Source organism: Puma concolor, chromosome A3, assembly GCF_028749965.1.
Source record: "Puma concolor isolate L17-30 chromosome A3, mPumCon1.1.hap2, whole genome shotgun sequence".
NCBI lineage: Eukaryota > Metazoa > Chordata > Mammalia > Carnivora > Felidae > Puma > Puma concolor.
In genome coordinates, this window is record NC_141669.1 from 2,077,124 (window position 1) to 2,340,392 (window position 263,269).

The 263,269-nt window shown below is 55.3% G+C and overlaps 3 protein-coding genes and 3 long non-coding RNA genes across 8 annotated transcripts; 2 read left to right on the top strand and 4 right to left on the bottom strand.

Annotated features, from left to right (window-relative positions):
* Window positions 1–18,134: 18,134 nt before the first annotated feature.
* On the bottom strand, window positions 18,135–140,344 carry EIPR1 (EARP complex and GARP complex interacting protein 1). 2 transcript variants are annotated; one of them, XM_086699922.1, is made up of 9 exons: window positions 140,166–140,344; window positions 126,090–126,173; window positions 113,564–113,696; window positions 53,800–53,956; window positions 35,361–35,460; window positions 24,700–24,836; window positions 21,842–22,009; window positions 20,409–20,576; window positions 18,135–18,409 (listed from the first exon to the last, which is right to left on the bottom strand). In XM_086699922.1, the coding sequence occupies exons 1-9, from the start codon at window positions 140,205–140,207 to the stop codon at window positions 18,235–18,237; spliced, it is 1,164 nt and encodes a 387-aa protein (XP_086556048.1). In that variant the 5' UTR covers window positions 140,208–140,344; the 3' UTR covers window positions 18,135–18,234. The 2 variants fall into 2 exon arrangements, with proteins under 2 accessions (XP_086556048.1, XP_086556049.1); XM_086699923.1 differs by lacking the exon at window positions 126,090–126,173.
* A 2,709-nt stretch (window positions 140,345–143,053) lies between these two features.
* Window positions 143,054–225,838, top strand: TRAPPC12 (trafficking protein particle complex subunit 12). 2 transcript variants are annotated; one of them, XM_025927341.2, is made up of 12 exons: window positions 143,054–143,207; window positions 151,500–152,685; window positions 162,612–162,728; window positions 174,898–175,011; window positions 175,590–175,728; window positions 190,565–190,677; window positions 203,902–203,974; window positions 206,150–206,223; window positions 211,361–211,459; window positions 224,531–224,631; window positions 224,980–225,067; window positions 225,210–225,838. In XM_025927341.2, exons 2-12 carry the CDS (start codon window positions 151,504–151,506, stop codon window positions 225,450–225,452), a joined length of 2,343 nt encoding a protein of 780 aa, XP_025783126.1. In that variant the 5' UTR covers window positions 143,054–143,207; window positions 151,500–151,503; the 3' UTR covers window positions 225,453–225,838. The 2 variants fall into 2 exon arrangements, with proteins under 2 accessions (XP_025783126.1, XP_086556047.1); XM_086699921.1 differs by lacking the exons at window positions 203,902–203,974; window positions 206,150–206,223; window positions 211,361–211,459.
* LOC147582184 (uncharacterized) lies at window positions 209,794–225,077 on the bottom strand. The gene is made up of 3 exons (XR_015248825.1): window positions 224,962–225,077; window positions 213,436–213,586; window positions 209,794–212,822 (listed from the first exon to the last, which is right to left on the bottom strand). It is a non-coding gene; the product is annotated as an uncharacterized LOC147582184 (long non-coding RNA).
* A 365-nt stretch (window positions 225,839–226,203) lies between the features above and the next one.
* On the bottom strand, window positions 226,204–235,360 carry LOC147582185 (uncharacterized). The gene is made up of 2 exons (XR_015248826.1): window positions 228,053–235,360; window positions 226,204–227,458 (listed from the first exon to the last, which is right to left on the bottom strand). It is a non-coding gene; the product is annotated as an uncharacterized LOC147582185 (long non-coding RNA).
* Window positions 235,361–250,088: 14,728 nt separating this feature from the next.
* Window positions 250,089–257,868, bottom strand: ADI1 (acireductone dioxygenase 1). The gene is made up of 4 exons (XM_086699924.1): window positions 257,651–257,868; window positions 253,272–253,391; window positions 252,021–252,200; window positions 250,089–250,789 (listed from the first exon to the last, which is right to left on the bottom strand). The coding sequence occupies exons 1-4, from the start codon at window positions 257,768–257,770 to the stop codon at window positions 250,670–250,672; spliced, it is 540 nt and encodes a 179-aa protein (XP_086556050.1). The 5' UTR covers window positions 257,771–257,868; the 3' UTR covers window positions 250,089–250,669.
* An 82-nt stretch (window positions 257,869–257,950) lies between these two features.
* Window positions 257,951–259,597, top strand: LOC147582187 (uncharacterized). Its single transcript, XR_015248827.1, has 2 exons — window positions 257,951–258,062; window positions 258,720–259,597. It is a non-coding gene; the product is annotated as an uncharacterized LOC147582187 (long non-coding RNA).
* Window positions 259,598–263,269: the final 3,672 nt, after the last annotated feature.

Genomic DNA, 263,269 nt, shown 5'->3' on the forward strand with positions numbered 1-263,269 from the left:
ATTAGACCCCCGGAGAGTCCTGCTTGTTCCGGGGAACCCTAAGCAGCTGCCGAGCTCACAGGCCTCAACCTCGTGCCCAGGGCCGGGCGCGCACACACACAAGAGCCCCGCTCATCCCCCGCCGACGGCCACAGACGCCTCCCGTCCCGCGCCCCGTGTCGAGAGCCCGGCAGCACCCTCCGGACCGCTGGCCGCATCTCGGGATACCGCAGGGGAGCCCCTGCTCGCGCCCTGTGTCTTCCCCAGGCCTCCCCGGATGACGTCACCTGCCTCTCTGACAGCCAGCATCTTCGCCTCTTCCAACACGCTTGATAGTTTCCGCTCCTTCAATTCTGCTTGGGATTCCACGCCGTTCACCGGTCCGTGTCTCTCACCCGGCGTCGAGGAAAAACCAGAGCTGGACGGTAAAGCTCCAGGTTTACCGCAGATTTCGCTCAGGAGTAAAACTGGAGAACAGGGGCATCAGTGTGAAAGCGGGCTCGAGCCCAAACGCAGCGGGGCAAGCGGGAACCTGCAGCCAAGGAGCACGGCGGGGTCCGTGGACGGAAGCCCACCGGGAGGAAGTGGGGGGGGGCGCGGGGGACCGGCTGGCCCGGCCGGAGCCATGCGGGTCAGACACAGAGGATGGGGACCTCCAGCCAGACCAGCCCAGCCAGACTCTCGAGAAGACGGGACGATGAAGACACGAACGCAGAAGCCGGGAAGCCCAGGCTTGGGCGACGAGTCCGGGGAATCCCACCCAGAGTCTGGTGGAGAGAACCTGTCAGCAGAGCGTGAGCTCCCAGGGACCAGGACGAGGTCGTGTTCCTTCGTGCCCGACCCGCGTCTGGGCAGGCACGCCAGCGAGCGGCGGGCAGAGCTGAGAGCGTGTGGCCCTGTGGCTTCACGGCTGTGTCTTCAGGCCCCCCCCACCAGAGCAGGGCCAGGTGCACGCTGTGCGCCGGGCCCTGAGACCCGGCTGTTCCCGGGGTGGGCGGCCTGCTGGCTGGTGTCCCCGCGCGACGGGTAGGAACCCCGTCCAGCGCACAGAAGCCCCACCCCGGGGCAGCCTCCACCCGCCCCCTCCCGCAGGCCCCAGGGTGGTGGGGGGCAGCGGGTGTGAGAGCCCCAGCGGTCTCGTTGCCGTAACAACGGAGAGGGTAGCTGTCATCTCTTCCGGTTCCGCAGGGACCAGGCACCATGGTCTCTTAAACCTCAGTGGCCTAGGGACACGGGTCTCTGGGTAGACACCAGCATCCCGAGTTTACACGCGGGGAGACAGAAGCACAGAAGCTGAATCGCTCGCCACAGGGACGCCGACAGTGAGGGACAGACGTGAATCGCAGCCCGGGTCGGGCTCCAGAGCCCCAGCTCCGTACGGGTGCTCGGAACAGGCCGTGTCCACAGCGGGTGGACCCGTGCCCCCAGGGTGGGCCTGCTGTCCCTGTCCCGCCAACGCCAACCGACAGACACGCTCAGGGTCGTCACACAGCAAGGAAATGGGAAATCCGCCTGAAAGAGAAAAGGCCCACAAACAACAACGGCCATCCCCTGGTCCGGTCCCCTCCCTCCTCCGTGACCACCCGTCTGCCACAGCGGGTCCCTGCACGGATCCCCGAGAACTGAGTCCTGATGAACTGCTGTGTCTCACGTGGGAGGAGGAAGGTTTAAAGATCACGATTTTGCAAAAAAGGCCAACGGGTGTCGAGTGAGACATCTCCCCTTTAAGGGCTGGTCCGTCGGGCACTTCAGCCACTGGCCACAGACACAGTCCACGGGGGAAGAGGCTCAGAGAGCCGACAGACGGGTGGCCCAGCCATGGAGCCTTCCCCGCCAGCCACACCTTCCCTGTGTGGCTCAGAGCGCTCGGGGGGCATCCCTTTCTTTAGGGGTGACTTAATGGTCCAGGCTCCTGTCCAGATCTCGACAGGATGACTGCTTTATGGGACCCTATAATGGATTCCACCCCACGCTGCAATCCATCATCGCCGGCGCCACAGCGTGCCCTGCGCCCGGGCAGGCGATCACGCACGTTCAGTCCCCTCAGCCACCACGACTACCCCCACCAAACACAGTTTAAATGAAGCAGTAACTCACCTCAACCTCTTCGGCTTAATCACACCCATCATCTTGCATATTTCCAAAGGAGTGCGCATTAACGGTTCTTAAACAGGGCTGCGTGAAGGTCACATGGATTTGCCCCCTCCACGCGGTGCAGGACGTGGGCTGACGATCACAAAGCCAGAGTGCTCCATGTGGCACCTGCCCCCCGAGGCTCCGGCTCCTTCCGGTCCCCACTGCTCCCCTGACCCCTGACGTGAGGTCTGCACTGACTTCAAGGGTACACACGTCTGTAGACCCTCCACTCCTGCCAGGGTTCTGCACAGCAGTGAATCTTGTCTTAATCACCGGGACACGGGCGCTCCACGCATGGGCGCTGGAACCTTCCTGATGCTCCAGGGAATCGCCTGTGCTGCAGGCGGCCCCAGGGCAGCTGGAGGAGCAGAGAGCCCTGGGGCTCCACTCTCCGCTCCCTCCCTCGCCACCCCTGCACCCAGATTCTGCACCCTGGATGTGAACACCCTTCACCGACATCTCCCCCCTGCAGTTCTGAACGTGCAGACTGAACTGTGAGCTCTTCCAGGGCAGGACAATGTTTTATTTGCTTTATACGCCCAGCACTTGGCATAGCACCTAAAGCCCAACATATGTTTGCTAAAAGAACGGACTCAAATGTCACCTGGCCACGACCCGGGGTGACAGATCATACACTACTCTGCCCGGAGCACCTGCGATAGATCAACCTTTAAGAATAAATTGAATTGTCATTCCACTGGTGAACGGTGTCCTCTTAAAATTTCGTCTAGTTTTATAAAGATACAGACCATTCTTGGAATTAAGTCGATCTATTGTTTTGCTTGGTAACAACGTGCATCAGAGGTTACGTGCTGCACTGGGCTCGGTGCAGGGACAAACATAAAACGCCTACATAAGAAGGAAGAAACATCTCACATAGGCAACTGAACTTTCCACCTCAAAGTATTAGAAAAAGAACAGACCAAGCTCAAAGTTAGCAAAAGGAAGGAAATAATAAAGATTAGAGAAAAATTTGTGAAATAGACACCAGAAAAACAACAAAAAAAGATCCATGAAACTAAGAGCTGCATGGGGTTTTTTTTCTGAAAAGATACACAAAACTGACCAACTTGTATCTAGACTAACAAAGAAACAAGGGAAAACTCAAATAAATAAAATTACAAATGAAAGGGGACATTACGATTGATGTCACAAAATGTAAAAGCTCGTAAGAGACTAGTATCGTCAATTACACGCCAACAAATCTGACAACTAGAAGAAATGGAAAATTCTTAGAAATGCAAGCTACCAAGGCTGACTCACGAAGAACCAGACATGGAGACTGAATTAGTAATTAAAACCCACTCACAAAGAAAAACCCAGGACCAAATGGCTTCTCCGGTGAATTCGACCAAACATTTAAAGAATTAACTGCAATCCTCCTCAAACTCGTCCAAACAGGAATTCCCAAACTCACTTTTTGAAGCCAGCATTACCCTGACACCAAAGCCACATAAAGACGCCACAAGGAAAGGAAATTATAGACCAATATCCCTGATGAATATAGATGCAAAAATTCTCAACAAGATACCAGCAAATCAAATTCTACAGCACACTAAGAGGATCATACGCCACAATCAAGTGGATTTATCCCCAGGATACAAGGGTGGTTCAACACACACAAATCAATAAATCTGATACACTGCATTAACAGAGTAAAAGGTAAAAATCATAGGCTCGTGTCAACATATGCAGAAAAAAACCATTTGACAAAATTCAACATCCTTTCATGACAAAACTCAACAAATTAGGTACAAAAGGAACATATGTGAACACAATACAAGCTGTAGATGATGAGCCCACAGCTCATATTGTCCTCAGCGGGAGCACAAAGGGTTTTCCTCTAAGGTCAGGAACAAGACCAGGGTGGCCCACTCTCGCTTGCTCCCGTGCAACATGGTACTGGAGTCCTATCACAGCAATCAGGCCAGAGAAAGAAACAAAAGGCATCTGCACTGGAAAAGAAGAGGCAAACTTGTCTGGTCTGCAGATGACACGATATTGTACACAGAAACCCCTCAAGACTCCACCTAACACCTGTTAGAACTGATGAATGCAGTCAAGTTGCAGAATACAAAATCAACAGACAAAAATCAGCAGCATTTCTTTCTCTACATTAAAACTATCTGAAAAAGAAACTGGGAAAACAATCATCTAGGTGATAAGAACACAGTACACACAAAATGTAGACATTTTATACATCAGTGTATAAAACATCGATGAAAGAAATCGAAGAAGACACAAACAAATGGGAAGATGCGCTGTGTTCCTGAACGGAAACGATTGCTATTGTGAAAACGTCTCTACTACTCAAGACAATCTACAGATTCGGTGGATTCCCTCTAAAAAATCACAGTGGCAGTTCTCACAAAAATAGAAAAGACCATCCTAAAATCCGTATGCAACCTCAAAGTCCTTGAATAGCCAAAGCAATACTGAGCAAAAGGGACAGAGCCAGAGACATCACACTTCCTAGCGTCCAATTACATTACAAAGCTACAGTGATCAAAACAGTATGATCCTGGCATTGAAAGAAAAAAGACACACAGAACATTGGGACAGAAATAAACCCAAATGCATATGATCAATTAATCTTTGACCAAGTCTCCCAAAATACACAATGGGTAAAAGTCTCTTCAACGAATGGTGTTGGGAAAACTGGGTATTCACATGCAAAAGAATGAAATTAAAATTAGACTCTTACACCAGTCACAAAAATGAACTCGAAATGAATTAAACATTTAAACCTAAGACCTGAAATTGTAAAAATCCTAGGAGAAAACATAGCAAAGATCTTTGATGTTGGTTTTGGCAACAATATATATATATATATTTTTTTTTTTTGCATGACCCCAAACGCATTGGCAACAAAGGCAAAAATAAACAAATGTTATTACATCACACTGTAAAGCTTCTGCACAGCAAAGGAGACCATCAACAAAATGAGAAGCCAACCTACAGAATAGGAGAGTATATGTGAAACCAGATATCTGCTAAGGGACTAACATTCAAAATACATAAGCAACTCACATAGCTCAATAGCAAACAAACCACCAAACAAGCAAATAATACAAAACTAAACAAAAATCAGGGGCACCTGAGTGCCTCAGTTAAGCATCTGGCTCTTGGTTTCAACTCAGGTCATGGTCTCATGGTTTGTGAGTTCAAGACACCCGTCCGGCGCTGCGTGGACAGCTCAGGGCCCGCTTAGGATTCTCCCTCTCCCTCTCAAAATAAATTAATATTAAGAAAAAGCAAACAAACACATAACCTGACTTAAAAATCAGACAAGTGGGGCGCCTGGGTGGCGCAGTCGGTTAAGCGTCCGACTTCAGCCAGGTCACGATCTCGCGGTCCGTGAGTTCGAGCCCCGCGTCGGGCTCTGGGCTGATGGCTCGGAGCCTGGAGCCTGTTTCCGATTCTGTGTCTCCCTCTCTCTCTCTGCCCCTCCCCCGTTCATGCTCTGTCTTTCTCTGTCCCAAAAATAAATAAAAAACGTTGAAAAAAAATTTAAAAAAAAAAAAAAATCAGACAAGTATCTGGATACGGATTTCCCAGAAGAAGACACACAAATGTTCAAGAGGCATGTGAACAGGTGCTCAACGTCACTCATCACCAGGGATAAGCCACTGAAAACCGGTGAGATGTCACCTCACAACTCAGAACGGCCATCATCAAAAAGACAAAAAAGGCAACAGGTGCTGGCGAAGATGTGGAGAAAGGGGGACCCTTGTGCACTGTTGGTGGGAATGCAAACTGGTGCAGCCGCTCTGGAAAAGCACATGGGGGTCCTCAAAATGTTATCGCCTCAAAATGTAGGGAAACACCCTCCAATCCAGCAACCCCAGCTCTGGGCATCTCTTCCAACAAAGGAACTGAGGTCAGGCCCTTGAAGGTGTCTGCTCTCCTGTACTCAAAGCAACATTGTTCACAATGTGATGGACGAACGGACAAAGACGTGGTATGCGCTGTGCTGGAACATCATCCAGCCCTGAGAAAAGGGAGAGAATCCCACCCCTGTGACCACATGGATGGACCTGGAGGGCGTTCTGCTAAATGAGATAAGCCAGACACCAAAAGACAAATACGTATGATCTCACGTACCTGTGGAGTCTGAAATACTCAAACTCACAGTCACAGGGCGCAGGGCGGGCACCGAGGACTTGGGGGAGAGGGACACACAAGTGTGGTCTGAGGGCGCAGACTGGGCGAGGAGCACAGTCTGGAGGTCGCCACTGCCACACGGCGCCCGGAGCTAAGAACACTGAATGGTATACTTACGACGTGCTGAGTGCAGATGTTTGGTTAAGTGTTCTTATCACACCCACATAATAATCATAACAGCAATGGGAGGAAACTGGGGAGGTGGGAAATGTGGCTGTGGCCTTGAAGGGAGGGCGTGGCTTCAAGGGCGTACATTTGTCCCCACACTCATCCCGCTGTATACGTTAAGAATGCACAGCCTTCACAGGCCGCGCTTCAATAAAGGGTTTTAACAAAACAAAGGTGAACATCAATCAGGCTGTCTTCCTTCCATTATTTTGGTCTCAAACCTCCGAGTATCAGCCAAGAAATGAGATAACCGCTTTAACTTGAACTTATTAAAACTGAAGTTGAAGCCCAAGTCCAAGCTGATCTCAGGCACAGCCGCACAGTCCTGAACGGCGGGGACCGCGGCGTCCCTTCCCCTCCTGGTGCCGGGAGCGGGGCCCGGGCTTCCAGTTCCGGCCTGCCCCTGCTCAGGGCACTCAGTCACCTCCCCGTGTGACGTGAGGGGGCTGGGCCCACGGGCTCTGAGCCCCTGCCCGCACGTGGCCGGAAGTCAGCCTGCGTGTCCCGGTTACCGACGGTCCGCTCCAGGAGGCTCGGTGCCTGCGCACGGGGAAACCAGGCCGCCGGGCCTGCCTCCGGTCCCACCCGGAAGCCCGCGGCCCGGTGCACACGCAACGGGGAGGGCACGCGCTTGCACGCAGCCTGATTCTCGGGACCAGTATTCGTCTTCCCAAGAAAGTAAAATCTGCCTCCCTTCGACTTTGCACGTTGGTGTCCTCTGGGTCTTGGGCAAAACTAAATTCACATCCACTTGCACAAGCGATCCCCACGCGACAGGGCCCCCGGCCTGTTCCGGGCCCCTCTCCTCCCAGCTCCCCTTACTGTGCCACTTCCTGTGCTCCGGACGTGCGGCCACCGCGAGGAGCACTCGGGCGACACCCGCGTGGGCAGGTGTGCTCGCCAGCCAGGCCGCTCAGAACCAGCGTGCCCGGGGGCGGGGCGTACAGGCCAGGGGCGGGGCGTGCTGCTGGAGGCGGGGCGAACGGGCCCGGGGCGGGGTGTGTGGCCGGGGGGGGGGGGGGGCAGGGCGTACGGCCAGGCCGCGGGACTAGACTCCCGTCCTCGCCCGGACCTCACAACCGGACGACTCTGGCAAACCCTGTGAGGGCCCGGCCCCACCTGCTTAGCTACAAGGTGGGAACACGGTCCCGGCCCCACAGGCCACTGGAAGCTTTAAGTGAGATGCTGTGTGCCTCAGTGCCTAGCGCGGTGCCACCACCCCGCAACCCCCAGTTTGGACCGGGGACTAGCAAGCCGCAGCTGTCCTCATCACTTGGAGTCACTGTGACACATCTGTGTACTTCTCAGGAAGCAAGAGGCTCCTTTCAGGAGCCCTCGAGATGAAGCTCCTCTAGACGGGCACGTCCTGCATCATCAAGGACGTGGGACGAGACGCCCTTCCTGCTTGAAGCAAAGCGCCTCGGCCCGGAGCTCCTCTGGCTGGTTTCCCTGCGCTCGTCTGTCCGCCCAGCGTGCTGACACAGCTGGTGTCTGCCCCCAGAGCACCCGACCCCCTGCCCACGCTCGCCCCGCCCCGTGCAGGGAGGCATCACGGAGACCACGTGGCCACCGCAGCACCGGCCACCGGCGGCGGCCCTTTCCTGAGAATGGCTTCCGTGGGCGATGGGAGGGATCCCTGGGCAGCAGCAGAAGGGAGAGGTGTGCAGGGCCCAGCCCGCGCCACCAGCCCCCAACCCTGCTGGGGCTCTTCCTCTGGCAGCTCCTTCCCCGTCCGGACCCAAAGTCCTGCGTGTTTCGTGTAATACCTTCCCCCAGGCACCAGGCCTGGTGAGGATCCTCCTGGGGTGCACGGTGGCAGCCTCCCCAGGAAACAAGACGGTGACAGGTGCTGCCGGCCAGCGGCAATCTGGATCTTCCCCTGCGGGCCTCGGTCTACGGGACAGCACACTGTCTGCTACTTAACGGGTCACGGTGGTCGACAAACCGTTTCACTTAACTTACCCATTTCATGGATGAGAAGGCTGAGGCTGAGAAGCTCACTGACTGTCCGGGTCCTGGAGCCTGGCAGGTGGCAGAGCCAGGTCTAAGCCAGGTCACACAGCACAGTCCTGCTCTGTGCCCCCTGGTTGCGTGCCGGCCGGGCAGGCCAGCCAGGGGGGCCAGGTCAGGTGGGTGGGCCAGGATGCCCCCCGCGCCCCCAAGCACCTGCACAGGGGCGCCTGAGCTCGTGCCTTTCACTCCATGGTGTCTGAGCCCCCGCCGCCCTCCGGTCGCCACTTCCCGTACCCGGGTCTGTCGCGCGTCCACAGAGGGCGGGGCTAGCTCCTCCGGGCCAGCAGGGAGCACCGCCCCCCACAGCCCGCGGCTGAGCTCATGACAATGCCCAGTGCGGACCCCCACCTGGCCGGCCGGCGTCACTCCGTCACCCTGCCCCTCGACAGCACACAGCACGGACGTCCCTGGGTGGCCGCGGGGCGCAGCAATGAGTGACACAGCCCACGTCACAGAGCCTGCCCGCCTCCGTGGGGTCAGTGCCCTCCGGGGCCGTTCACCCGCCCGGCTGGCAGGTCCGCGTCTGCTTCCCGTCGTGTGCCGAAGTGCCCGGAGCAGGACACCTGCCAAGGGGGCCGGGGTCTGGCGCTCTGGGTGGGCGGGCGGGCGAAGAAGCCGCCCCGGGCAGCCCGCAGAGCAGCTGACACACGGGTGCTTTTGGGAACAGGAAAGATGAGATTACTGAACCGGTACTCCTTCGGGCACCGTCCGCACCTCAGACAACGTGACCTGCGCCTTCAGGAGGCGGGCCCTACTCTCTGTTCACGAGGAAGCTGTCAGCCAGAACAAGGACATCGCCCAAAGTGTCCCGGTTCATAAAGGGGCCCAGTCGTGACCCAAACTCGGTCCTTTGGCTGCAAAACCGCAAACCCCACTCCAGGCACCAAACGACGCTAAAGGAGGAGGGGACGGCAGGTGACGGCCACCGAGGCTGACGTGCTCCCGGCTGCGTGTGATGTGCTCCCAGGCTGCACTGCAAGGCCACCTGAGGTCATCCTGGTGTCTGGCCTGACCCGGGTGAGCCGGGGGGAATGCCCCCCGCTCCTGCCAGATGCCCTGTGGGTGAGCAGCGCTGGGGACCCTCAGGACCCACGGGGCCCACGCCGCGTGCTGTCCTCGGCACTCGCGTTTGCCGTCGGTCTCCGTCTGTCTGATTAAAAGCGAAATGATGAATTCTCCCGCATGGCCCGCTGCAGCGTCTCTGCACACAGACAGGCACACAAGCCTGTGTACCCATGAGCCCGACCCCACCCAACCGTCCTCCGCGACAGCTGTGCCGCAGCCACCGCTCCGGAGGGGCCGGGAGTATTTGGCCACGAGCCCCCCGGCCCCCGAGCCTGGTTCCATGGGGAACCACCAAGCCCCGTGTTCAACGGGCCGTGGGCCGCTCTGCTCACGCGACTGGGAGCACGGATTTGATGCCCGAGGGCAGCGGACGTGGCACCGGCCCCACAGTCAGGCGTCTGCCTCCCACGACTCGGGAGACGTCTCGTGTGAGTTCCTCAGGATACAGTGGAGCCGTGACACCCCCACGTGACACTGCGGACACACACCGCCTCCCTCGTACGTGCCACATGCTCCTGCCCACGGCGACAGGCCCAGAGTCCACGAGTGCACTGGCCACAAACACTGAGGTCTGTCCAGTGGCCTCTGTCCTCAAGGAACCCGTGCCGCGTAGGAGGATGGGACACGTCCCGAGGATGGAAGGGAGGGACGGCGTCAGAACTGAGGGCCACCGGGGACACCAGGAGAGCGGGCCGGCGGGAAGCGCTTACTCAGGTCTTGGCCAGTGCAGGCTGCGGCTCGCGAGCCTGTCCTGAGGCACGGGCCCCGCTCAGCCGAGACCCCCGGAGCCACGCTGGGCGTGGAGCAGGGGTGAGATCTGCCAAGCTCACGGGAACGGCCGCGGTCACCTACACGCGATGTGGCCCGGGCCACGTCTGACGAACGCTCCCTGCGGGCCGATTCCGGGAGAGGAGCCCGTCCTCTGGCGGGAGAAGGCTGTGCCCACAGAGCTATTCCTGCCGGCCTGGGGAGCGGCGGGCCTGTGACCGGCCCCCCCGTGGGCACCCGGGCAGCTCCCCCACAGCGGCCGGGCGCCCCCTGGGCCGCCTCGCACGCGCAGCGTGAGCCGCACCGCCGACGAGGCAGCTGCGATCCCGACAACGGTCCTCCACACGCTCATTAGGCAGGAAGACACAACAGGGCACGAATTATTAGGCAATAACTCATGCCTGGAAGCAATTTTAGACACAAAACTTGAAGGATTCATCATTACCATATATTCAATTCTATTTTTCTTTTTCACGCTGTAAAAATCACGTCTAAATCTCCTAATGCCATCGCAGCTACATCGAAAAGTGGACTGGGCCATCAACTTGGACGGTTTAAAATAAACCAGCTGCTGAGCAGAAAAGCTGTCGAGCTCCTTTCCCGGGTTTGGTTCTGCGGCTTGGGGGTGACGGTAAATACCATTCGCCGATCGCTGCCTCAAAACAACAGCAGCGGGAGAAAGAGGCCCAGGAAACAGGCCCCTAAGGGCCGAGTGCTCCTCCAGCCAAAGCCCTCCTCCCGGGGCCGCGGGGCCGAGTGCCGGGCAGGGGCACAGGGGGCCCGAGGTCACGGCGGCGGAGGGCACTGGCCCCGACACCGACACGGCCGCGGCCCTGGGAAGCCACCTGCTTTCCTGCCCCTGAGGCCACAGCGGGGACTCTGGGGGCCGCGTCAGGCTCCCTCGGTGGCTGCGATTTTCCATGGTCCTACCTACCGCACGCCGCAGACTCCGCTAAGCCCTGAGGCTTCCCGTCTACACAATGTCCCCATCTCCTTCGTGGCCCTGCCGTTCCAGACAAGGGGCATCAGCCAGGAGGGGTGCGTCTCAATGCCCCCGGAAGGCAGGTGACAGTATCAGAAGTGCTGACACCCTGGCACCCCCCCGTCCAGCTGCCCGGGAAGTGGGGCGGGGGAGGGGGCTTCAGTCATTAACTTCCTGGAACCTGGTTCCTCGGCTGAGGGACCAGGACTCACCCCTGCACCTCGGCTGCTCCCTCTGGACCACTGGCCACATAAACGTCGTGGGTCATAGCTCATTCACGCGCAACGGCTCGTGGCGACGGAATCAAGGTGGCGCCTTCTCCTCCCCTCCCACCCGAGGCTCTGCTCGTCTCACCCCAACCCTGCACCGCAGACACCGCCACACACAAGCCCACCGCCAGGCCCTATGTGGCCTTTGCTACTTCCCCAAAGTGGGGCCACCAAGGACACTTTTCCTTGTACGTGGGCTTCTGTGTGAGCCGCCGCAACTTGGGGCCGTAACAGTGGTGTTGGGGGGTCTGAGGGTTCGGTCCTGCTCCCCATTTCTCTGGTGCGGATTTGCATATGGCACCTCCCCTCCCCCAAAGGAGAAGCTCAGTGACAGCAGTGATGGCCACAGTGTCCTCACGGGGAGCCCACCGCAGTGCAGGATTCTGTGGCCCCTGTCAGGCCCCCAGCTCGTGGCCTCTCCCCCCAGACCCATGCCTGGGAAGGGAACAGCGGTCGTGGGCCAAAGGAAAGTGGGGGGCTCCTTATCACAGAGGAGCTGGGGTCCCTTGGCTGGGCACACGGCAGCGATGCCACAGAAGCGGACCTCGCGCAGAGGGCGCCACCCCCCCGTTAGCCCAGCCTGGGGACCCCAAGACGCAAAGAACCGTCGCTCCAATGCAGTGTCACAGGGACATTGCCCACCTGACGCTCTGGAGCCCCTTCGGGTGGGAGAGCCTGGTCCTCTTTGGCAAAGTCACAGCCATCCCCACCCCGGTAAGATCCCAGCGCCCCCCCCCACGCCTGCCCAGTGCCTGCCCCACTGCCCCCCCACACTGGCCCCCCCACCTGCCTCCAGTGCCTGCCTCACTGGCCCCCCGCCAGGCCGGCCCCACTACCTGCCCCACACACAACAAGCCCCTCCCTTCCCTGTAATTAGTCGGCAGGTACCGACACCCACTGCTGACATTTATCAAACAACGTGCATCATATCAGGAAGGTCAGAACCTAGAAACACCCAGAACACGCTGTTCTAACAGCCAGGGAGGCAGACGTCCACCTGCCCTTGAGGAGTGTGGCCAACCAGGGGTGGGAAGTGTGGGATTCTCAACGAGGGCACGTCTTTCATCAGGCTCTGCAAGGAGCCGCCAGGCGTGTGCAGAAGAACCAGGAGTTATGGGCCACACCTGACACTCAATCACGCGGTGGCAGCAGGCGTCCCTGCAGGAATGCCCGGGAGGACCTGCCATGACGCGTGGGAGGACCGACCGCGACACGTGGGGGGGGCGGCTGTGACGTGAGGGAGGACCAGCCGTGACACACGGGAGGACCCTGAAGTATGTGAGGACTATGACGCAGGGGAAGATAGCGACGCACGGGAGGACTGGCCAGGGAAGGACCACAGTCGGCCCGCAGACGGCCTGCTAACCCTGCGTGAGCCCAGCCGCCCCACCTCAGCCCGCAGCCCGAGGCCCCAGGCTGCCACCGCACGGCTGCACCTCGGGAGCCCTGCAGGGACGCCCTGTCCCCCCGGCATGTGGTTTCAGGCCTCTCTCTCCCGGAAGAAGCAGCGAGCCAGACGCGTCCTTAGATGTGGCCGCGCAGGTCAGCCGCGGCTCGACCCGGAGGCCCTCTCGGGCGACGACACCCAGGACGGATTATGATGGGTCGTCACAGTTGTCGGCACCGCCTGGGCCGGGCGGGCCACGCGGGGCCGGAGGGCCGGGGTGCTGGTTCCTCTCCTCCCCACGCCCCTGCAGGCCCCGCCGGGGAAGCAGCAGGGTCCTACCGGCGTCTCCTTTTGCGCCCGCACACACCCTGGGGCCCGGAGGAGAGGACGTCGCGGCGGCATCTCCCAGACGAGGACTGGGCCCGGTGGGAAGCACCGGGCCTGTTCACGAGGCGGGTCCCGGCCCACCAGGAGCTGCTGGGTCAGAATCTTGGTGTGGCTTCCGGGCAGTTCTGGCCAGAGAAGCTCCTCTGGAGAAAACCGCGTGCGGGCCCCGGCGTCTCCCAGGGGTCGGTTCTCCGGCCTCTCCTCCTTCCTGGGCGCCCCCCTACCCGAATTCCTGTGTCGAAGCCCCAAGCCTCCAGGTGACGGTGTCTGGTGATGAGGTCACAGCGGGAGCCCCGTGTGGGATCGGCGCCCTGGGAACAGGGACCCCAGACGCCGTGCTTCCTCCCTCTCCCCGTGAGGACACGGCAAGAAGACTCCACTGCGAGCGGGGAACCGGGTCCTCACTGGGACACAGCCACGCTGGCGCCGGACCTCAGACTTCCAGTCCCCGGGGCCCTGAGAAGCAGACACCTGCTGTTGACGCCGCCCGCCGCGTGGTACTCACACTGGGAAGGTTCGCCCCCGCCCGTCCCGGCCACAGGGAATGAGTCAGAGCGCAGCGTCTCTCGCCCTCCCCACCCACCCGCCGGCCGCCCCCCTGCGGGCCTCACCCTGGACCCGCAATCCCCACTTCAGGCCAAAGCAGCCGCGCAGGAAGACCCATCCCTCCTCCGCCCCCTTCTGGCCTGACACCTCCGTCCTCAGAGCTACAGGACATCTAGCGGGACACCGAGGCACCCCCTCCTCGTTCCCGGGGGCTCAAACCCACGCTGGGACGCGGCATTCGCAGCCTGGCCCCTGCGCTGTCCCTCCCAGGAGCCCGGCGGCCCCAGTCTTCCGGGGTCTCCCCTTCCTGACTGCTTCCCGGGGGTCGCGGGACAGAGTTTCCCTACCCCGAGTGGCCACGCTCTGGCACCGGCACGGCCCAAGTATGGCAGCCACTGGGGTTGCCCAAGTATGGCAGCCACTGCACACGCACGCCCCGCCCCCACCCCCACCCTGGCCCCGCCCCCACCCCCGCCCCGCCCCCTGGCCCGGCACACGCCCGCCCCCTCCCCCACCCTGCCCACCAGCCCCCACGACAACCCTTGCAGCTCCTGCTCCACCAGGCTCCACCTTCTACCTAGAGGGGGCAAGGTCACCCGGATGCTGTGTGTGACGTCTCCCTGCCCCTGTCATTCTCATCTGGGGGAAGGAGGGGCACCTGTGTGTGGGCCGACGTGTCTGCAGCTCCAGCAGGAGGGGCCTCTGCACGTGTGCAGACCAGCCGAGGGCAGGCCGGGGCTCCCACGGTGGCTGCTCCCAGCCCCCAGCCCCGTAAACAAGGACCTCACGCGCTGGGGCAGGAACCAAATGTGAGTGAGGGAGAACCCTGGACTGAGCTCATCCTACAGGAGCAGTGGTCCCGGGGCCACGGGATGCGGTGGCGGCCGTGTCGGGCAGCAGATGCCAGCTCTTGGGGATAGAGTCCGCCGCAAGGCTGTGGAGCCGCCTCCCCTCACCCCTGGGGGTGGGGGTGCTCTGCCCTCTGGGTCGAGGGCAGGTGTCACAGCAAGGACACCTGCGGAAACGCTTTCCGACCTCCAGAGGGGCGGGGCTAATAAGGAAGGCATGGCTGCACCTCCTTTCGGTGATGTTTGTTAAGTTTATTTATCTTTTGAGAGAGAGAGAGCACGCGTGTGCGCCAGCTGGGGAGGGGCAGAGAAACCCCAAGCTCTCTCGGCACCGTCAACACAGGGCCCGACACACCAGGGTGACCTGACCCAGAACCACCAGTCAGACGCTCAACCGACTGAACGCACACCACTCTCCGCCCACAGCCTGCCAGCAGGGGTGCCGCTGGGGCGCCCCTGCTCCCCTCCCCGGCCCACCCCACCCCCTTGGCTTCTGCACAGCAGCCTCCCGGGCCCACCGGCACCTGCTTCTCTGGCTACAAGTTTCCACTTCTGTCACCTGCTTGCCAGCCTCCCCGGGGCTGAGCCACCGCAGGCCCTCTCCACTCCCTGCTCGAGGGCACGTTCCCACTCACCACACGTCTGGTGCAACCTGGGGGGCGGCCGTGGCCCCAGCCCAGCCCTCGGGTGTGCGCACAGCTGGCGGCAGGGGCCGCACACCTGCTGGTCCTTCCTCCCGTCCCCAGGGCTGTGCCTCACGCAGCAGCTCGATACACCCTTGCTGGATTGGATGGACAAGGCCACACGGCCACACGTGCCACCATAACTCTTCCCATACAGGCTGGGGAGAGGCGTGTGAGACCGGGTGTGGGGAGCCCAGCACCCGGCCCGGTTTCCTTGCACTGCAGGTGACAGGAGGGCCAGGACCGCTGGGAGGGGCCGGGGTCCGCAGAGGGCTGGGAGCACCAAGCCAGTAATGCAATACTCAACCTGGACGCCTATGAGCCGGGGGAGCGGCGGGCCCACCCACCACCCGATCGCTGGCAGGGAGCCCAACGTTGGCAGAAACAGGGCACTTTCCTCCCTCCTGCAGAGGCTCCAAGGAGCCACGTCGGCTTGATTCTGCGGAGGTCAGGGAGGCCTCCAGAAGGGGGACACTGGGGCTGGTTTTGCCAGATGCAGAAGGAAAAGCGTGTTCAAGAAGAGGTCATGCAGCCCAACAGGGAGGCTGACACAGGACGCCCCCGAACGCAGAGATGCGGGACACCAGTGGACAAGCAGGCTGGGGTCAGAGCCCGGTGATCGAGGGTTAGTGGACTGATCGATTGATTGATTGATTGATTGATTGAATCGCCACTCTCGAAGTGCTCCTACCTATAAGGTGGCGTTTCGGGTCACAGCTTGCAGGCCGCGTCCCTGTGAAGCCACCAGGATTTCCTGGGGCCGCAAAGTGCAGAATGGTTTCACCGCGTGGGGGATCGGGGACCAGCTCTGACCCCTGGGGGTTCTGGATGGCTTTCCTAGTTCTCTTGTGTTAGACAAAAGGATGTCATAGAAGCTAACAGAGGCAGATGTCAGCTTAGGGACTGAGTGAATGGATCTTGTCCCGTATTTACTGCTGTTAACGCCCAAGACCCCCACCCCCACCCCACAACTGACTCAGCTCTGGCTTCCGACGCGTTAAGGGAATTGAGAGTTTGCATTTGTCACAAATGCCACAAAAACTCGACGTGTAATCAAAGTGGTATTTCAAGCATCCATCCACGTGTCCGATGAGTATTTTATCTTCAGACACAAGATCGGCGTCCGGGCGTTTGCTGTCTCCACAGAGACACGGGATGGAAGAACCCAGGGAAGCAAGACCCCCATTCCAGACCCCGCAGCTGTGCGAGAGCGTGAGGGCCCTCCAGGCCGCCGGCCCGGCGTGCCCCACGTGCCCCCGGCACCTGATGGCGGGCCCTCCCCCCGCTTCACTTGGCCTCCGGGACATGCCACGGGCTGGGTCGCGTGCACCTCCCCCAGTGCTCCCCTCCCTCCCCCGCGGGCCCCTGGCCCCCGGCTCCACGTGGGGCTCGGCCCTGGTCTTCCCCATCCCAACCCCACGGCGGGTGCCCCGGGGCGGCCGCCAAGACAACAGACTCCGTTCCCCACGCAGCCAGCCCGACCCCTCCAGAAGCTCGGCTCAAGTATCCAAATGCCGGTGGGCATGGCCGCTGGGCTCCACGGGCATCTCGCACTAACGGATCGCAGTCGGCAGGCGGCTCCCATCTCTGACCCCCACCCTGCTCCTCTCCGGGTCTTTCCTGTCCCGGCAACCGTCCTGGCCGCTCTGACCAAACGCTGGGCCCTCCCTGACTCTTGTCCTGGCCTCTCGCCTACTTGTAATCTGTCAGCAAAGCAAACTGACGGCCCCACTGTAGGTCCATCCAGAAACTGACCCCCTCCCGGCATCTCGACGCCCCCTCGGTCAGCACCACGTGGCAAGCGGCCCACATGTCCTCTTGAGTCCACAGAGCTCTGGTCCCTGATCCAACGGGCGGCTCGGCCGGCCTCTCTCAAGCAAACACGGTCTCGCCCGGGAAGCAGGTGCACGGCACCCTGAGGGCCGCACGGAGGGGCAGACACACTACACAGAAGCAGCAGCAGCGAGGTTACCCTCCTGGCCCAGACCCGCCGCGGCCAGAACCTGGAGGGGGACGTCGGGGCAGCTCCGATGGGCCTTCTCGTTCCAGCTGAAGGACTCACACACACGTGGCGGATCTCCTGTGCTTTCAGAAAATGGGGGCCTGTCTCCTCGTGTCCCACCCCCCCAGGCACTTATGCAGGGGCAGGGTGGGCTGCACGCCTCCGAGCCAGCGCTCACGACCCGGGGGCAGCACAGACCCGTGGGCCCACGGCGGGGGACCGGGCACGAGTCCACACGTCCCGTGTCCGCCTCACCGAGGAGTGGGGGTCAGCACCACGGCATGGGATTTCACGAGGGCAGTCGTGTGGCTTTGGGGGACAAGAAGTTGCCTCCCCCGGTGCCATCGGCACCACGTGGGCAGGACCCGGGATCGGCGGCCAAGGCTGACGGGAGACACTCCCTCCCGGCCACGGTCAGCGCCCCCAGCTGGCCACGCAGGCACCACGGTCCGCGCACGGACGGGTCGGGCCCAGAGAAAATGAGCAGAGAGCAGGTGACAGGGCCACGCGGGGCAGGGTTCCTGAAGAATGAGCCAGAAGCCCGGGCCACGCGCCTTGCTCATTTTGCTTTTAATCTCAAGAGAAACGGGAGTTAATGTTATGGAAACAGATACTATTTTCTTTCAGTGACCCTCCCAGCACCCTCGAAGAGACCAGAGAAGGCCGACGGCGACCGACGGGCAGCACGTCCTGGCGCCATCCCCAGAGATGGGGCACCTCGCCGAGGCCCCGTGGCGGACTCAGGTGAGGCCGGTTCCCGGCGAGCGGCCTGTGGGGACAGCCGCCTCCGAACAGACGCGGGGGTGGGAGAGCCGGCCGAGGACGGCCGGGGGCGCGCTACAGCAGTATGTGGTACTTCAGGGCCCTGGGCACCCGGTTGATGACGAGCCTCCCATCGTAGCTCAGGGAGGCGAACAGCCAGGGGTCGGCGGACGACCAGTCCACGGCGTACACGCTGTCCTCGTGCTCCTCGTAGGTCGCGATGACGCTGTCCTGCGGGGGCTCCTGGCTCCTGCAAGGCACCAGGGACATGCATGAGCGAGGCGGGGGCGCGTCCTGCGGGGGCCGCCGGGGCCGCTCCTCCCGGAGCACAGAGACCCTCACCCGGCCGTGAGGAGCGGGCCCCCCGCGGAGACGGACGGAATCCGCGCTACGCCCGGGGACACTCTTTTCTCTGGCTGTGGGACAGCAGGTGCCGGGGAGTCTACGAGGGGCCACGGTTCAGGGGACGGTGGCCAGGAAACAACCGTGAGGGCTGAGCGAAGGGTGACGAGAAGCAGAAAGGACCCTGGGGACTGCCGGCGCGGCCCCTTCCCCGCTGGCCGGTGTGGCTTTGCAACGCCCTCGGCCGGGGTTCCGTGTCACCGCCCTCTGAAGAGGGGTGGCGGCTCTCCTTCTCAGGAACCATGACCAGACCCGCTACACGCGTGGGGAACGCAGACCCTGCGTGCCCACGATGACAGGACGCCGCACGCTCTCCACTCGGAGGGGCCCCTCAGGCGCTTCTCTTCCCATCTCGCGGGGAGCGTCTACTCGGACAGCACCCCACGCTCCTGGACGCTGCAGGGTGCCACTCCCCAGCAAGCAGCATCCAGCTCTGCATGACCCCCCCCCCCACCGGCCCGCTCATGCGGCAGCCCTGCCGGCCATCCGGCGATGCCGACCGGCCGTGCCCCAGCGAGGCGTGTTGCACCCGCCGCAGGAAAACCCTCCTGGGGATTCTGTTCTCCTGAATTCAGTGAGCCACGCGGACGGACCACGGGAGCAGGAAGGCTAGGGGGCCCTGGGGATGATGTCCCCGCGTCTGCCGGCCTCCCCGCTCAGGCGCTTCTCCGCAGCCGCCCGAGTGGAGGGCAGCACGCCGTGAGTCCCACCGGCACCGGCACAGCTGTCCCGGCGAGGGGCGCCAAAGCCAGCGGCACCGCGGTCGGCCGGTCCTTGCCCCAAGCGACCGCTCCTGCGTCCCCGTAGTGCGGCTCCACGTGCCTGAACAGAGAACACCTGCAGCCACAAGACAGACAAAGGTGGGAAAGGCCCCAAGCACCGAGGTCTGGTCTCAAAGTGAAGTTAGGCCGAGCTCAGGTAGCTGCAGGAAGAATTCGGACGACCGAGCGGTCAAGGACCTCACAACAGAAGGGCCGGCCCTACTTCACGGCAGGGCTCGACGGGGCCCACTCCACACCGTCCCCCCCGGGAACCGGGACACGGGACCTCTGCAGGCAGCTCCCCGCACGGACAACAGTCTCCTCGAACAAGAAATGTCCCCTTGTACACTCCACGCAGCTGACAGAAGCCGCAGCCGCACTCCGCTCACAGTCGGAGGCTCCGACTCGAGCCTGGGGCCGGGGCACCCCCCTGCTCGGCACTAACCAGGAGCGCGACCCGCGCGAGCCCCGAGCCCCCAGGAGCCGGGCCGCTCTCGGGAGCACGAGCCCTGGTCTGAGCAGGTGCAGTCAGGACTGGAGAACAGCGCAGGAAGGAGTGTTTTGGAAACGTGCAACCAGGAGGTGCGGCTGTTACGAGGGGAATCGAGGTTGACCACACTCCGTGTGCAACCTCGGGCTGAAGCAGGACAGGGGAACGGCTGGGGGTCGGGGCTGAGAGAGCTGGCCTGGAGTCCACGCCCGCCACGGCGAGGGCCGCTGCCACCAACCGAGCCACACGTCTCGAATCCACGCCAGCGGAGGGGACGCCGACGGCGATCTCTCGCTCACGGGGACGGCGGAGGGATCGAGGCCGGAGAGCACGCTTAAAGACTAGTGACGGCCGTCAGGAGACGGAAAGACACCAGGAAGATCTCCTCTAGGACCCACGCGAGGAGACATCAGCCAACGTGACCCGACTCCGACTCCCCCGCGGCGGGTGCCGACATCCTCCAGAACCGTGACCCGCGAGCGGGCAGTGGCAAGAGCCTCCCCGACCACCCGCCGGACGCCTCCTCCACGAGCCACCCGGACCGCGCGGCGGTCGGGCAGAGGAAGCCCCGTGCCATAGGGAGCCTGTGCCCTTACTTCTCCTCCGGACGGCGCTCCTCCTGGTCACTCAGGTCGTCGTCGTCCACCAGGTGGCCGAAGGGCTCGGAGGAGATGGACACCATGTTGGACAGGATGACCCTGCTGTCGCTGCTGCCCGTGAGCACGAGCTGGTCGTGCGAGTGGTTGTAGCGCACGCTCCACACCCTGCGAGGCAAGGAGGCGGGTCTAGCAGCACTCGGACCTTCCCGGGAGGGGTCACGGCGGGGTCGTCAGGCAGCCGACCCCAGACTGCATGGGGCGACGTTAGGAAGGTCCCAGCAGACGGCCGGGCTCACTGCGAGTTTCTCCCAAACCTTCTCTGAAGTCCCGGAAAACAGACACGAGACCGAACGGAAGCGCCCAAAACCCTCAGCTCAAGGGCTGTGCCGGACGCAGAGGGCAGGTCAGCCAGACCCCAGGGCAACGTCCACAAACCGCTGCCACGGGGCCGCGAGCGTGCTCTGGGTCTGCGCCACCGACGTGCCCGCCCAGGGAGCTCGGTGAGCCGAGCCGGAGGACGGGCGTCCCCTCGACCACAGCAATCACAGCCACTCGCTGACTCTGGCGAACTCTACTCCAGCGTTTGGGTTTTTAATTTTCTGACTGCAGAAACGTGGCTTCTGGAAAGTAATTCAAAGAACTCAGATATAGACCATGAGAAGCCAACTCTCCTGTGACCTGCCCGCCCTGGCCTGAGGAAGGACACCAGACAGCAATCCCGTTCTTCTAGATGCTTCTTCCACATACATGCACACACACACGCACACATATACACACAAGGGCACACACACACACAAAGTATAGAGGCTTATGTCCACACAAGCATGCACACACAAGAACGTATGCGCACACACGCACATACGTGAACACACAAGCGTGCACACACGTAGACAGTCACACTCACACAGGCAGTTACGTGTACAAACACACACACGCCTCACTGGAATGAAAACTAGCTCACGGCACGCACGTTGGCCTAGAGCTGCTCTCTCAGTGCTCACAAAGTACCAGACGCATGGTAAACACTAAACACCTCGGGAACGACCGTCGGGGACCCTCGGCGTCCGCACACACAGCTCTTCTCCTGGCCTCACCTGCTGCGCGGCCCCCACTGGCCAGACTAACCGGCCCCCTCCTGATGGGCATTCGGGCGGCTTGCAGCTTCCCAGCACCGCAAACAACACGCGTGAACAGCTACGCACGCTGTGTTTGCGTGTCTCAACTGGCTCTCCTTCCACAGAACACAGACGAAACGTTTTCCTTCTTTGCCTACGTTGATAAATCCCAAACGTTGGGATCCGGGATGAATGTTTCTTTAGGAAAAGTAAAACCGGGCCGACTGAGCGGTTCACAGTGGCCTTTCCAAACGGGAGAGTACCCGGCAGCCGGATCTCTAGCCCCCGCCCCGCCCCGCCCCAGCCAGTCCCTACCAGTGCGAGTGCTCCTCCAGGGTCTTCACGGGCTCGGTGACATTTCGGGTGTCCCAGAACTTGACCTTGCAGTCGTCCCCGCAGCTGGCGAGGTAGTACTGCTTGTTGGGGTTGAAGTCCAGGTCCCGCACCAGCTGCCCGTGGGCGTTCTCTATGCAGTAGATCTGACTGCGGGAGAAAGCGGGGGGCACACACGGAACGTGACGCGGGCGTGAAAACTCCACTCCGCGGACTCGCACCGCCTCCTGTTCCCCATGGAGGGCCAGCCTCCAGGGACCGCGGGTCCCGCCACGGGCCTGCAGGCCGGGGCTCCCCGCTCAGCGCCTCTCCCGGCGGAGCCCAGGCCGAGGCTTCCTCAGGAGCACACCTGTGATTCTTCCCAAGCTGAAGAAGGGACACTGGTTCACAACTGTCACAAAGGTGACCTAGCACCTCGGGAACGAGAGCGAGTCAGAGGGGCTGTCCCTGCCCTGAGGAGTGGGGACAGACTGAGATGGGAGGAGAGCCGACCGAGTTCTGGAAGGACATGGGGAGAGAAAAGGAAAAGGTCGGCGGCAGAGCGGGAGCACAGCGGTGCTGGTGGCGGGAGACACAGACACGGGCACGGAAGAAAAAACTGGAAAAGCATAAAGAGCAGTGAAGGAGACAGGGCCTGTTGTGGCTGGGCTATCCCTCATCCGCTCACGGCCCCTCGTGGCACTGACGCTGGGGGCACCTCCACCACGGCCCAGTGCAACACAGGAGACACGGGGTGCTTTTCACTTCGGTCACGCGGCACGCGCACGCACACACATCCGTACACGCAGGCAAGCGTGCACCCACGCGTGGGCACACATCTGCACACACGTGCGTCCACAGTGTGCGTGCACTGACGTGCACGCACATGTACACACATACACAGGTGCATCCACTCGTGTGCACACGCACACATCTGTACACGCAGACACGCGTGCACCTACATCTGCACACACGTGCGTCCACAGTGTGTGCGCACTGACATGCACGCACGTGCACACACATACACAGGTGCATCCACTCGTGTGCACACGCACACACATCTGTACGTGCAGACACACAGGCACACGCTCACGTGCATACACACACACGTGTACGCACAGACCCAACGGAAACCCGACTTCCACTGCTCCAAGCTGCTCCTCCCAGGGTGGGAAATGAGAACATTCCATCCACATGAGGAGCCCTTCTGACGTCAGAAATGCAGGGAGGCCGCAGGGTGGCTGAAACCACATGGACGCGGAGAGGTCACCGCTGCCCACGGTGCTCTCAGCACATCCCCGCTTGGCTGTGACCGGGCCTCGCCTGCGACCGCGCCCCGTCCCCAGTCCCCCCCGCTTCCTCCTCGCTGGTGAGCCGGAGGGTGGGATCTCCTTGCGCATCTGACAGCCATGCGTGCCCACGCCCTCAAGGAGGCGGGGAGAGTCTTTCCCTTCCATCTACTCCCACGCTGGGCCTGCCGGCCCTAAACCACTTTAAACCTTGAAACGGTTCCTGTATCCTGCACCTTTCTAACACCCGAATACTTTTTCCTAAAAGAAGACAGCCCACCCCGAAGACCTTCCACGTGCAACAGGCAAACATATGAAAGTACCACCGTGGCAGGTCCTAGGGTGCTGCGGGGACAGCCGCACGTGCGCGGAGCCCTGACGGAGGGTTTTCCGTGTGCCCTGGTGGCACGGATTTCGGCACGAGAGCACAGTACGTTCCAAAAACAACATCACAAGCACCCCGGCTAGGCGAACACCAGAGCCGTCGGCAGAAGGAGAACTGAGTCAGCACGGCGCGGGGCTCGTCCCCGGAGAAGACCGGGGCGAGGGGGTTCCCACGGGGCACCGCCACCCACACCCCGTCTGCTCTCCGTCCGGGCTCTGCAACAGCAGCCGCGGAGTTTCTGGCCTCCGGAGACTGTCGTTCTTCCCGCCCTTGAAGGAAGAGTGAAAACAGAGGACGAGGAGGCCACGGGACCCACAGAGACGGGTTTCAGGCGGCACGTCCTTCAGGCCCGTGGTCCTCGGCTTCCAGCTTCCGGCTTCAAGCAATATTCACACCCCGAGGAAGTGGCAATTGATTATTTATTGGCCCCTGAGTTTCCAGAGGGGCCGCAGAACTACATTCAAAGTTGTGCCCCACCCTTGAAGGCCACACAAGCGATTTGCGCCTCGGTGATAAATGACGGTGTGCTGAGGGATAAACTGTATCTTAAGAACGATTGCACGGCTCCCGTTGCCACGGCAACAGATGTGCACCCCATCACTCCTTTGCCTATCAAACCACACCTGGAACAGAAAAATCACTCTTATTTGTTCCATTAGAACCAGTGGCTGCGGCGCATAATGACTTACATGACAAAGTCGGTTACCCGGGAGGCGTGTGTCTTAAAGGCACAGACACGGTCACAGGCACCTCCCCAAACTGAACCTGGGGCTGCACCTGTCACCGTGTGCTCGCTAATCACGGGGACCAGGAGCCCAGCGGCCACCCTGCCCCTGGCGAGGAGCTACACAAGCCCAGTCCTAGTTTTCAGTGCAAACTGCCACCAGTCAAGGGACATCCACACGGAACAGTAATAGCTGAGGAACCCCGTCCACTGTGATGGGTCTGCCAGCTCCAGGCGGGGCAGAGAGACAAAGCGAGGGCTACGGCCTCCCGCAAAACCAAGAGCGCACACACGCACAAGGGCACACACGCACACACACAAGCGCACGTGCACACAAGCGCGCATACACACACGCTGTGCGACCCAAATACGCCGGACTCAGAGTCGCCCCCTCGTGGATGAGGAGGGGTGGGGAGAGGGGGCAGGGCCCAGGGCACACCCACGAGTCACAACAGCCACTGACCTCATGCTCCGCGTGTCCCACCCTCGGATGGTCGTGTCATTCGCGGTGGCCACCTGGGTACAGGTGTGGTGAGGGCTCCACCGTCCCGAGGTGAACTTCAGCTGTCCCTTCCCTTCCAGGGACGCCGAACCGGCCAGCTGGGAATTGGGTGGTGTCCCAAGGGAAGAAGAGAAAAACAGTAACGTGAACCTTTTTTCACAAAGCGTGAGAGGACGTCCTGCACGCACGGGACGTTATGGAAAATAACTAGGGAGTTCTGTCTTTGTCACCTCCCCTTAAAAGGCAAAAACGTTTGAACCTTATTTGGAAAAAGCTATAAAACCGAGCACGGCAAAAATAGAAAGCATATGAATAGCCCCCGTGCCGAATGAGACCTGCCAGGGTGTGCCGGGCTGGCCTGCTCCAGCCCGAAGGCAGCCCCGCCCAGCCACTCAGTCACCTGGCCTCCCCGGCGGCCACATCCCCGCCGGCGAGGTCCGCACGGCTGCTCCAGGCACACGCGCCCCGGCGCCCAGTGCCCGCTGCATCCTGAGTCGGGACAGCAGGGGCGTCTCTAAGACAGTACACGGGCACGATGTCCCCCCGGGCACAGCTGGGCGGTCAGTGCCCGTGCTCCCCGCAGGCCCCCAAGCCGCCACCACTACCATGCGCCTCCCGGGTTTAGGGGAGGCCTTCCCTCGCCCCCACCCAGCTGCTCCGGGCCTGGCCCCCGCCCACCCCCAAGCCCTCTCCTTGGCAAAGCTGGGCCTTTGCCTTACAACACCCCAGGTGAGGTCTCTGCTCCGCCTTCACAGGCAGCAAGTACAACCTATTAATCCTCTCTCGGCACAAAGTTAAAGGGTTACTTCCGTCCCAGGCAAGAGATAGGTACTGTGAAAAAAACCAAAAATTTTAAAAAGGGGGAGGGGGCACCTGGGTGGCTTGGTTGGTTGCGCATCCGACTCTTGATCTCAGCTCATGATCTCACGGTCCACGAGTTTGAGCCCCGAGTCCGGCTCTGGCTGACAGCACGGAGCCTGCCTGGGATGCTCTCTCACCCTCCCTCTCTGCCCCCCACTTGTGCTCTCTCTGCCTCTCTCTCAAAATAAATAAACTTGAAAAAAAATTTTAAAAAAAGAAAAGAAATAGGTACTGTGTCCGTCCTACTCACGGGGACGCGGTGCTGGCGAGGCATGCACGAAGCAGAGCCACGACCAGCCCGGCGCTCTGGGGACAGCAGGACCACAGTCACACGGCCGGAGGGCAGGACAGCACCCAGCACCCAGGGGGCAGCCATCTCCCAAGGAGGCCTGGGGTGTGCCCAGAAATGACGGGGGAGTGGCTGGGGACAGAGGCCGAGGCCAGACGAGCTCATGACGGGAGAACATGGAGAATGAACGCAAGGCTTTCCCAGGCTGACCACTGCTGGTCCAGTGGACGCAGGCCCACACGTGTGCCGGGAGTTCTTGGGGGCCGTGAAGGGACACCAAGGGCAGCGGCTTGGGGCCACAGGCGGAACAGCAAGGTCAGGCGAGGGGTCACGAGGGGCAGAGCGGTCCTGGGAACAGGAGGCCTTGGCTGAGCCGGGACCCGGAGCGTCTCGGGGCGACGTCGGGAACAGCATCCGTGGGGACTCACACCAGAGCCCCTCACCCCTCACCCCTCACCCCTGTGCCTGTCCGCACCCGCTCTGAGCTGCTCTGGCTCCCTCCAGCCCCCAGGCAGGGGCAGCGGCACCCAGAGCGGACACCCACAGAAGACCAGGCCGACCCTGAGACTCTCTGAGAAGTTCCTGGGGAGGGACATGGCCCGGCCCAGTCCGTCAGGTGCCACCAGGACCAGTGGGCGGCAGCCAAGCAGGCGGGTGACAAGGACACACGGACCGCGTGGGGACAACACACGGCACACCTAGCCGAAGGGGCGGGGCTCTGCCCTTCCTGCTCTGGCACCAGACCTCGCAGCTCCTCTCGGGCCGTCTCAGCAGCCCGGGCGCCGGGGCCCCTGGGAACGCGAGGCCTGAGGGTCTGTGGGAGGTTGCCCCCCACGGAACCCCCGGGGGACCCCGCATGGCACGCAGGCCACCCCCACCAAGCCACAGACGACACAGAACGGTGGTGGGCGATTCACGACGGGGACCTAGATGCCGCGCCACGGAGGATCGTGAGTAAGAACGAGGCGGGAGGCGAAGACAGGTGCCCGCTTCGCAGGGGGCATCGCGGCCTGGACGCTAGGGTTCCACACCAGGCGCCAGAGACCCGTGGGGGCTTCAGCCGGGCCAGCCGGTTTCAACCGCCGCACTCCCGGCACTGGCTAAGAAGTATGCTCGCAGTTTCTCCTTTAGGGAAAAAACAAATCAAACAAGATTTCTCCGGGCGCTATTCCACATTGCCGGGGACGGGTTAGATCAGATCAGCAAGCAGGACAATGAAGTCAACACACAGCTCCCTGGTTCTCCGTCACACAGACTGGCTCGTCACCGCAGGCTTCAGAAAGGTAAAGACGCGAGGTCACACCTTCAGAAGAAGGGGATGTACGTTCGACAGGGGGACTTGCCCACAGGCTGGTGGGAAGCGTCACCGCATCGCCCCGGACACGGATGACCCTTGAGCCTCGTCACCGAGCCCTCGGCACTCGTGTCCCCTCTGATTCCATCAGGGCCGCTCGGAGAGGTTAAATCGGCAAAACTAACGAGCACCGTCTGCTTCCAAAGCTCACTCCGCAGAACCAGCCTCCGGCCTCCAGCTTCCGGACTCTTCCAGCTTTCTGAAGGCAGCTGGTAATTAATCCATCAACCAACCAGCAACCAGCGGTGCGGCCGTCAGCAAGCACATCGAGTGGCCCCGGCCACGCCGAGTACGGCAGAGGGACAGGTGGGCAGAGGGTCGGTGACTCGGCCCGCACCACACCCCCCTGCTGCAGAGGTGAGCGCTCCACGTGAGGCTCGCTCCGGTGGGAAGGCTAACTGGTTACCAGCTACCGCGCGGTCCTGTCCTGGTGAGTTCACTGCAGCCGCATGACGTACATGCTAACAGACCCACGTCCAGATGAGGAAACCCAGGTACAGACGTGTAATAACTGCAAGGAAAGCCCAGCCAGCCCGTGGCACGGCCAGGATGAGAGATTACAACGGAAATCCGGACATCCCAGAGGAAAGAGCGCTGGGCCAGCTGGAGGGGCCGGGCCGGGCACGGTGAGGACCCGGGATGGCCTCTGGGGCCGCACACACCGCAAATCGGTGAAAGCAGAGGGAGGCAGGCACAGTGAGGCAGAGACGGGAAACATACACATCCTGACCGGACAAAGGGCAGAGGGGAGGCGGGGTAGGCTGAGTGGGCAGGGTCCGTGGAAGGTCAGCCCGATGGCCTGAGGGCAGGAGGCTGGACAGCCCGTGGTGGGCAGGGCCCTCCCTAGGTGTTGGCCTTCAAACCGACAGAGCCCTCTGTGCCGAGGGGCGTCCTACACCATGTGAGGTTCCCCACTGCCCCCTGGCTTCGATGAGGCTGGCGGCCACACTCAGAGGCCCGCGTGCAGGGAACCGAGGCCCCAGGCCAACGGTATCCTGAGCTTGGGGCACAACCCCCGCCCCGGTCGAGTCCTCTGATGAGACCCAGACACTGACTCCTGCACGCGGCCCCTGAGAGACGCCAGGGGTGCCCGGCCTCCAGGTCCCTGACGGTCACAGAAACTGTCGTGCCAGGTGGGGGCTGCGGGAGGCAGCCACGTTCCCGGTCATTTGTTAGAGATAAGGGACACGAGCGCCTGCCAGAGGAGAGGGGAGACCACGAGTGATGGGCCAGTCTAGCCCCCTGACGTCAAGCCGGGAAATCTGAGACCAGAGAGGGTGGGCGACGCCCCGTGTCTCACACAGCGGTGGGGCAGGAACAGGACCTGGGCGCTCCCTAGCGCACGATCCGCCCGGGGCAGCGGGAACGCCGTGCCCGAGGTCCCTCTGCAAGACCGCCGGAAGGAGACCTCGCCGTGCAGGTTCTAAGGCTGACCGAGCACACGCTTAGGCTTCCTGGTGACACGGAGACAGAGCTGTGCAGGAACCCCAGAGTGCCGTTCACGCGGCACCCCGCTCTTCAACACTCACAACAACGACCCCGTCCCGAGCCTCCTGCTCCAGAGGGAGGGACTAGAGCCGCCCCCCACACCTCTCTTCACAGACGGAACCCACCCCAGCGTGTGAGCAAAACACAAGTCTGGCAAACAAAACTCTGCGACTCGCGCTGCCGTGAGCGGCCACGTGGGCACAAAGAAGAGCCGGCAAAGCGTTTCCAGACACAACAGCCGCACTCTCTGTGCCCAGACCCCGGGGCTGACAAGGCGCCGGGCTCGGTGGAGGGAGCACAGCAGACAAGAGGCACGTGCGGGCCACCGCCCAAGATGCCGGGCGAGTGGCTGAGAAAGGGCCACTCCCCCCCCCCCCCCCCGTGGAAGGAGGGGAGGCAAGGGACGCAATGGCAGGGCTGCGGCCCCTCCCCACCCCAGGGACTGGGGGGCTGCTCTAAGGCACACGTGACGGGCTTGTGTCCCTGCCGGCGACTGGTTTCGGCAGGCGCACGTGGCGGTGTCTGAAGACGGGACAGAGGGACGTCCAGGAAGGGCTTTCCTTACAAACAGGATGCAGGCAAGAAGTCTGCTCTTTGTGGATGATGTGGGAGTCCGGATGCGATGGCTGGAGCCACCGCAGTCACCCTGCAAGCGTGACGGGAGACAGCAGCACCGTGTGACTGCAGCACAAGAGAAGCGTGCCAAGTGGCTGGGTCCTGATGCTATTGAGACACTCGACTGACAAACCCAGAGCTGCTTTATAGCCACGTTCCTTGTCACGTCAGACAGCAAACTCCCTCAGTCTTTAAGTCATTTCTTCTGTCCTGCAGCCAAACGCATGCTGGCACGCCTACAGTGCCCGTTTGAGACGACACCAACAGGGCACTCCTTCGAGTATCGGGTGTCCCCTGCCTCTCTCAGGCCGGAAATTCCAGCCCCAGCTTTGGGCATGAGCCCCAGCTGTGATTCCAAGCGACCTGGCCAGTGGCATGGTCCCCTCGAGCCTGGCTTCCCTCTGGTAACTCTCCCATGAGACAGAGCTATTCAGGAGCCCACCCCGCAGGGCCATGGAAATTAAATGAGAGCCTCCAGGGCCCGGACAATGCCCGGAGCCCTGGTCTGTCTTCAGGGGTGGACGGAAGGCGTGGGGCGAGTCATCAGGGTCGATGGGGTGACGGCAACGGGTTCAACAGGACAGCCCCAGCCAGTCACTGCCCTCAGACGTGGAAGAGGCGTGGGAGAGGAGGGCTGGCCGCGAGGCTGGTGTGCACAGGGGCCCTGAGGAAGGCAGAGGGGGGTCCCGCCACCCCTCTGCCCCAAGCTGTCCAGGGTCACGGGGGTGGCTGCACGGGCCCCCACACTGCTGCGGGGACTCTGTTCCCCGGGAGAAGGCATTCCAGGCTCTGCGGAGCTGGCCTCCTGGGAACCAGAGCCAGCCTGTCTTTGAAAATGCACACAGGGTATTAGGTGCCAGCACCGGGGAGGGAATCTGAGGCCGTTTTACAGTTATTTTTAGCGTATTGCAAACAGCGCTCTATTTGCAGGAAGAACAGAACTACGAGGGCTTTTGCCCCTTTGCTGCTCTAAAACCTGAGCTCTCTTTGCAGAGGAAACCGTGCGTCCTGCTCCCACACCTGCAGGCTTGACCTCAGCTCCACACTCGACACCGCAAAGGTTGTGAACGCAGATTTCAATTTCCTGACCAAGACGGACTAGAACGTAACCAATGCTCCTGTCACGCCAACCAGACTCCGGCGATCCGCTGGAGAGAGAGATCTAGTCACAGGCCGTTCTTTGGAGAGGGGGAAGCTTGTACGTGACGTGGGCTCAAAAGCCCGGAGGCAGTGCAGCGATCACACACGCGCCCTTCACGTGTGAGTTGTGATCCCCCCTGCTGGCTCTGAGGGGAGGAATTTAATTATCAAGTCAACACAGACTGCTTTTCGGCATCTCGGTTTCTCTCCCTGTACCTCTGGCCTTCGCACTGGGATCCTAGTCAGCGACTCTCGTTCACAGCCCAGGTTTAAGCCCTGCGTATTCCGGCCGCAGTACCCATCCGCTCACCCAGACGCTCATCCGGCCCCCACCCCCACCCCCACCCCCACCGTGCGGCCAACAGGCGAGCGAGGCCTGTGTGCCAGGCACCGAGGGGCCTGCTGTCCTCACGTAAGGGCCACTTCACACATGTGGAAACCGGTCCCCACTTTACAGATGGGGACACTGAGGCCAGTGCAGCCAAGCAACTCACCCGAGGTCACCCTGTGGGTGGCGGGAAAGGGACCTGAATCCCAAGCTCGGGAGGCTGCCTGGCCCCACCCCCACCCCACAGAGCCACGGCCTTCAGTGTGTCCTTCGTGTGCCTCGTGCCTGCCAGGGCTCCCTTCTGCACGGCTGCCGGCCCACGCCCGGCCCAGCCCATCGCAGCAAAGCCAGCCTGGGAACTGGAACTCAATCAGCCATACACTGCGGACCCCAGAACCGGGCAGCCAAGTGCAGGAAGGCAGAGGCCGTGCATCTGCATTCAAAGCCCGGCCACGTGCCCCTCTTCAGACAGCCCCGGGCCGCGGCAGGGCTTACCGCCTGGCACCACTGAGGCACGCACGCCTCGCTCCCCCAGCCGCAGCAGCTGCGTCCCTTAAATACACCCATGTGTGCAACATACTCTCCCCTCTATCATCTGCTCTTACTAGAAAGAAGTCTTTTGAGAACCTGGGAAGCAAACACTTTGCCAGACATCGATGCCTAGCTCTTTGTATTTGGCAATTTCTTCCAAGATCTAACTGGAAGATTAAAGAATATTAGCTGTCTCCGACGTTTACAAAATCAAAGCCATGTGTAGCTATCATGCCACATGAGATACGCAACTTAGGAAACGACTTGCCCCATGTTTTCTTGAAGAAGACGGCTTTTTTCGAAAAACAAGTATCCGGAGACAGAAAGCGCGGTGACCGCTGCCTGAAGCCCCGCCCGCCCCGCCGACTGCAGGCAAGCAGCGAGTGCTCTCATCTGTGTAGGACTGCTTTGTATGAGGCTCACCACAAAACCAGTTTCCAGACTTGTAACCTGTGCTGCACGGACCAGTTTTACAAAGCCTGGGAAGCTACCTTATTTACAAGATCTTCCTCCCAATAAATCTTGACCGTTTCCAAACATCACATCCGCCCTCGCAGACAAACCGCGACAGGCCGGTGGGGACAGCCAGGCACCGAGGCTTGGGCCCTGGGGGGCGGGGGGGGGGGGGGGGGCACGCAAACGTGGCTCAGAGGCACGCACGCGGGGCCACGGCAAACACTTCGTGCGGCATCACAACCGCAGTCCCCAATCTGCCATTCAAACCCTGCAGCCTCCACGACGTCCCCTGGCTCCCTGGGTCTTACTTTTCTCAACTGTCAAGTGAGGGAGTCGAATTCTGTGACCCCAAGGTCTGTGTCTTTCTTTACATGAACGTGGACTGCTTTACAATTAGCGAGGGACAAAGATTTGTGGAAACACCTCGTGAGCCCTGTTACGGCTTCGAAGCCCCGTGGTGGGTGTCTGGGGACCTCTCCAACCCTCCTGTGTGTCCTCAGCACCAGCCGTCCACACTTGCTGAGTGACCACAGGCACGCGGGACGGATCCGCACTCTCTGGGCAATGGGTGCTCGACCCTCCTCTCTAATCACAGGGAAAGAGCCACCACGTCACTGGAGACCTTGGACACGGGACGAGGGAGTACAGCTCCGTGTAGCGGGCCCCGTGAGTGCAGCACATGTCCGTCTGGGGTGGACGCAGATGGTGGGAGGTGTGCACGTGAGGTCGGGGGGAGTGTCTGTTCCCTTCCCTCAATTTTGCTGGGAACCTATTAAAACCTCTCCAAAACTTAGGTCTGTTAAAAACAAGATGACAACCTTCCGTCTGCAAGAGGTCCCGCTGACAACACGAAAGGGCAGAGAGCAAAGGGACACGGCATGGGGCGGAGTGGCCACATCGGCCCGCACCGCCCGGGGGGCCGGGAGCGAGGTCCCCGCGCTGGGCCGCGTCAGCAGAGGGCAGAGCCGGGACAGGAGAACAGGTTCCGAGGGGAGCCCGCTGGCCCGCGGCCTCGCTGCTGCTGAGCAGTCGGCATCAGGGATGACAATGGCCTCACAAGCCTCCTTCTCTGCTCGGGGACACATCTGGGGACGCAGGCCGGGAGCAAGGAGGGGTCACAGCACGGCAGGGGACAGCCGGGCTCCCACGGGAGAGGGGGACACCGGGGCCGGGAGTCCCGGGCCCCGGCCACCTGGTGCGTTCGTCCTGAGGGCGGCCCAGCTGCCACCTGGCAGTCCCTGTCTCCCCGTCCCCAAGGAGAAACGCGTGTGGTCTACCTCCTGGCACAGCGGACGTGCCCTGAGCTGCACCAAACGACCTTCCCGTCACCACCAGCTCCTCCCTGTGTACGTGCAGGCGATCCTCCCGGTGTGCGTTCAACCTCAGACCACATTTCTGAACCAACACTGTGTCCCTGACACCCGCTCTCTTCCTTCAGAGAGGCACTCCTGAATGTCCGTGCCCCGAGCAGGTGACCCCGGGTTCATCCTCGAGAAGCCCTCGCATGGACGCGCGGCCGGAAGGAAGAGGACAGTCAACTCGGAAGGCGCCCATCATCCTCCTGCTCGGCCGCTCGCTCGCTGCATCTGGGAAGCTACTTGCTCCCACCGCCGCTGGAGGCCACCGGGCCCTGGAGACAGAGGGGCGGGGACCAGAACAGGGAGGCGTCCCCTCTGCCCTCGGCAGGGCCGGGACCCCACGGAAGCTCCCCCCCGGGCCCCCCCGGGCTCTGCTGATGATTACAAACAGCAAAGAACCCCCGATTTAATTGCAAAAGGTAATGATGCAGCGAGCACAGGGCTCGATTCACCGCAGCAGACGATACCCTCCAGCAATAAACGCCCCGAGGAGCGGCGTGTGAAGGGGGCCAGGATCCATAGGAAGGTTTCCGTATTAAACACCCGGCAGAGGGCCGCAAAGTGCTGTTGACAGAACTGCTGACGGCGAATAAAAACGAAGCAGAGGAGCCTAAATTGGTCTCTGCAGAAAATAAGTCACAGATCAATCCCCCTACATGGCGTCATTCCGAGACGGCCGAGGGTCCGGAGAGGCGTCCCTGTCTGGCTTCAGGACGGGCTGCCGAGGGGGCAGGGCGGCACCGAGTGCACGCACACACGCATGCAGGGCCCATCACCGCCCCGGCCTCTCCGGCCCCCGCAGTCCAGCGGGAACGGACTGGCCCCTTCCTGCCCCCCGTCTGCTCTGCAGCAACGCCCACGAGAGGCGCATGGGAGGAAGGGTCGGGAGGCGGCTTGCGCCGGTGACCCAGACGCCACAGCAAGGCCACAGGAGGGGGTGAAGGGCCAGCTCCCCACACACCTGCAGGTCCACAGGGAACGGCCCCGGGCACGAGGTCCCCCTCGAGTGTCCCGTTCGGCTGGAGGACTCTGGCCGATATTCGCATTCTGTCCCACACGTGCACGGTCCGAGGACTACAACCGTGAGAAGGCGCGAGCACGTGTGTGAGCAGAAGGCCAGCTGTAAGGCCACCGGGGGTCACAGGCCACAGGGGAGACGGGTCACAGGTCACCGTCCCTTTTTACAACTCACGCAGAAACTTGACAGGTCACGAGCACCAGGAAATCAGCGTTTTATGACCGCTCCTACCTAAAAGAGGATTCCAACCAGACTTCCAGTGTCCGTTCGTGGAAAAGACAACACACTGGAAATGAGAAAATGCGTCAGGATGGCAAATGGGCCAAAGGGCAGAGATCTGTCAGCCTGTGGCTCTGAGTCTTACGTGTGCCCGGGTCCCAGACAGCGTTCACTGGAGACAGCCAATCACACAGTTCTCTGACTGCTGGCTCTGTCCATGCACTAAGTGTTTCCTAACCAACGTCAGGATTCTTGGCACACACGAACCAAGACGTGTATTCTCAATTCAGCCGATAGGTCCCATTAAAAACACAACACGTAGAGGCCCCTGGGTGGCTCAGCGGGTTAAGCGTCCAACTTCGGCTCAGGTCACGATCTCGCGGTCCATGAGTTAGAGCCCCATGTCGGGCTCTGTGCTGGCAGCTCGGGGCCGGGAGCCTGCCTTGGATTCTGTGTCTCCCTCTCCCTCTGCCCCTAACCCACTCACATTCTGTCTCTGTCTCTCTCAAAAATAAATAAACATTTAAAAATTAAAAAAAAAAAAAACCCTTTAAGGGGCGCCTGGGTGGCCCAGGAGGTTGAGCAACCGACTTCAGCTCAGGTCACAATCTTGCAGTTTGTGGGTTAGGGCCCCGCGTCGGGCTCTGTGCTGACAGCTCGGAGCCTGGAGCCTGCTTCGGATTCTGTGTCTCCCTCTCTCTCTGCCCTTCCCCGGCTCATGCTCTGTCTCTCTCTCAAAAATAAATAAACATTAAAAAAACTTTTTAAATTAGCCCTGCATGGGGCTCTCTGCCGTCAGCACAGAGCCTGCTTCAGATCCTCTGTCCCCCACTCTCTCTGCCCTCCCCCGCCAGCCCCCACCTCCGCCTCGCTCTCTCAGAAATAAACACTAAAAAAATTTAAAAATAAAATATAATAAACATATAAAACGACACAACACAGGAAACCGTAGCCCTGTCACTCACCACGGCCTGGCTGGAGCTCTCCTGCAGGTCCCATAGCAGGATGTGGCTGTCGGCCAGCGAGATGACTCTCCTCCCGTCCCCCGTGGGCTCCCACACCACACTGCAGGAAGAGGAGGCCCCATTAATTTGATGTCAGAGGCCCCGCACCTGTGTCTGTGGCTGCCCCATACCCACTCCAAGCCACCACGCGCGGGCGCCCTCTCCCGCTGAATGTCCGTCCTCCCCACTCGGCCGCGGTTAGGGGGCCGGGCCTCCGGGGCCTCCGGGTACGAGGAGGTGAGTGCGGGCCGCGATGGCACCGGCACACGCGTGACCCCCCCCACCGCTGCCTCTCCCTGTGGTCTCTCTCTCTCCCACCACATGAGCACACAGCCAGAAGAGGGCTCTCGCCAGGACCCGCACTGATGCCCTGACCTTGGACTCCAGCCCCCAGAGCCGTGACAAATAAGGTTTGTGGTTTCGGCCCCCAGCCTGGGCTGCTTTGTTGTGGCTGCCGGAGCCCATGTGTCTTCCTGTTGATGGAGGGACGGACAGGCGACCAGCTGTGCCAGGTGGACAGGAAGCGGCCTGCTGGGGGCCGGGGCTCGAGGAGGCCCAGGATAGACACTGCCGTCTGGGGCAGGATGCCCACGTCTTTCGTAGCCCAAGGACGCAGCTGACACAGTGACCGGGGGGGGGGGGGGGGGGGGTGTCCTGCCTATGACGTCACGTAATGTCATCACGCGCCGGCCAGTCTGAGCCAGTGTCCTGTCACCTGCAGCCAAAGCCACCCTAGCTGATAACACACACGTGAGTCACTGATGAAAGATCACAAACCCATCACCTCCGTGGTAAAGCCGTGCAGATGAAAAGTTTTCAGGGTTCCTGTCTCCCTGATGAATCCCTCAAGTGCTTATACAGAGGAGAACGTCGCTGCCACATGGGGGTGACTGTGGACGCCACGTGGGAATGACCGCGGACGCCAGGAGACAGGGCACGATACTGACTGACGGGGGGCGGGGGCAGCCCCGGGTGCAAGTCCCTCACACCAGCTTTTCAAGGCCGTCAGCGCAGCTATGATTACTTTCAATCACAACATTAGCATAATTCAAAAACACAACGTCTTTCTCCTTTACCGTTGAAGAAACGCACGTGAAGTTCACAGCACTATGACCACGTAGATCATTCCTGCATCAGACACGGCCTAGCGCATCCTTCTAACACTAGGGGCGAAAAATGCACAAAATCCAGCCCATAAAATTAAAACACAGCAGCTGGAAGAGACGCCGGAAAGCGAGGTTCTGAAATCCGCTCCGATTTTGTTGCGATGATGGCCAACCCGAACTCTGAATTCAGACGCTTCCCGAAGCAAGGTGGCCGAAGTCCGTCCTGGCAGTCCATCTGCACAGGTGAGCCCCTGCAGAGCTCACACGCCTGACACGGAGCGCCAGGGAAAACACAAACCGGGACAGAAGGCTGAAGGGGGCGGCGCCGGCCTGTCCCGGGAGAGAACACCGCACTTACCTGTGCCCGACAGGCCCCTTAGCCCGGGCTGCAGCAACAGATCCCCGCCGGCCCGGCCGCCCGAGCGGCACACATTTCCTTCCCACACTTGCGCAAGATCGGGGAGCCGGCGAGGGTGCTTCTGCCGAGGACCGCTGCTTTCTCGAGTGTCCCGGGTGCGGCAGGGAGGGAGAGGGGCCCCTATCCCACCCAGAGGGCGCCGCCCTCAGACCGCACCTACCTCCTGGGGGCCCCCCCTTCTGATACAACACACCGGAGATGAGGGTTTCAACATACGAGTTTGTGGGGACAAAAAGATGCCACCCTCAACACGATATTCTAGGAGCGGTACACCTAGGAGGATTTACGAGCTCCTCACCGGACCTCACTCACAGACTACATCTACCCCCCACCCCAACACACACACACGCACGCACACGCAAACACACACACACACACACACACACGAGGGCAGGGCAGGGCTGCACGGCCGTGGGGATGACCTGTGGGGATGAACCGTGGGGATGACCACAGGACAGGAACTGACCATCCAGGGTCAGCAACCCTACAGTCAGGAAGTTGAGTGACAGGGATTTGTGGAATTTTTAACAGAAACACCAGAAAGCCAGAGATTCCCGGGAAAGTAACAAATCATAGGGTAAGAGTCAGCCAATTCGATGCCAAAGACGGACCACGAATTTTCTGACCGTGGCTTCCCCGGCCAGGTTAAAGTCTGCTGGGGAGTAGCCCCAGGCTGTCAAAGCCCGTTCCCGTTCCCCGTCGCGACCAGCGGCGTCTGAGGCACACAGCACGTGATCAATACTTGCTCACGAGTTCAAGGAAGAGTGAAGAATCCAGGTAAGAGCAGAGAAGCCGCATAAAAAAACGAGACCATTTCAAAGTACATTTAGCTAACCGCTAGTGCGTGAGGGCCGGGAAAACAGCCAACAACCGTAAAACGAGAAAAAGCTTTAAAGGCATCTGCACAATCAAAATCCCTCCACTAAAGCTCATGTGCTTGTTTTATGTTTTAAATTGCAGTGTCTCTCGAGCCCTTACTCAGAACCTCCCCTTCCCCATCCATCTGCCCACAGTTCTAACACATCTGCTTCCGATGTCCAAGACCACAGAGCAAACACGTGGGCCGGACAGCAGCAGGGTGTTTGAAGGAGGAACGTGGGTCACAGGGCACACTACAAAAACTGATACCCATGGCAGAGGGGAGGGAGGAGGGAGGAGGGCGAAGGGAGGAGGAAGGAGGAGAGGGAGGAGGAGGGAGGAGGGAGGGAGGGGGAGGAGGGGAAGGGAGGAGGAAGGAGGAGAGGGAGGAGGAGGGAGGGGGAGGAGGGGGAAGGGACGAGGAAGGAGGGCAGGAGAGAAGGAGGGGGGAGGGGGAGGAGAGAAGAAGGAGAAAGGAGGAGCAGGGACAGAGGAGAGTGAGGGGAAGAGGGAGGAGGAAAGGATGGAGAGGGACTAGAGAGAGGTGCGAGGGAGGAGGGAGGAAGGAAGGAGAGAGGAGGGAGAAGAGAGGAGGGAGGGAAGGAGAAGGGTGAAGGGAAGAAGTGAGGACGGAGGAGGGTAGAGGGAGAGGAGGAGGTGAGAGGGGAGAGGGGAGAGGGGAGAGGGGAGAGGGAGGGGAGGAGGGGGAGGGGGAGGGGGAGAGGAGGGGGAGGGCAGGGGAGGAGGAGAGGAGGGGGAGAGTAGGGGGAGGAGGGGGAGGGGAGGAGGGGGAGGAGGAGAGGAGGGGGGAGGAGGGGGGGAGGGAAGGGAGGAGGGAGGAGGGGAAAGGGGATGAGGGAGGAGGAGGGGGAAGGGGATGAGGGAGGAGGAGGGGGAAGGGGATGAAGGAGGAGGAGGGGGAGGGGAGGGGGAGGAGGGGAAGGGGAGAGGGAGGGGGAGAGGAGGGAGAGGAGGGGGAGGGGAGGAGGGGAAGGGGAGGAGGGGGAGGAGGAGAGGAGGAGGAGGAGGGGAGAGGGGAGAGGGAAGGGAGGAGGGAGGAGGGAGGAGGGGAGGAGGGGGAAGGGGACAAGGGAGGAGGAGGGGGAGGAGGGGGAAGGGAGGGGGAGGGAAGGGGTTGGAGGGGGAGGGGGAGGGGAGGGGGAGGAGGGGAAGGGAAAGGGGAGGGGAGGAGGGAGGAGGGAAGAGGAAGGGGAGGAGGGAGGGAAGAGAGGAGAGGAGAGGGAGGGGAGAGAAGGGGTGAAGACTCATTTCCTAGTTCTTCCTGTTCAGCAAGGCGCATTCATACCCATTTGCTGGAGGATCGAGTCCAAACTGCAGAGAAGACTGTGTGGCAACTAAGTCCCGAGCGCTACCACAATCAGCCATTGGAGAGACCGGGTAAGACTTATTCTTGGCGGATCTAGGAAACCGAGTGCCCGGGAGAGGCCCGCTAAGCCTGTCGAAAAGCACGTACAGGTGGTTATACGTCTTCAGAGGAGTAACAGGCGAGTCCCTAAAAAGTCATGGCTCTGCGATGCCCCCGTGTCTCAGCAGAGGTAAATGTCAAGGCAAAGTGAGGAAGGGACCGGAGAGAAGATTCACCAGAACCTGAACACAGGAACACAGGGATCCTATCGATTCCAGAGACCTGAGGCTGCGTGCGGACGGCCATCCCTCCTCAAGGACCAGGTCTGAACCTGGAAAGAACAGGTCAGTTCAATAAAAAAATCTGTTTGCAGATCAGGACCAAGAGAGACGGGCTTCTGGAAGGCAGAAGGGGCTTGGCTGAAACACCAAGTCCACCGGGCCTGACCCCTGGAGGCCACGCGGCCTGCCCTTGTCCTGGGTCAGCGGCGGCCCCTGGTCATTCGTGGCTGGCTTCCCGGCCAGACTACAAATTCAGCACAAGCCCAGACTCGCCCACTGCTGCATGCCAAGCACCTAGCACAGAGTCTGACCCGCACAGGAGAGGCGCTTAACAAAGAGGTGCTGAGGGAAATCGTGAATGAAGAATTAATTACGCCCCCTCTCGGCATGTGTCCAGCGCACTTTAACCCGTGAAAGATAAAGCTGGGCGAAGAGCCTATTTATCAAGCACACGCAGTGAGGATCGGTCCACCTTGGAACCCATGCAAGAGGCTTGGCTACTTAGTCTCGAAGGCACTTCATCAAGAGGCAGTCTTGCTGGCTCCCCAACTCTCCCGCGGGCCACTGCACACCCCGCGGGCCAAGTGCGGGATGAGATCGGTGCCCGCACTTCCCTGTCCGCCCCGCCCGCCCCTCCCCCCCTCTCCGGGCGCTGAACTGCAGGGGGGGGGTTCCTGCCCAGCAAGCCAAGACTGAGCCCCCACGGGCACCTCTACCTGCACGTCCACGCCACCCTAGACGCCACACGCACGATATCCACGGCACCCCCGCCCTTCTCCATCCATCTCCAGAGTTACAATTCTCCTGCGAGCAAAACCTTGGGAGTCATTTGCTTACATGTATCATTCTCAAATTCTACATAAAAAAGCGATAAAGCTTTTGAATCTTATTTTTAATGTCTGACTTCTCGCTTTGCACAAATCTGACCGAGTTCGCCCTCGGCTTCACGATCGTCCAGCTCCTGCCTGGAAACGCCGTCTGTCTGGCTCCTACTTTCCCACTAACTGCCCCGTCAGCTGAGAACGTGGCCCACCAACAGCCCAAGTTTAGTCCCTCTCTGGGCCTGTGTGTGCTTTCCCATCGCCAAAATACAGACACCTGTCGAGGTCTTGTTCTTACAGGAACACCACTTTCAGCTGGGGCCCCATTGAGAACAGGAGGGCGGCACGAGCAGAGCAGAACCAACGACATCTGGGGCACCCGTCACATGCCGTGGGACGCAGAAGGTTGTCAGGCTCGGGGTTTGAGCCGTCTGTCCAACCAGCCCACGTCCAACCACCGGGGGACTCCCCCTGAGAAGAGCCGCGCCGCAGTGGTGAAGGCTCCAGGCCCCGCTGGCGGTCTCACATGGCCCAGTAGCACAGTCCGCCGTGCACGTGACGAGACAGGACGACACAGCACGAGATCCACCTGCAGCCTCCACCAAGGCCGTTCTGCCCACGACGTCTGCTCCAGAATCCTCGTCCCCACACGCAGTCCTTCAGGTGGCCAGGCACGGGCCTCCTCGTGCCACAGCCAGCCCCCCTGCTCACACTCGCCTGCTTTCACGGTGTGTGCTGGGGGAGACGGGAGGGTTGTGACGTAAAACTATCTCCTTCTGACACCGAACTTTGGAGACTGCTGCTTCGGACCGCTAACCTTGGTCTTTTCTATCACCGCAAGCATTTGGGGTAGGTTTCCTTTGAAGCATACGCGGCATATCCCTTGGACCTTTTCTGCCCGTGCGGCGAACACGCAGCCTGGCCGACACGACCCGTCCCCGTGCCCTGCTGGCACTGGGCTGCATCCCTCTCCCTCTGTGGGGCAGCGCTGGGGCCCGTAAGAAAGGGCCCCAAGTCACTGGCCTTTTATACTGGGGTCTGCTTCGATGCCAGCGGAGTCCAGGAGTCTGCCGGTAGCTGCCTGCCTCCCTTCTGGCTACTGCACGCGTCCTGCCGGCACCTGCCTCACGCTCCCTGCTACCTAAGCTGCAGCAGTACATACACTGGTGACTAACAAGCTCAGTAATAAGTGGCCCTATGTGGGCAAAGAAGGAGCTCTCCCCTGAATAAAACACATGAAGCCATAGCCCCGGCCTCCCCAAGATCCTGTTTGAAGCTGCCATATTTTATATCCTAGTTTCAAGGCATATGTGCTCGTTAAGAGTGTTTAAACTTGACAGAAGTGCAAGCCTCTTGTGTTGCCCCCCAGTGGAGAGAACCCCCACGACAGGGGACAAGCGTCCAGGTCTCTGCCAATACACGTGCTGACGCGGGTAATACGACCACAGTCACATCCGCAGACACGCTGGTGACCTCACTCTGCTGCGTGCGGCTTTACTTTAAACGTGTCTTGGGTAAGTTTCCACGTCAAGGAAACGGAATTCTTCCCAAAGGCCACCCAAATTCCGTTGTATGCATGCCTGCGACTTCTAATCGCTCTGGGCTTTAGATCCTCATCTGTCCGGGGGCTAACAGCGGTGCGCCAACGTCCCGGGTCCCGGGTTCGGGAAGACAGGCGAGTCGGTATTGAGCACAGCCCGCACAAAGTCGGCGCTCCCTGAGCTCGACACTGTCGGATGCAGTCGGGCGTTGGCTGCATAGGGAGTGCCAGTGTGGAGGGCCCGGTCCTCAGAGGCTGGGGGGACGCGGCCGTGGCCCGCAAACAGCCTTCAACAGCCAAGACCGGCCCACCCCAGACGCCGACAGCCTCCTGTCGAAAAACCCTAACCCCACCTTCCAACTTGGCCTGCGGTAGTGAAATTACCCCCCTTACACACACCAAGAGAATGCCACCAGGATTTAAGAAAACAAAGCCTCAGGGAGGCCGGAAACTCGAATCCTGACCTATTCTGAAAGGCGCCAGAGCCCCATCACGTGTCACTGTCCCGCCCACTTCGTGCCCAGTGGCTTTGGTCCCGAGTCCCCAACATCACTTTCCGTGGCACCTGCGCTTCCTCTGGTGACCGTCGGTGCAAAAGTCAGCCAGGCATCAGATTTTCCCCCTGGCATCTGAGAACATTCTGGAGTTCCCTGAGTTACTGTCACGTGCACACACACCCCACATTCCCTACACACACGCACACCCCCCACACACGCACACAGCCCACACACACACGCACACCCCACACACCTCACGTACATGTGCACACACGCCAGCTAAGCTGGAGCTAAGGCCTGTACTTGGAGCATTAACACAGAATACACGTGGGAGAAGAGCCTCAGCCTTCCGAGGAAGACACACCCACACTAAGACTTTTGCTCCTCACAGAGGAAACGCCTCCTTGGGAGAGGTGACTGAATAAGCTACAGGACGGAACCAAGGTATGCCTCTGAATATGTGCCATTCATTCCTGAGAGGATTTAAATTTGTAATCTCTGAATTACACGGCATCAGAAAGAAAGGGAACCCATCTGCCTTTTACGCGATGGATGCAAGAGTTAATCTCGCCACAGAGATTGGAGACCCAGAGATTCCTGAAGCAAAACCAGGAAGGAGAAAACAGGTTCTTTAGAAACTTCCATGGGCTCTGTCACCAACAGTTGGCTAGCTCTCCTGGAAAAGGCCTAGATTAAGGAGAAAGCCACCAACGGTGTGGCGTGCATGGGAAGGAAAGCCCCACACTTCACTGTCGGGGGCGGCCCCAGGCCTGGGGAGTCCCCAGGAGGTCAGGGGAGGCAGGAAGGGTGAGTGTGCTCGTGCCCTGAGAGGACAGGACGGGGACCGAGGTGGGACGACAGATCGCCACACCCTCACTTCCCACCCCGGAGCGAGGGGGAACTGCCTGAGAAACAAGCTGTGGGCTCGGTTCAGGATGCGCACCTTCCCGTCCCAGCAGCACAGGGCAGGGGCACAGCTCACTGTTAAAAACTGTAAGAAAAAACAACCCCCCCCCCCCCACACACACACACACAGAAAGGGAGGAAATACACGCTCCCGTCAAACAAGAAATAGCACTGGCGGATCTCCAAGTAAAAACAGAAAGCCCAGGTTCACCTTCTTGGCCGCGAAGCGGGCGACCACGCGCCCAGAGCTGCCGCCAGCTGCACGGGGCTGCTCCGCCCCCTCCACCGCGCCTGGCGCCTGGGCACCACACCCCGCGCTCCCCACCGGAAGCCCCTCGTCCTACGGCTCCAGTGACGACCGCGTCTCTCCACGCCTCTGCGGGGCCACGTGCCACCGAGCGGGGAGGATCAGCGACTGGACCCTTCCCAAGAGTGGGCCTTTCCAGGCGTTTCCTCGAACCTGCGGTAAACAGGTGCTCCGCAGCACCTGCGGTCACGCTGCCGCGGGGCCCGCTCCTGCCTCTCCCGTCACCACCCATCCTGGGCGAGGCGTCAGAAATATCCGCTGTTGGTTTCTAGGTAGCAACCCCTAAAATCATTGGTGTTTGTGCCCAGTAACAGACACCTTGGGATAACCGGAGTATGCAAAGTGCAGTGAGAAGAGAGATTCTATTTTATCGTGGATCATCACCATGAAACTAACGCTATAAACATAAGAAAATAACCTAGAATTTCTGCCATACTTGCTGCTCCAAACGAAGAGGTTTATTTCTCTGTTCATAAAAATCATCCATTTTTCTGCTTTATCACACTCTGCCAGTGAATTTGAGAAGACATAAAATTACATTAACAAGTGGAGAACAAAGTCGCATATACCTAATGTAAGTGTGCAATATCCCGTCATAATCATGGAGAGGAAAATACGAGAAAAGGGCTGTTTCTGTAAATAAACCCAAATAAAAAATCTAGACTTCTTGGAGGCAGTTAACGAGGACCATAATGGCAGGAATGATGGTTCTAATTTGGCAGATTTCATGCTGATCAAACAAAATACATGCCTCTGTGCTTCAGATAAGGGATTCCAAAATGAATGATTCACACTCTGGATGCCGGCACCCAGGGTGAGGGCAGCGGAAAGGACACCAGAAATTCTTAAAACAGCCTCAACGCAAATTTAATAATTTAAGTCCACAGCATTTGCACACCTTACCTCCTCTCTGCAGCCACCGGGGGTGGGAAGTCCATGAAAGGCTGGATGCCCACAAGGCCGCAGCCTCACGCGGCTGGAACACAGGCGGACTCTAATGCACAAGGGACAGCCGTGTGACCAATGTGGTTCCCGCCGCATTATACAACCCATCAGGGTTCTTACTTTACTGAAAAGAAGGAAACATATCTGCCAAGTCATTGGTTACAAGCAGAATTTCGAAAAACCCTTTTAAAATCCAATAAATTAGTTCCCCAGGTTATACATCTCCTTCAAACACAGAGAGCTGGCAATCCAGTTAATGTCCTCCCGGTGGAACATACGGAACCGAACACACGGGCTCTGCAGGGGCACCGCACGGATTAAGGGAAGGACACCGTAAGTCGAGAGGCACGCTTCGACCAGTTTTGTGGACGTGTGGGCTCCCGACGGCTGAGCCACGGAGATTCTTCCAGGGGCAGGCTGGCGTCCCGGCATGGCCCAGGCACCCTGGACAGACTCCGAGTGCCATCAGGTAATAACTACACTTCCGGTCAGAGCCAGAGCAGAAGAGCCACAGGCCGGGCGTGAGGGGTATGGCATCTTCCTCGGATGTTTGTCTCTTTTGTGGAGGCTGACGTCAGCATTCACAGCCCCGGTCAGCACTCTGACACCAAGGACCCAGCAACAGACAGGCGCCCGTTTCCTGAGTGTGGACATAGGAAAACACGGGCACTAATCACCAGACCGGCACCCCCGAGAAGCCTCCCCTGATGGGAATGCCTGAGGTCCACGGGCTCCTCCTAAGGGTGGACACGGCTGATGGGCACGCTGCCTGGCCCCGCCTGAGCATGGCTTCTACGCCAGGTTGCCACCGTCCCGTCCTTCTGCCCCAGAGAGAGTCGCGAGGCACAGCCAGGACTCGGTCCATCCTCCACGTGACGGACCATCGCCAGAACCGAAGGCCCACCTGACACCCAGAGGTCACAGCTCTGCTCCTCCAAGGATACCCCGACACTGGCCCACGGTGGCCGGTGCCCCTGGGGCTCGGACAGGGGTGCACGCCGGACGGCACGGGGACACTGCTCCCTCCCTGGGGCAGGTGCAACAACCCTCCTGTGCCCCTGGGTCTTCTCAGTAAGTTCAAAGCGGACTTGTGAATAAAAGCACGTTTTGAAATAAAACCATCTACCCAAATTCCAAATAGTGGTTCAGGTTCTTCCTCCGCTTTTTGTTCTACTTTTCTTTCCTCTCCCCCACCCCATTTCTCAAACAGTGAGAAAATGTTTAAACATTCTCACCCACGGAGTTAGTTCAGGCTCGAAACTTTCGTATTTAAAGCTCACGTTGAAATCATCACAAATAGAACTAAAAGCTACGTTCTTCTAAACTAGTGCCTTGGACACACTGGCATCCACTGGGTCAGCCGACCCGTTCTGGGAGACACTGGTCGGGTCACACGAGAGTTCAACGAAACACACTCTGATCCACAGTTTTCAGGGAAACGTGAACTGAAATCTTAGAAACGACATGAATTTCTCGGGTCATGCACGTAAACACACTGTGTGCGCGGCCTTCAGACGTCGGTGCTAGGACCGCCTAGTGTGAGCTGTATCGGCACGCTGTGGTCCGATACTGCTGCCACGGCCGCCCTAACACGTGGTCTTGCTGGCATGATGAGGGCAAGGGAGTCTGCGTCAGCCGTTCTCCGCGTGCGGGGAACTCAACAAACCTGAGACAGGAAGGCGTCTGTCTGTTGTCCTAGGACACCTGCACAAAGTAAGGGTGTGGCCCCATTCTGGTCCTCTTTAAAAGCTAATGGACGTTAGAAGCGAGCCAGTGACCAGGGGAGCACTCACACCTCAGCACACCTAGGTCACATAAACCCAAAAGGCACTAACACAAGCCTCCTAAAATCCGATGAACCTTCAGTGACGGTATCGTCACAGTCACCGGGAATTCTCCATCGCTGTTGACCGCAAAGCCGTGTCATAAGATCTCTCAATTTCAAACACACGTTCCTACTTAGCCTCAGAGACGGCTTCTGTAAGGTGTCGCGGATACCTCTGAATTTGCATTTCTTCCACGGTTGTATCACAAACTACGATTAAAGAAACACGAAAAGAGAGATGAGGCCGAATCCTTTCTCTTCTGGCCAAAGTACCTCAGGAAGTGGCTCACACCCACTGCCCTCCTTTAATGAGAGCGCACACGCCCACCTTCCCGGGCACGTCCGTACCTGCTCAGCCCACTTGGCATTCCAGTGCCATGGCGACCCCCACCTCCCCCTGCCTCCCCCTGCACCCGGGAGGTCTGCTCCCCCCGCCTCCCCCTGCACTTGGGAGGTCTGCTCCCCCTGCCTCCCCCTGCACCCAGGAGGTCTGCTCCCCCCACCTCCCCCTGCACCCAGGAGGTCTGCTCCCCCTGCCTCCCCCTGCACCCAGGAGGTCTGTTCCCCCCCCGCCTCCCCCTACGCCCAGGAGGTTGGCTCCCCCCACCTCCCCCTGCCCCCGGGAGGTCTGCTCCCCCCCGTCTCCCCCTGCACCCAGGAGGTCTGCTCCCCCTGCCTCCCCCTGCACCCAGGAGGTCTGCTCCCCCCACCTCCCCCTGCACCCAGGAGGTCTGCTCCCCCTGCCTCCCCCTGCACCCAGGAGGTCTGTTCCCCCCCGCCTCCCCCTACGCCCAGGAGGTTGGCTCCCCCCACCTCCCCCTGCCCCCGGGAGGTCTGCTCCCCCCCGTCTCCCCCTGCACCCGGGAGGTCTGCTCCCCCTGCCTCCCCCTGCACCCAGGAGGTCTGCTCCCCCCACCTCCCCCTGCACCCAGGAGGTCTGCTCCCCCTGCCTCCCCCTGCACCCAGGAGGTCTGTTCCCCCCCCCCGCCTCCCCCTACGCCCAGGAGGTTGGCTCCCCCCACCTCCCCCTGCCCCCGGGAGGTCTGCTCCCCCCCGTCTCCCCCTGCACCCAGGAGGTCTGCTCCCCCTGCCTCCCCCTGCACCCAGGAGGTCTGCTCCCCCCACCTCCCCCTGCACCCAGGAGGTCTGCTCCCCCTGCCTCCCCCTGCACCCGGGAGGTCTGCTCCCCCCCCCCCGCCTCCCCCTGCACCCGGGAGGTCTGCTCCCACCTCCCCCTGCACTCAGGAGGTCTGCTCCCCCTGCCTCCCCCTGCACCCAGGAGGTCTGCTCCCCCCTCCGCCTCCCCCTGCGCCCAGGAGGCTGGCTCCGCCCACCTCCCCCTGCACCCAGAAGGTCTGCTCCCCCCACCTCCCCCTGCACCCAGGAGGTCTGCTCCCCCCACCTCCCCCTGCACCCGGGAGGTCTGCTCCCCCCGCCTCCCCCTGCACCCGGGAGGTCTGCTCCCACCTCCCCCTGCACTCAGGAGGTCTGCTCCCCCTGCCTCCCCCTGCACCCAGGAGGTCTGCTCCCCCCCCCGCCTCCCCCTGCACCCGGGAGGTCTGCTCCGCCCGCCTCCCCCTGCACCCAGGAGGTTGGCTCCCCCCATATCCTCCTGTGCCCAGGAGGTCTGTTCCTCCCCCCACCTCCGCCTGCACTCAGGAGATCTGCTCCCCCCGGAGAGAGCTAGCTCAGGAAGTGGCTGTGGGCCAGCCACCCCATCCCTGTGGCAAATGAGTGACAGCAATGCTCCCTCCCCCAAGCCCATCAGGGTCTGGGGGTGGCAGTGAGCGGCTGCAGTGACTGTCATTCACTTCCCAGCCAACCCTGGAAAGCCTCTGGTTACTCAGTTTAGCAACTTCTCCTTCAAAGGAGATTTTCATTGTCCGTGACCCCAGGCGGCAGTAGACTCCCCCTGATGCACCACTTGGGAGACGGGGCCCAGAACAGACCGGAGCCGCTAATTCTTACACTGGCTTCCACTCGCCAGCAGCAGGGAGAGTGGCGGGTGTGTGGGGGGGGGGGGGTTCTTCGTGATCAGAAGGAGGTGGAGAAGCACAGAATTACCTGTGTGACTCATCGGCCCTGAGCCAACAGTGATGATGCCACAGGGCAGGCACACAGCGGGCACACGGCGAGCATGTGCTCATGGCGCCCCAGCAGGCCCGCACCCGGGAGCAGCCCTCTCAGCAAATCGCTGCCTCCTTTCCCCTGACACTCCACCAGGCCCCCAGTGACGCTGGTGTGATAGGACAGGGGGCCACAGTGGGTCTGCACTCACTCCAGTACCGACCCCCACAGTCCACACTGCGGACAATGACGGACGCCCTGAGCTGCCGGTCTCATCGCTGACTCACGGAGAAGCCCCACCTTCGTGGAAAAACCACCCTGTAAGAGGGGGTGCCGTGAAGAGCCCACCCTTACCTACCCCTGGAAAGTGGAAAAGGGGCCAATGACATGCATGCCCCCGGGCTCAGCTCTCCTACCTCATTTAACACAGTAAGGGGGCTCTTATTTAACTTCACTGAGCTGTGTAGGTCCCTTCCCATCCCAGAACAACACAAGGCATCTGACACACACAGCCTGAAATGCGCTGGGGCCAGATGCCCTGTAGACGGTGAAAACATCAGTTTGGTAAAAGCATCCAACCGCCCTGCAGGCGGCCGGCAGTGAGCCGAATGAGCTCATCCTGGGGCCATCATGTGAGGGATGTCACTGCGGCCTGGTCCCAGGTGAGGCTGCCCAGTCCCACTCCCTCCAGGGTGACAGGCAGAGTGGAAGAGGGTCATGAGCTATTGTCTGATTCATGAGACATAGGTATGTGCCACTGAGTAAGTGTGAGACACCAGCATCTAATGAACACAGAGCTGGACAGCTCACCAGAGACCCCTCACAACCACCCCAGAAGGAGGCACACACCCAGAGGGACAGCGTGACATACCAACAGATCAGAAGGCCACATCTTCCACGCTCACCACACGCTCAGCACACACTGATCCACGGTCACCACACACTGACCACAGGAGCAAACCGGGAGTACGTGGGGGGGGGGGGGGGGGGGGGAGGAGTATGCCAAAAAAAAAAGGTGGCTTTATCTCAAAATGAGTAATTCCCCTGGAAAGCACAATATATTTACACTTGTCGTCCATAAGGGACCAGCAGGAAGATGTGTGAACATTCTCAGAACTTATTCTGATGAGGATGTATTTCTACTCCCAGCAAAGGAAACAACTTCCAAATCACAGCGTGACGACCACAAGTGGCTCCTGCTGCTCGTTCACTCAGCAGGGAGGCAATCCTGGGACACTGGTGTCATTCTGGGGTCAGACTGCCTGGCTCTGAAGCCCGATCACCCCACCGAGTAAAAACGGCTGGATGCTTTCTCCTTAGCACCCGGAAGACAGTTACCGCCTCTGCAATGGTCCCCACTTTACAGGGTCACGTGGGAAATACAGAGGGCGGTGCCTGCAAACCTCAGAAGGGCCTGGTCACAGTCACTTCTCCCTTCACACAACACAGCATGAGCGGTGGCCGGGCGCTGTCCTTGGTGCTGAGGACCCACCACTTCTCCCCTCACACAACACAGCAGGAGCGGCGGCCGGGCGCTGTCCTTGGTGCTGAGGACGCACCTGCCCCCTGCCAAGGCGCCTGCCCTGGGTCACAGGAGCATGAACACACACAGCAACGTCAGGCATGGTGACTGCTATTACACAGGATAAAACTGGGTGCAAGGTCAGGAAGACGTGGGTGGGGGCAGAACAGTGATTATTTTAGACAGAATGGTTAAGAAGGCCCTCTCCGAAGAGGTTATACTGAACCAAGAAGCCGATGGCTCATTAATCAAGAACAGAAGCTACGAGGTAGTCCCTCTAAGGTCAACTTGGTCCCCACAGTGTGGATCTGAGAAAATCAGGAAGGGAAGGGATTGCTGCCTTATTTGTACTGTGTGTCCTAACAGACATGGGGGGGTGGCGCGTTTCCAGAGATCCTGCCATCAAGCCACTGTAACAGCTGAAGCATTTCCTCCTTTTCAGCAATCTTCACTTGTGACTGAGAAGCGGGTGACTTTCCAGCAAACCTACGCAGCCTTAGGGCAGCGCCTTGTCTCCCTCCATGGTTGAGAGCTCGGGAGCACCTATTTCACTCTCGAACCAGACACACTGGTGAATCTCTAGTGGAGGGTCAGCCTGCAGGCACTGCCCACCCCCTGCGTGCTGGAGGGCCAAAGTGATGTGGGGCCATCTACACTGGGGCCCAGCTGCTCCACGGCAAACAGACATCGAGAGGCCCTGAGGACAGAAGCCTGTGCCAGAACATGTGAGGCACAGCAACGACCCGGGCAGACTGGGAATTGCGTGGTTTTCCAGGATGCTCCTTTTCAGCCAGCAGCAGGGCCGACCCTCAGGACCTGGCTGGGAGCCCCTCTCCCAGAACTGCTCTCGGCCTCAATTTACAAACCAAAAAGCAAACAAACAAAATTAGCAGTTGCCTCGTGTTTAACTCCACACACAGCACCCTCCACCTTCACACATGCACCACACTTAAATTTCCAAAAGGCAAATTCCCTGTCTGCTAAGACATCACTGAAGATAGTTTAAAAAAAAAACAAAACAAAACAAAACAAAAAAACAAACACGCGTAACAACCCCAAAGGCCAGCGAGGATGCAAAGACTGGGTCCCCACACATCACTGGTGGGAACGTCAGATGCACAGCCACTTGAGAAGGCTGGGGCAGTTTGCACAAATCAAAACACTCAACCACCAGATGCCCCGGGAACTGCACTCCAGGGCATTCAGTTGAGAGGGAGGAAAACCCACAGATGTGAGAACACCTGTACGTGCATGCTCACAGTAGCTGCATCCATGATGTCCAAAACCCAGGGGAGGCCCAGCTGTCCCTCAATAGGTGAGTGGTGGCCTGGTGGCCTCTGTCTCTCAATAGGTGAGAGTGGTCACACAAGCTGTGCCCCATCTTCCCTCAGACCCCTCTTTAGAATAAAGGGATAGAGCCACCGATGGACACATGTGACAACCAGGATGAGCCTCCAGGGAATCACGGTGAGCGCACAAAGCCACTATCGAAGCTTCCAGAGTGGATGATCCCATTCATAGAATATTCTCAACGTGACGAGTCTATAGGACAGAGCACAGACTCCTGCCTGCCGGGGATTAAGGATGCGGCATGGGGAGGAGTGGGCTATGGCCACAAACAGCTAGCAGGAGCGATCCCGGTCCTGTATCCTGGCCCTGGGATGGCTGCACAAATAGACACACGTGGTGAAATGGCAGAGGACTGAAGGTACACCCCCAGCTCCCAACGGCGGCAGTGCACAGTAGGAAGGCAACGGCACCACTGGGGGAGATGGGCGACGGCACACGGGATCCATCTGTGCTGTTCCTGCAAGGCAGGTGGATCACAGCTACCTCAGGGAAAAAGTCGGCAAACACAAAGTGATACAGCGGAGAACGAAAGGAATTCAAGAGACACTGTGAACAAGGGCCGCAGATTCAGGAGAGCGGACTTCCAAAGGGGATTTAAGGAAGACAGTTCATCTGCGTGTATTTAAATGCCAACAATTATTTCCTAACAAGTTCCCCTTTCACAGGGGTGCAATCATAGGGGGTATGACCGCGAGGTGTGCTCACAGGGGGTGTGATAATGAGGTGCGCTCACAGGGCTGTGATAAGGGGGTGTGTTCATACAGGGTATGCTCACAGGGTGTGCTCACAAGGTGTGCTCACAGGGGTGTGATAACGGGGCGTGATAATGGGCTGTGCTCACAGGGGCTGTGATGACAGAAATGTGATCATGGGTGTGACCCAGACTTAACATTTCCCTGACCTTCACCTCCCGGCAGCACACGCAGACTGGTGTGACCACTTTTGCCAGAACATTTTGGGGACGCAGACCAGCAGCCCCTCCCTCAACTCCCCTGAGCTCGGCCCATGTGTGCACTAGCCAAAGGCACAGACGCCCTCTGCACACACCAAATTCCCCGCAGTCGCTGCTGGTCTGCACCGCGTCTTACGTGCCCCGCCCCCAACACTCACGCACATGCCTACGTGCACTCACACTCGCATGCACACGCGAGCCTGTGTCTGCAGCAACTGTAGCACTGAACGAAAAGTGAACTCCAGGCGTGCCCCCGCTGCCAGGCTCACTCCGCACTCCGGTGACCCCTCGTGGGAGCCGCGGGGCTCCTGTGCGGCTCTGCTTCCTGCGGGGGTGGGGGGGTGGGGGGTCTGCCAGCTCCATACGGAGAACTGACTGTGGATGTGGCGTCGGCCTGGCACCCACAAGACCACACCTCCCGCACGGGAGCACAGAGGCCTCCAGACCCGCAGGGGGCGCCGACGGGCAGGTCTGCTCCCTGTTCCCGCTGATGCCGAGCGAGACTGGATCAGTCCCAGCTCCACGTGTCAGCTCCCACGTAAATCCCTCTTCAATCCTAGCAGTAAACATTAATTCCTCTTTCCCCGGGGGGCCCACGGGACACGGTTCACAATGATCTCAACACATGCTGCGGCCTGCCCTGGGTCACCTACATGTGCACACCATGAGTCTCCCCTGAGAGATCACGCGTGTCTGCTTGGGGCCGGGTTCCCCGCCCCCCCCCCCCCCCCCACCTGGCATCCCTGGGGCCCGGCAAGTGCATGCAGCAGGTGCTTAATAAAGATGTGTTGGATTAAATGTACTTAATCGGTAGATTGAACTAAAACAGCATTGGGTGTACAGAGGATACGGCTCTTTCTCACATGTGCACACGCGTGTGCACACACACGGAAGCGTTACTGTATTAAGGAAAACGGCAATCACCACCGTAACGGTAAACACTGGTAACAACGTTTCGCTCTCTCAGCCCCTTCTAGAAAGCATGGCCTTCTGCATTTGCGGAGGCTTCAGGATTTCACAGCACTCGGTGGAGGCTCCCCTGGGGAACTGGCGGGTGCGGCTGCGCCTCCATCACAAAACTCGGGCAGCGACAGGCCAGGCAACCCGGATGAACCGGGCGCGTCTCCACCCCCGGGCCCCACACACGACACGCAGGGGAACGAAGGCAAGGGTAAAGGCGTGGCGGCTCAGGGGTGCAGCGAGGTGGGCACACGGCATATCCTCATTCAGGCCACAAAAGAAGGAACTGTGAGCCTTCAACCTAAAGACACAATTAATTGATGCTTAGGACCGCTGAATAAGACCGTATTTAGAAGCGAAAGAGCGACAGAACGCTGAAGACCTCTGCGGCGCCCGCCTCCGCCACCCTCCCGGCAGGGGCCTGGCCACACTGGTCTCGACGAAAGGAGGCCTGCACACAGGCTCCTTCACGATGTTTGTGGTAGGGTTTCCGTGAACGTGTCCGCTCTGGAGAACAAGGACCAGGAAACGAGAGAGACAGACAGAAAGCCATTCACACCGTCTTCTCACAAGAGAGCAGAGTCCCGAGCGTGCGCCGCGGCCCCTACCACGGGAGTCTGCGGCCGCACGCTGTCTACTGCAGGCTTGTCCCGGGCGTATGAGACAGGCGGAACCCTACCAGGCCACGCTGCCGTGGGCCGTGTCGTCAAGGTGACAGAGCAGCTCCAGGGTGTGCGCGGGGCTCGATGAGTCATCAGGGGACTCGTGGCTGCCGGGCTCCAATTCCTTCGGCATCCTCCATACGGCCGCACACGTCAGGACCTTGCTGTCTGAGGCTGAGGAATAAACAGAGGGTCATGTCAACAGAGCTCGGTTCGCGGCCGCGGCCCAGACGGCGCACCGCCATCCACACAGACGCCGAGGCATAGCGCGCCTGCCCTCTCGAACATCTGAAGTGCAGGGAGCAAGCAGGGCGGGGGGCACACACCCAGAGTCAGCAAGCGGGACAGGCAGTCTCCCCGCCAGCAGCCGCCTAACCCCTGCCTCCCTGTTTTAAAACCACCACTCTGCTTCAGAAGAAAATTTGATTTTCCTCCAAATCGATTTCCTTCTGTGCTTCCTCAACGGTTCTTCACGACAGGGAGCAAAACGCAGGGGTGGGCGTGCGACAGACACCCCGTGAGGGCCGCTCGGGCATAAGGCTGACGGCGAACAGGTGCTCCTCACAGCTGTACGAGGGAATCCTGCACCGGCACCGGGCACCCTGAGAAGTCTCCGTCTGGAAACCGTGTCGCCAGTGCCGCCGGACCCCCGTGCGCGGAGGGGAGGGGATGGGCAGGTGGGAACCGCACACTGAAGCGCACCAGGCGTCGTGTCGGCTGTGCCCTGGCTCTCCGGGCAGCGTGCGGCCCAGTGCCCACTGGCGCCGTGTGGACACAGCATCTCCTGCAGACGACGGCGGCTGCTCAGTCCCCACCACTCAGAGCCCCTGGGGATCTGTCGTGGAGCACTCTGAAATGCCTCCCGGTGGATAAGGACACCAAGACAAGAAAGACCAGGGCCACCTGTTTCCAGGAACACACCAGGCACCGGGTTCTGCCCCTCTGCACGATTTTTCAGTACGACAGGGAGACACAGAAGACCAAAACGAATCAGGTTTAACATTATGGGATAAAAATTAAATCATAAATCCCTAAATATAAATCCTTTCAAATATGTTTTCCGTTCAGTACCACACTGCATCTGTGCTAAACACATTCCCTTTTAAAGGCCTTTTAGTACATGATGGTAAATCAAGGAACAGGTTTCAACATTAAATCACCAGGCTGACATCGAGTGAGGACCATAAAAGAAATGCAGAACAAGAGAGAATACCGCGTGCACAAGGTTTCCCGCATGAAATACGAAGAAGAAAGGGCCTCATGCCACACTGGAAAATGTCCCACTTAGCAGCTGCAACGGCCCTTCAATCCAAACACCAACTGATCAGCCAAACAACGCACCAGTGAACATAACAGGTGATGCCGGGCTTCAGGGGCAGTATTGCCATTATCGGCCATGGTCAAAGGACAGGCGGAAGGATAGGGGTTTCCACCAGGGCCTTCTGACCCCAAGGTCGGGGCTCACGTCCCATACAGCTTGCTGGGCCACACACCTAACGGTCACCTTCCCGTTTCACCTCTGACAATGCAGCGCACCATGGACTTTCTACACGAGAAACTCATTTTCTTGTGGAAGTTTCCAGCACACGGTCTGTCTGCAGAGCCTGAGAAGCGGCGATGGCATTCCTAAAATACGAGAATATCTAACTGATGACTCTGAGGCAGAAAGAAGAAAGGAACGCCTGAGACATTCACCCCGTTCACGCACAGATTATATCAGTCTTCCTAAATGACAGAAAAAAGAACTCTCTAATGTGAAGAGTGATGGAGCCACCCGCGTGAGAACTAACTGTAGCTTCTCTACAAGATGAGTGAAATGCACACAGCTCGTCTCTGCCAGAGTCCCCAGAGAACAAATTCCTTCTCTGAGGAACTCTGCTCAGGTGTCTTTCCCTGTAACTCCCTGCTCACCCAGCAAACACAGCGGTGCGGGAGAGATACCAAATGCTTTCCCCTTGAGAAGAGGAATTAGACAAGAAGGTTTTGTATTACCACTTTTAGTTAACAATGTACTAGAGGTCCTGCCTACTTCATACGTCAAGCAAAAAATGAAGGTGTAAGACTGGGAAAAGAAGAAATGAAAACACCACTACTTGCTAATGATAATGGGTGTAGAAGACCTGACAGTCTACACACACTATACTCTTAGAAACAAAGCAGGGAATTTAGCAAAACTGTTGAACACCAAGGTGTTATACAAAATTTAACTGGATACCTACAGATAACAACAACACTTTAGGAAATTTTTAAAAAATATTAACAATCACATTAAAAAATCAAATATCCAATAAAATCTCAAACTACAGAGGTGTAAGACCTCCTGTGTGCAGCAAAATTAAAACCACTGCTGGGAGAAAGTACAGGCCTATCCAAGGAGGGTATACCATGTTCATAGATTAGAAGCTTCACTATTGTAAGGCACCCGTGAACCTTAATTAAAGTTCCAAAAGGCTTTCTGGATAGAAGCTGACAACCTGTTTCTGTACTTCTAAAATTAAATGGAAATGTGAGCTGTCCACACAGCCAAAACAGCCGGGCACAGGAACAAATCTGGCTGGCTTACAAATCCAGGATTAACTTGGTATCGGTACACAGATACATAGACCAAAGAAAGAAAATGCAATCTAGGAACAGACCTTATCAAGAACGGTCAACTGACTTATAACAAAAATACCACTGCACTGGAATGGACAAAGCATGGTATTTGCAGTAAAAGATGATGGATCAATCGTATATTCACATGAAAAATGAAGTATTATCCTATCTCACAACATACACAAAAACTAATTCCACACAGACTGAAGATAAAAATGTGAAAGACAAAATAATACAAATCCTTTCTACAACGCATAGTAGAATATCCTCACAATCTTGGGATAAGCAAAGATTTCTTAAGTAGGGCAGAATAAAACACAAATCATAACAGAAAACACTGATAATATAGACCACATTAAAATTAAAAGCTTCTATCTAACAACAGACATTGAACTTCACAAAACTTAAAACTTCTGCTCTTGGAAGGATATCATGAAAAAAACGAAGACTGGAAGAAAATATTCCTAATATATTTATCTGACAGAGGGCTTGTATCCATAATAAAGAACTCTTACAATTTAATGAAAGTAACAACCCGAATTTTAAAAATGGCAGAACACTGAATCAACACTTCAAGAAAAAACCTGAATGGGGGGGTGCCTGGGCAGTTCAGTCAGTTAAGTGTATGACTCTTGATTTCAGCTCAGGTCATGAGCCCACGCGTAGTGAGACTGAGCCCTGCATCAGACTCTATGCTGACAGCCTAGTGTCTGCTTAGGATTCTCTCTCTCTCCCTCTCTCTCTCTTCCCACCCCCCTCTCTTTTTCAATAAGTAAATAAGTTAAAAAAAAAAAAAAAAAAAAGAGGAAACATGAATGATCAACAATCACCAGAAAGGATGCTCAACATCAATGGTAACTAGAAAAATGCAAAATAAAACCAAACGAGATGTAATACACACCCGCGAGAATGGCTAAAATTTCATTTTAAAAAGATGAACAAAACCAAGCACTGGAAAAGATGTGGAACAAATGGGTCTTCTGCAGACATTTGGGGCTGGAGATAGTGTAACAAGGTGCAGACGTTTGGGGCTGGACAAACCTTAACACGGTGCAGACCTTTGGGGCTGGAGATACCCTAACACGGTGCAGACATTCTGGGACACCCTTTGGCAGCTGAGCATTCACTTACCAAATAACCCAACAATTGCACTCTTAGGAGAGGCTGTCACAGAGTGTGACTGCCTGATAACAAGCTTTGTGACCACTCCCGATTCCAGCAGCTAAACCTGGCCCCACAGCAACCACGGCCTGGGGATGGCGTGTGACTGCCAGAAGTCGGGGGTAGCAATTATCATAATGACCAACAAGGCAGCGTGCCAGCTGGGGAAGGCCAACTGGCCGAGAGCTGTGGCGACAGATAACAAGAGACGGTATTCCTAGGAGCAAAACAGATGGTCGCTCAACAGAGCCCTGCCTGCCTAGTATATGCGTTCATACACACATACGAATTCAAAGGAAAACAAGAACGGATGAGCAGGAGGCTGAGGGAAGTCACCCCACCAAAAGTCACAATCCCTTATCCGGCACTGATCTGAGCCAGTTTCAGACCTAAAACCCACTGACAGAAAATATGGCCAGATCTCCGGGAATTCGGAAGCCACAACGATGGGGCAAGTACGGACGGTGACCATTACCCCAGCGTGCACCCAAGAAGACCTACCGCGACTTACGTGGTGGTCGTACACTGAGCAAAGGGCAATGCTCAGTGGTTCAAGACCTGCTGAACACAAGGTCTGAGACCCCAAGTGTCATGTCCCCTGTTAGAGTGGGGACACTGGAGGGCCACGTAACAAAAAAGTCCCGGACAACGCCTGGTCACAGCAGATCTCCTGGATGTACAGACCCACCCAGTGCTCGTTCCCATGGTCCATGAACGCACAGCAGGACTGACGCTGATGCCCCCACCCCATCACAGGTGGCGGACACACGTGCCTACATTAGCGATCAAGGGCATGGAAGGGCCTTGCCGAATCCACCATCTGGCCTCCGCACAAAGTCAGCGGGTCCTGGAGGCAGACCGTGGGCTCCTCTAAGCTCAACAGAGCTGGCGTCCCGCTCACAGCTGCGGTGCCAGACACGGGTCCCCGTCAAGAGGACCGCCACCAGCCTCAGGTACGTGACACATGGACGCTGACCTCCACGTGCCTTCTTTCCTATCCCAGTGAAGGCGGAGGACCCGACACCGTCCGTATTTCCACGAGGAGGAAACCACACGTGGTTCTGCCGCAAGGCTGCATCAGTGCCCCTGCTTGCTGCCAGATACGCTCCGAAGCCGCGTGGACGCCCTGCGGAACGTGCACTGACGGCCCCACGCAGCGTGCAGCAGACCCCGGCCAGCAGGGGGAGATACCCCATGGAGACTCGGGCCCCGGCGCTGGGCGGGGTCTGAGGCCCAGTACCCCGGAGAAGCTGCAGGCTACGTGCCCAGAGGAGGAGGCACAGCGCCTGAGGACCTCTTCATCCCGCAGCGGACACGCTGCACCCACAACACCGGGCTAGCCCACATGCCTGGCGACTGGAGGAGGCTGCCGCCTGCACGGGAGCCGGCGCCACGGGCTCCGCGGCAAGGTCAGGCTGCAGACACGTGGTCTGCTGGCCCCGCTGTGTGAAAGGGGTCAGGGGTAGAAATGGGACCACGAGGGCTTCGTGGGGAGAATCGCAGGGTTCCGAAGACTCACATGCACTTTTAAAAACTGCTCGGGCCACGCCTCTGGGACCTGATGGGTGGACCGAGCATCACTCATTTGAGAGCCCCATCACACCCACCAGGGCACAGTCAGGCAAGCCCCCGAGGCACAGGACAACTGCATAGACCATATACTCCTACGTGGTACTATGTCCCCAACACGGACTGGAAACCAGATACTTCTACGTGGTTCTGTGTCCCCGACGCGGGAGCCCACAGCCCTGGCAACAGGGAAGGACAGCAGGGCTGAGCCCACTTACTCTTCCCCCAGGACCCACAGGCCTAACTCTGGGCTCTGCAGGGTTGAAGGTCCTAATTCCCCTGGGCGTGGTGCTCTTCTCAGAGACAGAGCAGAGATCCCCTCAAACCACAAGCGACAATGGTCAACAAGCCACTGAAAGGACATGGGTGTTTGTCAGGCCACAACAACCTGCGTGTAACACCATCTAGCCACCAGGTCCAACCATCTCCGCGCCTCCGTCTGGGAATGAGGACAGAGTCAGATACAGACCCTGCCGACAATGACGCAAAACAGTCAGACGGTTAACTGATACGAGGACGAGATCTGCAAGTGCCTTGAGAGATGTCCAGGTAGAGAGCTGAGGAAAGAGAGATGCCTTCCCAGTGGGGAGGACGACGAACCCCAGTCACGAGGGAGACTGGGGCGCGTGGAAGCGGACCTGAGGCATTCTGCGAGCAGGACTGGGGCCCGGTGGCTTTGCAGGACGGAGAAAGGCCAACAGTTCACTTTGGGGTAGGGTCACACGAATGAAAGCCACAAGAACTGAGGCTTGAGGCCCTGGCAGGACAGACCAGAAAGGGGCCTGAAGACCAGCGGAGGCGTGGGGAGCATCTGCTCCAGACAACGGGGTGGAGGCCGGCCGCCGGGAACGAGGACACGAGTGCCGGCAGGGAGGGTATGCGTTCCATCGGTGCAAACACAATGGGCCAAGCGCCTGCCGCGCTTTAGAAGAAGGATCTAGCGTCAGCGTGTAAGACAGGCTGAATCCGAAAACAGGTTGGTGGCCGGGACACTAGTGTGGAGCATCCAACACAGGCAAGAAGGGATAATGGCCACAAGGCCACCAGGGAGACAGCTGGGGACGACGACCCGTCACTGCCGTTCTAGAAGCCCTGGATGCAGACCCATCGTGCAGCCCCCACATCTGCTGGGAAGGACAAGCCTCCAGCACCGACTGCCACGGCCCGTCCACACAGCACGAGGATGCCGTGGGACACTCTAACCTTCTTCAATTTGCTATGCGCACGTGGCTTGGGCCAACAGTGAGCAAAGTCTCTCCAGGGCGGACAAACGAGGGGCTGCTACGCACCACGGGGGCGTGCCACAGGGCGCCGAGGCCACGGGGGGGGGGGGGGGGGGGCTCCCTCCAGGCAGGACGCGCCTGGACAAAGAACCAGGACAGTGATGGAAACGCCCACCCTGGTGGTGACACACGAGTCCATGTGAGACAGAAAACGACACTGGACGCTGAGAGCCATAGGTGTTTCTAAAAATTGGTGAATAAAGGTAAATGGTTTAAGAAAATTTTCTAGCATCTGGAAAACTTATTTGGACTTTCTGAAAGATTATAAAATTTCCTTACCAGAATTTTTATTTTTATTTTTTTTAGAGAGAAACCGAGAGTGAGAGCGGGGTGGGAGTGGGGATGGGGGGTACAGAGAGAGACAGAGAGAATCCCAAGCAGGCTCTACGCTCAGTGCAGAGTCGGACACAGGGCTCGATCCCAAGCCCCTGTGATCATGACCTGAGCCAAAATCAAGACTCGGACGCTCAACGGACTGAGCCACCAGGCGCCCCTTCTTGGCAGAATTTATTATGAAAACGTGATGGGTACAAGGTGAGTCCAAACTCGCTTCCTGAGAAATGTAACCTCTAAAAATCATCCTGAGAAAGACCAGAAAGTGACCCGGGGCACCTGCCAACAGCACCCACCCCGGAAATGCAAGAGGCGGCAAAAATTGCTGAAAAGAATGCGCTTTAGGTCCAAGGAATGTGGCAGGCATTATCAGAAACTCTCCAAATCCTCAGGAGCAGATGAAATTGAAGGTAAACACTGCTGAATAAGAAACGCTGAAGCACACCCATCGAGACATGCAAATTGGTTCTGAAACTCTGAGGATTTCCATATCTGTATGAATCTCAACAGAGCATTCAACGCAAATCCAGCAGCTATCAAAGAAACTAAGGTGCTTTTAAGAAGGAAAACCTGATCTTTAGAAGGAAAATGCTGTAATAACCGGTGAGGCATTCTGCTTTTATCTCTGTTTTTAGGCCCATCCTGAAGCTGGGTCCTGTAACGTACCTGCCTGTGCTGAATCACTATCGTGACGACCGGAGCCCCCGGAGGGCAGGGCCCGAGTGGCGGCAAGAAACCAAGCCTGTGGCAGAAACCACAGCGCTGCCCACTGCAGAGTCGGAGACCACAGCCACGTGAGCGAGGAGGGGGCTCCCACAGCACGCAGGACGAACGCTGCCCCTTCTGTCTGTGAAGGAGGAAACTGAGGCCGGGTAAAGTTGACTGGCTTCATTCGCGCCAGAGTCAGACAAGAAACCAAGGGTCCTGAGTCTCGAGCGGCCCAGTGCTTCGAAAGAGAAGACACCAAGTCGGGTCTGTAAGGCCAGTGTGACACCACTGTCTGTGTCTTACATGGAGCACTCGAGCTGAAGGCACTTAATGAGATAAAAAGATAATCGGGGCCAATGAATGGAAGAGGCGTGCTTGAGGCTGTGCAGACGGTGCCCGTGGAGCGTGCTGTCGCTGTGAGGGATTACCGAGTCCAGGCTTAGAGGAATTCAAAGGAGATTAGAGCCTTTGTAAGCCTGAATAGCGGCTCCAGTCAGCTCAGCTAAAGGGCTGGCGGTGCCCTGGCTGGGGACATAATCTGATCCCCAGCCCGAGGGGAGGAGGCTGCGGTGGGGAGCGGGACGCGGGACGCAGTGGGCGCGTTCGGAATCCGAGGGCTATTTTTAGAGCTCAGCCATCTCTGAGTCTGGCGCAGGCTGAGCAGGACAAATGAAGAAGAATCCAGCTGTACTAAGCAGTCACCCGGGACAGGCAGGGCCTCCAGGGCTGGGCCTAAAAACGCCTTTCTGCACTGGCTGTTCCGTGCGTTAGGGCACGCCATGGATAAATCCTGGAGGCCGGCATGCAGGAGGCAGACTGACGGCAGTGAGCAGGGCCCAGCCTGTCACCTCCTCTCCCCGCACTGGAGTGGGGGGTCCCACACACCAAGCAGCTCTGAGGGTGGTCAGGGCAGCAAGGGCTCCCCGACTGTAAGAACGAGGGTGGATGGGGGCAGGGACCAGCCGTGATCTCCAGACAACGCAGGCACAGGAACCGAGGGCCAATCGGAGCGTATTAGGCCAGGTGAGGGGAGAGGAGACCTTGCCAGACACTCAGGTACCCCCGACCCATGTAACCAACACGACCCAGCCCCGAGCAGAAACCTGACTTGAGCCACCAGTGAAGAGTCCCCACCTCTCACTCAGCTCTTGACCCAGAACAGTTCGCACACCTGCCCTTAGGGGGACCCGGGCCCCCTGGAGGAAGGACTCTATCACACTGCTGCAGAATAGACAAAGTTTCCTCCAAGCCTTCCCTAGAAAGAGCCAACCTCAGACAGAGGTCCACGATGCTGGCACCACGGGAAGGGCAAGGAAGGGTCCAGACCTTCGAGAATGCACAGTGAGCCCAGGGGTACCACCTGGCCAACAGCCAGCCCTAAGGACTCGTGGCCCCCGTCCACCTCGAAGAGGGCCGGCCAACCAACCTGCAGCGATCGCCAGATTCCCGAACGTATCAAGGGAAGGGGCAGGCTGGGCAGAGACAGCAGACCCAGGGATGACGGGAAGGACCTTCCCTATCAGGATAGTCACCAAAGGCGGCACCACTGGCCGCACCAGTGGGAACGGACAGCTCCGCTCACCATCAAAGCCCTGGAAGGTGCTGGCACGCTGGTCTCTACCAGGTCCCACCAAGGCCCCGGCTGGGCCTGTGCAGCGGGAGAAGTTCTCGGAGAACGACAGCGGGCTATGACAAAGGCTTCGTGAGGCAGCTACTTCTGCTGTGCTGGTGCCACAGGGGCAACACAGAGCAGCCCCCGGCTTCAGAGACACAGGTACGGATCGAGCACTCTCGCCCAAAGCCAGGCGCCGTCACCAGCCGGGGCAGCGGCCCCCACCCTGGCCAGCCCCCATCAGGGCTCTCGGCTCCCCACCTGGACCTCACCCCGGGTGGGCCCGGCCTGCCCCGAATCCGGCTCCCTGCCCGTTTCTGTACAGCTCGCCCACTAAGGATGGTCTGCACTTTAACGGACATAGAAAAGCAAAGGAAAGCATACGAGAGAGGGGCTGCATGGCCCACAGAGCCTGAGATGCTTACGCCCTGGCCCCGCACCAAGAACCCTCGCTGACCTTCCTGCTCGGTGCACAGACCAGCTCCCAGCTCCGTGTGCGCCTTCACACCCTGCGCAGAGATAAACCAGGGCCTCCACTGCAATGGGGTCCCGGGAGCGGTGTGGTGTGAGGGTGTCCGAGGAGCGCGGCCCCCGAACGGGCCCCGGACCCTCGTCTATGACCCTGCTGCCTCAGCCTGGCAACAGCCTTCCTACGGCCCTCCTGACTCAGAACCTCGGGGTAGGAGGCCGCACGCCCAGGCTGGCGTGCCGGTTCCTTCCGCAGGCCCCTCCACACCTGCCCACGGCCCTGAGGGCTCTCCCTCCACGCCCTGACGTGGCTGCTGTGACCACCTGACCCCACGGGTGGCCTACTCCTGCCCAGTGCTGCTTGCCAGCTCGCGCTGGCCAGGGCTGCAGGCTGGCCAAGCCTTTCCCACCACAGTCCGCCCCTCCTCCCGTCCTCCCCTCCCCCCCTGCCATCCAGCCGGCCGCAGCCCTCCTCCCCGGCGGTCCAGAGGGCCGCACCCCTCCTCCCCTGCCATCCAGTGGCCTGAGCCACGCCCCCTCCAGCACGGTCTGCAACCCTCCACATCCCCCTCCTTGGGTGCCCTGAACCCTCGAGTACCATCCTATGAGGTATCAGTTACTCTTCTATCGTAGTTAGTAATTCCTTGTACCAAATCCCCTGCTTGCCCTGCTAGCTGGTTTCCACCTCGGAACCCAGATGGCAAACACCGCGTCTCAGGGAGAGTGAAAGGCAGGTGCACAGTGAGGAGAAAGCCTGTGGGGTTCCAGTGGCACCGCCTAAGTGACATTCCGAAGGGTCCAACCATCTGGACCGTGCTGGGGCATCTTTGAAACGAGGAGACCCAACTTTTGGTGGCCTTTTTGAATCTGGGAAGCAATGACATATTGACCACGGGACCCTAACCCAGCGACCCGGCAGGCCGACGCCTGAGTGGAGCTTGAACCGAGAGAGGCCCAGGCACAAGCACCCGCCGGTGCTCCCAGCGTCCACGCCAAACACAACCACCGTGGGAGCCCCTGGCGAGCCGCAGGGCAGAGGCGCAGGGCAGTTCTCGAGCCCCGCTGCCCTGCGGTGCCCACTTACACATGTAATCACCCTGCTGTCAGGAACCAGCTCCAGGGGGCGGGAGGGGACTGCTTGGTCGTGGGAGGCAAAAACCGTGAGTCCCGCACACGACAGAACGGGTGTCACGTGACCCGCCTCGCCACGAGGAGAGGCAGACGCGTCCGACGGCCAGCGGGAACTCTGTTCACTCCAGACAAAATCCAGTCCGGGCGGGCCCTGAAAGCACAGCGGGTTCCTAATCTGGTGGCTGCACGGCCTCTGCTCCCCAGGGAGGAGCTCCCGGTGCCAGGCGGAAGTGGCCTGCGCAGCAGTGGCGAAAAGCAGCGAAAGAACAGAACAGAAGCAAAGCAAGGCAGGCGTGCAGGCGGACGGCTGAGAACAAGCACGGAGAGTCCACCCGCCCAACACGGATGCTCGCCGTGGCCTCTCAACTACAGAGAGGCTCCCAAGACCTAGGGTGTGGACGGCGGCCCTCCCCCCAGAGCCCAGCCTGCGGAGCATGTGCCAGCAGGCTCCCAGGTTCCTGTAACATCGCCGTGTGCCTTGGCCCCTCTACGGCGGGGTGCAAGCGGCTTCCTGTAGCGTAAGATCCGGGTCCCACCAGCATTCCCCCCTTTCTGCCTGAAGTCCCCATCCACTGTATGAAATGCCCTCCTTCTGGAACACCAGGTGTGGTGGGACGCCAGGGGCAGGGGGTGGCTCAGTCAGTTGAGCATCCAACTCTTGATTTCAGCTCAGGTCACGATCCCAGGGTCATGACTCCCATCCATGCTCACGCATCGGCACTCTCTCAGTAAAACAAAACAAAACAAAACAAAACAAAACAAAACAAAACACCTGGTGTGGTTTCTTGACCCTGAAGGATAAATTCACCCTGATGTCTAAAAGGACAGTGGTATCATTCAAGGGTGAGTAACCTAGAAAAAACACAGTTTCAGTTGTGTTGCTCTGGAAATGTTTAGGAGATACCCAGGTAACATGGCCACGAGACAGTTTGATATTTATGTGAGAAGCCCAGGAAGGAAGTAAAGAGTTTATTGTTCTCTCCCACTACGGTTATTAACATTTCCTTTCGTTTATCAACTTAATAGATTCAGGAACTTGATTCTAGCAATACAGCTAATTATACATCCCGAAAAAACTTACACTTCTGTAAAATATTTATCCGTATTTTTAAATGCACAGTCGTGCTTTCAGAAAGTACAATACATACATACATATACACACATATATGATGATCAGGAGCAAAGACTAAAGCTGTTGTTGGAACCAGAAAGGTCAGCTCAGGCTGCCCTTTCAATCCCTGTCTCCACCAGGAATCTACGGACGACACGTCGAACAGGAAATCGCCAGGAGGCCCACACAGGTACCGTATTGGGATTGGGACCTTGGCAAAAGTCTAGGCTCCCGAAGGGCCACTTTCTCTTTAAAAGCACGCGCTGGCACAGAGACACGTCTGTAACGCGTGTTTATCTCAGCTACAGCCCCGAGCAGACGGCAGTCCACCTGGCATTCTGCACCCCGCCCCGGCCCTCACGGAAGTCACACCGCTGGTGTCCTGGACTGGGAAGTCCTAGGTCAAGAATTTAACCAGAAGTCCTGGCCGTTGGCAGCCGCACGCGGTCTCCAGAGGATGCAAACTCTAGAAGAATGTGCCCGCGGGCCAGCCCCTCGGGACTCCCACAGAACTAGGACAGCCCAACAGGGGCGACCAGTAAAACAGGATAAAATTCACACCAGCGGTACTGCCTCTGAGTGGGAGCTTGCCGGAAGGAGGAACCCCAGAGTGAGAATTCCAATGACTTCAGGCACTGGAATCTTTAAAGTACTCACCAAAAAATAAGAGCTGGAATCAAAAACGTGTTCAAGCAAAAAACACCACCAAAATTGACCCAGAAAATTTTTAAAAGAACTAAGTAAAATGCCTAGAAACAACATCCGGTTGGCAGATCAGAAACCCCCAGGAGAATCACCCACTGGGAACGAGGACGTAAAGGAAGTGGCAGGGTGGGGCGCGGAGGGACGCAGGGATAGAGATGTCGGGGGACAAAGCACGGCCCCACGGCCTGGGGGTGCAGAGGGAAACACAGTGTGGGAACGGCTGGGGGGCGGGGCTCCACAAAGTACACACAGATTCTGTAGTCGGACAGCTCCACGGTGTCTGAGATCTTTCTTCACTGTCCTGAAATGAAAAGTGGATATTGCAGAGGGCATTTTACAGGCATAATTCACGTAAGAAGGACGATACAGAAGAAGACTGGGCTCAGTGACAATGCCCTGGCCCAAAGCCGGAGACGGACAGCATTAAAGTAAGAAGTGAGGGGCGGCCTGAGGAGGCAGCAACCACAGTGCACTCATGTGGCGATCTCCGAAGTGCTTCCCAAACAAACACTGACTTGTCTGCCCACCTAACATCCTTACAAAGCGGGGACACCCCCCTCACACACCCAGTTTTAAGGGTTCCTTTCTTTTTGTGTAAGGGCCTCCCGGGTGCTCAGAGCAGACAGAGAGGTGTGCACAGGGTCACTCGGATGGGCTTTGCCACCAGACAGGCCCTGACCTGTGTCCCCACCCAGCTTGTACTTGCCGCGCAACCCTGGAGAAGTCATCTGCCTTCTCGACGCCGACACCCGCTCTATAACCCGCAGACTGTCAAAAGGATGAAAGTCACCTAAAGAGACAATGTGTTTACGGTGTCAGCTTGGGCACAAGCGTCTCCTTTCCCTTGCCAGGTGTGAAACAAGTGCCCGACGCTCCTGGACAACAGGCCCCCCCCCCCCCCGGCTAGGGATGAAGCACAGACACGTCCCCTCGTCCCAGAGGGTGGCCGGCGCCTGCCCTCCCAGGAGCTCCTGGGCTGTCCTCCGGAATGATTCCTGAGAATCCCAGGGGCACACGCAGCTGGTGAAGGACACCCCCAGCCCCACCGCTGTGCCCCTGGGCCCGGCACACATACATCCCTAGACCAATGGCCCCACTCTGCCCACGGACGCCAGGGTCGCTGCTGAGAACGTTCCGCAAGGGACCGCTTCTTTCACACGCTGCCAGGAACACACTCCACTCCCCTGTCAGCCCCCCGCGAGGCTGCCCACGGCACCGTCCCCTCCAACACAGCCCTGCCCCCCAGGACACTGAGCACCGGCACCCTGGCAGGACACAACATCAGGAGACAGACGGCCGGGCCTGGACCACCCTCTCCATCCTGACCGCCGGGTCTGCAGCTGGGCCCAGGCTGCTCCATCAGAGGCTCCTCTCGAGGCTGCCTCCCTGAGGGGCCCTGGGCTCTCTCCCCGGCCTGAGTCACCTTCTGACCAACAGAGAGTCCACTCGTCTCTAGAACCCAACTACATGGTGACCCGGCTCTTTCTGGCAACCGAGCACTCAGAAGCCATGGCTGTGTGCCTGTGCCAGAGCCCTGAGAGATGCCAGGACAGGGTGCCTGCCCACCGCCCAGCCTCCCCGCCCACCGCCCAGCCTCCCCGCCCACTGTGCGGACCGCCCAGCCTCACTGCCCACCATGCGGGCCACCCAGCCTCACTGCCTGCCAAACGGCCTCACCACCCGCCATGAGGGACGCCCAGCCTCACTGCCCGCTGGACGGCCTCACCGCCCACCACGTGGAGCACGGGAACCCACAGCACTTTCCGCTGATACATGCGTTAACTTGCACTCCGTATGCAGCCACACATTTTTCGGATCTACAAAAAGGAAACAGTGACACTTGCTTGGCATCCCAGTGTTTGCTTTCTGGACAGGGACCATCCACATTCTCATTAAAACTGAGAACATGGTGATTCATCAGCATTAGCTAGAGCAAGAGTGGCATGAATCACTTTCGGCGATGGGATTTTAAAACCACCGTTATAAACTACTCTGGCACCCACTCGTGTCAGAAACTAATTAATACCCCCAAAACCTTCATACCTTCACTTTTCGAAAAGCTGATGATTTGCTGATCGATGTGTTTAGGGTCTGCCATGTGCCCCGGGCTGAAACAGCAAACGCTTCCTCTAACAACACAATGTCTACACGGACACACGTTCTTCAGGAAGCACCGGGGACGGCGGGAAGAGGCTGTACACGTGGAGCCCAAGGACACGGCGCCGGCCCCCTGGACCCCACACGAAGCGGCGCTGAAACGGGCTTGCGGCTCGGAGCCACGGCCTCAGCCCCGCTGAGTGGAGGCGGACACCAAGGAGACCAAACGGGAAGGCAAACTGAGGGCCTTCACTATGCACCCGTGAGCACGGTGGTCCCGCGTGCTGGCGCGAGGGCAGGCAGGACGCGGGGCAGGGGCCGCCACGTCAGGCAGCAGGCACACAACCAGCCGCAGAGCCCGGACGAGGGACACGTAGGGACCAGCACAACTGTGCGCGCAGCGCGGGGGCTCAGAGCTGTGCGTGTACACGAGCTCCCGTACCAGGTGCTCTCCGGCTGTCGTCTGGGTCTCTGAACACGAGCGGGAACAGGACCCCAGCTCACGAGTTGTCACAGGCAGCCTGCGGCTCGTCGGCTAAGTGTCCAGGAGGAGCAGAAAGGAAACACACCGTGACCAGTTCCCTGTAGCCCACCCTGGCTCACCTTCTGTAGGAATCACCCTGGACCAGGACAGGAAGTGCTCTGGTCCACTCTCTAGTTTCTGGTGTTTTGCCTTTGGCCGGGAGGGGGTGGTAACGAGGAAGAAGCCAGCCATCACCGCAACACGTTTTCTTCCCATGTTATCCGCCACTTGGGTACCACAGCCTTCGCAGAGCGCCCTCCTCCACCGCCCCTGCGTGCGTTCTGTGCCTTTCTTACCCGCGTCGACGGATAAGCACGCATTTCCCCTGCTGCACGCAGGCTGAACCAGCCACCCACCTGTGCGTCCCTCCCCTCCCCACGCCGCCCCAGGCGGCACCTCTCAGGGTCGTCCTGCTACGAGCCGAGGACGAGGAGTCGGTGGGCCACCGACGGACGGACGGACGTTTGGCTGGCCCAGCACTGACTCGCCTGCCTGTCCTTCCTCGTGTGTGGCTCACTCCCCTGATGGAACCTGAGCTCCAGGACGGTCGGGCTGTGGCTGCCTGACTCACCACTGCACCTGCCTGGTAGGCAGTAAAGGTCAGCGGCCGCTTGCTGGGGAAGTCGGCTTGCCCTTCCAAATCAGCGCAGATGTCCCATTTGACTTCTCTATTAGGCAGCAAGCCCTCGTGGGAGGCCACCTGGCTCCTTGAGTGCAACGGCGCTCGGGCGCTCAGCAGAGCCACCAGACGTGCTCCCCCCAGCCCCTCAGACAAATCCAGCACAGCTCTGCGCCAGGGCCACATGCTAAGGTCACGTGCTCCCTGCTGTCTGCAAGGGCCCTTCTGGGTTCCGGGTTGCTGCAGCCCCACTGTGTGCCCCCAAGCCATTCCTGGGAGCCACGTGCATGGTGAACGTGATCTTTCCGTGTCTCACAAAAGTTCTCTTGGGTGGCCAATGCAAGAGCAGAACCTACTTTCGTGAAGTTACAACACTCAACGCTGAACGGCTCCGATCTTTACCTGCCCCAACCCTGCAAATTAAAGTCCTATGCTGAAACCCGATTCCAAAACAAACTATTTGAATTTGTCATATCTTTTCAAATGTAACTGTGATTATTTCAAATTCCTACAGATGGGTCAGAAAAAGAGGAGGAAAAAAAAAAAAAAACAGAAACAAAAATCTTTCAACAGAAATGAAAGATTAAAACCAAAGCCTCGGGGCACCTGGGTGGCTCGGCCGGTTAAGTGCCCCACTCTTGGTTTCAGCTCAGGTCATGATCTCTCAGTTCATGAGTTCAAGCCCCGAGTCAGGCTCTGCACTGACAGTTCGGAGCCTGCTTGGGATTCTCTTTCTCCGCCCCTCCCGCGGTCTCTCTCTCTCACTCTCTCTCTCACTCAAAATAAAAAAATAAAAGCAAACCGAAGCCTCTATGAAATGTGCAGAGCCCCCATGTTAAACACCAGAGAATCTTGTACTCATTAAATTCAGTCCGTGTCAGATGGAAAGGCCAAATCCAAACACCAGAATGCTTTAAAAGGTGGAGTGCTCAAAAATGGTAATTTTGTATTCAATATCGCAGAAGACATGACCGGTGAGGCCCAGTGGGCACAGCCACGCTGGAAGGGGGAAATCCCAGCCAAGTCAACTAGGTCAGTTCACGGAAATCTGTGGCCAAACCCCACAAACACCACGACCCGGTGAGCCCGCGCTGGATCTGCGCGACCACTCTAGGCTCCTGCACCCCCGCCAGGGAGCCTCCTCCCCACAGAGCCGCCACGTGGCCCCAGGCCCGCCGACAGCAGCTCGCACAACCCTGGATGCGGCTAAAGGCTGTTCTTGGCCACACTTCCTCTCACCCTAGACAAACGAGGGAAGCCGTCCCCTCCACCTTTCGTCTGGAGCGGACACGAAATGTGACCGGCTACATTCCCTCCCTCCCACCCACCTCGTGCACACCTCCACACCCCCTCAACTGCGGCCCCTGACTATTGAGTCCTCCGGTTCGTTCCCTCATGTTTAACCCTGAAACCCGGCTGCAAATGCTCCGACATCAGAGCCCGCAGACGGCGGCGGGCACAGCGCCGGCTCCTGGCGGGTGTGCGCTTTGATGGGCTTGGGGGCAGAGCCAGCTGGCTGCGAGACGCCGTTGCCCAGGGAACGGCCACTGAAGTGTGTGCTCGAGTGGGCACGGAGGCCTCTGCCGCCTCCACGGCCGCCGCTGTGCGCGGGGAAGCCCAGCTGGTGCCCATTAGTGCGTGTGGCGGGGATGGCGAGCCAGTTCCAGAAGCTTCACTCTCCCCGCCGACGACCGGGCTTATCCCACTGCCTCCCTAATGAGCGTGCCATCCTGCACCCACCCAGAGAACACGCAGTGGACGGAGAGGCGTCCCGGGGATGTGCCCCAATTAACAGCTCTGGCCGACTGAACATGAGGGCACAGCCCTGCAGCCCCGCCAAGACCCATCGTTGCCCTGGCTGTCACCTTCTCTTTCCTCTCTTTGTTTCACTTAAAATGGCTTAGAAGACAGGAAGAGGGTGGGGGTGATTGCGGAAGGCACAAAAGTAAAAGACTCATTTTAAACGTATCTATTTGATCACCAATCCCTTTCAAATGCGGAGGGCAACCGTTTTGAAATTCTGGGTCTCCCCATGAAACGCAAAAAAACCCAAGTTACTTGGGGACTTAATAACATTTTCGGTATTTACACACCTTTCATTTGACGCCTTCCAGGTGCTCCCATCTCTACAAACACCACAGGGGCTGAGGGTGGTCGACACGGACAGTCTTCCCGTGACAGCCGCTGCAGGCTCAGGACGGAGGGCCCGGGGCGTGGGCGGATAGCTCACTGTGTGTGCTTGCCGTGTGTCCCCAGGTAACCCCGTCTCCTCCACACCTGACCACCGCAGGCCTGCCAAGACACAGCCATGCACTGGCGCTGCACACGGAACTGAGCTAAGGGACCACGCGACGGGGAAGACAGACTCTGCAGCTGGAAGAGCCAAGTTTGAATCCTGGGTCCGGCTTAGCTACTCTGTGATCCTGGGGAAGAGTTTCCCATCAACGGCATTGGAGTGACATCTCCTCCGCGGGCGAGCCTGAGCAGGCAAAGACCTAGACGTCACCACACGGGACCAGCGAGCGCAAGCTCCCGCCTCCTGTCCCCTGGGTGCTGCCATCAGAGGTGTGGACGTGCCGGCACGCACACGGACGCGCCCGCCTGTACGCCCTTTCTCTTGCCCTGTCTGTCATCACATGCTCTCTGTCCTAACCTGGCTCTTGGGGACCCCTGGGCTCCCGCGAGCCCTGCCTCTGCTGCTCCCTTTCTGCACCCGCCCCGTGGCTTTCTGGTTTCTTTGTCTTCCCCTCTCCAGTGCTGCTCACGGGTTCTCCTTCCTTAGAGGGGCCTTGGTGGCCGGGGGAGCCACTGCTCGCTGGCCAGCGTGCCGTAAGAGTGTGTCACCTCTGGACGGGAGCCCCTCCTGAGCTCTGTCCCCCAACTGCAGGTGACACCCAGGCGGTGGCTCCCCTCAGCCTGAGCAGCAGGATGGGAACACAGCAGCCGGGCCCGGCCGAGCACAGGTGGCAGGAGTGAGAAGCAAGAACGGTGGCTGTGGGGGAGGGGGATAGGGTGGGAAACGGTGGGGATGGGGGGGTGAGTCCTGCAACCCCGCCATGGAGAGACCGAGGGGCTGGCGAGGCTGCTGGCAGATAGCTAGAGACCCAGCGTGTCTTCCTGGGGAAATTCTTCCAAAACAAAAACTCAGACGGAACAAAAGACGTGTACATATAGATTTCCAATACAGCTTTGCTTGTGGAGCAAAATACTGAAAATAAATGTCCGCCGACACAGAGTTGGTCAAACGCACCGGGATTCTCCACGCCAGGAGCGACCCTGGAAAGGACAAGCCCTACCTCCCATGCAGTCCACCAGCGGGCCTCCTGGGTCGGCGCGACCGTGGCCCCCGCTGCCGACTTCCTGTCCGCTGCAGGCAGGGTGCCAAATGGCAGCTCAGAAGACGACCAGGAGAGGGGACGGGGCGGTCCAACCACACCGCGGGGCAAGCCCTGGAGGGGGAGCTCGGGCAGACGACAGAGCCGGAGCCCCCGACGCCAGACGGCCCCGTGCAGGGCGGGGACGCAGGGCCTCCACCACTGACCTGCGCTGGCCAACACCACGTCAGCCTCTGCTCAGTAAGGACGCGGGGCCCTCGCGCCCGGCATCGGGGACCAAGGGCTGCAACACGCTTGCCTTTCAGGACCACAGAGCCCTGAAACAGAAAGGGAGCTGCCCGCCACACGGAGGCCAGGCTCCTGCGACCGCACTGAAGCCACGGCCATGGCCCTCAGAGGCCGGCCGCTCGTGGTTGTCTCCCCTGGGAACCCCATGTCGTGGCCTGAGGCCGAGAGCCACGGCGAAAGGCCAGGGGAACGTGTCCTAGCTGCTGCCGTTCAAGTCTTCCCCGCCAACGGCCACCTACAGCCACGACACAGGGGGGTAACCAGCCTTCCCGGGAGCCCCCCCCTCCATCTTCCCAGACCCAGCCGCCCAGCACCAGGCGTTAGGGAGCAGGAAGGAGCCAATCCCAACGTGCCTGACTCCAGACCCGAGAACCCACGTGCTCCGCAGAGCCTTGTTCTTACCAAGCGGACTCAACCCATGTATACGGCAAAGGGTATCTTACAACCGCTGCCGTTACGACAGCCACGTGCACACGGCTCACGGCGGACACGGTCGCCGTTAACCTCCAGCTGCCGGATGCTAAGATGCAGAAAGCTTGGGAGAGGCCCACAGAAGAAGCAGGACAAAGACCTTCCAGGAGGCTGTCCTGCCCACTGTGTCCTGGGGACATGGGGACACCTAGGGGTGAGGGGCATCTGGTGCGTGACTCTGGAAATGCCGCACATAGAAGGCGATGTGGCCTCGGGGGCAGGGATGCCCGATACTCGAGCCTCCCAGAGAGCCGTGCAGAGGACAGGCCCCGGAACCCCCCAGACCACACACCAGCAGGGACCTCTGTGTCCGCCTGCCCCAGGGCGCACACAGCCAGGGGCAGACCCGGCCCCGCCCTGACTCCAGAACCACGGCCTCTGCCCTGGGCCTGCCGACGAGCAGGGGCTGCGCAGAGAGCCAGCGAGGGAAGACGCGCTGACCTGCTTCCACTGGCACCTGAGCCCCAGGTGGGCAGGGGGTCTAGATAACGCGACTCCTGTTTTCCCAGCATCAAGACACTTGCCTGGCATACAGCACGCACCCGCGGTCGCGGCGGAAAGACTGACGGACCGACGCCGGTGGTCACACGCTCTGGCAGCCACCTGTCCCGAGTGCCCGCACGCAGTCAGGCTCTCTGTCTCCTAAGGGGAAGGCAAGACCCGGAGGCCGCTCCCGCAGGGACACAAGCAGGGAAGCACGGACGACTTCCGTCCCTCCCCCGCGGCCCCGCTCAAGCCCTGTCCGTTTGAACCCGCCTCTCCCCCGACACCCCACCGCACTGCCTCCTCGCACCACTCCTCCGTCTTTTGTTTCTTTCCACCCAGAACCGTTTCTGCGTTTCTGTGAAGCGGCCCGGACGGGTTGGTGGGGGGAGGGGGCGGTCACGGACAGGTGCTTATGGGCTCCTAGCCGACTGCTCGGCCGCCGTTCCTAGGCGAGGCTTTCTGGCCAGAGTGTGGTGCTCTTCCCCCACCCCAGGCTGGCGCGTGTTTGGGACGGACCAAGAATCCGGGGAGACGATGAACGTGGACAGTGAGGAGTCGGTGCCCAGGGGGAGGCGGCAGAGAGGAGGAGGGGGCAGCCGTGACCCTGAAACACGGCTTTTATTTCTGTCTTCCAGCTCCCTCGATGGAGAGCGAGAGATGGGGTTTTTCACCTTCCACTTCTGCTAACTGGGGACAGAGGCCCCCGAAATACAGGTCACGGTCTCATCAAAAAACAAAAAGGCAATTCAAATGCTAAATCTTAAGCATGCTTTGGAGGCCACTTACTAGCTTCTGAAATTTCACTTAATTGGCAAACTCCTTGGAAAGTTACCAGAGGACCAAGAGATCACCGTCAAATGCCAAAGCGGACAGCCGAGGAAGGTGCCTCCATCGTGCGGTGGGCGCAGGGGCCGGGAGCGTGGTCCTGCTCTCTGCCAGGCAGCACCACGCCATAGCAGCATCGGTGGTGGAGGGCACCACGAACAAGACACAGGAAGTACTCTCCATCACAGAGCCAGGCCTCCACACGGGCCTCAGGAGAACAGAGCGGGCTGGACCGTGCTGCTCCTCCCCCCCCCGGGGCTCCTCAGGCATCTGCGCTGGACCTGTCAGCCAGGGATGTCAGCCGCTTGACTCGAGAGCAAACGTGCAGATCCCGGTGAACAGAGCCACCTTGGAACCGTCTCAGAGCAGAGCTGATGGCCGAGAGCACGACCAGACTGCAGCATCGTGAGGGCACACGTTCACCTCTGAGCCCGACCTGGGGAAACAGACGCGTCTTCTCCAAAGCACGGAACCAGGATGTGCCTTTCTGGGAGCCTGTGGGGAGGGGGCTTCCTCAACGAGATTCCGGCCCAGCCAGTGCTTCCCAGGACGGGCTGGGAGGGGCTCTAGCCAATATTCACGGCCAGCAGGGTCAACGCGGCCCCGCCCTCAAGGAGCCTGGACGTGCTGTGTCCTAGGCCACACGGAACTCGGATGTCACCCTCCTGCCTGTGGGGGCGGGGCGCTCTTTCAGGATCTCCTTCGGTCACAAGGTCGGGCTGCAAATCCACGGCTCTCAGGCACCGCCTGGCTTTCCCGAGCTTCGGTCACCCGCTTCACCGTCCTCCTCGGCTGTACTGCTCTGTTAGTGTCCCCACGGGCTCTGGGCGAGGGGCCAAGCACAGGCGCACCACCTTGCAGACCGCCTGCTTCCCTCCCTGCCTGCAGGGCCCTCCCTTCTCAGTGACCCCTGGGTCACCGTGTTCTTCTGTCTGGGTTTCCTCGTACAGTTGCACAACAAGAACACCAGCCTTACAACGTTCTCCCTCTCTGTGCAGACAGGGCTGGGCGATGGGACCCAGGGACCCCAAGACGCCTGCCGGCCAACGGCAAGAACTGAGAGTGGGGCGAGTGATGGCAAGGCGGCCCAGTCCCAAGTGACCCGGGTCCTCTCTCCCCCGCCCAGCACACCCCGCCTGCTCCCTGCTCTGTGCTGGCTCCCTCCGGACGTGGCCCCTCTTCTCTGTCACGTCCCAAGGTGAGCCCCTCGGCTCTGAGGCCCCCGTGGTCCTTCCTGCCCTCAGCCAGGCTCCCGTCACCCCGCCGGCCCAGGGGCAGCACGCGCGGTTCACACCTGCGTGTCCCGGCTGCGACCCATCTCCGGAGACGAGATGGGTCCACCCGCGTCGCGGTGGACATCCCCACGTGCCCGGAGTGCCGCGTGCCCTCACAGGCGCTGCTGACCACAGCTCTGCCCCACGGTCCTCCACGGCCCCGCCACGGCTCTGCTCTGCCTCCGGCTGCCTTCTCTCTAGAGCTCGCTCCCCGCCTGACCCCACGCCACTGGTCCCCTGCCCACACAGGCCCCGGGGGCATCCTTTACGGGCTGGCCACCCCCCAGATGGCAACCTTTGTCCTGCACGCCCAAGCCGGTGGCGGCTACACCCCGGGGCGGAAAAGCCCGGGGCGGACGGACGGCCCTCGCCCCTCCACCTCCACACTTGCTCCCTCCTCGGGACCAGGGCCCGCGGGCCGACCCCCCGCCTCTCACGCCAGCCTGCCTCCTCTTCGCTCTCGGGGCGCCAGCCGTCCGCCACCCACACTCCGACTCGCCTCACGCGGCCCAGGCCAGACCCCGAGCCAGCTCCTCCTCCTGAGAGGCGACCCCCCCGCATCTTACCACGGGGCGCACGCGCACACACACACACACGTGCATGCACACACGCACACGCAGCACGTGTGCACACTCTCCTGCACCCAGTGCACACTCGACACGTATTCACACACTCGTAGCACACGCACACGTTCTCTCACACACACGCAGCTCGTGTACGGACTTTCTCCCACACACTCGGCGCGTACACACACTTATTCACACACAGCACACACACACATGGAGTGCTTGCATACACCTTCTCAATCACAATCACGCTCGCACATGTGCACGCACACATACCCTCATTCACGCGGCACGTGCACACCCTCACCCACAGTGCACACTCACACGCAGCACGTGCACACCCTCACCCACAGCACACGCGCACGCCCTCACAGCATGTGCACACGCACACTGTCACGCACTCTCGTTCTCCCCTCCTCTGCAGGCACTCAAATCGCACTTCCTCAAACAAGTCCGTCCCAGGCGGTCAGCGCCCCGCCCACTCAGTCTCCACCCTGGCACGTGCTTTAGTCTGTTCTCCTAACGCTTTCCTTCACCAGAGACCGTATTACGCTGAGGCACTGCCCCTCTACTCCCGCAGCCCCGCAAGGGCCCCCGTCTGGTTCACAGCCGCGCCCCCAGGTCCTCAGTGGTGCCTGGCGTGCAGCGAATGCTCAGAGACAGATGCTGAGTGAGTAAGCACGACGCGTCATATGAAGAACACAAGAGACTGTTGAAACGCAAAAGGACACAAATTCACGATCCCTTTTAAAGGTGCTATTTTACCGCTGAAACGTGAAGGGAGGTTGGGTATAGAGATTATAACATAGGGAATCAAATGTTCCCGGGAACCACAGTGAGGAGAAAATCTTTCCCCCTGAGACTTGGCCACAGCAGTCAACTGCACCCTGACGCTTATTTAGGAATGTTTCCTAAAGGTTATTAATCCCAAGTCGGTCTCTGTGGTGAACTGAAGGTGTCCTGGGGCTCCCCGGGGAGGAGAGTGACGGGGGCAGGAGGAAACGGACAGCTGAGGGCGGGCACACCGGGACATGGAACGCAAGTCCCTCCGGTGAGAGCGGGCAGCGGCCTGCGGGACAGGGAGGGAGTGGTGAACAGGGGGCGTGACTCCCACGGGCCCTCCTCTGATGGGCCAGACCGACTGCCACCAAATCACATGTGTCAGCAGGTCAGACGGGCTTCTGTGTCTGCCTGACCAAAGCAGGAAGGACACAGAACAAACCTGCCATTTCTCCCAAGGCTACAGGCAGGCCAGAGAGAGCAGGTGAACTTCACGCTCTGGGATCCGACCCTCTGTTTTCTCATCAGGAAGGGAACAGGCTTACACTTCAGCTTCTGCCCAAGTTCCTGAGAGATTCCCCAGTTCTGGCGTCGACGAGGACACCTGGTGGCCCTGACACCAGGTCTCCACGCTACAGAACACGCCTCTGGCCACGTCGGAATGCCAGTGCCCCGAGCGCCAGCCCCCACCGGACACCAGCCCCCACCTGGACGTGAGCCCCCCGACCTGAGCGCCAGCCCCACCTCAGCACCAGTGCCCACGGCAGTGAGGGCCGGTGAGGGGTGAGGAGAGACCGCTCGAGTAGGATCACAGTCACTTGGAGGTCAAGAATTCAATTTTTTTGTAATTAGAATTCACATCGATGCAGAATGGGATGCCATCTTATGTGAATAGTACACAGTTCATTACATACCTGAATGCCTTCTCTGTATCAGATTCTGCTAGGCATTGAATATTTATAATTTATAACCTATCTCCTTTCAAAAAGGATCCAGGAAAGACGGCTGCTTGCTAAATGCGTTATGATGTAGATCAAAATTATATTACAAAAAATAGGCTATGTCATATTTTTTAAACCAGTTTTATCTAAATACCTGCTAAGACGATAGTTTTAAAAGCAATCAGCATGCGTGCATATTTAGTACTTAGTATATGGGGGTGACCCAGCGAAGGAGTGAGTGTTAGGAGCTGGACCAGGAACCTTCCAAGCCTTCTCTCATCTAATGGACACAAGAGATCTGCAGCGTACTGTGTTTTATACCGGGGTGCTATCATTTTATAAAGAGCAAAACCAATGTTCTAGAGCGTCAGCCACCTTCCAGACTCCCCTGGAGTTGGATATTACACAGGGTGGCTGACGCAGTCACTGCCCACAATGTCCCACAGCTATAAAGTGGCAGTCGGGGTTCAGATGGAACTCAGCCGGACGCCAAAGCCTGTCTGCGCCCTTGTCCTTGGGCCATCACAGGGGCATCATCCCAGGTATCCACTGCTGGACAACACGGTGGCCTGGGGCACCCTGTGTCCCGCTCTCTGAAGAGGGACTTAGGTCAACACTTAAAATTCTGGCCACCTGCTAAAATCACTCAGGGATGGTCTAAAACTCCTAATGCCAGCACACGATTAGAAAACGTCTAACTCAAGGTGAGGCCCAGGGACAGGGACGTCTACAAGGAACTCGAGCGATCCTAGCACGTGGCCAGCTGGAGGGCCTGTCATTCACTTTATGTCAGTGGCTTGTCATCTCCAGGCGCGCTCTGTAAACCAACCATCCAGTGACGGTCACGCACCTCCTACGTTCCAGACTCGTGTCTCTTACGATGGTAATGGGGACCGCCGTGCCTCCTGTTCACAGCTGGCCTACTGTGTGCACCTCATGCACGAACCTCTTTAATCCTATCACAACCTCCCCAAGCAGGTGCCACTACTCTCTTACAAATGGTGAGAACCTGTACCTCAGAGAGCCAAAGGTCTGCCCCAAGGTCACTGGACCCACAGAGAGCTGGGACTCAGACCCAGGTGCATCTGGCTCTCACATCTATGTCGCACACTTCCTCCCAGGCCAGCCTAGGATGGACAGGTGAGGACCTCCCAACAGCCCTGAGCTGTGTGAGCACAGGACTGCAAGACGGCCTCTCTCGCCACCGTGGGGGGGGGGGGGGAAGGGGGCTCCAAGTGAAACCCGAACCCCTGGGGTTCCTGAAGGTGGGGCCTTCGGGAAGGCAGGGCTCCACCCTCATGATGGGTTCAGAGCCCGTGTAGGAGACACGCCAGGGTGCTCACCAGCCCTTTACCATCTGAGCACAGCCACCTATGAGCCAGGAGGGGGCTCTCGCCAGACACTGAACAGGCCCCGATTCGGGCTCCAACCCCCAGAACTATGAGAAACACGTGTCTGTTGTTTGCAGGCAAGCCAGTCTGTGGTATTTTGTAGTAGCAGCCAAACGGGTCAGGACAAAGATTCGACTCTTACCAAAACTAATAAAATATGAGGCAGAGATGGACGGGGAGGTGTTTTGTCAAAAACACTAAAACTAAATAGAAACCCTGGTGGCTGGGTCTGGAAAAAAGTCATGCCATTAGTTGGGGAAAAAATGAAAAAGCGACAAAACACGAGAATCGCTTTTTCACAGTAAACGAGGCATTCTGAACCAGCAGTGTGAACCCTTCCAGGCCAAACGCGGGCCCACGGGCTAACAAAAGCCGCCCTCGGCTGCACCAGCCTTCCCAGGCCTTCCGCGTTCCCTTCGTTGCCCACTGCCTCCCAGATGCCGCCGTGGACAAACTGTACCACCACAGCCACAGCCTGGAGGCGTCATCCGCCCACTGACGCGGGCTCAGAGCTTGCTGATGGCCCTGTGAGCGAGCGTCACACCAGCGTCCATCCCGGGACTGGTCATGGGACGCACGGCGAAAGGCGCGGTGGCCCCGGCCGGGGGGGCTCACTGGAGGGCCCCCAGGCTACCCTTGTCACCGCAAGGCCACGCGCTCCGGGGGCTCAGAGGAGACAAGCAGACACATGGCCTGCCGTCCGCCTGGTCCGCGGGAACTGTGGGGCTGGCTGCCGTGGGCACCTCCGTGGTCTCCGCTGGGCTCTGCCCACGCTTGCTGTGGTGCTCCTGGCGCACAGGCCACAGTGGCGGGCATCCCACGCGGGAACTTTCTTAGTGCCACCCAGGAACTACCCCTTCCCTCCCCCAGCTCAGGAAACACCAGCTGCCATTTAAGGCCGTGTTCAGGTCTTCAACTTCACTATGGGCAACTGTGACTCTTGCCCAGGACGCCATCATCCACCAGCGTCCAGGTCTGCTTTAGCGCAGGGCGAGCGACAGACAGCACGCCGGCCGCTCGGTGAGATGCGCCTTCTCTGAACTTAATGCAGTGGAACCAGGGCCGCTTCAGCGGCACAGACTCCAACTCGGGAACAGGTACCAACCACACTAGTGCTCTGATGATACCCACGGTGCAAACACTCTTTTCACTCCTCCACTTCAAACGTTTAATAAGCAATTCATTATAAACAACAAACATCTAACAAATACTTTTAAAAGGAGAAGTAGAAGCGAGTTTTGCTGTATGATGACGACTTTTCATGGGTCTAGCACCAAACTCGAGACAGATCATTGTAACTGGGTCACTGCTCTCAACCAGTCGAGGTGACCTTGTTCACCTGGGTCTGTCCAAGACCTGGATTCCATCCTGCCCTCTGCCCTCACACCCTCCCCCCGCCCTCCTCCCCCCGCACACCCACGCCCTCCATCCAGCCCATTCCAGTCGTCCTTCCTTTGCACGGACCCCGGGGCTTTGACCTTTCTTCCATCTCCAATGTCTGGGTCCCAGCCCCTCACTGCCTCTGACTTGCCATCCTGGGGGACTTCCAACTGGGAGCCGACTTTGTCTCCTACCTCAGATGACACCTTCAGCCTCTCCCAGCACAACTGAGGGCAGGTGGTAGGAGGGAGAATCTCTCTCTCACGGCGTCCCCAGGGGTAGCGCAACACCCCTCAGTGTCCACGATCCTGGACACGGCACCAGGGGGGCCTCACTCGTCCCTTGTGGCTCCAGTGTCTGGGCCGGGGTGGCACACGCTGGGAGTTCATCGCGTACGTGCAATTGTACAGGAAGGACCGGCGGAGCCCGCATGAAGAGACACCCCTCACCGGGCGTGTGGATGGAGCCGCTAAGTGAATAAAGGTGGTGGGGGTGACGGGAAAGGAGGGCGTTGGAAAGGAAGGAGAGGATGTGCAGAAACCACTGACCCGAGAGCCACGTGCGCTAAGACTGAGGCCCTGGACCCACAGCCACGGAGTGGCACAGTCACAGCCTCGCTCTCCTCATCCGCGGGCCAAGAGACTCCACCTGATGGCACACGCTCACTGAGACGGAAGCTGAGCAGAGCCTGGTAAACAGTAAGCGTTCAATGAGCAACGACAGAAGGGCTAGACTAGCTGGTTACTGAAGTCTCATCCCTGTCGGACAGTCCCGTCGTGCGGTGAGCCACCGGACGACCTCCCGGCCCAGCCTCACGAGGAGGCACCAGACCTTCTCCCGTTTCCTAATCCAGGGAAAACAAACTTCCCATGAAGGGCCAGACAGTCAATATTTTTAGCTTTGGGGGCCATACAGTCCCTGCCGCGATGACTCCAACGTGACATTTCATCACGAGGACCGCCGTGATGCCACGTGAGTGCGGCTGTGTGGCAAGAGAACTTGACTGATGAGACCAGGCAGTGGGCCCGATTTAACCCATTAGCTCTCTGGTTTGCTGCTGTCCTAGACTATGAAAAGGTTCTGCTTCGTTTTAAGTAGACCCAAGACAGACCCTTCGTGCGTTTGCTGATTCACTACACCCAACAAATGCTTTCGGTGCTTACTATGTGCCAGGCCCTTTTGAACGTGGGGAGCAGAGCGGTGAGCAATGCTGAGTCGTCGCCCGCTCCAGACGGCGGTGACCCACGGAAAACTTTCCAGTGTCTCGCTCCATTCGCTGTCCGATCCCCTCACCCCTAACAGACGCTGTCGGCAGAGATCGGCGGCTCCGGTCTCAGCCGCGTTATGGGCCAGGGTTTCCTGCAACAGGAAAAAATGGGTTCTGTGGCTTTAAAAAAGAAAGTTTTCAAGTCACTGGTCCGCACCCGGTGTCGCGGTTTAACGGGTGGCTGGCGTGTGGCACCAGTCCTGCTGACATCTACTGCTTGCCCTGCCGCGTCCCAGGAGACAACACTGACGTATGTGGACCAACGCATGGCTCCCAAAATCATCCCGGTCCCACCCTCGGTCCCACGGTCCTCGCAGTGTTTGCAGACTGCTTCCCGCTGACACTCAGGGCCACCACAGTCACAGTCCGGGTCGCCACGTACCTTCACGGGCTCCTGGATCTGCTCTCCTGGGAGCGCACTCAGGTGTCTCTGCGTGACACTGTGACTGAATGATGGCAGGCAGGGGCCAACCCCTCCAACGCTCTCTCTCCTGCAGGGAAAGGGGACCCCCAACAGGCACACTCCATCCAGCCCCGGCAAGGTGGGCAGCCCCGCCCTCTCCCATGAGGGCACCCCGAGGTCCGCATGGATGCATCCCACGTGGGGCAGCGCACTGCCCTGGGGCAGCTTCATGGAGAGCTGGGCGCGTCCTCACAGAGGATGTCACCGAAGCCAGGGCACATGGCTCCCTCCGCCACCGCGCCCCGGGTCTGGGAAGAAACGCCAGGCCTCTCTGAACAGCCCTTCCCCGTACTGACAGCCCCCCTTCTCATTGTTCATTCACCAAGAGCAGGCGGCCGGCAGGCAGCCGGGTGCCGCGAGGCCGCATCGGCATCCGCCCCAGGCTACCCTCACGGGGTTTTCCGGAATCTTCTCTCTGCCAGCCTCCCAGGCTTGCCCGCCTTCCCGTGTGGCGCTTCGCCGCGCGGGCGGGCGGACAGCGCTCCTCTGACACGCACAGCTACAGGCAGCTGTGACCCGACCAAGTATTTCCTATTACGTGCAGGGCCTCGTAGAGTAGAGCCCAAAGATCCTATGAGCTTTCTGTTTCACAGGCAGATGACACTGCTGACTCTTACGGAGCCGCTAAAGCCACCATCTGCGGTTACGTTCGCGCGTCAGAACGAGACCCGCCCCCTGCGCACGCGGGGCACGGTCACATGCCCACTACCGCTCCCCGCTGGGTCTGCCAGGTCACAGCAGACGGACATCCTGACGGTCTGCCCTCGAGATGTCGCCCGGCCAGCAGTGCTCCTCCCGGGGACGAGCCGTCCAGCTCCCCCTGAGCGCCGGCTTCTAGAGCAGGGACGGAAAGGACCCGGGCCCCCACTCTGCCACGGCACTTGCTGGTGGCGATGCCGGCCACCCGCAAACACGCCGTGGACGATCGGATGCCACGGCCTCCGCGGCGCCTTTCCCCGGAAGCCCTCCGGATCTCCAGCGCCGGAAAGGAGGAGGCGGCGCGGCAAAGCGTGGCGACGCCGCCGGACAGGCGTGGCCGGATCGCAGCCTCAACAGCCGGAGCCACGCGGAACTGCCGTTTTTATAGGTCGGAACCATCGAATTCGTACCGCTGCGCCTAACCTCCCCATTGCACGCTGCAAAGCGAACGTCCTGGATGGCGCTAAGGTGGTTTACAAATGCCAGAAGGCCAGCGTCCTATCCGGTCTGTTCGAGGGACCGTGATGTGATCCCTGCAGCACCTGCATTTTCTATCTGAACCGGGACAGTGGGTGACGCACGTGAATGCCTGGCGGCCCCAAGGCACATTGGCCAGAGATGCCTCTGGTTCCTGCCTCCTCTCCTCTCCTCTCCCCTCCCCTCCCCTCCCCTCCTCTCCAGAGATGCCTCTCCTTCCTGCCTCCTCTCCTCTCCTGTCCCTCCTCTCCTCTCCCTCCTTCCCACCTCCTCTCCTCTCCTCTCGCTACTGGCCCCGTTTCAGCAGGGGGCACTCAGGCACCCACCCCCTCATACACCCCTAATGTTTCATAATCTGTTGCTGAAAACACGTGCCTGGGCGTCACTGATGTGTAGGACTGTGTCCCTCCCCTCAGACTCTCAGACCTGTGTGTCTGTTTCAACTACTTCCCACAGATGGAGTCAAAAGCGCTTTGAATATCTGCCTAAATGCCCTATCATAGCCCTGCTTGCCAGGACCAGTTTCCATGGGGAAAAAAAATCAACTAGAAACAAGCAAACAAAAAAAAAAAGAAGCTGTATACCATCCGTCTCCTGCAGAACTAAGGTAGAAAGTCCCAATCGCAGAAACATCTGACCGGCCAACAGTGTGTTTGTAACCAGCTGTCATCCAGAGCACATATATGCTCTACACAGAGATGTATGTTGTGGGTCACAAACCACAAAGGAGCAGAGTCTATCAACCCAAAGTGCAGTGGAAGTTCCTGCAGACTCATCCCAGAACGTTCTCCGTGCGCCCTGCATGGTAAGACCTTGTTCTCCGGGGTATATTTGAGTTTCCAAAATAGTCAAAAATCTCAGAATCCAGCATGACTAATGAGATCGGTAAGCAAACAGGACAGGGTCATCAGGGGCCAAAAAGTACTGTCTAAAGTCAGGAGAAAGATTTTCTTAGACAGCAATGAAGCGGGTTCTTAAAGCAAATCCCAAACGGGTCCCAAAGGTCTTGAGCGTGGCGGTGACGGGGACCGGCAGACGTCGCACTCAGCGGGAGGGGCAGGACCTACTCTACCATCTCCGTTTAAGATGATACAGTTGGCCTTGCTCTGCAAGCACCCCCGGGAGTTAGCAAGTCCATTGTCAGTGAGGTCAGTGGGTGGCCGTGGAGACCACACCTTCTTCCGCACAAGCACTGGCGGGCATTCGAACTCTGAGGAGAACCGGACAGGAGTCGGCCACTCGAATGCCTGATGTCGGGGGCTCTCCCAGGGCCGGCTGCTGGGTCAGGGCCAAGCCAGGCCCAGCACTGGTAATTTGGGGGCCCAGCACTGGTGATCCAGGGACCAACCGTGGCAGGTGCTGCCGCTCCAGTGAGCACACCTGCACTGCGTTCGCTTACAAACAGAACAACTAGGGGGCAAGTATTTCTGGTCTAATAACCCCGTGCGGTCAATTCAAGCTTCTCACCATCGACACGAAGACTGAGCTCGGGGTGGCGAAACGAAGTGATAAGATAAAAATAAAGTCACGAGTGGCAAAGCATGATTAATAATCTTGAAATCTTTGGCTACTCAAACTCACTCGGTGTGGGATGTGACAGGTGTTTCCACGGGGAACATGAGGGAAGGAAAAACGCCCCTCTCTGAGCCGGGGTGAAGAGGCCAGGAGCGAGAGGCACGCTAATTAGCCCTGACCAGGGCCACCTCACAGGCTCAGGGCAGGAGACACTGCCCCACGCAGTAGGGCAGAACCCGAGAGGACTTTTCACGGGCCTCCTGAGTCTACACAGACTGCGGCAAAACCTCCAGAGTCGGAAGGAACTTACAAAAGTCCCCGCGCGGAATACCCCACGGTGACTTGAGGAGGACCCTCGGCTTGGCCATCTGAAAACTTCTGGACACGGTACAGCGAACCTCCCTGAACCCCACCAGCTCTGAGTGTGACGAGGGTGCCAGTGCCCCAACATCTGGGGAAACTCTGGCTGACGGAAAGCTCACCTTTAAAGCCGAGAAGAGGGGCGCCTGGGTGGCACAGTCAGTTGGGCGTCCGACTTCAGCCAGGTCACGATCTCGCGGTCCGGGAGTTCGAGCCCCGCGTCAGGCTCTGGGCTGATGGCTCAGAGCCTGGAGCCTGTTTCCGATTCTGTGTCTCCCTCTCTCTCTGCCCCTCCCCCGTTCATGCTCTGTCTCTCTCTGTCCCAAAAATAAATAAACGTTGGAAAAAAAAAAAATTTTAAAGCCGAGAAGAGAGTGAAAACTGAGGTTTGGGAATGTTTTCATTGGTGATTTCTAGAAAGATCTCCTTTCACGTTACTCAGAAGAAACTCCAGGCGCGCCTCACTCTGCCGCAGATGCTGTTTGGTGTGGCCGGCAGGTCCGTGGCCACCCTGGCCCGCGTCCAGCACGTCTGTCAGCCACCATGCCCCACGGTCACATGCTCACTTCCTGTCTCCGAGTCGCGTTTTGGTAATTCTCGCAGTAAGTATTTCAAACTCTCCCGTCACTGTATTCGTCACGGCGATCCGTGGTCAGTGACAGCTCAGGTGATGGTCAGCATTTTCTAGCACAAGAGTATTATTAAATCAAGGCGCGTACTTTTCTTCAGAGGTGACGCTCTTGCACACCTACCAGACCGCGGCGCGGCGTGAACACAACGTGCACACGCACTGGGAACCACAAGGGTCACCCGCCCCGCTCTACCAAGACACCCGCCTTCCTGGACGGCCAGAGCGGAGGCCGCCGCGTCTTCAGCTCGTGTGGCACACACCAGGTCCCAGAGCGCTCACGGGGCCTCCGTCCTCCACATCGGGGACGGTGCCTTCGCCGTCTCCTTCCTCCACCCCACTGGCTTTCCTATTTTGTCTGTCCATCCGTTTCTGTGTGACTTCTCATTGCGCTGACTCGCTTTAGCAGGCTGGTCCTAAACGAGGTCGGTGAAAACACGCTACGTGAAAGGACAGTGACAACAATGAGACACTTCAGTGAGCAGGAGGGCTGTGCCTTGTCAAAGAGGCCGCTGTCAGCAGAGCTCAGTGGGGTCCCCTGGCCCCTTGAGGACTCATTAAACCTCTGACCCCCCGCCCCTCAGAACACCTGCCACGGGGCGATGTCACTTTGGGTGGATATCAGCTCAGTGTCTATCCTCCCCACACAGCTGGGAGCTTCCGGAAGGTCAGGATGGAGCCCCAGACGCTAGGGGCTCTGGCACGTAGTGTACAAGTAATCCGTACTGCGGGAGCAGTGAGAGGGAAGAGCAGACCTGCCGGCACTGAGGTCGACAGGAAGAGAGTGCCAGGTGACCGCAGGCAAGGACGGGAGCTGGGACCCTAAGCAGAGGCTGGCCGCCCGCCACCGTTCATGGGCAGAAGTGCAGCACCAGCACCGGTCACACTCCGCCCATGTTACGTGGCCACGGTCACCGCCAATTTATGTAAAGATCCCCAGTTTCAGGGTCTCAAACAGCCCCCTCTAGTGCGTACCTATCAGACCTCAGGTGCAATCCGCAAAAGCAGCCTCTGCAGATGAAGAGATCATTTCTGGATTCAGGGGAAAGAGCCGGAATGGCGGTCACGCCGGAGGACCAGCCTAAGCCTAAGCCTTGGGGAGCAGGGCTGGAAACCACACGGAGGCACTGGCCTGACCGGAGGGCTGTGCAGTCCCCACCCAGCAATCACGAAGCCCGCCCCACAGCTGCCGCTGTCACACTCAGGCCACTGGCGTGTTCCCGGTGTGCCAGGAACTCACTACCACCTGGAAGTCACCTGCGATGCTGCCACCATGACCCCCACACCCCAAAGCTATCTGCAGCCAGTCATACTGCCAACCGCTGTCCCGTGTGGCCCCCTGTGACTGGCAGCATCTCAGTCATACGCACGGTCCTAGTCACAGGGAAACTGCAAACTTGATTTCTTATTCCCGTAATGGGAAACGGGGCTAATAACCTAGGAATTTCCCCCAATATAGGAGGGCTATTCAAAAGACGAGGAGCAGCCACAAGAGTCAGATGTCCACAATGTAACTTCTGAGTGTTTCTCCCCCAGGCACAATGACAACAATGGGAGACGTGATTAATATCATGGCCTCCGAATCCCAGAAAAGCTTCGCCCTCTGCTGGCTAAGTACACCATTCCATCATATTATCTGACAATAGCTTTTATTCTACTTCAAAATAGTATGACTTTAGCCAACACAGAAACACAGCTACAATAATTAAAAACAAGTATAAGACCCAAGTAAATAGTTCTTGCCAACTTTTAAAAAGAAGATTTTTTAAATCTTATTTAATCACATGGAATTAAATAATAGAGATGAGTTATCCTAAAACCCCATCAACCAAAACTGTGATTCACAGCAAAGCAAAAGACAACTATTAGCACTACACCAAAATAAAAAGCTTTTACACAGCAAAGGAAATCGACACAACAAAATGGCAACCTCCTGAATGGGAGAAGATACTTGCAAACAAGATACCCAATAAGGGGTTAATACCCTAAATATATAAAGAACTTACACAATTCAACACCAAAAAACAAACTATTAAATAATTTTTTAAAAAAATTAAAAATGGGCAGAGGACCTGAATGGACCACTTTCCAATGGCGACATCCAGGCACCAACAGACATGAGAAGATGCTCAACATCGCTCGTCATCAGGGAAATGCAGATCAAGACCAGGAAGAGGTATCACCTCACACCTGTCAGAACGGCTAAATCCAAAAGACAAGAAACAACAGGTATTGGTGAGGATGTAGAGAAAGGGGAACCCTCTTGAACTGCTGGTAGGAATGCAAATTGGTGCAGCCACTGTGGAAAATAGTATAGAGGTTCCTCCAAAAGTTAAAGATAGGACTACCCTGGGGCACCTGGGTGGCTCAGTGGGTTAAGCGTCTGACTTCGGCTCAGGTCATGATCTCCTGGTTCATAAGTTCGAGAATCACGTCGGGCTCTGTGCTGACGGCTCGGAGCCTGGAGCCTGCTTCGGATTCTGTGTCTCCCTCTCTCTGCCCCTCCCCCACTTGTGCTCTGCTTCTCTCTCTCTCTCAAAAGTAAATAAACATTAAAAAAATTTTTTTTAATTAGAACTACCCTATGATCCATTAATTCCACTACTGTGTATTTACCCAAGGAAAATGAAAACCATTAATTTGAAAAGATACCTGCAGCCCCATGTTTACTGCAACATTATTTACAGTGGCCAAGATACGGAAGCAGCCCAAGTGCCCATCGACTGATGAATGAAAAAGAGATCAATAAATAAATACACATGCTCACACACACACACACACACACACACACACACACACACAACCGTGGACTATTACTTGGCCATAAAAAAGAATGAAATCTTGCATTCGCCACAACATGGATGGACCTATCATGCTAAGTGGAATACGTCAGTCAGAGAAAGACAACCGTATGATCTCACTCATACGTGCATCTAGAAAACAAAGCAAATGAATGGGCAAACAAAAAGCAGAATCGGACCTCTACGTACAGAGGACGAACTGGTGGCTGCCAGAGGGATGGGGGTGGGGAAGGAGGAAGACGGGTGAAGGGAAGGAGGAGACACAGCTTCTGGTCACGGAATGAGTGAGTCACGGGGATGAGAGGCAGAGCACAGGGGACACGGTCGGCGATACTGTAACGGTGTCGTACGGGGACAGATGATGACTACACTTGTGATGGTCACAGCCCAACGTATGGAGCTGTCAGATTATTGTGCTGCACGCCTGATGCTAATGTAACAACATTGTGTGTCTACTCAAATTTTTAAAAATGGTTAGAAGTATGAGTCACAAAAACACTTTTGTTGTTTAAAATGAAGACTTCTGGGGCGCCTGGGTGGCACAGTCGGTTAAGCGTCCGACTTCAGCCAGGTCACGATCTCGCGGTCCGTGAGTTCGAGCCCCGCGTCAGGCTCTGGGCTGATAGCTCAGAGCCTGGAGCCTGTTTCCGATTCTGTGTCTCCCTCTCTCTCTGCCCCTCCCCCGTTCATGCTCTGTCTCTCTCTGTCCCAAAAATAAATAAACGTTGAAAAAAAAAAATTTTTTTAAATGAAGACTTCTGGACAGCCACACCTTCCCTATCCTGTAACTCTGTAACTCTGACGTAAGAAAACGTATACTGTCCCCAAGCACAAAGGTAAAGACAGACCCAAACGGCTGAAGAGCCCCAGGGCATGAGGACAGGTGACCCTGCAGGTCCAGCAGGGCTGCGAGGCCCCAGTAAGAGCTCGTGGTGCAGCAGGGCACCATCAGGACAAGTACAGTTGACGTGAACCCTGGAGCTCCTCAGGCTCGCCTGCCCCACCAGCCCGAGCTAAGTGATTCTGGCGACTGAGATTCCACTTTCTGTCCCCATCCTGTCCCCCACGCACTTAATAACTGGGGCCCCAGTCTCGGGCCTAGCACCTCCCAGGGAGGGGAATGGACAAGGGGAAGGAGAAGGCACCAGATGGACAGTTAACCTGGCGATCTTTCCTCCCTGCCCTCTGTCACCACCGATAACACCAAGGCGGTCTTTCCTACAATCAGGCTGAAAACCATCCGATAGTTCTGACCCACGTCCCTCCTTTATTTCAGTATCCAGATAGCCTTGTCAGTGTCTTCTCCGTGGCTTGTACATTCCCGTTCCCTCTGAGGGATCAGTGGGAGCCCCAGAGGCACCAAGAACACACTGTGAGCGCTCCAAAAACCGTCACTGGAACCCCAGCACGCGGAAGTGAGACAAGACCCACTCCCTAGACCTGGACAGGTGGTGTGCCCGCTCAAACAAGATCCACAAGTTCCCAAGCACCAGGAAAATCAGACCGTCAACACACACCAATGCCAAGAGGAAGCAACGCTGGAATTACCTGACAGGGTTTTACAGCAGCCATTATAAAAATGTTACAATGAGCAACCAATACTCCAAACCAATAAAAAAAAAAAAAAAAAAAAAAACAGAAAACCTCACCAGTGGGAGAGAAGATATAAAAAAGAACCAAATGCAAGTCATACAACTGAAAAATACAGTAACCAAAATAAAAAAAATAAAAAAAAAAACAAAAAACCCTCAGTGGATGGGTTCAACAGCAGAATGAACATGACAGAGGAAAGAATCAATGAATTTGAAGACGGAACAATAGAAAATACTCAACTTGAACGCTGGGTAGAAAATGAAGTAAAAAACAAAATAAACAGAGTCTCAGAAACCTGTGGGATGATAACAGCTGAGCCAACATTCATATCTGTGACATCTCAGGACAGGTGGGGAGAACAGGGCTAGAAAATATTCAATGTGCATACATGTGTATATGTGCACAAACATGTATATGTGCGCATACATGTGTGTAAGTGCGCACATATGTATATATTCACGCTCATGTATGTGTATGCATTTATACAAACACGTATATACACACATATAGTAAAACCTTGGTTTGCAAGGATAATTCGTTCCAGAAACATGCTTGTAATCCAAAACACTTCTATATCAAAGTGAATTTCCCCATAAGAAATACTGGAAACTCAGATGATCCGTTCCACAACCCTAAAATATTTATATAAAAATGATGGTGACAATATGGTAAAACAATACAAAACTTTTAAAAATACAAAATATAAAGAAAAATAATTAAAACAAATAACCTGCACTTACCTTTCAAAACCTCCGTGGCTGGTGGGAGGGAGACAAGAGAGGGGGAGGGTTAGTGTGTAGGATGACTTTCTCTGTCACTAACGGAATCACTGCTCTCTATCAGCTCAATGGAATCTTCTTCTCTTTGTGCAACTTTAACAAGGGACCTATCCAGTGACACTTGCTTTTGCCTCCTTTGAGGATTTTGCAGGAAAGTGACACTGCACTGTGTGTGTGATCACGCACAATCCCTCGGCAAGGGGGGGGTGGGTGGGTGGGAGAAAGACCACTGGCTCACTTGTGATCATGTGCCGTTCAGTGTCACGTACTACTCCTATCGCAAAATGTCGCTCGTTTATCAAGTTAAAATCTATTAGAAACGTTCACTCGTCTTGCAGAACACTCACAGAACAAGTTACTCTCAACCTAAGGTTTTACCGTATATGTATACACGCACACAGACACGTATAAGCACACGTGTATATAGGCACACCTGTGTGTGCAATATATGTATATACACATGCACATACGTGTGTGGGCACGTGCATACATACATACACACATATAAGTGTAACTACATATAAAACACCACATCTGATGATCGATGAATAAAGAGAAAACACTTCAGATGATTATATTTGAAAAGTCGAAAGGGCAAAGGGGCCTAATAGTAAAAGGTTCCAGACGTCTTCCAAAGCAGAGTTGGTAAGTCGTGTACGTAGACTGTAATATCTAGAGCAAACACTACTGAAAATCACAGTACATTCACAAACACCGTACATAAATCAAAATGAAATTCTGCAAAACGTTCGAGTAGCCCGCAGAAGGCGAGGAGAGAGAAACAGGACCAGCGATAAGTGAGGAGAACAAACAAGATGCTGGGCTTGAGCCCTGAGCCACCAGAGATTTCAATGCACGTGATCTAAGTAGGTCGGTGGAAAGGACAAAGATGGGCCAAGTGACAAAACAAAAACTACACACACATACAACCCAACTACACTGTTGGCAAAACAACCCAACCTCCAAAGCATCGTCCAGAGCACCGTCCCTTACAAGAGGCAGGGAGGGGCCCGCGTACGGCCGCTGCCCGCCCAGGACCAGGACTGACGCCCCAGAGGCACATCCCTCCCCCCGGGATGAGGATTTCACTCACTGACTCACAACTCCCTGCTCATCTAATAACGCCTGTGCGACTTACCACCAAGAGGGGAAATCCAGACGGAGACGCGCACGCAGGGTCAGGAAACACACAGCAACGTGGGTAAAGCATCAGTAGAGACACCTCGGGACGAGTCTGTTCCTTGGACTGGACTGGGTAAGTGTGGCTGCACGCCCTCATGCTGGCAGCTTGCACGGAGGTCAGGGAAGCTCCCTGGGACTCTCTGAACCGGAACATTCTGTCTTTAACACAGTCCCTCTGGGGACAGAAGCAGCCGGCTACCACCCTGTCTGAGTGACAGGTGTCAACCCACACATCACCACACTGTGTCAGAGAGCAGAGGTGAGGAGTGATTGAGACATTAGGAGTACGTGCTCAGTGCAGAACTAGGGGCAGAAAACAGGGTTTCAGGGGGCAGTGAGGACAGACCACAGCAAACAGGTGTTTGCTGTCTCTTCTCCCCTAGAATCTAAAAAAAACACAGATGGCTTCCAAAGAATAGGATATTTAAGATATCGTAAAAACCATTCCTTTTTAACTTGTTAGTACAGAAGTATCAGTAAGTCCTCAAAGCCTTTTTTTAAATATATTTTTTAATGTTTTTATTTATTTTTGAGACAGATAGACAGAGCATGAGCAGAGAAGGGGCAGAGAGAGAGCGAGACACAGAATCTGAAGCAGGCTCCGGGCTCTGAACCGTCAGCACAGAGCCCGACGCGGGGCTCAAACTTATAGGGTGTGAGATCATGACGTGAGCTGAAGTCGGACGCTTAACTGACTGAGCCACCCAGGTGCCCCTGCCCTCAAAGCCTTTTAAAAGTCTTGATAACTCAAAACTAAAAGTGAATCTGAACTTTACAGAAGGTTTGTATGATCTTTAGGGCACACTTATACTTGGGTACAACATCTCTCGTATCTCACACATATTTAAAGATTATTTTGGGGGCACCTGGGTGGCTCAGTCGGTTGAGCGTCCGACTTCGGCTCAGGTCATGATCTCACAGTCCATGAGTTCGAGCCCCGCGTCGGGCTCTGTGCTGACAGCTCAGAGCCTGGAGCCTGTTTCAGATTCTGTGTCTCCCTCTCTCTGACTCTCCCCCGTTCATGCTCTGTCTCTCTCTGTCTCAAAAATAAATAAACGTTAAAAAAAAATTTTTTTAAGATTATTTTTATGTATTAAACTTTGTTACACTACTAAATTTTCTATTCTTTCCTCCCAAAATATATATTTTTTTTCAAATTAACAAATCAGTCTAAGTTTTCCACACCTTAGGAGAAATCATCGTTGGGGACGGCAGGGGGGAATGGTAGTTTTCTCTGGAAACTTTGATTCTGGTATATTATCTATGAGATTCCAGGCAAATGAATTCCTCTGAACCTCTATTTCCTCATCTATAAAATGGGTATATGAAGATGTCTACACTCAGAAGATTACCAGAAATATCACACTGAAATAGCGTGGCAAGTGCTGTGAAAAGTGCAACGTAGCATGTGACTGTAACCAGGCTACCACCCGTGTGCAGGCAGAAGGGTTTCCAGCACCTCACATGCTGACGGCCAGGAACAAGCCAGGATTTCACTCCCCTTGGTCTTACGTTTTACACTCGCAAATTCATCTGATTTTCAAACGGCATATAGAGGATTAAAAAAAAAAAAAAGCACTATTAATTCCTTATCTTTTAGCAACTCTTCCCTACACACAGTGTGTTTTTAGATGCATTATCTGAGCTTTGTAACTTGTGTAGATTTTTACAGAAAGTGGATATGGGTTTGGAAATCTCTATAGATCTTATCCTGCTATACCGTTCCATCCAAGACCAGCTCCCGTAAACAGTCAAGGGATCTGATGTAAGTAAGATACTAAAAGCAAGAGTCTTTATAGATTCTCCCTTCAAAATCAAATAGAAAATTCACTCAGAGACTGACTGCAAATTCCCAAATTTTTCACGACGTCATCAACTTCATACGAAAGCAACTTCATAGTCCTGACGTAGGCCAGGGAGCAGAGGAACGAGGTACTGAATGTACAAACGACACACTTTCAAGCATCTGGGGATTCTGGAAAGGATTCGTTTTCACATTTAAAAAACATTTCAGGGGTGCCTGGGTGGCTCAGTCGGTTAAGTGTGTGACTTCGGCTCAGGTCATGATCTCACGGTCTGTGGGTTCGAGCCCCGCGTCGAGCTCTGTGCTGACAGCTCAGAGCCCGGAGCCTGCTTCCGATTCTCTGTCTCCCTCTCTCTCTGCCCGTCCCTGGCTTGCACTCTGACTCTCTCTCAAAAATAAATGAATACTATAAAAAACTCCATCGGGCCCTGGGCGGTCACTTCCTTCCTGCTGTGCCAGTTACTGGGTCATGCATGGGCCCCCTCTCCTACTGATGGGGGTCCCCCTGAAGGCCTCGTTCCTCTTCAGGTCCTCAATGACCACAACTTGGCCTACAACAGGAGGCCCTCAAAAGCTGCCGGTGGGACAACAGCGCGAGTGGGGCTTGGGCAGGCTGAGGGGACACCCTGTCTCTCCCTTCTCCCCGCCCGAGGGATTCGGTGACAGCCGGCCCTGCCAGGGCGCTGAGGGAGGTAGCCCCAGCATGTCGAGTTCCGCAGGCCGGACGGGGGACTGAGGTCTCTTTCCTTCTGAGTTTTCCAGCGCAGCTGCCTGCACGGCCACTCGCCTCAACGCTCCGAGGACAGGCTCTCCAGTGGTAACACGTCAAGTGTCCAGGACAGATGGTGGGGAAGCCCCGGGGCAGTGGGGCCTCCCGACCGCCTGCGGTCTCACGCCCTCCTTCCCCAGCCGCCCGGCCCCCCCAGTCTCACCAGAGCCTCGGGGCCTCTGAGGGCCTCGTTTCTGACCGCGTACTAGACCCAACAAGGGCTGTACGGAACGTGCCGGTGGAGTGAGGAGGGCTCGTTCACACACATCTTCCTTTTCAGGTTTTCCAAGTAACTTGCGTGCTCTTCCCCACAATACGGCCACTCGAGATGACACCGCTTCCTTCTGGATGAGCCCCCCCCCACCTCTAACTCTGAGTTACTCGACTCCCCGGGGGTAACAGTGGTGCCACCGGCAGGAAAACGTGGGGCTTGGTGGTTAGGGGTGGAGGGGAGATTGACGTTTTGCTGCACAGCCTTCTCTGCAGTCAGAATCGTTAAGCAGGCACGTGACCACCTTCACAAAACCGTTTCCATGCAAAGCAAAACTGAACCAAAATCTAGACATCAGGCCTCTGCAGAGCCCCTCCGGGTGGGAGCAGGGCAGCCCCCCACGGCGGGCGCCGAGCCCACACACCGGCTGCAGCTCCACAGGCCCGCGCGTGCCACCCACGGCGTCCGGAGTCAGGCGCGCAGACCTGAGCACCGGCGGGGCTGTCCCGGGAGAGCAGGAAACAGGCACCGTGACCGCCATGGCCACGTCCGAGGGACAGGTGGCAAGAGGTGCAAATTAAATGGTGCGGCTGTGAGAAGCACCAGCCCGGCCGGGAGACGCGGTCCCCAGCAGGGCCGCCACCGGCGGAGACGGGGGATGGCTGGGGACACCCAACACCTGCACTCTGGGAGCCCCGGGAGTTCTTTCTGGTGGCCCGGGCTGAAGAAAGCCCTCGAAGGGTACAGCTGCCGGCCCACCTGCCACTCTGACAGCCACAGACCACTGCCTGACCAGCCTACCCCCCGGGCGCACGGCGCCTGAGCTTCTGTCCGGAGCGTGTCCTCCGACCAGGGCTACCACACTGAAAAGTACAGAAACGGTTTGCACGGGACATAATCACACTAAAAATCACCCCTACGTGTCTGGAATTCAAGTTTAACAGGGTGTCACGTGTTTTCTGTCGGCCCTCCTGGTGCCGTACGCGCCCCTCTCAGCTTCACCACGGATCGCCGCCCCATGGACGCAGGACCAGGAGTTGGCTGAGCCACGAGTGACCGAGCTGGGTGAGGCTCCACCCACAGGGGCAGTGCCGTGCAGGTGCGGGGAGGGGCTGGGCACCGAGGACGAGGTGGGCCCCCTGCAGGAGGACACCCCCGTGACAGGAGGACCCTTGCAGGAACTCGGGAGGTTGAAGGTGGAGAGGCCGGCCTGAAAAGCGGCCCGAGACTATAGAAGTCGGGGGGCTGGGGGGCCGGAACCCGGTGTGGAGGGATCCCCAGGACAGGGAGCCCACACACGGGGAGCCCAGCACAGAAAGGCCGTCCGGGGAAGCTAGCAGAAGACACGACACACGGGGGCCTGCTCGTCACGAGAGTCACGAGATCCCGTCCTCGTCGTCCCAGCCTGACAGGTACAGAAGGACGTCAGTGCTCGAGGCCGCGGAGCTGATAACCTCCAGGGCCAGGACCAGAGCCGGTGCCTAGACTGGACTTCGTCACACAGCTCACAGCTTGGGATGCGTTTAGGACTCGAATCACAAGCGCTGGGATGAGAAAGGAAGGCCCAGCCAGGCCTAGGGGAAGGGAAAGGAGGGAAGCAGGGAGGGTGGAGGAGGGGGCAAGGCTAGGACACGCTGTGCCAGCACGTGCGTCTGACCCACACCCCGACTCTGGGGTCGCCCTCGGCAGGGGCCACAGAGCCTCCCGGCCGCCCCCGACTCCCAGGCCCATGGAGTCCCAGCGACGGCTCGAGCCATCCCCATACTGAGCCGCTGGGGCCCAGGAGGGCTGCACCGGTCACGGAGCAGAGCCGGGCCACCTGTGAGCAGGGGCAGGGCCAACGTGCCGGCTGTGCATCACCCAGCCCGCTGCTGTCAGCTCCTCGTTGTTCTGATTTCCCGAGGACCCCGTGCTGCCGTGATCGACGGTCTTCCTGACAGTCCACCTTCCTCTGCAGAAAACCGCCTCCCGGCCCTGGTGAGATGCTCGGCCCCAAACACGGGGTGCGACACTGACTCCCGCTGCGGTAACACCAGCTGCCACTCACCCGCCCGCCACGGGGTCCCAAGGCAAGCAAGTCGCCAGCTACACGGAAGATGTAAAGAATCATGATTTACCAACCCCAGGCCGCATCTTCTCCCCTTTATTCTCCATCTCGGGCTTACGCTTCTGGTTTTTTTTATTTTAAAGACCCTCCTCTGGCCCATCTCCCCTGAAATGGTACAAGCTGCTGGGAAGGGTTTTCTCCTTTCATAGTACTTGCAGCTTTTTGTAAGACTGTCTTGGCGTGATCTTATGTCTGGTGAGTCACAGGACCACAGAATGACAAGAACGACACGCACAGGCACAGCAGCAGGGCTCTCCCTCGGGCCCGGGCATCCCCTCCAGATCCAGGGTCATCTTCTGAAAACACAGCCTGGTCTGAGACCCGCCCTGACTCTGGGGCCTGCACGTCTCACTCCACCCTGCCCTTTGAGTGGCTGCTCCCCCCACCCCAGCCCCCCTCCGGCTGAGGGAAGAGGACACCAGCCTTGGCCTGGGAAGTCCCGCTCTCTCCAGGTACAGAGCACAGGTGTGGTCACCGCCCCGGCCCAGCTGTCCAACTGCTGCTGGCACAGTGCCTGCACCTGGGCTGCCCTGGCTGCATGCCACCCACCGCCACCTCGCGCCTGCGCAGCGTGTTTTTGTCCCGGAGCCCCGGGCACCTGCCCGGAGACCTCCAACAAAGCAGGCTGCATGGGACAGAGGAGCTAACCCTCCTGGGCGCAGATTTCAGCCAGGCCTCTGCGTGCTACACCCATGGCCACACCTCCTACCGAACTGTCCCCAGGCCGAATCCCCAGCCGGGTCCCTCCTGACCCCACCTGTCCAATCCCACTCCAGTCTCAGTAGTGAGCAAGTGAAATGCCTCAGCCCAACAGGCGGCGGGCCTCCAAGGTCTGGCCTTTACTCAAGCACACAAAAGCGAAGCTTGTGCCCCTTTCAAGGAACCGCGTCGTGAAATGACAGGAACGCAGTAAGGGCCGGACAGGTTGCCCAACATGGGGTCTGAGAACCGAATCCAGATGAAACCCTCTCCCGAAACCTCCTGTGTAAGTAAATGGATCAATCAAATAATCCACAGCTGTTACAGGCTGAGTTGGGTCCTGCAAAATTCACATGGTGCAGCCCTAACCCCGGTGTCTGAGAACGTGATGTATTTGGAGACACGGCCTTGAAGTTAAGTGAGGTCATCTGGGTGGGCTCTAATCCAGCGGGAGAGAAGACAAAGACACAGACACACAGGGGACGACCACGTGAGGACACAGGGAGCAGGAGGCCGGTCTGTCCCCGTGACCCAAGGAGACTGAGATACGGCCAGACGCCTGCAGACAGGAATGATCTAGAGGTCGGTCTGGCCTCGCCACCCGTGGCCGCTAACCGCTCCCTCTCTGCCACAGGGAGAAGGTGAGAAGGAGGGCGGAGAGCAGACCACCAGCCTGTGGAAGAACAAAGCAGATCGCATATCTGGGGTGGCGGCAGGAATGTGGCACAGTATTTTTTACAGTCTTACTGGAAAAATGAGTTCAAACTGAGCTTTGTCTAAGCACCCCCTCGCGGTTTGGAACCCGGAGGAAGGACATAAACGAAGCGTGCTGATAAATGACGGGGCATTAAGCTGCGAGGAGGTGTCCAGCGGGCTGCTCTGGGGATCGAGTCTTACTTAACATCTTCATTAGCGATCTGGAAGGAGCAGTAAACAGCACATTAATTAAATTTCCAGATGATGCTAAATTTGGAGGTGCTACAGAGAGTCAATGAGGGCAGAGATACGATGCAGATGGGACCCAAAGAGGTTAGTCAGGAGTGTAAGACACAGTTCAGCACAGGATCTCAAAAAAAAAAGAAGCTAATTAAAACACGCCCTGTATTCTGGAATCCTGCCTCATTTCTAGAAGATGACTGCGTGAGAACAATGAAGGCATCCCGTGCTGTCCGGACCCTCAGCATTCAAGCCCTCACCGTCCAGGACCAGACATCTAAGGGACTCAACCATGCTCAGAGGACCCTGACAGTCCGAATGTCCTGACCTGCTGTTCAAAACTCATAAGCCAAAATAGATTCTGGTAACAGAGTCAGTCACCTGAATCCCCAAGAGTGCGTCCAAAGTCAGACTGCACCGATAAACCTGTCCGAGTGCATGGCAGCCCCAATCTGGAAGGACAGGACGTCCTGCTTACAGTCAGGGACCCTGTACCGACAGGGATAATGCCAAAGAAGTGAGGACGCTGGGACCCACCCTAGCTACAAGATATCTGGGGCTATAAAACAGAACTATATTTCTGAAGAGACAAAGGGACCTGTGCTTGAGATCTTTGATCTCACTGGCCTCTAAGCTCTAATATTTGTACGTCGTTACAAACATCACTCAAAAGTGGTGACCAGGGGTGCCTGGGTGGCGCAGTCGGTTAAGCGTCTGACTTCAGCCAGGTCACGATCTCGCGGTCCGTGAGTTCGAGCCCCGCGTCGGGCTCTGGGCTGATGGCTCAGAGCCTGGAGCCTGTTTCTGATTCTGTGTCTCCCTCTCTCTCTGCCCCTCCCCCGTTCATGCTCTGTCTCTCTCTGTCCCAAAGATAAATAAACGTTGAAAAAAAAAAAATTTAGAAAAAAAAAAAAAGTGGTGACCACGATATCTCTATCCTTCATGACAAAACCAAGAAGTAAACACTTTTATAACAGGGCATGTTTACACAACTCTTCCCCCAGAAACAACAACCTTAAAGCCTAATAACCTATAAGGCAGGTACTCTGGAACCAAGCTGCACAGATCCAAATCCTGGTTCCACTACTAACAGGTGCTGCTAGCCTGGCAAATCACATTAACAAATTCCTCACTGGAAATATGCGAACAACAACAGAAGAATAAACTGGATACTCTGCTGTCCACATGTTCACTGCAGCTTGACTTCCAACAGCCCAGACGTGGAAACAATCTGTGTCCACGGAAGGATGAACGATGGATGAACGAATAGAGACTGTGACGTGAGTGTGTGTGTGTGTGTATACCACAATGTGTATATGTACATTTATGTATATGTGTGTGTACCACAATAGGTTTATGTATATCTACGTATATGTGTGTTTATACCACAATGTGTACATGTACACCTACATATGTGTGTATACCACAATATGTATACGTACATCTACGTATACATGTGTGTACCACAATGTGTATATGTGTATCTACATATGTGTGTATACCACAATATGTATATGTATATCTACATATGTGTATATGCCATAATGTGAATATGTACATCTACGTATATGTGTGTATGTGTGTACTTCAATGTGTATATGTACATCTATGTATGTGTGTGTACACCACAATGTGCATACGTACATCTACATGTATGTGTGTATACCACAATGTGTATATGTACATCTATGTATATGTGTGTGTACCACATGTGTTTATGTATATCTACGTATACGTGTGTTTATACCACAATGTGTACATGTACACCTATGTATGTGTGTATACCACAATATGTATACGTACATCTATGTATATGTGTACTTCAATGTGTATATGTACATCTATGTATGTGTGTGTACACCACAATGTGCATACGTACATCTACATGTATGTGTGTATACCACAATGTGTATATGTACATCTATGTATATGTGTGTGTACCACATGTGTTTATGTATATCTACGTATACGTGTGTTTATACCACAATGTGTACATGTACACCTATGTATGTGTGTATACCACAATATGTATACGTACATCTATGTATATGTGTACCACAATGTATATATGTGTATCTACATATGTGTGTATACCACAATATGTATACGTATATCTACATGTGTGTATATGCCATAATGTGAATATGTACATCTAGGTATATGTGTGTGTATACCACAATGTGCATATGTACATCTACGTATGTGTGTGTATACCACAATGTGCATACGTACATCTATATATGTGTGTGTGTACACCACAATGTGTATATGTACATCTATGTATATATGTGTATATACAATGTGTATGTACATCTACATATATGTATGTATACAATACGCATATGTATATGTGTATGTATATACGTATCTAAATACGTGTGTGTATACACAATATGTATATAGACCTCTATGTATGTGTGCATATACCAATGTGTACATGCACATCTATGTATATTTGTACGTACACCACAATGTGTATATGTACATCTACATATGTGTGTATACCACAATGTATATACGTATGTCTATGTATGTGTGTGTATACCACAATGTGTATATGTACATCTACGTATGTGTGTGTATACCACAATGTGTATATCTACGTGTGTGTGTGTGTGTGTGTGTGTGTGTGTATACACATATATTAAAGCCTTGGTTTGCGAGCATTAATTCATTCTGGAAACATGTTTGTAATCCAAAGCACTTGTATATCAAAGTGAATTTCCCAATAAAAAATAGTGGAAACTCAGATGATTCGTTCCACAACCCTAAAATTTTCATATAAAAATTATTACAATAGCGTAAGATTCCTCAAAATAATACAAAATACAAAGAAAAACAACCTGCACTTACCTGGAAAACCTGTGTGGCTGGTGTGAGGGAGACAAGAGAAGGGAGGGTTACTGTGAAGGACTTTCACCATCACTAACAGAATCACTGCTCTCTATTGGTTCAATAGAATCTTTTTCTGTGCAACTTTAACAAGGAACCTATCCAATGACACTTGCCTTTGTCTCCTTCTGAGGATTTTGCAGAAAAGTGACATTGCATTGACGATCACCCCCAATCCCGCAGAGGGAGACAGAGACAGAGACAGACGAGAGAGAGAGAGAAAGAGAGAGAGAGAGAGAGAGAGAGAGAGAGAACCATTGGCTCAGTTGTGATCATGTGACATTCCACGTTACGTACCACTCGTATTGCAAGACACCTTTCGTTTATCGAGTTAAAATGTATTAGAAATGTTTGCTTGTCTTGCAGAACGCTCACAGAACAAGTTACTCGCGATCCAAAGTGTCACTGAACATGTACACACACACCACATACAAGGAAATATGATTCCGCCATGTGTGACAACGTGGATGGACCCTGAGAGCATTACACAGCAAGTGAAATGAGGCAGACAGAGAAGAGCAAACACCGTACGATCTCACTTATCGTGGAATCTTAAAAATAAAGAAACTAGCTCTTTCTTTGGGTACGGAGAACACACTGGCTGCTGCAGGCAGGGAGGGGTGGGGCGTGGAGTCCGGTGAAAGCGGTCAAAAGGACCAACTCCAGTAATGAGTAAGTCAGTCCCGGGGGTGGGCGCACAGTGAGGGACTAGTTGACGACACTCTAGTGCGCACTCCCCAGCTGCTAAGAGAGTAGATCTTGGACGACCTCATCACAAGACACAAAACAAAGCGCGTGTGTCACTGCGCCTAGTGACGGTGCCGAGCAGACTTACCGTGGGGACCGTGGGGATCCCTGCACAATACATGCACCCAAGCGCACTTTAATACAGCGTTACACGTCCATCATATCCAAAAAGAAAAGCCGGGAAAACATTTTAAAGTAAACTTAAAAACTAGATAATCTACATAATGCACTCAGCCCCGGCCTGGTACCTAAACACTAAATGGTCAACGTCCTCATCACCATCGTCCTCACCGTCCTGTGCCCACATGTTTACACGGGGACGGTGAGGGTAAAAGCCAAGTAATGACCCCTCGGCCCACGTACCCCACCCGCAAGGGGGGTCCGGCCTGACGCAGGTCTCTGGGCAGGGCCTCCCGCTCCCTGTCCGTCTCCGCCCATGCTCCAAGCCCTCCACGCGCACTCTCCGCGCTCTGTACACACAGCACTCTGCACACACACACTCTGCACACATACAGCACACTCTCCGCACACTCTGCACACACACACGGCGCTCACAGCACACACTCTCCACAAGCTACATGCACAGCACGTACTGCCCACAGTTAGCACACACCCTCCAGGCACACAGCATGAACACTCTTCCCACACTCCACATACTCTCAACACATTCAGCACACGCACACCATATACCCTCAACACACACCGGGCACGCACAGCTCGCAGCACACATACCACACACATACCACACACGCTCCACCTGCACAGCACGCACAGCCGATACCCCCAGTACACGCGGCGCACAGGGAACGCACACGCGCGCGCACACACCCGGCGCATGCACTCAACTGCGAGCCCATCTGGGCTTCCGCCTCCAGCATGAAATCAGCAGCTGACACCTCGGTTAGCGCACAGCTATTCCAGCAAAGAGAGGTCCAGCGACTCTATTCTCGTCAGTCACAGAAGAACGGGAGCCCACAGAATGTTCAAGTGCTAAAATGGAACACAGAACGTCTTCATTTCAAAACACGCTTTACTTGGTACAGCGTGAAGATGAAAGACGGGTGCTCGTCCGTATGACACCTGCGCGGACGCGGGCTCTCAACGAGCCCGCCGCGGGAGGAAGCCGGCCGGTCCCCAGCCCCGAGGGGCTCCCTGGAGGGGCTCCCCAGGGGCGGTCTCTTGTGACCATCCCCAACTTCTTTCCTTTCTGCTTCTCCGCACCGGGACCACGAGAACACCTCTCACCTGTCCTCACCGCGCACTTGGGAAGAAGCGCTCCACCCCGTCCGCGCACAAGACAGAGTAAGCTCTCGCCGGAGACCGACAGCCCGTGTGCAGCCCGTGTGCCGCGGAAATGACAGGATCTGGGGTGCAGGGCGCCTCCCCGGCTCCTCTCCTCAGCTGGCGCACCGACTGACGGCGATCTCGGTGATTCCACCCCGGCCTCTCGTGTGCCCCGCTCCTCCAGGGTCTCAGCCGTCATCTCAAAATTATGGTCTCCCACGGAGAGACCTTAAAAGAATTCTTCTCCAAGGAAAACCTACTTCCTCCCTGAGTTTATTTTCATAAAATAGCCACTTAAACTCAAAAATGCAATTTTCTAATTCGACGCAGAGATAAGATAACTGGTAAACGGCAGCTTTCAACAGAAGCCATGGCATCCTGGTCCACGGCTTCCAGAAAGCCCTCGGCTGGAGGCTCAGGAGTGCCCCAGGAATCGACCAGTGCAGCGTCCTCGTTCCAGACAACGGGGAATGTGACACACCTGGAACCAGGCAGGCTAAGGACACCGCCCGCCAGGCTCCCCCGCGAGGAACAGAAGGAACAGAAGCCAGTCTGTTTACTTCTCAGGGGTGAAAATCTCAACCAAGCCCCGCAGACATATGGGCCCTGTCTCGTAGAGTCCCCATCCGCGCCCAAAGGACACGGGTTCCTCTTAAAAACAAAGTGTCGTCACAGGCAATTATCCAGAGTGCCCAAACCGCGAGGGGTGTCCCAACACCCAACCCCAGAGTGGCCCACATCAGGGTGAGACCCGGCCCACTCCTCATTCCCCTCCTGCTCTCCGCGGTGCCACGGCCTCAGGGCCTGCACAGAGCTCGGACTGTGCACACGTGGAAAGGATCCTGACTCGGTTTCGGAAGCACGCTAACTGAACAGGCCACGTCAGCACTGCCTCCGCGTCTGCCCCGTGGGCCACGGCTCTAGAGCCTGGTACCCGGACTCTCGTCTTTCCGTCCTCAACTTTCAGCGCTCCATCTCAAGCGCAACGGAAAATCAATCAATCATTCACGATAATTTTAAAATCTGGAGTGAGAACACATGTCCACAACTGGAAACCCCTCCTAAATTGATTTGTGACCTCGGGACAAACTAGGAGCATCTAAGCCCTTCTGTGCATCGAACTCCAACTTAACAGACAGGCTGTCTGCAACAGTGGGAGGTGCCACCCGGAGCCAGAATCCAGGGCCCAAAACAAGTGACACCCAGGAAGTGATCCGTGCCACAGCCTGTTACCGTAGGGGCTGCTGACAATGCAGGGACAGTGTGGCTACAATGATTTTCATTAGTTTAAACGCAGGTGCTCACAGTCCCCATACCCAGTCTGTAAGTAGCAGACGTCACCAACATGCAGGAACAATGAATCCTACATAACCTCTGACTCTGGGAATTCAGACACTAACAGAGAAGCTAAATCACACCATGGCTCCTTTCTACTAAAACTCCCTAGCCACTGAAGACCCCAGATAATCTCTCAGAATGATACACTCTCATCCCGTCGCTGCAAGGATTCCACACGGGCATGCCGGGAAGCCTGGAATGGAAATTGTGGGGCCGGAGAAACGCCCCCCCCCGGGTCAGTGGGGCCCAGGGCCCGATCCCCGAGCAGTCTCTGATGTGCCACCATCGGTGATGCGGGAAGCATGTAGCCTCAAGGGGGAGAAAGGACCCCAGCAGCCCCTGCGTCTCAGGAGGCCCATCGCAGAGCCAACGCCCATGGGGTGCCTGGGCTCTTCCTGGGCCGTGTCACCTGAAGGGCCATGCCCAACACCGTCCTCATGCCGAATTCAAGTCTTCGTGCCTCGGCACACTGGCCCTCTGAACCTGACACTGAGCCAAGTCTCCCCGTGCTCAGGCTTCCCGAAATAGAAGGGGACTGGCCTTTGCCAGAAACACTTTTCTCCCTGCGAAGAGTGCACTGACATTCGCCCTCAGAGGCAGGACAGGTGTGGCGGGAAGGTCTGGGATCTGCAGGGGCAAGGCCCAGGCATGGGGCACGGCGCCCACCCCCGGTCCACCAGGGTTGGTCAGGTGACCTCTGTAAGTCTGTTTTCTCATCTGTGACATGGGGACAGGGACAGAAGGCGCCTCTCGTCTTGCGGGGGGTTAGAAACGATCCAGGAGAGAGCTCAGCGTGGTGCTCGGCACAGAGAACGTGCCGGGCATTAGCACACAGCGGGGATCAGTCTGCACACTCTCCCCAGATCCCGAGTCAAGGACTGAACATGAAAGAAAACTAGACAAACAGCACCAGGGCCAGAGCAAGGCAGAACAACGTTAACGAGTTCCATAATGACACCATCGCAGACACTGCAATTCCCAGGGCAGTCCAGGTACATCCTGTGAGTGCCAACAGCTCCGTGGAGTCGAGGAAGGAGCAACTCTCCCCGTTCTACAGATGAGGAAACAGAGGCTCAGAGACCGTAAACAGCCCCGCTGACGTGCTGACGGGGGGACCACACGCACGTGAGCTCATGAGTCACTGCTCTTGGAACCATTTCCAGCTTCTCCGCCTCCCGAAGGTGCAGCCAAGCCAAAGTGGAGACAGCATCTATTTCCAAGGGTTTACACTGACTCTTCGAGGAGGTTTCAGAGATTCTTCCAGAGGACACTGTCCTCAGCCGGACTGCTCCAGCCTCACAGCCATCCGCACCCTGTCGTGCTGGCCCCGCTGAGCCGTGAGCCCGGCTGGAGGGTGGGGTGGTGGGAGGAGGGAGCTTTCGTGAGGGGGCGTTTCCAAGGGTAAGCGGGAGCTCAGGATGTGTGGGAGGGAGGGAGAGCACAGGCAGGTGAAGCATGGGAAGGCAGAGGCTCGGGGGGGACACTTGGGGGGACATGCCGAGATGCCCCCTCTAAAGGGCACTTGCACCTGGGTCCCCGCTGCCCACTGACACAGGTCCCCCAGCACCTGGGGTCTGGCCCTGCTCCCTGCTGCATCCGGGGCCTTGAGGGCTGAGAGAGTCCCTCTGGGAGCCTGGGGTCGGGGGTCAGGGGTCAGGGATCAGGGAACTGAGCTCTGTACCGGCCCGGGTAAGAACACCCGACCACCCGGGGCACCTCAGTGAGATGCTGGCAGGGAGCCCGATTCTGCCACGTGCTTTTCGAGCAAGGTCTTCTTCGTATCTGTGACGGTATCTAGAACACCGTCTGCAAAGTGCAGGGAAGCTTGTAAATCGGCTGAGGACGCAGCCAACCGGGACCCGGGGCGGGGGGGGGGGGGGGGGGGAGAACCAGAGTGACAGGAGGATGCTGGTGCCCCCTGCTGCCCAAGGAGGGGCCCTGGCGCACGCACACGCACGCGCGCACACAAACACACACACCCCCCAGTGTAAGGGGACACACAAAAAGTACACACACTCACTGAGAAAACAAGGAAAGGAATGCAGCAAAGTCACAGTGTCTTTTTTTTTTTTTTTTTTTTAGTTCTTTGTGTTTCTTTATTTTAGAGAGAGAGACAGACAGACAGACAGAGCCTGAGTGGCAGAGGATCAGGGAGAGAGGAATCCAAAGCAGGCTCCAGGCTCCGAGCTGTCAGCACAGAGCCCAGCTCAGTGCTCGGACCCACGAACCGTGAGATCGTGACCTGAGCCGAAGCCGGCTGAGCCCCCCAGGTGCCCCTGAAGTCACAGTGTCTTAAACGAGCTGCGTGCTCAGCTTCTAGGCAGCGCGGGCGCTCCTTCTCAAGGAACCTTCGAGCACGTGGGTGAGAGCGGGACCCTGAGGCAGGAGTCAGGACGCGCACGGGGCTCGTGCTCTCACGGAAGCATGCTGTCCAGTGCAGCCAGGAGGGGAAAGAGGTCAAGGGAGTACCCACAGCGCCAAAGGCAGAGCGCCATGAGGAAGATACATCCCGAGCGTTGTCCCCGTGTGACCAGGATGCCTCCAGGCCACGGCAATACCGCCCCTCCGGGGTGAGCGTCGGGGGGAGGACTGAAGGCGGCCCTCGTCTGCAGTGTGGCCCGCTGTCCCCCGAGGGGGCCCCACGCCTACCGTCCGGGCTCTGCAGTACAACCTCCCTCCTCCCACGTGCCCTGGCTGTGCACACGTGGAAAGCTGTCCCCCATGCTGACACATCCTCCGTGTGAAACTATCAGCAACGGAAGCTGGCGTTTTGCTCCCAGAAAAACAGAGAAAGACCCAGAAGAGCTCACTGTCATGCAAGTCTGCCCCCACCACCCACACTCCGAGGACACGGCTCCCTAACTGTCCCGGGTGAGGGCCACCATCACGTCGGCGGCAACCACAGATCCCTAGGGACAGTCTGTGACAGTCCACACCCCTCGCTTGCTCCTACACGACACGGACGGAAGCCAGCACAGGCGGGTGTGGCGTCCGGAAGCAGAGAAGCAGGAGTATTTACATCACGTTAGCCTACAGCCAGTCCACGGTCATTTGCTTGGACAGCGCGAAGAGAATGTAACTCTAGAGGCTTCTGCCTGCAGGTGGTGGCTACTCGGGCTGTACGAGCAGAGCTGCTGTCTGGCACCGCTCCTGGGAAGGACGAGACAAGGTAAGCAGAGAAGGTCCTCGTCTGCATGTTTTAAAATGAGCTGCGAGTCAATCCAATTCCGCACTTTCACTGACAAGGCCATTGTGATGTCCCAATGTGTGTGAGTGTGTGTGTGTGTGCACACACACAGGAGTTCTACCACAGTGCAGACTTCCACCAATTCGAGAGGCAGTCCGCACGCCGCACCACATGCATGTAATTTAGACACAGTTGTTCACGACAAACACGATGCCCAGATGCTCCAGGAGAGGACACCGTGCCACGTGGGTTCCGTTTCCTGATGCCGCACACAAGCCCACTTTTGCCTGGTCCGTTCCTCCTCCACCCAGTAAGATCCACAGGGAAGAGTTTCAGGACACGAGTGAAGGGGACGCAGACAACAGCCTTAAACCGGGACAATTCTCTGCTAGAAACAGGTCCCCCCAGCCCTGGGACCCGCGCCACCTCTGCCCGTCGGCCCTCCCTCCCGCTCTCTGCCCTCAGCGGCCCCTCCACTGGCGGGAAGACTCAGGGCCTGGGGACATGGCTCGGAGGCCCGCGGTCTCTCGATTGAAAGATGCTCCCGCTGCCCGGAATGTTGCGGAGACCGACGGGAACAGAAAGAGGAACCAAGCAGGGCACGGACATGCGCGTGAGGGGCAGCGAAGGGCAGGTGGGTCTCTGCGGTGTTGACACCCACGAGCCAGAAGATGACCACGACCGGGACACGTGGTGACACCTGCACAGAGCCCCCGACCAGCCCAGACGCTAAGGGGGGGGCAGCACGATACGAGACCAGCATCGCTGGGGGTCAAAGGGCACAGTGTGGTTGCAGCCTTTAACCCAAGTCTGGGTCACCCTGGGCCAGAGCCACGCGTGACGCGCTGCGGTGCGGAAGCCCCACGACCGGTGGGGAGCTCAGAGCAGAGCCCGGCCCACGCGTGTCCACGTGCAAGCACGCACACGCGCACTCGCTCTGCAGCCTGCGCCGGGCACGAAGCCCGCAGGGCGAGCATACACCCTGACTGAGCTGTTCCGGAGGCATCTGACGGGAGCCGTCTGGGCCTCATGCCAGGAGCGGGACGTGCGCGGACCAGCGGTGCGGATCAGGTGGGAGCCACGAAGGGCTTCGGAGCTCGAGGGGCTGGGGCCGCGCGGGGTGGAGGGGAGCGAGAGCCGGAGAGCGTTGGCGGCATTTCTCGATGGCAATGAGCGTGCCCCGCAGGACCGAAACCTCGGAGACCTGCCTGTGGCAGGAGAGAGCTGAGCTCCCAGGACTGCGCCACGAACGCCACGAGAAACGGGTCTTTCTTCCCAGAGAGGCTGCCGGATGAGGCAAGCACGGCACAGAAGGGCTGGCCGCCAGCATGGAGCCGCGGCAGAGCAGGCCGGGCTTCCCGAGGCCCCGACCGCAAAGCGCCCCGCCCCCGCCCGCAGACAGCCGGGGCGAGGCCACCACCAACCTGGGGCTTAACCCGACAGCTGCCCACAGCCCGGCTGACGGCCAGCTCCCGTCTACACCCGGGACCTGGGGCCCAGTTCTGCCAGGAAGTGGACCCGACACCCGGGGCGCAGGCCTGAGGCCCCGACAGAGAACCAGCGCGGCCGAGCCGCCTCGCGACCATGGGGACGGTGCAGGGGACGACATGCCGTGTCCGTGGCACCTTCCTGTGCAGCGCACAAAACCACAGGGGCCCGGGGACGTAAGTGCAGGCTGCCAGAATCCTGGGGAGGAGGACAGACTGCCCTGCACAGCCTGCTAGAGGACACAGGCACACACGAGACGCTGCCAGCGGAGGCCCAGACGGGGAACGTTCTGGAAAGAGGACGGAGGGGCCTCGTCACGAGGCAGCAGAAACCCAGTGCCGCCGCAGCAGACACGGAAGCGGCATGGCGGGCTGTGCGTGCCGGAGCCCCGGGAGCGCACGGCAGCCCGGCCTGTGTCTTGCTGCCGACTCTGGAAGGGGAGAGAAGGAACCGAGGGAGGGCGGCCACAGTAGCACAAAGGAAGCCAGATCGGTGGCCGTGAGCACTCGACCCCTCCAGGAGGAGCGGTGGCTAACCTCACGAGTCTCGCCGTCAGGAAAGCGCGGCAAAGGGCCCGGGTGGGCCGCCCCACGCTCGCCACGTCCAGAGGACAACAGGCCAGAGCACGGGGACAGGAGGGGTCCGTTCAGGAGGCTGGAGGGCGCAAGGACAGGGTGCGGGCTCCTGCCACCCCTGCAGGTCCCTGGCAGAGAAGGGACTGTCTCAGGGCGGCCTGTGCACACGGCTGGGTCTGACAGCCTGCATAACCCAGCTCACCTGCCAGCTTGCACCAGACGCAGGGATGGGCTGGCGCTGGTCCCCGGCCCACGTGCCGGCGGCTCCACCAAGCCGCGAGGACAGCCGGGGCGCAGGCCCAAGAGCCTGCAGGGCAGAGACGGACGGGGCGCCGGGCCGAACCCACCCCGGACCCTCCAGTGGCGTCTGCCTTTAGGAACAGTGGTGGCCAGCGGCTGCTTTGAGCCCCCACCCTCCCGTGTGGACAAAACGTCAACAGCTGTTACCCCACACCTGTCCCAGCGCCCTGTGACGGGCAGATGACGTCACAGCTCCACGGGCCACAGATGGAGGGGAACATGGCTCAGGCGCTGACCTGACAGCAGATTACACCCAGAAGCCACACGCACGCCCAGAACTGACCCTGCACTGGTGCCCGTGCCCCGGGCAGGGGCCGTCGTGGCCGAGGGTCTGAGGTGACAACCGTGCTCTGCCCAGGAGAGGGTCGTGGCCCCTGGGGCGGCAGGCACTGCTCACATACGCCAGGGGCGCGTGACAGCCACCACAGTGGGACACGTTTTTGCAGCCGGCTGCCCACGAGCGCAGGCAAGATCAACGCCCTGCTTTGAAGGGACAGCGGAAGGTGCAGGTGCCAGGACAGCACTCCCGCGACACTGCTGCGTCTGACGGCAGGGGCAACAGGGCTCGGGAGGTAAAATCAAGGTCAGCTGAGCTTAAGTTAATCAGAAGGGGAACTGGTCCCCTTTTGAAAGTTGGGTTGAAGGTCGCTTTTCTTGAAGAGGACCACCTCTGTTTTCACTCGCAGAAACTTCTAGCAATCTCCAACCAAGGCAGGGGGCTCCGTAAGGGCGGGTGGAGGCAGAGGCACACTACCGGGTGGCAAGGGGACAACGGACCTGCAGCCATGTGCAGGGACAGCGGGCCTTACATGGAACAGCACCGGGCCGTCACAGGGAACGCACTCTGACCGTGAACACCAAGTGCGCTGGGGCGTGGGGGCGTGGACGTAAGTACATCCCAAATGCGCTCCGGGAGGACTCCGGCTGTGACAGCCAGCTGACACGATGACTTTGGCCTGAGATACGGGAACAAGAAGGGGGCCCCAGCCCAACACTGAGGACGGGGGAGGAGGCAAGGTCGGAGTGGGCTCTGAGCGGCTGCTCTCGGCGGAATGAGGCAAGTCCAAGCTAAGAGTAAGAGATAAAGAACGCAAGAGGCTCAGGGGGAAAAGACCTTTCAGAAAGCAACTTTTTTACCGCGAAGAAAAGAAGTGTTAAACACAGGTGCAAGTGAAGTCACACAGAAAGACCCCTACGGAGAACCCGTGGGAACAGACAATCTAAGCAGAGGTTTCTGGAAGCGGGGTGTCCCGGGAGCCTGGCTGGTGACGGAAGAAGTCAGCCCCACACACTAACATCCGCGGCTGGGGAAGGAAGGAAGAAGGAGACAGAGTGTGGGGCACGAGACCGTGGGGCGCTCACAAGTACCCAGCACACTGCGTGAGCGAGGGAAGCGGTCTAGAACATACACAGCATGGAGCACCCTTTATTCTGGCTTATGGAGAAACACGGAACGTGAGCTTCTTCCCCAAAGCCGGAATCTGAACACCACTTACTGACAGTGACAGAACGGACAATGGAGACGACGCGTGGCCGGCTGGGCGTCACAGACGTCTGGATGGACACAGACGTCGAAGGTCCCAGAGACGGGAGCGGCAAACAGCAGACCGGGCAGAAGCTGGTCGAGAAGCACGGACACCCAACACGCGTGTGTGCTGTGCGTGGGGAAGGCGTCACTGAAGACGACGTCCTGCCCTCTCCTCACCCTTTAACGGGCGTCGCATGCGGGCAACGAGGCACAAACCGGCTGCCCTTTGTGAGCAGCACAGTTAACTAACTTAGGAGCACACCAACCTCTGCCCCTCGAGGACCCCCCGCACGTCCCTGCCCAGCCCCGAGGGGTCACAGTGCCGGGACGAGCCGGGATTCTGGGTCCTATTAACCGCAACAAGCATCCACCTGCAGAAACACAACTTCTCTGTGAGCGCAGCACCCTGACCGATCATCACATCTTGTAAACCGTGCACTGATCCCCAAGCGACGTGAGGCCCAGCTCGTGGATGCGTGGAGCTACCTGAGAATACTCACGTTTATTGTAGCAGGTGGCCAGCACACCTTTGTCCGCAGGACTGGCACTAATGTGCCAGATCTCACCCACTTGATGGAGGAGGACATTCTTATTGATAATGTTATTTTCGTCATCAAAATCGATGATGTGGATCTGCAAGTACAATAAAGGAGCACATCAGCACCTCCCCTGTCCCTTAACTGAACACAGCAATCCCAACTAATCAAATGCAGCTTTACCCCTGCAATTCACTGCTGTTCTTACCACACTGGGAGCACACACTTCTGGGAGTCCACCTGACTGTGCTTGCTCGAAAGACAAGTCTGAAACGCCTGCAGAGGATCTTTAAGATTGCAAGCTACGTAACACTGCCCCATCATTTCCAGTCCTAAAGACACAAGACACCTAAAGCTCTGTCCCCAAGTGGCTCAGTTGGCCAGCATCAGGCCCAGAGCTGTCAGAGGTTCCGCCAATGAGCCTCGAACCCTGCATGCGGCTTAGTGGAGGGGACGGAACTCAGGGAGCCACTGCCTGGGCAGAGCTGAGATGCCCACACCCGAGGGGGCAGCCACGGGGGGGGGGGGAGGGGCGAGATGGCGTGACACGTTCGCACACCTTACACGTCCCACAAAGGAGTCCAACAGCTGTAACAATCACACGATATATACACGAGAGTATTACATTTTAGCCACGAAAAGTTAAATCCGCTACCTCCGTGCTTTTCTGGATAAATTTTAGAGGAATAAAAGGATTTTCACGTTCACACTTTTATCAGTACCCATGTCAATGAGAAAAATAAAACATTTGTTTGAAAAATAAATTTACATGAAGAAGATATTCCTGGGTGTTCATGAAGATTTGCGTCCAGGCGCACTCACTGTGGCATCATCACGATGAAAAATTGTAAGTCACCTGATGTCTGGCGAAAGGGAATTGTTCACATAAATTGTAGTATCTGACTGTTAACGTAATACCGTGGAGCCATTCAGCACGCTACAAAGGACTATTTAGTGCCACGGAAAAGGGTCCGTAACATACAGTTAAGGGGAAAGAACGAACCAAGAACTGTGTGCATGCTACGTGCAGCTTTCGTTTAAAGAGCAAGCACGCCCAAACCAGCAAAGAACCAGGAGGTGAGCAGCTTCCCCTGGGTGGGGGATAATGGCAGGTGTTCCTGTCCTTCGCTGGGGTTTGTTTGTGTGTTTAACTTCTTTTGTGTGTGATTAATATGTGTTACTTTGCAATCAGAACAAACAACGCTATTTTAAGAAATGTTTCCATGACATCCAAAAGCCTCCACACTGTCCTTGTTCCAGAGAGCCTCGCTCTGTCCGTCGTGGCTTCCAGTCGCCCTGAGGGACAGCTCCGGACTCAGAATTCAAATCCCACCACCGACACCACAAGCCAGTGGGACACCATGCCTCAGTTTCTCACATGCACACAGAGGACAGAGGATCGTGGGAAACCAAAGCCATGCCCAACCTGGCACAGTGAAGCCAGTGCCTGCTCGACCTGCCCCCCTCTTCTGGGGGAAGAGCTTAAAAATCAGTCCTGCGGGGCGCCTGGGTGGCGCAGTCGGTTGGGCGTCCGACTTCAGCCAGGTCACGATCTCGCGGTCCGTGAGTTCGAGCCCCGTGTCGGGCTCTGGGCTGATGGCTCAGAGCCTGGAGCCTGTTTCCGATTCTGTGTCTCCCTCTCTCTCTGCCCCTCCCCCATTCATGCTCTGTCTCTCTCTGTCCCAAAAATAAATAAACGTTGAAAAAAAAAATTAAAAAAAAAAAAAATCAGTCCTGCTTTTTTTTATGTTTAAAACTACTTTCAGTAAGTTTCTCTTGCACTCAGCACAGTGCAGTTTTCATGGTGGGCTCAAAATTTACAGATTATATGTGTGTTAGATGTGGGGCCACTATGATGTGTCACTTTTTAAAAAAAATTTTTTTTTTCAGGGGCGCCTGGGTGGCGCAGTCGGTTAAGCGTCCGACTTCAGCCAGGTCACAATCTTGCGGTCCATGAGTTCGAGCCACGCATCAGGCTCTGGGCTGATGGCTCGGAGCCTGGAGCCTGTTTCCGATTCTGTGTCTCCCTCTCTCTCTGCCCCTCCCCTGTTCATGCTCTGTCTCTCTCTGTCCCAAAAATAAATAAAAACGTTGAAAAAAAATTAAAAAAAAAAATTTTTTTTTTTTAATGTCTATTTTTGAAAGAGAGGGAGACAGACAGAGCATAAGCAGGGGAGGGGCAGAGAGAGAGGGAGACACAGAGTCTGAAGCAGGCTCCAGGCTCCCAGCCGTCAGCACAGAGTCGAATGCGGGGCTCGAATCCACAAACCGCGAGATCAGGACCTGAACCAAAGTCAGACACTTAACTGACTGAGCCACCCGGGCGCCCCAATGTGCCACTTTTTTTTAAAAGCGAAGGTTTAGGGGCGCCTGGGTGGCACAGTCGGTTAAGCGTCCGACTTCAGCCAGGTCACGATCTCGTGGTCCGTGAGTTCGAGCCCCACGTCGGGCTCTGGGCTGATGGCTCAGAGTCTGGAGCCTGTTTCCGATTCTGTGTCTCCCTCTCTCTCTGCCCCTCCCCCGTTCATTCTCTGTCTCTCTCTGTCCCAAAAATAAATAAACGTTGAAAAAAAAAAATTTTAAAGCGAAGGTTTATTGTACTTTCTCCTTTCCACATGTGAGGGAATTTTACCTATAAACATCTTCTCCCTCCGTGGATATGTTACACATTTAAAAAGCTATTGATACTTATTAAATAATTAAGTCATTACTGAGAAAAATCTTGGGCAGCACTTAGTAAAGTTGAACACATATGTGGCCTACGACCCAGTAGCCTACGGCTCGGTCTGCGCCCCACAGACACCCAGACAAAAGACACACACCAGAGTGCCCACCGCAGCCTCACTCATGAGAGCCAACAACGGGACACAGCCCAGATGTCCGTGCCCGGAAGGGGGCACGGAAGTGGTGGCATATTCACAAAACGGGCTGTGGGCACTGGAGAAGATGGCGGTGGCGGTCCCGTGGGTACGGGGTGGGGGTGGGGGTGTGCCCGAGTGGCAAGAGGCATCCGGCTGTAAGGCTACACCTTACAGACGAGTCCTCTAAAGTGAGTAGAGGCACAAAATTCTAAAGGGAGAAAAGTTCATTAGTATATCCAATGACTTACTTTTTTCAAGTTTATGTATTGGTTTGAGGGAGAGAAAGCTCCAGTGGGGGAGGGGCAGAGAGAGAGGGAGGGAGACACAGAATCCAAGGCAGGCTCCAGGCTCTGAACTGTAAGCACGGAGCCCGACTCGGGGCTCGAACTCACAAACTCATAGATCATGACCTCAGCTGAAGTCGAGTGCTTAACTGACTGAGCCACCCAGTCGCCCCTGTATCTGATGACTTAAAAATTTTGAAGTAAGAATTCCGTGATGCCAACTGAGTGGTGACGACCCATACCAGCAAGGCTGTGGGAAAATCAATACATGTCGTACATCTGAAGAATTCTTTCAAAAGATGTATTACAAAATGTTAATAGGAACTATACAAATGTTGAAATTGAAATAATTTGATTTCTTGAACTCTATCTCAAAGCATAAATGAACAACAAAAATTATGGAGCATCGTGTAGCTTTAAGATGATAAATGGGGTGCCTGGGGGGCCCAGTCCGTTGAGCGTCCGACTTCGGCTCCGGTCATGATCTCACAGCTCATGAGTTCGAGCCCTGCACTGGGCTCGGTGCTCACAGCTCAGAGCCTGGAGCCTGCTTCGGATTCTGTGTCTCCCTCTCTCTCTGGCCCCCCCCCCACCTCAAGTTCTGTCTCTCTCTCTCAAAAATAAACATTTAAAAAAAATTTTTTTTAGTCATGATAAAGAGCAATTATAAATACCAAAAATGTTATGAAAGCATTAAATGTTACAAGCAGAAGAGAAAATGGCATGCAATTATATAAAAGTCACATGTGAACACAGACTAAAATGCAATATACAAAATCAGGAATAATTTTTGTGTTGTTAGGGTGAACGGGAATTTTTTTCTCCATTAACACTGAAACATGAATGAAAGCATGCACCTGCACTATTTCCTGTTCTGCAATCAATCCCTCTGCCGTGCACTAAAGCGCCAGGAGCCCCTTGCAGTGACACCACCAGAGCTCTGGCTTCAGAATTCCCGTTTGCTGGCTCAGCTGACCCCTCCCCCGCCAAGAAAGCCCACGCATCCGCCCCACGCCGGCTCCCGGCGCCCCGTGTGCTGGCCTTCTCCCCTTCTGCCCAGCACTTGTGGCCGCCCGGCTCTCCTGCCCAGGCCACCTCACCCGCTGCTACAGGTCCTTCTCATCTGGGGAAGGGTCTTCCCTCCCGACAGCTCTCCGGAATGCTCTTTTCTCCCGGTGCGGACACGAGGCACATGCTGTCCACGGGCTCCAACGCTTGAGCAAAGTTGGCTCCAGGCTCCTTTCTGCACTTCCGGGCACACGGACACAGCAGGGAGGAGGCACGAGCCCATCTCTCCCGATCTGACACGCCGTAATACTACAGCCCTTAACCTTCATCTTCAAGCTCGATGGTCCTAAGACCCTTCCACGTATCCTCATTTATAGTGGGTTCACAGGCAGGCCCAAAGGATACATCTTCACGGAATGTTTTAATCCGGGTATGTTCAGAAAGAACACTTGAGACATCACCCCCGTAAACAAAGTAGTAATGGCTAATACGTACAATGCACCCGGCACTGTGCTCTTTCTACAGGATCCTTAAAAGAGCCGTATGTGATTATTAGCCACCATCCACAGGCGAAGAAGCCCAGGTCTTGAAGTAGTGTGTCACATCCAGTTAGAAACAGGATTCCAGACTGTGGCTCTGAACCCCCATTCTATCCAGGGTGCTTGGAGCGCCGCGCCCTCCCCAGGGCTCTGCATCGCAGCAGGTGAGCAAGGACGAGCCCCTGACGTCAGAGAAGGAGACTGACTATACCTTAAACGGTTTATTCTCAGGGCACCACCCGCTAGCCAGCTTACACTACTGGACTTAGAAAGAAACATTCTGTCGAATAGACATATGCCGTTACGGGCCAGTTATGAAAAATTATGGTGAAGAAAACACTATAATTAGTGAGTGCAAAAGATTATTGGAGCACAAAAGAAAGACCGATTAATAATTGGATACGAAGGTCAGGCAGACACGTGGCTGTCTGGGGAGTAAAATGCTACTTTAAAATCTTCATGAGTTTTCAAAATGTTTTAATGGCTAATAATGAAGATCACACTCATATATTTTGAATTACCATTGTTAAATTTTTTAAAGTTGGATTTACTAGTAGGGCTAAGGGCACAGATGACTCTCTACAAAAAGTTAGGCATGAGAGTTATAAAATTTATTAGAAAGCCCATAAAGATGATGCTAATCCTCCATCACTTTCCTAGAAGATCACGGCGTCCGTCTGAGCATGTGACTCCAAGCCAGGGCACTGTCTCTCCATTTCACCTCTCTGATTGAACTGAAGGTAAACAAACTCTTACAAATTAAAAAAAAAAAAAAGAAGAAGAAGAATTAAAAATATGGATAAAATCAGAACTAGAAAATGGAAAGCTCCCCTTAGGGAAAGTTGAAGATCCAACGGCTTCCCCGGGGCACGTCTCCCTGCCCCTGGCCGCGGCCCTCCCCAGGGGTGAGCTGAACCACCGTGATAAAAGACTCAGCTCGCCCGCCCACGGGGGACTTCACGCCACGGCCTCACGGGGACGGATCCCGGCCACGCTGTCCTCAACAGGCTGCTCGGAACGCTGCAGGGGCCAGGCCCTGGATTCGGGTCTCACACCACTGGTTTTCCTCGCTCAGGGCTCGAGTGAGCCCTGCAAACTCCGCTTCCTCTGCCGCAGTCCGTCTGTCTTCGGGGTGAGATGCTGAATGCAAAGGGGTCCGACCAGGAGGCCCGTGTTCCAGCTGTGACTCGGCCACTTCTGGCCGTTTTACTCTGGGGCAAGTCACGGACTTGTTCTGGGTTCTTGCTGCAGCGTTAAGTGTATTTAGGAAGCTGGATCGCTAAGAAATCTTTGTTCGAACTGAAACATCTGTGGATCCCTTAGCTAAGACTTTAAATGATTAAGTGGAAGTTGTTATCACACGTGCTCCTGGGCCCATATGGCTGCCAGTTACCTGTCTGTGCTGACTCCCCTTCCTGCAGCAAAGAAGCCTCAGCACGTGAAGATCCTCTGTCCATGAAGCCCAAAGTATGCCTGGCAGCCCAGGAGGGAAAAAAAAAAAGACCCCACCTTCCACACCTCTTGGTGCCCAGGGAGGGCGTTTCTCGTACAAGCCGTGTCTTAGTCCATTCGGGCCGCTAGAACACAGAGCACAGACTGGGTGGCTTACAAACGAGGAATGTACTTTTCACGGCTCTGGGGGCTGAAAGCCTGAGACCAGGGCACCAGCAAGGTCAGGTCCACTGAGACCCTCTTCCTGGATCATTGACGCCATCCTCTTGCTGTGTCCTCACGTGGCGGGCAGGGTAAGGAAGCGCTGGGGGTCAATCCCGTTCGTGATGACTCCACTGTGATAACCTGAGCACCTTCCAGAGGCCCCACCTCCTCACGCCTGGACCATGCAGGTTAGGGTACAACCTACAAACCTGGGGAGAGACACACAGCCCACAGCAACTGGACAAGGTGGACGTCCTTCGCGGCATCTGCTGTAGGGGTGGGGAAACAGCTAGAACCTAACAGCTCACAGGAATACTACCAGCTAACTGTCTCTTTATTAGCACACTTTTACATATAAATTCAAAACTAAAAAGCCATAAAGTAGGGGCACCTGGGTGGCTCAGTCAGTTGAGCGTCCGACTTCAGCTCAGGTCATGCTCTCACAGTTCGTGAGTTCAAGCCCCGCGTCGGGCTCTGTGCTGACGGCTCGGAGCCTGGAGCCTGCTTCAGATTCTGTGCCTCCCTCTCTCTCCGCCCACCCCTGCTTGTATTCTGTCTCTCTCTGTCTTTCAAAAATGAATAAACATTAAAAAAAATTTTTTGATAAAAAATAAAAATACATAAAGTAGAACTCTATCTTTTAAAAAGAAATTCCAGGGGCGCCTGGGTGGCTCAGTCAATTGAGTGTCTGACTCTTGGTTTCAATCCAGGTCACGATCTCACAGTTTGTGGGATCGAGCCCCATGTTGGGCTGTGTGCTCACAGTGCAGAACCTGCTTGGGATTCCCTCTCTCTCTCTCTCTCTGCCCCTCCTCTGCTCATGTGCACTCGCCTGCCCTCTCTCTCTCTCTGAAAAATAAATGAATAAACCTTGAAATAAAAAATAAATAAATAAATAAATAAATAAATAAATAAATAAATAAATAGAACAGAAAATCTGAGGTGTAATCAGTACTGGGAAGAGGGGGTGGGGAGAGGAGGGTGGAAGAAGAGGGGAGGGGGAGGTATTCAGGTTTCAGTTAGTCTGGGGTGGGGCTGAGAGTCTCAATTTCTAACCAATGCCCAGGCCATTCTGAGGGTAGCCAAAGACAGAGCCTGCAGCCAGATGGGGCTCACAAACAAAGCTATCCTTAATCAAAACACAAATACAGAGCAATGGGGTTTACAAATTCAAAATGAAAGTTAAAATGGAAAAGGTCTATCCAGGGAAAGCAGCCACTGAGTGGTCCACCACCACCTCCCCCCCCCACCCCCGCCCTCCCCTTCAGGGATCAGCCTTTCCACTGACCATGCTGAGAGAGGACAGGTCTGGGTCCTCTGTCACCCTGGCGCTCGTCCCCCAGCCACGTAAGAAATGGGAAGCTAGCAACATGCAAAGAAAGTCTTTGGGCAAAGCACAGCACAAAGCAAACCCCTTGGGTCTGAAACCCCTTGTTGGGAGTCTGCCTAGACTTCCCCACTGGACAGCACAGGGCACACGGCCTCCGAGAGAAGGAACACCCCCCTGCCCCCTGAAGGAGAGCCCCAGCCCCGTGCAAAGCTAAGGGCAGAAAGCAAAGCAGCTCACCTGACAAAGAAGGCCAGCAACTGTGACAGCTCTCAAGGTTTTCAGAAAATGGCACAGCTGAATTAAGTAGGACTGACTCGAGACTGGCACTTTCTAGGGAACTAATGACCCCCTCCCCCAGGAGCTGATGGCCCGAGGCGAAGCCAGGGGCCATTAACCCTCACCAGCCAGTAAGCAGGAGTGGGGAGCAGCGCCAGGGGCCAGGGGCCCCCAGCCCGGGCGTGGGCGGAGCGGCCTGACCTGAGGACACTGACAGCCCCGGCCTGCGGCCTGCGCTGCAGTGTGGGTGTCTGCAGGGAGGCTACAGGGAGCCCCAAGGGCGAGCACCCCTACTGGCCCCAGGGGACAGCGGAGGCTCCTGCGGAAGCACGGAGGAGGGAGGACCGACCGCAGCTCTGCCTCGGCCACAGTCCAGCTCGGCCCCCGGGAAAGACCACACAACTGCCAAGGGCCAGCGCCAGGTCTGTTCAGGCACGGGGTCAACGACACCTGTCCCCTGCGGGGGCAGGTGTGGGAGTCGCCCTGACCCGGCCTGCCCGGCTCTTCCGCGTCCCCACGCTGGAAGTGTGTACCCTTCAGACGCTCGGTCCACGGGGAGCTCCTGGGGGAGGGGAAAGAACCCACCTGAGCGCCCCCCGTGCCAGCGCTTGGCCGGTGCCACGCAACACCCCACAGAAGGCGGCCGCGAACTGCACTGATCGTGCGGTTCAATGCGGAGCCACCAGGTGGGGAATGTCCATCCTTACTCTCCGGGAAGCACGCAGAGCTCGGGTCACCCTCCGTCAGGAAATAAGCCTGGGGACCGGCTGCCGGAGGCTGGGGTGTATAGGGGCAACTGCTCATCCCTTCCCACGGGCTGGAAAACCGTGTCCTCCGGGGACGTGGGGGACGCCGGAGCCACCGAGCTCCCAGACGGCTGTGCGCATCCCCGGATCCACCCCCCACCCCCCCACCGCAGCTGGCCGCGGCCCCAGGGAACACATCCCACGTGGAGGAAGCATGTGGCGTGTGCAAGGAACCGTGCACGTCACACACAAGAGAAACACACGCGGCGCAGAAGAGGAACAGGCGTGCCACGCGTGGGAGGAAGCCCGGCGTGCGTGCGGGGGCGGGCCCAGGCCGGGGAAGGAGCCTGCGGCCAGGGCCAGTGACACAGCACAGCACACCCTCCGGCCGCCAGCCTGGGCTCAGGCGCCTTCCCGTGGGGGAGGCTGCAGTGCCACGGGGAAGGGACCCCGCGTCCTGCTCTCTCCCAGGACCACGTGCCGCGGGCCCGGTTCCCCACCCCAGTGGAAGCTCAGCTGCCAGCACAGGTCAGTTAGCTCACTTGTGCATCTGACACACAACATGGTGGGGGGGGGGGCTCATTAACATACAAAGTCAGCATTTGTTGAACGAAGGAGTGCAGACGCACGCCTTCCCCAGAAACAGAAAGGGAAGCACCAGCCTGTCACCCCAATCTTTTGGAGTCACACACCAAATGCCACTGCATGTGAAGCCTGGGAACAGGGCGTCATCGGACTCCTCATTCAGCCTTCCGTTCAGCCGTGGCTACCAGACAAACTGAAGCCAGAGGCTGCAGCCTTCCCTAGCAGCTTGGCTAGGAAGTCCTGAAAGGAGGGGGACAGCAGGTGACACATGGTTCTGCAAGACAGCACCCAAGGAGCCGTCGTAAACCAGCGATTCGGAAAAGGGTTCCAAAGAACTACATCCTCGATGCCATAAAATATAAGTTAAATATACAACTTTTCTGTGCCTACCACTGGAGAGCTAGGTCTCTCTAGGACTGACTATTAAGAACCAAAGTCATTCAGTACAAAAAGGTTTCTTTCCCTAGGTCCAAGGACTGATGCCTGTATTCCGGAAACCAGGGATGTGTGCGCAAGAAACTACCCTGATACCACAGGACACGCAAAGCTACAAACGACGTTTGTCCCAGGATGCCAGTCTCACCCGCCAACCCCGGGGACTCACAACTCACCGGACTGTGCTCCCCAAGAGGTGGTCCCAGAGCCTGCCAGAGATGCACGTGCTGGGGCCCAACCCCAATGTGATTTGGCTCCAAAAAAGGATTTAAGATTAAAGCACTTCATGTCACTTGGGGCTGATCCCTTCTTGGTGTCATAACCAAATGGCATATAATTTTGGCTGAGAAAACCAGGTATAATGTAACCTATTCCCGTAACTTATGAATGCCTTCATTGCCTCATTGGTTTTTAATTCATTTAGCTTTTAATGGAAGCATCCCTCATTAGATAATAATAAAGTGTCCCCTATTCTCATAAAGTTAAAAAGCTGATAACTCCACCAAAAAGGTTAATGGGACAGCCTCGGAATAGAGCGGAACTAAAAAGCAAGTAGGTGAGAAAAGATGCTTGGTGGCCTGGAGACAGAGCCAGCTGGAATTCTCTAACACCTGTCCTGTGACAAATTCCGCACAGTCGACCAGCAGACAGAAGCCACGAGTCTGCCTTCAGACTCCCACCTGGCTCTGTCCCTCCGTCACCGCAGCCCCAGACGGCAGTGTCATTACGCGGGTTCCTCTTTCCCTGCAACATGGCCACTGGAAACTATTTTTGTAAATAAATCACTCGCATCTGACACTTTCCAAAAGTAACACACACACACACACACACACACACATTCAGAAAAATGAAAATCGGAAAGACAATTTACCTCACAAATGCTCAGATCACCCAAAGGTAACCGTGGCTCCAATGTTGAGGCCTTTTGACTAGTTCCCCCCCGGTCTTTTTCTATGTAGAGATTCAGTTTTGTATTTTATCCACTACTTGTCTAATTGAGGTGTAACTGACATAACATTACATTAGGTTCAGGTATTCATAGAAGGATTCGGTATTTGTATCTATTGAAAAATCATCTACTTTCTTACCACCACAGTGATCACACAATATGTATGATTTTGACATTTCACTGAACCGTCTAACGAGTCTTAAATTATGACGCTCATGAGGCGTTTATGACTTCATGAGCGCAGCGCGTGACCTCTGCTCCGCTGCGAGGAACCAGGCTCAGCGGGGTGGAATCATGTGACTCTGCCCCCATCCACCCTCACACGGGCACATTTTGATCGCTCCTAACTGTTTCACAATTATGTGCACCGCTGCAGTGACAGTCCTTGTATATAAAGGACTTTTTCCATGTCTTGGAAAATAAAAAAACATATTATAAAATATAAAAATATGTAAATAATATAAACGCTAATTTGTCAAGCTCTAGATACATGTCACCCAATCAGCTGCCTGATTTCAATGACTGAAAATGATTTTATTTTTTTTTTTTTTAATTTTTTTTTCAACGTTTATTTATTTTTGGGACAGAGAGAGACAGAGCATGAACGGGGGAGGGGCAGGGAGAGAGGGAGACACAGAATCAGAAACAGACTCCAGGCTCCGAGCCATCAGCCCAGAGCCCGACGCGGGGCTCGAACTCACGGACCGCGAGATCGTGACCTGGCTGAAGTCGGACGCTCAACCGACTGCGCCACCCAGGCGCCCCTGAAAATGATTTTAAATGACTATGCCAATTCAAAATCCCTCGTCGAGGCGCTTGGGTGGCGCAGCGTGTTAAGCGTCCGACTTCGGCTCAGGTCACGATCTCACAGTTTGTGGGTTCGAGCCCCGCGGCGGGTTCTGTGCTGACAGCTCGGAGCCTGGAGTCTGCTTCCAGATCCTGCGTCTCCCCCCTCTCTGCCCCTCCCCTGCTCGCACTGTGTTTCTCCCTCTCTTTCTCTCTCAAAAGTAAGTAAAAATTTAAAAATAAATAAATAATAAAATCCCTCATCGATAATATGACAGCGGCTATGTCACTACCCCCTGCCCAGCACCAAATACCCTCCCGCAGCTCTGTTACAGCCACCTCCCCTGTGTGACAGTGGTAACTGGGCGGAGACCCGGCACCATGAGACACGGCCTTTTGCGCATTTCCCAAGGATCCAGGACGGTGCACATCTTCACAACGTCCTCAGCACCTGTGAGGTACAGAAAGTAGACGGCTTGATCCCCATTTTGGTGATGAGGATAATGAAGCCCGGCAAGGTTAATCCGTTCGGTCAGGGTCGCAGGTGGACCGAACGCTGATCTGTGAGGATCCAACACTCCTTCTACAACAGTGGCCACAACAATGGGGGCCACATCTTGCATCTCGTGTCCGCCTGCAGTACGTGGCAGTGAGAGCCCGGAGCTCGAGGTTGAAACGGGACCGTGGCCTCATCCAGGCTCAGCCAGAACGAATGCTGTGAGCACGCGGCAGGGCCGTCCAGGGGCCCGTGTGGAAGCAGGGATGCCAACCACGTGCCCTGGCCTGCTTCTCGACCCCTCACCCGGTGAACCCTGCATCACCACAGCCTAAACCACAGCGGTACCGCCACGGGAGTTTAAGTCATTGAGCTCAATTATTACATTCAGTTGGGTATTTAAATCCCAATGCAAGTTTTATTTTGTTTGTGTGGCATTAATTTTCTCAAATGGTGCTTGAAAAATCAAGAGCAAAATGGTTATAAAACTAAGAATAGGCTTAGTAATTAACATGTATACATTTGTCAAAAATAGTTACCTGATTATCATATTTAAGAGACTGCGTCCCAACCAAAAACCGAATGGCATCTGTTTCTGCAGTCTGAGGTGTCAGAGCACGTGCCTGCAGGGGGGAAGGAAAATGCACACACATTTATGAAGTTAGATGTAACGGTTAGATTAGAAAGCCAGTTACCTCCTGTACCGCCGCTGGAGTATCCATTCATGCAAAGTGTCTGCAAGGCAACTTAGAAATATGTACGGACAGCCTTCAGCTTGTGCCTGCTTTGTGACACAACAATTCCACCTCAGATGTGTATATGGAAACAACTGTAGACGGGCACAAAAAAATAAGCAGTAAAGATGTAAACGGTGTTTTTAATAAAAGCGCAATTTTCAACAGAAATAGATTGGTCGAACAAATCATCCTTTGACAACACAGCAGAAAACGGCTCCCAGCAATGGCAGAGCAGGTGGTTCAAACCACGTCTCCTGCAGAGGAAAACTGTACAAACTAAACGAAATACTCCGAATTTGTTTCAAGGCCCCCGGAAGCCAGCACAGCGATGAGTGAGTGCCAAGGTCTTGGAAATGAGGGAAGGTCAGAGAAGAAAGCCTGACCTCCAGCCCCCTTTCAGCTAGAGGCACCTGTCACTTTGGAAAGTGTGGTGAGCGGCCGATGTGGAGGAGAGTTTGTGACAGGCTCGTGGGGCCGAGGGTACACACACTGAGTACACAGGGAAGAGGTCGGCGAAACACTAAAGTTCTGGGTTGGGATCCCTTGGGGATCAGGCCAGGCGTGAAGGTGGACTAGAATGAGGTCAATCCGGACACACTACGATCTGGGTCATCTTAGTCCTCGATTGGTTTTAAGTGATCTGAGCAGGCTGGTGCTCCTGGGCTGGCCAGATACCTGCCAGAAGTAACAGTAAATCCTCTGGAGGAAGACAGACGTCCAAAGTTTCTACAGTTTTTCTCACAATGTCAAACACTGAATCAAAAATAACTAGTCATACAATGAGTCAAAATCATATGATCAAAAGCCAAACAACAAACAACAGAAAGGGGCCTGTCGAGCATTCAGATGACCAGGTTCTCTGGGAAACAAGCTCTAAAGCATCAAGTTTTATGCACAGATTTTGTGGGAGCATTCTCGGGAACGATGCCATGGAAGGGTGAAGGAAGCAGGACTGTGCAGAGGCAAAGAGGAACCTCAGTGCCACAGGGATACTGGAGCTGGGACAGTCCCTCAGAGTGAAGCCAACATGGCCAGGCCCTTGTGCCACCCAGTCCCCACCCCCATCCAGTAGGCTGTCCCTGGAGAAGGGTGGGACTTCGGTGGGACTTAGGGCAAAGTGACTCTGTTCCACTGAGGGCGAACTCTAAAAGCAGGACCCACTGATTGCTCTCAGCCACCAACAATCCCAGAATCTGCTGGATTTTCTGACAAAGAAATCTGGGCAGTGCACCACAGCAGGAATCACAACACCTGTGATTAATATGCTCAATAATTAAAATTAAGAACTCCAGGTGAAGAATCTGAGGCCTAGAGAGGAAAAGACTGTGTACAACTGGTAAATATTAGTGTTGTGACAAGTACTGCAGGCTTACGAATTCAAACCCAGATCTCTTTCAGCACAACCACTAACTGTGCCTACGTCAAGTCCCTGTTTCCCTGTAGCTCATGCTCGGATGCCGGTGGGAGGCAGAATAGTGGCCCCCAAAAATGTCCGCATCCCAATCCCCAGAACCTGTGCAGAGAGACTTTGCGGGTGCGATTAGGTTAAGGATCTTGAGATGGAGATTATCCTGAATCACCTAGTCACACGGGTCCTTACGAGCAGAAAGCCCTCCCTGGATGTCGTCAGACGGATGCGTCACAGAAGGGAGAACCGGAGAGGTGGCGGCACGAGGGGCGCAGGAAGCCTGCAAGGGCTGCAGACGGCTGGCAGCACGTGGGCAGCAGCCGCTGCAGGCTCTGGGGATGGAAGGAGCCCACGGAGCAGGGAGCACAGGAGCCTCCAGAAGCTGGAAGAAGCAAGGTCACAGACTCTCCCGAGCCTCCAGGAAGCAGTGCAGCCATACCAAGGCCTTGATTTTAGCCCAGTGAGGCCCCTGTTGGGCCCCTGAGCCATAAGGCAGAAAGAGCTGTTCCTCTGAACCATTGAGCTGGTGCTGACTCGTTACGGCAGCAACAGGAAACTGATTCACTACGTGGGCCACACACGGTTCACTACATGGGCCACCGTCCACACGCGGCTAGAAACAGACGTGACGCCCCACTCCCTCCTCTGTCACATCTAATCCCTGAATTTCTTGATTCATTCTTTTTATTTTTATTTTTTTTTTTAATTTTTTTTTTCAACGTTTATTTATTTTTGGGACAGAGAGAGACAGAGCATGAACGGGGGAGGAGCAGAGAGAGAGGGAGACACAGAATCGGAAACAGGCTCCAGGCTCTGAGCCATCAGCCAGAGCCTGATGCGGGGCTCGAACTCACGGACCGCGAGATCGTGACCTGGCTGAAGTCGGACGCTTAACCGACTGCGCCACCCAGGCGCCCCTGATTCATTCTTTTTAAAACGAGGTAAGAGAAACACGGAAACCATTGTCCTGACCACCCAGTCTGTCTGGTTTTGATTTGGTCTCTGAGTATTGGTCACCCAAAGGCTTGGTGACAATTTCACGTCATGCTCCGTAGCACCTCTGTCCCCACCCCTCCTCACAAAGGCTTCCTGGCACAAAAACATCAACTACCAAAACACATTCCAGTAACACCAAGAAAATACACGTGCAAAGCAGCATTCACATTATTAGACATCCGGAGGGAAAAGTCTATTCTGGCCAATATGCCTACAACTTCTTCAGCAAAACCGGACTGGACAATTTTTGGAGTCTTACACAGATCTCTGTGCAAAACTGATGAACTCTTTGTGAATCTATATACCTTCTGCCAAAAATGTACATACAAGTAAATTCTGCACATAACATCAGCAAATTCAGACCCTCCAAATCCTAGCTAATTTAAACACCACGCAGAGGAAAAGGATTCTCGTGAGGAAGCGTCCACGCCATCACAGAGAGACAAAACCTCACCTTCTCCGAAGGCAGAACCCTGACTCAACAGAGGGGACGCAGACCTGGGTCCAGCTTCAGACAAGAACGCTACATCTCAAACGGAGGTACATGTCATCACCCCAGAGAGAAAAAGCCTGAAGATCCCCCAAAACAGGACCCAGAAGCGGACCCAGCTGAAAGGAAATGATTATTTTCCATTAAGACACTCGTCTATGCTTCGAGTTGGTAATCACGAGTTGACTACATGACATTTGTGCAGCTGCCGTGGAAGGTCCCACAGAGGGCAGGACATCGGCCCTGCCCTCAGGGCACAGACTTGCAGGGCGAGACGAGCTCGGACAGAGCAGGTGGAAAACGACCGTGTGACTCAGCCACAGGCACACACCGCACGGGAGCAAAGTAACACTCGCCAGAGCGCACCCATGCACTCAACTTCAGGTGGAAGGCAGGATCAAATGCCACCACCTTAGAGGAGAAGAAAGCCAGAAGGAAGGAAGCTGTCTCAGGCTGCTGGTCTGGAAAACAGGGCAGTCCGCGGCCACGGAGGCTGCTGGGTGCCCGTGGTGAGCCAGCACGCGGTCAGCCTCGTGCCCCAGCAGTTCGGGCCCCAGACCCGCACACCTGCGCAGAGACCATGGGAAACACGCAAAAAAGTAAAGTCCACAAGATCATCTGCTTTGCCACAGTTTTGGAAAAGCACTACAAATCTGACACTACGCATTCTGTCACCCACAATAAGACGCTGCTTTTTTAAAAAACTGAAGGGCCGAATTATTCTTGTTAAAAAAAAAAAAAGTCTGAACCGAATCTTTAAAAATTACGGCAAAATCTCAAAAACAGTTCATCTAAGATCCTTCCATTACATTACTGGGTAAAATTATGATCATAACTTAGCTCCGGCCATTCGGGTGACAGATGTGTATGTGTCCGTAATTCTGGTCCTTTGATGAAGTGAGTGATGAAATGACCTTCCGAGGCTAGTCGTTAATGATGGTTCTGAGGTGCTCCAATGACCTTGTTATGAGAAGATCAGATTTTAGGGTATAAAAGGTCACAACACATCTGCACATATCGTAGCCTGATTCACCTTCATAATTCAATGAAGTAGACCCAAAGTCAAGATAGATAATGTAACTCCTACTCGGGAGATAAAGACACCGAGGACCAGAGAGGTTACGGGACTTAGTCACGGTCACAAAGCTCCTAGAGGAGGCACGACACGCACTCCCACGCTTGACTCTGCTTCTCTCTGTTACGGGGACGCAGGGACCCGGCCACACAGGTAAGAGATTTATCTATGGGACTGAAGTTGGAGCCTGGGTCACCCTGTTCTCAAAAGCAAGGCCACAGCCCTTTCCTCACGCGGCCTTCTCTCCGAAGGCCGCTGAGGGAGCCAACCCCGGACGAGGCAACCAGAGACGCCGAGAAGGGCTGGGGAAGGGGCGTCGGAAGCGTCAGGAAAGCCCCTCTGCGTTACGGGAACCACAAACCTCACGACCTTCCAGGAGTCCCTGAGTCCATAAACCCCCCCTGGGAAATTCAGAACTGTTTTCCTCTTCTCACTAGTCTGAGCAAGCAAACGCTCACTCTGGGTGAACCCCCCGCCAAGAAGAGCCACCCCCAGGTAAGCGCAGGGCCACCCCTGAAGGCCAGCGGCGGAGCAGGACTTTGCTCTAAGAGGGGGGACCCAGGGCGGGTTGACCCCTCTACCCTGAGCAGTCTCCCCGCCCCAGAAAAGGCCTCTTTCCCAAGAGTGGCCCCCAGGTCAGGGGGGTGACAGACCAGGAAGCTAGAGGTGACCGGACACGTGTCTCCACGGCAGACCGCCTTCCACACATAAAAGAAAGCAAGGCCCCAACGTCTCGCTCAGTGCTCAACACCCACTTCTCGTCTCCTGCGCCCGGATCGCCGCGCCGGGCCCCCGGGCCACGAGAGCACTGCGCCTCACGAGCTACCAGATAACCGTGGCGACGACACCGCCCCTGGGGACCACGGGGCCGCAGCGCACAGTCAGGCGCACGCTCACTCACACGCTCGCCCCCGTACGTGCGAAGGCCGGCCTCTCGGCTCCGCTCCGCCAGGGGCTGCCGCCCGCCCCGCGCCCACCCTGCTTTGCCCTGCCGGCTCCGCTCCAGGCCCCGGTGCAGCCCGGCCCCCTCCTTCAGCAAACTCGACTCACGCTTGAGGCAACACGGAAACCATCGGCCGGCCTCCCGGAGACGCCGCCCCTGCCCGCCTGCCCGCCTGCCCGGGAGAAGGGGCGCCCCCTGCCTGCCTCACCACAGGAGGGGCGCCCCGCCCTCCCGCAGCACACGACATTGGTCAGCCCTCTTTCTTCTCTTCCCTCTCCTCTTCTCTGGCTTCTTCCCCTTAGCTGGGAAAATCAAGTCACACGTCCCCTTGTCCTTTGAAAATACCTTGCCTTGACCCATCTACCTTCGTTCTTGCATTCACGGCAAGTTTAATGGTGGTGTAGACAGGATAGGCCTTCCTCGGCTCTGACCCTTCCTCCCTCCCGATAACCCGGCCTCACCAAGCCACTCCGCAGCACTGCCCTCCTAGGGCCCCCCGCGTCACGGCCACCAGACGCTCCGATGCAGGACCCCTCGGTCCCCTGGCCCCCCAGGACCCAGGAGGTCACCACCCGCCCTGTCTTCTCCCCATCCTCCCTTCTCACGCTGGGGCTCTGTGCCCACGGTTCCGTGCACACTCTTCCCGGCCCCGCGGCCTTCCCTTTCCCACGAGCATCGTCGCTGTAACCAGGCCGGTGATCTCGCCTCACTGAGCAGGTGCACAGGGGCACATCTGGCCCGAGGCCAGTCCCCAGCAGCGCCTGACGCCCTCTGCCTGGCAGGCCTACCAGCCCCGACCTCCCGAGTCCACACCCGCCCTCCCTGCTCAACATTCACACCCCACCCCTCCCCGCTCCTTGCTTAATCTACCTTTTCACAACCTCTGAAGCCGCTTTTCCGCCAGGAGCCCTTTTACTGCAGCTCACCCTCCACGTGCCTCCTCGTCAAGTCGACCCGGGACGGCGGGTCCTCCAGCAAGAGGCTTCGGGCTTCAGTCCCCCTTCCGGACCCCAGGGAATCACACGAAAGCCAGAAAGAAACGGGAACAGCAAGTGACCACAGAGCCACAGCCGGTGTGCAGAGAGGACCGGGCAAGGTGGACACGCTCAAGCCACCTCGGGCCTGAGGACCGAAGGGAAGCTCCCGGGGCGCCTGCGTGCAGTGGGGTAACAGAGCAAACCCCTAGAAGCAAATACACAGAACATTGCACTAAAAACGTCCCTGAGAAAGCTCTACATAAAATATCAAACGGAACCCAGCAGAGGACTATCTCGCGACCAAGTGGAATTTGGTCCCAGAATGCCAGGGTGGCCCTACAATTTGAAAGTCAGTGATTTAAGAGACCAAAGAGACCAAAAGGGAAAACTCATATGTCACATGGTCCGTTCCACAGACATGACAAGCGTTTGAAAACCTCAAATAGCCACCTTCGACTCTAAAGCTCCTAATGGGTAAGACCGAGAGCCCTGCGGCCACGAGCCTGACGCCCAGGGACTTCCTGACCCGACGGAAGCAGCCCCAAGTGCTGACCGGCCCGGCCCTGCAAAGGCAGCAGCCCCAGCCCGCTGTCCCGGCTGTGCCCACCACGGGGCTCCCGGAGAACCTGCCGGCACAGGTGCCGCGAAGCCAGCCTCACTCACCCCTGCTTGTGTGGCTCCAGGCTCTGCAGGGCGGCTGACTAGTGCGGTGGCAAAGCCAGGGAAAGTGACCGAAAGGACCCCGCGCCACCTTCGCACAAGTTCTCATCCCCACACGGCCCCTCCTGGCCGAGCTCAGCTGGTGAACGCGTAAGGAGGGCAGCACCCAGCTTAAACGGGAGCCACGGGACATGGCCCGCCCCCCCCCCCCCCCCCGTCCACATCTCCTCCATGGCGCCCGCGGTGCCCCTCATTCATGCCTTGCCTACCTCTGCTACCCAAGTGTGTGCCATGCCACCGCTGGCTGGAGTCGCCCCTCCAGCGGGGCACAGCGGTCACTGGCCCCCACAACTAGAGAATGTCTGGGGCGCCTGGTGGCTCAGTCAGTTAAGCATCCACCTCCTGGTTTCAGCTCAGGTCATGATCTCACAGTTCGTGGGATCGAGCCCCACGTCCGGCTCTGCACTGACAGCACAGCCTGTTTGGGATTCTCTCTCTCCCTCTCTGTGCCCCTACCCTGCTGGAGCACACACTGCCTCTCTCAAAATAAATAAATAGGCTTAAAAAAAAAAAAAAAGAAAAAGAAAAACCAGAGAAGGTCTTCTTAACTCAAAAGTTTCAAAGAAGTAAGCATGCAGGAGAGAAACAATCTTGTTTGTAGAGACGTTTGAAATAGTCGTGAAGAACCACTGTTCTGTTAGCTGTGAACGGCGGGTTAAACTCAAGCTCAAAAAGTTGATTTCTCCTGCCCAGTGCACTAAGAGTGTGTGTGAGGGCATCTCGAGTCCCGTTTACACTCTAAAAAGTTCAAACAGTGCTGGAGAGACATCAACAACAAAAATCACAATCACTGGTAAAGATTAACATATACGATATTCTAATATGCAGCAAATGTGCAAAATGGAACTGTGAGATGGCCCTGTGCTAAGGTGTGTCACTGTGAAAATGCAGTGTCTTTGTGCTGAGTTTGGGAGCGGCCAATCCACTTACCATGTGACCACAGTTATTTTATGTCCTGTAAAATAACTCTCCTCCCTTTCAGGAAAGAGCTCGAAAGCCCACCCGAGAAACGGTAGTTTATTACTTGTCTCATTAACGTCAACAGACTCCAATCATCACCTTGCAGAGCAAATTTGACAGGAATAGCACGCCTGGACCATCTAGGCTACAGTAACAGAAACACAAGCACAAGGGGTCCCTGGGGGGCTCAGTCGGTTGAACGTCCGACTTCCGCTCAGGTCATGATCTCACAGTTTGTGGGTTCTGGCCCCGTGTTGGGCTCTGTGCTGACGGCTCAGAGCCTGGAACCTGCTTCGGATTCTGCCTCTCTGTCCCTGCCCCGCTCACGCTCTCTCTCTCTCTCTCAAAAATTAAAAAAAAAAACATTAAAAAAAATGTTTTAAATTTTTTTTTTCAACGTTTATTTATTTTTGGGACAGAGAGAGACAGAGCATGAACGGGGGAGGGGCAGAGAGAGAGGGAGACACAGAATCAGAAACAGGCTCCAGGCTCTGAGCCATCAGCCAGAGCCCGACGCGGGGCTCGAACTCCCGGACCGCGAGATCGTGACCTGGCTGAAGTCGGACGCTTAACCGACTGCGCCACCCAGGCGCCCCTAAAAAAATGTTTTAAAGAAAAGAAAAAAACCAGGAGGACAAAACGATGCAAGACCGGGAAGTGGAGCGCCCGGATAGGAAACCAGCGTTTCTCAGGTACGTAGCTAGCGAGTGCAACACTAAGCGGGCAATTTGGGATATTTACGCATACAAAAATCAGGTGTTAAACCTAAAACTCACATTGGTCCTGCAAACATTCTGAAAAGCTGGGTAAACAAGTCTTTATATAATAAATACAAGTCTTCATATCTTTATTTCAATGTTCTATGTATCTTAAGTTCAATGGCTTAAGTTCTTTCTACATTCGCTAATGACCTGTCGATGTGAACTCACAGGGTGACGAGTCCCTAGACTGTCCAGTCCAATCTTCTGCCCGATGCAAGAATGCTCTCGAGGCACTGTTCATAAACCCCAAATAGACACACTCCTCAAAAACCAGGTTCTGACCACCGAGTACCACAAATAAATTCCATACTTTTCGCAGGGAAGTCAAGGACGCCTCCTGCCCGATCCCATCAAAATCTCATTTACTCTTTCCCTTTTAGCTCCACTGTCACATCACCCAGAAGGACACATCAACTTCGGTACACAAACCAATCGCCCAGGCAGCCCAAGGAAATGCAGATTCTGATTCTCCAGGTCTGTCTCTGGTGACAGGACAGCTGCCGGTCGGGCGAGGGCACTCTGAGTTGCAAGGATCTACACAGCCTTCCTGACTCTGCCCGTCAGAACTACCCGGTCTTGGTGGTATCAGAATCTGTTTCACTTTACAGAATAGATTTCAAAAGCCAGACCGTCCCACCTCTTATGCCAGACCTTGTACCAACAGCTCAGGAGGGAACAGAGCTAAATTAGTATTAATCCAAACAGTTACAAAGCAGGATGTTAACTGCAACCCTCAGGACCGCCACGCTGCAGAATTCTCGGGGGCAGGGAGCGGGGGGCAGGCTCCTACCCCCCACCGAGGCAGCTCTTCCTTGCCCGGAAAAATGGGGGCAGGTACAACTTTTCTGGCAGGTTCTCCGGCCAGAGTCTAGGACTGGAGAGCACGCCAGGAGATGAAAACGCCCTTCTCCTTCCCTGCGCCGTCCCACACCCCCTCCCCAAATCTGTGGGCTTGGTCACATACAACCTCACCAGAGCCAAGGAGGAAAAAGAACTGAGGGGACGAAGTAAGGAAGTGAGAAGGAGCCATAATTAGGACACGAGGCGAGGACAAGGATGCCTGAGGTTCGGGAGGATCCTACGGCCACGAGCCCAGAGCGATGTGCACCCAAGTACTCAAAACACGGCAAACACAGGTCCTGCTTGAGGAAAATTTAGCTGTAGAAATACATGCATGTATCTGTACAAGATACCTGTACACACAGAAGGTATATATGTACACAAATTCTACACGTACACGTGTACATACGTATAGATCCCATCCGAGCCACAGCACTTGAGAAAGAAAAAAAATCAAGAAGACAAAAGCAAGCGCGTGAGTGAGCTGGAACAACAACAACAAAAAAACGGGTGTGGGGTTCCTAACTCCACAACACAAGCAATAACAAAAACCAATCATCAAAATTGGCTCCAAATTGAGGCTAAATCGGTGGTCCGCTTGGCTGCGCCCTCTAGGCTTCTACCGAGCCTTGCTGTTTCCCAGGAAAACATTCTCCCGTATCCCCCTTAACTACAGAAGCCAAAGTATGACCTTTGGTTGAAGACCAACCCTAAGTCAGGCCCCTGATTCCCATCACCAGACCTACGCGTGGCTCTACACGGTGTGGCCTGGACACAGGCAGCGGCCTTGGGTCACAAGCAGTTCACAGGCCCTGTGGACACGGCCTCGCTCCCACCTGCCCATCACCTTGATTGACTCAGTGGCTTAGCAAATAGGTACCACGCACCTGCTAGGGGGCGAAAGAGAAGTAAGAAATAGCCCTGCTGTCCACTGGGAGGAAGGAGAAGTCTGCACTTGACCATTGGCCTCTGACAGCAGCGGTGTCATAACCGAGGGCCTGACACGGGGGAACCGAGGTGTCTTGTTCTGAATAAAAGGCCTCGGGGCGCCTGGGGGGGCTCTGCCGGTTAAGCACCTGACTCTTGATTTCTGCTCAGGTCGTGATCTTGCGGTTTGTGAGTTTGAGCCCCGAGTCGGGCTCTGTGCTGACAGCATGGAGCCTGCCTGGGATTCTCTGTGTCTCTCTCTCTCTCTCCCTCCCTCCCTCTCTCTCTGCCCCTCCTCCACTTGCACGCTCTCTCTCCCTCTCAGGAAAAAAAAAAAATATATATATATATATATTTATATATACACATATATATATATACTTATATATATATATAAGCATATATATAAGCATATATATATGTGTATACATATATGTGTATATATATATGTATATATATATATATGTGTGTGTGTATATATATATATATATGTATATATTAAATAAACAAAAAAGGCCTCCAAGAGCAAAGAGGGCGCTGAACAGGAGGAACCCAGGCTGAAACCAACTTCTCTAACAATTACAAGAGGTTTCACTGCTCAAAACCAGAGTGTCCTCAATTTTAAAACGGGAAGAACAATCCCCACGCCCAGGGCTGGTGTGACAATTAAGCGGCCCGTCAGACGTCTGGCACCTACCACCCGCTCAACAAAAGTCCACCAAAAATGAAACCGAACACAAACCCCCACATAGGATGAAAGCCATGCTGGAGGTTTTGTGAGAAAGCGGACGGGCCTGGGGCAGAGAGGGACGGGCCCCGGGACCCAGGTGTCCCGGAAAACAGACAACAGAGCAGACAGCAACCTGGCCGGTCAACCTGCCGGAAGTCACCTGCAGGCTGCGGCCGGAGAGTCAACACCCACCAGCAAGACGCAAGGGGAATGAGACAAATGGGGAAAAGGAAGCGTTTCCTCAGCAACAGAAAAATGGAAAGCTATACAAGAAAAAAAATGAAATCCTAGAACCCTACTTGAATCAGCAGCCAGAAATATTTCTAGACCTAGAAAAACGAAGACCCTAAATAAGGATTTGGCAAGAAGTTATGATACCACTGTAGCAGGAGTCTAAAGAAACGCAGGGGAGAGCACAGAAAAAACTCAAAGCCCTTAGTGGCGACCTCCAGTCACTACATGGTGTCCAAGAGGTAAAAGCAGATAGGTAAAGATGAGAAGAAAGTTTTCAGTAGGATGTGGTTGTTCTCAGGGAATCAGATCAGATGGGATGGGTGTGTTTAGGGCCCGCGGATCTTAATCAGCTTTTCAGCAATTTGACTTCTTGAAAGACTTGTGAACGCTACTTGGAATTTTTTTAACTTTAAATACACAAAAATAAACACAAGTCGGGGCGCCTGGGTGGCTCAGTCGGTTGAGCGGCCGACTTCGGCTCAGGTCACGATCTCACGGTCCGTGAGTTCGAGCCCCGCGGCGGGCTCTGTGATGACAGCTCGGAGCCTGGAGCCTGTTTCGGATTCTGTGTCTCCCTCTCTCTGACCCTCCCCCGTTCATGCTCTGTCTCAAAAATAAATAAACGTTAAAAAATTTTTTTAAAAATAAAAAATAAAAAAATAAACACAAGTCAAAAGTCCCTTCCTATAAGCTAAAAGATGCTGATCACAGGATACGAAAATGTTCTGTAAACACTGATGTGCTCAGCATTTTTATTTTAACAACCCCTGTATGGCCCTCAAGCCTCGTTACTTTCAGTCAATGGTCAGTGACCAAATCCCCATCTTCTAGGGTAAACTGCTCTCCACAGTGATGCGAATGTCACTGACAACCAACCCTCCACTGTCACTTTCGGTACTTACCCTTTAACTATAATAATGGTTCTTCGAATTCCAGAATGTCACGACCCACAAGCTGTCCAGAGTAAAGCGGCACAAAAATGTGCTACTTCTTTTAAGATGAAGGAGAAAATCAGACAAAATATTCGATACCCAGGGCAAGGATCCACTCCTTGATATTAATCCCAGGAAAACACAGGTCAAACCCCAGGAAATAACGTTTGTTATCTCAAAGATCCAACACGGAAGATCAAAACCTCTGGGTTACTTAGGAGATTTCTTAAGGAGATCAAAAGTTACGAGGTACACCGGCAGAAGACGCGCACTTGAGGTAGCACACGGTCAGAGAAACTTAGATCTCCCTGTACGTACCCTTTGCATGTGCCCACACATGAACTGGTTCCAGGAGAAAGCCGTGTAACTTTGTAGTTAGGGGCTTTAAAGTTGGCTTGGGTTTAAAGCCTACCTAGGTTAGAGTCCTAAATCTATCAGTTACTGGCTAGGTTGCCTTGGCCCACAGGAAGAAAAACACCTACAAGGACGACTGAGGGATTAGAAATACGTACACAGTCTTCAGCAGGGTGCCCAGCACACGGTGACCACATTCAAAAGCTGGTAGTTAAGGCACAGTCTTGGGTGACGGAGCCCGCTGTCAAACCCTGTAAACTGCCCATTCCTCACAGGACACTTTGAAACTGCCTTGTATGGGTTTATCTGTAAGAATTTTGTCTCACTACAATAATTACACACTTATTGAATGCTTACCAAATGCCAGGCACCGTTCTAAGGTTTTGAATTAAATGTATCAACTCATTTAATGTCATAACAGCCACAGGGGATCGAGGCTCATTTTCCCATTTTCTTGGCAAGGAAACTGAGGCCCAAGGCTGCACAGCTAGTAAGTGCTGGAGCCAGGATCTACACTTCAGGAGGTTAGGGGGTGGGCAGGCTTTTCGCAACTAACAGTGCCACTTCTCTCACTGTAAGCTTCTTGAAAGCAAAGATCATTTCTATTTTAACACACATTTGGGGCGCACAATTATGTATCAGATACTTCCTAGGGCAATGAACAAAGGTTGTTTTTGTTTGTTTTCTTGGTATGTGTCCCTAAGTGCCTTAAGCAGGTTCTCAAAATCCATCAGAAGAAATGAAAACCAACACAAGGCTCTACCAGGTCCTACACAATGCGACCTACCTGTCCTTCCAGCTCCCCCAATACCCCCTCACTCCTCCACTCCATCCCTACAGACTTCCTAGAGGCCCTGCCAAACCGCACATGCATTCCTGCTTCACCGCTTACACTGTGGGGGCTCACGCACTTCAGACATTTACTGAGCACCTACTACGTGATGATCACGGTGAACAGGCACTGGAGTACAGGATGAGGCAAAATAGGACATTAGTGGGAAAGAGGTGAGATCCGAAGAGTCTGTGGTTCAGTTCATAGGATTATACCAGTGCTGATTTCTACGCTTTGATCAATGTGCCATGGTCTTGCAGTCCTCAACATTAGAAGCTGGGCGAAGGGTGCAACAGAACTTTCCGTTTATCTTTGCAACTCTTAGGTAAATTTAACACTGTGTCCAAATTAAACGACCCCCTCACCGCCACCACCCCCAAATCACAGATACGGCGCCAGCCTCTGGGAGCTCCAAGGCGGGAGGAAATTGCACACAAGGAGCCAGCCTGCAGAGAGCGGTGGCAATCAGGCCCCAAACAACGTCCAAGGGCTGCCGGGAGAGGGGCGGCGGGGTGTTCCCCGGGGGTCGTGGGCTGCGTCCACCCTGCGTCACGCAGGCCCCAGGGCCTTCCTGGATAAACAAGTCCTGTAAAGGAGCCCCCCGAAGCCTCCGGGTCCTCAGCGGGACAGGGGGAGCTGGGGGTGCAGGAGGGCCTCGCTCTACAAACGCGCGGCGCCGGGGGCCTTGCTGGGACTCACCTGGAACTCCAGCCCGTAGATCACCGGCGCGTCGTCCTCCATGCTGCGGCCGCTCACACGCTTAACGCCTGTCCCCAGAGCGGACGCGCCCCCAACTCAGCGCCCATTCATTCCCTCCCGCCCAGGCGGCACCGAACCGGGAGCTTTTGGGGCCTAACTCGGCTCCCGTAGGCCACACTTCCTGTGTTTTCCTGATGCGTCATTAGTACGCTCCTCGCCGGCGGCCAATGGCAGCGGCACCGGGCTCGTGCGCATGCTCATTTGATTCCATCCGGGTTCTCAACCCTCCTGCCCTCGGGAGGCGGACGCGGCGGGGAGGAGCGGAGACTAGAGCCAGTGGGGTCGAGAGCCGGGGGGGTAGAGCGGTGGGGGAGGGTCCCGGGAGGGTCCCGGCGGAGGGGAACCGGAGGTGGCGGAGGGGCGTGGGCGGGCTCCAGGGCCTCGCGGGGGTCGTCACTCCGCCCCCAGCCCGTAGTTTTGGGGCATTGAGACGTCCCATGCTGGGAGCCCTCCGCGCTCCGTAGCCCACAGAGAACCGCTCACGTGGAGCTGTGGCACTGCCCTTTATCACCGTTAGTACTTTGCTCGGCGCGGGGACTGATGCTTTACAGAAGCCGGCTTAAGATTCTTCTCTCTAACTCTGCGACTAGGGTGTCATACTTGCATTTTAGAGATGAGAGGCTGCAAAATTGACCAACGGTTGAGGACATGGAGGTCGTAAGGTGGGAAGCTAGGATGTATGCCCGGTCTGACTCACCTAGGCTCTGCCCAGGGTGCTCAAGGTCAGGAGCCACGCTCCTCCAGGCGGCAGGCATGCCGCAGTGTCCGCACTTGGGGGAGGGTCGGGGGGAGCATGTACTACCAGTGCCGCGGAGTGATGCCTGGCGCCACACCTCTGGCAGGATCTGACCTGCATTTGAGTCTAAATGGGAGCCTGCTGGGAGACCTTGGGTTCCCTGGGCATCTCCAAGCATGGAGGACTTAGCACTTCCAAGGCACCTCCCTTGACCGACCGTGTCCTTGGCAGTCACAAGTGAAGCTGCATGGAGTCCCAAAGTGCCATAGCAGAACCCCTTTCACTAAGCTGAATTCCACTGGTTTAGAAGACCACGCGCTTCTACAACTGTGTGATTATTTTTTTTTCTCTACTCTTAATCTTTTTGACAAATGAGATGTCACTTCACACCTGTAAGGATTCCTGGTAGCAGAAAGTCAAAAAATAGCACGTGTTGGCAGGCAGTGGAGAAAGGGGAAGGCTTATACCTGTTGGTGGGCATGTAAATGGATACAGCCACTGTGGAAAACAGGATGGAGTTTTCTCAAAAACTTAAAAATGGAAGTACATATGTTCCAGCAATCCCCCTTCTGGGAGTCTAAGGAAATAAAACCACTATGTCAAAGAAATATCTGCAGAACAGCCTTAATCACAGTAGTCAACACGTGGAAAAACCTAAGTGTCAATAGACAGATGAATGGATAAACCAAGTGTGGCATTCACACGTGCCCCCCCCCCCCCCCCCGCACACACACACAGTGGAATATTACTTAGCCTTAAGAAAAGGAAATCCTGTCATTTGCAACAACATGGATGAGTCCGGAGGACATTCTGTTATGTGAAAAAAGCCAAACATAGACAAATACTGCACGATTACATATACATGTGAAATGTGAACAAATGTGTGTGTGTGTGTGTGTATGACGTTGGAGAGGAGCACCTGAGTGTCTCAGTGGGTCAAGCATCCAACTTCATCTCAGGCGACTATCTCGCGGCTGAGTCGGAGCCCTGCGTTGGGCATTGGGTGCTGTGCTGACAGGTCAGAGCCTAGAGCCTGCTTCAGATTCTGGGTCTCTCCCTTTCTCTCTCTCTCTCTCTCTCTCTCTCTCTCTCTCTCTCTCTCTCTGCCCCTCCCCCCTCAAAAAGAAATAAACATTAAAAAAATAATCATTGTAGCAGAAGAATGGAGCTTACCAGAGGCTAAGGGGGTGAGAGGAATGGGGAGATACTGATCAAGGGATACAAGTTTTCAATTATGGTGAATAAGTTGTGGAGACCTACTGTACAGGTGTCTATAGTTAATAATAATGTGCCCTATACTTGAAACTTTCGAAGAGTAGATCTCAAGTGTTTTCATCACATATGTATAAAAAAGGTAAGTATGGTGGACACGCTAATTTGCTTAATTGTACTCATTTCACAATGTATACAATGTGTCATGACATTACATTGCACACCTTAAATATATACTGTTTTTATTTATCAAAACTAAAAAAATTAATCAGTTATGAAAGGAAGACAAAAATGGCTTTGCTCAGTTGTATGCCAGCGCCTCACGCCCTGGCAGGCATGGTTAAATTTTGATGGATAGCTGTTGGATGGATGAGGAGTCCTCAGTGATTACAGTAAAAATCAAGGAAGCAGACCCACAGGTCTGAGCATCGTATTCATCGTCTCCGATTGCCTGAGATCAAGTTGTGGAGCTAAGAGAATGCAGAGTCTTTATATTGCTGGATTAAATCTACCTACCTACTACTGATATTATTCCTACCAGCTTTACGGTTAACGTTATTATTACACAAGTACAAATGCACAGCTGAAAAAGTAGAAAATACCGATAAGCACAAAGAAAAGTCTCTAAAAATAAGTATTTCTTGGGTGCTCTGGCCAGAAATAAAAAAAAAAAGGGCCTAATCCTCTCTCTTCCACCTACCCTCTGGCCCAGGTTTCCCTGTAACCTGACGATCAGGCTTAGTTCCCTCCCTATCCCGAGGGTTGTGGTCAAGCATCCCCGCCCATTCCCCCGCCCTTCGCATCACCTTGGTGCGCACGCTCCGCCCACCGCAGCACGAACCGGAAGCGCGCGAAGCAGCCGGCTCCTGCACTGGGCATGCGCGGAATCAGACCGCCCGTCCAGCGCGCGCAGGCGCAGAAGCCGGAGAAGGTGCCGGGTCGAGTCGCTCCTTCCGGTATTCATCCACCTTCTCTCCGGACTCTGGTCGCGGCCGCCCGTGACCGCCTCTCCAACCCCAGTGGGCGGGTGGCAGGTGAGACTCAGGGCCCGGGCTGTGGGGAGGGAGTCGGGTCGTCCCTAACCCCAGCCCCGCCGGTCCTGACCTCAGCCCCTCGCTGGCTTGTCCCCTGGCCGGTCCTCCCGCAGGTGGGGGGGGGGGTGTCTCTTCTGTGTCTCCCCGTTGGGGAGCTCCTCTCCGGGGGCTCCTCCTAAGGGACTCTTGGGAGGGGGGGTGTGCTCCCCGAGGTCTCCTCCTTGGAGGTCTCCTGCAGGTCCCAGCTGTGGCACTCAGCAGCTCGGCCCTGAGCAAGCCCCTTAATCTGTCTTCTTGTGGGTCGGCTCTTCTGTGCACGGACATGACCTGCCTACCCAAACTCGGTATCGTGCGGGTAAAATGCGGCGGTTTGTGCGAAAGCACAGACGCCAGGGTGAATGTTGCCTATTATTACACATCCTGATCCCTCCCAAAGCAGCCTTCGGGACGGGACCGACCGATAGTGTTGTACACCGTGAAGACTGACAGCCTTTGTTGTAAAAGAAACACAAGGCCCAAAGATAGCTTCTAAAACGTGTCGGTTTTTCTCAAGCTTGGACACAAAAGTTTAACCCCAGTGACACTTGGACCTACGGTTTCTACCTGTTTATGGTGGTTGGAAGATAAGGTGTCCTATCCAGATGCTTTACTCCTGGCTTCTTTTCGTGAATTCAGGACATGGTACCCCGTGACAGACCAGGCGCCCGGCCCACTGTGGTGGGGTGGGAGAGGCAGAGGAGAGTGCAAATAGCGGTGACGCGTCTCACCCCGTCCTCACGTTCTGTGGTTGCTAACAGGATCTTCACCAGTCCAAGAGCCCGTGTTACCGCTGTGCTTCATCATTAAAATCACAGTTACCGTGCTTGTGTATACGTAGCTCCTTACGGTGTAAAAGTGCCTGTGCACCAGTCACTGGTTATTCCTCGTTACCCCAGTGTGCAGTCTAAGAAACCAGGACTAAGACGAAGTTACTCCTCAAAGGTCACTTAGCAGGGAAGCTGGGACTCCAGCGGTTCTTAACAGCTTGCGTCCAGTGCTCTTCCTGACTCCCCCTGCTGCTCTGGATCATGATCTGTCCCAGCAACCTCGCAGGGAGAGCAAAGGCGGAAAACCTGTGTTGAAATCCTGCAGCACCAAATATTGTCAGTGTGACTTTGGCCAGATCACTTGGTTTTCTCTGCTGCGTAATGGACATAATAGTCCTTTATAAGTTGGTCCTGAGGATTAAATAGGACAAGACATGTCAGGGCATGTCATGTGGGTGGCTCAGTCAGGTAAGCGTCCGACTCTTGATTTCCACTCAGGTCATGATCCCGGGGTTGTGGGGTCGAGCCCTGAGTTGGGCTCTGAGCCGAATGTGGAACCTGCTTGGGATTCTCTGTCTCTCCCTCTTTCTGCCCCTCCCCTGCTTGCTCTCTTTCTCAAAATAAATAAACATTTCAAGAAATAAGATAATAAATGTAAGATGTTTCATCTATTGTGGGTGTTCTTTACATGGGGGTTTTTGTAAGTCTATGCTAATTAGATTTCCACTATATGACATATATTTTCACGGAAATAGGGTTTACACTATTGCAATCTGGTACAAGACTTATAATTCCAACATCATGTCCACAAAGGGGACCTGCCCTGTTGTAGTTTTAGTTGTTCTTAATGAAACTTTTCAGTTCTCAAATAATCACTTGGAGTTAGTACTTAAAAAAAAAAAAAATCTTAAGGCATTAATTAAGGGCCTGGTGCAAAGCACTCACCTGAACAAAAAGTCTACTTCAGTTGCTACCATGTGGATGCTCACATAAGCTGAAATGTCTATGGTTTAATAAAAATTATTGAGTCAATAATAGGAGTAATTATAGTACACACAAATCAAAAACATACCTGTGCTTTCCCGTTTTTTAACTATGCAATATGAAGACCCCACGTAACATTCATGAAGATACACAGAGATCGAGTGCACACCTGGCCCAGTCTTCTGCCCACAAGCATAAGAAGTGGACAGTCGTCAATGGCTTTCTCACGTGTCCCTCCCTGATATAACCTTCCCTTGGCACCACCCCCAGCTCCCTCTCCAGATGAATTGAGTATTAGCATCACCTTGCTTTTGCACTTGTATTCCTAAAACAATGTATTGTTTAATTTACATGTTTTTGAATTTTATATAGAAAATCATACTGCTTATTTTCTAGCATGGCCCATTCATTTTACATTTAATGTTCCATTTTCAGTATGCTGTTTATTGTGCCTATGAGCAGTGCTTGTGTCCAGTGTTTTGTGTTTTTTGTTTTTTGTGTTTTTTTTTTTTTATCTTTGGAAAGCAGCGGGTATTTTGTTTGGATTTGCTGTTTATAAGCATTCACAGTCCTAGCTTATGGTACCACGTGCAGGAGTCCCTCTGTGATGCATAGGTCGTGGGACCTCTTACTGTCCTCACCGGGACTCTTGAGAGTGAAAAGAGGTACTTAATGGAATGTAAGAAACAAAGCAGGTGAACATACAGGGAGGGGGGGGAGACAGAAAGAGGGAAAGGAACGGTAAGAGACGCTTAGCGATAGAGAACAAACTGAGGGTTTGTAGAGGGAGGTGTGGGGGGGCATGGGCTAGATGGGTGATGGGGATTAAGGAGGGCACTTGTCCTGTTGAACGCTGGGTGTTCTATGTGAATGATGAATCACTAAATTCTGTTCCTGAAAACAAAAAAACAAGGTAGTTAACTTTACAGTAACCATATGCACAAAGTGGAAGCATCCTGGAAAAGTCAAGATGCGTGGCTGTGGAGTCACAGGATATGTGCTTGTGAAATGTGTATCCTTTTCAGCCTGTTCAAATCTTTGGCCTGTTTTTCTGTTGGGTTGTTTATTGTCTGATTGAGTTCCGGGAATTTTTATCTATTCTTCGTATTAATTAAGAAATCTGACAGTACCCAGTGTAGGGGAATGTGTTGAGCAAGAATACTTTCACACTGCTAACTACCCATGTAAACTGGTACAAACACTCGGGAAGGCAGTTTGGCATTTTCTAGTAAGGAAGAAGACGTGTATTCTCTATGACCCAACGTACACATAACGTGTATTTATTTTATTGTAGAGAGAGAGTATGTAAGCAGGGGAGAGGGAAAAAGAATCTTAAGCAGACTCCACAGAGCTCAGCACAGAGCCCCACGCAGGGCTCCACCCCACGACCCTGGGATCGTGACCCGAGCTGATACCAGGAGTCAGACGCTCAAACAACTAATCCGCCCAGGCGCCCCACACGTAACGTTTAACAACGTGAGGAAGTTTGCTTGTGTGCACCAGGTGACGTGTATAAGAACGTTCACAACGGCACTGTCTATAGTATCAGAAACCCGTCAGCACTGGAACAGATCGTGTGTGGTGCCGTCACACAGCAGCATCGTCAACAGCACAGATGAATTAATTCCAGCTTCGCACTACTTTTGAGGTTGAATCTCAGGTTAGAAGTAGAGAGGGGAAATTAAGTCAAAAACGAAAAAAAAACTAAGCAAAATGTTGTTTGAGGAAGTAAACATGTAGGAAATGAAAAACAAGAGTGTGACAAATTTCAGAATATTACCCCTAAACGGGAGAGGGGTAAATGTTAGAGTGTATTGTCTCAGCCACATGTTATAAATGATTTATATCCACTCAAAGTTTGTTGGAAGTTATTTACAGGAAACGTACCTTTAGAAGAGAAGGGGGAAAATAACAAGGAAAGAACCTTGTAAGGTCTCCAGCTGAGAGACATAAGAAAACTCAGGAGGCTCACAGGCTATCCTTTTCTGTCTGGAATCCCCCCTCCACCCCATGCCATAGTGCTGCTTGCTCAAGTGCGTGTGTGAGTTACTTCGTTTTCTCTCTGTGGTTGCCTAGGGCCGGATTCCCGAGAGCATAGTGGTCTGAATTACCCTGCTGTCTGACACGGGAGCACACCGTGAGTACTGGTTCCTGGTCTGCAGGGCATTGCAGGCAGCCCATTGGCAGTGGTTTTTTATAAATGCGTAGTTTCTATTCAGAAATGAGGATTAACAATACAGTTTTTGCTCTGGACTGGGCAGCGTCTTTGTAAACCTTTTCACTAGGAAACATTGATTTTCTAAATTAGATTGGATAAGAAGCGAGGTTTCTGAAGAGAATGAAAACATAGTTACAAACAAGCACTGATTTGAATGTTGCTTTTTAACTTAGCTTTCTTCTTTTGAGAATATTATTTCTTTTTTTTTAAATTTTTTTTAATCTTTATAATTTTTGACAGACAGAGTGTGAGCAGGGGAGGAGCAGAGAGAGAGGGAGACACAGAATCCGAAGCAGGCTCCAGGCCCCGAGCTGTCAGCACAGAGCCCGACATGGGGCTTGAACTCATGAACACAAGATGATGACCTGAGCCGAAGTCGGATGCTCAACCGACTGAGACACCCAGGTGCTCCGCTGAGAATATTGTTTCTTTAAAAACATTTTCGATATGGGGCGCCTGGGTGGCTCAGTCCGTTAAGTGTCCAGCTTTGACTCAGGTCGTGGTCTCGTGGTTCATGAGTTCGAGTCCCGCATTGGGCAGTGTGCTGACAGCTTTGGGTTCTATGTCTCCCTCTGTCTCTACCCCTACCCCACTGGTGCTCTGTCTGTCTCAGACTCTCAAAAATAAATAAACATTAAAAGATAAAAAAATAAAAAATTCTTTGGAAGTATAAGTAAATGAAAATAAAAACATCTCAGGTAAATTGGCAAACCCAGTTGCTGTGTCAGAGCGTTGTATCCTTTGTCTAGCTGTTCTGCGGAAAAGTTACATTCCCACTATCAAAAATAAGTTCCCCCCCAAATTCCCTAAGAACTGGCATTTCTAAAAATCCACCTCTTTATAACCTTTTTTTAGATCATAGTTTCAGTCTGTGTTTCTTTACTGCTGAAGTGCTATTCCTTGCTGTAAGTATCCAGTCCACGTAATGAATGGGTCTCGCCTAGTAATTAGCCTTCTCTTAGCCTGTGCCTTGTGGGAAGTAACTCTGTTACCTGTGGACAGTCTTTCCTTCGGGACCCTAGTTAGTCCGTCTTGATCTAATACATACAGATTAACCTTGACTGGCAGTTATTTCTGTGTATTTTAAGAGTAGAACGTTCTCCACTCTTCCTGCGTGTGAAGAAACCGCTGCGATTTTGCCAGTTCCGATATTCTTTACCTTTCCCTGTAATTATACGCATCAGACCTTTTCTCATACCCTACGTTATTCTACAGTTAACCATTAGTGTCGTGTTGTGATTTCCGGAGTTCCCGTCTGAGCCGTTTTGTTCTGAGACAGGCTCGGTGCTGGCACCAGCTGCGGTCACAGCATCTCCGTACCAGGTGCGGCACTAGGGGCCGGCGTCCTAGGTCCTCACGAAGTTAGGCAGGAAGGGCCAAACTCTCCTGGCAGGGTCACCTACAACCAGTGATTGCATTTTTAAGTACCCTCTACACCCACGGTGGGGCTCGAACTCACAACCCCGAGATCAGGAGTCGTGTGCTGTATCGCTTGAGCCAGCCGGACGCCCACTACCAGTGGTTTTAGATGAGTCCTGCCACTGCTCTGATGCTCGGTGTCCCCTTCTGCATGTGAGGGCACGACGGCATCTCGTTCTGCTTCTGCAGAGGCGAGAGGACGTGTTTGTTCGCGTCCTGCACGTGACGGCACGTCCACTCTTCATGTTCCCCAGGCAGCCTCCAGTCCGCCTCGCTGTGAAACATTACCAGAGCAAGGCTTTTGTTCCTTGTCCGTTGTGTTTTTGACTCATTTTTAGCGAATGATCGGAGAGATGTGTAATAAATAGGGCATCGGTAACTGACAATGCTGGGCAAGACACTTCTCCAAAGTGCTCAACTTTGATTATCTGCTTTAAAATGCTCTTGTTTGGGGGCACCTGGCTCACTTGGTTAACATTCTACTTTGGCTCAGGTCATGATCTCACGGTTCGTGGGTTCAAGCCCCATGTGAGGCTCTGTGCTGACAGCTCAGAGCCTGGAGCCTGCTTCCGGTTCTGTGCCTCCCTCTCTCGCTGACCCTGCCCAGCTCATGCTCTGTCTCTCTCTCTCAAAAATGAATAAATGTTAAGAAAATTTTAAAAAGTAAAATGCCCTTGTGTGTAGATCTCAGGGTGGCCAGGCTTTAACAAAGAAGGGCTGCTGATTTGGGGCAGTGTCAAAGTGTTGGCAAAAAGTCATCTCATCTTGGGGCGCCTGGGTGGCTCAGTCAGTTGAGCGTCCGACTTCGGCTCAGGTCACGATCTCACGGTTCCTGAGTTCGGGCCCCGCGTCGGGCTCTGGGCCGATGGCTCGGAGCCTGGAGCCTGCTTCCAATTCTGAGTCTCCCTCTCTCTCTGCCCCTCCCCCGTTCATGCTCTGTGTCTCTCTGTCCCAAAAATAAATAAACGTTAAAAAAAATTTTTTTTTTTAAATAATAATTTAAAAAAAAAGTCATCTCATCTAAAGACCATGCTTTGTGAAGACCAAGAAGGCATTTTATTTTGTCCTAGAAAAACCCTCATCTTTCTTAACTGGGATTTGTTCCCTATAAGAATAGAACTATATCGGTAACGTTTGCTCAAAAAGTCCTTTAAGAAAAGGAGGCATTTTCTTTAGACGTTAAACTCTTCGTTTCATTTTGTGGCCTCTGCCGTCCCGTGTCCACACAGCATTTCAGCTGCGACTGGCCCTGGTTTCTCAACTTACTAGCGGCACAGCGTTGAGCAAGCTGCATGAGCTCCGCAGGCGCCAGCCTCCTCATCTGCCCGATGGAGTAGGTCTCAGGGTGGTTCTGAATCCAGGAAGAATGTACATGCACAAATCTTAGATCGGTGCCGAGGGCCCAGTGTGTGCTAGCAACTGGTCCAGTTTGCTGCCATCAGCTCTAGCAGTCAGCGTGCCTCAGGGAGGATGTGGAGAGATTATTACAGGTTGGAAGAGGACGTCTTCAACTGAATCTTAAAGAACACTTAGGGTTTAAAGAGCTGGAGACCTCACCCCATTAGGATGGCCAGTGTCAGAAAATAGCAGGTGTTGTCAAGGACGCTGAGAAATCGAAATCCTTATGCACGGTCTCACAGAATGCAACCACTATGGAAAACGCTTTGTTGACTGTTCAAACAACAGTTAAAAATAGAATTGTCGTAAGATTCAGCAATCCTGCTCCTGGGTGTATACCCAAAAGAATTGAAAGCGGGGACCCCGAGATGTTTGTACACACATGTTCCTACCAGCAGTCACAGTAGCCAGCGTGTGGAAGTGACCCAAGTGTTCATCAGTGGATGAGTGGATTAAAAAAATGTGTAGAGGGGCGCCTGGGTGGCGCAGTCGGTTAAGCGTCCGACTTCGGCCAGGTCACGATCTCGCGGTCCGTGAGTTCGAGCCCCGCGTCAGGCTCTGGGCTGATGGCTCAGAGCCTGGAGCCTGTTTCCGATTCTGTGTCTCCCTCTCTCTCTGCCCCTCCCCCGTTCATGCTCTGTCTCTCTCTGTCCCAAAAATAAATAAATGTTGAAAAAAAAAAATTTGAAATAAAAAAAAAAAATGTGTAGACACAGTGGGGTATTGTTCAGCCTTAAATAATCAGGGAATTCTGACATACGACCACCTGGGTGAACCTTGCGGACGTTACACTGTGTGAAATAAGCCAGTCACAAGAGGACAAGTACCATGGCGTCCCACTTAAGTGAAGTACGTAGAGTAATGAAGTCCAGGGAGTCATGAAGTAGAAGGCGGTTATCCGAGCTGGCAGCGGGGGTGGGGAAGGAGGGCCCCGGGAGGTGGTGCCTAATGGGAACATTGTTTCAGTTTGCAAGATGACAAGAGTTCTGGGGATGGGTGGTGGTGGTTGCACACTGAATGCACGTGACACCACTTAGTTGTAAACTCAAAAATGGTTAAGACGGTAAGTAATATAGATGGGGTGTGTCTTTTACCGTGATCAGTCAGTCAGTTGATAGATGGCTGGAGAAATGGAGTCTTTCGAATATGTAACTGACAAAGATTTCCTAACAGACTTAATTTTTTGGAGCAGCTGGAGGTTTGCTGCTAAATTGAGCCGGGGGTTCAGAGGTTTCCCGTGTGCCCTGTGTCTCCCCCACAGTTACATGCGGTACACCTGCACGGACACATCATTATCCTCCAGAGTCCACGGTTTACCTTAGGGTTCACCGTTGGCGGTGTGCCTTCCGTGGGTTTGGGCAAATGTATGATGTCATGTGGCCACCATTTGTCTATAAGTTTAAGTCAGCTCGGTAATGACGGAGGTGGAAAGCTGATGAGGTTGGTTCATTTCTGTCTTGGCTTCAGGACCATGGAGAACGCTAACGGTGCCAGCCAGAGCGCGGCGGAGGAATCTCTCCCGGCCGATGGGCGAGCCGGGAGCACCACTCCGCAGGGAGAACAGGGCCAGCTCCTTTATCACGAGGAGACCATCGACCTCGGTGGAGACGAGTTTGGGTCTGAAGAGAACGAGACTATATCGGAAAATTCTAATCATTTTGTAGATAAGCTTAATGAGCACATGATGGAGAGTGTCCTCATTTCTGACTCTCCTAACAATAGCGAGGACGACACAGGTGAGCTGGGCTGTTTGCAGGATGTCGTGGAGCCTGCAGACGATCACGCTGATCCCAGACCGGAAAGTCTGGTGGGTGAAGGAGCAGTCGACACCCTGAGCAATGACACTGGAAGCGACGGAGACGGGGGAGACCGTGCATCTAAAGGCTCTGACGCGACCCCCGACCCAGAGCTCGAAGAAGTAAAAGGTGCTCCCGCCTTGGGAGAAGAGGGTGCCGAGGACCCGGGCCCGGAGGGGCCGGGGCACAGCCCGCCTTGCAGGCAGTCCCCTCGTGAGGAGGAGCCCGTGCCCGTGTGCACCATTTTCAGCCAGTCGTTCGCCCGCTCCCAGCCGCCCCTGCTGCTGCGGGACGGCTTCCAGTCCCAGATGGTGAAGTCTCCGAGCTGTGGCGGTGCCAGCGACACGGTGGCCAAGACCCCTCCCCAGGCGGTCCAGCCAAGCCCCAGCCTCAGTAAATTCTTTGGTGACCCCAGCAACTCTAGTTCCTTGGCCTCGGACTTCTTTGATTCCTTCACCACGTCCACTTTCATCTCCGTCAGTAACCCCAACGCGGGCTCTTCCGTTCCCGAGAAACGGTCTTCGCTCTCCACTCCGGTGGGACAGAGATCCCCGGGTTCTGCTGCGCCCTGTCTCTCCCCGGGGATTGAAAAGTCAGAGTCCGCCGTTCCCACGGCTTCCCTAGAAATTCCTCAGTCTCCAAAACCGTTTTCCCAGATCCAGGCCGTGTTTGCAGGGAGCGAGGACCCCTTTGCCACCGCCCTGAGCATGAGCGAGATGGACCGCAGGAGCGATGCCTGGCTCCCCGGGGAGGGGACCCGGGACATCTTGATTTCAGTGGCAACCCAGCAGTACAGCACGGTGTTCGTAGACAAGGAGAGCCTCACCATGCCGGGCCTCAAGTTCGACAACATCCAGGTAGGTGCGGGCCGCCTCGCAGGGCACTTCCCAGTGAAATAGGTCGCCCGTGTCCACATCCGGCTCCTTTCCATCTCGTTCTGTTTTCCCCGGCTTCTCACTCACCCCCCATTCACGTGTGTGTGTGTGTGTGCATGTGTGTATACACACATGTAAAAACGCCTTCAAGGACTGAAAAATCTGCCTTGTCCAGCAATTCCTAAAGTTCTCATTTTGAGAGTCCGCGTTATGTCTCTAGTCAGTTTGGAACTCCGTTGATTTCCCTAATAAAATGTGTTTAAGGCACTCATCAGAGTCTTGGAAGTGAACGCCCGCAAGGTAGATAGTTACATCAGAATTCTCAGAAATAGCTGTGAGCCTTGTGTGAGCACGTTATTTGTGACATTTAAGCCTCAGCAAATAAGCCCCCATTCCTTTTTGTTGTTGTTTACCAAATAATGTGCTTTATGTAGAAAGAGGTTTTACACATTTCATTAAGAAAAATATGAATGGCCCCCCCAAAACAAAAAATCACAAAAATGTCTGAACGTCCTAGAGAATAAACAGTCACATAGAAAAGTTCAATCTGGTAATCAAAGACAATGAGATTATTTCCATTTTCCATGATCTTATTTTTTTCATGTTTATTTATTTTGAGAGGGAGAGAGCGTGAGTGAGGAGGGGCAGAGAGAGGGAGGGAAGGAGCGAGGCAGAGACTCCCAAGCACGTGTGCGTGTGCACTCTCCCTAAATAAATAAGTAAACTTGAAAAATAAACAAATAAAATAAAATAGAAATGATGAGATAACAGAATTTTTAATGAGATTCTTCTTAAATTTGAAAGCCTGAGTACAAGATGGCCTGAAGCGTGCGCAGTGCGGTAAAAACGTTTACACGCACGACACGCACGCGACACCTACTGGTACGGTCAGGTCGCCGGCTGGCGGTTGCAGCACATCGGGCAGATCGCAGGGGGGTTGTCAGCTGTTGCCCGGCCCGGTGCGTGGGGGGCGCCGCCCCGGCCAGGCTGCAGCCGCGTGTCCTGCGCGTGTGTCCTCCCAGAACTGGAGGCGGGACCGGCGGTCTCCCGCAGCCCCGCTGCACACACCCGGCTGGGTCGGAAAGCCCGGTGCGTGTTGGTATATGTTGGTAAACCTTGGTGAGCTGCTGAGCCCGGGACGAGTGTCCCACTGGGGACGTGGAGCCCTTAGTTATTTTCTAGGGCCCGAGAAGCGCGAGCCCACAGGCTTTGGACACTTCGCGTGATGGTCTTGACGGCTCTTCAGGCACCAGACCCACACTTGCCGCGCGCGTGCTGTCAACGGGGTGGTGTTCGAGGCGTCCCCTCCACCCGCTCAGGCTGAGCTACTGAACATGCGCTTGCCTTTGCGGGATCTTTCTAACGCATCCCACTTACGGGCTCTGAGTCCAGGGGACACTGGGACCCGTGGGATTAGGTTGACGTTTCCACACGGTCCTTCGCTGGCCCCGCGTGCATCCGCTGTACCCGCGGTGGGGCCTTCATGTTCTGCCTCTTGTCTCCTCCCTGCCCCCTTCCTGGGGTCTCTGTGCTCTGCTGCTCGGTTCCCGGGACCTCGGTGGGACCGGCCTCCCGGCGCTTCCTCTCCAGAGAGTCTGTGGTTTGCAGTTTGCTTCTCCCACTGATTGTAATTCTCTCCCGGTTGGCAAGAGGCCTGGGGTGAGCGTGTGACGTTTCATGGATGGGGCCACAAACGCTGAACACGGGGCAGGCTGGTTAGCGTCAGACCGTGACGGTAGTCCTGCCCAAAATGTCAGTCGTTCTTGACTCAAGAAACACGAGCACCGAAGCTCTCTGCTGGTTGCACCTGGACTGAGTCGCCTACGAGACCCTGGCATAGGTCCTCCCCCGCTTTAAAGCTTCTGTGACTTCCCTCCCCAATTCCACGCTGCTAACCGTGAAATACCCAGAACGTGCCACGAGTCAGCAAGGACTCGGGAGCTCCCACTGCTCGGGCAGAACACGGGGGGACAAGCAGGAGGCAGTGTTTCTTCCTTTATTTCCTGCAAGAGTCCCTCCGTAACGTCTTGCAGTTCACAGTGGCTGTTTTGGGAACCTCGTGGTGAGTTGAAATTTGAACGAAGAACAGTTCCCAAAATACCTTTGACCCTCCCACGTAACAAATGTGCTAGATGTGTGTTCGCTTGTATATCACCCTTCAAAGAACCTTTCATTCCCAAAACAGAGAAGGAAAACCGTACGGTTAACCTTGAATGGACGGGCTGGTGTATTTGCCAGAAGACGAAAGATTGGCTTTTCTGTTAACTTTCTGCGCACACCAAGCTTTTAAAACCATGTCGCGGATTTACCTGTAACTGAGTTTCGCCTTCGTCACTGTTACTGTCGCAGACTTGTTCATGCACAATCAGCTTTCTAAAGCACTAATGTTTGACGTTTTTCCAAATTGCTCACCTATTGGTACCTAATTAAAAATTGCCTTCCTGTGGGGTAAAAGTTGAGAAGATTTTGAGTTTGTTTCTTTACAAAGTGACATCCATGGCAGTCTGTGCTAAGTTAGCGGCTTAAAGGTGAGCTTACGTCACACCATCCCACCAGACTGATGTCAGGAGGAGGACAGGCTCTTTTAGGTCATTGTGGTCGTCTGTGACCTCTGTTCTCTTTTTTTTTGTGGTTTTTTTTTTTAATGTTTATTTTTGAGAGAGAGACACAGAGTGTGAGTGAGGGAGGGGCAGAGAGAGAGGGAGACACAGAATCGAAGCAGGCTCCAGGCTCTACTCGAACACAGGGCTCAAACCCACAAACCGTGAAATCATGACCTGAGCCGAAGTCGGGTGCTTAACCAACTGAGCCCCCCAGGGGCCCCATGGCCTCTGTTCTTCAAGAAGTAAATGGGAAGTTTGTGGGGAAGTAGTTCAGAACGAGTAAGGAACGGAAGTAGAGAGTTGTTTGCCTGGCACACCTGACGCGCCCTTGGAGACCGGATCCTTCCACCACCCCCTCTCCTGTCCCCGGTTCTCTCCTCCCCCGCCCCTTTCCCGCAGTGGGGTTTGACAGGAGTCCCCTTGGGGAAACCCACCGTTTTCGTGAAATCGCCCTTCCGCACCCTTCCATGTCAGGAACCTCCTGGAAGCCAAAGACGTACCTGTTACTCAGGACTACCAGCTACAGATATTCTCAGCTTTAGTTGTGTGATCTTCATTTTCATTTTTAAAGGTTATTTTTTTTCTGGATGTGCAGTATGTTTACAGTATAAAGTTCAAGGTTGACAGATGTTTTTCCCATTTAGCACTTCAGAGATGCCCTTCCAACGTGCTAGGGACGTGAAGTTTATAATAGTTTTTATCTTTGGGGCATCTGGGTGGCTCAGTCAGTTAAGCATTCCACTTCGGCTCAGGTCATGACCTCAAGACTTTTGGGTTCAAACCCCACACTAGGCTCTGTGCTGACAGCTCAGAGCCTGCTTGAGATCCTCTCCCTCTCTTCTCTCTCTCTCTCTCTCTCTCTCAAGAATAAATAATCATTATTATAATTTTCATCTTTGCTCCTCTGTACCTAAGTACATGTTCTTCTCCAGTTGAGTTTAAGATTTTATCCCTGGTTTCCAGCTGTTTGACCCTGATAGGCCTTCACATGGTTTTCTTTTATGTTTATCTTGCTTGGGACTCGACCTTGTTGGTTTGTCGTTTTCACCAGTTTGGGAATATTTTGGTCCTTACTTGTTCAAATAGTTCTTCAGTTTTCCGCTCTCCCCTCTCCACTTCTGGGACTGCGATTCCACATATTATTTGCTATCGCCAAAGAGGTCACAAAGGACTTCTTTTTGCTTTTCAGTCTTTTCTCTCTTTTTGCTTAACGTTGAAATTCCTGCTGTTATTTTCTTAAGTCCATATATCTTCTCTTCTGTACTTTTTAGTTTGCAGTTGATGCTTTCCAGCGGAAAGCTTTCCAGCATCATAGTTTTTTTTCTCCAGAATTTGCGTTTGGTTCTTTTTTAATGTCGTTTTCTTTATTTGCTATGTTGAAGTTTTACTTTAGATTCTCAAGCACATTTATAATAGCTGTTTTAAGGTTCTCTATCATCTCTGTAATCTCAGGGTCTGTTTGTATTTCTGTTTTCTCTTGGTTCTGGGTCACACGTGCCTGTTTTGTCACATGTTTGGTAATTTTTGATTAGAGGACAGACATTGTGGGTTTAGTGTTTTTGAAAGTCTGTGTTTTGTCATCTGCAAAAAGACGTGTGCTTTGTCCTGGGAGGCAGGGAAGTCAGGTGCAGATTTAGTTGATCTTTTCCAGGTTTGTTTTTAAGCTTCTTAGGGTGAGTTTAGAGTAGCTTCCACTGTTAGGTGACCTTTCTGACATCTGCTCGAAGTCTCAGTGTTCAGCGAGAGTGCCGCAAACAGCTGGCCTGACCTGGACATCTTTGGCCTGCGTGAGCTCTGAGAATCGTTCGGCTCCCTTGTCATCTTGCCCCATCTTCCAGAGGGTCACCCTGTGCACATACTGCTTAGTGCTCCACAGTGGGCTCAGGCTCCTTCTCAGGACTCCCTCCTTCCCAGGGCCCCCTCCTTCCCAGGACTCCCTCCTGCACAGGGCCCCCTCCTTCCCAGGGCTCCCTCCTGCACGGGGCCCCCTCCTTCCCAGGACTCCCTCCTGCACAGGACTCCCTCCTTCCCAGGACTCCCTCCTGTGTGGGGCTCCCTCCTGCACAGGGCTCCCTCCTTCTCAGAACTTCTTCCTGCACAGGCCTCCCTCCTTCTCAGGACTCCCTCCTTCCCAGGGCCCCGTCCTTCCCAGGACTCCCTCCTGCACAGGGCTCCCTCCTTCCCAGGACTCCCTCCTGCACAGGGCTCCCTCCTTCTCAGGACTCCCTGCTGCACAGGGCCCCCTCCTTCCCAGGGCTCCCTCCTGCACAGGGCCCCCTCCTTCCCAGGGCTCCCTCCTGCACAGGGCCCCCTCCTTCCCAGGGCTCCCTCCTGCACAGGGCCCCCTCCTTCCCAGGACTCCCTCCTGCACAGGACTCCCTCCTTCCCAGGACTCCCTCCTGTGTGGGGCTCCCTCCTGCACAGGGCTCCCTCCTTCTCAGGACTCCTTCCTGCACAGGACCCCCTCCTTCTCAGGACTCCCTCCTTCCCAGGGCTCCCTCCTTCCCAGGACTCCCTCCTGTGTGGGGCTCCCTCCTGCACAGGGCCCCCTCCTTCCCAGGGCTCCCTCCTGTGTGGGCTCCCTCTTGCAAAGTCCAGCCCCCTGAGCTTCTGGGAGCCCCGCCTTTGTCTCCTCACCTCAACAGGTTCACCGTGCTCTGCTTGGGACTCCTCCCCACACGGTGGTCCAAAAGCGCCTATGAATTCAAGAGTTCAAATCCCCTTCTTCCTTCTCGTAGAGCCCCGTCCTTTTCCGTGTCTGAAAGCTGTTGCGTCATCACTCTTTTACTCTGGGACAGTCCAGTCCCAGTTACTGTGGAACAGACAGAAGCAGAAGTCACTCAGCCGCCTGCGTTCACACACTCACAGACGGGCCTTTCCTCGGGCCCTCGTCTAAGTTTGCTTACCTGAGTTGAGGCACGTCCGTGCGGAAGATCTGGAGAGGCCGGTGCAAGCCGCTCTGTGACAGTGTCAGACTGCTTTCCCTGGAAAAGCATCTCTCAAATGCCGATTTGTTTAGGGCCTCACAAGAAAAGAAAAGAGGTGTAGATTTGGTTTTGATTCTACAGCTGTGTGGAAATACAGTTCACATGCCACACGGTTCACACTTCTCACGGTTCGCTGGTTTTTAGCCTTCTGAGAGGATCATGCAGCCATCACCACCGGTGTTCGCAACGTTTGTGTCTCCCGAATAGAAGCCCAAATGCTTTCACCCCCTCTTCCCGTCTCCCCGGCCGCAGCCCAGCTCCGGGCAAGCGCTGATCTCTGTCTCTACAGATTCTCCTGTTCTAGACGTTTCCTGCAAGTGGGATCCCACGACACATGGTCCTTCCTGACTGGCTTCTTTCACTCGGATGACGTCTTCAAGAGTCGTCCGTTTTGTGGCACGGATGGGACGCCGTTGCTTTTTATCGTCGGATAGTGTTCCAGGTTATGACTGTTCACGCTTTACTTACCCATTCATCCCCTGATGAACCTTTGACTTCTTTTCACTTTTTGGCTGTTATGAGCACTGCTCCTTCTGAACACCCGAGAGCAGGTTTCTGTGTGGACCCATTTCCTTTTCTCTTGAGTGCGTACCTCGCGCCGAGGAGCAGGAGCGCTCGTCACGTGGCAGCCTGTGTTCCACGCTGTGAGAAGCGTCCAAACCGTCTTGCAGTGGCTGCACTGTTTTCCATTTCCCACCAGTTTGGGGTTTTGTTTACTTTTGTGTGTGTGATGTTGTTCGTTGGGTGGTTTTGCTTACCCCGGGAGGGAACACACACCGGAGCGGGAGGACAGAAGGCTCCAGAGCCGGTCCCCTGGAGCCATGCACAGAGCTCCGTGTGTGCCGGGTCGGGCGCAGGGGCCGCTCCCTTTCCAGCACCGCTGCCCCACGGCCATTGTGTCTTCAGGTGTCCCAGACAGGAAAGCCTGTACTCTTGAGTCGGCTGCCCTGGCTTGCATTTCATCTTTGTCCACTAGAATCCAGGAGGGACTGCTGAACTGTCCCCTCTCTGCAGGAGGCGTGAGGGCCCGCAGCCATCTGTGAGCAGAAATCAGCCACTGCTCTGCACGACACGTACAACGGTGGGGAACAGGCATCCTCCCCGTCGCCTGCCTGAGTCCTGGCTTGTTCCCCAGCTGTCTCTTCACATTCCCTGCCCTGGCCTTGGGTGCACTAGTCCCTCACCTACAAGTTTGCCGATTTGAAGCGGCCCTGTCTCAGGTGCAGCGGCATGGCTCTGACGAAAGCCCGAAGCGGGGGAAGCTTGCACCCCTCTCTCCAGTGACCGCAGGAGGACGTGCAGTTAGGGGCCGTGGCCCCTGTGCCGTGATCCCCTCCACTTAGTGACAGCACCAGCAGGCACACCCCTGGGCTCTCGTGGGTGCGATATGTTTGTCACACAGATGCTCACGTCCCAGGAACTTCCTGTGCCAGCCGAAATGTCAACCAACAGAGTATTTCACGGGGAGAAGATTTTGCAGCGTGGTCTAGTTAACGGAGGCCATTGCAGGGATGAAGGGGTTAACGTGGCCCTCCCTCTGCAGCATCAGGATGCAAAGTGGCCCTTTCCTGGCTCACAGCTCCTCTGGCCCAGACAGAGTCACGTTCCTGCAAAGCTTTATGGAGCCATCTGGCCGAGCTCCTTTCATTCCGCCCTGTAATTGTCCCTCTAGACCAGTTAGCCACCTCTGTGGCTGCAGCATGGGAGGCATTCAGCCTCACTGTCTGAAGCAGGAGGGGTGGCTCGGCGCCCGGGGCCACAACCAGACACGTGACCTGGAACCCCGCCAAAGCCACCCTCCCCCTTAATGGGGGAAGGGCAGCCACAGACCCCTGCACACATCGCCCGCACGGTGGTGCCTTTGAAGTGTCGCCGTCTGGAACGATAATGAAAGATTACCCTTGCTGGCGCACACCGAGGGTAGGGAGACAGTAGGAAGGACCTGGGCAGTTGTAGGGTGTGCACACTGACTTCCTCTCCGTCCTCAGTCCCTGTGTGCTCTCGGTGCTCCCCTGCGCCATTAGCATCAACTCGCTGAGACGGAGAGGTTTTAGTCTTGTCCTCCTGCACACCTCCCCCAGGTCGGACGTCTCCATGGTCATTGCAGCCTTGGGAATCCTTCCCCTCCTGGCCTGGCCAAACCACTCTCTCCTCGGCCCCTCCCCCTTCCATCTTCCCTTTATGTTTTTTCCTCTCTTTTGAAAATTTATTTTTCTATCTAGGAATAACTGACACAGTGTGTTAGTTTCAAGTGTGTAACTCGAGTCACTATTTGTCCGTGTCGTGACACGATCACAGTCAGTCTGGTTTACATCCGCCACCTTCCACGGTTACGGCAGTATTTTTCTTGTGATGAGAACTTTGCAAGTACACGCCGCTGTCTGGTTCCTTCCGGCTCCGCACCGTCTGTTAATCCCCGCGCCCTGGTTGTGTGGTGATGGAAAGTTTCTAGCACCTGACCACCTGTCCCATTTGGCCCGCCCCCACTCCCCGCCCCTGCCTCTGGCGACCACCAGTGTGTTCTGTGTACCTAGAAGCTGCTTTGCTGCTTCGGTTTTTGTGTTTTTGTGATTCCACCTGTAAGTGATCACGATCATACAGGACTTGTCTCTCCGTCTGACTTATCTCATTTAGCATAATGCCCTCAGGGTCCATCCATGTGGAAACAGATGTCAAGATTTCCTTCTCCTCTCATGGCTGAGAACTGTGGCCGTGTGCAAATACACCCCCTCCTCTTTCCCTCTTCATCCGTCCACGACACATGGGTTGTTTCCACGTCTTCACTGGGGGAAATAACACCACTATGAACATGCAGGTGCAGACATCTCTTTTTTTTTTAAAGCAGGGGTGTATTTTATTTTATTTTATTTTTAATTTTTTAACGTTTATTTATTTTTGAGACAGAGAGAGACAGAGCATGAACAGGGGAGAGACAGAGAGAGGGAGACACAGAATCTGAAACAGGCTCCAGGCTCTGAGCTGTCAGCACAGAGCCTGACTCGGGGCTTGAACTCACGGTCCAAGATATCAAGACCTAAGGCGAAGTCGGATGCTTAACCGACTGAGCCACCCAGACGCCCCTCCTTTTTTCTTTTTAAATGTTTTATTATTTTGAGAGAGAGAAAGATGGTGAGCGGGGGTGGGGCAGAGAAAGAGGGAGACGGGGAAGCCCCAACAGGCTCCCTGCTGTCAGCACAGAGCCCGACTCGGGACTTGAACTCACGGACTGCGAGATCATGACCTGAGCTGAAGCCAGACGCTTAACCGACTGAGCTACCCAGGCACCCCTTTGTTTTATTTTTTAATGTTTACTTTTGAGAGAGAGCACAAGCAGGGGAGGGGCAGAGACAGAGAGATGGGGAGAGAAAAGGAGAGGGAGAGGATCTCAAGCAGGCTCCACGCTGACAGCGCAGAGCCCAGTGCGAGGCTCAGACTCCCGAGCCTTGGGATCGTGACCTGAGCCGAGGTCGGCCGCTCAGCCGGCCCTGCACCCAGGCGCCCCACAGACATCTTCTCAAGTTGGTGTTTTTGTTTCCTTGGGACCAATGCCCGGAAGTGGAACCGCCAGGCCGTAAGGTGGCTGTATGTGTAACTTCTGGAGGAACCCCACGCTGTTCTCCACGGCGGCTGCAGAGTCCTAGGTCCCAGCAGCTGTGCGCTGGGCTTCCCTTTCCCCCACACCCTCGCCAGCCATCGGGTTCCACCTGCACCCCTCCGCCCTGTCTGTGGGGCGTCTCACTGGGGATCGGGTCGCAGAGGCCCGTGGGGCCCTTTTCTGGCAGACAGCACCCTCCTGTAAGCAGGGGGCCTGGCTGAACGGGTGCTGAAGGACCTGAGGGCGGGGGGACTCTTCTCACTTCCTCGGGCTTGGGGTGCACTTAGCCCCGGAGGGAGGGGCACCCAGGCCACGAATGATGTCTCTAGCCGGGTCCCAGAGGCCTTCCCAGAGACCCAGGCAAACTGGCACATTGCCGAGGCCAGCCCACCTCCGCGCGGACCCGGCCCTTTGTCCCCTGTGATGTCTCTTCACCCCTCGGGGGCCCACGCGAAGCCCTCCTCCTGGCATGGTATGTCTCCCATCGGCCTGCCGCAGGGGGTGGGGATTTACCGCTTCTCCGCAAGGGCAGGTCTAAAATACACATTTGATCAAAGGCTGTGATGCTTCAGCATCTGGGCAGCTGAAATGTTACTACTGTAGGCACGTTTTAACCTCCATACACCGTTGGAGAAGAGGAATCTCATTTAGTTATAGGTTCTGGTTAGCTGAGTTTAATTAACATTTTATTGTCTTGACATATTTTTCTTCCATTCCTTCAAGGGGGATGCAGTTAAAGACCTGATGCTTCGCTTCCTGGGTGAGAGAGCCGCGGCAAAGAGGCGGGTCTTAAATGCTGAGTCCGTGGAGCAGACTTTTGTCGGGTTGAAGCAGCTAATCGTAAGTTATGACGTGTTTGGTTTCGAAATTGTTTTTTATAAGTCCTGCCTTCCTTCCTTCCTTCGTCATATTTTCCTTAGAGTCACTTACTCCGGATGTATTACCTAGAGCCCTTGCATGGAAATAAAATTTTGTTGAATTAGATACCAGTTCTGTGCAGCCAAAAGCGTCCCACAAACATACTTTTAATTAGTTAAAAAGCTATTATTTTAGACGATCAAATTACTCGAAGCAACATATACTTTGATTAAATATGCTTCATCAGGGGCGCCTGGGTGGCGCAGTCGGTTAAGCGTCCGACTTCAGCCAGGTCACGATCTCGCGGTCCGTGAGTTCGAGCCCCGCGTCAGGCTCTGGGCTGATGGCTCAGAGCCTGGAGCCTGTTTCCGATTCTGAGTCTCCCTCTCTCTCTGCCCCTCCCCCGTTCATGCTCTGTCTCTCTCTGTCCCAAAAAGAAATAAACGTTGAAAAAAAAAACTTAAAAAAAATAAATAAATAAATATGCTTCATCAAATATAGTAACTAGAGAGAAATAATTTTATGCTGCTTTTTTAAAACACTCCGTCGTCTCCACTTGGCTTAAAAGGTTTATTGTTGAATGGGTGGGTTCACCACAAATGCACACAGAAGTCCTTGTTCCTTAACAGGAGTGAACTCGTGCAACTATCCAGGTAGAGATGTAGTCCCAGGTATTAACAGGAAAATAGTAGTAGGAAACTCTCTGAGCTGCAGGCGTTTTAACATGGATGGGTAGATGCTTCTGGCGGTCTCTGAACCCCTGGGAATCGCATGCCCCCACAATTGCCTCTTTGTTGCACATCTTCTATCACGTGTACAGAAGTATGTGTCCTCTGAAAGGCAAGTAAGAATCACTTGTTTGGGTGGTCAGCAGATATTTTACATATAAAGCAGTTAGAATCTAATTTCTTAGTAAGTGTAAATCAAATGCCTTATTGGGTTTCTTTTACTGATGTGATTCTGGAATTATTCCTATGCTAAGAAGCTTTGGGAAGGAAAGACGTGGAGCCACTCTGTTTTTGAAAGGGAGGGGAGGGGAAACGACTTTTTAAATATCTGCACACTTTATCGTTTGTTAATGAAGTCACAGGTCTTGACAGGTGAGCATTTCCGGGGCCGAACGAAGAGGTTCTTGCATTGTTGGGTTCTTGTCTTGGCCTTGACCGGCCTGGAAGCAGCCGCTGTAAGACATCGTCATGAGCGACAGGCCGCACTAGGAGTGTCACCTGGTGGTGACCAGTTTGTGTTTTAAGTAAATGCTACTCCACATACAGGGCTTGAACTCATGACTCTGAGACCAAGAATCGCACGCTCTCCCAACAGAGCCAGCCGGGCACCCCTGTAATGACCAGTTAGAAAAGTATACCTGGAGGGGGCGCCTGGGTGGCACAGTCGGTTAACCGTCCGACTTCAGCCAGGTCACGATCTCGCGGTCCGTGAGTTCGAGCCCCGCGTCAGGCTCTGGGCTGATGGCTCGGAGCCTGGAGCCTGTTTCCGATTCTGTGTCTCCCTCTCTCTCTGCCCCTCCCCCGTTCATGCTCTGTCTCTCTCTGTCCCAAAGATAAATAAAAAAAAAAAGAAAAGTATACCTGGAACCGGGCACAGTCATCGTGACCAGTTTGTTCCACGGGCAATCTCGTTACCTGCTGTGATTGTTTCCGCTGTTGATAAATATGTACAGTGGGGGGCGCCTGAGTGGCCCAGTCGGTTGAGCCTCCGACTTCGGCTCAGGTCATGATCTCGCGGTCTGTGAGTTCAAGCCCCGCGTCAGGCTCTGTGCTGACAGCTCGGAGCCTGGAGCCTGCTTCGAATTCTGTGTCTCCCCCTCTCTCTGCCCCTAACCCACTCGCATTCTGTCTCTGTTTCTCTCAAAAGTAAACATTAAAAAATTTTTTTCTTAAGAAATAAATAAATAAGTAGGTACAGTGGTTTGGGGTCTTTTCGTACATTGAAAATACTTAAAGCCAGGAGAGATTTTATTATAGTCCTAACAAGGAGAACTATTTAAGGTGGAAAATGTATTTATAAAAACTTATTACCAAAAAATATGTATGTATTTTTAAAAAGGGTGGGGGTGTTGCTGGGGTGACTCAGTTGGTTGAGTGTCCGACTCTTGACTTCAGCTCAGGTCATGATCCCAGAGTTGTGGGATCGAGCCCTGCATCAGACTCCATGCTGAGTGTGGAGCCTGCTTGGGATTCTTTCTCTCCCTCTCTCTCTAAAAAAAAAATTTTTTTTAATACTTAAAAACAGTCATTACCTTGCCCTGGTATTTTAATTGTGTCCTAAAGTAATTCCTCTCATCATCAAGACTAGGAAAGAGTTTCAAAATGTATTTTCCTAAGTAACGTCCGTGTATTTTAAGACTGTAATTTACAGGGAAATGAATGTCATAGCCTGTGGAGGACATTTTAATCCCTGTAATAGTATCATATACAGAGTTAATGATTCCTTTTGAGTCATAGATGGGAAAGTTATGTACATACTGTTAGTTACTTGAGTGACTTTTATTGGACTATTTTTCTCATCTTTTAGAAGTCATCGAATTCCTGTGTTCAGTTTTTCAAAAAGAGTATATCTTATTTCCTAGCGTTAAAAAAAAAAAAGGAACATTTATTTAAATTTAGATCTCTTTCTCATATCAAACTGACCTTATTGTCAGAGTTCTACACGTCATTTACAGTAATGATGAGATTTTTGTAAGAACTTAAAGTTTTACAGGGTATGTTTTAAATTGTAGTTATAAAAACCATTTCTTCACCAAACGCTTTTGACATCTCCTAATGAGAATGGAGGAGGATCTCCAGGAAGGGGACTAGAAGGAGGAAAAGAACGAGATCAAAATAGCCAGAAGCACGGTGAGAAAATACAAAATTGTAATTTCAAATCGCAGGCCACGTGTGATCCCCAGTCGTGGCTCACAGGTTGCTGAGGGGAGGTCCCAGCGTTTTGAAGGAAGGGGGCACCTGTATTTAGAACTCAGCACTGCGCTGGGTCGTCCTGGCCCGTCCTTCGAAGGATCCTCTTCTCCCCTTCCTCCAGCCTCCCCCCCCCCCGGCTCAGTGGTCAGGCTGCCCAGAGCTACGCAGGATGCTGGAAGGAGGGCAGCACGGGCCAGCCCTGCTAGGTCCCCATCACCTGTAAGGCCAGTCCAGCTGAAGGCCATGCTCTCTCGAGGCTGGAAGAAATAAACCGCCCACGCGCGTGTGCACACGCCTGGTGTGCATGAACAGGGATATGTCCCCTAGGCCTTGTACTTGGAACGTGTGCAGGGACAGACACTGGAGGAGAGTGATCCTGGAAAGGGAACACGGACCTGCCTCGGCACAGGGCGGGGCCCCAACACACACTTGTGTGGAAGGAGCCGTGTTACAGGTCGTTAGGGAAACGAGGAGTGAGTCCGTGTTCGCACGCAATTAGTGGGGTATTCAAAAGGGAAGAATTACAAAGATCTTTATTTCTCAGCACACTCAAAAGTTAATTCCAAATAAAACAAAATTTGTTAAATTCCAGAAAATTGAGGAGACTCTTAATGATGCAGGATAGAAAAGCATTTCTTAAAACTTTTAGGGGGAAATGGGTAAATTTGACTACTTTATTTTATTTTATTTTTTTTAAATTTGACTACTTTAAAACCTGTGTACAACAAAAACACCATAAAGAGTATTAAAAAGCGAGCCACAGAATGAGAGAAGATGTTTGAAATAGATATTAAGACCTTCCTCCAATGACTAAGAAATGAAAACAGCCCAGTAGAAAAATGGTCACATGATAGGAGGAGGCAGTTCGCAGAAACCAGACAGCCCATAAACTTGGAAAAGGTGCTCATCTTCATTGGGAATCGCAAACGTGAGTCCAACAGGAGGGTCGTACATTTCAGCCGCATCGACACGGCAGCACCGCGCGTCCGCCAGGGTGCAGGAGGCGGCCTGTGTCCTTGCGGGCGCGAGCTGGAAGGCCCGCTTTGCAGAGCAACGTAACGGGAGCTGATCAGATCAACGCTGTGCAGCACCTCGGACCCAACATTCCCCCCTCTGATTCTGTACTTCAGAGAAACTCGTGCACCTGTGCTTAACAGGACATATTCGAGAATGTTTGTTGCTGCACTGTTTGAATTAGCCAAAACTGCTGTCGAAAACCTTACTATCGAATAAGACAAAGAAAGTTATGTTACGTAGTTAAGTCCCTTGGAACAGCTGAAGTACACGCAGGAGAGCCACGTTCATCAGCGTGAGGAAACCCCCAGAACGGTGTGGAGCCCTGAACACAAAGTGCGAAGGCTGCCGTAACGTGCCAGCTTGGAAGACCAGCCGGCAGTCCCCGAGCCACGACGTCCCTGATCCCACAGTCTGGGAGAGCCCTCCCTGAAAACCTCGTTATGTTTGGTGGCAGAATCCGAGCTGACCAGGCTCGTTTGGTGCCATCCCCGGGACACTGCTCCTCGCCTGCCGCCTCCCGGCCCTGCTCCCCTGTTCTCCCGCTTGCCCTTTGCGGGGGAGGCAGCGGGAGCCGGCCAGGCGGAGGGACGGAAGGGGTCCAGGCTGGGCGGCCTCCTGTGGGCTCAGCGGCCCTGGCCCCTCCCACCCGGGCGTCCCTCTGTTGCCTGGCCCTGGGTGCGGCTCTGCCCCTTCGTGGCTGTCCTGGCCTCGCCCGCACCTGTGCAGATGGCCCCTCGTCCAGCTCTGCGGGAGCCCCTGGGGACCGTCAGCAGCCTCCCGTTGCCACCAGGCTCCCAGTGGATGGGATAGTTATGGTCTTTGTTGATCCCACTTGCTGTGAACAAAAGTATTCCTGTCTGGAAATCTGCTTGAAATATCAAATTAAATTGAAGTGTAGACAAAGAAATACTTTATATTCTCTTATCATGAAAAAGAAGTATTTGGGGAAATACAGATTGTGAACGGTAAACTTGTCTCACCACTTCTCTGTGTTCTCTCCTCGTTTGTTTCCTTTTAAGTTGTAATATGAGGAAGATCATCCTCAGCGTTCTGCTTTCCCTGCTAGCATGTGTGACTCTCAAACCGGAAGATAATGCACATCTTAGTCTTGAAAGGAGCCACGCCGCGTCACCTCTGGTCCCGAATCGCGGTGACCCCGTGCAGCTGGCAAGTTCTGGGTCCAGACTGGCCCCTGCCTTTCTCCCAGGCTCCTTGTACTCAGACAGGCCACCAAGAAGGTGGTGGGGAGGCACCCCAACCCCCCGCCCAAGCCGTTTTGTTTTTCATCGTCTTGAGGAATTATGTCATTCTGAACCCTGGAAAATTTGCCGTCAGGTTAGTGTGAGTTCGTTTAGATGTTAGTGCACGTCATCTATAGACCGTCAGCATTCGTCAGAAAATGGCCTCGCCTAGTAATGACCCACTTAGGAGCTACGAGTGTCCTCGTACAGCTTCTGTATTCAGCCACCTGCGGGACAGTTACATTGGGAGAAACTGTAATGGGGGCATTTGTGCTTGCTATTTTCAGTTAGGAAAGGAGCCACTTTTTAAAAGATTCCCACTTAGGGGGCGCTGGGTACCTCCGTCGGTAAAGCATCCAACCCTGTATTTCAGCTCAGGTCATGACTTCCGAGCCCCATGTCGGGCTCCGTGCTGTCCATGTGGAGGCTGCTCGGGATTCTCTCTCTCTCCTCCTGCCATGCGCTCGCTCGCTCTCAAAATAAATAAATAAGCTTTAATAGACTTCCATTTACTAAAAAATGAATCATCAAGTGAGAGGTTTTGGCTTCATTTTTAATAAATGTCATCCAGTTTGGGATATAGAAACCACATCTTAGTATGAAAAACCAGAGTAAGAGCTGAAGGCTTTTTATACAGTACATTTTATTAGTTTTAATCATTTATGGAGAGTCTGTATTCACAGAGTGCTTGCAAATAATTTTATTATACGTTTAAATGTTTCACTGGTGGTGGGTATCTGTGCATGGTGGACGTCAAATAAGATAGGCGTCTTTATTGGGCAATGAATCTTTGTTTCACAAATATGTAAATATCCAGGATCAGATCTTCTCGTTTATGTATCTTTGCACCCACACGGATTCTGTGTGTCTCTGAGGTCCGTCAGTAGATCACATGGGAGCTCATGGGGGTGGTTCAGTGTCAGGCAGCTCCTTATCTACTGTAGTGAAATCCCTTTTTTCCCTCAGGAAAATACCTCTTTCCTCATGTGTTAACTGCCATACTTCGTAACTTATACCTCCATACTTGATTTTTTTTTTTTAGTATGATTTCAACACGCATTGATTTTGTTCCTGCATAAAGCACGGTTCTAGGTAATGGATGGAGTGAGCATGTCCCCGGTGTGTGGGACACAGGGAGAGGTGTGCCATTTCTAGACGGCCACAACATAACGGCCTCATCCACGAGTGCGATGGCCCGCTGTGTGTGCAACCTGTCCTTTTTTTCATTCACAAACCTCTGTTCCCTCTTTTTACAAACAGCATGTCCTTTTATTTTTTTTTTTAATACTTTTTTTTGAGAGAGAGAGCACAAGGGGGGAGGGGCAGAGAGAGAGGGAGACAAAGAATCCCAAGCAGGCTCCAGGCTCCGAGCTGTCAGCACAGAGCCTGATGTGGGGCTCGAACTCCCAGACCGTGAGATCATGACCTGAACCGAAGTTGGCCACTTAACCGACTGAGCCACCCAGGCGCCCCAAACAGCGTGTTCTTAATTCTGAAAAAGTGAGGACAAGTAAAACCATGGTCAGTTAACATTTCGTATCTGACTGTGTGTATGTCTACAGTAAGTCTGTGTGGGGAATGTGAATACATATGTAGGTATATATATATGCTATACAAAACTTCATGTTCTACTTTTTTATACTTTAGTATCTTTTTATTAATATTTCTTAAACATTGTCCAATATTGAAGGGTCTTTACAAATATTTTCTAACTGCATCATCTGACGCTATTATAAATAATCCTGGGATGGACCATCTTGTACAGAAATCTTCTCTACATATATGATTATTTCCTTAAGATAAATGCTGGGAGGAGAATGAGGTCAGAGTATGGGCAGTTTGTTTTTTTAACGTTCATTTTGAGAGAAAGAGAGTGTGAGCGGGGGAGGGGCAGAGCGAGAGAAAGAGAGAGAGAGAGAGAGAGAGAGAGAGAATCCCAAGCAGGCTCCATGCTGTCAGCACAGAGCCCAGTGTAGGGCTTAAACTCACCAACCATGAGATCGTGACCAGGGCCGAAATTATGAGTCAGACGCTCAACTGACTGAGCCCCCCAGGCGTCCCAGAGAATGGGCAGTTTGGGGGCTCTTGATACATTATTTTTCAGGAAGATGATACCGTGTGTACATTTGCCAGCAATATGCACACGCCTCTGCCATAGTGTCTCCTTGTCTGTCCTGACTTGTATCTTCTTCAGAAATCATTTTTTCTCATTTCTTAGGCTAACAATGGCATTTGCTGCTTCTTTGTTTTTTGGCTAATGAAAATCAATCACTAATAAGTTATAATTTATGTGTCTTTCATTATTAGTGTGGCTTTTTTTTACTGCCTTTTTGTAGTTGCGTGAATTTACTATTTCATAATTTCTTGTAACAAACGCACATGATAGGTACGATACCGTAGGAATACTTTTAAAAGTTAAAAAGCGTCCTCTAGACAAGGCCTTTGTCCCAAGAGCTTACCTAGACGGAAGTGGGACACAGTCACTATTAAAGTGACCTTGGACACTGGGCTGTGTTTAAATTTTTTTTTTTCAACATTTATTTATTTTTGGGACAGAGAGAGACAGAGCATGAGCGGGGGAGGGGCAGAGAGAGAGGGAGACACAGAATCTGAAACAGGCTCCAGGCTCTGAGCCGTCAGCCCAGAGCCCGACGCAGGGCTCGAACTCACGGACCGCGAGATCGTGACCTGGCTGAAGTCGGATGCTTAACCGACTGCGCCACCCAGGCGCCCCTGGGCTGTGTTTAATGTGCACGCAGAGTGGATGAGACAGACTGTATCCCACAGCAGGTGTTTCTTAGCCCTCTTTTCATTGTTGCCCCTGAGGAGCATTTTGCAACATATTCTCCTAATTGCTCACCTCCACCCTCAACCCCACATGAAATAAAATACTGAGGAGGAAGATTCTGTCGGGTGGGGTTAATGTTTGGAGGTCCATTAATCGCTGTCACCCAAGAACAGGATTCCGTCCCCCTGGGGGGGCCGTCTCCCCCAGGCACGTGTGTGCCGGCGAATCAGGAATGGGCAGGAGGGGCGTCGCAAAGCTGGAGTCTGAGTCGGGGTGGGGGGGTGGTCTCGGCAGCCCCTCCTCGCTAGAAGCCAGGGTGACAGCTGTGACGCATGAGAGCACGGACAGCTGACCCGCAGGGACGGCAGTCCCAGCCGCATCACAGACTGTGCCCTCGTTTCCGCCCACAGGGTGGCCGGCTGCGGTGACAAGCGGGTGACGGGGCGCGCGTCCCCCGCCAGCCGGAGGTCGCACAGGTGGCAGTGGGAGCTAACGGGTGTCTGCCTGCTTCTCCTCCCTGCCACCCTTCCCCCCACCTGGTGACGTTGGGCCGCCAGGTCTCCGTGGGGCCACGGCGCCCGGGGAGAAGTGCCACGCCCCAGCCGGGTGCGCGTACTGGCAGGAAGGTGATGGCCCGCCTCCCGGGACCTTCAGCGCCGCAGTCCATCCAGCCTGCTCGGCTTCTGTGGTGGCTCCCCGGGCCTTTCTGAACGGGCCCTGCCTCTTGCAAACCCCCAGCCCTCCCTGGCTCCTGGCTGGAGCAGACAAGTGACCCCCCGCCCCAGCTCAGAGCAGAACAGGAGGCCATGGGACAGAAGCCTCGCTCCCGGCGCAGACGTGCACCTCGTGCGCCTGCTGAGACGTGTGTCGAGTCCTTCCCTCTCAACTCGCGGGACCTCGCGCTGTGGATCGTCCTTCCCAGTACGCGGCCAGCCTCCCTGCAGCCAGACCCTTCTCGTCGCCACTCGGTTGCAAACAGGCACAAATCAGGCAGCACCGCCTCGCCTCCTCCCTCGCCTTCACGGGGTCCCCCGTCTCCCCGCTCCCCTGCCCGCGGTCCACCCATGTCTCTCGGTCCGACTTCCCGCCCCATCTGCCCATCGCACCAGCGCTCAGCGAGGCCACAGGTGATTCTGCTGCCGCCGTGCCCGCCACCTCCGGAGCCCTGAGGACTGTCCCCTCCCTGCACCCCAGACCCACATCCTCCCCCCACCCCCGGCCACCCCCTGCACGTGCAGACCCCGCACTGCCCTGGGGCAGTGCCCTCCTCTCTTCCTAACCTCAGACCCGCACGGAAGCGGCTGGTTTTCCTCTTCCTCGTGAATGTCTCAAAGGCCCTCAGATTCATCATTGTCGGAACCGAATTCCGGATTCTGAGCTCTGACCTTTGCCAGCCTTCCCCGTCTCCACGACCGCTTCACCGCCCTCGGGCGGCACGTCAGCTCTCAGACCCATCCTACAGCCCCGCTCCCCGCGTCAGGTCGCCACTCGGCCGTGTCCCTTGGCCTCGTCCACACGCCCACGCCAGTACAAGCCATCCGCAACCGTGCTTTTCAGGCTTGGAAGGACGGGCGTTTTCTCGGGACTTTTCAATCTTCAGCAGACTGAAACTTACCCTTTTTTTTCTTTAATTGTAGAGAGGGTGTGAGCAGGGGAGAGGAGGAGAGGGGCCACGGGAGGGAGGGAGAGGTAGGGAGAATCCCAAGCAGACTCCATGCTCAGCACAGAGCCCCACGCCGGGCTGCATCCCGTGACCCCGAGATCATCACCTGAGCCAAAATCAGGAGTCAGATGCTCAACCCACTAAACCACCTAAGCGCCCCCCAGACCGAAGCTTCTGTAAAATTCCGTCTACATTAACAATATGAAAAACATGTACCGGGTACAAGCCCCCTTTTGTCACTGTGCGTGACAATAAGTACTCTGTCGAGTGGCTCTAGAAGTTTCTGTTCCTCCGCCTTTCTCGCTCGGGACCAGTCATAAGGGGGACGTGGTCCACGGTCTCCCTGGAAGTGGCAGTGGCCAGGCCTGGGTGGCACCTGGGAGTATCTTAGGCTCGGGGGGCCCCTCAGTCTCTGGGGCAGCCACTCAGCTCTGCTGTGACCGCACCTCCATCGTGGGAGCCCAGAACCAGCCTTAGACAACACGGACCACGTGCAGGAGGCTGGGTCCCAGAACTGTGTCCAGACCGTGCACCGCGTGGATAGGGCCTGTGGACCATACACAGGTCGCCAGCATCAGGCCTGGACACCGGCTTCACCAACACCTGCTTCGCCCCTCAGGTTCATGCGTCATCCTCACAGGGGCTGATGTTTCTGGAACGTGAGCCTGACGTGTTGCCGGTGCCCTTGGAAGCCTCCGGAGGCTGGCCTGGCCTTACCTGCCCCTTGATCACACCTGCCCTGCCCGCCCCTGCCTGCCCCTCATCCTCCCCTGCCAGGCCCCCTCTTACCTACCGCACCTCTCAGACCGCACCGGCCTCCTCCCTGCCGTCGCTCGTATCCCCGCAGCCCCCACTCACACCAGGCCTTGGCCCACTGGAGCTCCCCTCCTGCCCTCCTCACTGGGGTCATTTCCTGGGAGGCCAGCTGAAGTCATTTCCCGGGAGGACTGCCCTGAGCACTCAGTTCAGATCTGACGCCACCAGCAGGAGAGGCCAGCCTGCGTGACAGAGGCAGTTGGGAAGAGAGCAATAATTAATTGCCCCTGCATACAGGATCTGCTTAGAATGGACACAGAACTGATTTGGACTTGGCCGAATAGCTTTCCCATTTGCAAGTCCAGAATATACAGCCGCACTTGTGATTCTCCCCCAGCAGTCGGAGCACCCCCGTCGGCCCAGACTTCCACCTGAGGGGCCCTCAGGGCTGCTGTCAGGAGAGTCCGGAATCAGCAGCCGGACCCGTGCTCTCTGGGTCCTCACCCCCACTTGGGGTTCCACCTGGGAGGGGTGGGGTGCCCACAGAGGCAGTGCGTGCCTCAGTACCTGGAGAGGTGGGGGACTGCTCCGGTATCTGTGCGTTAAACAGCATCGTGCCATTCCCTTGCTCGGAGCCCTTCCGAGGCTCCCCAGCCCCTCAGGATGCATCTGGATCTCTCGTGGCCTGAGGCCTTCCTTGCTGACATCCCATTCTTGCCCACACCTGCACTCTCACTGCCTGTGTGCCTGCCGTCGGGATCCCGGGATCGACCGGTCTCCCCCTCGCCTGGAGGGTCCTACCCCTGCCGGACCCCGCTGTTCCTCCTTCACATCTGGCTCCAGCAGCTTTCCGTTCCCTGACATTAAGTCCGGCCACTGGTGACGTGCACCGTGGCACCTGCTTCAGAGAGCACTTGGGGTACGTGCAGAATCACTTGAGTGATCATCGGAAAAACACTTTGTTTCGTATCCGCCTTCCTCGCTGGATCCTGAGGTGAACGCACGGAAGGCTGTGCACTCAGCCAGCTCTTTGCCCACAGGGCCTGACCTGGTCTGTACATCTGTCGGCCACACACGTGACCGGGTGCGTCTGCTGTGTCCAAAGCTGGTTGGCGCCTGTTGCGCTGAGGAGATACGTAGATAGGAGTGAGCGTCCGCTTTTTGCTTCTTAAAACGCCAGAACATTCTCTCTGATAACATGTTCCCCTGCATTTGCCTGCTGGCCCTCCTGTCTTCATTGCCTCGGGGTCAAAAGACAAACACAGTAAGTCCAGGTTGATCGGCTGGCACGTCCCTATCAGCCATCTTTTCTCGTCTTGGTAAAATAGAGTTAAACATTTAGCATATGAAGCCACTCGTTTTGTAGACACACGCAGATCTTCCCGATACAGATAAATGTATCCGGCACATAGCATAAAATTAAGTTACTAACTTTAAATTTGTGGAAGTTACAAAATGAAGTTATCTGGATGAAAACGGAAAGCAGTGTTCTAGATTTGGGGGGGGGGGGGCTTTCCAACAAGAGTTCTCCTCCCCGTGTTCTGCCGGTTGTTCAGTGTTAACATTTGTAGGGTTTGCTCATCTCTTGCTTGGTGTCCTTCTGGCCTAATTACACACGCAGCGGTGACAAGTGGCGTTGCGCTCAGTCCCTGCCGCCGTCCGGCCTCACTGTCCTCGCCCGCGGTGGCGGGAGCCGCCCCGAGCCCAGCAGGTGCCGTGTGTCCGAGTGGCTGCGATTTGGTCACGTATCCCCTGTGTCTTCCAGAGCTGCAGGAACTGGAGGGCGGCGGTCGACCTGTGCGGGCGCCTTCTCACCGCCCACGGCCAAGGCTACGGCAAGAGCGGGCTGCCCACCAGCCACACAGCAGACTCGCTGCAGGTACGGCCCCTTTGGGTGGTCGAAACGTGGGGACACAGAAGGCGCCCGACCTTCCGTGCCACTGAGAAAACCCTGAGACGAAGATGGGCTTTCGTAGCCCAGATTGCACGTCAGTACGGCCGACTCTGGCCTTCCTGGCCCGATGGCGCGGACGTGAGCTGATTTCCCACCGTGCCTCTGCGCCCAGGGCCTCCGGCCCCTCGGAGCTGACCGCTCACCCTCGTCGCACGGCCCTCTCTGACACGCGCCCCTCCTGACTCCGTGCCCTTCAGTGCCCTCCCCAGACAGGGTTCTGTCCACAGCTGCCCTCCCTTCACGCCCGCGCCCACTGGACTCCTCCTCCTGCCCGACAGGATTGTCCGACTGAGACGATTAGACGAAATCACTCGTGTTGTTCTTACCAAGCTCAGGAGTCTTCTCAGAAATGCGCGGTTAGGCAAATGTGCAAAAAAACAAAGTTTGGCCTTTGTTCGGATGCACTGGAAATCAAGCTCTGCTACCAAATTCGTAGTAAACAGGGATTTCTGAACTTGACCCACGTAGGCAACCTGTCGTTTCCCTTATGTTTTGTGTTTCAGCTTTGGTTTGTGAGGCTGGCGCTACTGGTGAAGCTGGGCCTCTTCCAGAACGCCGAAATGGAGTTCGAGCCCTTTGGAAACCTGGATCAGCCAGATCTCTATTACGAGTACTACCCTCAAGTGTACCCGGGCCGGAGGGGTAAGGCACTGGTGCTCCCCGTCCGTGCCTTTGCGTGCGTTTGCTTTGCTTTGCTTTGCTTTGCTTTGCACGGAAGTGTCCTCCCTTTTCCTTCCGTATCCAGGCTGGAAACCTCAAGTAAGTAACCCAGCAGCGAGCCCTGACTTACCGAATGACCTCGCTGGGTTTTCTAAATGCACTTCCGCGGACATAGCGGCCGGCGCAGCCATCTGAGGCACCTGCTACAGGACAGCAGTGAGATTGGGTGTAGGCACCGGTGGTGGGTTTTTTCAGACTTTCTGACTGTGCTCCGGAGTAAAAGATAGTCGTACATCGTGACTTACTGCAAACATACGCATAGAAACAAAACAAAACCCCCTTGCAACAGTACTTACTCTGTGCCATTTTCTCCTAGTTCTGTCCTGATTTAATTTACTTAAAAGTCTGGTTGCAGTCCCCTGGGAGCCCCAGGGAGCCCCGCCATCATCTGGAAAACCTGGGCTGCAGCACGGAGCAGCTGTCAGGAGGCAGGAAGTAGGGATTGCAGGAGGGAGAGCGCAGGTGACAGAAGCTTCCAGGGCACGAGCGGCTCAGGTGGAGTGAATGCTTCTGGGCAGAGAGCCTCAGAGATGTGTTGAAACCCCGCAGATGTTCCTGTGAAATGTAAACCAGCTTCGGGAGGACTTGCAAGAGGCCACAGACGTAGTTACTGAGGGCAGGGCTCTGCAGTCAGACTTCCTGTAGGTCCTGCCCTGCACTTCCTGCAGTGCCTCTGTCCCAGCACCCTTTCCAGGACAGCAGCGGTGATTGTAGGGCGTCGCGAAGATCGGGCAAAGCCATTTATGTAGGCTGCTCAGAGCGGGGGCTTCTGCCCAGTAATTACTGCGTTTTGGCTATTTTTTGTATTCTGTTCTTAATTCGTCAGTAGACACCATATCTTACCGCCACCTTTCGAAAGATCACCTGGTCAGCACTTGCGGGATGTAACAGGAATGACAAAGAAAAGTTCTGGTTCTCAGGGAACCCAGAGCCTGATTGGAGGTAGGAAATATAAAATCGTAACCGGACAAGGGAGGACAAAGGCCCGACGAATAACGAAGATAGGGGTGCCATAGAGTTTTCAAAAAATTAAGTCAACTTCTTACTTGGTTAATATTAGAGGTAGGTAAATAGATGAACTGAGACTAGAAGGAAAAACACATTTCTCAGCTTCTGTCTGTGTTGTTTTTCCTTAAAACAGAAACACTGTTTCTGTGGAAGGGACAGAAGGAGCAAGCCTTTTGCGTTCTCGGGGCTTTCTCCTTCATCGTGTTTACTCCCCACAGGGTGGGGAGTTGCGTAGACTTGGGGTCAGGAAGGGGACAGCAGGGCCCCGTCCTGAACTTCTTCCCAGCCAATGGCCCGTCGGGTCTGGTGGGGCACAGACGAGAGCCAGGAGCCGCCGTGAGTGGAGCCTTCTCGAGGACGCCCCAGCTGCCTGGTGTTATCACAGGCAGAGGAGGTGGGACAGGGGGTGCCGGGCTCCCCGTCGGTCCTGCCACTGCTCGCGGCTCACATCTGCCTTAGGTCCCGGCCGGACCCTCCCTGACTCTCTCCCCACGCTCCAGCTCCGGAAGCCCCAGTGGCTGGTTGGCGCAGTCCAGCTGTGGGTGAGCCCCACATCCCCCCTCGTGCGCTGGAAATTCTGGAAATTCAGACCACGCCCTTTGGAGGGTGCAGCCTTCTCTGGTAGCTCAGGGCACACTTCTCTGGCTTGTAAATTAATCGTGTCCTTTCTCGTCTACACTTTCCAGCCATTTGAGGTCCCTCCCTTCCCTGGAAGGTGATGAGCAAGCTTCCACCCTAGAAAGGAGTGAGTCTCTGTGGCCACTTCTTTTTTTTTTAATTTTTTTTTTTTAACGTTTATTTATTACTGAGCGACAGAGAGAGACAATGCAAGCAGGGGAGGAGCAGAGAGAGGAGGAGACACAGAATCCGAAACAAGCTCCAGGTTCCGAGCTGTCAGTACAGAGCCCGATGTGGGTCTCGAACCCACTGACCGCCGAGATCATGACCTGAGCTGAAATCCAACGCTCACCCAACTGACCCACTCAGGTGCCCCATCTGTGGCCGCTTCTTAACCACTCTGATGGAAAGGTGCCCAACAGAGAGGTTCGGGGCAGTATCCAGGGGGGATGTTTGGGGATATTTCTGCCCAGTAAATCAAGAGAAGATAGGGTATTCTCACACTTGTCACGAGGAACAGCTGTGTTCCCTTTAGCGTAAACAGTATTTCTCCCCACCCGCCTGGCCACAGCCCTACCCCTGCTGCGTGGTCCTGCCATGGGCCAGAAGGCTGCACCCTCGGCCAGCCCAGGGGGTTGGCAGCTGGCGTTGATGGGTGTCTCGTCCTCAGCTGACAAAACTCAGCTCTGAGTTCACAGGCCCGTCTCCCAGTGGCTCTGAACTACCAGCTACCCCAAAGCACACAGCTTCACAAATGCTTCGATTTCTGTTCCCCTTGAGGTCCAGAATTGTAGATTCAGAAGGACTGTTCGTACATCAGCCGCTTCTGGACTTACCACGGGTGTTGAAGAATGCGTAAGAGACGAGAAGGCAGGTATTTCCTGTGCTGGCCGGTGACAGCCTTCAGCCCCTCACTACGTCCAGCCTTTCCTCTGAATGCTCGGCCCCCACCTGTGTGCCCTCTTCTGTGACACCGTCCTGGAGTCCTGGAGACTCCACCCCTCTTCACCGTCTCTGAAGAGAGACGTAGGTGGAGCTGGTCCGAGCTATCTGCATAATGAGGAGTGAGATTTCAGGGCCAGGTGTGGAGTCCCTGTCATCCTCAGCCTCAGTTTTGAGGACATACTTTCCCAACGATGTGCAGACAAGAGAGCCTGCTTCTGATCCCGCCTGAAATTAAACTGCATGGGGATACAGATAAAGAGAGGATAGTAGCCATGCATCATTAAGCAGCTAATTTAAGTTATGAAGTAGACATAAATCATACGTACATTTCAGCTAAAGCGTGTTAACATTCATCCACAACGATATGCTGAATGCTTACTAATTTTTCTTCTCGTTTTGTGGTGTAACCAGCATAAATGTAAGTTTTGATTCATTCATTCATTTTAGCTTGCAGTATATAAGCAAAGCAAGTCATTAAGATGTGCTTTACAGAGGAGGCTATAACAATGCAAATAAGTAACTTTTATGAATGAGCCTTAGTATATTTTATTTAAATATTGGGCATAATTTTTACCCACTCAGAATATTCATTGCAAGATATGTAATGAATCATGAGTAAAAATCATGAAGTGCTGTGTTTCGTTTTTTCAATTTTCACCCAAGAAAGGAACAGTAACGGCGGCTTTGTACATTTCTCCCACATCTCGAGCAATTTCGTAGTTTCCGCCTGTCTCGAGGGCACAGTGTGTGTGTTTCAGAAACTCAGCACTGTCTTTTAACAGGTTGTTTGAATTCTCCCGCTTGCTGGAAAGAAAGAACAGCGGCGAGCAGCCCCAGGCTGGACCCCGTCCCCCCACCCCCGCCCTGCTGCCCTCCACCGCACTTTACTGCTGCCTCCCTTCTGATGCCCTACGCCTGTCCCTGTCCCTCGGGGCCCAGAGGTTGGGGGAGGAGCTGCTTCATCAGGCTCTTGCTCAGACTTCCGACAGCTGGGTGAGAAGCGGCCGCTCAGAGCTCAGACTCCGTGTTTAGCAGCAAAACGGTGGATTATGAGCAGACTTGAGACAGTAGGGTCACACCCGGCCACCGAGCTCTCCCCGTACTTGTCACCAGGTGCAGGAAACTCAGACAGTGCTGGTGGTGAGAGTAGAGGATGTCAAGGCAAGAAGGAAAATTGAGCTCCATGGTGACACCATGTGACCTCTGTGCCCAGGACAGAGAAAAAGAAAGGTAAGTGTTTGAAACAGAAGTCCCCTAGCTGTGAGTTCTAACTGTGTCTGGTAGGGTCCTCTTTAAACTGCTCAGGATGCCGTCATTGCAGGCTGACTGGGGAGCTCAGTCCCTTGAGTGACCGACTTCAGCTCAGGTCACGGTCTCGCAGCTTGTGAGTTCGAGCCTCGTGTCGGGCTCTGTGCCGACAGCTCGGAGCCTGGAGCCTCTTCGGATTCTGGGTCTCCCTCTCTCTCTGACCCTCCCCCGCTCACACTCTGTCTCTCTCTCTCTCTTAAAAATAAGTAAACATTAAAAAAGTGTTTTTAAAAAAGTCACAAGCCCAGAGCAGTTACGTCTGTGTCGTTGGAACTGTGCCATCAGGCTGAAACGGGCAAAGACCCCTACCATACAGCTTTCTGAAATGCGGTCCTCGCTGAGCCCCAGTGCGCTATTGCCGTGAAGCCCGGTGGGCCTGGAGGCGGCTTTACCGGGAGGACCTATGAGCAGGAGGTAGACAGAGGGTCTACCCTCTGTGGCGGCTGACCTGCCTCTGCCTGGAGCTGCGGAAAGCCGAGACGGCCGTGCAGAGCGCCCCCAGGCCCCCATGGGCCCCGGATGTACCCCGAGCCCCTTAGCTTTCTGTAACATGGACAAGACGGAAGAGCAGTAGGCTTGGCGAGCGGTTCCCCCGTGGTCCCCAGCCGTGCCACCTTGGACCCTGTAGGCAGACCCCCCCCGGGACCTCCCTGCACACCCCGGGGAGCCCACTGCCACCCCAGCTTTTGAGGTGGAGGTGACAAGGGGAAATGGCAGGGGGGGTCACAGGCACCAGCCTTTACCCACAATGAAGAAAGTTTTTGTTTTTGTCTGTCTTTAACGTTGACAGCTGTGGAATTCATGCTTGGTGTCAGGGCTTCAAAATACCTTTCCAAGCACGACACCCTGTTTCACTTGTGAGAATCCTTCCTCACATGCCTGTGATCGCCTCCTCTCTAATTTGCTTTTAATCAAGTTGTTTTCATTTTGTCATTTTTAACACTAGAACAGACCACTTTCCTCTCTGAAGGGTTTGTGTCGGTGAGACTCGTAGACAGGGATTGCATCCGTGGATGATGTAACTAGATCATTCATTGTGTCTCTGGGTTAGCATCTTTGGCGTGGCACGTTTGTCACTGTTGATGGTGCTGGTACCGATACGTGATTATCGACGACGGTTCACTCCGTGTTGTACGTCTTCTTTGCGTTTCTGTCTTCAGAAACGATGACCCGGGCGCGCTTCTGACGTAGGTGGTGTATCCAGTCATTACGATTCGGCCTGTTGCGGGACAGTAAGATTTTCCAGAATCCCACCACCGTTTTTTATAATCTGCTGCTTGGAATTCTCTCTCTTGTTCGAAAGAAAGATGGTCAAACACACAGCACTTTGGGTTTTCAAAGTACTTCTCGGGCATGAAAGAGTTCGCTTGACTTCCTCTGTAGCTGGAGGAGAACTTACTTTGAAGCCAAACAATGGGAAATAAGTCTGTTTGATGACCCTCAGTGTGATGTTTCGGAAAGGCAGTGCCTCCTCCGATGCTGAGTTCGGGTCTGTGCGTCCAAGTTATTAGAGTTCATTGTGAAGATACCGTATGAAATCGTATTTCAGGACGTGATCCTTACGGACGACCAAGTCAGACCAACACTGATGGGGCAGACACTTGAACCGCGTGCTTCATGTCTGCACCCTTCCGTCACCTACCCAGTCCTCTGGGAGTGACGGTAAAACTGCTGGGGTCTTCTGTCCTCTCCTGCCCTCCCTCCAGAACCCTGAAGTTTGAGTTTCTGGTCGCAGGTCTAAATTTGGAAACTTTTTGGAGTGCCTGGGAGGCTCAGTCGGTTGAACATCCAACTTCGGCTCAGGTCATGATCTCAAGGTCCGTGAGTTTGCGCCCCATGTCGAGCTCTGTGCTGACCGACCGCTCAGAGCCTGGAGCCTGCTTCCGATTATGTCTCCCTCTCTCCCTGCCCCTCCCCTGCTCGTGCTCTGTCTCTCTCTCAAAAATAAACATTCATGGGGCGCCTGGGTGGCGCAGTCGGTTAAGCGTCCGACTTCAGCCAGGTCACGATCTCGTGGTCCGTGAGTTCGAGCCCCGCGTCAGGCTCTGGGCTGATGGCTCGGAGCCTGGAGCCTGTTTCCGATTCTGTGTCTCCCTCTCTCTCTGCCCCTCCCCCGTTCATGCTCTGTCTCTCTCTGTCCCAAAAAAAATAAATAAAACGTTGAAAAAAAAAATTTTTTAAATAAAATAAAATAAACATTCAACAAAAACATTTTTTAATAAGTAAATAAAATTGGAAAAAAATTTTTAACACATAACTATACATGATGGCTCAGGATTAATTGTTAATCCTGTTTCAAATGTCCTATTTTTTTTTTTCCATGACAAAATCAATTCACCTCCTCTGCTTAGGTTAGACTTCCAGTTTATGCTACGTCAGAACTTGGGGGCGTTTATCACTCGAAGTGCATTTCCAGTCTTTTCTCAGAACAAATCATTATAGACATGGAAGTAAGCGTTCCATCTGGGTTCCGTTCCTGTCGTTAGAACACCCGTGGAAGGCCTCGTCTGAACCCGTCTCCCATGAGAAATGCCGTGGTTACCAGATACTGGTTACGGTCGGTCCCGCGTGGATCAGGCACAGCCACTTTAGGCTCGCGTGGGCGCGGTGTGGTCCAGTCCACAGTGTCCGCCCGTGCCACGCGGCACCGGGGCAGCAGCGAATTTCCCCCTCAGCTAATAAATCCTCTAGGGTGCTTCAGGACTTGCTCAGTATGGTTCTGGGCTCGTTGTACTTAAAAAGCAGCATGGACGTTGAAGGTTGAGGGTCATTTTATGGCGAAGGTGAAGGGCACTGTGTTCTCTCTGAGACATAGACATCCAGTGACCTGTGTCCCAATAACTGAGCAGCGGAAGGAGAGCCATCAATGACAGCAGCTCCTCGGCGTTCTGTAGGGGAATCAAGGCAGACAGGGAACAAGCAAAGCGGGGCGAGGTGTGGGGGGAATCACGTGCAGAGCAGTGACCCCTGCGGGAGGTCCTATGTGACCTGGACGTGACACGGAAGTCCCTGGGCAGAGGCCCTTTGAGTGTGTGCTGCTAACGCAGGACAGAGGGCCCACGCGGTCCCGTTAGGTGCTCTCTGCGGGACAGCTGCACACCTGGGCCTCACAGCAGCGTGGCCGTCTCAGGCCCCCTGGTGTGCAGGTGACAGAAAAGACCCCAGGAGGACGCCATCCACCCAGCACACGCAGCAGGTGAGCAGCGGAGGTCCAGGCCGTCTGCATGGCAAGACTGCTGCCTCCTGAAGCGAGGGGCACATCCCTCCCCAGAGAAGCTCCCATGCCTCCTGTGGTCGGTGTCCTTTGTCGCTGCCCAGCACGGAGGCCCGCTTCTCTCTGGCGCCCTCCTCCCTGGCTCCCCGAGCCAGCCACGTGGGCTCACTGCCCTGCAGAGGCTGTAGGCATCCGTGTCGGAGGACCATTTGCATTTCGTGTTTCCTGAATGATTGATGGGAACGCTGCTGCCAACCTAGATCTGGGCAGGTCGTGGCTGTGCGTGGGTGGGAATCTTCCGGAAAAAGCACATCCTCTGGGAAGTGTTGGTCCTTGCAGATTTTGACCAGCCCTTCATTTCGGGGCTCACTGTCCCTGCAGGAGAGAGGCCTCCGGGCTCACGTGGAAGGCATGCATACGTCATCGTCCTCCTGCTCAGCCAGCGCCGCCTGGCCCAGAGGGTATCCCGGAGTCGCAGCGTCAGACGCAGGGAGGCCGGGTTTGTGCAGACCCAGAGAATTGGCGTAAAGGTGCTTCTACCTGTGTGTCTTCGAAACAAGCAAAACCAAGTCCTCATCACTGTGAGGATAGCAGCGTCTGTCTGTGCTGTGCGCAAGGGGGGAGTGGCTTGCCCGGGGACAGTGGTCATGTTGTAGGTCCAGGCCCGGGCCCGGCCTGCAGAGCAGACGGTGCTGACTTATGTCAGCCTGTTCAAGCTGGAACCGATCCACGGCGTCTCTCCACCTGGTGCTTTTTCGTGTTTTGTCTCTACGAACAGTGTGTTCTTTTTCTAGGAAGGGGCATTGTTTTCTTTCTGATTTGTTTCATTTTTCTCTTTCCCATGAGGCTGGGAGGTGTGTGCCTTCCTTTCATTTTCTAAAGCTGTTCAAGACCTTCTCGGTGGTACCGGGAGAGAAGAGGAGGAATTCTGTCTCCTTGTGCGGCCCTAGCTCCAGGTGCCTCTCAGAAGGTCACAGGTAGGGACAGAGCTTAGGGGAGCCACACTCGGGCTCACTCTCGCCCGCCCACTTTCTGTCCTCAGCTCCCAGATTCAGTCACAGAGCCGTGCTTGTCGTCACCTGCCGCTGACGTCTGTCCTGCGTCCGCGCCGCCCGGGCTCCCCACTGGCACCTGGCGCGGCGTGCTGCAAGGGCTCGGGGTTGGCGGGGCGGGTGCAGACAAGCGGGGACAGGGGTGTCCACAGACCCCGTGCGCAGAGGGAGCTGATGCGAGGGGGCAGCACGGCCAGCGCGAGGGGACGCAGTAGCTCTCCTGCCACAGAACCCCGAGCGCGTTGTTGTAGGTTCTGTTTCCTGTCTGGAAGGGAGGACCCGTGAACAGAGGAGCGGGTGGCCTGGTGGCAGCGAGGAAGCCAGGAGTTCCGTGGACCTGTTCCCTCTGTTACACCAGGGTGAGGGAGGACGCGTCAGTATTTCTAAGATACGTGCTAAAATTTTTTTAAAACGTGTTAAAATTTAGTTCTAGGAGAATTTTTGTTCCACGAGCATTAGTTCTGGACCTTATTCACGTCCCCACATTCAAGGAAGAACAGAGTAGATTTTGTTTTCCCTCCTGAGAAGCAGCCGTGGGGGGAGCGGTGCCCACGGTCACCTGTGCAAGGGCCGGCTCCGCGCAGGACGGACACACGCACGGTCTCTGCGCTTCCCCGGCCCCTGGGCCCTGTCGTCTCGGCATGCGGCAGGGAAACAACACGGACCTAAGGAGGAGGCGTCGGCTGTGCGACGTCTGAGGACAGTTGTACGAGATGCCGACTGCGGGCTTTCATCTGGCCCTGTGAGCTAGGACATGGTCCCGCGGCACGTTTGTGCAAATCCAGATCACGGCTTCACAGTCGCCTTTGGGTCGGCACACTTGGGTGTCACGTCAGCGAGGCTGTGGTTCAGAGTAGGGCTTCTCCAGCTTACCTGTGCACCCAGACCCCCGAGACCCTGTCAGGTGGACGCTCTGACCTAGGTCTGGGGGTCCTGGGGTGGGGCCGAGACTGCGCTCTACCGGGGCCCCGGGGCTGACGCTGCGGGGTGGAGGGACCCCTCTGAGGGGCCAGGTATCGTGTGTTTCCCGTAGGGTTTGCTGTGAGCTTTGAGCCCTCCTGGGTGTATCCTTGTTCTCTGACATCTGCACATTCTTCTTCCTGCTTGCCTGTTTTTATGCAGTTAAGTAAAATAACTTTGATCTGTTCTTTATCTCTTTCAGCTAAAAAATGAATGTTTCGTTCAAAGCTGTGAACTTCGAAGCTACTCCTGATATACAGAAAAATTACATTTTCAAACTACAGACCGCTTTGCTGTGGTTTCACTATAAAACTGCATGCGTGACCACCGGCATTGCAAAGTCCGCGTACAAAGTAGTTGGTACTTGGAAAGTATTTTCCATAGAATTAAATCCATATCTACTTAGGTTCTTAGGTCAGCCCATAAAAGCCTGTTCACCCGTTAAATGTACCTTGAATAAAGTATTAATATTCCTCTTTCGACTATAACTGGCTACGATGTTTAGTATTCCTAAGGAAAAAATACTTTTTTTTTTTAATGTTTATTTATTCGGGGGGAAGAGAGAGAGAGCATACGCAAAAGAGCAGGGGAGGGGCAGCGGGAGAGAGAATCCCAAGCAGGCTCCATACTGTAGAGCACAGAGCCCAACGCAGGGCTCGATCTCACAAACCATGAGATCATGTCCTGAGCTGAAATCAAGAGTCAGATGCTCAACCGACTGAGCCACCCAGGCGCCCCTGTGGGTTTTTTTTTTTATTATTATTATTTCTAATTTGAGATCCCAAACCCTTTTTCTTTAAAGAATGGATCTAATTTTATTTTTATTCATGTGGCCATTCACATATCCCGACAGTGCTTACTGAAAATTACATTTTCCTTCAGTGATTTGGGGATACTGTCTTGTCCAGTAAATTCTGTGTGCGGTTGGGCATGTCTTCTCTTTTTTCAGTAAATAATCTTTATTTTTTCAGATTCTTTAAGGTTCACGGTAAAGTTTAGCATTGCAGAGAGTTCCATATGCCCTCTCCTCTGCGTACGACTTTATTAATATATTATTATTATTAACATCTGTAAACATCTTGCGTTCCTGTGCTAAATTTGTTACAATAGATGAACCTATACTGATTGGTCCATTATGATTAAAATCCATTAGTTTAGAGTTCACTCCCGGTGTTGTATGTTCCGTGAGTCCGGACAAGTGGGCAGTGATGCGTACCCACCATTATCGTACCCTGCAGGATAGTTTCACTGCCCTCAACGTCCTCTGTGTCCTGCCTGCTTGTCCTTCCCCTCCCCCCGGCCCCTGGAAACCACTGATCTGTTTGCCTCTTCAGTTTTGCCTCTTCCAGATTGTCTTATTGTTGGGACCATACAATACGTAGCCTCTTCAGACGGGTTTCTCTTACATGGCGGTGTGCCTTTAAGATTCCTCCAGGGCTTCTTGTGGTTTGCTAGCACGTATCTTTTTATTACTGAAAAATACTCAATTGGCTGCGTGTACCTGTATCAAAAGACGTCTCGGCTGCTTCTGGTTTGGGGCAGTTACGAACAAGGTTGCCGTCGACGTTCTCGTGCAGGATTTTGTGCGGACGCGGATTCTGCAGTTACTTGGCTAAGCGCCTGGAGCACTGCTGCTGGCTCCTACGGTAAGCCCGGGTTTGGTTCCGCTGTGCCTGCCAGGCCGTCTTCCCGAGCAGAGCACCATCTTGCGCTTTCCCCGGCGATCAACGCCATTTCCTGGTGCTCCTCCTCTCCGCCAGCGTGTGTGGTGGCATCTTGCCGGGCTCCCCGTTCCAGCGGGTGTCTGCTGGTGCTTCACTGCCGTTTTGGTTTGCAGTTTGCAGGTCCCTAATGACAGATGTGTGACGGGGAGCATTTCTCATCTTATTTGCCATCTGTATACCTTTGTTGAGGCACCTGTTCAGGTCCGTTGTCCATTTATTAATTGAGTTGTTTTCTTGTTGATTTTTAAGAGTTATTTGTATATGTTGGATACAACCCCTTTCTTCATGAGATGTGCATTTTGCCAGGATTTTCTGTCACTTCTCATTCTCTTGACATGGTCTTTTACAGGGCAGTTCTTAATTTTAATGAGTCCCAATTTTTTTTCTTTCACAGATCGTGTTTTTGTATCTAAAAAGTTATCACCGAACCCAGGTCACTTAGATTTTCTCATATGTTCTGTTCTAGAAGTTTCATAGTTTTGCATTTTACATTTAGGTCTCTTACCCACTTTGGGTTAAGTCTCGTGAAGGATGAAGGTCTGTGTTTCGATCGATCCCCCACGTAGATGTCTGGTCGTCCCAGCACCATTTGTCAAAGGGACTGTCCTCCCTCCATTGACTTCCCTTTCCTCCTTCGCTGAAGATCAGCTGGCTGGGTTGAGGAGGCCTGTTTCTGGGCTCTCTGTTCCCATCCATTGAGGCGCTTATTTTCTTCCTTTGCTGGGGTCACAGTAGCTTAATAGCAAGTCTTAAAGTTTGGGGTGTCCTTTCTCCAGCATTGCCCATGTCTTCAATACTGTGTTGGGTTTTTACGGTCTTTGCGTCTCCACCTAAAGCAGACCGTCGCCAGTACGTTTACGTCCACAAAGTAACCTGGGGGTTTTGACTGCGGTTGCACTGAATCTGCTGGGGGAGCTGTGAGGAACGGACACCCTGGCGATGTTACATCCTCCTGTCTGTCAACATGGAGCGTCGTTCCGTTCGTTCACGTCGCCTTTGACTTCTTTCAGCAGAGACTTCCGAGTTTTCCTCACACAGTTGTAGCTATTCTGTCAGATTCACCTCTTACTGTTTCATTTGTGTCGGTGCTAACGTCAAGGGTAATATGTTTGTAATTTCGAATTTCAGTTCATCGCTGGTATGGCAAGTCAGACCGACTGACTCACGTATTATCCTCGTATCCTGTCCCCTTTAGTTGCTTATGTTTGGGAGGGCTTTTTGTTTGGTTCTGTTGCATTTTCGTGTCAGTCTTTTGGGATTTTCTGCATAGACGATTTTATCATCTGCATAGAGGGTTTTATTTCTTCCTTTCTAATCTGTACATCTTTTCCTTTTTTTTTTTTTTTGTCTTATTGCATGAATTAGGGACTTCTAGTATGACATACAATAGGAGTAAAAAGAGGACATCCTTGCCTTATTCATGATCTTACAGGGAAAACGTCTAGTTTCTCATCATTAAGTACACCCGGAACTCAACACCCGGAAAACAACTAATCCAGTGAAGAAATGGGCAGAAGACATGAATAGGCACTTTTCCAAAGAAACATCCAGAAGGATGACAGACAGATGACAAGATGCTCACCATCAGTGTCTGTTGGGTGATTTTTAATAAACAGTGTCTTTCAAGGAATTGGTCCATGTCATCTAAGTTATGAAATTTGTGGACATAGTTGTCCTTAATATTCCTTTATTATCCTTTTAGCATCTGTGTGGTGAGTAGTGATGTGTCCCTCCCTTTCATTTCTTTTTTTTTTTTAACGTTTATTATTGAGAGACAGAGAGACACAGAGCGTGAGCAGGGGAGGGGCAGAGAGAGAGGGAGACACAGAATCTGAAGCAGCTCCAGGCTCCGAGCCATCAGCACAGAGCCCAACTCGGGGCTCGAACTCCCCATGACTGCGAGGTCATGACCTGAGCCGAAGTCAGACGCTCAACCGACTGAGCCACCCAGGTGCCCTCCCTCCCTTTTATTTTTAATATTAGAGTTCATGTCTTCTCCTCTATTTCTTTGTTAGCCTGGCTAGACATTTATAAATTTTACTCATTTTGTCAGAAAAACAGCTCTGTTGGTTTCCTGTTTTCAGTGTCATTGATTTCTGCTTTAATTTTTATTTCTCCCCTTTCTCTTCTACACGCCCTGCCTTTCTGTAGTGTTCTGAGATGGAAGTTTAAATGATTGATTTTAAGATCTTGTCTCTTTTCAAATATATGTGTCTAATGCTATAAAATTCCCTCTTAGCACTGCTTTTCCTGAATCTCACAAACTTTGATAAGTTGCATGTTCATTTTCACTTAAGTTCCACATGTGTTTGCATGTCGTTTTAAATGCAGAAACTTCCTCGGGTACATGGGCATTTGCCAGGGTGCAGAGCAGATAGCTCCCTGCCACCTGTTCATATATTCAGCTCGTTTCTAAAGTGGGTCTGGGAACTTGCAGTAGAATGTTTGTTTCTGTGTTGATCTGACAGAGTTTGAAGAGTTCCAGAGATCTTCTTTCTTTGCAGGTGAATTCTGACCCACACGTGAGCGATTGTCACCTGTTCTTTACGTGATATGAAAGGGTGTATCACTTCCCGTGTCAGCGCAGTCCCAAGTTTAGTGATGCTGATGGTCAAGACATCTTTCTTTCTAGGAAGCCAAGAACAACTCATTCCAGAATGTAAACTCAGTCATCCATCGTTTTTAGACATAGGAATTATTTAGTGTCATCAAGAAAGAAATTTTTTTCAAAAAAAAAAAAATTCAGACATTTAAAATTCAGTAATTGTCATCTTTCTTTTGTCCGGACTTATAATTGCAATACAACCTGTTTTCTGTCGAGTTCCTTATTTTCACCTTCCCTCTTTAGATCTTTCTTTCAGTCTCTGGTAAAGACCCTAGAGCGTCGTACAGTTCCAAGAGGAAGAAGCACAGGCGAAAAGCCATGCTAGCGTGTCCCGTGGCAGACCCTCCCTGGTGATTAATGCTTAGGCCAAGGGACAGGCTGGGCCACAGAGACGCTGCGTCGCTTACAGGTGTCACACAGCTTGTTTTCTGACCGTCTTCCAGACTGTATTCGGGATCTAAATACCGACGCCTTCAGTCTGTGTTCAAAAGCCCTCTTCTGACTGTGTGAAGTCACTTCCATATCCACGGTCTCCTTTATAACCAGCACAGGCCATTTGATCATTATGACGGTTTACGTGTACTCCGTGTATATACCAGGTGTCAGATTCCAAACCGTATCAGAAGAGACATTCACAAAAAGATTCCCTTCTTCCAAGACCTGACGCAGCCCCTTCGACTCCCGTGCGTGAGCCCTTCTTCAGAGCGCCACTCTCGCTCCCCCGCAGCACGCTGGCAGGGCAGGGCTGCGTGGCCGTGAATTACCCACTGCGGGGTGGCCCTGGGGGTGGAGCTTTCACGTGTGGCTCCCCTGCCTCCCGTCGGGGCACCTGTGAGGTAGACCTTTCCCTCCAGAGCTGCGCACACGCACCCACGCAAACCACCGAATCAGGCTAAGCGCCGTCCTCAGGACCTGGGCCTGAGGCGCATCTTCGCTCCCTTTCCTCCCCTGCTCCCCCGTGCCTGGAGGGCCTCCTTTCGGGGTCGGCTTGTGGGCAGCCTTCTGTTTGAGCTTGCCTCCCTGAACGGATAGAAAAGATGCGGCGGCTTTCGCCGCGGGAGGGCGCAGCCTCTGGTTTCTACATGGTTACAGCACAGCTATGGAAACAGTAGGGACATCGCCTTCGCCTTTGGTCCTTGTGGCGCTTTGCCGAGAAAACCGGCATACGTTTTACGACGGACACCATTGCAGACTTAACCGAGAAAGGAAGGCGTGCTGGCGTCCCTCCCGCTGCCACATCGGTAGTTCCCTCCCGCAGGCCTGTTCGGCGCGAAGGCGTGCTCACTTACTGCCAACTAACTAGCTTGGCTTTGCTCTCGTCCAGGCTCCATGGTGCCCTTTTCGATGAGGATCTTACACGCGGAGCTTCAGCAGTACCTGGGGAACCCGCAGGAGTCACTGGACAGGCTGCACCGAGTGAAGGCCGTCTGCAGCAAGGTACCGATGGTGCCCGGGTGGGCCGCTCTGGCACTCCCCCCCCCCCCCCCCCGCCGACCCGGCGGAGAACCCCCTCCCTTCCCCTTCCTTGGAGGGAGCAGCCACATCACTCTCTACCCAACCCACCCGACATCCGCCGTCACCGCTTCCTGCGGGAAGGCGGGGGATCCAGTTCTTCGTGACCGTGGTATTCTTGCCTGCCAAAGTTGTTGTTGGGGGCAGAGGATGCAAAGCTTGGGGCCTGAAATCCTTCTTCCTTAGTATTTGTTGTTGTTGTTGAAGAAGAACTGACATGACAATACCATATTCATACCAGGTGTAGAACCCAGTGGTTCAATATCACGTACGTTAGGAAACAGTCACCGCAACAGGTCTGGTTACCGCGGGTCACCGTGGAAGGTCATGACAGTGTTAGTGACTGGCTTCCCATGCTGTGCGTCACATCTCTCTCTTACTTACTTTGCATCCGGAAGGTTGACACCTCTTCATCCCGTTCATTTCATCCATCCCCCTCCCTCTGGCAGCCGTCGGTTGGTTCTCTGTGTGTCCGAGTCGGTTTCCGTTTTGCTTTGTGTTTCAGGCTGCACGTGTGGGTGGAGTCATACGTATCTGTCTTTCTCTGACTTATCTCACGGAGCCTAATGGCCTCTAGATTCATCAGTGTTGTCACAAGTGGCAACATTGCGCTCTTTTCACGGCCGAGTAATATTCCGTTGTGTGTATATACCCCACCTTTTTAATCCGGTCGTCCGTCCGTGGACATCCATGACATTTAACTTCCAAATCTTGACTGTTGTAAATAATCCTGTAATGAACATAGGGGTGCATGGGTCTTTTTGGATTAGCGTTTTCATTTTCCTCAGATAAGTGCCCAGAAGTAGACTGCCGGATCGTAGAGTGGTCCTCTTTTCAGTTTTGAGAGAACCTCCGTATTGTTTTCCGTGGTGGCCGCACGGTTTGCGGTCCCTCCGGCAGTGCACGGGGCTGCCTTTTCTCCCACCGCCTCACCAACACCTGTTAGTTCTTATCTTTCTGATCCAAGCCGTTCTGACAGGTGTGAGGTAACACCTCGTTGTGGTTTGGATTTGCGTTTCCGTGACGATTGGTGATGTTGAGCATCTTTCCGTGTGCCCGTTGGCCGCCTGTGTGTCTTCCCTATCTAGCAAAATGTCTCTTCGGGCCCTCTGCCTGGCTGGGTTTTTTATATGGAATTTTATGAGCTCTTTGTGTATTTGGGATGTTAACCCCTTATCAGATACACCGTGTATTCAGTGGGTTGCCTTTTCATTTTGTTGATGATTCCCTTTGCTGTCAAAAGCATTTTAGTTTGATTTAGTCCTTTTTGTTTGTTCTTGCTTTTTTATCGTCCTTGCCTGAGTAGACAGATCCAAAAATATCACCAAAACCAGTGTCCGACAGCTTACTGCCTATGTTTTATTCTAGGAGTTTTATGGTTTCAGGTTTTATATTTAAGTCTGGAATCCATTTGGAGTTCATTTTTGTGGATGGTGTAAGAAGGTGGTTCACTTTCACTCTTTTGCAGGTCGCTGTCCAGTTTCCCTGACATTTATTGGAGAGACTTTCCTTTCCCCGTTGTATCTGTGTCCTTCGTCACAGATCAATTAACGATGCTTTTATGGTCAGCTCCCTGTTGCGTTGACCTGTGTGTGTGTGTGTGTCTTTGTGCTGGTACCAAACTGTTTTGATTACCGTAGCTTCTAGTAGGTCTTGAAACTAGGAAGCGTGATACTCCCGTACCTCTCTTCTTCCTCAAGGTTGCTTTGGCTCTTCATGGTCTCTTGTGCTTCTATACAAACTTTGGGGATTATTTTCGTTTATTTTAGCTCTAGTTCTGTGAGAAGGGCCGTTGGTGTTTTGATAGGGATTGTGTTGAATCTGTAGGCTTCTTCGGGTATTCTGACAGTATTTTTTCAGTCCGCAGCACAGAGTATCTTTCTATATACTTGCATCGTCTTCGGTGTCTTTCATCAGTTTTCTGAGTGCAAGTGATTCACCTTGGCTATATTTACTCCTACATGTTTTATTCTTCTTGATGCAGTAGTAAACAGGATTATTTTCTTAATTGCTCTTTTGATAGTTGGTTATTATTATATAAAAATGCAACAGCGGCGCCTGGGTGGCTCAGTCGGTTGAGCGTCTGACTTCGGCTCAGGTCACGATCTCACAGCTCGTGAGTTCGAGCCCCGCGTCGGGCTCTGTGCCAACAGCTCGGAGCCTGGAGCCTGCTTCCGATTCTGTGTCTCCCTCTGTCTCTGCCCCTAACCCACTCACATTCTGTCTCTGTCTCTCTCAAAAATAAGTAAACATTAACAAAAAAAACTAAAATAAAAAAAATGCAACAGATTTCTGAATATTGATTTTGTATCCTGCCAATTTTAATGAATTGAACTTAATGAATTCAATCCTGCCAATTTAATGAATTCATTTATTGGGTCTAATAGTTTTTGAGTGGATGCTTTAGGGGTTTCTATATGTGGTGTCATATCAACTGTGAATAGTGACAGTTTTACTTCCTAATTACTTGGATGCCATTTATTTCTTTTCCCTATTGCTGCAGCTGGGACTTCCACTAAATTGTTGGATAAAAAAGTGTTGGATAAAAAAAGGTGTTGAATAAAAATGGTAAGAGTGGGCATCCTTAACTTGTCCCTCATATTAGAGGAAATGCTTTCGATCTTTTATCGTTGAGTATGTTAGCTGTGGCTTTGTCATATATGGCCTTTATTATATTGAGGTACATTCCCTCTATACACACTGTGTTGAGAGTTTTTAATCATAAGTGGACATTAAATTGTGTCAGATGCAGGGCACCAGGGTGGCTCAGTCGGTTGGGCGGCCGACTTCAGCTCAGGCCATGATCTCGCAGTTCGCGGGTTCAAGCCCTGCGTCAGGCTCTGTGCTGACAGCTCAGAGCCTGGAGCCCAATTCGGATTCTGTGTCTCCCTCTCTCTCTGACCCTCCCCCGCTCACACTCTATGTCTCTCTCTATCTCAAAAATAGACGTTAAAAAAATTTTTTTTTTAATTGTGTCAGATGCTTCTTCTGCATCTGTGGAGATACCACAGGATTTTCATTCCTCATTTTGTGAACGTGATGTACCAGATTGATATGTGGGTGTTGAACCATCCTTGCATCGCTGCAACAAATCCCACTTGCTTGTGGTGTATGATCCTTTTATTGTAGAGTTGAATTCAGTTTGCTGAGACTCTGTTGAGGATTTTTGCATGTATGTTCATCAGGGATATTGGCCTGAAATGTTCTCTTAGTAGTTGGCCTGTTCAGATTTGCTGTTTCCTCCTTGTTCGATGTTGGAGGATTATATGTTTCTAGGAATTTATTCATTTCATCTGGGTCGTCCAACTTGTTGGCATGTAAGTCTTCCTCGGTATCCTTGGTAGATTAAAAGCAGGGAAATATCTCTTGTGTACAAATCACATGCCCTTAAACGTGGCAGACCTGTGTGTCTTCTCTGTCTAGCAAAATGTCTCTTCAGGCCCTTCACGCATCCTGCAAATCCTACAAGCACCCACTTTGTGTCTCACAGAGGCCCGGGAGCAATGTTTAAGGAAGTAGTAGTTTAAAATGTTCCAGAATCAAAGCAAGTCCTACTGTGTGATGACAACTGGCATTCGTAATGCCGACTCCGAAGGCAGGTAAGGTTCAGAAGCGCTTTGTGAATTGTTCTTCGTTGAACGCTAACAGTGACGCGGAAGGCACCACGCTGCATCCACAGGTCAGATTATGCCGTGAAGTGATATTCGGAAGAAATAGGGGACTTAGAGTCTCTCCACCTCCGGGCGTTGGGCCACCCCACCGCTCAGGCTGCTCACCGTTAGATGGAAGCGAAGCGCCTGTTCCCGCCTCCCTCGAGGTGAGGTCGCGTCTGCAGAGCGCCGAGCTGTAACCACAAGCGGTGAGGGCAGCAGCACAACACAGCCCTGTGTTAAATGAGAGTGTATCTTTCCGGTCCCTCCTTTCAGTCTCGTTATTCTTGAGGAAGGTTTTAGGGGCTTTTTCCAAGATGCCGGCGTCCTCAGGACTCCTGGCAGGGAGGCGGACGGGCTCCTTCCCGCACAGCAGCCCTCACTCCGGCGCGAGCAGGTGTCCCAGGCACCTCACAGCCTCCGCCCTGCATAACTTCAGAGAGACGGGAAAACTCTTCTTTCTTGTATGCTAATCGGTTGACGGGGAACATTTTTTTTAGGTTCCAACACTTTTTTCCTTGAATCTTAAAACACTTAAGATACAGCTATTTTCAGACATAAGCGTATAACTTGTTGCCGAGAAACGCAAAATCAATGATTTTCTAAACTGTACACAGATGATTTTGTTAATTACGTTTTTCATTTACCTCCGTATCGCATTGGGGGAATTTTTATGTACTTGAGAGAAAGTTCCAAGTGTTCCAGTGACTCAAAGGGAGAAAAGAAGACGTTTTAGGAGTCCGTTTTCCTGGTCCTAAGGTATCTCATGTGCTGCAGGGTAGGGAGAGACAAGGGCAGGTCTTGCCGCCACGGCTGCTCTAAACTGTTGTACCCATTCCCCTGAAATACAGCGTGTTCGTCAGGGACTGGTCTCTGTTCCTCAGCATTTTTCTAATAACAGCTCATTTAATCCTTATGCAAACCCAGTAAAGTAGGGATTCCATTACCCCCGTTTATAGCTAAGTAAACTGAAGCACGGAGAGGCCAGCTAACTTGCCTGTGATCATGTGATTCGACCCCTCATTGTGACATGTCCCAGCCGAAGGGAGAAAGACCCGACAGTGTTCCTGCCTGTGCCAGATTCTCTGCTCCATCCAGTACGAACACGTCTTACTGCGTTTGGTGGTAGATTGAACCAACGAATAAGAGCCCCGGGACCAGTGTCTGAAATCCCCGGTCCCACAGGCCGGCCCCCAGAGTTGGGGTCCGTCCTCACTCAGGTGGTTTCATCCCCGGGTGGCCAGGCGGTGACAGCCGACGGCTAATGAGGGCAGAGAGGTGAGCAGGCCAGTGCGGTCACACCACGGGAGCCCCTGGCCCAGCGCGGCCTGCGGTGTAGGGACCCGCTGCCGGGGCCTGAACGTGACTGGTCTCTCGGGTGCCACCTGGGTGTGGACATCCCAGCCCAGGTCACGGGGCCGCGCCGTGCGCCAGTGGGTGTCCTTCTGACGGCACGACCCAGATGTAAGCCCATCCGTCTGGTGCTGCTGAACTAAGAGAAGGGCGGGTGGTTCTAATTCCAGAAGCAACACAGGCAGCCCGTCCTGGAAGGGACGGTGTGTTGGCCTCTGGCCAAAAGGATTTCCATGGCTAATCTCAACATGTACCTGCCGTGTGTTCCAACTTAAAACCTGGCCCCGCCTCCCAAGACAGAGGCAGCCCCATGTGACAGGACTGGTGGTGGTAAAGAGAAGGGGGTGGGGGACACAGAGCAAGGTGGTGCCCACGGGCCCCCCACGGCTCCTCCGCCACCACCCGGCAGATAAGAAGCCCAGCCCCTGAGCTTCCCCTCTCCTCCTCCTACGCACTGCCCCCCTGCCCCCCAGAGGCCAGTGTTACCTGCAAGCTCGTCCCGTGCATAACTGAGGGTGGTTTCAGCCGGAGAGGCCCCTGGGGGCTTTGGAGCAGGAGTGGTCTGTCTTTGACCCGCTGTCAGGTCAGTGGGCAGATGTGTATGAGCACCTGTGTGCACAGCCCGCGACAGTTCAGGGCTGAGCACGACACCTGCCACCCCCCGCCCCACCCTCTGTGAGCGCGGTTTCCGGGGCTCCGCTTCCCCCGCCCCGTGATCTGTGAGCCATTCCCCAGTATACCGTGGACACGCAGGGTGAGGTGGCAGGAAGGCAGTGTTTGTGCGGGGACTTATTTACTCAAGTACAAAATCCAGGGGCGCCCGGGTGGCTCGGTCGGTTAAGCATCTGACTCTTGGTTTCGGCTCAGGTCACGATCTCACGGCTTGTGAGTTCAAGCCCCGCGTAAGGCTCTGTGCTGATGGTGTGGAGCCTGCTTGGGATTCTCTGTCTCCCTCTCTCTCTGCCCCTCCCCCACTCGCACTGTCTCAAAGTAAACTTAAAAAAAAAGTGCAAAAGCTGAAAATACTAAAGGCCCGCACACCACTCTTGTGGCAGCCTGATCTGGCGGGGTAAAGTCGGGCACGGATGCATCACCTGCATACAGGTCTGTTCTGTGCACGGCCACTGGTCCGCTCTGCTCTCCACCTATAAACCAGAGGTCAGGGGTCAGGGGTTGGACCACAGGGTCCCGAGGCTCCGTCCGACACCAGCAGGCTGGTGTTTTGAGTCAGTCACAGCCAACGGGAAACCCCAGGAGAGCTGTAAACCTCAGGCTCTTGACCAGGACCCTCCCCACATCCCTGTGCTCCCTCCTGTGTCCTTGAGCGCGGCCCCCAGGGTACGCCAGGTCGAGCGCCCACAGTGGCCGTGGGGTCACCGTGACCATGTGAGCGGCGCCCGCACCATGACGTGCTGTGCTCTGTGTTTTACACCCTCCGTTAACACGACAGCCGTCTGAAGTGATAGCGTCCCCGTTTCACAGACGTGGAAGAGCCACCAGGGTGTGACAGCGGGTGGGGGTGGGGGAGCCTACACTAGAACAGGTCGCCCGGCCCCAGAAACCTGGTCCTGACTGTCCCCGTGGGGTCACGCTGCGGTCTCCCGGGCTCCCCCGAGTGCAGCAGACTCCCCGCCGCCCTGGGAACGTGGCCCAGGCAGCACACTTGAGTGTCGCCTTGACGGGGACCGTGGCCCCAGCGGCTGGGCTCACAGGACCAGGGGGTGGGGCTCTTCGCTGCTGAGGGGTCAGGACACGGAGTCATGTCTCCTCGGGTGACGTCCTCCACCCATCCCCTCCCCCAGCCTGCCTTCCTCAGCCTGCACGCCTGGCCCCTCCTCCTGCCCGACCCGGGCGCTGGTATTGAGCCCTGGGGCACGGACTCGGTGACTCCCTCCCAGACGCGGCGCGGGGCCGCCGGTGTCCGGTGGTGGGTGGAGAACCGGGCCACCCCCTCGAGGCTTCAGGACGGGAAGTCGGGCCGGGGCTGCATGTGGTGGCCTCAGACTGGCCAGGAGCCCTGATGCCGGTCTGAGAGGCTCAACTCAAGGACAGTCTACACAACCAGAGTTGTCGTTTCTGGGAAGAAAGCAGTTACTACGTTCCCATTCCCCTTAGGGCTGTCTGTCCCCTGTGCTCTCACTGCTCCTGTGGCGTCTGTTGTTGGTCCTCCAGGTCATTTTTCCGGGCCAGAGGTCAGCAGTGGTTGTAGAATCAAATGCTCACACAGGGTCAACGTGGAGCAGAAAGCCAGGCCAGGACGGTGGAAGGTTGCTTTCCCTTGGGAAGGGACTGAGGGCTTCAGGCTGTGAGAACATGAGAGCACTGCCACGGGTGCAGATAATACACTGTGACCGTGTGGGTGGATGATACGCTGTGACCGTGTGCACGGATAATATACTGTGACCCTGTGTGTGGATAATATGGTGTGACTGTGTGCACAGATAACACGCTGACTGTGTGTGTGGATAATATGCTGTGACTATGTGGGTGGATGATACGCTGTGACCGTGTGCAGATAATACGCTGTGACCATGTGCAGACAATACGCTGTGACCGTGTGTGTGGATAATACGCTTGACCGTGTGCAGATAATACGCTGTGACCGTGTGCAGACAATACGCTGTGACCGTGTGTGTAGATAATACGGTTGACCGTGTGCAGATAATACGCTGTGACCGTGTGCAGATAATACGCTTGACCGTGTGCAGATAATACACTGTGACCATGTGTGTAGATAATACACTGTGTGCACAGATAATATACTGTGACCGTGTGCGTAGATAACACGCTGTGACTGTGTGCAGACAATACGCTGTGACCGTGTGTGTAGATAATACGGTTGACCGTGTGCAGATAATACGCTGTGACCGTGTGCAGATAATACGCTTGACCGTGTGCAGATAATACACTGTGACCATGTGTGTAGATAATACACTGTGTGCACAGATAATATACTGTGACTGTGTGTGTAGATAATACGCTGTGATTGTGTGCAGATAATACGCTGTGACCGTGTGTGTAGATAATACACTGTGTGCACAGATAATATACTGTGACTGTGTGTGTAGATAATATGCTGTGACCGTGTGCATGGATAATACGCTGTGAGCGTGTGCATAGATAATATGCTGTGACCGTGTGTGCAGATAATACGCTGTGACTGTGTGCGTAAATAATACACTGTGTGCACAGATAATATACTGTGACTGTGTGTGTAGATAATACGCTGTGACCGTGTGTGTGGACAATACACTGTGACCGTGCGCGGATAATACACTGTGACCGTGTGTGCGCGGATAACACACTGTGACCATATGCTGTGACTGTGTGTGCAGATAATACACTGTGAGCTTTGCCGTCTGACAGCTGTCTCTCCAGCAACAGTCAGCTAGCTCTTCACAGTTTTGATCCCAGCATGGATTCCCCAAGTGAGAAGAAACAGCCTTAGATGGCAGCCGCACACAAGGGCCCCGGAGCAGGCCCGGACCTGGGGTGTCAAGGCATGATGTAGTTCCCAAACAGTCATCTAACTCTGCAGCCCTGACGTGGGACATGTTCACACACGATGCTCATTTGCAAAGCCAGCCCACAGATTTATTATTGCAGTACGGTCTCCTGTAAACAACATCCGCTGAAGGAAGAACAGCATTGTGTTAGCTACGTGGGTAACAGGAACAGAGGCCATTCTATTCTTTTTTATTTTCTCAGCCGTAGTTATGTCAGCGTACTTTAACTTTACAATCAGGCATTTTTCTGTTGAAAAAAAGTTAAACGAGACCGCAGGACAGAAGGTGAAGTTGAGACAGCGGTAACAGGAAAGGAGCCAAAAAGCAGGTCTGACTCCTGGTCACCAGAGCCACGAGGGAAACGGCGTCAGGACACAGTTCTCGGCGTCTAGAAAGCAGTCGTTTGCTCAGAAGAGGCCAGGCTTTCCCTAATGTGGAAGCTTCCCTAGACTGTGGTTACAGACTCTCTGTAGTCAGCCAGGGAGCCTGAGATTAGACCGTGGTCCCGAATTGTAACAGGGGGCCCAGTTTGAGCAGGACGTCACTTGTGACCTTTACCAGGTGGCCCAGGGCACCCGTTTGCCCTGCTGTCTTTGATGCAGAAGAATGTGCTAGACTAGTAGATGTTTGGATGGTGTAATTGTATCTGTGAAGGTGAAATGCTCCTTGATCTCAAACAAATTTGCTGTGCTCCCGGGCCTCGAGCAAGCTAGAGACCATCGCATCAGGACAGCAGGTGCCTCTGTCCCGCGGTCCCTCCTTCTCTGGCTTCTCTGCAGCCCATCTCTGCTGCTAGTCCTGAGAGACCTTTACAGACCAGTTGGGAGAGAGCCAAGGGAACAGAGTTCTAACACCACTTGCAGAAGTAGACACGGTCCATAAGGAACGATGCCAAAGTAAATTGGGCTGTGGGTCGTTGCCGATACGGACGTGCCCCGCGTGGTCTTGAGCTCAGCTCCATCCCTCCCACAACCCAGCAGCCTCCACCCATCCCAGGTTAGCCTGGCGGAAGGAACCTCGTAAAAGAAGTGCTACTTTAGCTGAAGAAGCCGGAGGGTCAGGTATGTTTTTGTGCAAACGAGACATACTCCAGAGTGTTGATAGGAATGGTTCTCTGCTGCTGACTGCTAATAAGGCAGAGGTGACAGGTTTGTCTCTAGGAAGTCTTGATGTCTTTCAGCTGGCCCTCGCTCGCCAGCTCCTCGGGGAAACGCTCCAGGAGGCTGGCCATCGGCATGCTGACAGCGTCTGCCCTGCCAGGCCTCACCTGACCCGGATGGTGCCGTTGCCACTTTCCTGCTGCTGCAGCAGAGAACAAATTGATTGTGGCTTCATCAGATAAGATGCGGGTGATTGGCAAGTAGAGAGAGATCGCTGAAAGGCTGGAGGCGGCCTCTCCGCCCTTTGCCACTGATGCTCATGCTCCTGGGCCCGTGCGTGCACAGAGTACACAAGCAGGTGACAGGAGCGTCCCCGTCGCCGGGGATCAGCTGGGAGAGACTCACGCTCCTGGCCTTGTGTGTCAGAGTGCACAAGCAGGAGGTGACAGCAGGGTCCCCGTTACTGGGGATCAGGGTGGGAGACGCTCACCCTCCTGGCCCTCAGAGGAGCTCAAGAGCGTCCCTGTCATTGGGGTTTTACAAGGTTAGTGTCTTGACTCTTCTCAGGGTGGCAGTTCACACCTTTAGAGACTCCAGGTTGCAGCGTTGCAAATCTCAGGATGTCGACTTGGGAACGTGAACTGTACCCCTCAGCAACCTAGTATAAAATCCGATGCCCCTGGGCGCCTGGGCGGCTCAGTCGGTTAAGTGTCAGGTCATGATCTCAGGGTTCGTGGGTTCGAGCCCCACATCGGGCTCTGTGCTGACAGCTCGGAGCCTGGAGCCTGCTTCGGATTCTGTGTCTCCCTCTCTCTCTGCCCCTCTTCTGCTCATGCTCTCTTTCTCTCAAAAATAAATAAACGTTAAAAATAAAATCTGATGCACCAAAAGTGAAGCACAAGGCCACAGAAGTTATCAAACAATCTAGTCCTGACTCGTGCACGAGAGCCCAGCAAAGAGTGGGCATCAGCGGAATGAGGAGGTCTGGAGTTCTGTATTCCTCACTTGTATATCTTGACGTCGTGTGTTCTGTCCTTCTGTGATCCGCATGGAGAGAAGAGAGCATTGTTTCAAAGTGTGAAGCCCTGAAGGGACACTGTGTCCACAGGCAGGGTTTGGGAGGGCTCTGGAGTCAGGCAGATGGGGAAGCTTTCCAGGTGCACCTGTCTCTTCCCAGCAGAGTGACTGGCCCACGTGAGCCTCGAGGCCCTCAGCCGTAGATGAGGGGTGTCACCCGCTGCCTCGGGGCTGCGTGCGGGTTAGATCGGGATGCAGACAAGCGACTGAGCACAGAGCCTGGTCCGTGGGAGTGTTTAGTCCCCCTTGAGTGGCTTGAAACAGCTCCAAGAAGCCTCTTTTTGCTTTGCAAAGCCTCTTTCCCACAAGTTCCCCTAGGAGACTGTGGTGGGACAGATAGGTCACAGGACTTTCTAGAGAAATCTGAGCCCCGCTAGGGCAGACCTGCTCTCCCTTGAGTCTGGTCTCCAGTAGGTTACTAGTGAGAACTCAGGCCCTTGGGTTAGGGCCCGCCCCCAGTGGTCTGTACCCTGGGTGCTCCATGTACAAAACCCATTCCCCAAGACTACCCCACCCATAGCCCGCAGCAGCCTAGCAAAGCAAGAGCTGCGAGACTCCTTCCCCGGAGCTTTCCTACAAAGTGTGGTCCCCAGACCGTCGTCCCCAGAGCGTCACCCAAAGCCCATCAGAAGTGCAGGGTCTGGTGCCACACCACAGGCATACAAACCAGAACCTGAGGTTTACGGTACCAGATTCCAGGGTCATGCGTGTGACCACTGTGCCCAAACCTGTGGGCAGGTGTAAATGTGGTGTTCCTGTGGGCCAGGCTGGTGCAGTCCCCCTTGCTCATTCTGGGGAGCAGACCAGGATGCTTGACAGTGTCTTACCTGGACTTGGGCCTCGGTCATTCTGTCAGGGACAGAGGGATGGGGGAGGGAAGGGACACCTCACCACGGTTGCAGACTAAACACTTTGGGCTTTGGGTGGCGGTGTTTCTGTCGCTTTCCTTCACAGAACTAAGCTTTTGGAGGTGAGTGCGCTTGGACCGTATAAAGTCGTATTGGCGCCAGAGGGGCGGGGACTCCTGCTTTTCTCTCCGGGACACGTGTCCTCTCCTGTTGGTGCCCAGAGTAGCCCACCCCCCTCCCACCTGCCCCCGCAGTCACGGCTCCGGCCTCTGGACTCCTGGCACCGTCCTCGTGGTTCAGTCCAGGCCACAGATAAGGTGGCCCCAGAGGTGGGTCCTCGGCACAGATGACGCGCGGTGAGGCACGCGACCAGTCGGTGACTTTGCCCTCACGAGGTGTGCGGTCCCCCTCCATGAGGCTCCTTCTCTCCAGCTCGGTTGTCGTGGTTGGTTTTGTGCGTGGACACCCGCCCCTTCCCCTGTGTCCCATCCAGTGGCCCTGGGGATGGCCCTGGGGACCAGGAGGGTGCTGGGCCACCTTTTCCCCTTCAGTAATTCTTGCCCCTTCTCCCTTCCTGTCCGCCTTCTATTCTCGCCAGAGGTTAAACGCCCTCAAGACTTCCTTTCCTAGTCTGTTTCTGTTCTTATGATTCTTCATCAGAAGACAGATTAGCCAAAAATGTCATGTGACCTGGTTTGGACCCAGTCGAGAACCTTCGCGGCTCCGGTTCCGAACCCAGTGTCTGGACCCAGCGAGGCGGCACGGGCTGTTCACAGAGGCTGTGCTCCAGCTGGCGTTAGGCAGGGACCCTCGCAGGTGCGCAGAGGCCCCACTCGCCCTCTGCTCTGCCCCCGGGGACCCCACACACGAAAGCCCAAAGCAGGTTCTTCATCAGGTGGCAAGCGTCCCCTCTTGGGGTGGGTCATTTGGGGACATGTTAACTGGCAAGGTGACCCGTAAACAGAAGGTTTTTTTTCCCCAGACCACCTGCCCCTGAGGTCAGTGATGACGCAACTGGGACACAGCTTCGTTGGTTAACGCTGGGTCTCCTGACACACAGCCTTTCCTCTCCACGCCTTTCTCTCCTGCCGCTCACGTCCCCTCCTCACATTACAGTGATAGCCGTCGTGTTTTCTTTTCAGGAAAAGCCAAAGCACGCAAAGCAACCCGAAGTCATTAACCAAACAATACAAACGATGTAAGGGGACAGGTGCTCAGAATATATTTGATACATTTCAAAAGGCCGCACAGCCCACGGCTGAGGAGGGGCAAGCGGAGGGGCAAGACTGGCGTTTCTGAAGTTAACAATCATCCTCGTGTGTAACACACTGGCCGCCTTTCTTGAAAAGAGAGGACGTCTCCTCTGTGTCTGAGGTCTCTCGAGTGCCTTCCAAGCGTCCTAGACCCAGACGCCACCACCAGCTGGAGAGCGGCCCCCTCTCCGCATCCCCTCCGTGTCCTGAGTGCTGACGTGTAAAAGGTGTCTGTGTGGGACATTCCTTGACAAATTGGTTTTCATACAGAGAAGTCTGCATCTCCTAGAATCTGTTACGACAAAGTCTGGAAGCAAATTCGTTTTTCACGATTCTGTTGTTCTCGTTTGGAATTGCCGTAGATCCTGACAAATCTGGAGCAGGGCTTGGCTGAGGACGGAAGTGTGAACAGCATCACGCCGGAGAACAGACGAGGTCAGTGTGCAGACTGCTCGTTAAGCGACTGCCAGCCCCAGCGGTTTTCTTCGTGCCCCCCCCCCCCCCCCTTAGTAAGGCCTCCGTCCTCGCGTGCATTCGTTGGCTCGCCCTTGTTTGGGAAGCCAGGTGCCAGGCCTGGAGCTCTTGGTACAGGAAGGGCAAGCCCAGGCACGAGGCCTGCCCGCAGGGAGCCCCACCGCACCCAGAGGTCCCGGAAGCCAGCGCAGCTCCCGCGGCAGGCAGGTGCTGGGACGGAGAGGAGCTGGGGCCTTCCTGGGGAAGGGGCGTCCCTGGGGTGGGGACTGCCCTCCAGAGCCACAGCCTTGGCAGAGAGGGGCACCCAGAGGCCCCAAAGTGCTGGAGAGGAGAGGAAGGGGGGCCCCACGCGCCGTCTAGGAGGCCAGGATGACCCTGAGCCCCAGGCTGCTGGGAGCCAGTGAGGAGAAGGTCATCCCGGCTGTAACTTCTTGAGAACGTTCGGGATGAACTGCTAATTACACTTCAAAACCCAACTCCATCGGTGCCCCCGAGAGGCCCCTCGCCCACCGCTGACTCCTCAGGGCTGCCCCTCTCCTTTCCGCACAGCACCTGCCCTGTGGCACCTCCGGGGGCTCCGCCGTTTGCCCCTGTGTGCCCCACACGGAGCGACCTCTCGTGACCACCGGCCAGCGTGGGTTATCCTGGCGAGCGGTGCTTCCTCTGCAGCTGCCAGAGGCAGGGAGCTGCACTGGTGCCCCCAAGGGCGTGGTGACCCTGACAGAAGGGGACAGTGGTGACCCTGAGAGAAGAGGGGAGTGGGATGGGCAGGAGAAGTTTGCCTTTGGGGCCAGCAGCACTGGGCTGCATTTATGCTTTAAATACAGTGTCCTTTGTGTGAGAAATCCCAAAGGACAGCCAGATTTGTAGGTGTGTGTGTGTGTGTGTGTGTGTGTGTGTGTGTGTGTGTGTGTGCACGTGTGCAAATGCACTTCCGAGTCATGTAACTGCAGCTGAGTTAGCGAGGAGGCATCACTCACCCTCAGATGTCCCATCCTCTCGTACTGGGTGCCAGTTTGGGAATTCGCAGATAATCACTAGATCTCAGAAAGCACTTCCCGGGTACCTAAGGGTCATAATAGATAAACAGTTTGAAGGTGAACGGGGGCTTCCTCCCAGGGCTGGAATTAGCACACGAAAGAGGGCCATGGGTGAGCCTGGGTGGCGCAGTCGGTTAAGCATCAGATTCTTGATTCCTGCCCAGGTCACGATCGTAGGGTTGTGGGATTGAGCTCCGTGCTCAGCAGGGAGCCTGCTTGGGATTCTCTCTCGCTCGCTCTCTCCCCGCAAAAAAGAAAGAAACAAGTCCGTGGAGATAAACTGCAGTTCGGTGAGACCACACGTTGTGTTCATCAACAAAAGATACCGTGGAGAACTCTTCTTTTCACACAAATGATGTTGTAAGCACCTAATATGTTTTTAATTGCTTAAAGGCGCAGGGAGTTGAGTTCCTAATTCTAGCAATTAAGTCTGTTGTGTTCTTAAGCAGGTCCGAGAATAAGCATACTTTCTGGGCAGGTGTTCTCCTACCCGCCCGTTGGTCCTGGCACATGGGAAGGGCAGCACGTGGGCAGAGCGGGGTCGGCCGGCTCATGGAATGTCGGTCCTTCGGGCACCGCCGTCCTCCGGGCCTGTGGGCCGCTGCAGCCGCCACCGGGCGGACACCCGCTGGGGAGCCAGCTCTGCTTCTGCGTCATCGCCGCCCTGCCGTCACACGGGAGGGCGCTCGCTGCCACCACGGTGGTGCCCACAGGGTCCGCAACACAGATAGGACAGCGGTTGCTGCTTCCGTTTAAAAGGCTCCGAAACAGAGGCCTTGAGAAGGCGACCTCAGTACGTGGAGAGCCCAGCGTGCGGGCACCCTGCGGCCCCGTGCCCTGTGCCCCCCAGGCAGGTGGCCGTGGCTGGGCCATGTGGTCTCCTGCCCGCCCTAAAGCTGCCCGGCCCCCTTCCTGTTGTCATGGCTGTGTCACTTCTTCGTCCGTTCTCCTCCCAGGGCCAAGAGCACCGGCCTGATGCCCTGTGCCCGGCAGCCTGGTGACACGGGACCTTCCAGGGCAGAAGTCACAGGACCGTCGCTGACGGCCAGGGCTCGCCTCCAGCTGGCACACGCTCACCACTGCCCCTCTCTTGCAGCCTCCGTTCGGCTGTGGCGGTCCCGCCTGGGCCGGGTGACGTGCTCCATGGCAAACTGCCTGCTCCTGATGAAGGTACGTGGGCACGGAAGAGGGCGTCCGCGGTGAGGAGACGCCCACGGGCAGCCGCGCGGTTCCCGGACCCGCCCTGGACCCATTTAACGCGTACGGAAGGAAATTTCAGCACAGCGTAGAGTTTACACTGCCACGCTGAAGTGTTCAAACCTGCGTCTAGACGATTTAACTAAAATCATCATTCGTCCCCCCTCCTTCTCGTTCCCTCTCCCTTTCTCGTCTCTCTCCCTCTCCTCTCCCCCCCACCACCCTTTCCCCCTCCCCGCCCCCAATCCTCATATTTTCCTCTGGGTTCCATCCCAGAAAGGGAGCCCTCGTTCTCCCCGTGTTAGAGGAAGGGTTTCCCCTGGTCCTGGCAGGACTTGCTGACTGATGCTTGTGGTATCGGGAGACAGGTTTCCCCAGGAGACCTGTGTCTCAGGGATGCCACCCAGAGCCTTCGGCCCCCATGGAGGCAGCTCGCAGATCGGAGAGGACGAATGGACGCCCGGGTCCTTTGTTCTCTCGTCTTTTCCCCAGCAGGCCCTCGCCAGCCAAACAGCGGTGTCTGGCTCCTCGCTTTGGCGGGAGCCTGACCGCCCCCCCCCCCTCCAGCTCCCCCGGCGGGCAGGCCAGGGACCCACACCCCCAGAAGCCCTGCCGCAGCTGCAGGGGGGAAGCAGACAGCCGAGAGCCGCTGCAAGAATCCGTTAGCCTCGGACACCCAGGCGCGAATACCTGGGCTCTTATGAGACCGAGTCTCTGAGTCCCCCACAGGTCAGCCCAAGGTCATTCCTGAGCTTAATCTTTAGCAAAGCAGAGCAGGCGGTTGATAGGGTGGCAGAGCTCCGTGGCTGGCCCTGGCGCGCAGCCCCGTGAGCGGGTCCTGTCCTGGGCACAGTGCAGAGGGCTTGGCCGCGGGCATAAATGCACAGCCCCGCCCCGTGCCCGTCAGGAGGACGTGTGGCCTGAACCCGCCGTAGGGCAGCCTGCACGGCTCCCATCCCGGTGGCCCCTGTAAAGGCGTGACACCAGGGCACAATGACCTCGCAGCACCCTGCGTGTCTCAGAGCCCCAGGCGCCTGCTCTAAAACGAGGCACAGAGCTGGTATCTCTGAAACCCGCAGCTGTGACATTCACGCAGCCCCCCCGCCCCCCAGGCACACACGGCCAAGGAGCTCAGGTCTCCCTTCAGTCCGCACACCTGGCGTTTCTGACAGGGTGGCTTGGCCGCCCCTGCGGTGACCGTGTCCCTCGTCTCGCACCCCAGGGCGGGCCACCCCCGGCATGTGCGTGGGCGGATGCCCTCCAAGCAGGCCGTTGTCCCCAGCCTGCTGATGACTGTCGCCAGCTCCTGGAACCCCGTCGCCCGCACCAGAAAGCCAGCTGCTGATGCGGAGAGAGCAAACTGTAAATTCACAGGGCTGACTTTTCTTCAGTCACGGGGTCAAAACTCCCCAGGAGGGATGCTACCTGTCCCCCTGCCAACTTTTATTTGCATTGTTAAGATGTTAATAGCACATTATGGGAGGATTTCTTTGTTGCGCCGTGGTGGTAACAATGCCCTTAAGCACCGAATGTAAGTTTTCTACAGACTTCGCTGGGACTCCATACCGAACATATTATTGCTGCAAAAATGCTTTCTGATGAATGCAATTTGAGATTTTAGACGAATCTTCATTTCCTTGAGTTCAAGTGCACGTTTGGCAAAGGTCTCCGAGTAGTTTGTGCCCTGTTGCCATGGTGAACGCGCGCGGCACTGCGGGGTCCTGTCCACGGGGTTCGTGCACGGCCGCCGGTGGCCCCTCTACTCGGCCGTTTCATCACTCTGAGGGCCGGCTCTGTTACGGGGAAATAAATACTAACTTCCTTCTGATGAGAAGCGGACGTTTCAGCCCCAAGTACCCGCAAAGCGTACCGTGGGGCGTGGTTACTTGTGTCACGTGGCCGGCGACGTGTCCATATGACGTACTGTCGGGGCGGTTACGTGTGTGATGCGCCGGGGACGTGCCCGCACGACAACGTCGGGAGTGGTTACGTGTGTGACGTGGCCCGGGACGTGTCCGCACGACGTACCGTCAGGCCCGGTTCCCTGCGTCACGTGGCCAGGGACGTGTCCGTACGACATCGGGCACGGTTATGTGTGTGACGCGGCCTGGGACGTGTGCACCGGTGTGATGTCTCAAATGCAGCTCTCGTCCCCAGACTCGCGGAGGGCGGGGCGCCTGTGCGGGTCGGCCCTGCGGGTGATGTGCCTGCGGCGTCAGGTGTGCCCCCGAGGATCCCACGTCCCCCCCCACTCCTGGGCCGCCCGTCGGGGCGCCTCAGGTCACGGAGGGACCGTGCGGGCGCGTGGACCAGCTTCTTCCCGCCTCAGTCTCCCCACGCAAACCCTTTCTGGCTGCAGATGGTCGTGAGCCCAGCTTCACGGCCCCCAAGCCGGCGGAGCTGCTGAAGGGAGACGGGTGCGCCCGAGCCGACCCAGGCCCGTCCCCCTGAGCAGGTCACTCGCGGCCTTTCTCAGAGCCGGTCGCGTGGTCTGCAGCGGGGCGGAGTGGGACAGCGACCTTGAGCGTTTTCCTTTCGAGGGGCCGCATTTCCTCCGCTTCCAGGAAGCAAGCCATTTCCGGCAGTGACCGTCAGCTCTGCAACTCACCCCCGCGTTATCTGAGCCCAGGGCCCCTGGAAGCATCGCGGAGGCCGTCCCCGAGGCTGCGGCCGTTCCTGGGCGTCCAGAGCGGCACCGGGACCGCAGTGATCTCGCGGGGAAGCCAGCCTTCCCACGCGCCCCCCGCGCCTGCGGATCCGCCCTGGAGGGTTCTCCCAGGAGGTCGTGTTTTCACAGATCCACGAGGCCGTTACTCCGTCAGGGGTCCTTGCTTAGTTCTTTCCACGGCACATTATCTTCGGAAACACGGACTCCTGGCCTCAAGCACTGAAACACGGTTGTCAGACGGCGACGTTGGCTTCCCCGGACTTGCCAGCCAGAAGTGGGCAGGTACCGCCCCGCACGTCCTGGCTCCGGCTCGGCTGGGAGGTCGGTAGAGTGAGTGACGCACAAGCCAGGACCTGCGGCACGTGGACTGGCCTGGATCAGTGACCCTCGGGCGCTAACACCAACGACAGAAGGGTCTTCTGTGGACTGGAAACCAACAGCGAGGGCTGGGTGTTAAATCACAGCAGGTGACTTCCCCACCAGCAGGCGTCTGGGTAGGCCTCGTGCTTGTGGGGGCACCCTGGGCACCCTCTGCTGGGGCCTCAGCCCCCCCCCAGGGGAGGGGCCTCTGAGTGCGCACACACATACCTCAGGCACACACCTGATCACACGCACACACTTGCTCATGCTTGCAAACGCACACCTACACACGTTTACGCTAGCATGCACACGTGTACACAGATGTTTTGTTCACACTCATGCTCTTACACACCCACTTGCTCACACGCTGATGCATACACGGTAGTGCACGTTCGCACGTTCACACTTGCATGCACATACTTGCTAATGCTTGTGCACCCCCGTGCCCACACCTGCTCTCATGCTTGTGCTCACACTTGTGCACTTACGCACCTCCGTGGTTTCTCACACTCATGCTTGTGCTCACACTTGGGCACACATTCACGCACCGGCTTGGTTTCTCACACTCGTGCTTGCATGCACACTCATGCGCTTACTTGCACTCACTTGTGAGTGCACTGACACACTTGTGCCTGCTTATACACGTGTGCACACACAGCACTGGAAACAGCACAGCCCTGCTGTGGGCAGCAGGGGCCCCAGGAGAGGATGGCAGGTGCTGTGAGGCTCCTTGTGAGCACCACACCTTCAGTAAAATTTGTCTTAATGGGTTTTCCTTGAAAGGGCCCGACTGGAAAGGTTTTCACTCTTTTCCTGCTAAACTGAAATTTTACTTGTCACCTGTCTCTATCACCATTCCAGTTAGCAAGCTAGTAACTGAGAATGTGGAGGAATGAAGACCAAGCCAGGAGAAAAGTGCCTGCAGCCAACATTTCCTGCCGGCCGTGTGCTGGGACTCAGGAACAGCACAGTGCCCGTCACGGAGCCTGCTCCGCAGGCGTCACAGAGATCACGGCTGTTCTGGAGAGCCTGGCTTTGCTGGGGGACCCGAGAGGGGCCAAGGGCCGTGTCCTGGGCGACTGGCCCCGCCTCTTACGGACGAACAGGGGTTCCGTTAGTGTCCCAGCGGGCCGGCGTTGGGAGCACAGCAGGGGGTGCAGAGATGGTCGGGCCCTACCCAGTCCCCCAGGGCAGCGTGAAGGGTGCTCCCGACGCAGTGAGAGAGGGCAGCTGCTGGGGTGCACGGCCAAGCACCGTGGCCAGCGGAGCCTGCTGAGTGCCCCAAGTACACCTCCCTGGTGCGCTCAGAGAGTCCCCGCACCACATTCCAGCGCTCTCCCCAGCGAGCCTGCCCTGGGTCTCGTGCTCGCTCTCAGCTAAGTTGTTTGGTGGGGGTTTCTGTTTAAACATAAGAACTTTTCCTCAACTTTTAGCATAGAAAACGTTTAAGAGATGCTATTGATAAATGTGGTTTAGGGGCACATGGGTGGCCAAGTCAGTTAAGTGTCCAACTTCGGCTCAGGTCACAATCTCACAGTTCATGGGTTTGAGCCCCGCGTCGGGTTCGGTGCTGACAGCTCGGAGCCTGGAGCCTGTTTTGGATTCTGTGTCTTCCTCTCTCTCTGCTCCTCCCTCACTCACACTCTATCTCTCTCTCTCTCTCTCTCAAAAACAAACATTTAAAAAATTAAATGAAAAATAAATAAATTTGGTTTATGTCATCGGCAGTGATGACAAGGTGTAATTCACCAACTCACTTAATTTTGCCAAGAAAGAAAGCGAGAGTCCAGGTGAATTGCTAATTGCTATTTAGAAACTGGAAGCAAGACGGACCTCAGCCCCTGAGGGAGAGGCAGGCATTTGCCGAGTCTGGTCACGAACAAAACTCGGGGTCCTGTCCGCCACGTGGTCAGGCAGGCTTGCGCCCACCTCCCAGGCCCAGCACTAGGTTTCCGCATCCTCCCGGCTCGCGGGTCGACGTGCCCTATCTTCACATGTGAATCTGCAGGCACTTGAGCTTCTAATTTCGTAAAACGGTGATCTTCCTAACCCAAAATGCTCTTTCGGGTTCTGTCCCCGTAGGATTACGTGCTGGCTGTGGATGCCTATCGCTCAGTCATCCAGTATTACCCCGAGCAGGAGCCCCAGCTACTGAGTGGTATCGGCCGGATCTTTCTACAGGTACGGGCTCTCCCCTCCCCGCCCCCTGCCGGGCACCTGAGCTACAGGGGGTGGGCCCTGCAGGGGCGGCCTGGGACTCAGTGGTAATTCCGTCTTTAGGAAATAGAAAACGTTTTGTGTCAGGTGTCTGTTAAAAGGTTGAGTTTTTCACAGTAGCTCCGTTTTGATGGTATTAAGTCCCGTTGGCTTTGACGTGATTAGGACGCACATTGCTAAATGTGAATCTACAGGTTTCCGTGGGCAAGGCACTGAAACAGATTATTTTAGAAATCGTCCTGTGGCAGTAGGAAAAGGGTCGATAAAACCATCAAGAGTGTTCTTTCAGCTTGGCCGATACTAGCGTGACTTGCTGGTGTCTTGCTGGAAAGGGCACCTGAATGTGTGTGGAGGCACAAAGGACACACATCTGGAAGCAGCGGTCCAGCAGTGCACGAGGGGAGGGACGACACCCTCTCGCCAAGAGCATCGCTGATCCGGGATGACCTTTCCTGGACCCCTTGGCGACGGAGTGATGAGTGCCCTCCTCACTCCTGTCTCTCCCAGGACGGCAATCCCACCCTTGTGGGCTGAGCCCAGGCGGCCTCTGCCCCCCTCCCACCCTCGGGGCGTAGGGCTTTCTGCCATAACACCCCGGAGCAAAGTCGGAGAAGGGTCAGAAGTACATCGAGCACCACTCGCCCTGAGCAGGCGCCATGCCCAGCCAGCCCCTCCGTGGGTACTGCCGGCCACTTTACAGATTAGCAAACTGAAGCTTCCCTGTGGTTGAGTCAGCCGCCCGAGGTCCCAGAGATCCGGCGAACAGAGTCTCTGTGAGCCCAGAGCTCAGGTGGTTTTCACCGAAGGTGGGTCCTGTCCACCCCTGTCCTCACTCCACGCACACACGCGTGCACCCCCGTCCTCACTCTACGTACACACACGCACCTCTCTCCTCCTCCCACAAGCCCCACTGCTCCTGGGGAGCACAGACTGGTTGGCAGGGACAGCCTGACAGCGAAGGCCAGCTGTGGTCTCGGAGTCCTTCCCAGGGCACTCAGGGGCCTCTGTTGTGGGGCCGTTAAGGGCGACCCTCGCTAAACCGGATGCTGAGGAACGCACACCGTAGAGGCTGGAGGACCCAGCTTTCTGTCTGTTCTTGGTGCTTAGCTAGCAGGTGAGCCCAGGCAAGCCGCCGAACTGAGCCGCATTGTCTCTGTACGCCGTGGATGCTCGTTAGTGTCCTTTGGGGTCACTGAGCAGACAAAGCAGGACCGTCCGTGTAAGAACGCGGTGCCGTGGGGGCGCCCGGCTGGCTCAGCCACTAGAGCGCGTGACTCTCAATCCCGGGGTTGTGAGTTTGAGCCCCGCGCCGGGTGTAAAGGTTACCCTAAAGAAATAAAACCTTTAAAAACAACAAGAAAAAAAGAATACAGTGCTGTGCCTGGGATTGTGCTGATTATCGAAATGAAATATCCTGCGTCTGCTCTAATTCCTCACCACTCAGGACAGTCTTCATTTCTGAGTCATAATTTACGTAATTTAAGGACTCCACGCCTGACATCCATTTACGAATCCTGAGATACGAAAGCACATCCTCCTGTGGGAGTCACGGGAGTGACAGGACTGAGGCCCGGATCTCAGAACGGATAGGACCAAAGCCGTGGGGACTCGGTGAGACTGCCCTGTAGACGTTTCCGTCCCGGCTCCGAGAGAGTCCCGCGTCACCAGGGGAGGCGGTGAGCAGTGCGGGGAAAGCTCTTGGTGTCCCCCGTTCTCAGGGCTGGGGAGGTGACTGCTGGTCAGGAACCCCCCCCCCCCCCCAGTGTGAAGACAGGCCACAGGAAGCTGGTTGACTGGACTCACCGAAGTCCCCACCACGTGGCCGGGAGACCTTGTCACCTCGGACTATTTATCAAACGCCTGTCACTGATACTTCTGTTGCTGAAGAACAACGGTGTGAACTTTGGTTTTGTAAAGGAAATCGAGATGGCAGGACTCACCGTTGATGACACGTTCCCATCGGAGCTGCTCAAAGGTGGCCTCGCTCGGTGGACAGGTCATCTGTTACCGCATCCGTGCGCCGAGCAGGAAAGGCAGGCACAGGTAAGGTCTTGGTCGGCGGGGTCAGCGTGCCGCCTGACGCGTCCGGATCTGAGAGGAGAGAGGACGGCCGCTGAGCGGGTCTCGTGCTCGGAGACCCGGGAGCCCTTTCGGAAGCTGAGGCTCCCGGTGGAACGTTGCTGTTCCGGGCCGGCGTGGTCGTGCGCCTCCCGTAGCCCGTTCTGTGATCTGCCAGTGTTGAGGCGCCGCGACAGCTTCCCGCCTGCTCTACGGGGAGTCCGTGCTGCACAGTCAGGGCTCACGGTACAGGTCTCCCTGGGAGAAACCACACGGTGGCTTGAATTCGTGGGGAGTTCTAGAGCTTTCCGGACCCCTGTGATAAAGAGCGCGTCCTAGGGCCCGGTGGCCATGGCTCTTGGTCCTGACCTGCCCTGCACCCTCACCTGCTTCCTGACGCCCGTGCCCTGTACGGCAGGCGTGCTCGCTGCCGAGCTCTGGTTTCTTTACGGTCGCCCCACCAGGCGCCCATCCGCACCCGGGTTCAGAAGCGGTGCTGGGACCGGCCCCTCTAGACCCGGCCGCTGCCTGAAGGCCCCTGTCTCCGGTCTCTGCGTTCGGCCCCCCAGAGGGGCCCAGCGGCAGCGTGGGCACGTGCGAGTGGTGGCACTGCCCCGGCCTCCAGCCCCGGCTGGCTCCCATCCACCCCAGACCTTAGCCTCCTGAAATGCCACTCCCTTCTGTCATCCTCGGTCAGAGCCCCTGCTGGCGCCTCATGGCTTACCTGTCGGGTAAGCTCACGCCTGAAGCCTGCGCTCAGGGCCCTCCCAGACTCGGCACTAACTCCTGCTTTGCGGCCTACTTTTCTCCCTGCTTGGGCTCCCTTTCCCTCTGCCTGCCTGTGCAGGTCTTGCCTGTCCTCTAAGGCACCGTGAAGTCACCTGGACCCCTCGATGAGCTCTCCCCTGACCTCTCTCCCAAGGCATCTTGGAGAATAAATGCACACGGCCCCAGAGCTGAGTGGGAGAAGACAGGCCACGGGAGCCAGCTCGGGGCCGTGTGGCTCTGAGCGGGTCATGTGACCTTGCTGGGCTTCAGTCCCCTCTGTGAGATAGTGAGTCGGGGATCTCAGCAGAGATCAGACTGTGCACGGGGCCTGGGACACGTGTGGTCTACTGGGTTTCTGTGCCCCTCAGCCTCCCGCCGGCCTCGAGCAGTGGGGCACGCCTCACTCCCACCAACCGAAAGGCAGAGCCGCCCCAGAGAATGGCTAACCCCAGGATGTCAGGGTGGGGAGCTCCCTAGAGACACTGACGCACACAGGCCGGGAGCCCACAAGCTGCCAGGGGATGTGCGCGCGACGCCTGGCCGCGTGGTCCGCGTTCCAGCCCCAGAGCCATCCTGCTGGCGTGTGTGCTCGTGTCTAACCTTACGCCTCAGCTCACATTAAGGACGTGTTTGGTGGGATGAGATGATGAGAGACGGTCACTGGGGGCGGAGCCTGGCATGGTGTTCTGTTATGCAGCCCTGACCCGTAATAGTGCAGAAACAGGACATTTGGGGACCAGACGAGGTCTAGCCAAGTGGAACGAAGTTTCTGGAGAATACCACACGGCTGGGCGCTACACTGCCCTGTGTCTCACATGCTGCACCGCCCCACCCTCTGTCGGGCCAGCAACAGCTAAGCCACAAAGGAAGGCGCGTGGGCAGATACCCAGGGGCCAGACCGGTGCCACGTTGCATTAGGTCTCCTAACAGAATGTACGGTACTTGTGAGGAGCTGCCCCCGTTCTTTCCAAGAGGCTCGACCTCATGGCTGTTATGAGCAAACGGTTAGCTGTTCAGTTTGTGCGCTGATCACATAGATGGGATAAGTCCCACATAAGTCAGGTGGGAAGACCTGACTTAGACACACAGGTCAGGACAGAATGTTCTAGATGCAGTCTGTAGGGAGCAGGCCCTCTGGCCTCCCACCCACACACCAGTCTCCTGGGCCTGCCCCTTCTCGGCCCCTTCTTGCCCCCAGTCTTGCTGCACAGCCTCCTGAGAGCCCCCGCCATCCATGCAGAGGAGGTGAGCGGTTGTTCCAGGGGGAGGGTCAGGTGGAACGGGGGTCTCTGCTCCTGAAGGCACTGGGAGGGTGCAGACGCGATGGGAGGTGCTCTGTACTCTGAGGGAGCCCTCCCACGGTCCACCGAAGGGCGGTGAAACACGTGCACACGCAGAGGAAGTGCGTATTCACACTTTACGGTGACTCCACACCAAGGCCCCCACTCCGTCCTTCTGGGCTGTGATCTGTCTCAGCGGCAGGAGAGGAAGGGGTGGAGGGGTCCTGGGTGCCGTCCCTCACGGCTGCAGACTGTGCCTTCTGTGCCTTGGTGACGTCCGGAGCCAAGGGCCCACGAGCTGCTCACAGGAGAGCCGGTGTCCACCGCGCTGGCGCGGAGCCGGAAGGGGCCGGTGGCCAGGCAGGAACCTTCGGCGCAGAGCGCGGCAAATGCGGGCAGACCGGCCTCTGCAGCAGCGCACACGGGACTGGCGGCGAAAGCGATGCTCAGTCCTCCAACGCCGCGGCTCAGGGGCCTCCGGAGGTGGGGTGCGCCCAGCGTGCTCCGGGGGCAGCCATGCGGGTGGGAGTGGGGCGTGAAGGACGGTCGGGGGCCGTGGGGACAGGAGGCGCCTGCGGGGTGCAGGCTGCTTGTTCATCCTGCCTGGCTCGCAGCAGGGCAGAGGGAGCAGGAGCCAGGCTCAGGCTCAGGGCTGCACAGGGACTCGGGGGGGGGGGGGGGGGGGGGACATTGCTGCGCGGAGGCTCTGGGGGCGGGGATGTCGCTGTGCGGGAGCACCTGCCAGAGGGAACCAGGACATAGCGGCAGCGGCGTGTCACCGTTACTGGCATGTGTGCACTAATCTGGGGGGTCAGCCCCTTCCGGAAATGGAGGTTTGAGAGGTTTTAAAGTGGGGGCAGGGGGGTGCCTGGGTGGCTCAGCCGGTTGAGCATCCGACTTTGGTTTCAGCTCTGGTCACGATCTCCCCATTCGAGCCCCGCGTCGGGCTCTGTGCCGAGAGCACGGAGCCTGCTTGGGATTCGCTTTCTGCCCCTCCCCCATTCAGTATGTGCGCTCTCAAAATATGTTTTAGGTATGAAAATATTTCCTATATATAAGCGTAAAGATTTGGGCTAAATGGTTTTTCTAGATGGATTTCCAGCCCGTGTGTCCGTAAGTAAAGTTGGTTGGAGTAAACAGGAGAAGCCCGTGGCTTTCAGCTGATACAAATCTCACGGCAGCAGGCGCCCTCCCGAGGCCGTTGCGGTGGCCCTGCTGGTGCCCAGCCGCTGGGACAAGGGGTTCTCACTGTCGCAAACTGGCGAGGCCCCCGGGGACCCCGCGCCTCCGCAGGGCCACCTCTTGCCCAACTTGCAGGGTGGGAGGGAGCCCAGCCTGCTGTCCCGGCTGAGGCCAAGGAGAGAGAGAGAGGCCGCGAGCCCTGGTTTCTGCTGCAGAAATACACACGGGGTCCGTCCCTCCGAAGGACAACACCGGTGGGGGAGCCCCACACAGGCATGCTTCTCTCGGGCTCCGCTTCATGAGTGCGCACGCATGCACGAGCACTTCCCGGGCTCCGCGTTCACAAGTGTGTGCATGCACGAGCACTCGGGCTCTGCGTTCACGAGTGTGCTTGTGCATGAGCACTTCTCTTGGGCTCCAAGTGCACAAGTGTGCGTGCGTGCACGAGCACTTCTCTCAGGCTCCCAAGTTCACAGGTGTGCGCGTGCATGAGCACTTCCCCGGCTCCGCGGTCACAAGCACGTGCATGAGCACTTGGGCTTTGCATTCACAAGTGTGCGCGCGTGCACGAGCACTTCTCCGGCTCCGCGTTCACAGGTGTGCACGCGTGCGCGAGCACTTCTCTCAAAAGCGCTGGTATGTGTCGTCCGTCTTCACAAAAGTGAGTTAGAAAGTTTTTCTTTTGCTGTCCTCTGGCAAATTTTGGATTACTTTGGAATTCTCTGTTCCTTGAAGGTTTGGATAATTCACCTAAGAAATGCTTGTGCCAAGCACTTGGTGTTTGTGGGCATTGACGCCGATCACTGTCCCTAATGTGTTACTGTTACAGGCCCCAGGGTTTTTCTCTGTCTCCGGGGTCCGTCTGGGCAATTTCAGGTGTTCCAGGAAGTCACCTCTCTGGTCCCTGCGTTCACGTACATTTGCACACAGTTCCGTAAACTGATGCCCTTTTGCAACACGAGCAGTTTCCTTTCTGTCCATAGTGACTTGTCATTTTACGTTTATAATTCTGTTTGCACTTTGTCTTGACTGGTTCCTCCACTTACTATCTGTTGTTTTCTCCAAATAAGTGGGTTGGGGTTATCAAGTCTGGGTTTATTTGCTTGCTGGATATCCTGCAAAAATTTCGATTGCCTTTTTTTATGCTTGATTTTTAAATCATTACCACATAGGTGTATCAAGTAAACCCGCCGTACGCCTTACATTTACACAGTGTGTCAAATATGTTTCAGTTAAAAATGGAGATAATCGATAGCATGGACGTGACCGATCGCGTGAGAGCTGAGTGTGTTGAAGCGCTTGGCTTGGCGCCCACCACACCTTGAAGGCTTGATAAACACGAGTAGCTACGGTAACTTCGGCGGAGTCAACAATACGGACACGGCGACGTGGTTCTCGTCAACGGGACTTTAGACAAAGCGAACACATTGTGAGGGACCAGACTTGCCAGCCGAGGGCACAGACGGCGTTGAGCCCACAGGGACTCCGGCTCCTTGCGAGTCAGGTAGAGAGAAGTCTGGCGCAGAGCTTCAAGCCGCGCGGGGCCCGAGGGGAAGCGACACATAAACGCCCTTCTGTCGTCTTCACGGGTCGTTTTCTTCCTTCTCGTGTCGTTTTTTGGGCTTCTGTGGATTGATGTCAGTGACTGGGAGGGCTCTGAAGTTCTGTGCCCTTTGCAAACTATGCACTTAGCCGTGAGTTTCCTGGATGCTGGCAGAAGACGGGGCTCCCGGAAAAGAGACGAGGGCCATTTATTAAGGCAACACCAGTACGTTCACGGGGTCATTTTTGTCACCAGACACCACGCCCATCTGTAGGTCTTCTTTGGAAGAATATATTTGCCCCATTTTTTTTAAATTTTTTTGATGTTTATGTATTTTGAGAGAGAAACAGAGTGTGAGTGGGAAAGGGGCAGAGAGAGAGGGAGACACAGAATCGAAGCAGTCTTCTGCCCATTTTGTAATTGCATTATTTGTTTTTTTGAGTGTTCAATTGTGTAAGTTCTTTGCGTATTTTAGATACTAACCCTTTATCTGCTGTGTCTTTTACAAATACCTTTTCCCACTCATAGGTTGTCTTTTAGTTTTGTTGATTGTTTCCTTCACTTTGCAAGAGATTTTTATTTTGATGTAGTCCCAGGAGTTTGTTTTTCCTTTTGTTTCCCTTGCCTCAGGAGACGCGTCTAGAAAAAAGCTGCTGCGGCCAGTGTCAGATTACTACCTGTGCAATTTTCTAGGACTCTTATGGTGCCAGGTCTTTAACCCATTTTGAGTGTAGTTTTGAGTCTGGTGTAAGAAAAGGGTCCGTTTCATTCTTTTGCATTTGCTGTCCGGTTTTCCCAACACCATTTGTTGAAGAGACTGTCTTTTTCCCAGTGCATAGTTTTGCCTTTGTCGTAGAGTAATTAGCCATATAACTATGGGTTTATTTCTGGGTTTTCTGTCCTGTTCCATTGATCTGTGTGGCTGTTCTTGTCCCAGTCCCATACTGTCTTGATGACGGCAGCTTGAAGTCTGGAATTGTGATGCCTCCAGCTTTGCTTTGATTTTTCAAGATCGCTTTGGCTACTCGGGTCTTTCGTAGTTCCATACACATTGTAGGATTGTTTGTTCTAGCTCTGTGAAAAATGCTGTTGGGATTTTGATAGGGATTGCATTAAATGTATAGATTGCTCAAGGAAGTATAGACATTTTAACAATGTTTATTCTAATTCATGAGTGAGGTATGCCTTTCCATGTCTTTGTGTTATTTTTATCTCATCAGTGTTTTCTAGTTTTCAGAGTTATAGGTCTTTCTCCCCTTTGGTTAAGTTTATTCCTAGGTTTTTTTTTTTATTACTTTTGGTGCAATTATAAATGGATTTTTTTTTAAGTAGGCTCCATGGCCAGTATGGGGCTTGAACTCACGACCCTGAGATCAAGAGTCTCATGTTTTACCAACAGAGTCGGCCAGGATTGTTTTCTTAATTTCTCTTTCTGCTGCTTCATTGTTAGTGTATAGGAATGCCATATGCTTTTGTATCCTTCAACTCTATTGAATTCAGTTATCCGTTCTAGTACTTTTTTGGTGGCGTCTTTAGGGTTTTCTGTATATAGTATCCTGTCATCTGCAGGTAGTGGGAGTTTTACTTCCTACTTACCAATTTGGATGCCTTTTATTTCCATTCGTTTGCTGAGGCTAGGACTTCCATTACTATGTTGAATAACAGTAGTGAGAGTGGACATCCCTGCCTCATTCCTCACCTGGGGGGAAAAGCTCTTACTTTCCCCCGTTGAGTGTGAGGTTATAGCTGTGGGTTTTTCACACACGGTCTTTATTATATTGAGGAATGTTCCCTCTGAACCCGTTTTTAAGGGTTTTTGTCATGAATGGATGTTGTTCTTTGTCAAATGCTTTGTATGCATCTACTGAAATGATCACATGGTTTTTATCCTTTTTATATTGATGTGATGTCTCACGTTGATTGAACCACCGCCCGCACATCCCAGGGATAAATCCCACCTGATTGCGCTGAAGGATTTCTTTAGTGTATTGTTGGATTTGGTTTCCTAGTATTTTATTGAGGATATTTTAGTGTATGTTCAGCAGAAATACTGGCCTGTAGCTCTCTTTTTTGGTGGTGTCTTCATCTAGTTTTGGTATCAGGGTAACGCTGGCCTCATAGAATGAATTTGGAAGTTTTCCATCTTTTTTTTTTTTTTTTTTTTTTTTGGAATAGTTTGAGAAGAATGGGTATTAACTCTTCTTTAAACGTTTGCTAGAATTCACCTGTGAAGCCATCTGGTCCTGGACTTTTATTTTTTGTGGGTTTTTTGATTACCGATTTAGTTTCTTTGCTGGAAATTGGTCTGTTCACATTTTCTTTTTCTACCTGCTTTGGTTTTAGTAGTTTATATGTTTCTAGGAATTTATCCATTTCTTCTCGGTTCTCCAGTTTGTTGGCATATAATTTTTCATAACATGTCTTACAATTGTTTCTGTTCCTGTGCTGTTGGTGGTTATTTCTCCTCTGATATTTGTGATTTTGAATTTTTTTTCTTTTTTAATGAGTCTGGCTAGAGGTTTATCAATGTTGTTGATCTTTTCAAAGAACCAGCTCCTGGTTTCATTGATCTGTCCTGTTGGGTTTTTTAAGTTTCTGTATCGTTTATTTTTGCTCTAATCTTTGCTATTTCCTTCCTTCTGGTTTAGGGTTTTGTTTATTCTTTTTATATACCTCCTTTAGGTGTAAGGCTAGGTGGTTTATTTGAGATAGTCCTCTGTTGCGCTAAACTTCCCTCTTAGAACAGCTTTTGCTGTATCCCAGAGGTTTTGGAGCTTTGTGATTTCATTTTCATTTGTTTCTATGTAATTTTTTATTTCTTTGATTTCTCGTTTGACCCACTCATTGTTCAGTAACATGTTATTTAATCTCCATGTGTTTGTGGTCTTTCCAGATTTTTTCTTGTGGTTGATCTCTTGTTTCGTAGCGTCGTGGTCAGAAAGGACGCACAGTGTGACTTCGAACTCTTTGAATTTGTTGAGACTTGCTTTGTCGCCTAATATGTGATCTGTTCAGGAGGATGTTCTGTGTGTGCTTGAAAAGAATGTGTATTCTACTGTTGTAGGATAGAATGTTCTGAATATATCTGTTAGACCCATCTGGTCCAGTGTGTCATTCAAAGCCACCGTTTCCTTATTGATTCTGTTTGGATAATCTGTCCATTGACGTAAGTGAGGTAATAAAAGTCCCCTATTATTATCAGTTTCTTTTTGTTATTAACTGTTTTGTGTATTTGGTTGCTCCCATTTGGGGTGCACAAATATTTACTATCGTTATATGTTGTTGGATTGTCCTCTTTATTGTTTTTAATGTTCATTTATTTGAGAGAAAGAAGGGAGCATGGGTGGGGGAGGGGCAGAGAGAGACAGACTCCCAAGCAGGCTGTCCTCACGGAGCCCAACATGGGGCTCAGTCCCATGAACCGTGTATCACGACCTGAGCCAAGATCAGGAGTCAGACACTCAACCGACTGAGCCACCCAAGCAGCCCCGTCTCCTTTATTATCACATAGTGTCCTTCTATGTCTCTTGTTACAGTCTGTGTTAAAGCCTGTGTTGTTTTGTAGAAGCATTTCTGCCCTGGCTTTCTCTTAACACCCATCTGTATCAAGTGTTTCTCCGTCTACTCGCTTTCAGTCTTCAGGTGTCCTTAGGTCTGAGATGAGTCTCTTGTACGTAGCATATGGATAGGTCTTGTTTTTTTATTCACTCTGTCACCCTGTGCCTTTTTGGTGGAGCGTTTAGTCCACTTGCATTCAAGTAATTATTGATAGATATGTATTTATTGCCACTTCAATACTTGTTTGGTGGCTACGAAGTTTTTCTGTGATCCTTTCTTCTCTTGCTTTCTTTCATGATCTGTTGGGTTTCTTCAATGATACACTTGGGTTCTTTTTATTTATTCTGTGCGTATCTATTACTGGTTCTTGATTTGTGGTTCCCATTGGCTTCGTATATAACATCTTTTGCATACAGCAGTCTACGTTAAGTTGATGGTCGCTTAAGTTTGAGCCCTTTCTGCTCATTTCCCCACCGCCCCAGATTTGAGGCATATGGTGTCACACTTTACGTCCTTTTATTTTGGGACTCCCTTGACTGAGTTTTACAGATATATTTTTACTGCTTCTGTGTTTCTTACTTTTCATACTCTCACTTACGGTCTTTTTTCCACTCAAAGGGTCCCCTTTAATGTTTCCCGCAGGGCTGCTTCAGTGGCCATGAGCCCTTCAGTTTTTGTTTGCCTGGCAAGGTCTTCATCTCTCCTTCTGTTACATGCAGGGGCCGTGCTAATCTTCTCTGTGGTGTCCTTTTAGTACATGTGCTCCCAAAGCAAGCGCCGTTCTGAACGACGGCCTGGCGGGACGGAGAATTCCCGGCTGCACATTTTCCCCTTCGGCACTTTGTATCGTGCCGCTCCCTTCTGGCTGGGATTTCTGCTGAAAAGTCCACGAGTAGCCTTACGGGGTTTCCCTCGTGTGTCACTGTCATCTTTTCTTTCGTGGCTTGTAACATGTTTCCTTTGTTGCTACTTTTCGCGTGGACCTCCTTGGGTTGATTTTGTTGGGAGCTCCGTGCGCCTCTTGGAGGGATTTTTGTTTCCTTCCCCAAATTAGGGAAGTTTTCAGCTACTTCTTCAGGTAAATCTTCTGCCTTTTCTCTCTCCTCTTCTTCTGGGATCCCTGCAGTGCGAATGTTAGGATTCTCAATGGAGTCCCTGAGTTCCCTAAGTTCCCCCCCACATTTTGCACTTTCTCTTACTTGCTCAGCCTGATACTTTCCATCACCTCGTCGCTAACTCGCCCCTCGGCTTCCTCTAACCCGTTTATTCCATCTAGTGTATTTTGTATTTCATGTACCGTGTTCTTCATCTCCGATTGGTTTTTCTCTCTGTGCCGAGGGTCTCCCTGATGTCCTCCACTCTTGCCTCACGTCCAGCGAGTATCTTCGTGATCACTGAATTCTCTGGAAGGCACCGCCGGCCTCCAGCTTTCACTTGGGTCTCTTGCCGCAATTCTGCCCTTTCATTTGGGACATACCCTTCCCCTCGTTTTGCCTCACTGTGGGTGTGCATGTGCGTGTTGGGAAAGTCTGCTACGTCTCTCGCTCTTGAAAGTGACAGGCAGGTTGCACGCTTTTAATGAAAGGCACTGATCTCTTCCACAGAGGAAGCGCAGCTGCTGTGGAGACCCGGCCGGCTGGGGCCACCCTGCAAAGCACCCACAGGCGGTGTGCACGCCCGTCCTGTCGCGCGGGGGGAGGGGGATTGCGGTTTTAACACGGTGGGCGCTTCCTCCCGGGGAAGTCGGGCCACACTGTTGGCAAGCCGGTCTCCGGGGCGAGGGGACCCGCGGCACCAGGACTGGGGCAGGGCAAGGTGTAAGGGTAGGTAGTGAGTGCAGGTGTCCTGGTGCGGGCGAGGGAGGGAGACGGCGCCTGCCCCCTCCTCTGCTCCTGGAGAAGTCCCTCGGGAACTCACTCTCCCTCCCTCACACCCCAGGCTTCTTTCGGGACGCTGCTTCTAATCTGGATCTCCGGGCCGTTTGCTGTGCTGTCCCTTTACGGGCAGGGACCCAGCTCTCCGTCACCCCATCACCCTCCTCTCCCAGAGCCCAAGCCCGCTGGTTTTCACAGTTCCAGGCTTCAAGTGCTGCTGCTTGTAAGAACTCACAAAATTCAGCCCCTCTGATTTTCAGAGCCAGACACTCTGGGGATTTGTCTTCCCGGCTGGGCTCCCTGCTGTGATCACCTTCTTCTCACCCGTCTCTGTGCCCGTGGGGGCTTAGCTCCTGCCCTCTCCCCTCTCCCGTGTGGCCTCCTCTCTGCCTTCACCCCTGGTGTTTATTCTTCGGGCTTCGGATCGCCCTCTGGGTTGTCAGCAGTAACGTGCGTGTTTTCTAGGATCCGCAGCGGGAGACGAGCGTCGGTCCTCCTCTGCCGCCTCCCTGAAAACCGTCATTTGTTATTTTTACTTAATGCTATGCTAGGATTCACATTTAAGACTTTTTAATAAGACTCATACATTAACTTCATTTCTGATATAAACGTGATGTTCCATCGTGTCCTAAATGGGATTCGCTTTTACAAAAAGTAACGATCAGTGATGGCGATCAGAGCTTTCCTGCCTAACCCATCGGGCAGCGGTCTGTGTGGCTGTACGTTTACTGGTTTTGTCACCTGACCTGACTCAGTAATTCTGTCAAAGCAGATTGGAGACATAAAAACAGCTGAGAAGTATTTTCAAGATGTGGAGAAAGTGACGCAGAAGTTGGACGGACCACAAGGCAAAATAATGGTTTTAATGAACAGGTAAAGCTCTCAAAACTACGTTTTCTCAAATGTCCCAGGAGTTCAAGGCTCCGCTTCCTGAAGCCCCTCTAGAGAACATTCCTTATTCCTGTCCCCTTCCCAGCACTGAAACAGCAGTCAGTCAAGTGACAGGTTTTAAGATTTCTCCCCCGTTTTTCAAAGTACTGTTCATATTGCCCCCGTTTTCAACATCAATTTGCGTAACTGCTCGTTGTTCTCGGTCCCCTGGCTACTTGAATGCCTGTGTTTTGGTGTCTTCACATACCTGTGCGTGCATCTGGGGAGCCCCCCTCCCCCCGCTTCTCCCCTCTTCCCAGTTAACTGCCTTACCTGTCGTTCACATTCCAGAGCCTTCCTTCACCTCGGTCAGAATAACTTTGCAGAAGCCCACAGGTTCTTCACAGAAATCCTAAGGATTGAGCCGACAAACGCAGTGGTAAGATCCTAGAGGACACAGGAGCTCGCGGCTGTGGGCCCGTCCTGAGCCGTCGGCCGGTGTCACGGTGGTTGGGAGAGGGTTTCGGGGGCCACCGGCTGGTGGCCGTGTCCGATCCCGTGCACGTGTCCCTCCCGTCCAGGCCAACAACAACGCCGCCGTGTGTCTGCTCTACCTGGGCAGACTCAAGGACTCCCTGCGGCAGCTGGAGGCCATGGTCCAGCAGGACCCCACGCACTACCTGCACGAGAGCGTGCTCTTCAACCTGACCACCATGTACGAGCTGGAGTCCTCCCGCAGCGCGCAGAAGAAGCAGGCTCTGCTCGAGGCCGTCGCCAGCAAAGAAGGGGACAGCTTCAACACACAGTGCCTCAAGCTGGCGTAGGACGCTCGCCTTCTGGGGCCACGGGGCCCCTGTGCAGCACGTCCGCCGGAGCGGATACCCTGACCTGACCGCTGGCTCCGAGGACACCCCTTTCCCCGGGACCCGGGGGCGGGTCGTCTTCACCCGGAGCCACGGCCGGGCCCAGACCCTCGGGCGAGCGGTTTGTTAGACTCCAGGCGGCCGAGTGCCCGCGACTCTGCCACGGTTCACGAACGTGGTGTCCGGGAGGCGGGGTCCGTGTGAGGCACCACGTCCCTTTTATTCCCGGGAGCTGACCTGCTTCCGCTCTTCATTCTGACTGTCCGCAGAGGAACGCTGACCAACCACCCATTCTCTGTAACTCCTCCAGTCCAGGTGAGCATAAAGGCAGAGAAATACCAAACACACGGCCTTCTCTCTCGTTCCCTCCTTTGCGGCCCAGAAGTAAACACGTCACTTGTCCTCATCTGATTCGTTTTCAGCCAATGCCACACACCTTGGACAGGCCTGGCGGTGGGTGAAAGAAACCACTGTCTCTCTCCAGTGTTTTGTACATCACAGGGAGCGGGACACGGGGGCTTCTGATGCGTAACACAAGCAGGGGAGAGCACTTGTGTGTACAAGCAGGCGGGCCAGGACGTGTGTCCTTGCGTGGTCTTTCATCCCGAGGGTCGGGACACGTGTGCAGTATTTACACACTATCGAGGAAGGGAGTTTTCTCCTCTACCCTTCTAGGTTCTTCGGTTGGTCTAATACACTGACACGAGACAGGTTAACAGGAGACAAGTTTGATCACGTACATACAGGGGCCCCATAAGAATATGAGACCCCGGGACGAGCCCGGCAGCGGAGGCTTCTGCCGTCCTGAGCGGAGGAAGGGGTGGTGGCCTGGGGCTTCACAGGACCGTAACGACAATGGATCTGTGGTCATGACATGTTTGCCCTGCTGTGCGGATGGGTCATTCAGATAAAAGTTCATAGCCGGTAACAGCTCCCGCCGGGGGCTAGGCCTCCTGTCCAAACCCTTCCAAGAAGCGAGAGGCAAGTTTTTTCTTAAATCTGCTACATCCTGATGGTCTTTAGCTCAATTTAATCCACGTGCCAGAGCAGCGTATCTGGGGGTCGCATATCCTCTCCTGGCCTCGGTCCCACCTCTCAAACTTCTGGGCTGATGGACCGCTCCGGGTCACTGAGCCAGCCTCCCAGTCCTGACGACGGGGTCGTTCAGTTAAGCAGCCGGCTCCGTTTCAGGAGGCTCCCGAGTTAGGTCTGGGGGCAAGTCATCAGATATTTAATAAGAGGCATTTCTGGGGAGACAAAAATGAAGGTTAATTTGGGGAGCAGATCCGGTCTCGGTGAGTTCCGGAGGCAGCCAGGCGCACAGACGTCCAGATGCCCGGCTTGCGGCATCTTCAGGTGGGGTGGAGCAGACAGTGGAAACGAGACAGACGGGCCTGGCCTGCAGGGAGGCCGTCTGGCGAGCTCTCCGAGTGGCCCGCACAGCAGCAGGCACGGCAGTTATCCACACGTGAGCTGTTGTGGTTTCTCTGAACTTTATGTGACGGTGTCCGGCTGTAACCTGCACGGCTTCAGGGAAAGGGCAGTTGTGGTTCTCAACGATTCCAAGTCAGAAGGACTGGTGGCGGGGAGGGGGTGAACTGGAAATGCCAGTTTGGAGAGTTGCAGCCAAATATAGGAAGAAAATAGAAGAACTCGGGATCTAGTCCACTTTACAGGTAAAAACAAAACCTCACGGGCCATTGACGGCACTAGAATCTGCTGTCCACGAAGGTATATTACTGAAACAATTTCTCTCTACAGTCACCCCCATATTCACAGCAAGACTAACTCTGTTTTCACAGTTTCAGTACCTTGGCCTTGTTATTTACATAACTGCAGAAGAAGAGTGCTCACCATACAGACTTTTAAGTCTGCTTTGCTCAGACTTTCCATAAGGAATCTCCCGTGAACTTTGAAAGACTCTCCAGGCTGAGAAGCCGCGCTAAGGAGCCATCATCAGACTTTGCCTGCAATACATACAGATTTGGGTGAATTCCTCTCTTCTCAAGGTTCCAAACATTTCCTGAGATTCTTGGGCCTGCCAAGAAGTGACCTTCCCTCCTCACCGGGTCAGGCCGCCAGGAACCCTGTAAGCAAGGCCTTCATAGGCTCCGTTAAGGTCAGCCTTAGTTCCTGAAAGCCGATCATCTCGGAGTCTTTACATCTCCCTCAAATAAGACCTTGTGGTCAGAGCCTGGTAATACAACCAACATTCCCAATCATGTCCTGTTACAAGAACGGATTCTTAAATCACTCATTTGAGTGGCAGTACACTTGCACAAGAATACGAAGTTTGCAAATTCTGGAGGGGCCAAAGAGGGAGAAAAATGTTCACCTTTGTTCACAAAGCAATGTCTTAAATTGTTGATCCCATGAGAAAAGAGAAGGCTTTCTTAAGTTTGGAAAAAGGTAAAGAACAGGCAGTGTTTCAAAGCAGAAGTCGTAAAACGATAGTTCTGAATCCATTCGGTTCCATCTAATACTTGTTCTGCTTGAATCCATTCCTCGTTATTAGTTCTAGAATTTCTCATCCCGCTCACTTTCACGATGTCAGGTCCTACCTGTCAGTCCTTTCCGTGACTCCTTGGAGGGAGGTGCCTTCGCAGGACACTGGCAGGGCACCAAAGGGCAACGGCAAGACTCCCGATGTCAGAGATCCGACGGGAGTCCGTGACGCGGAACCGACAGAGTGACTTGATTATTTCTGAACGTAACATTCGGAGAGAACTGTGGTTATGACTGGTGATGCTATCCAGGATATTCTAGGTGTGTGGGGATCTCAGAACTTGCAGAACGTTAATATTTACCGACACAGTGGGTTGTCATCATGTATTTCACATGCTTTCCATAGAATTTAACACGATCAAATAAGCCTAATTAGCAGAACATCATTCTTTGTGTGAGAACAAACCTTTGGAGATGTTCAGGGACCCTCTGGAAATTCTCAAAACTTAGTTCGAGGTCAGTAAAGGCCTTATTTAGACTTCGATTTGGGTAAGTTTGTTGAAAATATCAACACGTTTGGACACTTGACTACAGAGGGTCACAGACCATTGTGAGACAGTACTTAGTGGCTGATTTAGTCAAAGTGCCAGAAAACAAAGACCTGGTAAGGCACCAGATCTTGGCTTTCTGGTGGGTTACTTGAAAAGTAAAGAAACTTTTATCAACTGTTGTCAACAGCAAACCTGAAGTTCAAGAAAACTTCGTTTTTCAGAGCAAAAACCAATTTTGTGCCACTTACTTTTGATATTAAAATTTAATTGTAATCTTAGCCAGCTTGGCCACACGTTAAAATTTCTCTCCAAAGCCTCCCTTTCCACAAACCTACAAGTTTCTTTGTCCTCGACAAAAGCACATCACCATTCCTCCGACCCTCCTTTTTACAAAATCACACTTTCTGTGCATACGGAGAGGTTTCCTTATTATTTCTAGTGGCTTCCATCATATTAGAATTTTTAAGCCCTAGAAACCCTTAATTTCTAGTGAAAGCCAACAAGCAATTGTGAACCGTCACAGGAGCATTCTCTAGATCATAAAACGTACTCAGATTTTCCAATTTCTAGAGACACAGGCTTCCTCGTCGTGCAGTTTTGCTTAATGTGGAAAACATGTTTACTAATAGGCCCAAAGATCCATTGGCTTCCTTTTAGCGGGGGGGAAGTGAAAGGAGATACCTGAGCTCAGCAGTTAGTTTCAGTCATGACCCAGATGCTCAAGGAATTTATCTTCTCATCTAACTTAGCAAAGCTTTAAGGTTCCAGGTTACCAAAATATCTGGGGAAACGACTTTGCAAGCTCACCCAAGAACTTCATCCTAGTGTTGGAGGATCTTTTTTACCTCAAAACCCGGGTTTGCTGTCTCACTGCTTTGAAGAATGAAGAGGGGGACACAATAAAACGAGCAGCTGAGAAGCGTATCAGATCAGAAAGGAAGCACAGCAGGAAAGCTCTCTGTACAGGGGGACGTCTGCAAGTGAATCCCCGGGGCCTCTAGGCAAGAGTCCTTGTCTTATAAGGTTCTGGTCGCCCTCCCCCTCCTTCCCCCTTGTCCCTTGTCAGGTCCTACCCTTGTTGGCTTGGTAGCTCCGGGTGCTGGACTGTCCGCTCCCGATGGGCCCGACTCCATCGTGTGGGGGGCGGTCTATGGCCACACTTAACTCTTTTGTCAAGTTCCTGAGGGAAACCAGAAGGGGAGTAGGTGGGCTCTGTCGCATTCTTAGGAACCTCACGCCCCAGGGCGTTCGCTGTGGTCAGCAGCTCCCAGCACCGTTCCAAAATACTTGTGCTTTTTCCCACCCAGTGGCCTCAGGTCCTAACCTTTCCCTCTCTGCCTATGTACGCCTGTCTTTCCCTACCCCCCCTCTGAACACATGACTCCCGACTACCATTAGGAACCCGGATGACCCCCCACCTTCACCGCTTCCCGAAGGGGAGCGGGAACAGGGGAATGGCAGTCAGGGCAGGCCCAGAGGTCCACCCAGAGGCGGACGTGATGGGAGGGTGTTTGGAACGTCAGGGCTAGCGGAAGTTTCTTGGAGGTCTTATTCTCCTGGCGTGTGCAACAGCTTCTACAAATGACCTACAAACAGTATCAGACCAGCAAGCAATAGTATTTCCAAATGCGATGCCTCCTAGGGAGGGGGTCACGCCAAGGGAAGACACGCACACGGTAGCGATCCAGAGAGTCCCCGACGTGTCTGGTCCTATTGTTGTTGGCAATTTAACCATAGTTCTTCCCTCCTCCATGTTTTTGGATCTTGTGTTATGGCTGATTAGAATGATTAAGCTCCTGAACCAGTTCATGGCTCTCCATCCGCTGGCCATCCAGTTTCCATGGGAACAACTCCATGAGGCAGAATTTTACCTCAAGGGGAGACTGACCTTCGGCGTCCAGATTACTGTAAGTTCAGGCAACTGTTCATGTGTCCTGGGGCCAGTATCACCCTAGTCCCTCATCCAGTCGTAATGTCCCTCCCAGCAAAGGAGGCGGGGGGGCGGGGCTCTCTGGCATTGTGAAAAAGAATGTGAAAAAACCAGGTCTCCCCACATGCACCCCGGTGGCTGAGAGAAAAATTTAGTCCTCAGTTTTCCGGAGACGCCTCTAGTCCTTACGTTGCGTTTGGACGCTCGGCCAGGAGCGGAAAGGACAGACCAGGTGGCTCCGCGGTCAAGAAGGAAATCAATCGGTTTTCCCTCTGTTCCCAGAGTTACCGAGGCTCTGAGCTTCCAACAGGTGGTAGGTTTGAGAGCCCTTTCGGGGACACGGTTACCTGAGCCCTGGCAGATTGAGGGGCTTCAACTTGTGTTGTCCCCTCTGAAGATATTCTCGTTGCCGGTGCCCTAACAGCCACATATATGGCACTTGGCGCCAGGGCCTCGGGAAGTCTGGTCTGACACAGTATGTAAGGCCACGGCAAAGGCCTAGGTTGTGTTGTTTTTAAGCCTCCTTTCCGGTTCTTCATTCTCCTCTTTATCTTGGTTGTAACATACCCGAGAGGCAGTTCGTAAGAGCTTCCAGGGTCCCTTCCGGGCCAACAGCCAATTTTTGTAGCTTCCATCGACTATCTGGGGCTGACTGAGTGAAAAATCTGCCCTTCAGAAACGTCTTGGCCTCAAGGTGTTAAGGAAGATAGCCGTATATTTAATGACACCCTCCCTTAACCTTTCCAGGAAGGCCCCCAGGCTTTCACCCTGTGTCTTGAGATAGTGGCTAATTTAGCATAATTTAAGGGCTTAACCTTAGTTCTTAATCCTTCCAAAATACAGGCTTGGAAATGGTGACACCATTCCCCAATGGGATGGTCATAGTCCCAATTAGGATCTTGGGGGACGGGGGGGATGCCTGAGCCCCAGTAGGGAACTAAAAGTCCCCTATAGGACCCTCCAGTCCCATGACAATTAACGAGTTGCTCGTCCCCATGTCTTCCAGCCACTGCCAGAACCCCATGCTTCTGTCTCAATAAGAGTCTGATTTCCTCTCTCTCTCAAAAATAAACATCAAACGAAAATTTTTAAAAAAGAGTCTGATTCAACAGGGGCGCCTGGTAGCTCAGTTGGTTGAGCGTCCGACTTCAGCCCAGATCATGATCTCGGTTTGTAGGTTCGAGCCCCATGTCGGGCTCTGTGCTGACAGCTTGGAGCCTGGAGCCTGCTTTGGATTCTGTGTCTCCCTCTCTCTCTGCCCTCCCCCACTCACACTGTCTCTCTCAAAAATAAACATTAAAAAAAACTTTTTTAAAGAGTCTGATTCAACAATAGCATTGTATCTTTCCACGTCAACTCATACCTACTGTAATGTTCTGAAAAGCCTCTGTATACTTCTCTGGATCACCAGAAAATTTACCTAGATCTCCTTTTATCTGTCTTAAATCCCGTAATGAAAAAAGTGCTGGTAATCTTACCCTGGCCGTGCCTCCCCACGTCCCCCTTCCTGCACCCCAGCTTCTTGTAGGGGACACGTGTCGGCCACGTTACGGGCAGGGCCTGGCTAAGGTGGGCGGCAGGGAGAAGCGCGTGTTTGTAAGTCTGGACGTTGAGGACCCGATGAGGAGGAGACCGAGGTAGGAGACGTTCCTTCCTCTCTCTGGGTTTGCTGTGGGTACAGGCAGGGCCTTAGGTCCCCCCCTTCTTGGTCGTGAGCCCTCGGAAACAGCTGCCAACAGGCCAGGATCGACCTTACATTGCTTACACGTACCTCATTTTTTTAAGGCCCCAAAACACTGGATGCAGGGGACTTCCTCCACTTCCCCTCACGTTTACAGAGTAAGTCCAGTTGGAGGATGACGTTACGACTGGTACTTCCCTCTGGCGGCCAGGTTTCCTCCTCCCATTTGTACTGGGGCCAAGTCTCGGTGCAAAAGGAGTCGCTTTCTCTTCAGGGTTTGTGGATCAAAGTCATCCCGCTTTTTCAGAATACATCCCAAAGGATTGGCCATCTGTAGGAAAAAAAGAGGAAAAGACGTCCCTGATCTCCATTTCCTACAGCGTGCCAGCAGAAGCCTCACCTCCTGACCCCGAGCTCTGGCTGGCCCGTCAGTCCCGCGAGGCGCCGGGAGCAGTCGCCCTTACCCAGGCTGTCCCCTGGTGGTCGAGGGACACGCTAGTGTCACTCTGGCCCAACAGTAATTCACGTGTCGATCACAATTGTCCCTCTTTACAAACATATTTCAAAAGGCTGGCAAAAGCCATTTTTTGTAAGGATAAAATTGGCCGTGGAAGGGGCCAGAAGGACCAGAGTCCGGGTCCGTTCCTTGCCTTGTTCGGCAGGGTCCACGGAAGTATGTTGCAGCCACGCGGGGGTCCACCCTAAGGTCTCCCCATCGGTACAAGTCGGCATACGCTGGGCAAAGGGCGGCCAGATGGCTCCGTGAGTCACGCGCACGCGCCCCTTCCTCTGCCTGGCAGAGACACCACGAACGTGGAGCAGTTGGAGGCCGGCAGCGAGGACCCCGCCTTCGTTTTCCCAGCCGTTGGATCAAAGCAGGGGCAATTTCAACCAAGGCTTGAGCAAAACAACTCAAAAGGGTGGACCGTCCTGCCCTTTCGGTTAAAACCACAGTTCTTTTCCATGTTTCCCAAGACCGTGAAGTACGGGAAGGGGTCGGTATATCCAAACACAGCCTCCCACAGCCAATGCTAAACACCAATTAGAGACACAATGCGCAGAATACCCAAGCGGACGGTCAGGGATCAGGTTCTGCCGACGGCCCTCGGGCGTTCACCCAAGAGCAGCCCTGGTCAGGACCCTTCGGCTGTTCGGCCTCCCCGAGTCCCATGCATCGGGGGTTCTTCTCGAAAGGAAATTGGGACTCCACCGAACTGACATTCCCAACTACACTGGGAGATCCTGGCTGTAATCCCCCCACCAGCCCAGGGCGGGCAGCGTGGTGGAAGGACCCTGGCCGCATGGGGGTGGGGGAGGTTGGCCCACATCTCTGTCCAGCCAGATCCGGCCTCAAGCAGGATGCAGCCCACAGGGACGTGTGGCCAGATTTTGGAGCCCCCAACCTGGCCAAGCCCAGTTCTCGGGACACAAAATGAGCTTAGTGGGAATGTGCCGCTTCTGCGGGTGCCTAACGGCTTCCAGGACGACGGTTCTGACACGACACAGGTATGGCGGAAGGTGGGGTGACAAACGCTTCGGACTCTAAGAAGGGGGAACCGACACTGGACGTCGAGTTTAATTTTTACGTAATTTCTGTTCTGTCATCTAGTTAAGGGAGTCCCTGATGCCCCTAGACTTTTCATCTGCTTTTAATTTGGTCTTTTCCATAGACGCCAGCCAGGCCCTTGTTTAGGAGAAGTGCTCTCTAAAACAAGTTTTTCTTTAAATACGACCAACTCAAAGGATCATCATCTGGCCATTAACCAGTAGGGTGGTAGGTTCACCCCACAGTTATGCTGGTTAAGCCGCAGAAAGGCTTCCCAGGTGGAGAGAAGACGCACACCCTCGAGGACACAAAATGTGCAGTTAGCCTCGGCAAGCGAACGCTCAAGGCCCGCAGGTGGTCAGAATGGGGTAAACCGCGTGTCCAGTTTCCCGACAGGGGAGGTGCCTCCGGAGTCCCGCGAATCGAGGGCCCCGAGCAGGTGCGGCTGGAATGGGGCTTTTCCAGCACCGACAAGACCACAAAGGTGGACAGAACGAAAGCCCGTGACGGCAAGTTCCCGAGAGCTGGCGTGGCCCGACAGAGCGCCGCTGGTGGCTTTGGGTCTGGGGTCCCCAGCCGGTTCAGCCGGCCACCAGACACACCCGAGTAAGTGCACCGTCTGGCTGGCGGAGCCCGGACACGATGCGCTCACCGGTCACCAAGTCGGCCGTCAGGACAGACAGCGAGACGCGAGGAGAACCTCGTAGCTGTTCCCAGCTGAGCTGTGGGTCTCTCGGAGCCACGCGGACGCCCAAGAGGGATGCGCCTCTGGGCTGCGGACCATGGGGTCTCACAGAGTACCTCCCGTACGGAATTTTCTTGCAGTTGGCGGGGACACAATCTAACCCGTCACGTGGCCAACCTACCCTCACATGGAGCCTGTGAGATCGGCGGCCACCACTCCGGCGGCCTGGAAACTACATGCGTGCCCACCAGCCGCACAGCCGTGGCTCCCGAGACGCCCCTTAGCAAGGCCTCGACCTCCGTGCACCTCAACCCCAGCGACGCCAGCCTCGGGGGCTGGCCCTGCCCGGTGGTGACTCTGCCCTGTGACGAAAGACGCAACAAAGACAAAAGGCAGTGACCATCTCCGGGAGGAAAAGGATCGATAAAAACCAAGAGTGCTGGTAACAAACCTTCACCCGAGTCGCTGGATCCCAGGAATTCGTTCCACAGATACTCTCTCCTGCTGGTCTGGGTTTGTAAAAGGAAAAACGGACTCTCCGCTCTCCCCTCTGCCAGACCCTGCAGGCAGAGACTGGGACAGGAGCACGGGAAAAGTCCTCACCCCCCGCGGGCAGCGCTGGTCGGAGGCCCAGGACCCCAGCCGCAGCCACCGCGGGGGGAGGAATGGCCCGCAGTGAAGACGTGCCCTCCACACCAGCCTCAGGGGTGGAGAGTTTTCTCCTCTGCTCTTCCAGGTTCTGTGGCCTAATAATCAAGTTGACCAATAAGGGTAACAGCAAAGAAGTTCGATTACATACATACAGGGGACTCCTAAGAACAGGACACCCTGAGGCGCCTGGGGGGCTCAGCCGGTTGGGCATCCGACTTCGGCTCAGGTCATGATCATGGTTCATGGGTTCAAACCCCACATCGGGCTCTGTGCTGACGGCTCGGAGCCTGGAGCCTGCTTCGGATTCTGTGTCTCCCTCCCTCTCTGCCCCTCTCCGGCTCATGCTGTGTCTCAAAAATAAATACACGTTAAAAACAAATATTTAAGGGGCGCCTGGGTGGCGCAGTCAGTTAAGCATCCGACTTCAGCCAGGTCACGATCTCGCGGTCCGTGAGTTCGAGCCCCGCGTCGGGCTCTGGGCTGATGGCTCAGGGCCTGGAGCCTGTTTCCGATTCTGTGTCTGCCTCTCTCTCTGCCCCTCCCCCGTTCATGCTCTGTCTCTCTCTGTCCCAAAAATAAATAAACGTTGAAAAAAAAAATTTATAAAAAAAAAAACCACAAATATTTAAAAGAAGCTTTCTCTTTGAAGAGAAAAATAAACACTGGGAGGTCATTTGAATCCCTTCACCTTGAGAGTTTTCCTTCAAATCTCGCTTTGGGGAGGCAAGAGGGCTCTCCCCCCCAACCTGGCACGACACACGGAGGGGTCCCGCGGGGCTGTGCACGAAGCAGTGGGGTTACTGAGGGCTGCTGGAGACAAGCCAAGTAAACGAGGAAAAGGACTCAAGGTTCCCCAGCAAGTTGGTATCTGCACCCCCAAATTCAGCCTCCTTCCCCAGCCCCACACACAAGAGGAACACGTGGGCAGGGGGGACACCCAGCAGGCCGGGAGCCTGGGGCACCAGGGCTCAGACACCCCGGGAGAAGGCACTGCCTCACCCTCGCAAGGTGGGAAAGGAGGCTGCCCCAGGATAACCCGGAGATCTCTCCGACTTACACCCGGTGTTCCTTTATCTTAAAATTGGAAAAATAAACACAAGAATCCATCCTGGAAACAAGCAGACAGACCCGCTGACCTTCAGAACGTGCCCCAGATCCTCAGGGGCGCCGTGGACCCACCCGCTCCGTAGAGGCTGCCCCGCGGGCCCGTGGGGGACACAGACCCATCGTGCGGCCGCTGTGAGAGGAGGGGTCCGCACAGCTCAGCACCGCGTGGGACCGCGCTCCCCAGGTCCAGGCCCCGCACCGTTTCCCCTCCGGGGGTTCCGTGCCACCCCCCTCACTCCCCCACCCACCCCCACCCGGGCTAGGACCCGCCCCCAGTCGCAAGGTTCCTGCGGGGCCCCACCCCCTTCCAGCATGGCCCATGCCACCCTCGTGGCGCCACGGTCTTGCAGGCAGAAAGGAGAATCTCAAACCTAACAGCTGCCTGGGCGCCTCTGCCTCACACGGACTGCCCTCCCCTCACCCAGGCGCTCTCCGGGCCGCCCAGTCCTCGCCCCACTTCTGCTTTCCTTCTGGGACCTTTCAGCCCCAGCCGGCAGCCCTACTGTGCCCCCTCCAGGGAGGCCTCCCCTCCCTCTCGGGCAGCTGTTTGCCCTCCTGTGATCTGGTCACGCTTCACATGCCTGTCACACACAGGCAGGTCAGATGGCAGCAGGACACCCCCAGAGAGGCTAACCTGGCGTGTCCCTGCCCCCTACCCCCGGGCCCTTGCACACGCTGGCTTTGGGCATCAGATGCAGAAGTTACACCAAGAACGCGTCTGCCCGGCCAGGCCGGAGGAGCGACGGCTCTGCCCAGGAACTGGACCCAGATTCGGGGAGGAAACGGGGCCTGGGACGGGGCCTGGGACGGTGGGGACCAGACCACCAGGGTGGCCGTCCCGCTCTTAGGCACCACAGAGCCAGCCGGGGTGCCAGGGCCGCCAGCACGTCCCAGCCCCAGGGCGCCACCCGGCCTTCTCCAGAAAACACCCGAGCCTGTGGGTTCCGGCCTCTCCTCTGCAGGCCACACAGCCCGGGCACATCCAAAGCTGGGATCCCGACCCGCTCAGATGGAAGGGGCTGAAGACGGACCGAACTCGACCTAAACAGACGGATACTTCCTGCAGCCCCGAGACCGCGGCCCAGAGCTGTCCTCCCTCAAATGGGTGGCCTCGGGCTGGTGGCTCTGCGTCGATCCCACGACGTGCCTGCCCCTCCGGCAGACCGGGAGCCTCTCGAGGCCAGGCTCTCCCGCTCGGACCCCATCGCACCTCTAGAAGGAGCAAGAGGGAACACGGTGCTGCGCACCAGGCCCCTCTCCCCGCCCCGACCGTGCCCGGGGCAGCCGAGCCAGCCCCGCTCCGGGACATATGGCTACGACGAGGGCCGTCCGCAGGGGCAGATAAGAGCCCACGGATCCCGTTCCGCACCCACCGTTGTTCCGAGCGCGGACAACGAAAGGGCCGCCTGCCCTCCAGGGGCCGCCTGGCTTCCTGCCCTCTCTCCTCCCGGACAGAGAAGGGAACAGCCGCCAGACTCCCAGGTTTTCTCAAACGTGGCATCTCGGCTCGTCCTCTGCGTGCCGTACACGAGTACTCTTCGAGTCAAAGGGTCACAGAGGGGACCGACCTGATGATGCAAACTCAGTGAGCCGTTAACTAGCACGTGCGGGACAGCAGCCCAGAGGCAGGAGCGCCTGTCACCGAAATGACTCCCCGAGACCCCCGCTGCACCCTGGGGGCGGGTCACCCTGCTAAGTCCTTCCAGGTCTTCACGGGGCCACTTCCACGACGTCCTGTCGGGTCACCTCCCCACACGCGGCCTTCCGTGGTGCCCACCGCGAGTGTGGCGCCAGGCTCCGCTCGCCGACGTTCCAGAAGAGTTGCAGGCCCGCGTTTCCAGGAAGGGCCGGAAAGCAAACGCGCCAGGCTTCGCGGCCACACGCCAGGTCTGGCGGAAATTCTGCTTGGTTTGTCCTGTTGTCACAACTCAAGGCCGTAAAAGCCATTTGAAGTGTGCGGGACGCTTAGGAACAGGCTACGGCCCACGTGTGGCCCGCGGGCTGCAGACCGCTAAGCCGTGTTCTAGAACAGCACCAGCCATGAGGCACGTGCCCCCAAGACGGCTTCGAAAGGAATGTCACACTCTCTGCAGTCTGACAACAAAGGGACGGAGGGTGTGGGGTCTGCACACCGAGAACCGTGTGGCCTCGGTTAAATGACTGGGATCCTCTGAGCCTCAGCTTCCCTTCTTCTTAGGGGATTGCAGGGGCTTGTTACAACACCATCAGCCTTCCGTTCTCCACTCTCCCCCACGAGGCAGACAGACTACGCCTCCCTCCGCCCCCAGCCCTACACAGGTTCTGACCGCCAGACGAGGCTGCCCCACATCCCTGAACCAGGGTCCGAAGCTCAGTGAGGCCGGTCCTGACTACCCCCACACCGCCTCTCCCCTGTGCTCCAGCCACCCTGGCTCATAGCCAAGGGAGGCCTGCGTGTCCTGCCACGGGGCCTTTGCACCTCCTGCTTCCCACACTGGAAAGCTGTTTGCCCAGCATCAGACTGAATTATGTGCCCCCAAATCCACAGGTTAAATTCCTAATCCCCAATGGGGCTGTGTTCGAAGATGCTCCTTAAGGAAGTAACTGGGGTTAAATGAGCTCACAAGGGTGAGCCCTGATGCACCAGGACTGGTGTCCTTACAAGAAGGGGCACCAGGGATCCATGCGGAGGAAAGGCCACGCGAAGACACAGCCAAGGAGAGAGTCCCCAGGAGATACCAGCCCATCGGCTCCTTGACCTCAGACTTCTCGCCCCCAGCCCGCGGGAGGGTGAGTCATGAGTCTCTGTTGTCAAAGTCCCCGTCTGTGGTATCCGTTATGGCGACCCAAGCCCCACTCTTCCCACAGGCCTACGCTGTGGGCGCCCGGAGAAGGGGACCTTCCCTCCCCTCTCCCCCCTCCTCCCAGCACGCTCTCCTTCCTCAACCTTTGATCCAGGCTCTGTGCTCACCGTCCACCCCTCTGGATCAGGGCTCCAGGCTCTGGGACGCAGGAACACAGGGACGCGGTCTGGCGAGAGATCGCACCCCCGGAGAACCCGCTCAGCAGGCAGCGAGGCGTGGTTGGTAGCAGGTAACCCCAGTGGGAAGCCGTCAATGAAGCCCTGAGAGCAGGGAGGGAGCCGCAGAATTTCCAGAGAAGGAACAGGCAGGGAGTCAATGATTAGGTTACTTACAGTAAGAAGATACTGAAAAACAGGGGACCGTCTCGTCAATTATATAGGGTTATAACACGTACCCAAGACGGGTTTACACAATACGAAGATCATATCGTTAAAGTTTTAACGACCCGGCAAAACACAAACTAAGAGATGTTTATATAAATGACGTACATGTTAAAAGACGGAAACCACCAGATGGCAGTGGTAGTTAGGGGTAGAGTGGACACAAGGTCATTCGTGTTTTCTCTTCCAGGTCTCTGAGCTTAAAAGTTTTCCACGTAACGAGCGTATCTGCGGTCTTTTTCCTATAATCAGAGGGAAGCATCGGCATTGGCAAAGGCTTTGCTTTTAAAAGGGGATTGACACACCCTAGCGAAAGGGTGACGGGTTCTATACTAGAACAGTGCGCAGTTAAGAGGATGATCTAAACGACACGCTGACGTGCACATACACAAACACGTGGGTGAACAGTTAGGATATAAAAGCGTAGGTACAACGAAACAGCACCTGTTTCAAAAACGCAGAAATACACACAGTGCTCAGAGATACACGTTTGCAGCCCTGGAAAAGGACAGGGGCTGGACCCGCGCAGCCTGTCAGAGGGACCATCCCGGGGAGCAAGGACGGGGAGGGGTCCTGCGAGATGACATCTGTACAATTTTTAAGATTTTAAGTAAGCTCTACACCCAACGTGGGGCTTGAACTCCCGACCCCGAGATCAAGAGTTGCATGCTCTACCGACTGAGCCAGCCAGGCGCCCCAGTAAAGTGCTTTTTTTTAACGGTGCTTTTGTGTTAAAGTGATGAACCAGGGGCGCCTGGGTGGCTCAGTCGGTTAAGCATCCGACTTCTGCTCAGGTCACGATCTCACGGTTCATGAGCTCGAGCCCCAGAGCCTGGAGCCTGCTTCAGATTCCGCGTCTCCCTCTCTCTCTGCCCCTCCCCCTCTCACGCTCTGCCTCTCAAAAAGAAACAAATATCAAAAAAAAAAGTACCGAACCGGTGGCTCTAGGGCGGCTCCCACCACAGCTGGCTGGAGCGAGGACTCCGCGCTGCAGAAGGCAAGCGGGGCCCTCCAGGTCAGGTTCGCACCCAGGACGCACAGACAAGCTGGTCCTCCCGGGGCAGGGGGAGGTGCCCAGGGAACGGGGAAGGCCCGGGGAAGCCTGCCGGGCAGCAGGGTCCTGGCGCCTCCCCAGGCCGGGCAGGGGGTGCACGACACTCGACGCAAGCTCACGTTCCGTGACGGTCACAGGTGCACACCCGCCCACACAGGTGCGCATGGCTCACTCACACCCACCTCTGTGCGGAGCCCCGCCGGCCCTCCCTCAGCGGCCCGGACTGCGCCCAGCTCGGCCCCTGGGAGGGCGCCCCTCCCAGACGCCGCCCAGGGAGGCCCTTGAGGACCAGGCCCTGCCAGCGTGGACGGGCCGCATCCCCGTTCTCTGGCCACGCCCTGGAGGAGAGGGCCCCGCAGCCCGCCAACAGCCGTGGCCCAGCAGCCCGGGAGGGGCGGGCACCCCGCAGAGCGCACCACCGCGGCAACCCCGGCGGCAGAGGCCGTCGCCCCCAGGTGACACGGAAGTACCCACAGATGGTGCCAAGAGCGGCCCAGGCCCGCTGGCCCCGCTCAGCTCCGGCCGGGCCTGGGGACTACGGCCTCAGGGTCTGGGCCGAGCCAGCCGCCACCGCGGGCCACCGCCGAGCACCTGAAGACTTCAGCAAACGCTCGGTTGAACAGAGACCCTCTGGTTAACAGGCTTCATGCAGATCACGTGCAAACGCAAGCAGGTTGGAGACCACGGACGAAAGATGACATCATTCGAGTCAAGATCACGTTCGCTTCTAACTTTCCGTATGGCTCCTATCAGACTGTCCTGGGCGGCGCTGGACGGGAAGGGACAGGCACGGTCACGGGGACAGCAGGAGGGGGTTACGCAGGCAGGGGGCGGGGGTAGGCGGAGCACGGAGGCACCTTGGGCGACGAAGGGGGCCTGTCACCAGAGTGGGTGGCACAGGGCAGAGCCAGGCCCCGGCCTGGTCGTTGGTGCAGGGGCAAGTTGCCAGGTGACCCACAAGCTCACGGCCACGGGCCCGGGTGGGGGTGGGGGGTGGAGGTGGGGGGGCTGCCCCTCCCCTTCCGGGTCCCGACCAGCCCAGGAAAGAGGGTCTTCCTCCCCCTGGGGGATCGTGGGTGGCGAGCATGGCTCCTCCACGTCCACGGCCGTCCTGCGGAAGGAGGGTCCGTCCCCCGCCGAGGGCCCACGCTGACCCTGCACGAGCCAGGCTGGCAACAGGCAGGCCGACATCCCCAAAGCCCACCCAGGCCAAGACGCGGCCGCGGCAGGGTCAACTGCCCAGCTTCCCGGCGGCCGGGTGACCTTCTGAACCTCAGGCCAGCGTGTCACGTGACAGACATGGAGCAGCTTGATGGCGACGCTAGAACAGGATCGCGCCTGCACCTAAGTTCCCAGCAGGAAGGAGGCACAGATACACGTCAGCTCCCCCTGCGCCAACCCCTCTAGGAAGTAGACTCTTTCCCGGGTATGTGGGTCACAGGGCCACTTGGATGTCACCTTGCCCAGGAGGGGAATGTTCTGCAGGACTGGGCACCGTCATCCCAAGAAGCCCTCCCTGGGCTCTTCTCCCTGAGGTCTGTCCGTCCTACAGACGGGACTGCAGATGCTCAAACTGCCATCCCGGGAGGCACCGGGCGCAGGACAGGACTCCCCGCTAGGGACGCACCCGGGGAGACTGCCGACCCCGCTGAGGCAGCGACACAGGAGCACCTGGGGGCGGGGGTCAGGGGCAGCCCCGCGGAGGACTGACAGCCCACACCAGACTGGGGACTCTGCCGCACCATCAGGGGCCTTCGACTAAGGCCCCTTCAGAAAGGGCAGGACCAGGTCTACGGCCAGAGAGAAGCCCCAGGGCAGAGCAGCAAGGAGAGGGGTCTGGTCCAAGGGCCGGAGATGAGGGCACCATCCACAGGACCCCAAGACACCTGGAAGCGGCAGGGGGAACGCAGGCTCAGCCTCAGAGCCTTCCTGCTGGAGCTGCCCCTAACCCTGCCGAGGGTGCGGGGTCCCGCCCCGGCCACCTGCTTCCAGCCTGGTCTCCCACCACCTCCCCACCACTGCCCGGGAGACGCGGCCAGAGCTTCCGCCCCTACCTGCCGGTGACCCTGCTGACACTCCAGCCTCGAGGGAAAATGGGGAACCAGCCTCTGCCGGCTTCCCGGGAACCACCGGACTGGGTGCCTGAGAAGGACAGAAGCCTGTCCCCGCGGCCACGGCGTGGGATCTGCAGGTCGGTTTCTCCCGGAGACTCCAGGGGAGCCCCCAGCCCTTTCCTCTTCCAGCTTCCGGGGGCTATGACCGCGGCCTCCCTCTGGGCTCTCTCCTCGTCATACGGGGTCACCAGTCCTGGGTTTAGGGCCCGCCCCCACCCGGGATGCTCTCGTGGAGATCCTTGCCTCATCACAGCCATGAGGACCCAATTGCCAACAGGGCTCCCTGCTGGGCTTCCCGAACGTGAAGTTTTCCTGATCAGCCAGGAACTCAGCACACCTGCTCAGTGACGCGCGCTTGGATGAAAGCAGGTGTTTTCAATACCATAAAACAAGCGGTCGTGCTTTCCACGTCCTGCGCTCTTCGGCGGGCAGTCCCCGCAGCCCGCTCCCTCTCCAGAGAAGAAATCTGAGGCACAGAGAATCTGAGTGACCTTCCCCAGGCCACACAGCTATGCAGTAGCAGAACTGGGACCCACGGCCTCATAGAAGGGTCCCCGATGGTCCAGGCAGGGCTCCCTTCTCCCGTCCCCCAGGAAGTGTGTGTGGGAGTGCAGGAGGCACATCCCTCCTGGGACTTGGGGCTGTGGGCACGGGAGGACCCTGGGCATCTCAGCGCCACCAGCACCGATGCCAAGACGTGTGGCCCAGAGAAGCAGCAAAGGCCCACGGAGGGCGTGCCTCTGTACCTGGCTGTGCCGGGGTGGCCCTGCGTCCTCGGGGACCCCCGCCCCTCATCCTGCCAGGGCGATCAATACTGTCAGCGCAGCCAGCGTCCCCGGGGAGCCACCAGCATTAAGTGACCAGGGAGCAGCCGGGAAACACACGGGCGAGAACACAAATCACATCGATCTCATCGATTTGTCCTTTCCGGGGTCACTGTATCGCTCGGTCTAGATTCTATGTAGGTTTCAGAACAGCTGATTTTGGAGAACAGTTTGTGTAAGGTAAACACAAGCACTTTTAACGGGAAAGAGACACAATAACGACAGGAAGGAGAAGAGAGGGGTCTTGGCGGAGGCTTCTTTGCTCAGAGAAGCTAAGCTCCCTTCACTCCAGAAGAAGACGGACGCCCTGGGCGCGGTCGCTGCCGGCACAGGCCCAGCCCCACCTCTGCCTAGCTCACCTCCGGCGCCCTGGCCCCACACGCAGTCTTCAAGAGGATGCGGTGAAAAGTAACTTCCTAGGGCAGAAAACTGCGAATGGAAACACGGAAATTCGGAAAAGGGCTCCTGCTCACAGCTCACTCAGCTCGTGAGCTGCCGGCCGCCACGTGCAGAGGCTCCGAGGACCGGACCCCGTCCTCCCGTCCTCCCGAGAGCCCCGTGCCCCTGACCCTCGCCCTCCCCCACCCAGACCCTCACCCAGCTCCTCCTCTGTCCTCCCTTCCCTCCTCGGGGCCCAGCCAGACGGGGAGGACAGAGAGCTGGGAAGTTTCCAGCATCTTTGTCCAGGGCTGGGTGCAGCCGTGTGCAAGTGCACAGGCTGATTTTCGCCCCAGTGTAGTCAGGATTGAGGGCTGCTGGACCGAGTGTGCGTGGACAAGCTGCCTGTCAAGGCAAAGGGCGCTGCTGGGTTTCTAATTAAGAGCACGAGCCGTCCTCCCCGCCGCCAGGTGGGCGCTCTCTGGCTCGGGGAAGGTCGTTCGCGCCGGGGGATGCCTGGCGGGCAGGCTGGAGGCGGAGGCAAGACCGTGTTCTCACCAACAGTTTCCAAGGGGAAGCTTTTCAGCTTCTGCTGTTGGTGCGCCGTGGGCTGGTGTCTCCCCCACACCTCACATGGTGACGCCCTGGGACCCGGGGGAACGGCCTTGGGAAGAAGGGCCTTTGGGGGTGACCGGGGTCAGGGGAGGACGTGAGGGTGGGGCCCCGGGATGGGATCAGTGTCCTTGTAGAAAGGCAGTTCCAGAGCCTTCTCCCCGCTCCATCGTGTGAAGACATGGCGAGCAGGCAGCCCCTGGCCTCGGACGTCAGCCCCAGCCCGTGGTGCTGCGCTACGGCAGCCGAGGGCCCGGACACAAAGCGGGGCTGCAGGTCGAGGCGGCTCCCGAGGGCCCCGCGGATTCCAAGAGCCGTGGCAGAGCCCCACAGCCACCAGGTGCGGTCAGGAGCCACGGCCGCCAGAGTCCGCACGTAATCCTGATCTGGGTCTTTCTGGAACCTACAGGAGCTGCCCTCCCTGGAGAGACCATAGTGAGCTGTCTACGCAGAAGCCAGACCACCCTCCTCTCCCCGCACGGACCGGAGGCCACTATTCCCTCCCCTCTGTGCCCGTCCATCCAGAAGTTCCGCTGTGGCTGAATATTCCACGCGCTGCTCCGGGTTCAGGCCCCCGGGGCCTCGTGAGCATGTGGGGAATCGGGCGGACGACTCGGTTTGGGGGTGGCCGGGCACCAGGGCCGCCCCCTCCTCTGAGGTGCTCGGCCCCTCGCAGCCCGGCTGCCCTGGGGGAGCCCGTCCCCCTCATCAGAGCTCCCGACCCGGCCGCAGGCACACGGAACCCTCCCTGGGAAGCATGGGGACCAGAGCTGGGCAGGTGCGGGGACACCACGTTCCCGCTGTGGGGAGACGTCTTACTTGCAAGAGAGTGAGACCTCTGCGGAAAGGGCGGACGGGAGGCAGGGGGTAACACTTGTCCCTGTCACCCAGAGGCACGCCACATGTCAGCCGTCGCTCGTGCTTCCCGGCAGAAGCCCCTACACATTGGGTTTCTGTCACTTGCGAAAAAGAGCCCAACAGAGACAACAGAGGAGCTCACGTCGCGAACGCTGCCCAGCTCAGAGCCGGGGCTCTGCCGTGGGCGGACAGCAATCGCCTGGGCTAAAGCCTCAGCGACACTCGACACTCGGGATCCGACCTCTTAGTGCCTCCCGCGGCCGCCGACGCCCCCATGCACCCACCAGGGGACACATTTCCACCACATCGTCACCCACACGGGGACTCACGTCACACGAGCCGGACACCGCAGGCCTGTGGACGGTCGGACCGTAGGGCAGGCGGCTCACCCTGCCGATGCCCAGAGCGGGGGATGGGGACAGGGGCCGGGGACAGGGGCCGGGAACACCCACCTTCCCCGACACTCCCACCGTCTGCCCCTCGCTTCCCGGCCTGCATCGGGGGGACGAGCTCACCCCCGTCTTCTCTCCCCATGGGTCTGACCCCACTTGTTCTCAAAATTTTTGACCCACCAACAGCACATTTTTGGGAGGAGGGGGGCATCGCTGTTCAGGATTTATGGTTAATCCGTCCGTTATCAACCCAGAATTAGTCCAAAAGTGGGTGACTTAGAACAATGGCTCAAGGCGGTAACAATAAGGCAGCAAATTTACCACCACTTACAGAGCCACATCCGGACGGCCCCGGGGGCTTTCTTTCCCCTCTTGGTAAGGCGACTGCACCAGGCCCTGGGGACAGCAAGGCCTCTCTGGCTGGTGTCAGCACCCCTGGCAGGCAGGCCTGTCCCAGGGCCACAAGCTGGCGATCGTGGCCCCAGAGCGCACCTTCCCGGATGTGCTCTGGAGAATGGAGACCCCCGAACACGTTTCCTGCCGCGTCTGCGACAGGCCGTGCGGAGGCCCAGCGCGAGAGCTGGGGGCGCCGTGTGCCTGGTTCTCAGCTCCGAGAGCTTTGCCTACCGTCTCAGCGCACACGCAGCAGACACACACGTCACTTTCCACGGAAACGGTGCCGCTCCCCTCCCCGCTCTGTCACCAACACTTGGACCTGAGCAGAGCACAGAGGAGGCGACTGTGTTAAACGTGGGACACGCCTGGGTGGCTCCGTCGGTTAAGCATCTACTTCGACTCAGGCCATGATCTCGTGGTTCGTGGGTTCGAGCCCTGCATCGGGCTCTGTGCTGACAGCTCAGAGCCTGGAGCCTGCTTCCGATTCTGGGTCTCCCTCTCTCTCTGCCCCTCCCCCACTCGTGCTGTCTGTCTCTCAAAAATAAATAAACATTAAATTTTTTTTTTAACGTGGGATGAAGGGGGAATTCTGAAGGGTTCTCTCTACTTACCAAGGATGGAAGGGAAACCAAGGTCAACGAGTCAGTCTCACTGGTGGTACCAGCTGGTAGGCTGGCTACCTAGAACTTTCTCAGACGGCCCTGACTGCAAACATTCCATCCAATGCAGAAAAAAAAAAAGCACCTGCAGACTGCAGAGCTCCATTTGGGATTCAGAAAGTGCAACCAGGGGCGCCAGGGCGGTTCAGTCAGCAGAGCTTTGGGCTCCCGATATCAGCTCGGGTCATGGTCCCAGGGTCATGGGATCGAGCCCCAAGTCAAGCTCCAAGCTGTGTGTGGAGCCTGCTTGGGATTCTCTCTCTCCCTCTCCCCTGCTCGCGTGTACGCTCTCTAAAATAAAAAACAAAAAATTTAAAAGAAAATGCGATCGAGCACGCATACCATCTGGCACACGCACTTACCCCCGACGTCTAACGCCGCGGACGATGAGGCCAAGCTGGCGGCTCTCAGTCCTCAGGAAGCAGGACAGGACGCGGATCCTGCCAGCCCCGCACCCAGGCAGCAGAAGGCGGGGGAGGGGAGTCGCGGGGCGGCTGACCGGCGGCTCGCAGAATCTGAGTGACATCGTGGCCGAGACACAGCGTCTGCTCCAACAGGCAGAGGGGCCACAGGTGTGACTCATCCCGCATCTGTTTTGGGTTTTGTTCCTCGTCACCTAAAATGAGCAGTTTCCCTACTGTCTCCACATCTGCATTCTGCAAAGCTCCAGCTCTGTTTTAGAAAATGTTCTCCCTTTCAGACCCAGAGCAGTAGCAGACCAAACACTTCATTTCCTGCCATTTTAACCTTGAAATGTTAAAATGGAGGCTTTCTTGCGTCCTTGACTTCTTACTGTGCAGTTCCTAAAATTGCCTGAGGTTTCTAAACACTTCTGCATGATAGTCCTTCCAAAAGAAAACACCTTCCACCAAAACGACCGTTCTCAGATCCCATCTGCTTTAGCTCTGCGAACCCTGAGGGACGGCAGCAGATCCGGGTCATGCCCGGACGCTCCGCCCACCCCACGTCGGCACCGGAAGTGCAAGGCCCGCGCTGGCAAGTTGCTCGGCGGCCCCCGGCCGAGCCCTCCCATCGGCCCGTCCACCACAGAAGTGCTTTGCTCTCCTCAACTTATCCTGACCCCGAGCCCCCCCCCCGCCCCCAGAGCCGCTCGCTGCGGACGCAGAGCCCGGGCAGGGGAACCGTGTGCGCTCAGCTGTCAGAGCACACTACGAAAATCACACATCTGCAGGGGTAAACGCCGCCGTCATCTGGAAGAACCCCATCGGCAGAACTCGCTGTGACCTCATGAGACGTGGCTGACCTGTTGATGGGATCGCGTCACCCGCCCCCCCCCCCCCCCTCGGTAGGCACAGTCAGCGATGGTCCGAGGAGCTCAGTGGCCCCCCACCCCAGGGTCCCCCTCAGCCACGGCAGGGCTCCGGAAACCGACCTGGCCGCGGCTGGTAAAAGCGCGTGTGCACGCGTGTGCACCGATTTGTAAGAGCACGGAAACTGAGCTGCACTGCGGGGTTTGACTCCCTGCAAACCAGCAAATCCGCAGGCACTTGGTGTGCTTTTCCATCACTGCGTGTTTGCATTTCTACTGGGAAATGTTTTACCTCCTTAAACACAGACTAAACCCGCACTCGTCTCAGGATAACCAGCTGTAGGAGGCTGGAAGCCGTCTGGGGCCCATCAACCCTTGATAAACCCTTGATAAAAGGTGTGTCCTCCCAGCTCCTAGCTGGCCACCCCAGCGTCTGCGACACACGCAGGTGTTCGTGTCCGGTTGCCTCGAGCTGTGTGAAGTGGACAGGAGGGTGGGGACGTCTGTGGGCAGGTTTAGGGGTGTAGGGGGAGTCAGGAGCCATGTCAAGGGTGAGAAGCAGCCCGTGTGAACCCCTCAGAAGAAACTGCTGAGCCCACACAGAAGCCACACAAGACCGAACATGAGATTGGGCACCTGGGTGGCTCAGCTGGTTAAGCGTCCGACTCTTGGTTTCAGCTCAGGTTCGAGGGTTCGAGCCCCGCATCAGGCTCACCGCTGACAGTGCAGGGCCTGCTCAGGGTCCTCTCTCTCCCCTCCCTGCCCTCCCCTCATCACTGTCTCCCTCAAAAATTAAAAAGAAATTTTTTTAATGTGGGCTTTGTAAGTAAAGCCATGACCCACTCAGGGGAGATCGGTATCAGACATTTCTATATTTTACAGCACGATTTTGACGTGAATTAAATCTAGCGTGTGGTCTCTCAAGCGAAGCGTAGCGCACACGGCCGTGCGTGGAGCCAGGCCGAGGCAGGAGACCCGTCAGGAGAACACTCGTCCAGAGGCCGCTGCCGGCTCTCCCGGGGGGTTACTCCAGCACCCCTCCGACGCGCCCACCATGCTGCCTTCACTTCTGTAAGGAGTCACGTAGGGTCTTCAAAGCGGGGAGTCGGGAATGCCAAGCTGACAGATGGGAGCTCACGTGAGGGGCAGAAATAACGAACAGGCGCAAAGCTCTGCCTGTGGTTGATCGGCAAGTCACTGAAACACCTGGCCACTCAGATGATCCAGCACGAGCCTCTTCGGACGGGACCGGGGCCCCTCCTCCCTCGCCAGCTCTTCCTTCTGCGTAAAGACAGGGACAGAGACGGGGGCCGGAAGAGAGTGGAAACCGGAGACAGGACCCGCTCACTCAGGAACCGTGGACAAAGGCAACCAGGGAAAGCCACAGGCATGTGAGACTCTTAGAGGCTAGATTCCAAATGGATAAAGTATCTGGGGCTCAGTGGTTAATCCAGATCCCAGTACAGGGTTGGGAAGTTCCTGGATTATCCATCTGCCTCTTAATAGGAGACACCGATGCAGGGCCTGAGACCCAGCTGGGGCCTTTCACAGTGTCATTTACCCTAAGTAAGAATAAAGTAAAAATGGGTATTTCTTTATCACACCAACGCGTAAACCAGTGGAAAGATACCCGCTTGTGTTCTGACTGATCAATATCCCAGCCACGGAACACCCACCACTATGTGCTCCATGGCTTTGAACAGAGGACACACTGCGGGGCACCTGGGGGGCTCAGTCGGCTGAGCGGTGGACTTTGGTTCAGGTCAGAATCTCATGGTTCATGGGTTCGAGCCCCGCGTCGGGCTCTGTGCTGACAGCTCAGAGCCTGGAGCCTGCTTCGGATCCTCCGTCCCCCTCTCTCTGCCCTTCCTCTGCTCATGCTCTCTCTCTCTCTCTCAAATAAAACATTAAAAAAAAAAAAAAAGATGAATTTTAACATGAAGATTTTTAATCCAGTTTAAAAAACACTTAAAACAATCTGCCCATCAAAACAAGAGGTTGATTTGGGGTCTATTATTGTAACAAATTAGGCAAAATCATATTTCAGAATCGTTGAGAAAAAAGATAATGTCCTAGTTTTCTTGTTAAAAAAAACAAACAAAAAACCTTGCTTGTAAGAGTTAACAGGAAAATCAACCTGGAAATCTCAGTGAACAAACACTAACACAGATGAAATATAAATTCCTTATATGCGTGTATGAATAACCACGATCACAGAAAGTATCTGAACGGTGATTTTAATGACCGGTATGTTCCCGAATAAGGACTCCAAGCCCAGAGCACAGAATTAAGGCAGCTACTTTGTTTCCAACAAGAAAGTGCACAAGGAACCCCGAGTGTCCCCCGACCGCAGTCTCCACCCAGTTCTGGGAGAAAAGTGTCCTCTAGCTGGCCAGTCTGTCATCCACCGTGACACCCGCTTATGAGGCAGACCTGGCATCGACCGACATGTGCTTACTGTGCGGGCGCCAGGTGTGGCGGGGCGGCTCAGTCCTCACATCTGGAAGGTGCTCTCGTTTGCGGTAAAATCGACCGTGCGCGCTGACGCATGGCTGCCGGCCGCCAATCTCGAATTACGTAAAATGTGATTTGTCCACATTCCCAGAGCTGCTAACATGTAAAAATCACTCGTATAAAAAGCTCCTCTCATTAAACGCCCTCGAATCAAATAACCTCGCGGAGGAAGGCTCTCGTGGCCCCCGCTCTACAGCAGAAAAGCAAGGAGGAAGGACAGGTCCTCCGCTGGGATCGCGTTCAGGACATTCCCAAGGGCGAAGGGTGAGCGAGGCCCCCAGGGCGCCGCTACTCCGTCTGCGCCAAGAATTCCACGTACTGCCCCCGAACCTCGAAATGGTCGGCCGGCCGGTTGTACGCCGTCCACACCGGTTCTCCCACAAACAGCCGCATGGCTTTCACGTAGTTCTAGAAAACACACAAACACACCCAGCTGTCAAACCGGCCCTCAGGGTGACCTCCCTGGCTGCGTCTGCTCCTGCGTCTTAACCACGCGGCCACGTTTCTTCTCCGAAAGGAGGTATGGGCCGCCGGGGCCCCAAGTTCGCGTGCCCAGGAAAGCACGGGGCGCGGAGGTCCAGCACTGAGCCCACTCCTGCGACCCGCGCTGACCGCCTCCCTGCGCGCTCCCCTCGGCACCGCTCTCCTAACGTCAGGGCCCCGCGCCGCTCAACACCGGTGAGGACGGCGCGGCGCCCTCCCTCAAATTACCAATGTACGTGCCGTTCAAGTCCGTTCTCGCTTCTAGGAATTTACCCTGGTGACAAAGTCACACCTGTGCAAGTGACAAGCGCGTAAGGTTATTAGTCCCAGCACGGTTCACCGGTTCACCGTAGCAAACAGGGAGCGGTCTGCATGCCCAGCGGGAGGGATCGTCCTGACCGTGGAATAAGCCAGCGGGCGGGGGTCTGGAGACGGAGCCGGGCGGCTGCACGGAAGGACCCGCCCCCCACCCACGGCCAGGAAATGATCCGAGAGCGGACCCGGGGAAGGGAAACGTGGAACCTCGTGTAGAGGCCGCCGCGTCCTGTGCCGGGAGGACACAACACTCACACTCGCCGGAGCGCACAGGGCTGGGCAGCGGGGGAGAAAGGAAGCCGTCCGCTTGACGCCCTTCCAGAATTCTGGGTTTACACCACATGCCTTTAGTTTCCGTTCGGAAACCGTACTTACCTCTCGGGTTTGGCCCAAACCCCAACCAGAGAGCGACCTCGCTTCCGTGCTGACGGCCGATCCTCACGCCGGGACTGGTATCGCACTACAGTTTCGCTCCGAACGGAAACGCTCGGGAAAGCGACAGAGCAGCAGGGACCTAGAGATGCCCACCGAGCTGCACCCCTACACTCAACCACGTGCTCTCTCCTTAAAGGAGCGGGATCCCTTCCTGCTGACCTGCCTGGCCTCCCGGGGACCGCGGGTCGTGTGTGCACATGTGCCGCCACCGACCAAAGACAAAGCCGGAGCTTCCTGACGGCCCGCAGATGGCGTGTGGCCCCCAGGCTCCCGCCGGCCTCTCCCGGGGGAGCCTGGGGCCCCGGCTCACGAGCTCCGGAGCGGCGGGGGCGCCACTGAGAGGGCAGTGCCGCGAGCTCCCGACATCCGTGCACGGGCACCTGCGAATCCAATACAGCGATCCTACCTTTTCATCCAGCGTGAAGCGGTGATAGATCCCAGCGGGAAGGGTGATCATGTCTCCTTTCTCCATGAAGATGCGGATCCACTTGTCTTCCTTGTCCCTCACATCAAAGTAGCCGCTGCCGTCCAAGATGTAGCGGATCTCGTCGTCCAGGTGCAGGTGCTCCTTGTAGAACATCTTGATCTAGACAGGAAGGACACCGCCACGTCTCTCGGGGCCCGTCCCCAAGTCAGCACAGGTCCAGCCACCGACCCCGCCCTCAAAGACCCTCAAAGCCTCAAAGGACTGGGGTGGACAGGGTCCCTTCATAAAAATAGAAATATTCTGGGGGCGCCTGGGGGGCTCAGTCGGTTGAGCATCTGACTTCAGCTCAGGTCATGACCCTCAGGTCAGGGTTCGTGGGTTTGAGCCCCACGTCGGGCTCTGTGCTGACAGCATGGAGCCTGCTTGGGATTCTCTATCTCCATCTGTCTGCCCCTCCCCCACTCACATTCTTTCTCTCTCTCTCTCAAAATAAATAAATAAACTTAAAAAAAAAAGGGGGGGAGGCGCCTGGGTGGCTCAGTCGGTTATGCAGCCGACTTCGGCTCAGGTAATGATCTCACAGTCCGTGAGTTCGAGCCCCACGTCGGGCTCTGTGCTGACAGCTCAGAGCCTGGAGCCTGTTTCGGATTCTGTGTCTCCCTTTCTCTGACCCTCCCCCATTCATGCCCTGTCTCTCTCTGTCTCAAAAATAAATAAACGTTAAAAACAAAAAAAAAATTTTTTTTTCATTAAAAAAAAAAAAAAATTTAAAAAAGAAAGTTCCAGGCCCAGAGGGCTTCATTGGTTAATCTGTCAAACATTTCAGGAAAAAATAAAACTGCTGTACACATACTGTTCCAAAAAACAGAAACGGAGGTAACACTTCTCAGTTTACTCTATGGGCTGGCATTACTCTGATACAAAACTCAAATGAAGATGTTAAAAGGAAAAAAAGGGATGCCTGGGTGGGTCAATAAGTTAAGACTCTAACTCTTGGTTTCGGCTCAGGTCGTGATCTCACGGTTTGTGAGTTCAAGCTCCACGTCGGGCTCTGTGCTGACAGCGCAGAGCCTGCTTGGGATCCTCTCTCCCCCTCTCTCTGCCCCTCCCCTGCTTTCTCTTTCTCAAAATAACTAAATAAACATTAAAAAAAAAGCAAAAAAAAAAGAGCTTGTGTTTACTAGTAGTAAATAGAATGATTCCTCCTCACGCAGTGTAGAACTCCATTACCTTTTCTTCATAATCTGGTAGTTTATCCTTGCATATGGTTATTATGTCCATCCAGGAATAGTTTCTCTCTTTTCGGATCTTTTCTAACTCTGGATCATTCTCGTATTTGTCAGCATCAAGCTATAAGAGTTTCAATGGCAACAAAAAAGAGGTCACATTAATGAAAGGAAACATGGATCTCTTTCTGGATCTCCAAAATGATCACATTCCAAATGTATCAGCGAGTCCTTTGTGAATCACAACCTAACCTTCCTTCCCCGCCCTCCCTGTTTCTCTTAAGGGCTTCCCCATCTTCTCTGTACCAGCCGAAGAGGCCGCAGTTGTGTTAAACTCCTGCTCCCTTCCCCCCAGCAGTCCTTCCTGTGGGTTCTACGTCACTGTTCCAGTCCCACTGCCAGGAGCCCAGGTAAAGTGGCCAAGCCTGTCCAAGGGCACCAACCATCCCCCCACCCCCCATCCTACTCCTCCAGCGCCAGCCCTCTGCAGGTCTGGCTGATCTCTCTACGGCACATCTCTGGTCCGTCGTGTCCCTGGGCAGAAATGACTCCTGTTCTGAAGGGCTGCAAATATAACCCGGGTTCACCGCCCTGGGATGTGAGGCCTTCCATCATGAGGCCCTGGGTGTCTCTTCTTCTCTGTCCCTATTCCCTGTTTATTTTTAAAGTTTATTGAGAGAGAAAGAGAGAGAGAGAGAAGGCATGATATGGGGAGGGGCAAAGAGAGAGGAGAGTGAGAATCCCAAGCAGGATCTGCACTGTCAGCATGGAGCCGGGTGCGGGGCTCAAACTCACAAACTGCAAGATCACGACCTGAGCAGAAGTCGGTGCTTAACCAACTGAGCAACCCAGGCGCCCCTCATTCCCTGTTGTTGTTTAATCTACATCCCAAACCAACGAATAAGAGTATCTGCTTCTCCAAAAGACACCTGATGGTTCACATCCCTGCATCCTTGCTCCTGATGGCTTCCTCCACCTAGAAAGTTCCTTCACCATTTTATCACAATCCTATTTATTCTTCAAGGCCCAATTCTAACAACACGTTGGTCATGAAGCCCTCCCCTAGGACTCTAGGCAGAATTAGTCTGCACTCCTACTTCAAACTATCGGAAACGAATTTAGTATCCTTGGCCCTATACTGCGATAGAATGCACATTTCATCACAACTACTAAACAACAAACTCCAGAATACCTTTTTTTGAGAGAGAGAGAGAGAGACAGAGAGAGAGGAAGAAAGGGCACAAGTGAGTGAAGGGCAGAGAGAGAGAATCCCAGGAGGGGGAGAAAGAGAAAGAAGTGGGGCTCACCCAAAGCGGGGCCCGAGCTCACCAGATGCAGAACTCCCAACTCATGAACCGTGAGATCATGACCTGAGCCGAAGTCAGATGCGTAACGGCTGAGCCGTCCAGGCGCCCCCAACTCCAGAATATCTTCAAGTACTAGTCATCGATACATTAATTTCTGCACAGCTGACTCCCCAAGTTATCCAGTCCACCCCTGGACGTGCACAGCACCGATCTACTTCAAATGGTGTGTGTCAGAGCTTTGTATCACTCTGCTGTGTCGCTGACAGCAGACAAGAAAAATGGTCCGTCGGTTCCCGATGATCAAGAATGGTTACTACGAAGACAGTACGTAAGAATACGCAGGACACGGGCACTGGGGGGCTCAGTCGGTTAGGCTCCAGCTCCTGATTTCGGCTCAGGTCATGATCTCACGGTTTGCGGGTTCGGGCCCCACATCGGGCTCTGTGCTGATGGGCGTGTGGAGCCTGCTTGGGATTCTCTCTCTCCCTCTCTCTCAAAATAAATAAAATGAACTGTAAAAAAAAAAAAGAATACACAGGACACAAAAACCACAGAATAAACATAATTTAATTTTTACAGCCCTTTGACTTATCCACAGCAGAAGCAGAAGGCAGGAGGAACTGGGTTTGACCCATGGAATTACTAAAAGATGCCTTTTATTTATTTATTTTTTTTATTTTTTTTTTAAATTTTTTTAACATTTATTTATTTTTGAGACAGAGACAGAGCATGAACGGGGGAGAGTCAGAGAGAGAGGGAGACACAGAATCGGAAGCAGGCTCCAGGCTCTGAGCCATCAGCCCAGAGCCCGACGCGGGGCTCGAACTCATGGACCGTGAGATCGTGACCTGAGCCGAAGTCGGACGCTCAACCGACTGAGCCACCCAGGCGCCCCAAAAGATGCCTTTTAAAATGTAGTATTTTAGGGGCGCCTGGGCAGCTCAGTCGGTTGAGCATCCAACTTCGGCTCAGGTCATGATCTCGTGGTTTGTGAGTTCAAGCCCCGGGTCGGGCTCTGCACTGACAGCTCGGAGCCTGGAGCCTGCTTTGGATTCTGTGTCTCCCTCTCTCTCTACCCCTCCCCGCTCATGCTCTGTCTCTCTCTCTCTGTCAAAAATTAGTAAATATTAAAAAAAAATGTTTTTAATAAAATGTCATATTTTATTACTTGGATACTTTCACAAGTTGACCAATATCTCATTCTTGTTCTAAGCTGTAAAAAGCAGAATGAAACCCCCAAAGCACAGTAACTTGACCTTTCTGATTGTTTACATTGCAGATAATCAATTTTACGATAAAACAAAATTTCCCTCTGTAACAGACACTGTATACCATTTGTTTCAAAAATGGTACCTTCCAGTAGGTTAAGTGTTTTAACTTTAGCCTGGGAAAAGACAAATACTCCGTAAACATTAACACAGGCACAAAAGCAACCCGTTTAGTAGAGAGGAAGCCCTTTTAATGGCGAGAAGGCCAGCCGTGCTTCTACACTGGCTCATGTGAAAATGAATCGAAGGAGCCTTGTTTACCAGGGAGGGGGAGGCCGGCAGGGGGCGCTCCGACGCCCCGCGCTCCCCGTCAACGGCCGACCCACCAGGAGAAGCCTCGCCTGGCAGGTGGCTGCTACTTCACTACACCTGCAGGTTTCCTCCCACCCCAGCAACGGCCCCGCGAAGCCACCGCTCCAGCTCCCAGTTTACTCCAGAGTGGTTTTTGTTTACAACAGCATTCCCAACTCCTCCTCCACCTTTTTAGTAAAAGACTGTTCCTCTCATTTATTAGGGGACTTGACCACGGTTTTGCTGTGGTTTGCTTAGGTTGGACTGCAATCCTCTATTCCTAAATAAACCCATTTTCACTGATAAAATAACGGGGCAGTTCTGTTTTGAAAGTCAACACTACTAGGGGCGCCTGGCTGGCTCAGTCCCTAGAACATGCGACTCCTGATCTCCGGGTTGTGAGTCCGAGCCCCCATGTCTGGTGTAGACATTACTTAAACAGTTAAAGAAAATAAGAAAAGAAAAAAGAAAAGAAAAGAAAAGAAAAGAAAAGAAAAGAAAAGAAAAGAAAAGAAAAGAAAAGAAGGAAGGAAGGAAGGAAGGAAGGAAGGAAGGAAGGAAGGAAAAGAAAGAAAGAAAAAAAGGAAAGAAAGAAAGAAAGAAAGAAAGAAAGAAAGAAAGAAAGAAAGAAGAAAAAGAAAGAAAAGAGATAAAGAACGAACAAACGAACGTTAACACTGGCTCAACCAGAGGTTGAGCAGAAGACCTGCTTCTCCTTTATCTAAGAGAGACCAGATGAGGTCTAAAGTGCTGTTAGGCTGGAACATTCTACGAGCCTGTCCACCGGGGGTAAAGCGTCGCTACAAAACAAATCAGACTTTATTCCATTCTGGTCCCAGATGGAGCACGCGCGCGGGAGCGGACGTCACAGCAGACTCCGACAGCCGGGCCCCTGCAGCCCGCGGTGGGGGAGGAGGGGAGAGCGGTCCTGCCGAGACACGGCCCCCCCCCCCCCCAGACCCCGCACCCCTGCGTGCACCTCGCCAGGAGGGCACACCTGCCGCCGGCGCACCGCACAGGGACCCTGGGTGGCCCAAGGTCTCCTTCCCCGCTCTCGCCCGCTGCAGTCCGCGAACCCACCCGCCGCGTCAGACCACAGACCCCACACCCCCGCCCCGACACCTCGCGGGGAACCCGACTCCCCCGACAACCCCTCTGCAAGCATGCGCAGCGCGCCCAGGCCGCCCACCACCCAGCGGAGACGCCGAGCATGCGCAGGACGCCCTAGCCCCCTAGAGGCGCGCAAGCGCTGAGCGCCCCGCACGCCGCCGCTCGGCCGGATCGTGAGCATGCGCACCGCTCCCGGGGCGCCTAGACTCCAGCCCCGCTACCCAGCGCGCGTTGCGTGCCCCGGGCGCCGCCGACCGCCCGACCCCTGACCCCCTGTAAGAGCATGCGCAGCTCTTCCCCCGGCCCTGTCCTGGCCGCGGTCCCCACTCGCCGAAGCTTCGGGTGTACGGGGAGGGCGGGGGGGGGGGGGGGGAAACACCGCCCCCGCCCGCCCCCGCGCCGCGTACCTTCCAGTAAAGAACCCCGAGCCGGCGCAGCTGCTCCAGGCCGACCGGGCTGCAGGGGTCGCCGCGGTGGGGCAGCCTCGGGTCGTCGGCCGACTCGTCCATGTACCAGGCCTGCACCATGGTCGGGCCGGGGACGCGGTGGAGGAAGAACGGGCGCGCCGCGCGGGGAAGGCCCTTGCCCCGGGGCGGCCGGGCGGGGCGGGGCCGGCGCGCCCGTCGGAGGGGGAGGAGCGTGGGGGAGAGAAGGGGGACTGCGGGGAGCGGGGCGGGCGGGAAGGGGTGCAACGGGGGGGCGGGGCTGGTGACCAGGAGGAAGAGCCTGCCCCAGGGCCAAGGGTCAACTTGCTGCCGCTCAGCGGGGACCGCGTGGGTGAGACAGACGGAATTCGCACCGAGTCTGGCCTCGTTCTAGGTAAACGGGGCGTCCTGAGTCTTTCCAACTGCCCTGCTCTCGGGGTGCACGGGGCGCAGGTAAAATTCAGCGTCCTCCAGCCCTCTGCAAGTGGCGCCGGGTGCTACGATCTCTGGACAGCCAGAAGAATCTTGTGAAACAAACAGTATTTTACAGGAAGGAAACTAAATGCCATCCAAAAAAAGTGGTTTTATTACAACCCACGCAGCTGATGTGGGACCTAGCGCGGCTCGAGGTCAGGTCAAGTCACCACCACGCAGGACAGGTGTCACTCAGGAGACTGTGCCTTCTCCAACCCCTCCCCCCTTCTTTGTAACAGCAGCAGGTCTACAGTACGACCCTGTATTTTTAAACCGCCCATCCCCCTTCCCGGGGTTAGGACTTAACGTCCTAGGAGAAATAAACAAGCTTCCCTTTCCCAGTCTTTGAATTGATAATCCGTTTAGCAGATTAGAAAAGAAAAGAAAGGTTCATTTCTTTCAAAGCAATGAACCAGAAAAGATGGGATTATCTCAGCCATTCACCACGGTCTCTAGCAGGGAATCAAGTAACTGGGAAAGGTATGGGATTTAAACCAGACCGCTCTAGTCCACTCTAGAACTTCCCCAAGTTGTACACAAGGCACACATTTACTTCGTGTCCGTTCTGCTGCTGCAGCGACTGCACAGTGGAGAGCCCGCCTCTCCAGCTCGACCAGCGACAGCTCGTCCTCCAGGATTCCACCTTCGACATCACTGCCGGTTTTGTTCAGCGCTTCGTGACAAAGCTGCGGAACGTGGTGGTTGATGGTGGTCTCACCCCACGCCCTCACCTTAGCCCACCCTGCAGAGCCGCAGAGCTCGCCAGTCCCTGCCGGCCGCTCCCACAAGGCAGCCCCGACGCCCCCCTCCACCAGCCCCACTGTTGCCAGGTCCAGTCCTTGCTTCTGTTCTCAGTCAGTTCGTCACAGTCGCCTACTCCCTTCCCGAGACATTTCTTGTCATTTCCCTTCCACTCCCTCCTGGTTCTCGGTGGTGTGGCCACAATGTGCTGGGGTGCCCAGGGCTCTCCGTGTGCCGTCCTCTATCCGCACAGGCTGTAGGTGTGCTCGTGTGGTGCAGTACACATCGATGACTGACCCCCACCATCTGTCTCCAGCCAGGACCTCTTCTGAGACCAGGCTCCATGTCTAACTTGGCATCACCACACGCATGGTCGGTGTCTAGACCTAACTCAGCCGAAACGGAGTCGAGCGCCTGCACACCCAGCCGTGTCTCCCCAGCCTTTCCTGACCTAGCGAACAGCAGCGCCAAACGTCTAAAGATTTTGTGTTTCCTCTCCCCTCCCCTCAGCATCCAGCCAAGTCTAGCAGCAAATCCTGTCGCTTTGACCTCCAAAGCACACCACACATCCACTCACTTACCCCCATCCCGGGTCTTTCTGCCCTCTTTTCTTGCCTGATGAAATGGACTTACTGAAATTGACCCCCTGCTTCCGTTTCTGCGGCTCCACACTTCCGTGCAGAGCGTGTATTAAAAAACACAAACGGGATTGTGTCACCTGTCTGCTTGGCCCTCCTTTCCCAACCGCCCGGCTGCCGACCACCTCTCCAGCCTCTGCCTCCCGCCTGTTCTCTGCCCTCCACACACGCGGGTCTCTCAGCGTCTGGGTCTGCCGTCCTCCCTACCTCGGGGCCTTTGCCAGTGCGTTTTCCCTCCCTCCATCCTGCAGACACTGTTCTCCCCTGCGCGCTTCCCTTCTCCGCTTAGGACCCCTCCCTAGAGAGGCCTTCTGACCGCACCCCACACGGCTGGGAGGTCTCCCTGTTTCACAGGCTCCTGGTGCTTGTCTGTAATGATGGATTTGGCTAATGTCAGCCTCCACCTTAGGACTGCCGGCCCCATGTTTTTGGTACTTGCTGAATGAATACATGTGTGTTGCCAGTGACGACTTGTGTCTTGGGGTCAGGGTGTGTCTTCCAGGGACCAGTGCCTGGTATGTGACAGGCGACAAAAGGAAGTCTGCTGAATGAAAACGGAAAGGCTATGAGAAGCACTCCAGAGTTTCCACAACATCACTACAACTGCCCTCCTAACTCAAATCAAATCTCCTTCCCTAGAAAATAATGCTGTGCGCTGGGTAATCTTCTGTGGGCTTCCCACAGGTGGTCTCACCTGCCCTCACGTTTCTTTAAGGTCTATTTATTTTTGAAAGAGGGTGTCAGCAGGGGAGGGGCAGAGAGAGGTAGAGACAGAGGATCCAAAGCAGGCTCTGCGCTGTCAGCACAGAGCCCAATGTAGGGCTCGAACCCATGAACTGTGAGATCGCTACTTGAGCGGAAGTCCGACGCTTAGCCGACTGAGCCACCCAGGCCCCCTTACTACCCACGCTTTAACGGCAACTGAGGCAAGCAGGGCTCATAACTGGCTCGAGGTCGCACGGCCAGGAAGGAGCAAGGCTGGGATTTGAGCTCCCCGCAAAGCGTGCGGCGGTTGGGGGGAATGACCGCTTCCCGGAACTAAGCACCTGCAGGGTCGCCCCCACCCCACCCCACCCCCTGCCCCCGCCCCCGCCACCATAGGGCAGCACAGCACAGTCGTGTGTCACCGTTCGTTGGCCTCCACGTTAAGCAGGAGCCTCGTTTATTTATTTTTCGCTGTTGGGGAGGAGAGAGAGAGCTGTTTTATGTACAAACAACCATACTGTGGAAAAGCAGGCCAAGCGGCCGCGGAACCCGGCACTGGCTGGCAGAGCGGGTCCGAGCGGGCAGACGCAGACACGAACAGCACGCATCGCATCGCTTTCCTGTGACCGGTGCTGCCCTCCGGGAACCCTCCTTAGAAGGGAAGAAGTCTCTTGAAATCGAACTGCTTCTTCCAGCAGAATAGCCAGCAGCAGCCAAAAAATACATCATGCAACCGGAGTTTATCTCCCCGAAGTGGGCGGCTCGGGAAGGATCTGTAGATGCTTTGAAGGACAGATGGTCGCCCTCCCTGCGGCCCTGCCCGCACGCCCGCCACCCATCCACGGGTGTGCGCCCGTGCCAGCGACGTGCTTCCTCTGCGAGGGCTTCCTCTTTCGGGCTTCGTGGGCCAAGAGGCAGAATCAAGCAGAGGAGATGGGTCCTTCAGTAGCAACCGTTTTGAAATGCGAAAAACAGGCGCCTGGGTGGCTCAGCTGGTTAAGCGTCCGACTTTTGATTTCAGCTCAGGCCGCAATCTCACGGTTTGTGGGTTCGCGCCCTGCGTCGGGCTCCGTGCTGACAGCGGGGAGCCTGCTTGGGATTCTCTGTCTCCCCCGCTCTGTACCCCTCCCCCCGTTCTCTCTCTCAAAATAAACTTTAAAAAAAATGTAAAAGCCATTCTTAGATCACAGAACATACAAAAACAGGCATCAGGCTGGAATCTGCTGACCCCACCGTATCCCAATAATAATATTAAAATTGTATTTCCCTGGCCTGTGGGGAGCACTTTGTCAGAGTCTCAGATTTCACGCTACTAACAAGCCAAGGAGGGAGCTTGCCATAAGCTTGTGCATGCGGGCGGAAGACCCGAGTCTCCTGGGTCAGAGGCAAGGCCCAGCGCCCGACTCAACGGCAGTGGCTAGTGTCAGTGTCTCTGCACCGGCTGCTCCCAGGGGACGCGAAGAGACCAGAAGACACCCGTGCACCCGTGTGCTCAGCAGGTTGCACTGAGCTTAGGAACCTAGATCTCCATTATACCGGGCAGGAAGCACGCCTGCCCCTGCTCCAGGGACACACCAACCACATCGGTCTTCCAAGGCCATTGGGCTAAACAAAGATCCCTGCAACAGTAGTTAGGATCCCACTGGTGTGTGTGCAGAAATGTCAGAGGCCCGTGGAGAACTGGGACCCGCTCTATGTGCATTTATCGGACAGAGTCTTGGAAATATGACAGAGTGCTCACGGTCCTGAAGGTGAGAAGTGTGGGCGCGGCGAGGGTCACCCTCTGCTCAGCGTCACAAGCTGCAGTCAAGGTCGCTGCGGCTGCCTCCTTGCTGGAGCGTGCTTGTTGGCAGAACTCACTCAGTAAACCCGAGACCCCTCTTTTCTTACTGGCTGGTGACCAGGAGCTGCACTCTATGCCCAGAAGATGCCCTCAGTCCTTTGCCCATAACATAGACGCCTACTTCTCTAAGCCAACAGGAAAGGCTTTATCCCTTTGAATCTCTCCTTCCAAGAAGATCTCGCCCGATTAGTTCAGGCTCACCAAAGATAACCTCCATTTTGATGAACTCCGAGTCCAGTGGTTTGGGGCTTTAGTTACTCCTGCAGCAAGGCTCAGTAATTTCACCAGCAGCCAGACTCACAGCTCCACCCACGCTCAAGGGTCTGATACAGGGCTTGTCCACCAGGGGGGGGAATCTCAAAATGCTGCTTACCACATCCATAAGTCTCTGTATTGTCCCTACTCACTGTCAGTGACTGAGCAGAGACTGAAAATGGTTAAGAACGGTGGCACCAGGGGTGCTTGGGTGGCCCAGTTGGTTGAGCGTCTGACTCCGGCTCAGGTCATGATCTCAGGGTTTGTGAGTTCGAGCCCCACGTTGAGCTCGCTGCTGTCAGCCTGTCAACACGGAGCCCGCTACACTACGGACCCTCTGCCCCCTCTCTCTGCCCCTCCCCAGCTTGCGCTCTCCCCCAAAATAGGTCAATATTAAAAAAAAAAAAAAAAGTGGCCCCTGCTCACTTTTACTTATTTACCAGCTGTCCATGTTTTAGGTAAAAGCACAGTTATCAATGTCACGGTTTCATTGGATTTAGGATTCTTAAATTGATGGTAACTAGAAAACTTTTTAAGATACAGTAAAAAAAAAACAAAAAACAAACCTCTACAGAGGCCAGGAGAATAACCTTGACTCAAGCATGACACTTCCTCAAGTTGCTAGGCTTGGGGAATAATTTTAGGAATTCCCTGAGCCTGCACGGATGGGTTAACAAGGCCTAAAGAAATAGCCACAGGATGAACACACCCAAGTTTGGGTAAAAAAGTTCAGGTAAATGGGGCAAAGGCCCCCAGAATAGGACAAAAGTATAGGAATAGGAAATCGCAGGATGAAGGCATCCAAAAATAGTACACGAGATTAGGTGTTCAGGGGGGAAATGCCCCCCAACTTAGTACAACAGCAGAAAGCTGCTTTCACAGGAAGGAAGGACCAAATTAGGTGAACGGGTAAACAGCGCTATAGACGTCGGTGGGGCGTGGTTG

Excerpts from the sequence above, each read along its gene's own strand:
- ADI1 (XM_086699924.1), bottom strand. The coding sequence starts at position 257,770 with ATGGTGCAGGCCTGGTACATGGACGAGTCGGCCGACGACCCGAGGCTG. Across the intron at positions 253,392-257,650 it reads TCGGGGTTCTTTACTGGAAG|CTTGATGCTGACAAATACGA; the intron begins GTACGCGGCGCG and ends AAACTCTTATAG. Across the intron at positions 252,201-253,271 it reads TACCAGATTATGAAGAAAAG|ATCAAGATGTTCTACAAGGA; the intron begins GTAATGGAGTTC and ends CTTCCTGTCTAG.
- TRAPPC12 (XM_025927341.2), top strand. The coding sequence starts at position 151,504 with ATGGAGAACGCTAACGGTGCCAGCCAGAGCGCGGCGGAGGAATCTCTC. Across the intron at positions 175,012-175,589 it reads ACACAGCAGACTCGCTGCAG|CTTTGGTTTGTGAGGCTGGC; the intron begins GTACGGCCCCTT and ends TTTGTGTTTCAG. Across the intron at positions 225,068-225,209 it reads TTGAGCCGACAAACGCAGTG|GCCAACAACAACGCCGCCGT; the intron begins GTAAGATCCTAG and ends CCTCCCGTCCAG.
- EIPR1 (XM_086699922.1), bottom strand. The coding sequence starts at position 140,207 with ATGGAGGACGACGCGCCGGTGATCTACGGGCTGGAGTTCCAG. Across the intron at positions 113,697-126,089 it reads CTCTTAAATATGATAATCAG|ATCCACATCATCGATTTTGA; the intron begins GTAACTATTTTT and ends TTGTACTTGCAG. Across the intron at positions 22,010-24,699 it reads TGGGACACGCGGAGCATGAG|TCAGATCTACTGCATAGAGA; the intron begins GTCAGTGGCTGT and ends TTTCTCCCGCAG.